The following is a 245,137-nucleotide window of genomic DNA, read 5'->3' as shown; positions in this document are numbered from 1 at the left end:
GTCTGAACTATTGGCAGACAAGATTTTAGATAGTTGACATTCTAGATGGTCAGATTCAGACCATATATGCTAATCTTCCTTTTCCAAAGCTAATTTAGCCATGGAATAATCTGGACTTTGAAATAGATTGGTACACTATATGAATTCTTATCCAGTTTTTCGGGTAGAGATACATGGAATAAGCCCAGGAAATTTCCAAGTGAAATAATGCAAATTACACTTATTTTTGTATTAAAAAACCCACCTGTAATGTGTTCTTGATATGTACATAATTTCATGTTGAATATTCTAGAAAGTCTATTATTATTTAAACACAGTATCTATTCTCATATTAAATGCAATAGTTCTTCTGAATACAATGAACTTTGCTTCAATCTATTAAAACAAGGGTTTTATTAACATATGTCCACTTTGCAGCCAATAAAATCCAATTCCTTGAACATAAAGTAGTGCTTGGGTGAAAATGCTAAGAATTGAACAATAGGGAGAGATCAGACCATAAACATATAGGGTGGATCCATAGGATGGTAGATCTTCCAAATATTCTAAAAATGCCTTGCACAGACCAAGGGCCATAGGATTTGAAAGATTTATATCATTCATATTGCAATCCAATTACTCATACCATAGGTCAATGGAGAAAGATAAGTTGCTACTCCTACTTACTTAGTGTATAAATTATAGATGATACTGAATGGCCTTCTATAGTGCATGAGAAGCCATTATAGGTTCCAGATCCAAAAGTGTTAGTGGAGTTTTAAGCTATTAAAGTTTAAAACTGCACTAAAACTTTTACATGATCCTGTACAGTCTTTTTCCCTGTCCCTATACTTGAGTTGCCGATTGTAGTAGATAAGAGCTCAGTATAGCCCAGAGTTCTACAGCAATCAATCAATAAATATTTTTAAATGCCTAACATGTGCTAGGCACCATGCTAAACTTTGGGGATACAAAAAGAGGCAAAAGACAGTCCCTGTTTTCAAGGAACTTACAATATAATGGGAGAGACATTGAAACATGCAAGTAAATATATACAAAGCAAGCTGTATGCAGGATAAATAGGAAATAATTAGCAGAAAGATGGCACAATAATTAAGAAGAGTTGGCAAAGGCTTCCAGTAAAAGATAATATTTTAATTGGGACTTAAAGGAAAATAGGGAGATCTACAGTCAGAGCAGAAAAGGGAAAGCATTCCAGGCACAGAGGACAACCAGAGAAAAATGCCTGGAGCCAAGAGATGGAGTGTCTTGTTCATGGACCAGCCAGGAGGCCAGGATGGAAAAATATATGTTGGGGAGTAAAGTCGAAGAAGACTGGAACAGTAGGAGGGGACTAGGTTATGAAGGGCTTTGAATGACAAACAGAGCATTTGTATTTGTTCATGGAAACAATAGAGTGACACTGGAGTTCATTGAGTAAGGAGGTGATATGATTGGACCTGCACCTTAGAAAAAATCACTTTAGTGGCAGAATGGAGGACAGACTGGAGTGGGGACAGACTAGGGCCTAGGCAGACCCACCAGCAGGTTCATATAGTAAGTAAAGGGTGAGATGATAAGGGCCTACATTAGAATAGTGACAGTGTCTGAGGAAAGAATGGGACACATCTGGGAGATGTTGTAAAGGTGAAAATGATAGGCCTTGGCAATAAATTGGATGGGGGGGGGGAAGTGAGAGCTAATGAGGAGTACATGATGACAACTAGGTTGCAAGCCTGGGGACTGGAAGGATAGTATTACCTCTACAGTAACAGGAAAGGTCGGAGGGAGGAGGATTTAGGGGAAAAGATAATGAGTTCTGTTTTGGACATGTTGAGTTTAAGATCATACATAGACATATAATTATGCACAACAAATTCTATGTATACTATATATCTGGAGTTCTGCTAGAATATGAGAGGGCCCTGTGTCCCAAACAGCCAGACTTCTGAGTAGTCTTCACAGAACCACATAACCTCAGAGTTGGAAGGCCCATCAGAAGGCAGCTAGTTCAACTCATCCCCCAAAAGAATTCCTTCTCCAACATACCCAATCAGGACCCATCTAACCTTTGCTCAGAAAACATCTTATTCTAAGTTTGGACAGATCTAACTGATAGGAAGTTTTTCCTTATATCTACCTTAAAATGTGCTTCTTTACAATTTCCACCCATGGCTCCTATGTCTGTTCTCTGGGTCCATGAAGAACAAACTTAATCCCTTTTCCATGTGATAGCCATTCAAACAGCTGAGCACAGCTATCACGTCCCTCTCCAAGCCTTCTCAGGGTGAAGTATCCCAAGGTCCTCCAACAACACTCATATGACATGATTCAGAACTCCTTTGCCATCTTGACTGTGTTCCTCCAGATGCTTTCAAGTTTATCAATGACCTTCCACAAATATGGTGCCCAAAACTGAGCACAGTACCATAGCTATGGTCTGACTTTGGCAGAACAGAGTAATGTTATCACCTCTCTTAGCCCTGGGCACTTTGGGCCTAGTCTGGGGCAGTGACAATCAAAACCTTATCTAGACTTTCCTCTTACAGTGTTCTGCTTGTATCATAGATACTGATGTATCTATATGGTAATAGAAATTTGTACAATTATAGATGTCTGTATATTTACATGATATTAATAAATATTTGTAAATTCATGGTATGGGGAGAAGGTACCATAGTACCATGAAAAAGAAACTATATTTAGAGCCAGAGGAAATAGGTTCAAATCCTAGGTCTGCTATTTAATACTGCTATGACTTCAGGTGGGGCAGCTAGGTGATGCAGTGGATACAGCACCAGGCCTAGACTCAGGAAGATCTGAGTTAAAAATCCAGCCTCAGACACTTACTAACTGTGTGACCCTGAGCAAGTCACTTAACCCTGCTTGCCTCAGTTTCTTCATCTGTAAAAATGAGCTGGAGAAGAAAATAACAAACTACTCCAATATCTTTGCCAAGTAAACCCCAAATGGATCATGAAGAGCTGGACACAACTGAAACAAATTAGCAACAATAACAACAATGATGTTGGGAAAGTGCTTTCACTTCCCTGGGTCTCGATTTCCCCATTCATACAATGAGGTGGAACAGATTATCTTCAAAGGCCCTCTCAGAATGAGTGGTTTCTGACTTCTAACTTGGAAGAAATAGGGAAATCAAGTCTCCAAAAAAGGAACTACTCTAGGTCATCATAGGCTGTTTCTCAAAGTATAGAAGGACATATGGTATTCTGTCTCTTAATTTAAACCAACAGAGGGCATGGGCCATGGGGAGTTTGTAACTTTCTTGAGGAACAGCATGGTCTTGGACCACTTGCACCACCTGACCACTTCAATCCTCAATGTGCAGAACTGTGCATTAAAAATATAAGGTGCTTACTGTAGTGTTGTTCGATTGCTATGTTGGTGTTTACTGTCGTCGTTGAATTGAATTGAGGTGAATTGCTCCAGCCTAAAAGTTGAGATCATACAATCAGTGAATTTCAGAGCTAGAAGGAGCTTGAAGATATCTAATACCAAGATACTTAACCTCTCTGGTGTCACAGAGCCCTCTGGCAGCCTGAAAAGCTCTAGGGACTCCTTCTCAGAATAATGCTTACAAATACATAAAACAAAATACATTGGATTCCAAAGGAAGCCAACTGGATAGAAATAAAGTTATCAAAATATTTAAGAAACAAGTACATGAATTTTAAAAATAAAAACAAGTCCACCAGGCTCTGTCATCCAAGCTTCTCATTTTACAGATCCAGGACCTGAGGTCATGGGAGGAAAAATAATTCAAAAAGTCATTCAGTGAGTCACTGGCAAAGCCAGGACTAGAGAGGTAGATGACATAAACAAGACTGATTCCAGGGATTTGTAACTTCACCAGGAGAAAATCTATCAGCTTTGCTGAATGAGGATATTTAGCTGCTCAGAGAATTGAGTTCCTGTCCCCTATCTGGTGTAACATTCTGCATGTGCTCTATACAGGTAAAATTAATGGAGTAATGGCCTCAAAAGCCTGGATTTTGAAAATCCACTAAATTTTCGGAGAGCTTCTGCTCTGCATTGCGGAAAGCACTGTACTTCTGACAGTAGTCAGTAATAGAAGAAGGTGGGGCTGCAATTTGGGGCCTTAAGAAAAAGACCAGAGGCTTTTTAAACTTCTAAGGTCAGTCCCCATCACCAATATAAAGTACATGTGACTTTGCACACATCCTGCAGGCTGCTTTTTGGTGACCCCCCAGTCCCTTTCAAGACTTCCCTTGATGCTTATTTATCCTAACATTACATTTTAAAATGCTTGAGACTCGGGTGGTATTTTTAGGAAGCTTATACAAGATGTGATTTTCACTGGGCCCATATCCCATAGGGTTGTCCCTGGGGCCCACTATCCATAAAGTCAACCAGGTCATAAGAGTAAATATTACAAAGGTTAATTTTAACAGATTTCCATCAGGGGAATAGTTGGTCATAAAGTATCATTTCCACTTCATTTCTTTCTTTTTGTGAAGGATAATAAATAGGTGATAGCAAGTGCTGTGACCTTGTGCTGGGATTTTTCAGCTCCTAACTGCAGGTTGAGAGTCACTGAGTACAAAAGATGCAGAATACAGGCTTCAGAGTCACAGAACCTGGGTTCAAATTCTAGGCCTGCCGCTTGCATGAGTCACTTCCTCTCTGGGACTCAGTTTCCTCATTTAGATCCTGTGATCTAAATACAGAAATGATGAATTACAATGTTCCTTCCTAATCGTGCCTCAAACAAGAACAACAAAAAAAGATCTACAATTTTAAAATGCATTGAAGATATGTTACAATAATATGTTTTAAATTCTTGAAACTATACTTTGTGGAGCTATAAAAAGAACAATGAACTCAGTATCAGCATACCTGGGGTGAAGTTCCGACTTCAGCACTTAATAGTGGTGGATAAGCAACTTCCCTCCCCAGCCTCAGTTTCCTTATCTGTAAAATGGGAATAAAATGTTTATAATACTTCCCCCCAGCGTTGTTGTAAGGAAAGCACTTTATGACACACACATATGTATATGCATACATGTATGTATATATATATATATATATATATATACACATGCACATGCATATATACATATACATTGTGTATATCTGTATAAAATTCATGGCCATGTCACACTAATTCTACCTCTCTAGCCATCGCCATCTCCACCTCCTTTCAAAGGAGATGTCCCCATTGAAACAGTCAACAGTCTAGATCAGTCTAGCCCATGTCGCCTCTCTTCTATACCATTTCGGAGCCTTCTAATTGGACCCTCTCTCCAATCCGTCCTCCATACAGCTGCCAAATTAATCTTTCTAGAAAGCACGTGTGTGACCGTATCGCTCTCCTATTCCAAACGCCTCCGTCTGTCTCCCTGTTGTCTCTGGCAGTGGCCCGCCTTTCCAGACTGCTTTCACGCTGTTCCCCTCATGAACTCTGTGTCCCAGCCAAGCTGGTCTGCCTGCTCTTTCCAAGCCTGATATTCCGCTTTCTGCCTCCATGTAGCTTGTTTCCTGGGCATGGAAAGTCCTCCTTAGTCACTTCTGCCTCTTGAATCCTTAGCTTCCTTCCAGGTTCAACTCAGTTGCTAATTCCCACAGGAAGCCTTTTTCTTAACTGCTAATCTTCAACAACTCTCTCTTTCCTTCAGCTGATCTTGTACTTACTTATCCATGTAAATGTCATGAGACTGTTTTTGGCTTTGTCCTTGTAGCCCAGACAGTGCCCTGCGGTGCTTAAGAAGTCCTTGTTTAATGAATGATGAATCGAATATAAATGTGAATTCATATTGTAATTACACGTGTTCTACCTTAGGACCACCCATAGTCACTTAATACCACACCACAAATGTTCAGTAATAATAGTTAGAATTTACATAGTATTTTAAAGTTTGCAAATAGCTTTCCAAATATTATTTCATTCGATCCTCATAACAACCCTGTGAAGTAGCTGCTATTATTATCCTCATTTTACAGATGAGGAAACTGAGACACAGAAGGGTTAATAACTCATCCAAGGTCAAACAGCTGTGTTGGGATTTGAACTCAGGTCTTCCCGACTATAAGTCCAACATTATCTACTATCTCACTTTACTGCTTACTGTTTAATGCATATTTCTTAAGGTCATAAGAGTCTTAGAGATACCCAGAGAAAGAACTCAATATTTCAAAAGACAGAATGTTCCTATGAATGTTTACTTCTAAATGAAAACAGGATTTGAAAATTTTGTTTCTATCAAGAACCATGTTTCTATCAAGAACACACGAGTTTTATTTTTGTGGTTTTTAGTTTGTTAAAATACTGACCTCTAGTGGTCAAAAGGAATAACTATACAGATTGGTTTTGACTAAAAATCAGAATTTTTGGACCAAAGAGCCCTTTTAGATCATCTAATTCAAGTTCAGTTTTTCATAGATGAAAAAACTGAGACTTGGACTGGGGAAATGACTTGTTCAAGGTCTTTGGCTTACTGTCAAAACTGATCATTTGTCCCAAATCTATGATGGTACATACTATAGCATTCCAAACCATTGGACATCTGTAAAGAGTCATTAAAAGTGTGGGTGAAAAAATTACATTGGCAATGGAGGCTTTATCATGATTCTCAAAAAAAAAAGAAGGTAGAATTTGATGTCAAAGCTACTATTTTAAGACAGTAATGATAATACACCACATTCACTGCATTTTTTTTATATCTACAACAGAAGGCAGTGTGACATAGTAGAAAGAGTACTGAATTTCTCAGAACATCTGGGTTAGAATAGCAATCCTGACACATGCTATATGACTCTATCACCAGACACAAGTGACTTAACCTCTATGAGACAAACTGTCCTCATCTATAAAATGGGGACAATACTGCTTATACTACAGTATCTACCTTATAAGGCTATTGTGAGGAAAGTACCTTGTGATCCTTAAAGTGCCATGTAAGTATGAGTTTTCATTTTTATTTATTGCAAATAAAATGTATACAAGGTAAAACTTTGATCAGATGAAACATATATATATATATATATATATATATATATATATATATATGCACTGGTTTGGCAAATTGTTACAGCTGAAACAATAACCTTCCTATTCCAACTAATTTATAATCACTTCAAAACTGATATTATAAAAGCAGGTTGAGGTCTTAGATATCAAAGGAACATAAACTCAGTAGAGGCATTATGATTTCAAGGTCAACAATTCATTATTTTCCATTATTTGTTGTGGCAAAAGTGTCAGAATATATATGCTGACCCTTTGACTTCTCTCACTTCTCTCAAATCATGATCCAACAGAGCCTCCTGAAGATTGTTTATTAGCTTGTAAGCTCTTTGATGTACTACGACTTTTCAACACCCCCAACACTTTGTACATGGTCTTTTCCAGAGTAGGTTCTTGCTAAAAGCTCCTTGAATGAGCTTGAATGAATGAGTTAATGATTTATGTTCTCTCTAGTGTTGATTGAGCATAAGACTAGAAAGCATCACTAAAGGTGTTACAGACAAACTTTTAAAATTTTTACTGATATCCTTTTTTTTAAATCACTTTCATTTCTGAATATATCCCTCTTCTCTCCTATTCTCTCCACCTAGTACCCATCCCTAGGAACAAAAAAAAATAGAAAAAAAAGAGGAGGGAAAAAAAGCAGTTTAGCAAAACCAACCAACATATACTGTTTGATTAGATAGAGAGACAGATGATAGAGAAAGAAAGAGAGAGAGAGAGAGAGAGAGAGAGAGAGAGAGAGAGAGAGAGAGATCTAACCAACATATGAACTAAGTTTGATTTTGAGTTTATACACACACACACACACACACACACACACACACACACACACAGCTCCATAATCACAGACCTCTACCTCTCCAGTGATAGGAAAGAGATTCATTTTCTTATCTCTTCTGCAGGGGAAACTTTGTATTATAATTATACACCATTCAACTTTGTTGGTTTTGGTTTTGTGGTTGCCCTTTCTATTTATATTGCTTTAGTCACTGTGTATATCATTTTGCTAGTTCTCTTTATTTTACTTTGCATCAGTTTGCGTAAGTCTTGTCCTATTTCTCTGAATTCTTCATATTCATAGTTTTTATGGCACAGTGATTTTGCATTATATTCATGTACCACAATGTGTTTAGTCATCCCACAATCAATGAATATCTACTGTGCTTCCACTACTTTGCAACCACACACAAAAAAAGAGTATGCATATTAATACCCCAAAGAAAAGTCACCATCTTTAGATTTCAGTTAAGAATTGGTCTCTCTTCTTATTAAAGAAAAAAAAAGTACAAGTCTTCCTTTAGAGAAACCACTGCCTTCCTCTTCAGGGGCAAGCTTTATAGTAAACTATAGGAATGTTTATAGTCCCAACTCACATATAGGTCTTGTCCCAGGAGTTTGCTCACAAATTGATTGTTTTAGAATTAGATGGCAATTTTCCAAAGGAATGTTACCCATGAAGATTATCTTCCCAATCCATCTCCCAAAAGGTTTTTTAATCCATAATATACAGTATCCACACTATTTCAACTATAGCTATTCATTTGGCATAGTGAAAAGAAGTAGTAGTCAGAGCACATGGGTTCATATCTTACCTCTAAGTCTTACTGTTTGTGTGACCCTGGGCAAGTCATTTAATCTCCTTGGTCTTCAGTTTTTCCATCTGTAACAGGAGGAGTTTGGTCTCAGTGGCCTATGAAATTCTAGTATATCTCTGTACCTATGAACATATGCACCTGTGAACTATTTAAGACATTGTTTCTATAGGAAAATTCATTTCATGCTCTATCTCAGGAAGATTTCTTCTCCCTTTCTTATTGGTGATATTGACTCCTCAAGAGACAACACTAGAGAAGAGGGACTCCTTGGGGAAATATATGGAAGGAGGCAGGGACACATAGGCATAAGTAACTTGTTAACTCTACAGTTTTGTGAGAAAAGGCATTGTCAGCACCACAGCCAGCGGTTATGGCAAAACTAAGCAATAGTTGGCTGGTTCAGCACTGATGTGTGCGGATAGCAAGGGAAATCCCTGCCTAAAGCTGGGCTGCTTTACCCCAGGAGGAAAGATCTAACCATACCAGGAATTCTTGAGGAATAAGATCTGTGACTAGAGTCCATAACTTTAATTAGGCTGGTTCACTGCCAGGTTTTTTGGCAATCTGGACAGGTCAATAATGAGAGTGAAATCCAGGTAAGCCTCTGGGATGTGAGAGGGATTTCCCTAGTCTATGTATCTCTTCCCCAGAGCCCTATTCTGCAGGTAAATAGCCAGAAGAGTATGTAAGTTGGTATATCCCTTTTTTGGTTTTGGTGCCAGAAACAATGATACCCATGCGTCTAGGGGTCAGAGTTACAATACAAGCTAAATCAGCTATGAGAAGGTCTTTTGGAGAAAGTTTTCCTTACATTTCTTATTAGGTATTTATCATTCTGGTTTTTTTTCTTTTGAGCCAGAAATAACAATCACCTCCCTAGATCACTCACTCTCCAGGTGTTCTGAATTAGAAAACAATGGTCAGTTACTACTATGACTAGGGACTGAAAGCTTATGCACTGGGATTCACAAATATAGTTCATTTACAAATTGAAAATAACATACATTTAAAAATAACTTGAGGGGCAGCTAGGTGGCACAGTGGATAGAGCACCGGTCTTGGAGTCAGGAGGACCTGAGTACAAATCTGGACTCAGACACATAACACTTATACTGTGTGACTCTGGGCAAGTCACTTAATCCCAATTGCTTTGCCAAAAACACACACACACACACACACACACAACAAAAATTTTTTTAAAAACTTGAGAAAATGATTGCAAATTGAAGGAAACAATTAAATTTAGAGAAATTAATGGCATTTAGGATTAATGTCAACATAGTGAATGTAAAGGATCTTAGGAGAAATGTATACATTTCCAGAGAAGATGTGTATTTCACTGAATTCATTACGTTAGAGATCTTCAGTCTTGATTTTTCCTCATACTAGAATATTTCCAGTTACCTTGTATTAGCGCATGAAACTAAAAAGGAAATTTATTTCAGTTAATTTTGTTTTTAAAAAAATAACATCAGATCACACATTTAGGGAGAGAGAAGAGCTAAAAAATCAAACAAATCCGTCAGAGGATGTGAGAACTCAAAAAAAGTTTGTAAATTAACTGAAGAAGAATAAGAAACTTTAATGTTTTAGAAGCTATAAAGTAAAAGATACAAATGCAGGCATGCCTCAGAGGTAATTATGGGTTTGGTTCTAGATTACTGCAATAAAGTAAAGATCACAATAAAGTGATGAATATTTTGGTTTCCCAGTGCATATAAAAGTTATGTTTACACTATACTGTAGTCTATTTAGTGTTCAATAGTATCGTGTCTAAAAAAAGTGCCTACCTTAATTTAAAATATTTTATTGCTAAAAAAAGTGCCAACTATCATCTGAGCCTTCAGCAAGTCATAATCTTTTTTTGTTGGTAAGGATCTTGCCTCGATGTTGATGGTTGCTGACTGATCAGGATGGTGGTTGCTGCAGGTTGGGGTAGCTGTGGCAATTGCTTAAAACAAGACAACAATGAAGTTTGCTGCATTGATTGACTCTTCCTTCTACTTGAACACTTTGAGGCCATTGTAGAGTTATTATCTGGCCTAATTTCAATATAAATAGAGAGGCTAAGGTGAGGGAAAGACTGAGGAATGGCCAGTTGGTGGAACAACACTTATCAATTAAGTTTACTGTCTTATATGGGCACCATTCATGATGCTCCAAAACAATTACAATAGTAAAGATCACTGGTCACAGATCACCACAACAGATACAATGATAATAAAAAAGTTTGAAATATTGCAACAGTTACCAAAATGTGACATGATGTGAGCATGCTATTGGAAAAAATGGTGCCTATCAACTTGCTCAATGCAGGGTTGCCACAAACCTTCCATTTGTAAAACAACAAAACAAACCGAAAAAAAAACCACAATATTTATGAAGCACAATGAAGGAAAGTGTAATAAAACAAGATATGCCTGTATCAGTACCTTAATTTTTTAAAAATATTTGGGTTATTAAGCGCCTGTATCAATTTATTCTTTAAACATGTAGCTCCAGTTGTTTGAATTATTTAAATTATATGTTGGCAGGTGATGTGAAGAGATCAATGCTTTAGTTGTACCTCTACATACCAGGAGATGAATTATATACAATGAAACACAAGATTCAATGGGTGATTCTTCAACAAGTGGCTGATTACCAAACCAACTCCCTATTTCATTGATTTGTCCTCAATTATAATACATTAGTATTTAGAGGTGATGAATCTATTACAGTATAAAATATTTAAAACTTCACAATACTGTACATTTAAGAATGATGTCTACATACATCTAGAAGGACTATCCATTTTAATGCAACCTTTATATCTACCACATTTACCTAGGAATAGCATATTTTGAAATATTAATAAACTGAACAATGCTTTATTGTGGCTTTTCTTCAAATAAAATATAGCATAGCACTTTTCTCTCCAAGGTGCTGACCTGGCAAGGGCTATCTTTGCCTACCTAATCTCTTAGCTAAGCTGCTAAGCAGGCAAGATGCTTTAATGAGATTACTCTTGAAGGCTGCCTTAATTGTATTTATATTCTTTGAAAACACAAATATAAAATTTCATGCTTAGATCCTATATCTATAAATCATAGTATAGATGTGTTTATGTTCATGTATACACATCTCTCACTACAATATGTGCTTTACTTAGGATATTAAAAGTTCGTCTTTATCCATCTTTGTTGTAGCAAATATAGTCTTCCTTTTCTTGACCTTCTTTTCTCTTAGAGTCTCATTGGTATGCTGGAAATAGTGCTGGTTTGAGAGTCAAGAAATTCTAATATTGGGTATACCACCAAGTTGTGTGAACTTAGGCATATTATTCATTCTCTCTGGATTCCTCAGTTTTCTCATCTATAAAATAAGGATAATAATACCCATAGTATTATAGGCATCATGGGGGAGTAGGTAGATTGCTAGCCTCACAGTCAGGAAGGCCTGGAATCAAGTTCCTCTTCTCACATATATTGGCTGTGTGACCCTGGGTGAGTCATTTAAACTCTCTTGTGCCTCAGGCAACTCTCTAAAACTATGAAATACATAGCAGATGATAATTTGTATTGGTAGAGGGAGTTGCCTCACTGGGACTTCTTGACATTACAATTTCTGGTCCCCCCCAAAAAAAATCCATAGTGCAAAACTCACAGTGTTATTGAGAGGCTCAGATGCAATAACCTGTATAAAATGCTTTCCAAACTTTAAAGTGTTATAAAAGTCAGCTATTTTCTCTTCCTTCACCCAACTTCATTTTCTCTCTTTTTGCTCTGCCTTCCTCCTATGCTTTCCCACAATTTTGGCTTTTTTCCTGTCATTTTGTTCTTTTATTCCATCTCTCCTATTGCCATGTTAGGCCTGCCAATAGCATCCTTGGCACTTACAGTGATTACGTGAATGAAGGAGGGCAGGAGATAGAATGCCAAGTTAGGTGAATAAGTCAGATTTTAGTTTGGTGAGGATGAACAATGAGTGAAGGAGAGGAATGAGAAGAGGATTAAAAGACAGACTAGAGGCAGATTGAGAAATGCCATCCCCTCCTCCCCCCAAAAAAAAGTGCCAGGATTTGGAGCTTCTAGTCCATCCTGTAGGCAATAGGAAACCTCTGAAAGCCCTGGATGAGAAAAAACAATAGCCCATATGTATCTCTTCCACTAGGCTATAAGTATCAAAAAGAGGAAAACATGTGTTAATATGTTCTCTTCAAGCAAAAGTAGATGCTCAGTAAATGTGTATTGGTTGGCCAACTGATTTCCAAAGGTTTTTATATATTTCCAAGCATTTTCAGACTCCCCTTCCTGATCTCATTCCATACTCATAACAATCCTTTGAGTTAAGTGAGAATAGAAGTTGAAATCTTCTTTGAGTGTCAGATATTATAGAATCAGATCATACTATTTTAGAGTTGAAAGGGATCTGAGAAAGCATGGAGTGTGCTTCTTTAATTGGGAAGAACTGAAGCTTAGATGGGTCAAGCTACTTCCCCAAGGCCACACAGTCAGGCATAAAGTCAGGGCCAGAATTAAAGTCCATTTTGGACATGGTCTTCTTCCAAGTGTTACCATGATGCCCACTCTGAAGCACATGACTGAGTAGCTTGAAATTATTGCATGGTGGTACAAAGGATATTCACTACAGTGTTAGAAGACCTTGGATTCAAATCCCAACCATATTACTCCCAAGATAATAGGTTAACTCCCCAGACCTTCAGAATCTTAGAAGTACTGCCTTTGTGATCTGTAGCAAGTTATTTAGCTTATTTGGCCTTTAATTTCCTCATATGGACCAAGTGATTGTGTAGCTCTTAATTTGGATTTAAATCTTATGGTCCCAATGGTTTTTTCTTTTCTGGTACCTTAAGTATATAACATCATGACCTGTAGTAGCCAAAAAAATATTCATTCCCCTCTGGCCATCTCTTTGCATTTAGATGGGCTGATATTCAAATGAGTCACAGAAAAGACTCATTCAACTCTTGCAGAAATTTCATCTGAGATGAGAAAAAGTTAAATGCAGCCCTAATCTCATGGGTTCATAGAGCTAAAAAGGACATTGGAGAATATTAGGGTACTTGACTACACTATACTTAATGGGGTCTTATGTCTTCTGTGAGTCTTCCTATGTCCAGGTTACATGTTCCCAGTTTTTTCAACTTATTCTTATATAATACGATGAGAAGTCCTTTGCCATCCATAGATGCCCTCCTCTGCACACTCTCTGAGTTTATCAAAATTCTTCCTAAAATGTGTCTCCCAGAACTGAACACAGTAGTACTAAGTTCACTGATGTCAGATGTGGTATGTCCAGGACAGAGAACAACAAAACTATCACCTTCCTTATCTTGGACAGTGCCTGTCTTTACCCAACTTAAGCTTACTTCGACTTTTTAAATTACCAGATAACTCAGTTAACGCATAACATCAAAACCCCAGACTTCTTAAAGATGAACTTCTGTCTAGCCACACACCTCCCCAGCTTATTGCTTTTGGGTTGTTGTTTTTTTTAACCCAAGTCTAAGGCTTTAAATTTATCCTTATAAAAATGTCATCTGATTTTGTTCAATCCAGCATTCTAGTTTCTTGACAATATGATGACATTCTGCCTGTGTCATGCATTGGGTTATTTATTCCTACTAGCTTTGTATCATCTGCAAATTTGAATAAGTATGTTCTCTATGTCATTATTAAAGCCATTAATAAATAAATGTTAAAGAGCAAACTGGCCAATCGCAGACCCCTAGGGAACTCTGCTTGAGATCTCATTCCAGACTGATATCAAAATGTCAGTGATGACTCTTTGGATGCAGCCATTCAACCAGTTCCAAATATACCCAGTTATACTATTGTCCATCCCATATATCTCCATCTCAACTCTATAAACAGCTTAAAGAGCTTTGTCAAATACTTTTCTTAATTCTAAGTAAACTGCACCTAGCATTTCCTTAATCTTAACCTTGTTAAAAAAAAAAGGAGGGCAGGGACTTAGGTTAGGGGTCTGACCTATTTTTGAGGAATTTGTGTTAGCCATTGTGACACTAACCACATTGTAATAATGCATGCTTGGGGCAGCTAGGTGGTGCGGCGAATAGAGCTCTAGCCTTGGAGTCAGGAGGACCTAAGTTCAAATCCAGGCTCAGACACTTAACACTTACTAGCTGTGTGACCCTAGGAAAGTCACTTAACCCCGATCGCCTCACCAAAAAGCAAAATAATAATAATAATAATAATAATGTATGCTATAATTTCACCAAGATTTGAACTGTTGATAGGATGAACATTAGTACTCTGAAACGGTTTCTGGGGAAACATCTCCCCAGAAAGAGTAGCCTCCAGGAACAAAGGAAAACAGCTCTGGGGTTTTGTAAATAAAAACCATCAGTCTGTGTTTTGTTCTCCTTCTTACTGGCAATAAGGTAGTACAGACTGATTCTGTCTTGAAACAGGCCTCCACTATCTTCAAGATTACTAACCACAGAGAAACACATTTTCCCATAGGAACAAAACTGATCTTTATTAACTCCTGTAACTCCATAGCTTTCACACTTACCCCCCTCCTCTCATTGCTTTTCTGTGGTGGGCTGTGTACTTTCAGTGAGCCTAACAAGCTATAAGTACTCAAAATGTACCTGAGGTAGTTGAAGCTGCAGTCTTTCTTAGCTGGCTAATAAACTTCTTCTACTTTCCAGTTTGGCTACTCACTTTATCTGACCTCCAATTACATAGGCCTACTGGTTAAGTCAGATTCTCCTTGGGCTGAGAAAACTCCCACAATAGTGGCTTATAGCTTACAGACTCCATTCTCTTTCCTTTTTTGATAAATCCAGAATTTGCCCTCCTCCAGAAAAGCAGCATCTCTTCCACTTTCTATAATAGTTCAAAGACTACTGACAAACCTTTCAAAAATCTGCATTTTTTTCCTAAATCTATTGGTCAATGAGTAGATGATAATTATAATTAATTAATTACTGTTATTATTATTATAGCTAACATTTATATAGCACTTACTATCTCACAGGCACTGTGTTAAGCACTTTACAATTATTTCATTTAATCCTCTCAACAACTCTTCCAGGAAAGTGTTATTATTTCCCCCTTTTTACTGTTGCAGAAACTGAGACAGCGATAAAGCGACTTGTCCAGGGTCACATAGCTACTAAGTTTCTGAAGGTACATTTGAACTCAATTCTTCTTGACTCCAAGGTCTGTGTGCTATCCACTGTGCCACCTCTCTTCCCCCATCACATATGAAAACTTTTTCATATCCTAGATTATAATCATCTGGTCCTGGTGACTTGAACTCATCAAGAGAGCTAAGTACTTTCTTACTATCTCCCTGCTTTATCTGGAGGATAAGCTTCCCATTAATCACTTTTGTTCTCTTTTTTTCTAATTTAAAGATCACTGTCCTCAGTAAAACAAACTAAACTATACTCAATTCAATGAAAACAGACTTGAGCAGCTCAGGCTTCTCTCTATTATCTCTTGTCGTGATCCCATACACCCTGAAACTTTCTCTTCTCCCTCCTTTAGTCCTCCTCTTTGCCACAAAATAGTTTTTAAAACCCCTTTGTTCTGCCTCTAAAGTCTAACCAGCTTCCATTTATTTCCAGCTTTAGTACTCCTAACACTTTGTACAGGACTGTGCCATTCTTTTGTATTAATCCTCTATTTCCTGGCCTTGATCCTATCTATTCTTAGCTTTTAAAATTCTAAGTTAGTTGAGGAGTTCCCTGAATATTCATATTGGTATGTTTGGACAAGTCATCTTTTTCTTCTTCATCAAAACTCTCTCTTTCTATATTTGGATTTCCTGCTTGAGAGCCCCTTATCACTGCAGGCCTGACTTGCTCTACAGAATTTTTACCTATGGCAGCCCACCTGACCTTTCTCTTTGAAAGCTGCCCTCCTAAAATCTAGGTAAAAGACAGATGATGCTTAGTTTTCCTCTCCTTTATCACAAAATCTAAGAAAGTGTGCTTATTTTCTTCCAATGGTGCCTTCATTTCCACTCCAGAAATCAATTCATCCTGATTGGTCCAGAAGGTAAGTCACTCTCATTGATTTCTCCACCTTTTGTAGAATGAAATTCTTATTAAGGAAAATCAACAGATCATTAACTGCCTTGCTGTTTTGGCAGAGAAAGTTCAAGTAGATGTCTTGAAAATTGGAGATCTTCATAACTATTAATTTTATCATGTCTGTGTGCCAGGCTTGTGACAAATTTTCCAAATCCATCATTTATCTATTGCCTATATCCTTTTTCTGTTCAAGTGGTCCATAGTTCAGTCTAATGACAATAACACTTTTATTTCTTCCTTCACTGATCTTCATACATAAGTTCTCCAGCTCCCCTCTCTGGTTCCCAGATTTCTTGCAATGAGGAATATTCAATGCTGTTTACCACCTCCACCCTCTGCCTTATCCTATTCCCTTTGAATAAGTTGCATCCTTATACAAGAGAAACTCATCTGGTTTACAGAGCTAATAATTTTCTGAACTAGGACTGAACCCCAGGTCTTCTAATTCCAAGTTCATTGCCCTTTCTACCATATCATAACTGCCCCTAGGTAGCCAGAAAAAAAAGTATTCTTACACATAAATCTTTCAGACGAGGCATAACAGGTCTTACTAAACTCAAGATCAAAAATGCAGACACAAAAAAATGGCAAAAGGAGCATGGATAAGTAAATGTACTAAATACATTTGATAGGTCACAAGCAGTACAAGTAGAGAAAATACTCTTCACTTGGGAATGTAGGTCAAAGTATGGAAACACATATGGTATTCCATCTTTTCATATTAACCAAGAGAGGGCATGGACCATTAAGAATTTGTAACTTTCTTGAGGTCTTGGACTAGTGCACTAGGAGTTGGGCATTCTGGATAAAATTCCACATTCATACCCTCATTAACTATTAGAACCCAGGAAAGGCCTCTAGCCTTTCTAGGTCTTGTGACCTCCTCTCTATAGAGTGAGGGTCATAGAGACTAGACAACCTTTAAAGTGTCTTCTAGTTCTAGTTCTGTTTATGTTTCAACTAGTACCTAGCATATCCTGTAGACTCAGATAACATTTAGCAATAGTTAGAACAGATCAATTAAAATAAAACAACTTGTGGTCCTGAAATATTATTATGTAGAGGACGGATGTTACATTGTATTCTGTTGTAGACTCTTTGAAAACATAGTTTTAGTCAGATAGATAGATAGATAGATAGATAGATAGATAGATAGATAGATGAGAATAGGGAATACCTAGCACATAGTATTAGATATTTAGATAGATAGATAGATAGATAGATAGATAGATAGATAGATAGATAGATAGACAGACAGACACATGACAGGCAGGCAAACAGACAGACAGAATTGATTATGCCTTACTACATGCCAGATATTGTGCAAAGTACTGGGAATACAAAAACAAGGAAGCAATATAGTCTCTGTCCTCAAGGAGCTTACATTCTAATGGGGGAAGACAACATATAAATCCATCCTGGAAAGGGAAAGCAAGTAACCAGATTTGGCCATAATGAGCAGACTGTGGATTACAGCTTTGGGTCTAAGCGAAATAAGACATAAGACAAAACCTCACCTCTCAGAGCAGGGAACCCCTTTGGACGGACTCAAAGTTTCTCATAGCAGAAGATGGTCAGAGAATAGGTCCAGGGTAAGGAGATTGAACTCTAGTAAATTGTTGTGGAAGGGAAAAAAAAAGAAGGGAAAGAGGATCAAACCTTTTAAAACTATGTTTTCCCCGAAAGTAACTGAATTATATTGCTATCATTCAGACTTAACTATTGAAGTGTTTTAGAATGAGACATGTCATAACATATCACACAATAGATTAACATCATAGCTAATATCAATTGTGAAACAATTTTAGAGCCACTTTTTAAAGCTTATCTCTGATTTTTTAGGTAGTTTAAGATGCAAAGTCTCAGATTTCTTTTTCTAGACCCTTTATATTCCTATAATCAACTGATAATAATTTAACCAGTGCACGAAAAGCATCAGACTCATGGATCTAGTATTCACTCACCATGGTGACCTTGCATAAATAAATAAATATATATGTATATCTGTATGTATACACACTTACATCTATTATATATGGTATGTTAATATAAATATACATATGTATGTAGGCATGAATGTATATGTATATGTAAGTATGTATTTATACACGTAGATATAGGCTTTGGGTACAGCTTATTCACTTTCCTGTCATCAAAGAAACATAAAACCAGAGAAGAAGATGGCCTCAGAGTAAACAATAGAAAGCCTATATGTTTTACTAGTATGCAGTCAATGTCAAGAGTGTCAGAGGAAGGCCCCAGAATGGTGAGTAGGCTCTCTCAGAAGATTTTAGGGAAAATGTGGTTAACAGTTGCAGAGGCTGACACCTTGCAATCTGCTCTATTGACTAGCCATACCAGTGAAATATGATGCATTGATGGGATTGAATCTAAGGGAAGTGTATTAAAAATATTCACTTCCTGATGATGTTTCCTTTCGGCAAATAGTCCTATTACTGAGTATAAATCAGTTGATGGTAAGAAGAAACGACTGAGAAGCAGGCTAGGTAATAGGGGGAGTCAGCCCAGGAGGGAAAATTTTTAAATTGCTCTAGAAAAAAATCCTAAATAAAAACCTTGCTGTCACAAAACAGACACCTCACCACTCCAGACTCCCAAATCCCTAAGTCTGTCTGAACTCGACCGTTAATTTTTCTAGAATAAACTCTTATGACATTGTATATTTGAAAGCAGGAGGAGGTGGGGGTGTCTGCATCTTGGCTGTTCTATGTCCCTCCCTCTGTCTCCTGTCTGAGTTTGGTCTCTGTTCTTTTCCAGTTGGATCAGCTCCTCTCCTTACCCAATGTGTTTTTCTTTGCTTGCCATAAAAGGCTTCCTTGGAAGCTGTCACTTTAAAAAAAAAAATCAACATTCCCTCCCTTAGCAACAAGCGTTGCTACGCTGGCAGTTTTTGTTATGTGAGCAGCTCCTTACAACTTCGGAAGTAAAGCCTAAGGAAAGCCAGTCCTGACTCCAGCCACTATCCGTTAGAAGATTCGGCACAGGGGCTGCACTCTCTGGTCTCTTGTCTCTAGGCTTAAGAGAACTGAACCTTTCGAGGGCCTTGAGTAAAGTTGCTTCAGGTAAAGAAAGCATTTACAAACATGGTCACAGCCAGGAAGTCGGGGACACTCAGATTTGCTGCGCAAATGCCCAGAATTCAGCCTACCTGTGTACAACAGGAGGTGGATTTCATGAATTTTACATGCCCTGCTTTATGTTGCCTGGTGGCTTTGCTTCTGAAAACAAGAGGGGCACCATTCCAGGTCCTGTGATCACAGACAATTTGGGCTTAGCTCAAATCTGGTACCTGATTTGGAAGCAGGAAATGCAGGCAGCTACCCTGACTCTCTCAGCACTGATTTCAAGGCCTATTTCTGTGCTCCCTTATAACTATTCAGCCTAGTTTGTCTTTGAAGCTTGTTGGAAATATTTTAGTATATTGAGCAGTCTTAGGCCTTTTTATCTTCACTTAAGTAGGAGAGATGTTTGATGGGATAACAAATATAAGCCCCAGGTACTTGTAACATCAGTTTTCTTGGCAATGATTACAGCAAGGGGCCTTATAACCATCACCCAAAAGGTTATTCTGTTCTTTTGAAAAGGCACAAAGATGATATATTAGATGCAGTTTTAAGTGAATTTTTTCCTCTGTAGGAAAGGTGTTATAAAGATGTGTATGTGTATAATTTTACATATTTAATATATGTGTGTTATGTTACATTGCTTGTGCTTATGTATATTATATGTTATTTATAATACATATGTTTTTATACATAGGTAAACGTCAGCCAACATAGTGATATGAATCACTACGTATACAATACTTTGTATATGTATGATATATACACATATGTATTATTTATACACATAGTTGTGTACATCATATGTATTTACATATAAAGTGACTGTTTATAGGGAAATCTATAGGGACTGGACCAGCCATTTCATTGATATAGGGAACTTATAAATGAGGAATGTACACATGTAATTGTAAAGTCTTTTTAAAAAAAGTGTTAGAGCCTTGCCTGAAGCCTGGACAGGTTAAGTAACTTGCTCAGGGTCACACAGCCAGTATGTATGTGCCAGAGTTAGGACTTGAATGCAGGTCTTCTTGGCTTCAAGGCCAACTCTGTATCCACTGTGTTATACATGTATGAGTATATGGCTTCTACATTCTAGCAAAATTATTATATTTTATTACATGTATTTGTGTCATACTGCTAATATTGTTCTCAAATACCTCTTCATGAGAGGTAGCTAGGTAGTGCAGTGGATAGAGCTCTGGCCCTGAAGTCAGGAGGACCTGAGTTCAAATCTGACCTCAGACACTTGACATTTACTAGCTGTGTGACCCTAGGTAAGTCACTTAACCCCAACTGCCTCACAAAAAAAAAGAAAAGAAAAGAAAAGAAATGCCTCTTCATGGAGGAGGCGCTGGGTTGTCAAAGGCTAGGCCAAAAAAGTCCAAAGCATCGTATATCTTATCCAAACTTGAAGTATTTAATTAAGCACCTACTAGGTGCCAGACTGTGCTAGGACTGGGGATGCAACGACAAAATGAGAAGCAGTGCCCTTAAAGAGAATACATTTTACTGCGAGGTAAGGGGTAAAGTCCAGAGCTGTGATTTCATTGGTATAAGAAACTCTTCCTGAGGAATCCTCTCTGCTAATGCAGATCAGCACCTGTTCTGCAGTTTATAGCTTAGAAAATTGACCAGGGCCCTGAGAAGTTAAGTGACTTGTCCAGGGTTACACAGCCAAGGTGTTATCAGAGGCAAGATTAGGTCTTTCTAACTCCAAGGAGAGTGGGTCTTCTGTACACCAAATCAAGCTTTCTCTCTCCAGGGGATACAACACGTAAGCAATATAATGGGGATAATCTGAGGAGGAAGAGAGCAGTCATAATTAAGTAGATCGGAAAAGGTGCCCCATAGAAAATGGCACATGAACTGAGCCAGTAAAGGAACTCGAGATTCCAAGAGGCAGAGGTGAGCAGAGAGGGCCAAACCATGAACTCAGAGACAGAAGATGGAACTTCATATACAGAAAGCAGTGAAGCAAATAGGTTAATCTGGTTTTGATTCCAGAGCACAGGAGTAGAAGCAATACATAAGCCACCTGGAAAAATAGGCTGGAGCCAGACTGCGAAGGCTTTAAATGCCAACCTTACATGTGTGTTTACACCTTGTTTGAGAGACAATAGGGAGCCATTGAAGGTTGTCAAGCAGAAGAATGACGAGATCAGACTTGAGTTTTAGGAAGCTCTGCATGTGTCCCCAGGGTTAGAATTCATGCATGGTGTCTGAGTGCCAGGCTAGCTGAGTTGGAATATATTCATCACTAATGGCCGAAGGATGATAAATTTTGAAGCAAAGATCACCTCCTAAGTTGTGGAGGAAATAAATACTCACCCTAATGGAACTGTAGATCTTATTGAAATATTTATGTTATCTAAATATTATTTTGGAGGGTATAGTCCTATGATTTCATTAATATATGGGATTTCCATTTTGACAACTCCCAAGACAGAAGCATGTACGCATCTTCTCTGTAACTTATAGTCTTCAAGAGTTATTTGGGGAACTGAGAGGTTGTGATTTGCGCAAGGACACACTATGTGTCAGAGGCTGGATTTGAATCTAAGTCTTTCTAGCTCTAGACCAGCTATGCTATGCTGCCTTTCCTAATTATCGCATATAATTTTAATGGAAAATTATATATTCTAGATACAAAGTAGGTACTAAACTTTTTCTTTAGAGTTATTTCCAATCCCTGCTATTAAATGATATGAAGTGGCAGAAATATTTTTCAAATGGTTCATCAATTCAGTGGGTATTTATTATCTCCTATGTGCCTATGGCATCCCTGAATCAGTATGAGTGGGGGAAAACTCATCAGGGATTAGTGAAAAAAGGATAGCTCTGGAAAGAGTGGAGGGAGAAAAATGAGCTGACATTTCCCAGGGTATAGCATGAAATCTGGATTGTCATTGTTCGATGAGATATGAATGATGAGTCTACGAAAAAAGAATTTACTACCAGTTTTAATTTCCTCTCTGAAATATTAAATGTGAAATTATGCAGGTATAAAAAAGAATTGTGAGACAATTTTCAGTATAAAAGTAGGTTTCATTTCCCCATCTTCCCCTAAAACACTTTTATGGTTTTATTTTCCCCCTTGTTCTCTCTACCCCCCCCAAATGGTGGTGGGATGGGGAGAAAAACAAAACCCTTGTAATAAATATACATAATCCAGCAAAACAAATTCCCACATAAGCTATATTCAAAAATATATCTTATTCTTCATCTTGAGTCCATCATCTCTGTTAAGAAGTGAGTATCTTGCTTCATTATCAATCTTCTGGAACCATGATTAGTCATTGCATTTATTAAAGTTTTCAAGTCTTCCTTCTAACATTGGTTCCTCTGAGATTTTCCTGACATTTTTCCAATCTGAGGCACTGGAGAAACACTTATAGATTATACCAACACTTATCAGGACAAGAATGTCCTGTGTCCAAATTACTTAGGGAATTCCAGCCCTAGACCCATCTGAACCCATGGGAAAATGGAAAGTATAGTGAATATAAAGGAAAAGGGAGGATAGGGGACAAGATGGGTGTGGGGGAAGGAAAGACTAACTAGATAATAAGGGTCTTTCATTATTGGAATCTCGGCAGGTAGAGGGAAGCAAATCATGTCAAATAATAGGAGTGTCCTAGGAACATGTGTATAATCAAGAGTTGATTATTTTAGACTAATTTCCTTTGAAGAAAAGAAACAATTGTGCACAGCTTTTCACAGATGAGATGAACTAGAAGGGTGGTGGACAATCTATGGCATGGGTGTTATTGAATGACACCTAAAGCATTTGGGGAAGGCTCTCTACCATACTTTATAATATTCTAGTTCCCCCTACCACTTTTCTTTCATCTCACTCCTTTTCCGTATTTCTCTCTTATTTTCTTTTCCTAACTTTCATTGATGCCTCTTGCTTTGACATCAATTTCACACTGATATTTCCTTTCTCCCATTGAACTCTCCCCTGTTACATAGAGAAAAAAAAAGTTAGCAAAACCAACCAACACAGCAACTACATCTGGCAGTGTAGGCAACATTCTGCATCCTTAGTCATCTACCAAGAGGAGAGAAGTATGTTTAAATACCTGCTCTTTGGAGCCAAGGTTGGTCATTACAATTAGCAAAACTGCCTTTCACTTTTGTTTTCAATTACATTATTATAGTCACTGTGTATATTGCTCTCCCAGTAATTCTTAGAATCTTTAGATTCCTTCAAGGATCAATGGAGGTGCCACCACCTCCCACAAGAAGTCTTTTCTGACCCCCTTAGGTTTTCAGTATTCTCTCCTTTCTAAATTATTTTGTATTAATTGTTTGTTTATGTGTTGTGTCCCTCATTCCACATTACAGTAGAATGTAAGGTCCTTAAGGGCAAAGATTATTCTTTTGGGGAGAAGGGGTCTTTCAATCCCTAGCACCTTACATAGTGGCTTGCATGTAATAGATGTTTAATAAATGTTTATTTATTGGAATTGAACAAAGCATACTGAGTCTAGGGACCATTCGTCCTATTTGCTTGAAACATAAGGGGATTGAAGTGAAAGGAGGTTACAGTGAGATTTGGGGGGAATGGGTCCAGTACCACCAGGCTAAGAAGTTTATCTATTATCCTGGAGCAATAAGAGGCCACCAAAAGTTTTTTAACAGAATTACATGACCAGATATCTGTGCATAAGAAAGACTGATCCAGTAACAATACGAAGGGAGAGAAGAAGAAAATATTAGGAAAATATTTGGGGATGATACCTTAATGGTCAGATAGATAAACCTGTATTAGAATTATAGCGGTGGGAGTAGAGGAGGAGGAAGAGGAGTTAGACAAGTGGTCCCATTTGTCAAGGGAGATCATAGAATTAACTTTCTATTTAAATAAGATAAATTTAATAAACCTTAAACTGCAGCTTAGCTGGAGTTCTACTGGAACAGATGATGATTTTGTCCTTTGGTTTTATAGTATTCTTACTAATGTTCCACAAGCATTCATCCTGAGCCATACTCAATTCAAGCATCCTCAACAACAACAACAACACAATACAACACCACAAAATGCCTGATTTCTTTGTTTTTACTTTGCTGCTCAGGGATCCAGAAATGAGTCACAAAGAAGAAAAACTGAAAATAATCTCAGAGGTAAGTAGATGCTTACATGATTTTTTTAGGGTTCTTAATGAGTGAAGAAATCACATTAATAATAAACATCTATTTCTAGTGAATCTACTGTATATGGAGTATACTCTGCTGAGAGCTATGCTGGTAAATATTTAACAATTTGCTCTTGGAACTTAACCCTTCCCAGCAATACAAGGATCTAAGACATCTACAAAGGCCTCATGATGAAAAATGCTATCCACATCCAAAGAAAGAACTATGGAGTTTGAATGCAGATCGAAGCACACTATTTGCTACTTTTTTCTCTTCTGTTGAGTTTTGTTTCCTCTTTCTGATGGTTCCTCCTATTGGTTCTAATTCTTACTTACAACATCACTAATGTGAAAATATGTTTAATAGGAATGTATATGTATAGCCTATATCAGATTGTTAGCCATCTTGGGGAGGGTGGTGGGGAGGAAGGGGGAGAAAAATTTTAAACTCAAAAGCATGTGGAAGTGATTGTTGATAAATCAAAATAAATTAATTAAAAAAAACCACATTAAAGAAAACAATTCACTCTTGAGGGAAAATGGCCTACTTTTAAGTTTAATCTGTTTTATTAACATTTTCTCCATCACCTTCTTAAGTCTAGACAATCAATAAAGAAAGAAATTAAGCCCTGATTTAGTGTTCACTGATTTCCAAAGTATAAATACTCTCCCTGAAAATTTCACAATCTTCAAGCCTGTTCAAGCTGGCCCCAGCACACCTCTGACTCTACTCAGCATTTGGGACAAAAGAAAATAATTCTCCATTTTAAAGTGTTTTACAATTTTACAAGGAGATAGGCTGTTAAAGTATATTATTCCCATTTTTTCAAATGAAAAACAGTTACTGTCCTCAAGGAGTTTAAAGTCAACCTAGATGTTAAGCAAGTTTATTTCTCTTCATTTCTTGAATACTGGAAGACAGAAATTGTACTTGTTGTGTGACCTTGGTCAAGTCATTCTTTTCTAGACCTAAGTTTCCTTTCATGTAAAATATGGGCTGAATTCTAAAGCCCATTCAAATTCTCATGTTCTATGGTTCCGGGGAGGAGATTCTCCTTCACCTCCTCCTCCTTCATCCTCCTCTTCTTACCCCTCCCAAGATAGTTGCAAAACATTCACCCCGTTTCAGTTCCCCTACTCTCTATAGGTCAAATGTATTTTCTGGCAAACTTATCACTGCATGATGACTCCTCCTCTTCTGTCAACACAGTCAAGACAATTTCCCTATTTATTCCCAGAAAGCTTTCTTGCCTCTGAAGCAGCTCCTAGGACCTGCCTTATAGGATTAAAGCTCAAATGAGATGAAGTATTTATAGTGCTTTATAACTATAAAGTGGTTTCTTATTATTAACTCTCCAAAACTACACATTTTCCCTATCAGCCAGTATGGTTGCCCCAGAATATGTCCTGAATAAAAGGACCAGAGCAATTTTTGTGGAATCTAGATAAACACTTGTAGGGCCAAAGGCAAATTATGAGGAGATCAGAAAAAACATCTACTAGAATAAAATTTCTGTGAACCCACCTATGATAGGAGGCAACATGGTATAGTAGAAAGACCACTGGCACTGTAGTTAAATGGCCTGGGGTCAAACCTCACCTCTAAGCTCAATATATACATATATATATATATACACACACACACACACACATATATACATATATATACATATATATGTATATATATGTATGTGTGTGTATAAATATATGTGTGCATACATATACATACATACATACATATATACATAAACCTACGTACATACACATATATGCATATGTGTACATGTGTATTCAATAATAATTAGATAAACATTTATTAAGTGCTTCCCTGTGCCAGGGATACAAAAAGAGGTAAAAGACAGTTCCTATCCTCAAGGATGTTGCAATATATGATCTGGGGTGAGTTACCAACTCCCTGGGCTTCAATTTCCTCATCTGTAAAATGAAAAGGTTGGAACATATGAAGTCTGAAGTCTAGATCTCTGATCCTATGATCTGATATAAGGTCATGAATGAATCTCTGTCTACATATAAAAATGTATATATTTACTTATATATGTAATAGATACATGGATATCTATGACAGATATGGAGGGAGGGAAGGATGGAGGGAGTGAGAGCAAAAGAGTGAAAGAGAGAGAGAGAGAGAGAGAGAGAGAGAGAGAGAAGAGAGAGAGAGAGAGAGAGAGAGAGAGAGAGAGAGAGAGAGAGAGAGAGAGAGACAGCCCTCAATAATAATAATAAAGAAATCTAATGGAATTACACAATGTTAGAAACAAAGAGGGCCTTAAAGGTCATGTAGTCAAACTCTACTATTGTACAGATGAGGAAATTGAGGCCCAGGAGAGTTAAGTGACTCTCCTAAGATTACACAGATAGTAAGTGACAGAGCCAGGATCTGATCAGAGTCTCTGACTCCTAGTGCAGTGTCCTTCATATCACATCACCTGGTGCCAACAATGATGACGACATTTATGGTGGTGTGGTGGCAGTGATGAGGGTAATGGTTACGTTCAGTGAGGGATCTGGTTTCCTAATTCCTAATGAAGGCTAACAGAACTAAGTAGAGGGACTGAGCCTTTTCATCTTTGCTGTGATTTTGTCTTTAATATTTAAAAATACAGTACCAGATCTTTTACTGTTAAATTGTTTTAAATTTAAGCAAATAAACCTACACTTCAACTTTTTATTTTTTTTTTTTGGACAAAGGAGTTTGTTGAAAATGAAGATGAGGAGGCAGAAAAACTGAAGAAAAAGTTGAAAGTCCAAAAACAAAGAAGAAAGAAACAGGTAGGGTTATTACTATTTTGACATTTGTCTTTCTTTTTAATTAATGTCTAACTTTAACAATGTTGTAGCATCTTATGGGTACCAGCACAGCACATGGGTTCTTCTTCCATTACTCCTTGCTTTCTAACCAAACCTTCTCCTTTTCTGGTCATAAACCTCTTTCACTTCTTTCATGAAGGTGGCCTTCATTGGGAATATACTACAGCCTCTTCAGACCCATTCCATAGCTCTCCATTGCCTTTCAGTGGTCTGCAATTTCAATTCTATGGCGATTGTATTGAGTGATTTGTAGTTGTACTACATTACCAAAATATGTGACTGCATGAGAGATGTGGTTTTGTCAGCTTGAGGAATCCCCCTCCACAAATTCAGATACCTAGCTATCTACCCCTAACCTTATATGCTACAGAACTCATAACCAATATGACTGAAGATAAGTTTACATAGAGAGGCTTCATAACTTTTCCAGCATCACATAGTTAATGTCAAAGGCTAAGTTTGAACTGAGGACTTCCTAACTACAAACCCAGTTCTCTATCCACTATGGCACATTGCACCTATCCCCTAGAGAAATATTGGTATTTAAAAGTTGTTTTTTTCATGGAAAAGCTTAAAAGTACTCTGTAATTCCTCAAATACAATCAAATTTGCTCTCTTCCTCATGTCTAATTCTGGACCCAGTTCATTATCCACTTTCAAGGTCTGAACAATTGTGTAGTAATGGATTAACTCTGTGGTTATCCATTCAATTACATATAATAGTCTGGATAACTGGCAACCAAGAGACCTAGAGAAAGGGTTCTTCACCTGGGGTCCCATGGCTAGATTTTAGGGAGTCCATGAGGTTGGTTGGAGAAAAAATTACTTCTTTATTTCAATATAATTGGCTTCCTTTGTAATCATATATTTTATCTCATACATTTAAAAAATATTATTCTGAGAAGGGCTTCACCAGACTGCCAAAGAGATACATGACATAAAAAGAGTAAGAAACCATGGGCCAGAAGAAGTCTTCTAGTATGTTGAGAAGAGCTCTTGTTAAGGATTTATGGTAGGACATGGGCAAGAGTCATATGGGATTAGGAGGCTTCAATGAATTGTGATCTGCACTGCACTGAGGTTGCAGATCCCTTAAAATATTAACATTGTTTTTATTTTTAGTACTTTACCCACAAATTTTTTTACTTTACATCTCAGCATGTAACTAAACTAGCATCCTCATCATTATCCTCTTTCTCCTCCTTTTCCTCCTCCTCCTCCTCATCATCATGTCAACATTTATGTAGTTCTTTTAGTTTTACGAGTAGTTTTACATGTGTTATTTCATTTGATCCTCACAACTATGAGGTAGGTGCTGTTATTATTCCCATTTTATAGATTAAAAAACCAAAGTTGAGAGAGGTCAAGTAATTTGTCCAGGGTCACACGGCTAGCAAATGTCTGAGCAAGGGATCGAATTCAAGTATTCCTGACCCCAAGTCCATTATTCTATCCTCTGCACCACCTAGATGCCTCCCCATGGTAGCATTGGGAGTTGGACATGGGGTATAACCTATCATGTATTCATGAATTGTTTACTAGGCTAAACTTCTCTTGAAGCTGAGGAACAGAAATGAATGTGGACAGGAGGGGAGTTTAAGGACCAATCTGCCTAGTGGCCCAATCACTGCAGATTCAGAGTCAGGTGGCAAAAAAGTCATGACAACCTAAAAGGTAGAGGAATTATCTCTTACTACAATCTCAGTCAATTACTATCCTTAGGTGGCCAGCCATGTTGGACTCTGGATTGAGGAGAAAGGCCTCCATTTCCTTTTAATTCATGCTTATCCCTTTCTGACTTTCACATTTGTGGAGAGGACCACCTACGACTTTCTGAGTTCAGGGAGATCAAAGAATTGTGACTGGATGACAAAGCTAGGGATGCTAATTTGATCTGATGCTCACAAACAAAAGGGAGTGGAACTTAGCAGAAAGAAGCAGTGGACTGAAGGTATGAAGATCTGAGTTTGAAACCTGCTGCTGATACTTAAAAGCTGTGTAATCTTGGACAAGCCACTTAGCTTCCCTGTATCTGAATTCCCTAACTCTAAAACAGGAATTCTATGAATTCCTGAACTAATTTTACAGAGTTATAATAAGTTCTTAGATAGATATCAGCTACTTTTATTATTGCTATTAGCTAATCACTAGAAGATAGATGATCTTAAAGTTCTTTATATTAGGAATTTAAAAAAAAAAACATTTTTAGGGCAAATGACTAGCCCCAGGAGAGGAACCTGAACTAGAAATTGTATTTCCCACCTAGAAGCATGGTAAGTGGTTGAATTCTAGGTGGATAGGAATGTAGAATTAATGGTAATAATAATATAGTATTTTAGATTTTATAAAGTGCTTTACAAATATTGTATTATTTCATCCTCACAACAACCTTATGAGGTAGGTTCTATTATTATCCCCATGTTACAGATAAGGAAACTGAGGTTTAGAGAGTTTAAGTGACTTGCCCAGGGTCACACAGCTACCAAGTATCTGAGGCAGATTCGATTCAAACTCAGTAGTCAGTCAGTCGGTCAATGAACATCTATTAAGCACCAACTTTGTGCCAGGCATTATGTTAAGTGCTGCAGAGTGGGAAAGGTAGACCTCATTCAAAGTACAATGAAAAAGAACTCTGGTTCTGGAGTCAAAGGACTCCATTTAGTATCTGTTTGGCCTTAGGCAAGGTACTTTGCCTCCTAGACCTCAGCATCTTTCCATGTAAAGTGATGAGATTGGACTGCCTGGCCACCTTCCAGTTCTAGATCTGTGATTCTAGGATCTGCCAGTTGATTAGAACACAAAAATCCATCCTCTGTCTTCTGGGTCAATGGTATACTTAATAAAAGGCTGCCCCCTCTGAATTATTCTTGAACCATGCTGAGGTTTAGATCCTGGGGATCTTAGATGTTTCAGAGGCTGCCTTTTGTCTTGGGAACTCCTTCAGTTCTGGAGTGGCGAACTGGGATGGGTTATGCAAACTTCTGGATCTTGAAGGTAGAGAACTGAGCAATTCCTTTCGAGGTGCCTCAGTCTGCTGGGCTGGGGAAAGGGATGGAAAGGAAAATTTCACTTGAAGCGGAGGTGGCTCTGTGCTGCCTGGACCCTTCTTTCCTAAAACAATGGGTACAAGGAATACTCTTGGAAGCTTTGACGTGGTTTTGGAGCCAGTCACTTCCACTCCCAACAAGGCCTATAAGTATCATTTCCTGATTTAAGAGATTAGATATTTCTGTAAGAGAGAAAGCTAAGAGAGTGACTGAATACCAGGCAGAAAGGAAAGAAAACCTTTGGACTGGCCTGAAGACACAAATCAAAGTGGTCTATAGATGGCAGTGCAGGCTTAAAAATCCCTGGCGCACTCTCATTTTTCCATACCAAGCCTTGAGATTTCCCTTCTTTTTTAACCAATTTGTTGGATTCAGCTGGGACAGGAATCCTGCCTCCCAGGATCTGAGCTGGCAATCCATCCCTTCTCACCAGACCCAAGGAGGGCATCCTCTCTGCCTGTGAACAACCTCATTTTAAGGTAAAAGGCTTTAGAGAAGATACCATCGATAGGGCCCATACAGAGCGCAACTCTTTTGTCCTGGAGCAGGGAGACAGAGTGAGCTTTGTAGAATCCAGGTTCCCGGTGGAGGCAGGGGACGCCATCTTGAGCAGCACGTGATGCCTCTGGCATCCTAGGGGCTGGGTTAGCCTGGGCACAGATCAGATTAAATGAGGAGAGAGGGATGCAAGCTGGCTGGGGAAAACCAATGGAGTCTGACGAGGAAGCATACAGAGTAGCTTAGAGACACTGCCACAGATGTGGTTGGCTCACAGTGCCTGCCACTGGGGAAAAGAGCCCCCAATGGTCTCAGCTCCTAGCACTTCCAGATCCTCTAAGGACCACCCCTTTCCATACCCAAACACCTCGGGGTTCATGTGAAAACCCTTTGATATGAGAGAGAAAAGAGGGGCAGGAGGTGGGGGCAGCATGGGGAGAGGTATCTCCAGTCCTTAGGATTCCTGGCTAGGGACAGCCACTGCTTGTGGGGCAAATTGGGGCTGAGCAAGGGAGTAGAGAGCAGAGTTTAGGAAGCCCAGAAGCAACATGTGGTAGAGGGAAGCATTGAGAGAGACCTCACCATTTTCTCCACCCACTGTTTATCTCAGTTCCTGCTCAGACATGTCTAGAATTGAGTGGAAGAAAGAAGGAAGCAGTGAGTAGTTTCCCTAATAATCCAGGGCCAATGAGATGTTTGGGCACTTTGAGAGAGATTCCCAAATCTGTTTTTGAACCTGGGAACACTATTGCTTTGTTCTGGCTTTCTTGTATTACCACCCCCCTATAAATGGGGTTATCTATTTATATTTTAAATAGTAACAAATTAAAATATTTGTTTAGAGATTTGTTAGTAACATTATAACAGACAACGTCAAAAAATTAGAATCATAATCAATTTACAATGAAATTTTTTGTCTAGAAAAAGCAGCATGATTGAATGGGGAAAGGCCACCAGATGTGGAAGACCTAAGTTCAAATCCCAACACTGTCACTGGCACCCAAGTGATATCGGGCAAGGCATATTTCCTCTGGACTTTCTTGTCCTTATCTGTAAAATGAAGCAATTGGTCTAGGTTCCCTGAAGACCATTTTTTGACTCTAAATCTATGATCCTATAAACCCTACTTCAGTGGAATGTCATGTTCTAACTTCTATTTGATCCACCTCTTTTAAAATTCTTCCTTTTTTCCAGTATATTGGAATAATAAGGTGGCACAGAGGATAGAGTGCCAGGCCTGGAATCAGGAAGTCATCTTCATGAGTTCAAATCTGGCCTCAGACACTTACTAGCTGTGTGACCCTGGGGAAGTCACTTAACCCTATTTGCCTCAGTTTCCCAATCTGTAAAATGAGCTGGAGAAGGAAATGGCAAACCACTCCAGTATCTTTGCCAAGAAAACCCCAAATGGAATAACAAAGAGTCAGACACAACTGAAAATGAGTAAACACACGCACATAATGGAACAGTGGAGACTCATTTCCTAAAGTATGGGGATGGTGGTGTTTTGTAGGTATTTCAATGAACCTTTTACCTTGATGTTTACTCAGCTGCAGGACTCTGGCCTTGAGGAACAGTTGGAAGGGGCAGCTAATCTCACCTTGCAACAGGAGCAGCATCAAGACGGCTCAGAACCGAACCTCCTAAGCATGGCCATCCGACGAGGGCCACGGAGTGAGTTTGTCTCTAATTCATTCAATAAGTGATCGCTACATGTTTACTACAAGCTCACCACTGTGGTGGGTTTGTTTGCTTGCATGTTTGTGATCAGACCCATATAGAGAAAACTTTTATTGATATAGAAAACTCCTAATCGAGGAACTTCTCCTGCAAGCACAAATTAGCATGCTCTCTTCAACATGTAATCGAAGATATCTTAGAGGTAAAGTGATCCAGAGGGTAGAGTACTAGACCTAGAGTCAAAAAGATATGAGTTCAAATATGGCCTGAGAGACTTACTAGCTGTATGACCCCGGGCAAGTCACTTAACCTCTATCTGTCTCAGTTTCTTCATCTGGAAAATGGGGGGGGGGGGAATAATAGCACCTACCTCCTAGGGTTGTTGTGAGGATAAAATGAGATATTTATAAAAATGTTTACCAATATTAAATTGCTATATAAATGCTAGTTTATTATTATTAAATATTTGGTGCACTAAGAAATTAAGTGACTTTCCAAGGATCACAGCTGATATTTATCTGAACCTAGGTCTTCCTGACTCTGAAAGCTAGCTCTCTATCCATGTGGTGAGTTTTATGGTTGCTTCATGTGATGGATTTTATGAGTAATTTTTTTAAAAAATCAAGACAATCTGATGTCCATTTCCAAAGGACCTTAAAAATCTTCTTAGAAAGTTAGGCTATATACTCGGGGCCAAGGCAGTGTGTGATTAAGTGCAAAAATGAATGATACATACTAAATTCCAGAGGATTTATTTCAGAGAAGAGAGTGGGCTAAAGTATTTATGGAAGGATTCAAAGGTGATATGGGACTTAAGTGGCCCTGGCCCTTTAAAAAGATCCAGATTCTAGTCTCGTGTATGACCTTGGGCAAGTCACCTAATCACTATGGGCCTCAGTTTCTTGGAGTTATGCTGTATGATCTCTAAATCAAAAAATACCTTGGAGGCCTTAAGAGTTCCCTTTAAAAAAATAATTAACTGTGTAGGATATTTGACTGTACATGGGCTTTTCACTGCCAGTAAAAGACTGTAGCTTGATCATCCATTTGCCTGACTTCTTTAAAAAAAAACGTAGGGTAGAATTAAGAGATTGCTTATGAAATACAATTCAATTCAAAGGACAGTTGTTAACTGTCTATTATTTGTGAAGCACCCTACAACTTTAAAATAACATTTTTTAAGTAATGTTACGTGCATTTTTGTTATCTACCTCCCTTGCCTGGAATTCTTTCCCTCCTCATCTCTACCTCTAGGCTTCCCTGGCTTCCTTCCAGATTCAGTTCAAGACTCACCTTCTGGAAGAAGCCTTTCCCAGCCTTCCTTAATGCTAGTACCTTCTCTCTGTGATTATATCTAATTTATCTCATATATATATATGTGTATGTGTGTGCATATATATATATATATATATATGTATGTATATATATATTCTGTATATGTATTATGTACACACACTAAAGGGAAGAGACAAGATGCAAAAAACAATTGTGTACATACTAATTTATTATGTAATGTTACATATATAACTTATTGACTATGATATATAATATTATAGAATTATATTATAATAGTATGTATACATAGCATGTATATGTACGTAGTTGTTTTTTGCATCTTGTCTCTCCCTATTAGATAGTGAGCTCTTTGAGAACAAGGACTGTTTTGGTCTTGTCTTTCATTGTATTTCCAACATGTAGCACAGTGCCTGGTACACACTTAATATATGCTAAAAATAGAGGGATAGTTAGTAGACCTGTGATTTCATTGGTCTAGGAAAATCCTAGGTAAGAAAACTACTTCTATCAGTGGAGAATGGTGATTTCTCTGCACCTTAGCTATAGCCTTAGCTGCCTAAAGCACCAAGGGCTAAGTGACTTGCCTATGGTTGTAGAGCTCACGTGTCAGAGGCAATGCTTGAACTCGGGTCTTTCTAGCTCTGAGGCCACCTCTAGATCCACTATTCACACAATCTCTGCTACTTATTTTTAATAGGGAAAGGAAAAGTTCTCCACTAATGTTCTCATCCAATCCCTCATCATGGCATGGAAGTTAACCTCTGTTCTTGAAATCCATGCCAATAGACTGAAGTCTCTGATAGGTCCTATCCAAATGGAAATGCTTTGAGTAAGGGCCTAGTGGTGGACTATGTGTCTGCTGGCTGCAGCTGAATATGATTATAATCAAAACTATTCATCACCAGGTTGGCTGCAGGGTGTTGAGGTTTTCACAATTGCATTTCTTGAAAACCACCTACGGAGTTATAGAGAGGAGTGTGGTTTGTGTTATTACAATCTCAACATTAGAGTACCTATGCCAATGAAATCATAGGTTATTGATCTTTTAAAGTTATACATAATTAAAGAATACATGCAACTAGATGAATTTTCTCCCCTTTGAAGTAGTTACCTTGAGATATTATGCACTTATTCCAATGATGCTGCCATTGGCGTAACACTTGAAATTCTATTTTCAGAATCAGTTCATAAGTCATGCAAGAATATGAGTTTTGTTACTTTATAGTCATGCTCCCCATTTGGCCAGAAATGGTATGATTTAATGTAATCATGACCACTGACTCACAATTACTTCTGGCTACTTTGAAAAATAGAATTCACTTTCAAAGAATTACTAATATGTGTCACTATTGAGGTTATTGCAAGGGATATGCTTGCTGCAGACAGACGTGGTTGCTGTTTTTGCTGAACAGTTTATTCAAGAGAGGGTCTATCAGAGAATGAGGCACAAGTTGTCAGATATAGTCAGTGTGACAGTTTCGAGTTGCTTAACTGTACTTTGTTATGAGGGAAGATTCTGTTGGATTAAGAGGATAAGGTTTGGAAAGGATAGCAGTGTTTTTAAAAATGCAACAATAAAGCATTTTGAGGACACATTTCAGGCTCTAAAGAACTTCTAAAACTGTTTTTGAGCAGTGACAGCAATACTGGAACAAGCCTGTACACATCCAAAGTGCCTCCTTAAAAGGGATAATAGATCTGGAGCCCAGGAACCTCAGAGGCTATCTTATCTACCCACCACATTTTACAGAGGAGGAAACTGAGGCCCAGAGAGTTTAAGTAGCTTAACCAAGATCACATGGATAGTAAGGGCCAGTGGCATGATTCGAATTCAAACCCTCGGACTCCCTGACTCTGGAGTCAGTACTCTTGCCAGTATACTATAGTCACCTTTGCTATAACTCCTCCTTTCTATTCCCATTGCTACCACCAGGCCTTCATTATCACTTCTTAACTGTTGTGATAGCTACTCACTACTCTTCTCACTTTCTAGCTCCTGCCCTTCTCTGAAATGTGGTTCACATCCCTGCCACATTAATCTTCCTCATATACAGGTCTGATACTTGTTACCTGCCAGTGGAGGCTCCTAACTGCCTCATGAATACAATGCAGATGCCTTAGACTCCCACTGAAGGCATTCCATAATCTAATGCCACCCAGCCTGCCTAGCCTTGCTTCCAACTACTTCCCTCTAGCTTTTCTATGTTCTACCTCAGCTGGACCCCTTGTTATTTACTCTATATGCCTTGCTTCACCTGTCTCTGCATCTTTCCTTTTGCCGTTCTCTATATCCTGAAAAGTCTTACTTTCCCTCCATGCCTATTCAGTCCTACCCATCTTTCAAGAATCAGCTCAAGGGGCAGCTAGGCGGTAGATAGAGCTACAGCCTTGGAGTCAGGAGGACCTGAGTTCAAATCCGGTCTCAGACACTTGACACTTACTAGCTGTGTGACCCTGGGCAAGTCACTTAACCCTGTTTGCCTCACCAAAAAAGAAAAAGAAAAAAAATTAAAAGTTAAAAAAAGAATCAACTCAAAAACCTCCTCTACCATGAAAGCTCCCCTGATTTCTCTTTCCTCTCTTCCCACTCCCCCAAGTTGGAAATATCTCCTTCCTAAAGCCTCAAATAGCATTTTATATTTTTCTTATTCACAAAGGTGGCATGAATGACCTGACATGTTAGCCACATCAGCCATGCATAGTATGCCCAGTTAACTTATGTTAATGTCTTCTTGCATATCATTTCAATATTGGCTAATCAGGGCTATAGATATTGCCTTGTGAAGTCAGCTGAAATGAAGTGTTTTTTAAATGTCTAATACCTTCACTGCCCAGAAGAAATAAGACAAAATTCATTAGTGTTGCTAGATTCATTTCTAGTCCTGAGGAAATTAACCTTTGATAGCAAATGATTGCTAGCTTCTTAACCACCACCCACATGCTGTGTCAGTTTGGACATCACCCAAATGAGTTATAGTCACCAAAGAGTTTTAAGTTTGACCATAGTTTGACCCTTAATTTCCCAGTCCCTTTAGCTGCTGCAGCCTTTCCCTCTAAGGTTCTAAAAGAGCTACAGTATAGAACAAATAAACAGAAGCACAGGTGTGAAACATCAACAGTAGGCAGGAACTTCATAATAGAAGCAATGTTCTGTATGGATTTCATCTATTGCTATTCAGTTATTCAGTTGTGTCTGACTCTTAGTGACCCCATGGACCTTAATACTGTCCATGGAGTTTTCTTTCCAAAAATATTGGAATGGTTTGCTATTTCCTTCCCCAGAGTACTGAGGCAAATACAGATTAAGTGACTTGTCCAAGGTCACAAAGCTAACAAGTGTCTGAGGCCAGATTTGAATTCAAAAAGATGGGTCTTCCCCACTCCAGGCCCAGCACTCTATCCACTGAGCCACCTACCCTCCATGAGTCTTGTCTGTACCTAATTCAAATGCAGAATGTCTTTTCCTATTAGAATGTGGAGTCCTTGAGGTAGGGACTGTTTTTGCCTTTAAAAAAAAAATCCCCAGCCCTTAGCATACTGTAGAACATAGAGTAAGTGCTTAATAAATGCTTATTAGTTGACCAATTGATTGATTGAATGAATGAATGATACCAGAGGTGCCAAGACTTGTTTTACAAGCAGCAAAAATTAACAAACCTTAGAAACTAAAACTTGATATCTATTTTTTTAAGTCATGTTCCAAGTGAAATCAATATCCTAAAAAGTACACATTTCCCCTTCAGCCCCTCTGCTCCCATCTTGTTCTGACTCTTCAGGGAGTAGCTATCAAATGTTAAGTAGGTTCTGATAAACACAGATTTCTTCATTACTAACAGCTGTTCTCTATTTCTGTGATTAAAATGACTATTTTAGGGCCAACTTCTCAGTGTTGGTTAAAAAAAATGGTTTAGAATCCAGTAGAATTTGAGATTACTTAGAGGAAATGGCCAGTTTATTTCAAGGGGAAACTTTTAAAACTTTCAGGTCTTGGAGGGACAAGCATAGTAGACTTAAAAAGTGGCATAAGGGGTATTTGTATTTCACACATAATGTTTCTAACTCACAGCAACAAAAAGAATAAATTAGGTCTAGGATATGTTTCCAAATACTGAAAAAGAGTATAAGTGGATTTTAGGAAATTGTTCGAAAGGAGAATTAAGACCAGCCCGAGGCACGATTGTCAAGGTAAAGGTTATCTTTGGCCTGATAGACTTTATTCTTCCTTTAGAGGTTCTTTTCCAAGGTTACCACTAAGTCGCCAGGACAGGGCTGACTGGACATGAGAAACCAAGACCAGAAGTCCAGCTACTAAGGAGAGGCCTGGAAGATAGTGCAATTGTAAGCAAATAAAAGATCAGATCAAGACCAGGGAAATCAACTCAAGCCGGACAAAGTAAGCAGAGTCCAAGGACTTAGGAAGAGCAGTGTAAGGATCCTCTGTTCCTAGGTTAGAATCTGTTTACACTTCGATGTGGGTGGCTCAATTAGAGCAAAATGAAGTTAGAAGCCTGTGTAAGAATCCTGCTTCTGATATTGGCAGGGGTTACACTAAGTCATAGACATGCAAAATTGGACCAGTCTCTATGCTTTGGTGTCTAAGTACTACCTCTACTTCAGGGCTCCTTTCTACTATTCTTGTCTCTCTTTCATTACTGAAGTTTACCTGTTCTTTATCTCAGGACCAATTCTCCAGATTACTAAACTGTCAACTAGCCTTATAATTAATCTGTGCTAATGCGAGAGGGGAATCGAAGTACATTTTAACAGTGGCCTTCTGGAAATAGTGTCTCTGCCTCCTCTACCTAATCCAATAATTACTTTAATGCTCTGGTAACATGGAAACTTTTCACAATCCTAAAATCATATTGTGTAGGCTATTCTCTCAGATGAGGCAGCTAAAGGGCACAATAGATAGGGCACTGGGCTTGAAATCGGAAAGACTCATCTTCACGAATTCAAATCTGGCCTCAAATTACTAGCTGTGTGACCCTAGGCAAGTCACTTAACCCTGTTTGCCTCAGTTCCTCATCTGTAAAATGAGCTGGAGAAGGAAATAGCAAACTGCTCCAGTATCTCTGCCAAGAAAACCCCAAAGAATCAGACACTGAAATGACTGAAAAACCAAAAAATTCTCTCAGCTCTAGTTAGACATTTCATTTTCATCAGCATATTTCTGCAATGGAAACTCTACAAATGAAAATTGGCCATTTGTCTGTAAGTTAGAGTCTTAGAGAGTTGACTGCAGTCACAGAAAGGTTAAATGATTTTCCCACAGTCACATAGCTAATACATGTCACAGGCAGGATTTGAACCCAAGTTTTCCTAACTTCAAGGCCAGCCTTCTTTGCACTATACTATGATATTACCTCTCATTTAAACATTTGTAGCCATAATGCATATCCCATTATGTCCTTTTCAGAAGCATACAGCCTAGGAATAATAATAAAATAGCTCTCCCTAAGGTAGCACCTTTGTTACATAGTTAGATGTCATAGCAGTTAGTGTGTTGGACTTTGAATCAAGAAGACCTGAATTCAAATCTTCCTCAGTCACTTAATAGCCATGAAACCCTGGGCAAATCATTTAAACAGATACCTGATGGTGGAGAGGTAATGGTGTTTTTATACACATATTAAAAAGCAATATCCATTGAAGTAGTTATGGGACAAATCAAAGGCTTACATCTTACTGTTACCCTTCCAACTATTAGTCTGCTCACTCCTAAACTACCTTATATTTAACTATTTGTATATTTTTGTATTTGTTCACTGTATATTCATGCTAAATCTATTTATATATTACATTTATATAAGATCCTTTTGAATGAGGATTGTTTCATTCTTTTTACTTGTAACTACAGTATTCCACACACCTCTTTATTAAGCATGTACTAGGTGCTTAATCAATACTTATCAATTGATTGATTAATAGGTAGGACTGCTGAGGAAGAGAACTTCATAGATTTGAATTTCTAATCTCTTGATTAATCTGATAAGTCACTCCACTTTTCTCAAGGAAATCTACATTAGATTTATGTTTGAAGGACATTATGCATATTTTCCTTTTAATTGAATCTTCTAAAAGCCTGTTGTTACCTATAAGTTATGCATGTCTCTGAATGAGAATATGTTAATGCAAAAAAATTGAATGTTTTTTTCACCCCATATGTTTTTATATTAGTGATGCTATGTGTTCATTTGATGTGTTTTTGGCCCTGTCAGCTATATTTGCTGAATATGATACTTTTTATAAATGTGAAATCATTCCCTTACTCAAGTCTTGGCAAATAGATTTGTTTCCCAAGGGCAGGAAAAATAGAGCAGTATTTGGATCACACATCTGACTAGTAACGTAGTGGTATAATTGACAATAATTTTTTAAAATTATATTAGATGTTATAGTGTTTGCAGCTGTTAAAGAAACACTATTTGGTTAAGTGCTACCAAAACAAAGGTCACATTATTTTGTGACTAATAGCTATTAAAACAAATGCTGTCTCAAAGTCAGAAAGACCTATGTTCAACTCCTGCTTCTGATATATACTAGCTGTGTAACTCTGAGCAAGTTACTTAACCTCTCAGTGTGCCAGGCAACTCTCTATTAGACTATATATTATAGATAAGGGGCCAACTTCCATTGGAAAAAGTTTCTTTACTGGGAGTTCTGTGAATGCAGCTAGGTGGCACAGTGGATTGTCACTTAACCTCTATTTGCCTCAGTTTCCTCATCTGTAAAATGAGTATAATAATAGCACCTATGTCACAGGGTTGTTGTGAAGATCAAATAGCATAATTGTAAAGCACTTAGGATACATAGTGTCTGGCACATAGTACACTCTATATAAATGTTACTTATTATTACTAAATCAATGAAATCACAGGTCCCATCCAAAAACAAAAAGATATAGTACACATCAGTAGAATATTACATTTTACATAACATGGGGATTTTATGTTTTTTTTAGAAAATAGATACCCATCAAATTTCATAGGTACAGACCATTGACTCTAACACCCTCTATTACAAAAGAGGAAACTGTATTATAGAGAGGTGATGTGACTTATACAAGATTACCATGTAAAGTCAAGACAACCTGATTCCTATTCCATGTTCTTTCGGCTCTACTTCTTATTTTTATTTGGACTCTAGCTTCCCAATACATGGACATGCTTCCTTTATAAAACAAACTTGAAAAGTAAGTTTTGGAGACTTCTGGGTCATGTAAGCAACAAGATGGAGGACTAGACATTTTCTCTGATCCCTATTATTTCTCAAACCTCTCCAAAACAGAAATTATGCACCAAAGATAAAGCAATTTCAGTTGACTCCGTGGTCTAAGATATGTAGAATCTAAAAGAAGGCTGAAAAAGTCATGAATGGGTGCTTATTAACCCTGGGCTCACTCAGGACTCCTCCCCCACCTCTTATGCTACCAGAATTGAGGTTGTACTAGCAGACCCAAGTACACAACACAGGCTTACAAAAAAAAGCCATTCTTAAACCTTGGTCTACTCTCCTTCTTTCTACTGCCATGGAGACTCCAGTTCCAGGTTGTAGAGGTTTGCTCAAGCCATAGCAGCCAACTTGGCCATAATTCTTCAGGCCCAAAAGCCTGCCAATGGCTGCAACCTTGTAGCACAGTGCTGCAAAGCTCTGATCTGTTGGTGCTAGGGAAAGCAGTGCTGCAAAGCTTTGAACAGCCAGTGCTAGGCCAGAGAACTGAGAAACAAAGGGAGTAGGACAGATTACCAAGACAGAATACTCTGTGTGTGTGTGTGTTGTGTGTGTGTGTGTGTGTGTTAGGGAAGAAGCACTCAGCAAAGCCTAAGGGAAACAGCATAATCAGCCAGGGTCAGTTCTGACCACCTAAACATCATTTGGGGCATAGACTTAGACTGGTGAGCTATGAGTCAGCCAGTATAGGAGTAAGCTTTGGGATCCAGTCCCCAAGAAAATCACAGAGGGGATAGAGTCAGAAAGTGTGTGATAGGGAAAATAAGGGGGAAAGAAGACTGAAATTGCCAAAGATTTCAGGAATAAAACTCAAAGACCTTAGACATAAGGACAATGGACAAATGGACAAATCAACAGGAAAAACATTAATAACAGAAGGAAATATGGTCTCCAGATCAGTAAACTAGTTTGAGCATATACGATTAAATACTGCAGAACAAAGGAAAACAATCCAACATTTGATAAGACAGAATTTTGGAATATGAAAAGAACATGGAACCACAATATGATGTTCCTAATTGGTTCAAAAGAGAAATGAGGATTATGAGAGCATAATTTATGCCCTGCACAGCCAAAATAATGGACAGAATAGAAATACCGGAATTTGCAATGGCAATCTTCACTAAAGAAACAAAAGAGAAAACAATAGATTGGGAATATAAATGAAATAAAGGACACTCTAGAAGAAGAGAAGCAAAAAACAGTAACAGTAAAAGAAAATACACTCACTATGCAAATAAGGTATTGATCTCAAAGACAAGGTGAGTAGAAACCACCTAAGAATCATAGGTCTCCCAGAAGAACATGACAGGTTAAAAAAAAATCATAATAAAGAGAATAATAGAAGAGAACTGCCCAGAATTTCTGCACATAGAAAATTAAATTCCAATTGAAAGAATTCATAGATCACTCCAGGAAAAAACAAAACCAAGGCTGCAAACTCCAAGACACATAGTGGTTAAATTTAATAGTTCAATTCAGAAATAACTGTGCTACCTGATGGTTATCTATACATTCTCAATTTATAATCTAGAGAATTGCTTGGGGCACAAAGAAGTAGGATACAATATAAGATATTTGAGTATAGGGACCATTTTGTTTTATTTTGTTTTCTTCATATCCCTATTGTTTAAAACAGTGCTTGGCACATAGTAAGAGCTTAAATGTTTGTTAACTGAATGAATGATTGAGAGACTTAGTGACTTGCTAGGAGGATATCACACAGCCACTATATGTTACAGTCAGTTCAACCTAGGTCTTCTTGACTCTGAGACCAGCTTTCTGTCCAGCAGGCCATGCTACTTTCCATTCATATGAAGCTTATATTATGTAGAGTCACAGAATATCAGAGTTGGAAGGATTAGAAGTCATTTAGTTTAACTTGTAGCTGACTACATTCCTGAAGAGTGGTCATCCAATCTACATTTGAAGACCTCGGGTAAAAAGGAAATCATCACCACCACCACCACCACTAAGGCAGATCATTTCACTTTTGGACAGCTCTAATTGTTAAGAAAGTGTTGCTTACATTGCGCCTAGATTTACCTCTTTGCAACTTCCACATATTGCTTCAAGTTCTACCCTCTGGAGCCAAGAAGAATACATCAGATGGAAGGATAACATCCTGAAAAGAGCACTAGGTTTCTAGTCAGAGGGTCTGAGCTCCTATAATTTGCTTACTACTGGTGTAACCTTGAGCAAAATCATTTCCACTTTTCTGGACCTCAGGCTTTTTTTTTCTCTAAAAATGAAGGGATTGGACCATACTAAGGAAGGTATAACATAGTGGAAAGGATGTTAGAGTTGGGGGTCAAAAGGTCTGTTTAAATTTCTGGCTCTGTCATTTAAACCACTCAGCTCCAAAATTCTTCCCTGGGACCATGATTCTTCCTGCCACCTGCCACTCCTCCACCTTTAGTCTTTTATATTATAATCAAATCTACTCAGTCAATGCTTCTGGAAAAGCTATGTCATTAGACTGCCCTATTATCCTATTCACCATCCCTGTGACTTCCCAGACCAAACCACCCTTCCTTGGCTACCACTCCTCTATATGTTCTTCCCTCTATTACACTATAAGTTCCCTGAAGGGAAGGACTGTCTGGTTTTTGCATTTCTCTTTCCTGTATTTAGTCCAGTGTCTGACTTACAGTAAACACTGTAAGTGTGTGTGTGTGTGTGTGTGTGTGTGTGTGTGTGTGTGTATGTGTGAGGTGTTCAGTGGAGACAAGCACCTCTGGTGTGAGAGCTTGCCAAGCACTTTTCAGTGCTGCTTATCTACCTTTAGTGTCCACCTCTCACTGAACTCTCACCTGTGGCTCCAAGAAGGTGTAGCTTGCACAGTGGCCATACCCTGGTAAAAATCTTCTTGGCAGAAGGGCTAAACTAGGTTGAGGGTAACTGACAGGCCTCAAATTCATTGATGAGCTGGGAGGATGTCCACCCCAAGTATGTGAAGACTTTCCCTGGTGGAATGGGAAGATAAGAACAATTTGTTCCAACAGCCATGAAGGTAACTGAAGCAAGCAGTGTGGGATGCTTAGAGCTTTGTCAGACATCAAAGAAGCAACCAAGGTCATCCACTGCATGCTGCACCATCACCAGTCATCTTGACTTTTGTTTTGTCACTGGACTTTAATATCTCTGGAAGACAGAGTGAGACTGATGACTTTGGGCAACTCTGCCTCACTTAAATCAATTCATGTGCAAATCAAGACATTGTCTGATGTCTTTGGTTCTCTTCAGAAACAAACAACCATAAAAGCTCATTTCTCTTCAGAAACAAACAACCATAAAAGCTCATTTATTCATTCATTCATTCCTTAGAGTATCAATCAAAGGCTTTGCAAACTTTAAAGTACACATGTTAGTGGGTTTACAAAATAGAAACAATGATAATTTTCCTGCCTTCTTTACTGGGTTGTTGCCAGGATCAAGTGATGTAATATTACATGAAATTACTTTTCAAATTGAAAAGCAAAATATGTGTCAATTATCATTGTTTGAAAAAGGATTTTCAGTTTTTACCTACTAATTTAAGATCACTATATTTTTGGATCCCCAGAACTATGACCTAATAGGCATTTATTAAATACTTGTTGGTGTGACTTCACAAAATTCCAGGTCTTAAGGTTATTCTCACATTTTTTTTGTTATAGATTTGCCTCCTATTCCTTCCACTTCAAGAACAGGCTATGCAGAATTTTCCATGAGGGAAAGAATGAGAGAAAAATTAAAGGCTGCACGGGTAAAGATACATTAGTAATTTGCTCAATGCTGATTGCAATTCTATAGCTCCTCTCTAGCTCATTTGCTTAATGCTGCATGCATTTTAATATATTGGATTTATCTTTTGTGTTGCAAATGTCAACGTGATATTTTAGGTTGGCATAGATGATTATTACCCACAAGAAGAATTTTATCTAATTTTCTAAACAATTAATTTGATTCTCATTTACCTCTTAAGAGTGAAAACCTGACTATTTTTTACTGATTAATATCAACTCTGACCTGAGTGACAGACTCACTTTCCGTATTACTGACATGACATGCATAATGATTTCCTTTTTTACTTTTTTAGTCCAAAGCAGAAAGTGCTTTGCTGCAAGAAATCCCTAGCCCGAGACTCAGGCATTTTGTAAGTCTCAGAGAAGAAGTGGCTGGATTTGATGAAGAGGTGAGAAATGTAGCAGGCTTTCAAATCCTTTTGTTGTCATTAATAGACAAAGAAATATAATATTTGCATTTCATTAAAAAGTTCCTGTAACTATGCTATGAAAAGATGTCTAATGCTTTTTATTTTAAAAAAAATCTATTTTGTAGCTCTCTGGTCAGATAAATCTAAATAGGATCCAATAGAAAGACAGCAGGCTATGATTTCTTTTTTTTAAGTTTTAAAAATTCTATTGACATGCTATAGGATTTAGAATAGGAAGAGACTTTAAAATTATATAGGCCAATGCCTTCATTTTACAGATACAGAAACTGATGCCCAGAGAAAAGGATCAATCAGTAAGCACTTTTTAAGTGCTTACTACGCACTTGACACTGGGCTAGGCTCTGCAGACAAAAATCAAAAGACAATGTGTTCCCTTAAAGAGTCTACATCCTACTGGGCAGATAAAGTATTTTCACAGGTAACTTATCGTGGGATATATGCAAAATAAGTATAAGATGATCTTGGACACAAAGACTAACAACTTCCAGGATCAGAAAAGATCTCTTGAAGACATGACACTTGAAGAGAGCTAGGGAGGTGAGACAGAGGCAGAGATGACAAGGGAGAACATTGCTGGCATGAGCAATGGTATATACAAAGGCATTGAACCAGGAGATGGATTCTCATATAACAGGAGCAGCCAATAGGCCAGGTCAACTGGAACATAGAGAGCATGCAGCATGCACTAGGTCAAAGATGACATGAGATAGGTACCTTGCATTAAATCATATAAGATATTAAAACACAATCCTACAAAGGGCAATAAAGTGAATGACCCCCATTTTTCCTCTAATTCTATTTAAATCAATTCAAGAAATCTCCATTAAGTGCCTATAATCAAAAAGCACTCTGAAACAAAAATGGGTAAGAGACAATGCCAAGCATGGCCCAAGCTACTCACAATCTAGTTGGCAAAGATAAGGCTGAGACACTTGCTTCAAAATTTCAGTGTTGTGGGTGCTCCCTCCAGAAACACAGGGAGTCACCAGAATAGGATACATATGTGAACATAAAATAAATTATGCCAAGTCCACAAGAGGAAAATGGGTAGTGTGTCATGGCAGTAACCAAAAGGGAAAGGCTAGTACTAGCTGGATGCATTAGTGAAAGCTTCAGAGAGAATGTATCTTTCAAGCTGAACTCTAAAGGATGAGTAGGACTTCTATTGCTTGAACTATCGGGAACAGGCATTTCAGGGGTCAAAAATGGTGTAAATAAAGCCTTAAGACATGTCCTGGTTGCCTGGAGCATATAGCACATAAGGGGGATTGATTAGAAATAAGGCTGGAAATGAAGATTGGGCCAGATTATAAAAGAATTTAAATAGCAAGACAATAGGAGAGAGCATTGAAGATTTGTGAGCAATGGAGTGACATCATCAGACCAGCACAGCATTAGGAAGGTTGAATACAGGAGCAGCATTACACAGTGGGAAATAAATCCACAACAGTACAAGAATCTGGACCACTAGATGATGAAAATCTGAAGCCACACTAACTCATAAAGTTGTTCACTAAGAAATGCTCTGCATCATAAAAAGGAGTGCCTTCAGAGATGATAGCATGGACTTTGAGGTGTCAAAGTAAGAAGGACAATCATAACTAAAAATGCAGCTTCAGTATGAGTTGAAAGTGAAATGTCTGTCTCAGACAAAGTTAAAGCTAAAATAGATTTAATCAAAAGAGAAAAAGAGGGAAACTACACTATATGTCAGCCATGTAAATCAATACTGTGTTAGACTATTTAAAATAATTAGACAGTAGAAGGTTGGAATATTGCCATGGCATGGGAAATGACTAGTTGGTGGATTTGGAAAAATATGGAAAGACTCAGACTTATGGTTATCCACCCACAGAGAAACAGAGGACAAATAAGTATAGTACGGCCTTATATAGATACATATGAATGCATATCTCTTTTGAGTATAATTATAGATAACTAAGTATATGTATGTATATATGAGTGTAGGCATGTATGTGTATATGCATGCATATATCTTTGTGTGTGTGTCATGTGCACATATGTATACATATACATATATCTATATCTACACTTAATTGTAGCCTTCTGGGGCGGGGGGAAGAAAGGGAGGAGGAAAAGAACAAAGTAAAAAGTGCATGGTAGAGAACAAAAGAAAACCTACAAGGAAGCAAAGAATGTATAGTATTATATAGGCTTTCTGGAAATGGAAATTTATTGATGTATATTTTGAATCCTCTCTTACATTCTGCTGTGCACATGGCAATACTTTTCTTTTCTTTTTTGTATTCAAGTTTTAATATTTAAGTTTATAATATGTTTCTTTTTCTTTTCTTATTGAATACTTAAGTTTTAGTATTTCAGTTTAAAATAAGTTAATAAAAAAAAGAAAGCGAAATGTCTGGCTAATGGGTGACCCAATTAGGAGGCAGTAGTACTAATAGCTATGGAGGAACTACCACATGGATGAAAGATAAACAGGGAGGGGGGAGTAGAATAAAGGAGTTGGGGTAGTAAGCATATTTTTAATCAAATGGTAGGCTATTCTGAAATGATGGAGAAAATATAAATGTAAGCAATTATTGTGTAATCAAATGATCTATGATTATAACTGAAGCATTATTATTATATTGTGTCCAGTCAGATTCATGTTTGATGCATGATTGCTGATGTCAATATCTTATACCCAATCATATGATTATGTTTATTATGTTGATTCTGTAGTGGGGGAGGTGAGTGCTTTCTCTTGAGCAAACATAACAAGCAAAAGCAATAAAGCGTCACTTTGGCAGTTGCTTGTGCCCGGGGAATCCTTGGCTAGTCCTGAACAGCAGGGGACAGAACAGGAGAGGCAAGCTCCAGGGGGTCATTTGGGTCTGAGAGAATGACTTCATGGCATCTCTGAAAATCTGTGTGTTTGATCCCATTTTACACCATGAGACATTCATAGTGTATTCAGCATTACCTTTACAGGACTGTTATAAGAATCAAATGAGATGACATACACAAATCATTTTGCAACCCTTAATGGAGACGGTCTGGACTGCTGATTTCATTAGTATAGGGAACTCCAAGGTGAGGAAACTCCCTCTGCCAATGCAGGATGGAACCTTTTCTCCAACTTAAAGTCTTAGAGAATTGCAGACAATACTGAAGTGTTCAGTGAGTTACTCAGGTTCACACAGTCAATATACATCAGAGGCAGGACTAGAATTCAGAATTTCTGGCTTTAAGGCTGGCTCTCTATCTGCCTCTCTGCAGACCTTACAACTACAAATGGCAGCTAGTATTATTATATTTGATTTAATAGGCTATTTAGATATACTCCTATTGTGAACAAGAGTAAATAACCATATATTGAATGATTTTCCTTAAGGGTAGGTCCGAGCACAGCACTCCCCTAGGAAAGGGAAAAAGGATTTATTAAGCACCTGCTATGTTGTAGGCACCAGAGTAAGCACTTTACAAGTATTATCTCATCTGATCCCCATAACAACCCTGGGAGGTGGATGCTATTTATGATTCTTATTTTATAGTTGAGGAAACTGAGGCAGACAGAGGTTAAATGAATTGCCCAGATTTACGTAGCTAGTAAGTATCTGAGGGAAGATTTGAACTTGGGTCTTCCTGACTATAGCCCCAGTTCTTCGTGCACTATGGCACTGCCTAGATGCCTCATAATAGAGTATTCAGGAAACTCCAGTGGATTCCTATTGGCTCTAAGATAAATGAATAAGTAAACATTTATTAAGCACTCAACATGTGCTCTGGGTATACAAATAGAAAGGTAAGACTTCCTAAGCATTCTAAAGGGTTTTTAAAGATCTTTACAACCAGACTCTAGCCTATTTTTCCAAACTTATTATTTGTTAATCTACTTCTAGGAAGGTTGTGAGGTTCAGATGAGATAATGGATATAAAATACTTTGCAAATCTATATAAATTCCAGTTACTGTTATTATTATTAACCGATAGGCATCAGACCTCTAGTGATGATCTATTCTCTGAGCTTTCTACTGCACTCCTGCGATGTTTATAGGGCAATTGTAATCAAAATGGCCTTCTTGGTCCAATCAAAATTGATTTCTTGCTGTTCCTCATAGGTGGTGCTCTATCACCCATCTCTGTGCCCTTTTCCTGACTACCCCTCATGCCTTGAATACACTCAGTCCTCACCTCCACCTTGAAGAATCACCTACCTCCTTCAAGACTCACGTACCTGCTATAAGCACCAGCTTCTACATGAAGCCTGTCCTTTTCTCCACTGCTTGCCCCCTTTCTCCCTAAACCATCATGTATTTATTTTTGTGCATATTCTGTATATATTTATATATGTAGCTATTGTCTGCCCTGAAAAAATATAAACCCCTTGAAAAAAAGAGATTGGTTCATTTTCTGTCTTTGAATCCAGTGTGTGGGACATGTTCAGTTGTGTCCAACTCTTTGTGACCCTGTGGACCATAGCATGTCAATATCATCCATGGGGTTTTCTTAGCAAAGATTCTGTAGTAGTTTGCCATTTCCTTCTCCTGTGGATTAAGTTAAGTGATTTACCCAGGGTCACATCCCAGATTTGAACTCAAGTCTTCCTGTCTCCAGGCGCAGAGCCCTATACACTGAGCTATCTAGCTGCCTTCTGAAATATAATAGGCACTTAATAAATGTTATTTAATATGCTGGCTTAATTCATAGGATTGTAGGATTTAGTGTTGGAAGGGACTCTACAGATCAGTTAGTCTATCTCCCCGCAGGAGGACGCTGAAATCTAGAGAGGAGAACAGATCTGTCTTGTCATGTTCATACAGCAGTAAAAGAAAGATTCAAATCCTTTGACTACAAATCCAGGGTTCTTTCACATTCCCTTCCTTACACATCATTGCCTCTTTCCATATGAATCTTGTGAACACATCATATACAGCTAAGAGAACTGAGTGGTGGCTTAAAAAACATTCACTCAGTCAATCAGAAAATATTGATTAAGTACTTATTATGTGCTAGACACCGCACTAAGACTGGGGATACAAAGAAAGGCAAAAGAAAAAAGAAAAAGAAATCCTGTCCCTGCCCCAGAGGAGCTCACATTCTAATGGGGGAGTCAATAATAAATAAGAAAGTACATGCAGGATAATCTCTACAGAGTAGATGAGAGATAATCTCAGAGGGGAAGGCTCCAGCATTTGGGAGGAGTTCTGGGGTGGGGGGTAGGGAGGCAAAGACCAGGAAAGGCTTCGTGCAGAAGCTGGGAACACTCGGAAGACACCAGGAAAACAAAGGGAGAGATGTGGGAAAGAGCGCATTCAGGACTGGAAAACAGAATTTCATGTATGTGGGGTAGCTAGGTGGTGCAGTGGATAGTGCTGGGCCTGAAGTCAGGAAGATTCATTTTTCTGAGTTCAAATCTAGCCTCAGACACTTACAGGCTGTGTGACCCTGGGCAAGTCATTTAACCCTGTTTGCCTCAGTTTCCTCACCTGTAAAATGAGCTGGAGGAGGAAATGACAAACCACTCCAGTATCTTTGTCCAGAAAAACATATATGGGGTCACAAAGAATCATTCATGACTGAAAAATGACTGAACAACAATTTTATGACATCAGTAGGAAAATTAAAAAAAAGGAGAGGGATGGGACTGGGGGATAATGAGAATTCTGTTTTAGATAAGATGAGTTTAAGATGTCTATAGGAATCCAATTCAAGAGGTCTAAAAGGCTGCTGAGCCTATAACTCAGTAGAGATATTGGGGATAGATATCTAGATCTGGGAATTATCTTCATAAAAATGATAACCAAACTTATGACAGTAGATAAGCTCTGAGTGAGATAACATAGATTGAGAAAAAAGAAAAGCCCAGAACAGACCCTTGGGGGATACCCATCATTAATAGGCAGAACATAGATGAAGAACTAGCAAAAGAGACTGAGCAGTTGTTAGAACAATAGAAGAACCAGGAAAGAACAGAAGCATAAAAACTTAGGAAGGAGAGATTGTCCAGAGAGGGAAGTAAGACAACAGTTTAAAATACTGCAGAGAAGTCACAAAGGATCAGAACTAAGAAAAGGCTATATTTGATGACTCTACTTTCATTTACATTTGTGATTTTATAATTGCATTCATCCCTTAGGAATTACAATAATCAATAGTCAGGAACTAAGCCTTTTCAGGGGTTAACTTCTCCCTTCTCTAGTACCTTTTCAATAGTTTAAGGTTTCTTTCAGAACTGCAAGAATCTGTGTGGGTATTTCATCCACTCTTTTATTCCATCTATATGAGTATTTTATCCCCTCTCTTTTATTCTGTCTATGTGAGTATTTCATCCACTCTTCTATTCCATATGTGCAGGTATTTGATTCATTCTTGCAAATTGTAGCCTCCATCCCCACACCTACATTGCCTTACTAGCTAATCTTCATCAGTAGCAGTAGCCAAAACGATTCATCATTTCAGGGGCCAGACTTAATGATGATGAGACAATTGAAATTTAGCTCAGCTGGTACTCCAATGAGACAGAAAATTGGTAGACAAGTTTATACCTGTTTGTTTGTTCGTTTCTCTCTGATTTACAGGATCTGACAGAGCTTAGCTGGCACAGCCTTTAAGAATTTGGGGTCACCTCATTCCAGATGAGATATTGGAGAAGGACTTTAGTAGACAAGTATTCATTTAAAGGGCTTTTTTTTTAATGCAGCCCAGCAAAAATGTATTAAGGGAACCCCAAGAGGAAGATTCCCAAAGATCTACAAGAGTCAAGTTTCAAGATTCTGGGAGGAAGCCCAAGTTCAAACCACAGGTCAGAACTAGTGTGTTTTCCTTTGATGACTTTTTTTCTTCTTTAGGAGAGAGTAGGAAGACAATGAAACAATTACTCAGCTTTCAAGTTTCACATGCCATTCATCCCTGTGCATTGTTCTCTTCCTCATGTAAGGCTCAGGGGAGAAGAAATATTATATGGAAGAGTAGGTTGTACTGTATAGATACATTGGGTTCCTAAAGGTTAATTAAAAGTTATTATCTTGCCTACATATACTATAAACCAAAAAGAACCCACACAACCAAGGATGCAATTGGCCTTTATAAAATTGAATGTGTAAGGAGCTATATCTTACTATTAATTAAATCGAACTACTCTAGCATTTACCTATGAAATAGTAGTTCTTGGCATTTTGGAAATCACTGCTAAAATTATCAAGTCTCATGGCTACAAATAAAATATTTGTGTGGTTTAGAAAAAGCTTTTTCATGGTTCATGAAAAGTGAACTAATCAAAACTTGACCTATAAAAGAACACCTCGAGGCAATAAATTCCATTCATTAAAGTTCATTGTCTATAGTCCACTAACTTTTTGAGATACCAATCTTGTGTGGCGACTGGACCGTTATTACTACTGCTCACATAAAGATTGCTTTTAGTTAGTTGCTTATACTGAGGTTATTTCCATTTAAATCATCTAAAAACCCTGTTGCCTCCCTGTGTAGGTTCCCCCTGGATTCCCATCTGCAGAGGAAGCCTATAACTTTTTTACTTTCAATTTTGATCCTGAACCAGAAAAGGATGAAACAAAAGACAAAAAAAGAGAGGAATCTAATCAGGAGGTGGAAGAAGGGGAGGAAGAGGAAGAGAAACCAGCTCCTGAAGAACAAGTGGAAACAATGGTACAAAAATCACAATAATAATGACACCCTACCTAGGCAAAGGAGTGAATGGCTCAGAATAAATATCTCCCAACTGCTAGGAGAGTAAACCAGTTATTTCTTGATTGTAGGTCATTTCTGCATAAGAAGGCCACGTGATACTGCATTCATTTTATGTTAATGATAATAACTGACATTTTATAGTGCTTTAAATTTACAAAGCAATTTGCATACATTAGCTCCTCCAGCAGTTAGCACAGTGCCTGACACATAGTAGGTGCTTAATAAATGCTTGTTAACTGACTGATATACCTTGAAGATTCTTGCTATCACTTTACAATTTTTATCAGTAAATATACTGAATAAATCTGATCTTTTAAAAAAATTCATTTAGGAATACATTCTTGGAGGCTTTTTTTTTTTTAGTAATAACCCTGAATTAAAATTCAGTTCAGTGATTAGCATTTGTCTAGCAAGGAAGTGTTTCAGCCTTAAGAGACAAGAAAATGGCCTTTGTAGTTTTGCTTATAGTCCAATAGATTTATATACTTAAATATGATACTAAGCAAAGAGCCTCAGCCCTCTAATTATAAGTAGTCTATAAATCACAAAAAAAAACAAACAAACCCAAAACCATCTTTTGGCTAGTAGGCCAGCACTGGTGTCAGGAAGAACTAGCCTCAGGACCTGCCTGTGTCTTACCATAGACAAATCACTGACTTCTCAGAGCCCCAGGTAGGGCCAAGTAACAGAGAAATTGCTGATCTGCTTTGGTGGAAGGAGTTTCAGTACTGTGGAGGCTCTCCACACCAATAAAATCACAGATTGAGGCAAACCTGCATTCCCACATTCACCTACACATTATTCTTAGAAAGATACCATATCAATGACATAGTGACTCTCAGATCATAACAACTGTCATTGACATAAATCTTTATTTTTTTTGCTTTTTGGCAAGGTAATCAGGGCTAAGTGACTTGCCCAGGGTCACACAGCTAGTAAGTGTCAAATATCTGAGGTCAAATTTGAACTCAAGTACTCCTGTCTCCAAGGCCAGAGCTTTAACCACTGCACCACCTAGATGCCCCAAATTGTTTTTTGTTTTTTCTTTTTCTTTTGACTAGGCAATGGGGTTAAGTGACTTGCCCAGCACACAGCTAGTGGGTGTTATGTGTCTGAGGCCAGATTTGAATACAGATCCTCCTGACTCCAGGGCAGGTACTCTATCCACTGAGCCACCTAGCTGCCCCATACATAATTCTTTAAGGTTTACAAAATATTTTTCTAACAACAACCCTGTGAAGTAGGTAGAACATGTATTATCATCTCATTTTACAGATGAGGAAAACAGTTTCCTACAGGTTAAGTGATTTGCCCAGGATCACATAGCTACTATATCAGAAGTAGCATTTGAACTCAGACCTCCTTGTTCTAAACCCGCTGTTCTTTCTATTACACCACACTGCCTCTAGGCAAAGTGTACACCTTTTTTTTAAAAAAAAAAGATGCCTTCTACAAATTTAGAAGAATTCTTCATCTAGAGCAGCAAAAGAAACAGTCTTGGGCCACAGCTGAATTTTTGAACGGAGATCTGGTCTCTTTCGTCTTGGATTTCTTGTACAAACTCAATTCAATTCAACAGATTCTTTTTACCCAACTAGTAGAATACAAGGTACCTTGACAGGTTCAAAGGCAAAAGTGAGATACCTCCTGTCTTCAAAGAGTTTCTATTCTACTCAGAGATACAACATGCTAGGCATCTGGAATAAAACTTCACTGACTTTGTGTGCTGTTTGTACTGTATGCAACTCAAGAATATTTTTTCTTAGGCCATACTCATTACTCAAATCCCCAAATTTAAGAAAGATGCAGACCTAATTTTAGAGTGTCTAAACACTATCTCAGATTCATTTTTTTTCAGTTACTTTTATTTCAAGAATTGACAGTTTCTTTAGTAGCATGTTTCCCCCAGTGATGCAGGTCATAAATTTTCCATACCTTAACAGATCTGAAGTTGCTATTGCCAAAAATATTTTGACCTAGTAGTCAATCTTTTGGTGATGAATTTCTCTGAGTTTACCCAGTCCAATCCTCTCAGAGAATCCATGCAGTCTCTTAGCATGCTCCTACTATTTGAGTTGCCAGAGCTCAGACTTTGGTGAATGTACACTTCAAGACACCAGGTTCAGTGCTATTACATGAGGAGACACTAACTAGTTCATGACTGTAGTGAAAAATTCAAGTCTACAATTATGATAAGTCCAGAAGCCTCTGGACTTATATACTATAATTCATTAAGTTTCATAATTGGATAGAATCATAACAGTCATCTGGTCCAACCCCCTGGCCTAGTATGAAACTTCTTTCTAATATTTCTGACTTGAACTTAGAGACACACTGAGTTCCATATCTTCTTCACAGGACCAAATCACTACCTCTCTTGAACATACTTTTAAGTACTTTGGGCAAAAAATAGTTACAAGAACTTGGGAGTAAAGTACAGACTAAGCCTGAAAGTTTCATAGGAGGGCTCGCAGCCACAGATAACACTGAAATTATTAAAGCAACATGCTACATATATCCCTCATTTTAAGTGGGAAAATACAAATTTCCTAGCTAGTATTATATATAAAATAGGGAATAAATTCTTTGAAATGAATTAAAACTTTGAAGTTGAGGAATTTTGGAACTAGAATATATCGTGTTAGATGGTAGCACCTACTACCAAAGATACACACAAACATACACACCTATGTATGTAAATATATATATGTACATATGTATGTACATCCCAATTCCATTGGACACTGAAACTCAGACAAAAATGGGCAGAACAAAAGTTCACAGGCATGAAACTAGAACAAAATGGTGCCCAATTTTGAAAGAAATATCTGCGGCCTGAGGAAGTGAATGTAGGGCCTTAGCAATAGAGAGAAGAGCCACAAAGTCCGAAATACGCTGGAAGGAATATTGTGAACAGCTAGACAGGGATTTCAATTTCCAAGAGGCAAATGCTATAATGACCAACCTACAAGAAACATTTTTGAATCGGTGTAGGGAGAATTTATTCTAACAAACATACTTCCAGTTTTACAATACAAAGGAATGAAAAACTAGGGTTCACTTCATTGACATTTAGTTACAACCAAATTGGTTTAGATGTATGTATTCTATAAAGAAATGGATAGGGGCAGCTAGGTGGTGCAGTGGTTAGAGCTCTGGCCTTGGAGTCAGAAGGACCTGAGTTCAAATGCAACCTTTGACACTTATTAGCTATATGACCCTGGGCAAGTCACTTAACCCCAACTGCCTCACCAAAAAGCAAAAAAAAAAAGAAAGGAACGAACGAACGAACGAACAAACGAGCGAACGAACGAACGAAGGAAAAAAGGAAAGAAAGAAAGAAAGAAAGAAAGAAAGAAAGAAAGAAAGAAAGAAAGAAAGAAAGAAAGAAATGGATGCCTATGATATCAACAGTCAATTCTTTCCAGTGTAAATGAATGAAAACCTTTTCATGTCCCCAGAATGCTAGTATTTATAATTTAAATGACATATTTCAAATTTTAATTATTCATTTTTCTTACAAATCAAAAGTATGTCTTAGCATCTGACAGTAGTTCCAGTTTCCTGTGCTTTTAACATTTTAAGATTAATTACATATCTGAAAATTGTATTTAAAATAACTGTTTTACCTGAAGATAATTAGTCAACTCTTTACTTTCAAATTTAAAGAGCGGTAATTCACAGAAGCTGTACTACAATGCTGTCTTTGGGGACTATACCACCCTGAGGAACTGTCTTAATGTAATGAGGTCTCCTTAGAACTGCAGTAATTGAATTAAACCCCCATTCATGGGGCCTGAGACTTAACACTGAATTCTCCTCTATAGCAAACAGATTATAGTAATGTTACAGGATGCTGATTACCAGCAGACATTGTAATATTAACTTTTTTCTTCTGATTTGTTACCATTAATTTTTACCTCTGTGATTTAAGCATAAAAACACAAAACTTTAATTTCTCTATTAGATTATGCCGACACTAAATTTGGGAAATTACAGTGAGACTAAGGAATATTTTGTCAGAATGTATGGTTATCTCTCATGAACAAACCTCGGAGTATTATAATGCACTCCTCCCCTGGGGCCCCAAAGATCCCTCATTTCCCTCAGTGTTCTATTGTGGAACATCACCTATAAACATAGTTAATCCTGCATTCACCTTTTCATCATATTGGCCTAGACCACCTCTTAGGGCCACAAGATTCCTAAGTTAATTGTGTACCATAGAAATATTTACTTTCTTTGCTTTGTCCTAAAACTACCTCTTTCAAGCTTTAGGTATTTTCCTTCTGATTCCTGAATTCTAGAATTTGGTGAATGAGTCCCTATCAGAACCATTCATGACTTTGGAGATTTTGATTGTGCATCTCTCACTCTTTCTTTTTCCCTGTCAAAGATTTCTAATCTTTGTAGTCTTTCTCTCTCTCTCTCTCTCTCTCTGTCTCTGCTTCTCTCTCTCTCTCTCTCTCTCTCTCTCTCTCTCTCTCTCTCTCTCTCTCTCTCTGTCTCTGCTTCTCTCTCTCTCTCTTTCTCTGTCTCTGCTTTTCTCTTTCTTTCTCTGTCTCTGCTTCTCTCTCTCTTTCTTTCTCTGTCTCTGCTTCTCTCTCTTTCTCTCTCTCTCTCTCTCTCTCTCTCTCTCTCTCTCTCTCTCTCTCTCTCTCTCTCTCTCTCTCTCTCTCTGTTGCTCTCTCTCAGCTTGAAGCTTGGGTAGCAAAAGCCTCATGGCAGGAAAATGGAAAAGTTCAGGAGTAATTAGAATATACTAGGTCAAAAATCAATAGTAACAGGCACAACCTGCAGGCTAAGTGGTGTAATTTTTCCATTTTATTACTACAGGCTTCTTAAGAAGCTTTGAAAAATAAACAATCTCTTCTCAAAGGAAGTATGGCTCATTGAATCCCACATCTCCTATACTTTTATTTTGTGGGGTTTTTTTTTTAAATACAGACATATCCATCACAAAGGGGACTTGATGACATCCACTGGCAATAACATCATTAATACTTCATAACCATGACCCAATTCAAAGTTTTGAAAAACAGCTGTGATGTTGTTCTGATGGTAACCTGTCTATATATGTGTATGTATATGAGAGCTATAATTCATAATAATGATGATGATTATAAAAGGCATTGGAATCGGAGGCAACAATTAAGCTTAAGCTTTTTAAAAAACAAAATAGGAAGAGAACTCAGTGTGAGATATGTTAAAACTTATTAATTTATAAAAAGAATTCCTTGTCTAAGAAAACTAATAGCAAAATACAGTATGAACAAAGTTTTTTTATTTAATGCAATTATAGGATGAAGAGGAGCTTATTAATGAGAAAGAGGCTGACGACTTCTTGCTTGACTTAGATCAGACCACCCATAATTTTCTGGCAATAAGAGCTGCAGAATATGAAAGCATCCATGTAATAAAGCAAAAGGAAAAGGAAATTCTCTTCAGACCCAGTTCTCATACAGGTATTGGATATTTCTACTTTGTCTCTCTTGCTTGTTGATCACTTTCTTGAAAACAAAATGTGGATTGCACAGAATATAAAAGGGATGCCACTGCATCTACTCCTTGCCTACACTCAGCCTTTGTCTCACTGTAGACACAAAATATCTGTCCTACTTTTCAAATATTCATATTCCAAAAAAACCTCACTTAGTAATGTTTTCCAGCGTTCTAAAAACACTATAGTCTGGTGATTCTTTTCTCTTTTTAATTAAAATCTCTCAGGTTCAAACGGACTAGTCCTCTTCATATTTCTATAGTCATAAATTATTCCAAGGAAATTTCACTCAAGAAATTAATTTCAGCATCTATTGGAAGACAAAGGAGAGGCATCCCTTGTTGATACTTTAAGAAAGATCTCTTGAAAATTTAATCAACTTTTGTGATTTCAGACAAGAGGAGGGAATGAGATGACTTTTGGAAAAGGTGAATTAGAGCTTGAGAGAGAGATCAGACTTGAATACATTGATTTGTGAGTCAATTGCATAGAAGCTATGTAAACAGATAACTCTCAGAGGGAGAAATTGAACAGACAGAAGAGAAGAGGGAAGACAGAATTTTGGGGAATGTCTACATTGACGGGACATAACAAGAGACAGTAAAAGGTGGCAGAAGATGGAAGAATACATGATAGAGATAAGAGAATAAGTATAGTATAGTTCCATGGAAACAAAGAAAGGAGAGAAGGTAAGGATGGATATTCCACAGGTCAGTCAAGGAGGTCCTTAGATCACAGAGGACTGAGAAAAGTCCATTCAATTTAATGACTAGGAAGTTTGTGATGAAGTCAAATGAGAAGATACACTGAAGAAATGGGGGCAAAAGCTATATTCTAAGGCCTTAAGAATTAGTGAACAGTAAGGAAAGGGAAGTTGTGAATACAGAAGATTCCTGCATTGAATAGAATGCTGAACTAATTAATCACTAATGTTCTTTTTGGTAATCAGTTCTATAAATGGTAGAACACTGATGAGCATTTACCTGGTTGACAGATTTTAGCTTTGATAGATAAGCTATTTCTACTTGCTTTCCTAAGATTTAAATAACTAGTGGATAGTTTATTCTCATTTAAGTTAGTTTTAAAAATCTTCCTACAAATATAATAAAACACACATTCAGTTTAACAGCCTAAATGATTTACAACATAAATTTCTAAAGACCAATGTTTAAGAACAATCAAAACTCATGCTTGATGAATTCTTTTTAAAAGAAGAAAAATTACTATGACTGCTTCTGATTTCTAACCCATTTTATCTTTTTCCTTGAAAAACTATTTTCATCTCTGAGAAAAAGGGGAATGAAAAAAAGCCAGAAATATTCATTACCAGATGGTGTGTTACAGTGATTGATTATCATGAGGGAACACTTTTTTCTCAGTCTTTGTACTTTGAAGTATTTCATCAGCTCAGTTACAAATTCATATTCCTTTCTTTCTCTGTGACTCCTTTTTCTTCTATCATCTCTGCCTGAAAATTTAGCTCTATAAGAATTCCAATAAATGTAGAATCATGTTAAAAGAACAAAGTTTCCCTTTTACATGACATGTTGAATCTCAGATATTCAGAAAACTATAACTTCTTAATCATCCCAGTATTCCTTTAGAATAGATCGGTAATTGGAAGAGAGTTACGTGAGAAGCCCAGAAAGTTTGTGAAGCTAATTATAGATGTGGGAATGGATGATATCTCTAAGAGGGAAGTGAAGAGAAAAAAGACAGATCGGAGGATAGTGTCTTGGGAAATGCCCACAGAGGAAGGAAACTGAAGGCAGAGATAAGAGTGTTGTCTTAGACCAATCTCTAAGGAGACTTAGAGTTCTTTGTTGTTCCTCCTACACCATTAGGTACTTCTAGAGTCCAGCGTAAATGACACTGGAGAGTAGGGGTCTGCTTAGGATCTGGGCAAGGTTCTAGACTAGAGGAATGCTGAGGAGGCAGGTCAGTAGGGAACACCACACAAGACTTCTGATTTGCTGAAGAGGACCCCAGAAAGCTAGATTTGGTTTGGATCTGAGTTCTTCTTAAAGAACACTGGAGACACTGTGGAAGAGACTGAGAGTACAGAGAATGAGGGTAGTTTAGGTTCGCCATGGACTGCCTCTTTAAAGTGGGCTGAAAGAAGAATTTAGAAACCAAGGGGAGAATATTCCCATTTTTTCCTGGCCAACTGGAAAATTTTGAAGAATAGGGTTAGTTTACATCCTTCCTTTTCCTTCCCCTCTCCCCCAGACTTTTACATCACTATCTACATATATCCTGAATCAAAGCAACAGTCACAGGATTCAGGGATATTATTCAGAGCTTCTCTGTTACATTAATGTTCTTACCTGCTCTAGTCCCCGAGTTACTAGTATGTAACCAATAGGGCATCCACTAGGAGATTTGAATATTTAACAAGAAAAGATGCCATCTGACTGTAAACAGTATCACTTGCAGCAAAATGTGGAACAACAACATCTCACATTGTAAATCAAGATAAGGTGAAAATTCATACATAATTAACATATAAAGGGTGATGCCATAAACAAATTAAGAGAGTGTGTAATAGTTTATCTGTTAGATTTACAGAGAAGGGAAGAATTTAGGACCAAAGACTATATAAAGAGCATTGCAAAATGTAAAATAGATAATTTTGATTGTATAAAATGTAAAAGGTTTTGCACAAACAAAACCAATGCAACCAAAATTATAAGGAAAGCAGAAAACTGGGGGGAATTTTTGCAACAAGTATCTGATAAAAGCCTCACTTCTCAAATATATAGAGAACTGAATCAAATTTATCAAAATACAAGTCATTCTCCAATTGATAAATGGTCAAAGGATATGAACAGGTAGTTTTCAGACACAAAGAAATCAAAAGTATTTATAGTCATATAAAAAAATGCTCTAAATCACTATTGACCAGAGAAATGCACATTAAAACAACTCTGAGTTACCACCTCACACATATCAGAGTGACTAATATGACAAAAAAGGAAAATGTTGGATGTTGGAGGAGATGTGGGAAAACTGGGACACTAATGCACTGTTGGTAGAGCTGTAAACTGATCAACCATTCTGGAGAGCAATTTGGAATTATGCCCAAAGGACTATAAAACTGTGCATACCCCTTGATCCAGCAATATCACTGCTAGGTCTATAGCCCAAAGACATATAAAAAAAGGGAAAAGGACCTATTTATACAAAAATATTTATAGCAGCTCTTTTTGTGGTGGCTAAGATTTGGAAAATCAAAGGAATGTCCATCAACTAGGGAATGGCTAAACAAACTGTGGTATATGCTTGTAATGGACTTGTAAGAAATGACAGGCAAGATGATTTCAGAAAAACCTAGAAAGACTTACATGAATTGATGCATAGTGAAGCTAACAGAACAGGAGAACATTTGTACACAGTTAACAGCAATATTGTTCAATGAAAAACTGTGAATGACTTTAACTATTCTCAGCAATGCAATGATCCAAGACAATTCCAAAGGACAAATGATGAAGCATACTACCTGCCTCCAGAGAAAGCACTGATATTGATTGAATACAGACTAAAGCATGCTATCTTTCACTTTCTTTCTTTCACTTTTTTTCTTTTATTCGAGTCTTCTTGTACAAAATGACTAATATGGAAATGTTTTACATAATTGCACATGTATAACCTATATCTGATTGCTTACCATCTCAGGAAGGGAAGAGGGGAGGGAGGGATAGAATGTGGAACTCAAAACTTTGAAATGTTAAGAAAAAAAGTTTTAAGCTTGTCAAACAGAAAAAGAATGTAGGACCACACCTAGATTGCCTCACCACAAAATGGTCATTCATTCATTCATTCAGGAAGTATTTATTAAAAATTTGCTGTTCCAGGCACTAAGGAATATACAGAGATAAATAAGGTATGGTTCCTGCCCTCAAGAAATTTCAATCTATTTATAACAGTATGGAGCAGTATTTAAAGGGGAAAAAACAGAAAGTATAACAAATATCACAACCTGAAGATACCATGGAGTTCATCTGGCTCAACCCCTTCATTTTACAGATGAGAAAAGTGAGTCAGAAAAAGTTAAAATGACTTGCCGAAGGTCACACTGGTAGCATATTGGACAAGCAGTGAATTGACCATCTAAAAATTTAGGAGACATAGAATGGGAACATGCATTTATATAATTTGATATTATGAATCTACACATTTAGCTTTTTATTATATCAATTCTAGAAAATTAACTTGGAAAAATATACTGTTTTAAAAGAAATAGCAAATCATGTCTCAGGTCATCATAAAATTTAGAACAGCTTAATAGACTAACAATGGTAATAACAACTGCGTTTATACGCTACTTAATGTTTTCAAGTCATTTTTTGCATATTATCTCATTTGTCCTCATGATATGTCTTTACAGTATATTATTATTCCCATTTTTCAGATGAAGAACTCAGAAGAGATTAGTGATTTGCCTTAAAAAACACAAGTATCGATCAAGGGATCTGAACTCTTTCCTGATTCTAAATCCATCTCTCTTTCCACTATACCATACTACCTCTCAATAGACTATCTCTTTAATAGAATATCTCTTTCTATAGTTTGAAAGCTCAGTATGATATTGATTTTTTTCTACCTAGTGCCTATTTATAAAAAAATCCCTGAAAATATGCAACCAAGATACCTTGAAGATGAAGGTCTTTACACTGGAGAAAGGCCAATGGTCCCTCAAATTAATGAAAACATTATGGAGAATCGATTGCTGATACAGGAACCAGTAAGTAATCAGTATCCATACAAGCTAATACAAGTATATATTTATGTAACATATATATGGAATCTCAATAGCACTCATCATTCCTAATTTTACATAGCTAGTAAATTTTGTATATTTATCTTTTTTTGCATGGGAAGATTATAGTCTTATATCTAAATAAAGTTTACTTTTCATGTCATAGTCAAACTTCCTAGTTTTGTATTTTTTTAATTCAGTTTTATTTTCTGTACCAAATTCTCTCCTCTCCTCTCCTCCCTGACCCATTGAGACGTAAGAAAAAACAAAACCCATTACAAGTATGTAGTCTTGCAAAACAAATTCCCACATTAGCTATGTCCCAAAAAATACTCATAAAGGAAAGAAAAAGAAAAGAAAGAAGGAAGGAAGAAAGAGAAAGAAAGAAGGAAGGAAGGAAGGAAGGAAGGAAGGAAGGAAGGAAGAGAAAGAAAGAAGGAAGGAAGGAAGGAAGGAAGGAAGGAAGGAAGGAAGGAAGGAAGGAAGGAAGGAAGGAAGGAAGGAAGGAAGGAAGGAAGGAAGGAAAAGAAAAAGAAAAGGAAAGAAAAGATGCTTCAGTCTGAACCAGGGTGGAGGGAACCTGTGGCCTCAAGGCCACATGTGACCTTCTAGGTTCTTAGATGTGGTCTTCTGACTGAGTCCAAGTTTTATAGAACCAATCCTTTTATTAAGGAGATTTGTTGTGTGAAGTTTAGATTCAATCAAAGGGCCACACATGAGGACCTAGAGGGCCATATGTGACCTTGAGGCAGCAGGTTCCCCATCCCTTCCAGGTCTGAACTCTCAGTCCACTACTTTTTATCTGGAAGTAGATAGTGTATTTTGTCATATTTCTTTTGGAATTGCGGTTGGTCATTGTGTTGATCAGAATTATTAAGTCTTTGAAAGTTAACTATCCTAATAGTGTTGTCATTATTATTATAAATTATTCCCCTAGATGTGTTCAATTTGATTTCCAATAATTCATACAAATCTTTCCAGGTTTCTCTGAAACCATCCCATTCATCATTTTTTACAGTAAAATAGTATTCCATACATTCGTATACTATAATTTATTCAGCTATGCCCCAATATTGGGCATGTCCTCAATCTTTAATTCTTTGACACCAAAAAAAACTGTCATAAATTTTTTGTGTATGTGGGTTCTTTTCATCTTTATTTAATCTCTTTGGGGTAGCAACCTACTGGCAATATCACTGGATCAAAGGGTATAAACAGTTCAAAAGCTTTTTAATTACTCTCCTGAGTGGTTGGACTATTTCACAACTCCGCCAACAATGTGTTAAAGTACCTGTTTTCCCACAGCCCATTCAGCATTTGTTTCTCCTTTTTTTTTTATCGATTGTGTCAATCTGATGGTTGTGAGATAGTACGTCTGAGTTATTTTAATTTTCACTTCTCTAATTAATAGTGACAGAGCATTTTTTTTTCACTTGGCCATTGATAGCTTGGATTTCTTTCTCTGAAATTGTTCATATCCTTTCACTGTTTATCTTATTCCCATAATTTGATTCTATTGATTTGATCCTATGTATTTGATCTATTGATCTATTTGAGCCTATGTATTTTGGAAATGAGATTTTATCAGAGAAACTTTTTTCAAAAAAAGGTTTTTTTTCCAGTTTCCTGCTTCTAATTTTAGTTTAATTGGCTTTGTTAATGTGAAAACTTTTTAATTTTCTGTAATTAAAATTTTCCATCTTACCTTCTGTGAATCTCTGTAGTTCTTATTTCATCATGAGGTCTTCCCCTATCTACAGAACTGACAGGCAACTTCTTCCAAGCTTTGTTTATGATGTCACATTTTATGTCTAAATCATGAACCCATTGGAAGCTTATGTAAGGTGTGATATTGGTCTATATCTAGTTTCTGCCAGAGTCCTTTCTACTTTTCCCAACAGTTTCTGTTGAATACTGAATTCTTGTCAGAATAGCTAGGATCTTCAAGTTGAGCAAACATCATATTGCTGTGTTCATTTGCTTCTGTCTTTCACTGATCAATCTCTCTATGTCTTAACTAGTACCAAATTGTTTTGATGACTACAGCTTTATAATTTAGTTTGAGATCTGTTATGGTTAGGCCCATTTTCTTCTCATTTTTTGGATATTCTTGATCTTTTGTTCCTTCATGTGAATTTGATTATTATTATTATTACAATTCTATAAAGTAACCCCTTGCTAGTTTTGGGGTGGGGGTATGGCACTGAATAAATGAATTAGTATAAGTAGTATTGCCATTTTTATTATATTGGCTCAACCTACACATCAGCAACCTTTTCTGTATTTCTAATGTTTATTTGGTTAAAATTTATTTAAAAAATTACTTTAATGAAATAGAATACATAGAATACAATAGAATAACTATACAATAGCATACAGTAGTATAGCTTTGTTAAGACCTATCTTTAGGTTCTTGTTCCATGTTTTGCAAAATATTCCATTTGAGAGTAGTAAAAATTGGTTACAGATCAAGACTAAAATTTTAATGGGAAAAATGCTTGAAGTTTTCTTTCTAGGAGAGGAAATACCAAAAATTATGTCATAAGATATGCATATTTGACATTAAGTTGTTCTGGAAATATTGTCATTTCGTAAATCACTTCCATATTACAGAAATAAAAATATACTCCCTTTGCTCATCTCACAGGAGAGAAAGTGGTTTGGTGATGATGGCAGAATCCTAGCACTCCCTAATCCAATTAAACAATTTTGTACAAGACCACCAATATTCTCACCAGGAGAAGGCATGGAAGCAGGACTAGAAACATTATATAAAAAGGTAATAACAGTTTCACATTTTAAAACTATCCCAGCCTTAATGTTCCTTTCCACAAAATATTCAATATTGGAATATTTATTAAGCTCTTACCATGTCTTAAGGCATGTTAGAGTATTAAGACTTTAATACTCTAACAGCAAAAATATTAGGGAAGAAAATGGAAGAGACATAATTAATCAACAAGTATTTATTGTATATTTTGCTTAAAAATACATATATTTGCATAGTTATAATCATTGTGAATTTACAATCTTGTGTTCTTGCTTGTTTTATTTTACTTTATTTCATATGAACATTATTATGTATTGATGTATGCTACATATTTTCATTTTTAATAGTTCTACTGTATTAAATATGGTATAATGGAAAAAAACCACTGGACAGTTAACCAGGAGACTTAAGTCCTAGCCTCAAGTTCTGCCAGTCATTGTGTGTTCTTTTAAAAACTTCTTAATTGGTACAGGCCTCAATTTTTTTATTTCTAAGATAAGAGGGTTAAAGTAAAGGAATTCTGACATTCTAAATCTATTTAGTGATGTATGCAGATCCTTTTATGGCATCAACTACTTTCTCCAGCCAAGAATTAGAAATAGCAGTAAATAGAAACACAGCTTCTATACTCCTAGCCCCTCTATAAACTGATCAAGAAAAAGTACATCATAATTTAATACCAGTCCTTAATAAGATAATAATGTCTCCTCTATATGAAGTGCTTTATGATGTATAAAGAACCTTCATATCCACTATTTCCTTTGATTCTCACAGAGACCCTCTAAAGTAGCTAGGGTACATGTAATTGACACCATTTTGCAGCTGAGAAAACTGACCCTCAGAGAAGAGTAATGACTTGCTTAAGAGTTCCCTCAGTAAGTAGCGGATTCAAGATTTGAACCCCTGTCTATTGACTTCCAGGCCAGTGTCCTTCCACAGTACCATGTGGCCTACTCTAGACTGATACTTAACCAGTGGACTTCCATACTACACTAAAGATCACTTTCCAGAGCTTGGAATAATTTGCTTTTCAAGTATTTGAATTCAGAACCATAACCAAACAAGTGAATAATACTGACTTTCAAGCAAGTAGCTTCTATATAAAAGTGACAGTTCAAGGTGCTGGGGCAGCTAGGTGGCACAGTGAATAAGAGCCAGACCTGAAGTCAGGCAGACTCAGCTTCCTGAGTTCAAATTTGACCTCAGACACTTACTAGATGTGTGACTCTGGGCAAGCCACTTAACTCTGCCTCAGTTCCTCATCTGTAAAATTAGCTGAAGGAAATGGCAGACCACTCTAATGTCTTTGCCAAGAAAACCCCAAATGGGGTCACAAAGAGTCAGACAAGATTGAAAACAATTGAACACATGCAAGGTGTCCCAAAAGGCTAAGTGTAGTTTTAAGTTTTACCAACTTCAGAAGTATATGTGCTACACATCTTCAGAAACTATCATTTTAAGGGTTTATTATGTAAATTTTTAAAGTATTGACATTTTTCTTATTTAACCATCAACTTACGATTACACATTGCGCTAGTTGATCTTCTAACTTTGTAAAAACTTTCATCTGCTTCTACTCAGTAACAGAAAACATTACATTTGTAATTCTAGTCTTAAAATCTTCCAGAGATGAAGCATACTAGTTGCCTCCTGAGAAAGAACTGCTATTGAATACAGACTGAAGCATGCTATTTTTCACTCATTCTTTTTTTTTCTTTTATCTGAGTCTTCTCGTACAAAATGACTAATAAGGAAACGTTTTACATAATTGCACGTGTATAACCTATATCTGATTGCTTAACATCTCAAGGAGGGAGGGATAGAATTTGGAACTCAAAACTTTAAATGGGGGCAGCTAGGTGGCACAGTAGATAGAGCACTGGCCCTGGATTCAGGAGGACCTGAGTTCAAATCCAACCTCAGACACATAACATTTACTTGCTGTGTGACCCTGGGCAAGTCACTTAATCCCATTGCCTAGCCAAAAAAAAATCTGATTTGGGAGCAGCTAGGTGGCACAGTGGATAGAGCACCATCCCTGAAGTCAGGAGGACCTGAGTTCAAATATGGCCTCAGATCAAACAGTTGACACTTACTAGCTGTGTGACCCTGGGCAAGTCACTTAATCCCAATTGCCTCACAAAAAAAAAAAAAAACTTTAAATGAAAATGTTTTTAGAAAATCTTCCAAAGAACAAGGTTCTGATGCATACACAACAATTTTGATGTGACCACACACACACAAGAAAAAGTCTAATGGAGACAGATCAGGTAACCAGGGTGGCCTGTAAGGAAGAACAAGTCAGTAGACCTCTACTGATTCACTAAATGAGAAACTGTAGCACATGGACTGCAGGACAGGATGTCCCATCTTGTTCAAGTTAAAAATGTATTTTTTAAAAATCACAAAATATGTGCAAAAATATAAATAATTAAACTTTCAAATGATATTTTTGTAAGTTTGTAGCATTTTTACTTCTGGAATTATTAAAGCTTAAAACTGCTCCTGGGTAGCCCTTTATGTGGAGTGAGATTAGTGGTTTGGGGGAAGGCTTGTAGACACCACACAGTATTGGTTCACCAAATTATATTTTCAGTCTTCTTCTTCATAGCTCAGTTTCTTCAAGACACAGAAGTCTAACTTCTGTTTAGTCAGTAAATTTAAAGATTGAACACCACTCACAGAAATGTTATTTTTTTTTAAATCTGTATGTTCTCAACACTTCCTCTCCCTCATGGCTCTCTGTTATTTCTAGGAAGCTCCTGTTATTTTAATGACTTCCCCCAGAGTCATTGGTTGGCAATTATTTGGTGCCTGTTTCCATTATTTATTTGTATCATTAGGATATTCTCACAGCTCTGCAATTAAGAAAGCAGCAAATTTTTAAAATAATGCCTTCCTTCCTCCACTCCTTACCTCAGTTCTTTCTTCCCTTAACCCTGAGTATAGAACACGTTTTCTCCTGAAATCTGGCCAGATCCTCACCATTATTTGAAAGCTGCTTAGCAGAATAAAAAGAAGACTAAACTTAGAATCCCAGCTCTACCTGGGTGACCTTAGACAAGTCACTTAAATTCTTGGTGCCTCAATTTTCTTCCTTGTAAAATGAGGGGATTGAACTAGATGATTTCCAGGTTTGCATCCAGCTCTAAATGTATGATTCTTTGATCTTGTGATCCATATACCCCCAAGTGGTTGAAAATGAAATCTGTTTTCTGAGCTATCGAATGAGATGTCTTGGACCTATAAAAAGACTGAAGAAAACTATTACTTTGGCAACAATTTCAGGAATCTGGTTGACCACAAAGAAACTTCTTACTCTATTCACCTCCCTTATGATCAGCAAAATTCATCGTGCATTTGACACACACCATAAGACCTTGATTCTTTCTTATCATAACTATCGAGTTTAATATTGTATTCACTCAAGAACGTGGTTTGGCAATGGTCCCAGCTCTATTAATTTTTTTTTTACTCACTTGAGAAAGAGAATGGAAAAATACTAATAAAATCTCTTTCTGTTACTAAATCAGAAAGCTTTAACAAATGCCATTGAAGATAAAGAACTACAAGAAATGTTTTATGTTGGAGAAGGGATTAAGTTCAGTTTAGGGAAAATGCAAATTAATATATCTTGGGGAAAACAATGAAAAAAAATCTAAGAAAAAAATAATATTGAGACTTTGAGAATAATATTAAGCAATGAATATAAAATATAACTCACTATAACTGGTGTTAGAAGTGTCTACAAATCCTCCAAAGAGCTCTGCTTTCAGAATCCCAATCTGGATTTGGATTCCCAATATTTAGACCAATTTCTAGCATGTGCAAGTTTTTCAACTTTCTGATTAACCCAATGAGAACTTTGATTTCCCAACCTCTTAACATTCTTCATTTTTATTTGTTTGTTTCTTCTGTTAAGGATTTTGTAATTTCCCAGTGCTTTTATTTTAAACATGTTAGGAAGTATTATTTTTCCCTTGTAGTAAATATATTGGCAAGTATCTGAGGCACTTTATGCACCTACTAGTTTCCTAGTGGAACAATTCTGGCACTAGGTTTTGTTTTTTGGGGTTTTTTTTCAGTTTTGAATTGAAAACTGAATACTTAGTTTTATTTCAACACCAAAACAATATATTTCCTAGATAACATTTCATCCAGGAAGAAATTCTCTCTGTCTCAATCCAATCCTTTTTTTAATGGTAGCTTAGGATTAGATGACCTAAACTCCAGGCTGAGATCACAGCAAATTATTAAGATCTGAGGTCATGTGGATTTGGGTACAATGAGGTAAGATGTGAGTATCCTAGGTAACCAAATGGAAAAAGAATAAATAAAACAGCAATTCTAAAAGTTACTTTAACTCATATCTGGAGTGCTACAGAATAGGCCTTGAGAACACCAACCAAAAATGTTCCTGTAAAATTTGTAAGCCAGCTAGTTTTTTAAAAAAGCCATCAAACAGGGAAAGTGGAAAACAGAATTCTTTTAGTCCAAGTAAGGAATAGATCAGTTAGAGTGGAATGTCTCTTTTTGGTCTGAATTTTGAGATTTATCTGGAGATATTTGTATAGGAAGTTTAGAAATTTAGTTACATGTGACCACATACATTTTTGCAGAGAACAAAAAAAAAAATCTGGCAGCTGTATCTTGCAACTGGACAGGATTTAATACCTTGAACCCAAATTTAAGAGAGGATACAATGGAAGATACCTTAACAGAAATAGGAAGGGGGTCCCAGACTATGCCTATATGACATCCACAACAAGTATTAATAAGTAAGTGATCCCTGTAATGCCATGAGATAATTTCATAAAACATGGATGTAGATGAAATGGAATCTTTATTGGGGTGTTCTTTTCTCAGTGTAAATCATATGGGTATTAAATTTGTTGTACCAATGGATACCAAGGTCCACTTTAGTTATGTAAACCTCAACTGACATCCTCAGTAAAGTTTGAGGCAAGAGGAAGAGGGAATGGTTCCAGAACCAAGTTGGAGTCTAGGACGATATGGGGATACTTGTGCAGACACTCGAACACACACAACATACTCACCATAGTTTTATAAATCAATGTTCAAAAAGAATGTTGTGCGACTATGAATTTATATCCTTTCTATCTATTTCCACTCATTAATTCAATTCTTCATATTCCAACACATGCACCAATTGATAATATTCTTGCTATCTGGCACACATAACATTAATGGCAATAACCCTGCAATCATTTGGAGAGAAAAGATAAAACAACTCTGAAGTGAGATCAGCTTGGGAGCATAGGAGGGTAAAGTCAGTGGAAAATGAGCTGTATTTCAGGTTCTGTCCTAATTTTTCACATCAAGGCAACAAGCCACATGAACTTGCATCTCTGGACCTCTGTTTCCTCATCTGTAAATGGAGTTGGACTAGGTGACTTCTCAAGTCCTTCCTGGTTCTAAATCTAAGAATTTTATGAACTAAAATTGCATTCAGAACTCTAAGTTCATTCACAGCAGCTATTAAATTTTCTGAAATATCTCTGAAGTTTTTTCCCTCAGAAACAATATACATTCGTGCATTTTTCTTGTCTTATTTACATTGAACATATTCTCTAGTCCACTCTCTTATATTATGTAGTTCCTGTTTGTTTATTGGCAGGTAGATTTTCAAGTATTTTATATTTTCTTTAGTTATTTAAAATGGAATTTCTCTTTCTATCTCTTCTTAATGGATTTCATTAATAATATACAGAAATGTTAACAGTTTATATGAGTTTATTTTATATCCTGAAACTTTGCTGATGTTAATTATTTTGATTATCAGTTTTTTAGTCCAGTATCTAGGGTATTCTAAGTAAATGATCATATTATCTGCAAAAAAAGCAATAATTTGTTTCTTCTTTGTCTATCCTTGCTTGTTTCCTCAATTCATCTTGTTGCTATGAATAGCATTTCTAGCACTGTTTTGAATAGTAATGATGATCATCAATATCTTCACTTTACCTCTGATCTTATTGGAAATGCTTCTAGTTTATACCCATTATAGACGATATTAGCTCTTGGTTTTAGATAGATAGATTGTTATTGTTGTTGTTGTTCAGTTGTTCAATTGTATCCAATTCTACATGACCCCATGGATTTTTTTTTCCCATGAGGTTTTCTTGGCAAAGATACTGTGGGTCCCATTTTACAGATAAGGAACTGAAGCAAATAAGGATTAAGTGACTTGTCCAAGGTCATAAAGCTAGTAAATGTCTGAGGCCATATTTGTACTCAGATCTTTCTGATTACAGGTCTGGTGCTCTCTCCACTACAACACCTAGATGCCCCTTTTGATAGATACCATGTAGTAATATAAGGAAAGATTGATTTATCCTGTGTTTTCTAGTGTTTTTAACAGGAAGGGTTCTTACACCTTATCAAGAGCTATTTCCACATCTATTGATATAACCATATGATTTGTTGTTGTTCATGGTATTAACATGGATAATTATCGTTGTTCAGTCATTTCAGTAGTGTCCAATTCTTTGTGGCCCTATTTAGGGTTTTCTTGGCAAAGATACTGGAGTGGTTTGCCATTTCTTTCTACAGCTCACTTTACAGATGAGAAAACTGAGGTAAACTGGTTAAATGACTTGCCTAGGATCACGCAGTTAGTAAGTGTCTGAGACCAGATTTTACCTCAGGTCTTTCCTGACTCCAGCCCTGGAATTCTATCTACTGCACCACCTCCTAATATGGAACCAGTGGGGGCTTTCTGTTTGATTCTAGAGAGAGTTATGTTCTGTCTAGCTTATAGAATGCTTCAACTAAATAAGATAACGTTCTTTGGTCATGAGGCCCCTGAATGCACAAATTGGTTTTAGAACTGCATCTCAACTTCCCTGGTTATTTTTAAGACAGTCTAGGGCTGCAGCCATAAACAATGGCTGTAACATTCCACATAGCACATTGGTACATCCGTTTGTTAATTAAATACATTATTGCCCACAGCTATATCTACTGATATCTAGGGGAAATAGAGTATTGATGTTGTAGACATTATCAAGGGGAGAACATTTTGCTTTTCCAATTTACTAACCAATAAAGCTCCTTCAGAGGATGAAAATTACAGATTTGCTGTGGTCGTCTAACGCAGTAGAGCATGGTCAGTAGAGAAGGACCCAGATGTATCTAAATCTGAGGTTCTTAGCCTGCGATCCATGGGCAGCTAGGGGTCTGTAAACTTGCACAAGCAGAAAATTACATCTTTATTTTCACTAACTTCTAATTTAAATTTAGCATTTCCTTAAATTATTTAAACATTATTCTGAAAAGTGCTCCATAGACTTCACCAGTCTACTCAGGGGGTTCCATGACACAAAAAAAAGTCAAGATTCCCTGATCCAAATAGTAGAAATAGACTGAATTTCCAGATGAGTTTATAATCAAATTCACAGTTTCTGAATTTCTAGCCAGAAGTTGCCTTAATTGCTGAGAAAGCTTACTCAAATTTACCAGAAACAGAAAAGGAAGATAAAAAGAGAATATAGTATTAAAGGTGGCCTGACCTTAAAGAGGAAAATGGTGGTGAAAAGGCAGAATTTACTATAAATAAATATTTTTTATCTATATGGTATGTAGATGGCCATTGGAGTATATCTAAGACATCATGATATGGTGCATAGAATTCAAATCCCACTCTGATGCTTACTGTCTATGTGATCTTGGGCAAGTCATGTCACATCCCCTGGGTCACAGGTTGCATTATCTGTAATGAACAGGTTAGATTAGATGGCCTCAGGTTCCTTCTGGTTTCAGATATATGGTCCTTCATCATTCCTTATGAACTGGGACCCCACACAGGAAACCTGTTCATTTGAAGACAAAGAAAAAGAGATTTAAATATTAGTAATGCTTTTCCTTGTTACTGTTGTTCAGTAGTTTCAGTCACGTCCAACTCTTTGTGACCCCATTTATGGTTTTCTTGGACACTGGAATGGTTTGTCATTTCCTTCCCCAGCTCATTTTACAGACGAGGGAAGTGAGGCAAACAGGGTTAAGTGACTTGCCCAGGGTCACCCAGCTAGTGACTGAGGCCAGATTTGAACTCAGAAAGAGGAGTCTAGCTAACTCTAGACCTGGCACTCTAGTCACTGTACCACCCAGCTACTTTCCCTTGTGATAATTCACCTCTTTTCTTTTCTCCATTGACCTCTTTCCTATTTAATTTTTTGGTGGGGCCTTATACTTTGCTTTACCAATTGTATAGCTTGTCCCCACTGTCCTTTCCCTAGCTTGGCCCTTTTCATCATGTTATCATTATTTAATTAACCCCTCAGTGTAGGTACCATATAACTTAATAGCCATTCATCTCACGTAGCTATTTTTTTGATGCTTCATGATTGCTAAAAAGGATCTGAACATTTCATATGTAGAGAGAGAGATGAAATATATGCAGCAATACTTCAAAAGATCCATGCCACAGGTACAAACAGTTCCCTCACTGACATAGATTATACCCCTTCCTCTCCCCCCCAACATTAGTGATAGATCCTATTGACGAATGTCTAAAAAAAAAATGCCTGATGACAAATTATCTGGGCAAAGGCCTTTCTGAGCTTAGTTAGGCCAGTCCTTGGAGGATAGACACAAAGTTCATCACTGAATCAGTACTCAAGGCCCTTCCAGCATCAAGGTCTGCCAAAGGCTACTGGTGGATCCCTTAAAGAATTCAGGCTTGTTGCCATGCCACAACAACGGATTGGAGCTGTACATTACTGAAGGATTAATCAAATAACCACAGATAGGATTAATTGTATAAACATAGATATTCATCATATAAACATAATGTGTAACTATATATAATATAAATACATGATACCATTATTATGGATATAGACGTATGTAAATAAAATGAGGGGTATTAGAGCATAATGGAGAAGGACCAACCAGCCTCAGACTCTGGAAGACTTGCCTTCAGTTTCTACCTCTGACACATCTTAACTGTGTGACCCAGGGTATATCATTAGCCTCTTACTGTGCCTGCTAGTTGTCTAAGACTCTAAGTTGAACAGTAGCTGCCGACCTGTTTTGGATGAAGGAGTCCCCCACGCCAATGAAATCATAGCTGCAGTCAATACATATACATATATATATATATATATATATATATATATATATATATATATACATATATATATATATATACACATATACACATATATATATGTATATATGTATATATATGTATATAGGTATATATGTGTATATGTATGTGTATATATACATATACATATATATGTACATCATATGCATACATATGGACATATACCTGCATTTTGTTTACAGGTAAAAAAAGATGTATGACTGAATTTTCTTGGCATACTAAAAATGTATTCCTCTGCTAGTTAACTGGAAAAATATGGAAGATATAAAAGACTAGGGGACTGGTACTTTATAATGATAATAACTCTTATTTATATAGTATTTTAAGGTTTGCAAAGCACTTCACACAGATAACATCATTTGATCCTCAAAACAACCCTGTGAGGTAGGTACTATTATTATCTCCATTTTACAGATGAGGAAACTGAGGCTGAGCTAGTAAGTTTCTGAGGCAGGATTTGAACTCAGGTCTTCCTAATCCAAGATCAACACACTATCCTTTATGCTACCTAGCTGCCTTACATATGAAATCTATGAATTAGTAAAGCCACACATCAGAGACTATCCTTCACACCATCAATTTGTTCCCTTGGCCTAAGAATAACTGGAGTAAGGGCAGGTACCTTGCAACCTTGCAACTTGCTTAGGCAACCTAAGCATTTTCCAACTTGCATGTCCACAATATGTTGTGTAAAAGTAAACTAAATATTTATTTGTCAGTAGTATAGTATAGACACAAACATAGAATAATTATCTGGAAAAGTCTTTAACTCCTGTCTCTCTTTTTCTGTTTCTCTGTCTCTCTCTTTCAGGCAGTCAACTCTGTACCCAATAACCAGTATATTGTTGGTTCTGGAGACTCTCTGGGTCAGTTTCAACTGGACATTGATATTTCAGGATTAATATTTACTCATCATCCCTGTTTTAGCCGTGAGCACGTTTTAGCAGCCAAATTGGCCCAGTTATATGATCAATATCTAGCAAGACGTCAGAGGAACCAGACAAAATTTCTTACAGATAAGGTATTTATGATTGGTTCTCTTTTATTAGGCTGGATTTTTTAATGAGTTAAGGTGGATAAAATTCTAAGTAAAATATTTCTTTACAGATTACCCTTCTTTCTGAGATACTTTACGTGAGATCCTTCCTATATTCAAAACACTGCACTCTTTCAGCCCTGTGATTCTCTGCTTTACAAATATTTTGTTGTGGCTACTGTACCACTGATATTTCTAAGTCACATACAAAAAAGTTCTCTACTCTCCTTGCCCTGGTTGTGCACATGTTAAAATGTCAGTGACACTAAATAGACTATCACGTACCAGAACAGGGAGGGACCACACATTAGAAAATAGACACACTTCTCTCTCTTATTATCTTAGTGAAGTCTTGCTCAAAGGCTTAGGAATAGATCAGATCACCTGATGAAGCATACCAAGTTTACAAATGTGACTCATGTTTTGTCCAAGGCTGTCCCAATTTGAGATTAATTTTGTCAACGTTGCATTATTCAGTTCTGTTTTCTCATGGCATTAAGCAGTCACCAAGCTTGTTGTGGATAACATTGTTCTCTCAAAATATGTTCATAACTCAGAATTGGCATTATTTGTTGGTAGCTCAACGCTCTGAGGAATGCTGTGCACACTCACCCTGATTCCACCAAACCTCATGGTCCTGGCCACACAGCTCAGGAAAGCATGAACAAGTATCAATCTGAAATTCGGTGAGTAAAATGTTAATTTGTGGTCATTTGGGGTTTTTTGTATGAGATTTCTAGACCCTTCCTACAAATGCAAAAAATCTCTTGGTCAAGAGAAATAATGAGTCCTGAGAGTTGGCCTCAAATTGAAGAAGACCTTGGTTCACGTCCCACCTTCGACACATAGTGGGTAAATCACTTACCCTCTCAATCACTTAACCTGTCATACAGGGAGTTACCTATGCTAAATGAAACCACAGATCTAGTCTTCTAGCTCTATTTTTATCATAGCATCTGTCATTTTACATATCATTAGTCACAGTTGCCCTTTGGTCATATGCAAAAACATGGCACATAAAACTTAAAAATCACATTTTACATTTTGTAATAAAGCATGTCCATCCACATAGTCATTTGTACATATCTAGGTAGGGAAATTGCTCCAAGCTTTCAACTCTGGCTAAACCATATTTTTCTGCCTCTAGCAACCAAATTTTCTTTGCCTCCCCCACCCCCAGCCACCCCAGTGGAGTCTTTGAAAATTTGGTCAGATTAGGTAACCACCATTTACACCTCTGTTAGCCCTCTTCATTTTAATTATGACACACAAGGTCAGAAATGCACAGCTGGTCTTCATATTGGCATGGATGAGAAAAAGTAGAAGCATTTCAAGGATCTAGAATTTTTTCCTCTGTGGCTGCAGATTGCAAACCCTTGGGTAACTTGGTAAATGATATCAGAGTTCTTGTGGCTAAACATTAGTCTCTAGCCAATTCTGTGATGAGATTGCCTGAACTGAGAAAAGTTGGTCCTGAATAACAGATATATATTCTACCACCAAACCCACACTTATAATTGTAGTAGGTGGTAATGATAGTAATGATAGTAGTATTAAATTCGAATTTATATGATTATTTAAGGTTTGCAAAGCATTTTACATGTTACCTTATTTGATCTTCAAAACAACCTGGGGAAGTTGGTACTATTGTTACTCCCATTTTATATAGGAAGGTAAGAGAGATTAAGTGACTTGCCTAGGATCACACAGTGAATTAAGTATCTGAGGCAGGATTCAAACTCAAGTCTTTCTGACTCCAAGGTCAATGTCCTTTCACTTGGTAAGACCCATCAGAGCTTGAACGTTCAAGCCTTTGAGGGCCCAATGTTACCTCCATACCACAAGTAGGCGTGGGAAGAGGATTTCAATAGAGGAAGAGAGGGAAATATGTCTTATTCTATCATTAATACATTGCTTTATCAAGAGTTCACCCCTCATGCAAATGAGCTATTCAGAACATAACGGAGAACCAAGAAGGGAGCTTAAAAAAGACCTTAAGAGTATCTTGAAAAAAAAAAACCTTTGCATTTCATTTACTTATTTGATTCACAGAAAAGCTTCTTGGACTTTAATTCAGAGTGCATTTATTCTTACTTTAGACAAAGTTCTTATAAGTTTAATTACCTGCTTTTCTAGCCCACAGACGATTAGAAACAACAAATCAGAAGCATTGGGGATGCTGGAGTCAGTCATACAGAGAGCAGTAAGAAGTGACAGCTAGTAGCCTCATAGGAATGGAAGAGACAGAATAACTATTAGAAGACACAAGAATTCAAGGAGCACAGCAGTTGGGGATCATTTAGTATGAAAGCGAACGGCCCAACTACTTCAATAGCTACTGAAGTCATCACTGTATAACAGCCCAGCACAACAAATGACATTCTTAATGGTGATATTGAGTCATCAAGGAAAGGTTAAGTTATGTTTTGTGCACTCTAAAATAGACATGAAGTCTATTTTAGGAGGATTTATACTCAAAATAGTTTAAATGAAAGAAATATTGGCTCTTAAAAATATTGGCTATTAAAATTATTTCATTTTTGTGGATCAGCTCTTTCCCTTCTGATGCCAGATAAGTGAGATGTCTCTTTCTCTGGATGTTCATTTAGGTCTTTGATTCATTATAATTTTAAATAAACCTTGACAGGAAGAGGAATAGATGGTGTAGAACAGCTCAAACTCCCAAGTCTTTATCACACGTAACCCATGCCTCTGTTGGTTGTATGCAATATGGTTCTTACTGCATAGTCAGTATCCAAGCTTCCAAATGATTATTAGCCTATTTGTTAATTTTATTTCCAATGGGATGGTCTGCTTTTCAATTATTAGATGTCTGAACTCAAAGGAGACTTCTACTTTCCAATAATTCATGTCAATTTGTGTACACTTGACTCAGAATATTAAAATATGCTTTAAGACTAATTTGTGATGATTATATGCTCTGCAATTAAATGACTAAATTAAAACCCTTGTCCTGTATTAGGAATAAGACCTGGATTTGTGCTTTCATTGCTATAGGGAAGTCTCAGGTATGAAAACTCCATTAATACTAAGCAAAGCCTTCTTTGCAACCTGGAGTCTTAAAAAATTGCCTAGAACACTGAGAGTTATGTGACTTACCCAGGGTCACATAATTATTGTGTGTTAGAGACAAGACTTGAAACCAAGTCTTGAAACTAGATGAATGGATGGTTCTCTGTCCACTGTACCATGCTTCTCCTTTGTCCTATATTATTGAGTACAACGTTGTCCTTTTTGCCTGTTTAGATCAACAATTAAATGTTTCATTTGCTCAGAACTCTCCTAGAAATCTTTGGGGAGCTTCTGTGGCTGGAGGTTGATGAGAAAAGTAAAAATTGCACATTTTAAAGTTAATTTGGCAAGATCAGATATTTTATATTGCATTAAGAAAAAGGAGATTACTACCTAATTATCGAGTGAAAATGGTCTATTATGATGCATGCTTGGTATATTATGCTATTAGAGGTTGCTAATTAATCCCCTGAAAAGTGCATCACGCAAATCTTTATGGTGGAAGAGTAGCTATAGTGATCTGGGCCTGTAATTTTGGATAGCAACCTTGGATAGAAACCTTTTCATCAAAGCAACTGACTGCTTATTCATATAATTTCAAAGCATGTATGTTTCTTTAATGATGTACAGCTCTAAAAAGAATCTTAAAGAGTTATACAATATATCAGAATTAACCAAAAGTACTCGGAAGGGAATAAAATACAACCCTCTTCAAATTTGGATTATTAACTAGTTATCCTCATGATTTGAAATATCTTAATTATCAAATGGAAGATTAATTCATTTGGCTCCTATTCTGATCAGTTTTTTAGCTTCGGGGCTTATTTACACCAGGATAATTTTTCATACATGCATATGCTGTATATTTTGTAGGCAAACGCGGAGATTACGTGATGCTGAAGAAGAAAAAGATCGAATATTGCTGAAGACCATCATAAAAGTTTGGAAAGAAATGAAATCCCTTCGAGACTTTCAGAAGTTTACCAACACACCCATAAAACTGTTTTTGAGGAAGTATGTTCTAATGACATATACACTTCTTAATAGGCCAGCAACTATTTTTATATAAGCTTCAGAGAATGGTCATTGATGGTTAAACCCTTTCAAAGTAATGTCAAGGAAGTCTCTGGTTTTCTTTTCCCTTCCAGACTGTACATTAGAGACACTGCAAGGATTCTTAGTCAGGTATGTGTTACACTAGCTAGCCTCTGAGGCCTCTTCCAGCTCTGAGACACTTTTTTTTATAGCATACTATTCCACTTAAATTAATTATGTATCAGAAAATCCATAGGAAGAGTAAAAAAATTAGTTATATAATAGTAATAACTATCTCACATTTATATAGGACATTAGCATTCACAAAGAATTTTCCTTACCTTGTGTGAGGTACGCAGAGTAAATATGATTAATTCCATTTTATAGATGAGGAAATGGAGGCTCAGAAAGATACAATAATGCCATATTGATTTTTTGCCTTGGGACACGGATTCCTTTGTTTTTTTCTCAAATATACTTGTGAAAAAATTAAAAGGAAAAATATGTTATCCTCTGCTTGGACATCACCTACATGAGGAAGAAATATCATAAGATATTTTTTAAGTTTTTTTCAAACAAAAACTCTATGCAACCCTTAGCAAAGCATTAGCTCAGGATTTGAGAGATGTCCCTTTTTTGCCTGAGTTTTGAATGAATGAAAAGTTTTGGTGATCCCATCTCATCCAAGCTATAAAACCAATGAAACAGCCCTGATAGGTTCTGGGTGGCACCTTCCCAGGAGAGGACAAGAAACCAAGGGAGAGAGAGAAGAGATTCCCACCACTTAGCTATGTTTAATGCCATTGAGGAACTCTGCCTAGCTAACTGTCCCTAAGTCTGTGAGTTCCTGAGAGCAGGGATTGTTCATTTTCCCCTTTCTTTTTAATCTCCAGCACTTAATGCAGTGACCAGCACACAGTAGATTTAATAAATGCTAATTGACTAAGAGAGAGCTTTCTCTGCAGTTTTTCTGTTTTACTAATGTCTTCCATGTCATCTTAGATACAGTATATTTCAGTAATGAGAAATATTCACAACTGTTTATGAAATGCTTACTTTTTTTAATTAATAATTAACACCAGTGTACATTTCACTTTTTTGTCTTCATAATTAAATATTTGTTCACTCTAATCCACCAAATCTGGTACATCAGGGTGAATGTGTAAAGAGTTCAGGTTGCATTTAGTGCGCCTAAATAGTGATGTATTAAATCTAAATCTGAAACCCTGAAGTAGGAAACATGTGTATTGCGGCATCTAATAATTTTTCAGTAGAGCTGGATGTCCTTATAAGTTTGCCAGGGTTTAACAGCTCTAGATACCTAAAAAGTTTGCCCAATCTGAATAGAGGAGCTTCCAGTATGAACTTGGCATCTAGATTTGCATTAAGAAATATAAAGCAAGAGCTGGTGTCAGCCATTTGGAATGTATAGCCCCTACACTAATACAATTGATATGGTCTGATCTTAGAACAGCACTGCAAATTTTAACATTATCGTAATGAAATTTCACTTAGGTTGTATAGATAAGCTCAAACACATAGCTTTCAAGAGTTTTGAAGTGATTTATCATACTAATAAAAAACTCATATCATTAAGTGAAGTCTTTGTGGCTTGAATGAATACCATTGGCAGTGGGAGAGGGGAAGGAATTGGGGTTAAGTGATTTGTTGAGGTCACACATCTAGTAAGTGTCAGAGGCTAGATTTGAACTTAGGTTCTCCTGACTCTAGGGCCATTGCTCTCTCCACTGCACCATCTAGCTGCCCCTCTATTTTTAAATTATTAAATGTACTTTACCTACTTTAAGTGACCTTTAGAGAGAAAATATAAATGCTATAAATTATTTTAAAGGGAAGAAGTTGACTGGAAAACAGATGAAAAGGTATTTGAAACAGAAATTCAAGCAGAAACAAATGAGTTATTAGAAGAGCACATGGAAGAATATGAAAAGAAGATGGAAGAATATAGAATCGAGTACCAAAAATGGAAAGCCTGGAAAAAAGCACAGGTATGTAGAGCAGTTTCAACTTTGAACACGGCTGACCTTTGGCAGTGTGGAGTGTGAGATTTTATGGTAAGCATAAGGGTAAGTGGGCTTGGCCAATGTGGGCCTTCTCTTGTCCCAAAATCAAACATAAAATCCTTTAGCATTTCAAGCCCTTCACAAACTGACATTCTGCTGCTTTTTCAGTTTTCTCACATTTTATATTTCCCAGCAACATTGGCCTTCACTCCATCTCCTATTTCCATGACTTTGCACTGGCTGCCCCCCATGCTTAAAATGCTTTCCATCCTCATTGGCTTCCTTCAAGAATCAGCTCAGATCCCACCTTCTGCAGGAACCCATTATTGGTCCTCCCCATCCCACCCTCTCCCACCCTCCAGCTGAAATGCCTTCTCTCCAAGACTACCTTGCATTTCCATTGGATACATCTTGTATGCACATAGTTATCTGTGTTTCTCCTCCATTACAGTGTGAGTTCCTTGGGGGAGGGGAGCCTGTTGTTTCCCCTTTTTGGTATCCCTAGTGATTAGCACAGTTCCTTGCACTTAGCAAATACCTGATAAATGTTTGGACTGCTAGGTGATGCAGTGGATAGGGTGCTGGGCTTGGAGTTAGGAAGACCTGAGCTCAAATTCAGCCTCAGATACTTCCTAGCTGTGTGACCCTGGGCAAGTAACTTAACATCTATTTGCTTCAGTTTCCTCAACTGCAAATAGGGCATAATAATAGCACCTACCTCCCAGGGTTGCCGCAAAGATCAAATGAAATAATATCTGTAAAGTGCTTAGCCTAGTGCCTGGTACATAATACACACTATATAAATGCTAGCTGTTACTATTGTTGTTGACTGACTGACTACCATGTTAAAGGCACCACACTAGGCGCTGGGAATGTGAAGATAAAAATGACACAGCCCCTGCTCCCAAGGAACTTATATCTATCGTCTTTTCTATATCCCTATCCCTAACTTCTGACGATAAACCTCATTAAACCTGCCATCAGTTTAATTAAAAATCATTAGAAGAAGAGTATGGGGTAAGGTTTGTATACAGAAATCTTTAGCCTCAGTTCTCCTTACCCCTGTTTTAAAAATGATTAGCTCTTGATATAGAAGGAGGATGAAAATAAATGTCATGTTTAGAGGTAGTCCTAGGTACTATGTATTTGCTGGATACTACTGCTTACAGAACTTTTTCCCTATAGTCTGTTCGACTACTGATCTTTGGGGGCTTCTTGGCATCTGCTGCCAGGAATATAATGTTCTTGCTACTAAAGGGCTCCATGTTTCCATCAGCAGTGTTGCTTCAGGACCTATTTTGAATGAATGACTGAGTGAGTGAATGAATGAATTAATAGTATTGTTCTCAAAGAATCTCCACAAAATGATGATGCTGAAAACATGGCCCTTAAGGATTGAATGTAGAAAGAACAGACAAAAAAGAAGGAACGTATGCTATAAAAGCAAAAGCCTTGACTTAGCTACTGGTGCTAAATAAGCGACACTAAGAAAAGCTCTGTTCTCAAGAATTCTTCCTGACTATCAGTGCCCTTTGCATACCTAGATATGTTTTCTGACCTAGAGACCCTGCTTCCTGGTGTTACTAGAACCTGAATCTCAAACACCATAGTTATAGAACTGGTGATGAGGACAATAGTGCCATCTTGAGCTCATCTCTAGTAAAATATACTTGTCTGTGGACAGTTAACACAGTTGGATAGAACACTATGACAGACAGGACAAGCTTATGGCTTCAATCCCCACAGGAACCTATTAGCTTTATTCTTTTCCTTAGCCATAGTCAAAAATACTAATCACATCTAGTCATTTTTCACATGCATACCATTAGTCACAAGGGAAACTGTGTAACATGATGTGTATGTATCAGTGTAAACTCTCTTTACTACTAGAAAGGCAACTTGAAATGACCACAAATAAAATATAAGAAACACAGAATTTCTACATAAGTGAAATGATTATAAATAGGCTCTTACAATTTAGGCATTAAATTCCTATTCAGCAAATGAGAGGTACAGTTTGCACTTCCTTTCTTTCTAACTCTCTCCCTTGCTGAATTCCCTTGGCTCGTATATAATACGGAAATATAACACTAAATATAAGTAAGCACAAATATGTTACATGTGTTATATATATGTTATGTGTTATATATTATATTATGTGTTACATAAATATGTATTTCTATTCACATATGTTTACCATATATTTACATATGATATATTTGCACAAATGTATTATGTATACTTATATAATTATATATGACATATTCACACAAATATGTATCATGTATATTTTATATACAATAATATATTCATACAAATTTTGTTATATATTATATACATTTATATATTATATACATTTATATGTTATATATTTGCACAATATTACATGCTATGTATATGTATTGTATTGCACAATATATTGCATATTTATATTTAATGATTATGTTGTATAGTATACATATTAGTGCTTAATTATATTTAGTCTTATATTTACATTGTTAGAATAAAATGTAAGCTCCTTGAGGGCAGGGTCACACATATACTTATTTACATTTTAGTTTGCATACTTCTTGCCTTAGGCAGAGCTAGATCCACAAAGGGTGTGGATAGCTCCAGAGTAGAATACAATGTGATGGTAAGATACAAGGATAAAAGCTTCCAAGAGTTTCTAACCTTGCTTTCTTTTGTGTAGAGGATCAAGAAAAAGAAAAAGAAGCCAAAAGAAGAACAAGATGGGGTAACTGAGGAGCCAGAATATGGGGAGGAACCTGTGAAACCCACTCCTCCAGAACCTGTTGATAGGTCTACAATAGAGCAACAGGTTAGAGAGAAAGCCTTACACAGCAGGAGGAAACCTGGAGAGCCTATTTTAGTTCCTGAGCTGAGCCTGGCTGGAAGTGTGACACCCAATGAGCTCTGTCCAAGGTAAGATGGTTCTCAAACTTTAAAGGAATCTTTGATCCACAGCTTTCCTTGTTTATAATTTCTTACCTACCCATAGATACAAATGATGTACATATATTGTGGGTATATACCACATTGGTCTAAATATAAACTACATCCCTAAAATAAGATCTGTTAAAAGGAGATAGCTACACAGACATAAATCTTTTTATTCATTTATTTATGTTGTTGATCAGTCATTTTTCAGTCATATCCAACTGTTTGTGACCCTATTTGGGGTTTTCTTGGCAAAGGCCGGAGTGGTTTGCCATTTTCTTCTCCAGTTCATTTTATAGATAAGGAAACTGAGGCACACAGGGTTAAGTGACCTGCCCAGGATCACACAGCTAGGAAATGTCTGAGGCCAGATTTGAACTCAGGAAGAGTAGTCTGCCTGACTCTAGTCCTGGTGCTTTGTCCACTGCACTACCTAGCTGAGCGTATTTAAGTACACACAGTGAAAGACATATTTTCAAAACTATTGACATATTCCTTCCAACAATGCAGGTTGCAAGTCTTCTCTACTTTAATAATGGTTGTTCATAAATTGTTTTGGTTAAAAAAAAAAACCTCTTGAGAGGCAGCTAGGTAGCACAGTGGATAGAGCACCGGCCTTGAAGTCAGGAGGATCTGAGTTCAAATCCAGCCTCAGACCAAACACTTGACACTCACTAGCTGTGTGACCCTAGGCAAGTCACTTAACCCCAATTGCCTAAAAAAAAAAGCCCTCTCGATCGGGTGATCAACCTTTAGCCTTTCTATTTAGTTGGGCTGGTCCTCAGACAACAAACCAGACCAATGCTCTATGCCTTTCTAACTTTGTAGGACATCCCTGAATATGTGCTCCACTGGCATCACTTTATCACCTTCAAAAGTCCAGAGCCACCTTCCCCACCCCCACCCCCAGTGATGGAGCATTGGAACAGGACTTTAGTGGGGGCCTGAAAATAATTACATAAACTCGGTATAATTTACATACATATATGCACATTTACAAATACACATATGAGAAACAGTATGACAGTAAATGGAGAACCAACATCAGAGGCAGGAAGACCTGATTGTATGTCCAGTTTCTGACATGTACTGCCTCTAGGTCAGTCCTTTAATCTCCTGGGTCACAAACAACTTTCTGAGACTCTAAGTTGCATAAAAGTTACTGCTCTCCATTGGTAGGGAGGATGTCCTCACTGGGAGTTTCCACATAAACGAAATTACGAGTGTGGTTGGGGATTTATGTGTGTATGCCCTGAAAAAGGGTTATCCTGGCTGTTGCTGTTGTTTTCCCATTTCTGTCAGAGAGCTTACAATCTGGAAGGGTACTTTTCTTGTATCCAAGGAGTATTTATATAACTATGAAATTTTGCCACCAAAAAATACAGTTGTAATTCAGATAAGTTAGTTACCTCATAGGAGAAATGATCTCTTAGGAGCCTCATGGATCATTTTGGTCTTTAAGTAGAACACTAGTGGCTTATTTATTTATTTATTTATACTGAAATGTTCATTTGCTTTTAAATTTGCTCTTTAGTAAGCTTCTTTCATAACAAGTTTTTCAATATTATTTGTTTCTGAATCCTACATATAAACAAATAAGCTCTGGCTAGCAGTTAAACACTTTTGAGCTACACATAACATTTTTAAAAAAATAAATAACCTCTTCAAACAACTATATTCACAGGACTATACCAGGGGTGGGAAACCTGCAACCTCAAGGCCACATGTGGCCTTCTAAGTCCTTGGGTGCAGCCTTTTGAGTGAGTCCAGGTTTTACAGAATAAATCCTTTTATGAAGTTTAGATTCAATCAAAAGGCTGCACTTGAGGACCCAGAGGGCCACGTGTCACCTTGAGACTGTAGGTTCCTCACCCCTGGACTATATATTTTGGGTTTTTTTTTTTAAGGGAAAAGGTGGAGTCCAATTGTCCACCTTTAAGAGGCTTGGAGAGTTTTTTTTTCCCCTCTCAGGATGTCTCATTGAATGTTCCCATTGCCATACCAAGATCTGGGCCATTCATCCTAAGTTAAGCCAGACCAAGAGCAGCCACCATCTTTTCCCTTTACCCAAGTGATCAGTGAAGCAGGACAGGGGGCTGCCTCCATAAAGGACTTCAGCTCACTGCATGGGATAACTGGGGAGTAAATTGTTCATCAGCCCTTTGTGTGACTTTTATTTCCTACCCAACTGAATCCACTAGGATTCAGGGTGACACTTTCTTAACAGTTGGTGTTGAATGCTCATTAATATGTGAATTAAACTGCAGTAGAAATTGAATATGTCTGGGTTGGTTGTTGCTCTTCGCTCTCAAAGAGAACCAAAATGGCATCACTATGTTGGGGTCAAAGTACAGTGTGTCCAACTGCAGCTGATCAAACCAATATGAGCTTGGAAGGCTCTACCACAGTCCAAATGAATATTTGGAGTGAAGATGTGTCTAGGTAAGGGCATGAAAAACTTCAAAACTGATTCTCTGTAAATCTTAGACCCGTTTTGGACCTTGATTTCATGATTTGGGTGGGGCTTTTCCCCCCTTTGTCAACACTCTGACTTCCTTTAGAGACAGCCCTGAGCCAATAGCTGTTTTTTGAGGATAGCATCACAAATGTATATAGTGAAACTACAGTCTGCTATTTTTATTTCCCCCTTTTTTTAATCTTTAAATTTATATGAAAGATTTTTACCGCCCACATTTATACTTGCTACTCTCCTGGATTATTGTATAGTAAGCATTTGATTTAATAAATACTTATTAAGCCCTTACTATAAGCAAGGTGCTATGTTGTGAGAAGATGGGCTTACAGTATATAAAGTTGGCAAGACAGATTCACAGATAACCAAAATCTAAGGCAGAAATTAATGTGTTCCTAGAAGAGGTACCAAATCATCCAAGGAGACAGAAATTAATTGACATTGTAATAAAATACAAGCTACCTGAGGCAGGATTTTTTTTTTGTCTTTGTATCCACAAAGGCTACCATAGTATCTTGCACATATTAGAGACTTTGTTACTGACATTCTATATCATAAGTATATTAAATTGTACCCTAGAAGACAAGAAAGGTCTACTAAGGGGTCTCTTATGGTCTGAAAATACTTATGTAATTTCTAAAATGCCTTATTTATGACCAGCAAAATCTGGTCCAATATGGGATGACTCTGTTGTATGCTACAATATAGTAGATTATTTGGGAGTGAAAAGTACTGCTAAAATGTGAGATTCTCTTACTGAGTCTATATTTGAATACCCCTGTTTGATATACAGGCAATGAATTCCTAGAAGCTTCTCGCAAATACAATACTCCATCTATGAAATGGTTTGCAACAACTGCTGGAAGGAGTAAAGAGGCTGGAGACCAGTGACACACCAAAGCTCATTAAACTTTATGTGTTCTTTCAATGCAAGGTTTTAACTTTGTCAGCTTCTACTTTCTGTGTTAGAATATCATACTATACTAGCCTCTACTAGGCATGGTCATCTGGCTGTATAGTGATTGTAAACGTGCTCCCAAACTGTCGGAACTTGCTTTTTTTCTGTAAGGTAATACTTTTGTTTTAATTTGAGCAGCTTAGTTGTACGTTTGGCAGATGTTCCTTCTAGTCTTTATCAAAATTTGCACTAACGCTGCACAAAAATGTGATTTTATTTTTGTAATTTCCTAGGGCAGAGATCTTGAGAAGAGAAGACGTAAGGAAGCGTTCAGTATTTTTAAAAGTCCTTTTCAACAATAAAGAAGTTTCAAGGACAGTCAGTCGTCAAATAGGCATGGACTTCCGAGTTCATTTTGGACAAATTTTCAATTTACAGATACATAATTGGCCAGAGAATTTAACACTTCAGGTAATCTAATTTTTAGTAATTAATTTAGGATGTTTTAACATGCATTCTTTTTAAAGATAACATTTGTAATGACTCTAGAATATAAATTGGCTATTGGCTTTTTCAGGTGAAAAATAGGACAAGGTTTGTTACAACTTCCAAGACTCTGTGACTCTGGGTACAATCTCAAGGGCCATCTGTCTGACCTTTTAAAAGTACTGTGGGTGGAGGCCACGGGTAGAAGTGGTATTCCTGCCTCTGTGACCTTGGCAGAACAGGTATGGGATTTTTTGCAAGGACCATTAGCCCCATGGCTTTGAGAGAAACATTTATTTCTAAATTCTATGGCTTATGCGTTGGCAACAGTAGACCTGGGATTCATTCATCTAGAATTAGCTTGTCCTAGGTAAAGATACTCCAGTATCAACTCCTGGCATGCATATAGGTAGGGATAGGCTTAAGAATAGGTGGTTGTGCCACAATCCGAGGGTAACATGATTTTAGGTGTCCCAAGAAAGCTCCCTTGCCCAAAATATCTCAATGGTACCTTATGGAGCCATGCCTAAATATCAATATTAAAGATATAGTCTCCAGTTTTCAAGAGTTTCATACAAGCATGGGAAAAACAATAAAGTTTAATGAAAACAGTATTGGAGACAGAAGACCTAGGATTTATTCCTACTTCTATCATTTACTAGGTGAGTAACTCACTTCCTCTCTCTGAGCTTCAGTGTCATCTATAAAATGAAGATAATACCTAGCTTATAGGGCTGCTGGGAAGATTCAGTATGACAATAGATTGGAGAGCCTTTCAAAATCCATGAGATGTATTTATTAGTATTGTCATAAAAATTCTAATAACAATGAGGAAAGCAATATCTTAAACCTTAGTAGCTAACTCCTTTGGGAGGATTATAATGGCTAGATGATAGAGGAGAGAAGGGAAGGCATGGGACATGGAACATGGGGATGCTCCTCCTTACTTTTTCCCTATCCTTCCCTGTCTTCTGACCCTAATCCTCACCAAGCCTGCCATCAATATAGTAAAAAGTTACTAAAAGAGTCTGAATTAAGGTTCTCATTAAGAACCTTTTAACCTCTAAAGTAGAAGAATATTGCCTAACTCATAAAATGCCAAAGAAGATCTGTTCCATTCCAAATTCCTGAAGAGGAATGAAACAGCCAGTATATCATTTTTAAAATTTGATATCTTTTGTTCTTATACCATTTTCCTTTCCCAACATATCCCTCTCATTTTCCTCTCCCAGATGCATTACTAAATAGCCTCTCCCAGGCTTTATGAGAATTTGTGGGGCCTTCTAAGAAAGTCTGTAGTACAGATGTGTCCCATTGTAGAGAATATATGTTTTCCTGAAAAGATATTTAAAAATCTTCTGGTGAAGCCTTTTATAAATGAAAGAAATCTTTTACCAAATAAAAATCATCCACTTTCATGTGATCTGTTTTGACTATGAACAAGACAGTCCTCTTCAATGGACCACTGACTCTTACATGTGTTAAATAAGAGGACCAGTTCAGATGATTTCTAAAGTCCTTTACAGTCCCAAATAAATTATCATATGGGTCCACATTTTTCATTGATTTGTGCTTGAGAGAAAAGTAGGTGAGAAATTAAACATTATTATACTGAGATAGTCCCCAATCCCAACTACTCCTGCTTCCAGAACTCCTTTCCTTCTGTCTCTATAGCTACCACTCTTCACAGGACTCCATTGGTAGCCAAAGATACTAGGAAAAAGGATGAGGGGTCCTAAAGGCAGATACTGGAGGGCACTAGAGACAACCTTCACCAACATTGGCCAATAATTAACCCTGACATTGGAAGTAACTGATTCCTTGACATAAACTAGAAAAACAAATGTGTTTGTTTTCTATCTTGCCCTTTTCCCTTTCTTCAAGCATTCTTTTCTTCCACTTTTAATTTATAAAGTTAAAAGCATTAGGAATTTTAAAAATTGTGTTCCCCCATATACGCATAACAGTTGAATCAATAATGTCTGCATAACACCCAAGGACATCCTTTCATAATCAGAGCCCTGAATAATCCTATCATCATCTCAGTTTTTAAATTTATATTTAATTTGCAATTCTCTCACTCAAAGAAGAATTTTAAAAGAAAGTAAAATATTCAGAAGCTATTCCTCACAGATTAATCTGAGCTATTTCAAACGGTCACAACATTTAGTAATATCACCTTTATTCAGCGTTTATTAAAATTGTATTATCTCTATGAAATCATGAGCTTGAAACATCTGCCTCAAAGCATTTTCTGGAATACTAGAATGGATGAAGTGCTATTCATTAGAACTGTGGGTGTTTCCATGGATGAATTCTAAGATTTTCCTCTAAATTTTAAGTAAGGAAAATAATAATTCCAATGAACCCCTCCTTGTTTAAAACATTCGAAAAGCACAACTTATTTTTCTACTATAGTAAGTTTAATGTGAATTTGAAATATAACAGAGGAAGGGGAGAATGTTTTAAGAAATACAAAAAAAAGCATTGGGAGGCAGCTATGTTTTAGAGGCACATAGAGCCTTTGACTTTTCTTTATTGATAGTATTTGATTCTTCCCTGGCTTCATTGAGTATTGCTTTAGGAAAAGGGTCTCCCATATCTATTTCGGCTCCTATTACTTCCCCCCATTGTCATCTACAGAGGTGAGAAGGAAATAATTTAACTGGTAGGTTTGTTTGGAGACAGAGCCACTCAAATAGAGAGTTTTGACAACTATAGGCTTGATGTGGTTGAATCTAGTGTCTCAACTCCATTTTTAAGCATCTCATCTCAAGAACAATCAAAAATGGCTAATCCTGTTCTTCCCTATAATGCTAGGATAAAAAAATCCTAGTTCCAGCAATTGCTTAACAGGAGGAACTTGTTTTCTTTTAGTTACTCAATTTTCATTCACTGTACCTGTTTGGAATTGTATGGAGGGGATTCAAGCTTGCACTAGATGTTGCATTACATTGTCTCTAAATTCTTTTTTCCAATTAAGAGACCCCATGAGCCTACACTTGTATACACTATGCTACCAAAAATAAATTCCAAAATATGTTAGCAAATATTTATGCTTCTTATTATTCTTTAAGGGATCTAGGAACTCCTTAAAGTAAGTCCTGAAAAGAGGTGATAACTTCATAAGAGACTAAAGAACATCTAAATAAGAAAGCCTTTTTAAGGAATGAAGCTACACCCAGTAAATTAGTTTATATGATTTTTTTTTCTTATTTTCTGAATCTGAAGCTTTCTACTACTTAAAGTAGGTTTGGGAATCCTGAGATGAAAACACTCTGCCCAATTTGGGTCTTAGGGTTCTGATTCTGGCTGTAACTGATGACAAAGATCACTCTGTATAGATTTTGGTTCTACAAAGCTATGATAGCACATTTGCAGATAATCATTAATGTTTCCTCCCATTCCTCCCCTGCAGAGGGAAAGATGACCAGAGGAAGACCAAGGATAGCCCATGAAGACCAGATAGAAAGGCTAGAATGAAGAGAGGGAAGCACAGCAGAGATATGAAAGTAAGGCAACAGATAGTAAGGATTATAGCCTTTGAAATGGAAACCAGTCCTACACTGAATAGGCAAAAAGAGAGGAGAAAGAAAACAAAGTCCTTCCCCTTCCTTCCCTCTGTCTGACCATTTTCCTACTCATTATTAATGAAATGCTGGATAACCTACCATTTTTATTTATTCCTATGACATATTGAAAATGCTATCCATTCGTTTGTTCATTCATTCACCAACTTTTTTATGACCCACCCCTGAAACCTCATACGACAGTGTTTTGTACCTCTCTAATATACTTATCATGTATCATATATGATGGTCCTGTCTCTCTTATCCCTTTCCTAGACCATATGCTCCATGAGGACATGGACCATCTGAATTTTGTGTCTCCCCATTTATCGAAATGAATGGAATTTTCTTAGTATCTAGCACAGTGCCTTGAATACAATAGGTATTTAATAAAAGTTTGCCGGATTGAATTTGTTGAATTTATTAATATCTATTATATACAATGCCAAAGAACTAGGTGAGATACTAAAAAACAATTAAATCATGGCAACTGCTCTCAGAGAGATTATAATCTAATAGAGGAAGTATAGCATGGGTGTAAAAATGTAAGACTACGAAGCAACAGAATATGATGGGAGCTACGAAGTGCCATGTAAAGTCTGAGGAAAAAAAATTTCACTAATGTGAGAGCAAAGGTAGTAGAGAGGCAGTTTCATGCCATGGTAAGAGTCAGGCGATGTGGAGATTTCAAGCTGGGCTCTGCTATTCATTGCCTCGGTGAACCTAAGCAAAGTCTCTCCCTTCCAAGCCTAAGGCTTTTCCTCTACAAAATAAGGGATTGAACTCATTGATCTCTGAAGTCCCTTTCATGTCTAAATTTATAATCTTGTCTTAATTATCAGCATATGAATAATTTATTTCTGTACACAAAAGGTTCCATGCTCCATAATATTGAATTTATTAGCGAACTGTGTCACAATTAGGATGTTTATTTTATTTTTGAATAACTTTTTTTAAAAAACTAATTCTTTAAAGTACTATGAAATAATTTTTAAATGAAAAGATAAAGTTGTAATATTTCCCAGATCCACTTGTACATAGCTTAGGACAGCTGGCCCAAATGCTAGTATCTAAGTTGTGTAGCATCTTTGTAGGAAAAAAAATTAATTAAAGTTTTAAACTTGGCTAGATACTAAAGCTTTCCATGGAGATTTAATAACTGATCATGGAGTGTAGTGGATTTGTGGCATAATTTGTAATGACTGAAGTTACAGATGAAATTAATTTGGGGGGATATTGCATTTCAGTTCTCAGAGAATACTTATCTATATCAGAAAAGTAATACACTTTTTGGAAAATGTCCATGCAATTGCTATCTTGGAATTAGGAAATGGTTCAGGAATTGCTGGCAGTTTTAGGAGAAAAATTGATGATACCCTCTGAAGTAAAAATGAATAAGACGATGGTTATCAAATTTTGACCTTAGTGTCTAGTGCATTTTGACCAAATTCACATATTTCAAATCCAAGCTCAATTGAGTAGTCAACTATTATTTCACTTAAAATGTTTGATTGGTCAAATGCTTATTATGTAAACCAGCATTTTGTAAGGAAAAGATATAAAAGAAGCATATTACTTGCTCTCTACACTTTTTTATTTAATTTTTTTTTATTTAACAATCATTTATTTTCTCTCCTGCCTACCACCAACTGAAAGAAAAAGAAAAAGATAACCTTTATAATAAGTATATATAGTCAAGCAAAACAAAATCCCACACTGACCATATCTAAAATGGATGTCTCATTCTGGATCTCTAAATTTTGTAAGAAATTCATAGTCTAATTGGGAGAAACATTTAATTCAACAAGCATTGACAACTACTAGTCATGAATCAGTTAGAAGTCAGTATAAGGTAATGGGCAAGGTACAGGCAAAGTGTGACTATTGCAATAATCCAGGCATGAGGTGATAAAGACCTGTACTAGAATAGTGGTATCTAACTGATTCATGTCCAGGAGACGCCAATGCTTGTTGAATTAAACCTGTTCCCCCAACTAGACTGTAAACTTCTTACAGAATTCAGAGATCCATGACATAGAGCTAGATGACAGAAAGAGAAGAAACTGAGAATAGAAAAATAAGTTTAGGTGCATTGTAGGAGTAATCAAGACATGAGATTGTCTATTGGGATGGTAGCACTAGACATGGAAAATCCAAGGAAATCTAGGAGACCTGACAAAGAAAACTGAAAGGACTGGGTGACAGTTTGGATACAGAGAAAGAAAAGGAGACATGTAACAAATACCATGACATGGTTTTGAGACTATTGCTGGTGCCATCACAGAGACCCAAGGAAATGGGACAAGGTTTGGCTTCAGGGGTATCACAAGCTCTTCCCCAGCGAGGTCTAAGAAGTAATTCTTGGATTCTCATTTCCCTCATATGTCCTTTGGTTACTGCAAAATTTAAATTTGGACTAGAAATCAAAATGCCGTGTAATGATTACCTCTGTTTCTTAACTTGCCACCCACATTTATGACTTTGACACCATGTGCATCTTTATGGCTCTCAAGAATAAGCATCTAATATAAACTATTGCGCATCTCCTCCGTTCTTTAGAGACATATACTCTCCTTAAGAATAAAGCACGATTAGTTTTTACTCTCCTGCCATGGGGAAAGAGAAATGGAAACATCCATTTTAACCCAGCTGGCAATTTTTACTATTTTATCGTTTTAATTTCTCCTCTCTAGGCCTCTCTGGATTTCTCTGGCTCATCCATGGAGTTGAGTAGAGGAGAAAAATCTATAATTAGTTGGATAGACATGCCATCTAATTCTCTACTAGCTGACTCAATTATTGTTTACTTGTGGAAAGAATCCATGTCCCATTAAGATAGGCTTTATGTGAGGTAAGCATTTGAGGAGATTAGCCCAAGAGTTACTTTTTCATTCTTGCCTTGGCTACACTAGGCAAATGAGCTGTCAATAACTTGGGTTGTTGAAAGATCTGAAGGTGGAGTGAGGAGGATTGTGAATAGGGAGCCACATTGGAGCCAGGAAGTTTTGTGACAGAAAACGTCCGGGGAAGATTTTACTGGAAATTGAGTATGGAATGAGTTGGAGTGAAGAAAATTGAAGGAAGGAGGATCAGTTGAGAAGCTGGTATAATAATCCAAGGATATTGTGACAAGGGTTTGGACTAAAGCAGTGACTACAGAAATGGAAAGAAATGGCAAATTGGATTTGTACACTGAGAATAGAGAAACAAGATGTGATAATTACCTACGTGTAAGCAGGGTGAAGGAAACAGCTGTCCAAACGAAGTTCCATTCTCTGCTCTCACAGAGTTTGACATTTTGATGTGCCTCTAGAACACTTTGAATTATTTCTCAGGATTCAATGTTTCTTGAATTGTATAGATACTAAGGCAAAAGTTGGAAATGCATATAGTTTGTAAATTATTGTACAAGGATGAGATGTCTCTCATGCAAGACATATTAGTTCCATAAGTTTTATAAGCAAAATAAGGAACTCTACAGAAGTAAAATTCTGGAGTACTTTTAATTAGGGAAAGAAACATAATATGAATAAATAATTACCCTAGAATCTTATGTTGAGTTATATTAACTCATTTCCCAGAAGATTTCAGTGATTAGCTTATTCTCACAACAACAAATGCTGGCAATACCCAAGTATTGAATTAAAACAAGCATTTTTCTTTTCTAAACATCAAATAGAAAATAAAGAATACCACCTCATGGTCTCAACTTCTTAGCATTTGATAATCACTCTTCTGATTTCACATCCACCTTGATTTGTATAACAAACACATGCCTGAAAATTTGAATGTAAACTAAAGGATATTTCCTCATTCATATTCTAAGAGACAGTTCTCATAGAAAATATTATTGCTCTGAAACATAATAAAAATCTTACTTGAGTACAATAAATTTTTAAAAGCACATATACTATCCCAGTGCCTCATCCTGGGGTGTAGGTGACTCTTAGTTCTCAAAGGTTATTACCCATATTCACCTATATCCTGTATACTTACATAGGCTGAACTATACCCTCCAGCAAATCCTACCAAACTGGAAAAACTTCAAATACCAATGGACTCCATGTCTGTGGCCTGAGGTATTCTCTACTAACAACAATAGAATGGACTCCTGAAGGACCTAAATGAGTCCATTTTCCGGTATTAATAATGCCTGAATAATGATCCCTGGATTAAATCTGACCACTACAATTAACAAAACAGTAAAACAAAGTAACATGAAAAATCTAGTGGGAATGTTTTATGTTTTTTGGCATTAGCTACTTCGAGGTCAGCCTAACTTTTCAGGAGGTAGTGAGATGGAAGGATGAAAACAAAAATCATTCAACATTCCAGAAATATTTACTGATCGCTTACTAGGTGCCAAACACTATGCTAGTCCCCATGGAAAGTACAAAAGAAGCATGAGAGATTGTATCTGTCCTCATGGAGCATCTAGGTGAAGAGTCAAAACTAATGTAAATGTTTAAATTCTAGTAACTTAAACCTGCATTAAGACTATTAGGACAACTCATATACTGAACTTAACAGAGTAGCATGTGCCTTCCTTGAAATAAAGACACCCTAATTTGGGAGATCTCTTCATATACCCTTAGAAGCCTGGATTCTACAAGTTCAACCTTTTATACTGAACTGAATTGCCATATTTACTACTGGGAGAATATTCTCAAGCAATTTCCTGAGCTGCAGGGTACATATATTTTAGCAGGGCATCTTGGCATAGTAAAGGGATTCTTAACCTGTAATCTATGAACTTTTTTTTAATATTTTGATAACAATATTCCATTACAACTTCTTTCCACTGTAATCCTAAGTATTTTATTGTATCCATATAAAAACTTTGGGGAGAGAAGAAGTCTTTAGATTTCACCAGACTGCCCAAAGATACATGACCAAAAAAAAAAAAAAAGAACCAAATGTATTGTGGAAAGCATCATGCTGTAGCGAACAGAGTACTAGACTTGGAAATAGAAAGACCTAGGTCCAAATCCCACCTCAGACACTTACTAGATGTCTGACCTTGGACAAATCACTAGCTAGCTCTAAGCCTGTTTCCTCTTCTGTCAAATGGGGATAATGGTAGCTGTAGCCCCTCCCTTGAAGAGTTGTCATGGGGCAGCAGCTAGGTGGTGCACTGGATAGAGCTCTGGCCTTGGAGTTAGGAGGACCTGAGTTCAAATCTGGCCTCAGACACTTGACATTTACTAGCTTTGTGATCCTGTGCAAGTCACTTAACCCCAATTGCCTCACCCCCTCAAAAAGAAAAAAGCGAAATATATATATAGATATATATATAGAGAGAGAGAGATATACACGCACACACATATATATACATATATATATATATCTTAATATCATTACTAAACATATATGTACCGAATGGTGTAGCATAAAATTGATAGACTTAACCCTTCTCAGTAACACAAAGGATCTAAGACATTTCCAAAGGCCTTATGATGGAAAGTGCTATCCATATCCAGAGAAAGAACTATGCAGTTTGAATGCAGATCGTAACATACAATTTGCTATTTTTTTTTCTTCTGTTGGCTTTGTTTCCTCTTTCTGGCGGTTCCTCCTCTTGGTACTTACAGCATCACTAATGTGAAAATTTGTTTAATAGGAATGTATATAGCCTATATCAAATTGCACGTCGTCTTGGGGAGGGAGGGGGAGAAAAATTTTAAACTCAAAAGCTTATGGAAGTAATTGTTGATAAATCAAAATAAATTAATTAAAAATAAATTTAAAAGAAAAAAAAAGAGTTGTCATGAAGCCCAAATGAGTTTATGAATATAAATCACTTTATAAAATTTAAAGTGCTATATTAATATCTGTTACTGCTTATCATCATCATCATCATCAGTCAGGCTAGGAGTCAGCTCAGTACAGGCTGCCTTCAGTGCCTCGGATCAGTCTAGCTCAATCACTGTCTAACTCTGAGACTCTTAGTTAAGTTATAGCTACCAGTGTCTCAATTTTTTTCTCCTTATAGGGATAGTAATACCTCCCCTTCCACTCTAAAGGTGGTTATAAAAATAAAAGAATGCCTGGACAAAGAGGTGTTTTTGAAAAGCTAAAAGTAATTATACATATTCAAGGTAGTGATTATACCAGGGAAGCCATGACCATATGACCCCCTCTTAATAAACAAAGCCACAACACAAGAGTTCCAACAGTGAGTATCCCATGACTGATTTCCTGCTCTGCCTGTTTGAATCCTAGGTAGGATGTTTCCTCATTTCATCTATGCAGGCAGATACTAAGCAGCCTTTAAGTATTTCAGATAATATAGGGGAGGGGGTATCTGATAAGTAAAAGAATTCCAGGAAGGAGAGCTGGGAATGGGATCCCATTCTGCTTAATATTCAAACTATGAAGACTTGACTTCATCACCCACTGCCAAATCCTTTATGCTTTGAGTACAGCTGTTGCTACATCACTTTACTTTATGCTATTTAGTTTTTATGGCATTTCAATCATTTGCCTTTCCCCCAAGAAATTATTAATTTAAATTAATTGGCTCTTTATGGACCACAGTTGAAAGAAAAAGCCTTAATAAATTTTTCAATTGAATTTCAGAATTCATTCATTCCTTAATTTTCCTGTTTCTTATGGCAAAAAAAGGGAAGACATATTCCATCAGGAGAGCTGTGTTAGAAGCACTATTTACTGGCCTAGAGTACATATTCTACAAAGGAAAAAGTATCTAGGCTGACATATTGATACTATGTAACTCATGTTAGATAGACCAACCTACAGGATCCTTTATTCACTGGGTCATGATTCACACAACGGATTCAGAATTTACCTTGTTTCTGTAATTTTTTTATCAAATTACTAAGCACTCCTTTTTTCTCCTTTTCCCCTCCTCCATCACATTGCGGGGAGGAGGAGAGAAGAAAAAGAAAACTCCTATAATAAACATGCAGAATCAAGCAAAACAAATTTCCATATCTAAAAATGTGTCTCATTCTGCCTTTTTAGTCCACCACTTCTCTGTCAAAAGGGAAATAGCATGCATCATCATCTGTCATCTGGAATCATGATTGACCTGAGCAGAATTTATCTTTTCTACTGTTAAAGTGTTCATTGTTTTATTTTAACTAAATGATGCTGTATTTTTTAAAATTCAAATATAGTTTCATAATTTTTTTTTTATTTTGCTCAAGATTTCTTAATTGTAGCTTAACAAAATACTCATTTGGCAAGCGATGAAGCCTCTTTGGTTTGTATGCTGAGTGTATAGGTTTAATGTCTTTTTAACCTGGTTTATATTACCTAATCTTATTTGAATTTTCATAGCTATCTTAAGGAATATTCTCCTTAATGGTACATTCTTTATTTGTTGGTGGTTCATTAGCTCCGTTAGTTAGAACATCCCGGTAGTCATGTCAAGGTCATGGATTCAGACCTCACCTGAGCCAAGTAGTTTTGCTCTGTTCCATCATATGAGAAAAGAGTAAATGTATTCCTGCTACCACAAAAAGAACCCAAAGCAGGTAGGTAACTTACTGGGGAGGAGAAGGGGCTGGTCAGCGCCACTGTTATGCATAGAAGATGGTCTATATTATTATTATTATTGCCTTTAAGTTTTTTCTTTTCCCTTTTTTTTCCTTTTCTCTTTTTTAAGATTTTTTTTTCTTTTCTGGGTTTAGGTCTATGAAACAGTTGGCTATGGCAGCAATAACTTATTAGCAGAAGTCTTTTTACCCATCCCTGAAACAACAGTGTTCACTGGAAGGGCCTCTATTGAAGAAATTGAGTTTAGCAGCAATCAGCATGTGGCACTGGACCATGAAGGAGTCGGAAGTGGTACAAAGAGCTTCTTATCCTTAATATTTCTTGCTTATATTTTAGCATTTGACCACATAGTTTGGCACACCTCTTTGCTTCTAGACAATGGGACTGTCATAAAATTGGCAGTAGAGATTTTTTATAATCTTTCCAATAATATATATTTTTACATGCAAATTTTTAATAGATGTGTTTTGGATAGTATTCTCCTAAATATTATTGGTTCTGTAGAAATTACTTATCTTTTTAGATGAACAATAATGATTGCTATCATTTCCATTTTGTACAATAAGGATGAAAGAAAAAAAATGCTTTACAGAAAGAGTTTCTAACATTTTTGTGTGTATCAGGGACCCAAAAAATGGCAGACTGGAGAAGCCTATGGACTCCTTTGGAGAATAATGGTTTTAAATTTATACATCAAAATACATAATCTTTCAAATAATTCTATTAATATATTTACATATCAAATATATTAATATTAAAATTTAGTTGCTCTTCATGTGGATTTTCTCAGTATGTGATATGCTTCTTACAGGTGAGCCCTTTTCATTTGAAGCTGACGGTAGCAACAAAATGATTTTAATGACCTCTGGTAAAGTGTCAAATAGCGTTGCCTGGGCAGTTGGAGAAAATGGGATACCTTTGATCCCACCAGCATCACAACAAAGTGTTGGCATTCGAAGGTAATGTTTGATTGGTATAAACTACAAAGAAACTCAAGGTTATTAAGAGAAAGCATGTGTCACATTTATTTTCTTATTTTAATACAACAGCTATTGGCAAGATTTCTTGCTCCAAAAAAAGGATATGTTCCATGCAATATGTGACAGTGGAAAATGTCACAATTATAGGACTTTGCCTCCCAACATTCCTGTTGCCTGGGATGCTCCCTTCTCCAAACCTGCACACTCTTGCTTCTCTGAAGGCTGTCCTACCTGTTAAAGTCCCATCTTTATGAAGTTTTCCCACAGTTACCCTGTAATAACAAGCATTCACATTTATATGATGCTCTAAAATTTTTAGAACACTAACTTCACAACAGCTTGGGAGACAGATATTATCTTCACTTTATGGATAAGGACACTAAGGCTAGGTATTTAAAATGACTTACTTGTGGTCACACGACCAGGAAGTGTCACATGAAAATATCTCATGTTGATCTGGGTTGTGTTTTTTTTTTTAAGGTCTACAAAGTGCTTCCCTTATAATGACCTTGTGAAACAGGCAATGTTAGTATTGTAATCTGCATTTTATAGAAGAGGATACTGAGGCTTAGAATTCTAAGCTTACATGACTAGAAAATATCCGATCTCAGATTCAAACCTAGATGCCCTGATGGTAAATTTAACTCCCTTTCAACTATACAACACTACCTTTCTAGACACAGTGACTTCTGAACGTCTGTGGTCCTTAGCCTATACTCTGTTTGGTCCTTTGCAATTACAACTGGTATTATTCATTATGTTCTTGTTCTTCACATGTGGCATTGCAGCTCTTCTCTGTCGTCTTTGACAGGCCATCCTTCATACCTAGAATGTATTCCCTCCTCGTATCTACTTAGAATCCCTAGCTTTCTTCAAAGCTCAGTTCAAATGCCACTTCCCACACAAAGCCTCTATTGTTCCTCCCGCCAAGGTTGTCTATACTATATATATATATATATATATATATATATATATATATATATATATATATATATATATGTGTGTGTGTGTGTGTGTGTGTATATACACACATATATATGTATGTATGTATGTATATACACACATATACATATATAGTATCTATGTATGTATGTGTATATGTAAGTGTATACATATATATGTGTGTATATGCATGTATATATATTTTGTAACTCCTTTAGAGCAGGGACTGTCTTGTTTTTTTTCTTTATATTCGCAGTGGCTAACACATATAGCAGGCACTTAATAAGTACTTATTGATTGGTTGATTGACAGATACATGTAATGATTCCCAGTCTTGAATGTAAAGCCTATGAGAAGAGACACCATATTTTATAACTCTCCATACTCCCAACAGGCTGCAATAATTCTATCTATAGCTATATATCTATATAGATAGCAACTTATCTATATAGCTACATAGGTATGTCTATACACATGTAGTATATATCAATATTTTGATACGTAGATAGCTAGGTATCTGTCTATATGTATCTATAAATCTACATATCCATATCTCAATATACATCAATATATTCCTATATCTACATTCAATATTGATATATTTGTATGTAGATATGTATATAAATATTTATGTAGATATTTACTTTGCTATCTACACATCTAAGATATGTATATATGTATATAAATCGATATATGTATATATAATATATAAATAAATAGATACTTATATAAATAAATAGCTATAGATCTACATATCTAAGTATATGTGTGTGTGTATATATATATATATATATATATAGGTGTATAAAGAGCTACATGACTATACATAAATGTAAAGATATCTGTGCCAGTATGAGACCAGAAAATAGCGGATTTTCAAAAAAATGTTAATAAATGACACAGAAAACTTCTTCTAAGGATATATATATACTCAGCCAGCTAGGTAGCAGAGTGGATTGAGCTCTGAGCCTGCAGTCAGAAAGACTTATCTTCCTGGGTTCAAATCTAGCCTCAGGCATTTACAAGCTCTATGATGCTGAGCAAGTCACTTAACTTTGTTTGCCTCAGTTTCTTTATCTGTAAAATGAGCTGGAGAAGGAAATGGCAAACCACTCCAGCATCTTTGCCAAGAAAACCCCAAATAAGATCACAAAGAGCTGGATATAACTAAAAAAACGACTGAACAACATTCATATACCCGGTTTTACATTTTCTCTTATTGGCAGATCCCTTGGGATACACTCTTAGCAATGCAAAGCCATTCTAGAAACCCTTCAGAAATGTCAATTTGCAGAATTGCTAGGCAAAATAGGTTTCCTCTATTGTCCCCATCATCTCTTCTTTTCTTTTGATTATTGGTAATAGAAGTAGTAAAGTGTAACATAAAAGCCCTGGACTGGGAATCAGGAGGCCTGCATTCTGGTCTTTCCCTAGCCATTATCTGAGCCAGTCACTTAACTCGTCTGGACCTCAGTTTCCCCATATGTAAAACACATAGGGCAAATGATGTTATCTGTCCGATCCATGGGTTCTTAACTTTTTTTATGTCATGGACCCCTTTGGCAGTCTGGTAAAGTCTATCGTGTTTTCTCAGGATAATGTTTTTAAATGTATAAAATAAAACATATAGGTTTACAAAGGTAATCAATTATATTGAAATACATGATCAAGATTATTTTTTTTAAGTTCAACAACCCCAGGTTAAGAACTCTGATCCAGTCCCTTCCAACTCTGGAACCCATGAATAGTGTTGATTTTCTTCCTTTCTTTTACCCTAGCACAGTATCATGTTAACATAGCCATGTTACAAATATACTGAGTGAATAAAAATAAGAATGATCTGGAGCTTCTTCTCTGCCTCAAAATGTCTTTCACTTTCTCCTATTGAAGTCCTTCAGATTAATATGACTTAGGTTGAGTACATGAGATCTTTCATGTTAATTAAAGCCTTCCATATAATCATGACAGGAGAGAAAAATATATACATGTTGAAAAGACCCACGGAAATAAAGGCTGGGGAGCAGAGTGGAAAGAACACAGGAACTGGAAGGGGGAAGGAAATAAGCATTTATTAAGCACCTACTATACATCAGGCATTTTTCTAAGCACTTTACAAATATTATCTCATTTGATCCTCACAACAATCCTGCAATGTAGATGCTATTATTTTCCTCATTTTATAGCTAAGGAGACTGAGGCAGAGAGAGGTTGAATTATTTGCTTAGCATCACATATCTGGTACATTTCTGAGGCTAAATTTGAACTCAGATCTTCCTTTCTGGAGTCATAAGTCATTGTTGTTGTTCAGTCATTCAGTCACGTCCAACTCTTCATGACTTCATAGACCACAGCACACCAGGCCCTTCTATCCTCCACTTTCTCCCAAAGTCTGTCCAAGCTCATGTTAGTTATTTCCATGACACGAGGTACAGGATCATAAGATCTACTTCCAAATCTGCTTAATACTATCTGTATTACCCTGAGAAAGTCACTTCTTCTCTGGGCCCAACTTTCCTCAACTATAAAATGTTGGAGTCAGACTAGAGGATCTTAGAAGTCCCTTCCAGTTCTAAATCCTATAATCCCACTGACCTACTTGGATCTGCCTTGAAATTCCCTTCTGTCAAAAGTGGATGCTGGTCCATGAAGCTTTATTTTCCCTTAACTTTATGCTCAGTGCATTGCTACAAATGGTCACCAGCTGAGTATGATTTACAGCTTTCTAGTACCTCTATAATCTGAAGTCAATGGATTGCTTTGATTGTCCCAGTTCCCCCTGAGAGCAATCAAAGCTCATTTTTCAAACTGGTTCCTAGTATTCAGCACAGATCTGGTTTGGGTTATTCCCATTTATGTCAGCAACAATTCTTTTCATTTGCTTGAATGCCCCAAACATATCTATAATTTGTTATCAAGTAAGGAAAATACAGAAAGTGCTGCACTGATTGAGGGGAAAGGGAGTGGCTCTCAAATGAAAAATAAAAAGAACAGAACCATAATAAGAAAGTAATTGGTAGATTCTCCTTATCCTGATTAAAAACTGATTTTAAATCCGAATAATTTGGGACTTACTTTATTATTTCAATGCTTTAAGGAAAGTTGATGCCATCGCATCCATTGGTGCATCAGGTTTGACAGATATGAAGAAGCTGGCAAGGTGGGCAGCAGAATCAAAACTGGACCCAAATGACCCAAACAATGCCTCACTGATGCAGCTAATAACGGTAAGGAACACTCCCAATCCTACTTGGGTGAATTGTGTGTCTAAAAGTAACAAACAACCTTAGCTGAAGGTGATTGAAATCTTTATTTTACATCAATACTTAGTAGTTAAGCTATTTTTGTCCAACATAACACTAGAAGTTTTGGTGATTATATCAGTCAGGGACTTCATTTTTTCCAGGCAGCCAATCGAATTGTTTTCTTGGAAGTGCTCACATTAGCATAAAAAATATAATAGATAAACAAATATACTGGCCGGGAAGTGCTCCTAGCAACATGTTCCTGTGATTGTGTTTATTATGATGATTTCATCAGTGAGATAATTATACCCAGGATGAAAGTTTTCCATTTAGAATCTAGCCTTTTAGAGGTTTGTCCCAATGTGAGTTCATATAATTTATAAGCTATTTAATATTTGTTATTAAAGTTTACATTGCACAAAAACAGGAAACATATTTTAGTGTTCTTTGCATCCTTCAGGGTCTATTGCAGTGTGCCTACTACATTAAAGATACTCAGGAAATGTTTGTTGAAGGAATGAAAGCTTTTTGTTAAAATACTCTTTCTTAATTCAGGTGTTAACCGACATTAGTAAAGAATAAATCTGTAGAATTTAAGAGTAGTATAATTTGTTGCAAGTAAACTTTTTGTTTTATTTTTTGGCTAGGCAATGGGGTTAAGTGACTTGCCCAGGGTCACACAGCTAGTAAGAGTTACATGTCTGTGGCCAGATTTGAACTCAAGTTCTCCTGAATGCGGGGCCAGTGCTCTATCCACTGTGCCATCTAGCTACCCCACAAGCAAACTTTTAAAACCATATTTATTGTCATAATTTTTTTTACATATAGCAGATTTATAACTTCCTTCTCAATTTGTATTTCAGCTGTCTTCCTACAATAGTAATAACATATTTATATGGTATTTTAAGGTTTGCAAATCTCTTTCCTCTCAAATCTGAGAAGTAATATATCATCAGTCCCATTTTGCAGATTAGGAAATTAGGATTCAGACAGGTCAGATGACTTACACTAGGTCATACAGCTAGTAAGAAAATAGTTTAGCTACAACATTTACTTGCAAAGAAAAACAAAAGGCTAAAAACATCAAGCCTAACTTTTCTGTTTTACAAATCTGGATCTATAAAGCTAGTGTGGTTTGAAAGCCAGCATGGTATGATAGAAAGAGCCCCGCATTTGAAGGCAGAAGACCTGGGCTTGAACCTCAACTCTGCTATTTACTACTTATGTGGTCACTTCCCTCTGTGAAATTAGATGTTTAAATTAATCTGTTACGAAGTTCCCTTCAAGCTCCAAATCTAATGGTCCTATTTATTGGGTTTGCTTAGTTTAAAGCAGATCTACACACACACACACACACACACACACACACACACACACACACACACACACACACACATTGTGGACATATACACTCAAGAACTAAGTTACGTCCAGTAGTCATGCCTCCTGGATATGGCATCAGCACCCTTTTGGAAAAGCAAATGCCTGGGAAAGAGGACTGGCAACACTAAAATGAGTGTATCTCTCAATTAAGCAGCATCCAACAAACTGCTCCCCCTCCTACTGACCGAGTCATAGCATCAGTCCAGTGTGCCATCACTGAGTCTTTGTAGGTATCGGAGTCCCAGGAACACAACGTTGTGGCTATAGAAAAAAGCAAAACTCACCAGTTCATCTGGGGATTGAACCTATCGCTGTGGTTTCCTCAAAACCGCTGTCTTCTTGTGTCATTTTTGAAACCCAGAAGGGGCTTTGCTTCATGTGGGTAGAGCAATTTCACTACTGTCTGACTCAAAGGAGTGAATAAATGATTGACAAAGAATTCATTAAGTACTCCTTCTGTGGCCAACACAGGGCTAAACGCGAGGGATGGAAATGAAAAGTCAAAGGCAGTTTCTGCCCTCAAATTGTGGGAGAGCACACATACGAGGATGGTGACCAGAGAGGGTCCCTTCAGTTCAAGTGACAAAGACGGTGAATGGGACCCTAGGGAAACAGATGGGTGAGGAATAGGGAGGGAAGCGTGGGCCAGTTGAGGCAGTCATCAATGAGAATGGTGGGGTCACCAAATGAAATTTCCAGAGATGAAAGAGGTTAAACCTCCAGAGTATGATCTCTGGTCTGGCTGCGGGGAAGGCTGTTGAGAATATGACCAGGAGCAGGGAATGAGAAAGAAAAGTATGGATGGAAAGTATGAGAGACGTTGTGTCTAGTTCAATGAAAAGAGGCCTGGACCTGGAGTCAGAAGAGATCTGGGTCCAAATATCCTGCTTCAAATACTTATCAATTGTATGAGCATGAGCAATTCCTTCATCTTCTCTGACCCACAATTTCCTCATCTGTGGGTTGCTGTGCCCAAAAAATTCTTCACCCACTTTCTTCATTATTTGTAATTTTTCTCACTATAGAACAATTGTTTTACCTTACCTCTTCTAAGTAACCATGCAAATTTTAGCTTGGTTTAGGGGATTCTCAACTTTACTTCTGTTCCAAGAACCAATTGGATCCATAAAGGATTGCATGGAAGGGCTTGATAAACTTCAGGAAAGGGACTACGTCTTATTCAACAAATATCTATTAAATGCCTACTTTGTACAAGGCACTAGATAGTATGTTACATTTGTATGTCTGTGTATCCTCTATAGGATACACAGCCCTGATCCCATAATAGGCAGGCAACATGGAACAGTGAAAAGAGGACTGGTCTAGAAGTCAGGACAATTGGGTTCAAATTCCAGCTGTGATACTCACTGTGTGATCTTGGTCAAATTACATCATTTTTTTTGAGCTTCAGTTTTCTTCCTCTGTAAAAAAAAGATTATGATAATATTTTTACCATTTCCTCAAATAATTGTTGGAAGAACCAAATGAGATAATGTATATAAAGTTCTCTATAAGCCTTAAAGCACTACGTAAACCTCAGTTCTTATCATTATTATAGCAGGTACCAAGAACACTCAATGTATTTTGTTCCCACATTAGATCTTTTGCACTACCGAATAATATGCTTCAGTATTTAAAGAATCTGAAAATTTGTTACCATCCATGCAGATCCCAACTGACCCCTACTCCTCCTGTAACTTAATAAATAATCTTCAAGAGTCACTGTCACAATTCAATATAGCCAGCCGGGTGAAGAGTCTCTCTGAATTTAGCTAGGCTGGTCTTCAATTGGCAAATACACAGCCCATCACTATGCCTATACTTAAAGCCTTTCCAAGATGCTAGAATCTAAAATCTACCTCTTATATGGTTCTTTTAAGGTTTGCAAAGCACTTTACAGGTGTTATTTCATTTGATCCTCACAATCACCCTGTGGGGTAGGTGGTATGATTGTCGCAGTTTTTCAAATGACAAAATTGGAATGGAAAAGGGTTAAGTGGCTTGACCAGGGTCACACAGCTAGTAAGTGTCTAAGGGTGGATTTGATCTCAGATCTTCCTGATTCCAAGTCTGGCCTTCTATCCACGGAACCACCTAGCTGCCAGACCTTCCATTCCATTGGCACAACCTTACAGAACACAGGGTCACCTTCATAACTGTGATGAGCCCTAGCAGTTGGATTTTGGATACTTTATCAGATTAAATACTCAAATAATATTATCAGAAGAGCTGACCTACACATGTAGTATTTCTATCATATTAAGTTCCACACACAGTCTACAAAGAAAGGTTGATTTGAATGATAATGTATGTGTTATAAGTTTATATTCCTTATTTTCTCTAGGTTGCTACCAGTGGAGATACTTATGTTCCAGAATTCTTCAGACTGGAGCAGTTGCAACAAGAATTTAATTTTGTTTCAGATGAGGAGCTAAATAGATCTAAGCGATTCAGACTTCTACATCTCAGAACCCTGGAGGTACCAGAGTTCCGGAATTTTAAGCAAGTTCCCATTTATGACCGAGAAATCATGGAAAAGGTATTCCAGGTAAGACATTTTCTTCATCAACACTTCGAAGTTTCTCTGGTTCCATACATGTGGGTATTTCCTCCACTAAGCCATGGCAAAGTGTCTAGTGATAAGTAGACTAAAGCATACTACCCACAGTGACTTGCATGTCAGAAGCTGCATAAAAAACATTATCAAGGCCGTGTATAACCAGAAAAGGAGATGGATCCATCACATAGCAAGAACAAGGAACAAGATAGTTATGAACACATGAATATATGAAATACACATGACAAAAACATAAGATATGTGTCATACATGAAATACATTAAATATCAAAGACTTCAAGCAGAAGTTCTTAACTACTTTTTTGTGTCATGGACTCCTATGGCAGTCCAGTGAAGTCTGTGGAGCTCTCCTTAGAATCATGTTCTTAAATGCATAAAATAAAATATGATTACAAATAAAATCAATTATATTGAAATGCAGTTGTCAAAATATTTTTTAAAAACAAGTTCACCCCAAGTTAAAAAGGCAAAAACATCCCCTGCCTTCAAGGAACTCACAATCTAATTGGGGGGACATTGTGTAAGCAACCATGTACAAACAAGAGATAGCTAAATATTGATAGCTATTCTTTATAGATATCTATATCTATAGATAGATCAATATCTCTCTGTAGATTTATATGAATATCAATAGATATCTCTATCAATATCTATCTGGATAGATACCTACCTAGCTCTATCTGCTGATATCTATCTACATACATATATGTATGTATAAGAAGAATAGAAAGGCTTTAGCAGGGGTTTGAGCTAAGACTTTTGGGAAGCCAGGAAAGCCAGGAGGTGGAGTCAGAGAGCTACATGCAAAATATTTCTCTGCCTAGAGGCACCTGTACTTCCTCTCAACTTCCTATTATTGGCTTTCCCCTCCAGGCCATGGGCCCTACTTTGGTCTCACCATTTGGTGCTTTCCTCAACTTGACCAATTCTTTTCAGCCTCCCATATCACAAATGTTACCTGGGCTTATCCCTGACTTTACCACTCATCCTGAGATACCTGCCTTCTTTCATGCCTAACCCTCCTTTCAGAGGACTGGATCTACAACCACCTTCCATTATTGCTCTCCACTGCCCTGTATTAAACATATATTAACCTATTAATTGTTCAGCATACCTACACGCACACACTTAGCCAGTTGTAGAGTCACTGGATAATAGATTTCAAGCTGGAAAGGACCTTAGGGGATGTCTGATCTAACTCCCTCATTTTACAAATGAGAAACTGGAGTCCAGAGTATGGGAGGAAATGGCCCAACAGTAAGTCTCAGAGCTAAGACACAGACTCAGATTCTCTGACTCTAGATACAATGCTATTTCCACTACACCACGGGTACCTCTAAGGAAAGACATGAAGAAGATTGTAGAGGAAGTAAAGACAGAGATGGGTTGCAATCATCACTGGGAGTGCCTATATGGATGAACTCACATATCCAAGCAAGAACAGGTAACTACCAACCTAGGAGGTCAGATAAAATTTACAATCTAGTTAGGGAGAAAAGATTACACAAAATCAAACAGTCAAAGGTGGAACATATTTAAATTCTTTATGATATCAAAAGTAATTTTAAATAATAAAATTACATTAATTTTAAATGCAGGACTATGAGAAACGGATACGTGACAGAGGTGTAATTGAAACCAAGGATCACTTAGATACTCATAGAGCTTTAGTGGCCAAATACCTCCAACAGGTAAGAAAGATAAATTCAATCTTTTTCTCTTTTGAAAAGAATCTTTTGTTGTATAGTACAAATTATTAGTAAGTTACTATAGGCACAAGTGTGTTTAGCATTGAAAGAAAGAAAAAAAGTCATGTGGGTCTGATCCTAGACAAAAAAATTCAAGTATATTGGGACAGAAGTGGTGTTTTCTTCTTTTCTTCCAGTGGAAATATGGAGCTTTGGAAAAGAAAGTAAGGTATAGGAAGTAAACTGCTGCTGGTGTAGATGGTAATGAAAAACAGGATTTGGCCTTCTGGACTACCACAAAACAAACTGGAATTTGGGGTTTCTGGCTAGGGACAGAACATATCTCATGAAGACAGGAAAGAACATTTGGGGAGCTTTCTCTATTTGATGAAGAAAAGGTTTAACTAGAAATAGAGTGTTTCATTGTCAGTTTGAATGCTTCTTGAAATGTTTTGTTTTTCCACACCAATAGCCACCACAATACCTTTAACAGTCAATGAAATGTGCTCTTTTAAAGCTACAATTTTCCTCAAAGTAAGTCATTTTTTAAAGCCATGGAATTAAAAATACAATAAGGGAGAGCATAAAACACATGAGTATGGCATGAAATCCAGCACTTAAATGACAGAGAACTAATTAAAGAGTAGGAAACCAATTCAATCCTTTTTCAGCATTTTTGGATCAAACATTGTGAATCAGACAAGTATCAGTAGAAGCATGAGCATTCCTGTCACAAAATGAAACCACATCAGAGTTATTGCTTGTCTCAAGCAATTCATGTGTTACCTTAATTACACAGAAATATTTATACAATGAACACAAGGTAATTTGGGGGAGAGGCACTGAGGGAATCAGGAAATGCCTTATGTAAAAGATAGCCCTTGATCTGAGTTTTGAAGTAAACTCAATCTAAGAAGCAGAGGTGAGAAGGGAATGAATTTTTGGCATGGGGGACAAGTAGGGCAAAAACATAAAAAGAGAAGGTTGGGTATCATGTATGAACAAACAGAAAGGTGTTCAGTTTGGTTGGACTGAAGAGTGTGTGAGAAAGAGTAATGTTTGATAGGACTGGAAAGATAGGTCAGAGGCAGATTGTGAAGGGTTTTAAATCAATCAATTAATAAGCATAAGTGCCAAATAGAAAAATCTGTATTTGATCCTAAAGATAATAAGGAGCCACTGGATTTTATTGAACAGGGAAGTGACATGATTAGACATTTGCTTTAGAAATATGACTTCGGCCTCTGTGTGAAGGATAAATTAGAGAAGGCATAGACTTGAGGGAGCTAAAGCAATTAAGAAGCTATTGCAAAAATCTAGCCAAGATGTGATGAAGGCCTAAATCAAGGTGATGGTGTGGGGATGAACAGAAGTCATAGAGGTTGAAATAACAAGACTAGGCAACTGATTGAATATGAGGGATAAGGGAGAGTGGGGTTGCACACTTGGGAAACTAGAAGAACGGTAGGATTTCCTCAGCAGTTGTGTTTTAGAAATAGGAAAGTTTATTGAAGGGTAGGTTTGAAAGGAAAGAAAATGAGTTTTGGTTTTGGATATTATGAATTTGACCAAAGTCTCTTTGATATCCAGTTTGAAATGTCCCATTAGTAGTTGGTCACATAAGACTGTAGTTCAGCAGAGAGACTGGGGATGGATGACCTGGGAATCATCTTCATAGAACTGATAATAAAATCCAAGGCAGCTAATGAAATTGCCAAGAATAGAGAGAGAAAAGAGTTTGAATGCTTTAGATTTTTCTTCCTTTTCTTCCTCATTAAGATCAGTGCTGATGGTATTGACAGAATTTTATTTTTGAAGGGTTCCCATTCCTCTTGAGCCCCCTTTCCTTTTATTGCCTTAGGTCATGGAATCATGCCTTCATTTCTCTGAAATCACTGCAATCTGTACTCCTGACATCAAGAGTAAATATCAAACGGCCTCCAGCACTCCCTCTTGTAGGTTGTCACAAACCCTAAAAAAAAATAGTCCTTTTTCCCCAAGGCTCTCATCAATTCCATTTTACCAACCTTGTTGGTCAGAATTAAGTCTACTGTAGCAGTTTCTCTCATTACTTCCTCTGCCTTCTGAGATATGGAATTGTCAGCAAAGCACAATCAAGACTTTATCAGATTTTAGCAGAGTAAGACATAGCAGATGTTCATCACTACTATACTTTGGCTCCATGCCCATTTTATGAATTGCTATGGGAACTCATCATCTCTTTCTTTATCTGATAAGGTAATATATAGTATATTACAAACATTTCATCAGACACTGTCCCCCTATGCTTCCATAGTAGCATTTGATGCATGGAAATATAGCCTTCTTTCCTTTCCATCCATCTCCTCCCTACCCCTGACCCAACTAATTTATTTTACTATAATCTCTGTCTACATACTAAAAATTAAAAGTAGCTCCTCCCCACAAAAATCTTGGGGATCCCTGGATCATAGGAATAATTATTAATTGATTTTTAAATGGACTTAAAACTTCAGGATTAAAATTTCATTTTGATTATTATGGGCAAACTGTGGTTCACACATAATTAGGCATCAAGTAGAAGAAGGGCTTATGGAATCAAGCCCAGACTTTTAAATTCCATTAGAATAATAATCTATAGTGCATTTTAAAATAGTAATCTACCATGACCAAATTAGAGATAGAGAACATTATGAAATGCAAAATGGATAATTTTGATTACATCAAATTAAAGAGGTTTTGCACAAACAAAACTAATGTAACCAAGATCAGAAGGAAAGCAAAAAGGTGGGAAATAATTTTTACAGCCAATGTTTCTGATAAAGGCCTAATTTCTAAAATATATAGAGAGCTGAGTCAAATTCATAAGAATACAAGTCATTCTCCCATTGATAAATGATCAAAGGATATGAACAGGCAATTTTCAGAGGAAGAAATTAAAGCTGCCTATAATCACATGAAAAAATGCCCTAAATCACTATTGATTAGAGAAATGCAAATTAAACATCAAAATGCAGCTCTGAGGTACCATCTCACACCTATCAGATTGGCTAATATAAGAGAAAAGGAAAATGATAAATGTTGGAGAAGATTTGGGAAAATTTGAACACTACTACACTGCTGGTGGAGTTGCGAACTGATCCAACAATTCTGGAGAATTTAGAACTATTCCCAAAGGGCAATCAAACTGTGCATACCCTTTGATCCAGCAATAACACTGCTAGGTATGTATCCCAAAGAGATCATAAAGAAGGGAAAAGGACCCCCACACACAAAAATATTTATAGCAGCTCTCTTTGTCATGGCAAAAATTGGAAATTGAGGGAGTGTCCCTCAATTGGTGAACAGCTGAACAAGTTGTGGTATATGAATGTAATAGAATACAATTGTGCTATAAGAAATGATGAGCAAGCAAACTTCAGAAAAACCTGGAAAGACTTGTATGGACTGATGCTGAGTGAAGTGAGCAGAACCAGGAGAACGCTGTACACAGTAACAGCCATGTTTTGTTGTGCGATGACTAACTTTGATAGACTTAGCTCTTCTCAGCAATATAATGATCTTAGACAATTCCAAAAGACTCATGACGGAAAATGCTAACCACATCCAGAGAAAGAACTATGAAGTCGGAATGCAGATTGAAGCATACTATTTTCACTTTTTGTTTTTTCTTTCTTGTGGTTTTCCCCTTTTGTTCTGATCCTTCTTTCACAACATAACTAATGTGGAAATATGTTTAACACGATTGTACATGTATAACCTATATCAGATTGCTTGCTGTCTTGGGGAGGGGGAATAGGAGGGAAGGAGAGAAATTTGGAACTCAAAATTTTACAAAAATGAATGTTGAAAACTATTTTTACGTGTAATTGGAAAAAATACTACTAAGGAAAAAAATAATAATCTATAAGGCAGCATGAAGGAGTAGATTGAGTAGTGTACTTTGTGTCAGGACACCTAAATCTCAACTCAGACACATATTAGCTGTGTGATAATTGAAAGTCACTTTATCTCCCAAAGAATCAGTAAAATGGGGATAATAAGACTTGGATTAATTTTCAAAACTTAAAGTTCTATATAAATGTGAATTATTATCATAAATTTAATGAGAAAACTGCAAGTGAACCTGACTTTTTCCCCGTAGGTTAGAGAATCTGTGATAAACCGTTTCCTAATTGCAAAACACCATTTTCTTCTTTCGGACCTGGTTGTAGAAGAGGATGTTCCCAATATTAGGTAGGTAAGGGGGCAGGGGGAGTGGAGATTGTTCTTTTTAGAACTTTAAGTTTTGTTTACCATGCCACCATTAGGGCCTTTTGTAAAGGAAAGATGGTCTGTGAATGTAGGATTTCCTCATCATTCAAGTCTCATTGTGGCCCAGGATAGAGTTGGTAACACATATAGTAAAGTCACTGCTATGGACACACACAATGAGAAGGAGCCATGAGCAGTGACAACCCAAAGCCTGCAGCAAGTCTGCTACAACCTCCTTTCCCATGCCCACTTAGAGAGAACCTTTCTCATCCCTTATTTCATTTCAACAACAAATATTTATCAAGTGCCCACTCTCGTACAAGGTGTTGTTACCAGATACTGGGAGAAATTCAAAGACAAATAATATGTGCCCCCTGCCCTCAAGGAACTTTCAGTCTGTTAGGGGCAATGACACATACAGAAATAACTATGCTTCAAACAGAAACAAAATACTCTAAGAGATCTGAGAAGGCAGAAATTCTTTGGGTTTGAAGGGATGTAGGACTGGGTGGGGAGGGTAAATCGGGGTTAACCTGATGCACTTAAGATGGTCCTTGAAGGATGGTTGTGGTTTCATCAGGTGGAGATGAAAAAGGTAGGCATTCCAGGAATAGGAAACACCATGAACATATATACAAAGGCAATTCCTGCCACCTTCTCTCTTCCCACAGGGCTGTTACCCCACCCAGATTCTGTGTAGTCTGTTTCTTTGATGCATCCTTCCATTTCATTCTAACTCCCTTCCTCTTCCCACCCCCACCCAATTTTTACCACACCTCACTATCAAAGAAGCATAGAGATTTGGCTGACCAAGGAGAAAGGTCGATGGGAATGGTGATGGGATGGATACAGCTATACCAATGGGGAAAATGCTATGACCACAACTAGTGGGAAGATACATGGAATATTCATATAAGTTAGTACACTGTATTTCTCTTGTCGACTTCATTTCCATAAATGACCTCTAAATTTTCCCAAGAAGCCTGATTCCTCACTCCTCTCTCTCACATGATCAAACCAGACTACTAGGTATTTCTCAGTCTCATCATACACTCCCCTGCCTTCATGGATTCACACAGGCTTTTCTGCCATATCTGAAACAGACTTATTCCTCATCTCCACCTACTGAAGTCCTTCTCTTCCTTCAAGACCCAATCTGGTCAGGCATGACCTTCTCTGTGAAGTTTTCTCAGATTTCCCAACTGCAAGTGACCTCTCCTTCCTCAGATTTTCAGACAACACTTTATCTGGGTGTCTGTGTTGCTCTTAACCCATTCTATTTTGTCACACTTATTTAAGTATGTATCTTATTCCCCTTATTAGATTATAAATTCCTTGTGGCCCTCCAGTGCCTTGTATAATACTGCACATTAAGAAGAAGCTTAATAAATGTGTTACAGTAGGTAATCTCAGGCTTTAAAGTTCAAAGGGATATTACTGATGATCCAGTTCAACCTCCTCATTTCATAGAAGAAACTGAAGCTCAGAAAGGTTAAATTAGTTACCTGAGGTCACACAATAAGTAACAAAGCCAAGATTCAAACCCAGATCTTTTGACCTCCAAGTCCAGATTTCTTTCCATTATACCTTTGTGTGTTGAGCTACATAACTAATTCCCTCAAATGTGTTGTGTTGAATAATAGAAAATTGAATGATGTCAAAAATTATGTGTTGGGGACCGGAGAGGAGGAGGAAGAGAGGAGGCAAGCATGAAAATATTCCAAAGCATTCCTTTGGACAACAGAGTAGCTGAATTTATAGTTTTGTGGTATAAATGCATTGTCAGTGAACAGCTCTCCTTTTGCCATAGCCTCTTCCTAGCTTTCCACAAAATCACCTGGCTACATGGCTCCCCAAAAAAAACATTTCTGTTACAGAGATTTTCTTTCTTTGGAAACGTGATCAAGGTGGGAAAGAAATGAGAGAAGATTACTACAAAGTCCATTATAGCCCATACACTCTTTCTCTACTCGACCTCTGATCCTCAGACACTTCTCCTTAGGTATCCAGGACTCTGCAACCCAAGAGTACAGTAGCCACCCATATAGTCCCCTTGATCAGGTACAGGGTTGGGTATGTCCGAAGTAACATTCACCAAAGCCTTCTCTTGCCTACACTTTGGGAAAATACAGGTTTTTGGTTTGTTTACAATCTTGCAAGTTACTTGTAGAATAGATGCATATTTTTCATTTTATGTTGTTTCTCTTCATGCATGCCATTCTGCTTTATTTGGGGCATTAAGTTCTGATGGCTCAGGGTATGTGCTTTCCTATTTTGTTTTAGCTATTAATCTGCTTCTATGTTTGTTACTCCCAGTCAATATGCCATAGCTCCCTGTGTAGAATACCTCATAGGTGGGTCACTGTCCAGGATCAGAGCACTGACCTAGGGAAGTGCTTAAGCAGATTACACCCCGTGCCCCCAGACCCACAATACCTTACAGAAGAACTCCAAGTTTATGACCACTTCCTAGGAACAACCTGCCTACCCCTGCTGATAGCAAAGCATGAATCTATAAATAGCCAGAGCTGGTAGCTACTCAACTTTCTTAAAAGAGCTCATCTATTGGTGGGATCTATGAGACATACCTTCAAAGGAAATCTACTTTGTTATCAGCTGATGTGGGCTAACTGGAGGAGTATGAAGTCCAGCCAGGCACTGAAAAAAAAAATTTTCCCAAGTAGGACCAGCTCACACAGTCAAGCCCCAGTTATTATCTGAATCAATGGAAAGATTACCCATACAGATTTTTTCCCTAAAACCCTGATTTTTTTTAAGTATTAAAGAAAAGGGTTATCTTAGAAAAAGTTTCCATGCTCTGTGACTCATCAATTTTTCACTCTGTTAAGTTTGTCTTCTTTCCCTTAAGTCAGGGGTTCTTAACCTGGATTCCATGACCTTGTTTGTTTTATAAACTATTTTAATAACTACTTCAACATAATTGTTCTCCTTTGCAATCTTATGTATTTTATGTATTTAAAAATATCATTCTGAGGAGGGGTGCACAGGCTTCAATAGATTGCCAAAGGTGTCCTGCCTTAAATAGAATCACCTTCCCTTAAGTGACTTTTTAAAACTCATTGTCTTCCTCAAATGAACTAGGTAGACAGAAGAGAGCCTTCATGTTGAGGACAGAAAGATCTGGAGGAAATGAATTACCCTAGAAGCCAGATAGAGACTAGTGAGGGTTACCACCCCCTCACAACTCTGAGTGAGAACCTATGATCAAATGAAGGAAACATCAGTTAGACCTGGGCCTGGGGCTCAAATGGGAATGTAGCTCTCATCCTTTTGGGGCCTTCACATGAGCACTGGGCAGCATTCTGATCCTTCACAAAGAGGCCATGTTGGCTACTTCCATGGGATTCTAGCCATTGCCCATATGAGATCAAAGCCCTTCAGGGCTCACTTTGTCCCTTGACATTTTAGCTCACTCTTCACAATTCCACCTATAGAATGAGATTTAGTTGGAAGTGGTAAATGTATATTTTTAAACTTCTAGACTAGAATTTAATTCTTTGGTTCATATTATTCTTCCCCTTTTTTGACACTTTCCATTCATTCATTATTTATGGAATGTCTATTGTGTTCAATATATTGTGAGAAGCCCTATGAGGGATACAAAAATGCATAAATGCTGCTGTTCAAAAGGTTACAACCTAGTAAAGTAGATAACATGAGTACAAAGATAAACCAAATACAAAGTAAAATGTAGTTAAGCACCACATAAGTGATACGTACTATCGTTTCTCAAATTGATCTCTATAGAAACTTGGTGTTCTGCACAAAGTGGAGAGAGATTCCCTAAGGAAATTTTGTTGATAGAGCTATTTTCTTTACAAAAATATTAAACATTAAATTGCATACATATCAAAAAGTACTTATTCCCTGCATCATTTCTTCAAGTTTGAAAATAGGCTTAATTTCCTCTACTTTGCTCTTGAATTGCCTATCTCCTAATATTTTTGTTGAAGGCATTCCTTATCTTCAGATCCCCTGGTCATGGATTTCTATATTATGTAACTGTTTCAAGCCCCAAAATAGCCAAATAAATTTTGGAAATGCTCATATAGACAAGTGCTTCAGGAATCCTGAGGAGACAAAGATTGTTTCTAATGGAGGAGACTGTGGAAGGCTTCACTGAAGAGATATCATTGGATTTGGGTGCTGGAGGAAGAATAGGATCTGGATATGTGGACAAGTGCGGGGAAAATTTCTTGCTAGAGGAAGTAAAATAAGCACAGTCTCAGGGAAGTGGACTGATCTGGTTGGAAGTGAGAGTTCATGTAGGGCTAGATGGGGCTAGAAAGACCAGAATTTAAATATTCTTCCTTAGGCAGTTAGCAGTTAAAATAAAGTTAATAACAGTCCTACTTAAGTGTCTTTCCCATCACAGTAGATTATGTAGGTCAGTCTCAATCTCCTAAAGTGCCCAAGGGTTTTTTGAGAGGCCCTTAAGGTGCTTTGAGACAATTTATGGGTGAAGGCCTCATGATCTTTCAGACTCTTACTTTCTACAATGTCTTTAAGACTTAGAAACTCTGATCAACACAATGATCCACCATAACTCCATAGGACTCATGATATAAAATTCTATCCACCTCCAAATAAAGAACTGATGGACTCAGAGCACAGATCGAAGCATATTTTATTCCTTAATTTTTCTAGCTTTTTTTTTCAGAATATGGCTAATGCGGAAATGTGTTTTGCATGAAAGAGAGAGAGAGAGAGAGAGAGAGAGTGTGTGTGTGTGTGTGTGTGTGTGTGTGTGTAAAAAAAGTGTCATATTTCTTGCCTTCTCAATGGGAGGGGAAGAGAGAGGGAGAGAATGTGGAACTGAAAAGTAAAATAAAATTAAAATAAATTAATAAAATGTCCTCAACATCTCATTCTGTGGTCACTAGCATTCTGGGTGTAAGCCTCTTCAAGTTGGCAGAACAAAAGCGACCACTGAAACCCAGGAGAAAAGGAAGGAAAAAAGTTCCAGCACAAAATCTGTCAGACGGAGACATCAAAGTCTTGGTGAATGTCCTTAGAGCCTATGATATTCCAGTACGAAAACCCATAGCCAGGTAAGAAAGAGCTGCCGCCTGACCCAAGGTGGGACTGTCGTTTAAGAGGTAGATGAGAACTGAAAGTTCATTTGGTCCATTCTGGATATGAAAAGAGCATCCCATTCTACAGCACCCTGAACAGGGGAGCATCCAGCCTCCACCTGAGCACCTGTGATGAGTGGAAGCCTGTGACTTACCGAGGAAGTCTAGTCCTCTTGCTGAATAGCCTTAATGGTTATTCTTTCCACCAGGGAAGTTTTTTTCCTTGGATTAAACTAAATTCTGCTACTTTGTAATGTCCACCCATTTCGCCTATTTCTGCCTTGCAAGATCAAACAGAACCTGTCTGATCCCTCCTGTACATTAAAAATAGCTAACACTGGCTATTAGTGTTCTTTACCTTTCTTGTAATGGACAGTTTTTATTAAATGCTCATTGCATTTGTTTAAAATATTTATTTATTCTGTTGGGTATTTATGCTATTCTATATACTTATTCCCCTAATGTGCTGAAGCAAAAGTTGTTCTGCAGACACTGATTACTCATCACTCACATTACTTCTATAGTCTTTTAAGGTTCATAAGCCACTCTTGAAGGTTTATACAAGGGATGGGGAACCTGCAGCCTGAAGGCCACGTGTGGCCTCCAGGCCGCAGGTTCCCCACTCCTGGTTTATACAGACACGGGAAACGGGCAGTGCCAAGTATTATTATCCCCATTTTATGGATGTAGAAACTGAGGCTCAAAGTAGGGGCTACATAACTAGTAACTAAATTAGCTGGGATGAAAACCCAGGTCTCCTGACTGCAGGTCCAGGGCCCTTTTTATTATTGCGTATAGTCATATTAAAGAGACATCTCCACTTCCTATCTGATGTTGTGCTCCATTGTGGAAAATGAGTTGTGACCTGGGGGTTCCCTCATCTGGTTGAAAGGAAGGGCCTAACATTCAGAAATAACTTGTTCCTGCAGTAGATAGGGCTCCAGCCTTGGAGTCAGGAGGACCTGAGTTCAAATGAAACCTTTGACACTTAGTAGCTGTGTGACCCTGGGCAAGTCACTTAACACCAATTGTCTTGTAAAACAAGACAAAACAAAATACTTTATTGCTAAAAACCACTACCTATCTTCTAAGCCTTTAGCAAGTCATAATCTCTTTTCTGGTGGAGGGTCTGACCTCAATGTTGATGGCTACTCACTGATCTGGGGGGTGGTTCCTGAAGGTTGGAGTGACAGTAGCAATTTCTTAAGATAAGACAATATTGAAATTTGCCGTATGATTGACTCCTCCCTTCATTTGAATACTTAGAGGTCATTATAGGGGTATTAACAGGCCTAATTTCAATACTGTTGTGTCTCAGGGAATAGCTAGGCCTGAGCAGAGGGAGAGAAATGGGGAAATGGCTGGTAGTATATGTGAGGCCTCAAAACAACTACAGTAGTAACATCAAAGATCATTAATCACTGATCACCATAATGGATATAGTGACAATGAAAAAAATTTGAAATATTGTGAGAATTACCAAAATGTGACACAGAGACACAATATGCTGAGCACATGCAGTTGGGAAAAAATGGTGCCAGTAGATTTGCTCCATGCAGGGTTGCCACAAACCTTCGATTTGTAAAAAACATAGCATCTGCAAAGCTCAATAAAATGAGGCATACCTATAGAAAGAAGCATAACAGACCTATATTTAGACATTTAAGTATGACTACCATACTGTCATGGACCTGTGATCCCACCAAATTGGTATTTCATACTTGCCAGGCCAACTCATTCTTTTTTTCTTTCTACCTTCCATTGCTTTCTTATTTGTTGAGGTGAGTAGAATATACTAAGTGGAAAAGATAAGGTATAGTCAAATGAGATAATTTATGTAAAACATTTGACTCATTTGTATTTTCCCACAGTGCCTAACCACAGAGTAAACACAATGATTATGAACTGACTGACACATTTAATAGAGTTCAGATAGAAATGGTCCTTGGACAAATCAATAGCCTACTATTGCTCTATTGGAGTTAATGTTTAGTGGACTGTTACTAGGGTGCATAAAATGATTGCTTTTGGTGATTTCATAAAAGTTTTGGCATATAAACTCCTTGACAGGTTCATCAAAGTTATCTTTGGAGATGATAATGCAGTTAGGATGATATTATCCGGGTTTGGTTTCCTTCCATTGTGTCTCTATGCTTGAAGGGCTTTTTATTCCACATAATTTAGAGATTATGAATATTTAAAGTGTCATCTATTAAAAACATTCTTAGATATTAAAAAGTTGGTATTCTGCCCAGCAATTCAGATTTCAGTCTGTCTATCCATGCCTACACACTCTGTATGTTGCTCTTCCATGTACTCCCATTAAAGTTGCCACTGGAAGTCTACCCAGCATGCCTGCGGTTTTATTCATGTTCTTTTAACACTGCAGAGATACCAATGGGGCACACAGGCTGTTATCCCTTTCTTTTGCTATATGATTCACCAATCTTTTTTTCCACTAGTACATTTATTTGATGAATTCCTTGACACCACTTATCTAATACAGTTCCTTACTTACAACATGCTTCAGCCTGCTCATGCCCCACCTTTGCCTCTCTCTCATCCTTTGGGTGATTTTTCATTTCTTCCTTAAATGCTATGAAGATTAATTAATACTTGGCGTCATGTCACCTGGAACTTTTATGACTTTTCTCTCCTAGCAAACTCCAGCAGCCGTCCCGATCTTCAAGGCCTTTCAGTGAAACACTTGTGACTTCCCCATCAACGCAAAGTCCAGCCCACACTGTGGACAATGTGCTCAGTCAGGTAACAAATCCAAATTCTGAAGTTCATTTTTTCACAGTTTATTCCAGAATTAAATCTGAGAGGCAGCACATCTTACTTCATATTTTCTTTTGCCCCATGCTTTTGCCTGAGGCAAAACCTTTGGTTTGGTTTGTTATCAATTTGGTTTTTTCCTAATTTGCTCTCATTTTTAAGGTTTTAGTTCGACCTTTTGTAGAAGTTTCTTTTCAAAGAACTGTTTGCCACACTACTACAGCTGAAGGTCCAAATCCCAGCTGGAATGAGGAACTTGAACTTCCATTTAGGTAAGGGCAAATCATATATTTTTTTTCTTTCTCCATGGATACTATAAAATGTTTTGAGGGCCTTAGAGATAATTGAACCAACCCCCTCATTTTACAGAAGAGGAAACTGTGATCTAGAAAGATGAAACCAATTCTCCAAGAGTCAGGCAGGTAACTAGTGCCATAGCAAAAAAAAAAAAAAAAAGGTCTCTTGATTACCAATCCATCATAGAGCTTTGCGTCAATTGTGAAGAAAAGAGAAGTGTCCATGTTATGAAAAGTCTGAATCAATGAGTGCATAATAGGTACACTTTTAGATTGATAAAGTCCAAAACTGAATCATTCTCTTGTCTCTATAGCCCCGCCCCCCTTGCCCACTTCCAAACTTTCCTATGCCTGTGAAGAGTACCACCATCCTCCCAATCACCAAGGTTAATACCTTTGGCATTGTTCTTGACTCCTCAGTCATTCCATCTATCCGATCAGTTGCCAAATCTTATAGCTTCCACCCCCACAACATCTCTCAAATCCATCCCCTTCTGTCCACTCACAGAGCCACCCCACTAGTTTGGGCCCTCTTTAACTCTCACCTGAGCTGTTGCAATAGCTTCCTGATTGATCTCCCTGCCTCAAGCTGCCAAAGTAATTTTCCTAGAGTGCAGGACTAACTCCATCACTCCCTTAGTCCACAAATTCCAATGGCCCCCTTCTACTTTTAGGATCAAATACTTAGTTTTTAAGGCCCTTTGCAACCTGATCTCAACCTACATTTGCAACCTTATTACGCATTATTTCTCTTCCCACAGTCTATGTTACAACCAAACTGTCCCCTTTACTGTTCATCACAGATGACATCCCATCTCCCACCTTCATGACTTTGTATTGGCTGCCCCCATGCTTGGAATGAATGCACTCCCACCGCCTCTGTCTCATAGGAACACATTTCCTTGAAATTTGCCCACCTGGAACCTTTTGCATGAAGTCTTTCCTGATTCCACCTTGCTGCTACTGCCTTTTCCCCTCCAAAAAAAAAAATTACATTACATAATTTATTATCTGATGAGATAATAATTATAAAGCACTTACCACAATGCCCAGCACATAGAAATGTTAGCTACTATTATTACCATTATTTATTTTGTATAAACTTATTCATGTACTTGTTAGCTCTTCCAATAAAATGTAAGCTCCTGAAGGGCAGAGATTGCTTCATATTTGTCTTTGTATCCCCAGTGACTAGCACCTACTAGGTGCTTAATGTATAATTGCACATTAATTTATTTTCTTGCACCTAGAATATGACATAAAAAATTGTCCAAGGAGTCAATATGTACTACTGCCAATCATACTTATTAACACACAACCAATTTATCATATGCTCATAGCACAGTCCCATGGTACACAAAAATCAGTGGGCCCCCAATAACATTTTCGACAACCTTTTATAGGTTTAATTACAAGGCAGAATAGATACAATTGGAATTTTACAGAGGGAAGAATGGGAAGCTAAACATTTACATATCAAAGAACATAGCAGAAAGGGATGATCTATATCAGGTTAAAACAGGAAACTAGCTAGTAAACACTGAAGCTTATAACTGGTATCTCAAGGTGGAATTTTCCAAACAGGACAGAAACAAATCAGATAGCACCAGGGCTATAGTTGATACCTCATTTTAAGTAAATAGAGGTCATAAAGTTAAGCCAGAAATTTTCTTACCACTAACCTGTTAATCATCTGAGCTAAAGTTTGGTGTCTCAATTAAATTCTGTATGCTCTGGCTAGTGATGTGACTAGCTGTCTTAAGGAAATGGTAGTCATAAAGTCAATTCAGAAAAATGTTCTTACCACAAATGAAAAAACCTGACTTCGCGACATGGTTTCTGTGCATTACATGACAGTAGATAGATGACAACCTCTCGAAGCCTCAAATGCTCTTTCTGTGAAGTGAGCAAAATTCTATTTGCATGATCTGTTTTGTACAGTTGTGAGGAAAATGCTCTGTTTATAATTTCTAGAGTAAGGGAAGTCGATCAGAGGAGTGACCTGATCAATTTGGTTAATTTCCTCCCAAAAAATGACAAGCTTACAAGGTATATACCTTTATCTAGGATCAGGAAACTACTTCCCCATGCTGAAAGCAGTCACATCCACTGGGGCCTAGTTAAGAGAACAAGGACTGGCTTTTGATTAGGTTCTAAGAACTTGTGCTATCCTCAAGCTGATTGGCTGGCTGAAACTCAGAAGGATGGGATTTTTCAGAAATGAACTGATAAACCTGCTCAACCTTTTCACTCTCTCCCCCACCCCTGGCCTTTCAACCTCTTCTCTATAGTCTTTCTTCCTCAGGGGAGTCCCCTGATGATCAACACCCCCACCCCCACAGACCTTCACACTGATTTACTCATTTTTATAATAATCTGATTGTATTTTTCTTTGATAGAGCTCCTAATAGTGATTATAGCACAGCCAGTATGCAATCAGTGAAGGATGATATATTCATTAACATTTTTGATGAAGTACTCTACGACATCCTGGAGGTAAGCTCATGGTTTTGAGGAAGAAGTCCATACTATTTCTCCTATTTTCTGGTGGTTGTAGGTATATTGCTTACTCTGATCCTAACAATGGGTGAATTGGGTGAGTTGAGTGAGTTCTGTCAGAGACGATGAATAAGTGGGGTTCATGGTACTAAATCAACATTTCTGATTTGAGGATCAGAGAGAAAAGAGTTGTCAAATTTCTGGTCACTTCCCCTCCTGCTCACAAACTGCAGTCAAGGCATTCCTTTGCTGGCAAGGGTCCAAGATCAAGCCAAGCTCCAAAACTAGAGCCATTTTGTTGAAAGGGGCAGGGGCAGGAGGCTGTAAATGACACAAAAACATTCTTAAAACCAAGAACTGCAATAGCATCCGAGAGGATTCTAATGAGTGGCAAGGTTAGGAGTTCAAATTAAACGTAGTTTGATAATGGGCAAGTAACAAGATATTAAGCTAGAAAAAAAATGATCTGAATTTGCCACAGAATTGGTCTTTAGATTGTGTGTGTGTGTGTATGTTTGTGTGTTTGTGTGTTTAATGCCAAGGCATGTTAGGGATACCCTTCAGTTTTTCCTTATTTCTCTAAACTGCAATATCCCTAACAATATGAACCTAATTTTCTCCATAAGTCAGTGGCAAAATTAAGCCAGTTTTCCAAGTTCTTGTTGGAAAGTGTTCAACTATTACTTCTAGACTCTCTACACAGTGGCATGTTAATGAATTACCTAGGATTTGGCAAAAACACACACAAACCCTATAGATATTTATTCTGAAAGAATGGGCTATCTAGATAATTTTTATTAGTTCTTCAAATAATAACTTGATTCTTCAGTATAACATGCCATTCTGATAAAATGAAATGTTTGCATGACTAACAGTTAGGAAGTAAACCCTTTTAGTTTCAGTCATAGTTTAAAAACTTTTTTAAAACATCTAAGCTCAGGGCAGCTAGATGGTGCAGTGCATACAGCTCTGGCCTTGGAGTGAGAAGGAACTGAGTTCAAATCCATTCTAAGACACATGACACTTACTAGCTGTGTGACCCTGGGCAAGTTACTTAACCTCAATTGCCTCACCAAAAAGAAAAAAAGAAAAGAAAAAAATGGGGGCAATGAGGTGGTGCAGTGGATAAAGCACCAGCCCTGGAGTCTGGAGGACCTGAGTTCAAATCCAGCCTCAGACACATAACACTCACTAGCTGTGTGCAAGTCACTTAACCCCAATTGCCTCACACACACACAAAAAAGTAAGCTCATTTATTGCCTTAGTAAATAGAATCTAATGCATACAACCAAATCTCTCTTTGATGTTAAAAGATCATTCAAGGTTTTAAGGCCACAGAATACTACTAAATTCTGTCAACTCTGCTTATAAAACATCACCTAAATCCACCCCCCAATCACTATTCCTACTGCCACTACCAAGTAGAGGCCTTCACTGTGATCCAACTGAACTGAACTCTTGCAGTAATCACACATCTACAGACTGAGAACTGGAAGGGAGCTGAGAAGTCATCTAGACCAGAGGTGTCAAGCCCAAATAGAAACAGGGCCCACTAAACTGTGCACAAGGATCCCAAGGCCACATATTGACTTAGAAAACTATATATTAACATTATCTATATTCTATGATATTTTTGATTATTTTGTTAAATATTTCCCAATGGGCATTTTTATATGGTTTGGGCTGCAGAGGATTGCTGAAGGCCAAATGTAGCCTACAGCAGTTGTCTGACACCTCTGATCAAGTTTATGTTCAATAGGTTTCAGCTGTGTCCTACTCTTACTGACCCTATTTGGTGTTTTCTTGGCAAAGATACTGGAGTGGTTTGCCATTTCCTTCTCCAGCTCATTTTACAGATGAGGAAACTCAAGTCCAGAGAGATTTAAGTACAAAGACGGGATTTGAACTAAGATCTTCTAGTTTCAAATCCAGCTTTCTTTCCACTTTGCCATCTTGATTCTCCACAAGTTTTCCTGAACCTACGCTCTCCCTCCTCTAAGTCAACTACGATAGATAACAGCTTCAGAAAGGGGTTTCTTTCCCAGCCAGAAATTCTGAGGATCTTAAATGTGAGTTGACTTTTTAAGTTGCCTAAGTCTCACTAGTACAAAACCTATCTTGTCTTATTCCTTTTAACCACTGAAGAAGCTAGTACAACAAAGAAACCTCTCCAACATTTATCAAATAATGACATTTATGTGGTTTTTAATTTACTGGTACCAATTTTTATACCTTCTCTAGGATGATCGTGAAAGAGGAAGCGGCATTCACACCCGAATTGAGAGACATTGGCTGGGATCCGTTCGAATTCCCTTTAGCACTTTATATTTTCAGGGCAGGGTAAGTATTTGAAATTTAGTGCTGGAATATTTTCATTACAAAATCACAACAAATGTGTCAATAGAGTAGTTTTTAATTAGGTCACCTTTAGGAATAGGGAAAGTATGTGGGCAGTTTTAGAATTCATTAGAGTGAATTAGTCCATCAGCTTCTACCTCTTAAAATGGAGTAGTCTAGGGGGAATTGTTCTAGGCACTAAGATAATACATAAATAAACACTTTAAAAATCCCAAATTATAATGCAAATAGAAGGTGGTATAATTATAGTCATCACTCAGTGCTTATTTTTGTCATATGTGTGACTTATAAAATACACATTTTCTTTATATCACCAGTGCTTAGCACAGTGCTTTGCACATAGTAGGTGCTTCATAAATGTTTATTGACTTATATTTCAGTAATTGGCTACTAAAACAAGCTCTCTTTTTCTTCCCTTATCTCTTCGCCCATATATATATTATATGTGTGTGTGTGTGTGTGTGTGTGTGTGTGTATATATATATATATATATATATATATATATATATATTTCCTTACAATTAAATACTAGCAGAAGATAAGAAAGTGCCCTGAATTTAAAAAACTGGCCAGAATAGTAAAAGTGAATGAATATGCAAGTTCTTTGAAGAAAATTGTGGTATTCATTCAACAACAGAACTTAACAGAAAATTATAATATTCATTCAATAATATTTACTAAGTGTTTACTGTGAGCAGAATACTGCTAAATTCTGGGGAAGATACAAAGTTGTGATAAGACATTTCACTGCCCCCAAAGACCTTATTGTCTATAAGAGAGATGAGATAGAGATGCATGCATTAGAGAGGTATAAAAATGAAATGCTTCCTATTAGGGAAGGTCATTACGGGCATTGGATCAGAGAAGGAGGTAGCATTTGAGTTTTGCTTTAAAGGATAGGTAGGAATTTAATAGGTATAAATGGAGAAAGTAGAAAAGAACAAAATATGTTTGAGAGCAAGGACAATCAAAAATCAGTTGCCATCAATATTCACAATTGAGGAAGTAGGGGAAAAAACTGATAGAGACACACCCAAGAAATACACACTTCAGCAGAGTTGGAGGATTTACTTAAGAGGATTTGCTGAGTTAAATCTTTAGTTGCTTTAATATTTCTCTCCTGAAATAGCTTTAATCCATTTAGTGCCCTAGATAGCCTGAGACTACATCCATGGCAACAGTAGGCCTGAGTTTTAGGGTTGTAGCTAATCTTTACCAGCCAACAAAGGAGCAACCCAATGTTGCCTAGAAGCAACATTACCAAAGGAGACTAGATACAGAACAACTTTGTGGTACTGGTCTGGTATGTTATAGAGGAAATTCATGCCTCAGGTAGGGGGCTAGGCTAAAAATGACCTTTAAAATTCCTTCCAACTCTGATTCTATGAAAAACTAGCTGTGTGATTTGGAAGTATTCATTCCCCCCCTCCATAGGCCCCAGTTTTCTTATCTGTAAAATCAAGAGGGCTGGACCAAATCATCTCTGAGGTCTAAAATTCTGTGATTCATGGTTTAGAACTCAAATTTCAAATCTGATTACATGCAGTGTCAAGATGAACATTTATCCATCTCAGTCAAGACAATCATTCTCATTAAGCAGAACTAACAATGGGTAACTGTTAATGCAATGAAGTGTTTATCTAGATAAGCACTAAACTCTCCAAGAGTAATTTCTTCACTTGGATTCTTTTTGCATGGACTTCTAAATTATACAAATGATTTCTAAAATTATTTATTGATAGGTACCGCTGACAATAGTACTTATCAACAAATGGAGACATTTAATAACCAGTTTATCATATTCTCAGAGCACAGTCCCATGGTACACAAAAACCAATGGGCCACAAGCAGCATTTCCAAAAATCTTATACGGTCTTTACTTATATCAGCATGAAAGATATAGTTGGAATTTTCCAGAAGTCAAAGGGGAAGGTAAAGAATTAAACCTCAAAGAATCAACAGTAGGAGGGAAAGATCTACATCAGGTAAAATAGTAACTGAATCAGCAAATACTAAGCTGACACTTGCAGAAAGAGCAGGAACTAACCACCTAGCACCAGGTCTAAAGTTAGATATCTTAGGCAAAATGGCAGCTGTACTAAAACTCTCTTATGATACTTTCCTTTTGCAAATTAAAAATCCCATACCACTTAACGTGTTTTTGTTCCAGGTTATGGAGCAAAATGCCTTTATAACTTAGGAAAAATATATCTTCAAACAGAGAAGAGCTCAATTTAACCTAAAGGGCAATTGTCACATTCTAAAAGTTCATTTTATCTCATTAGCTTTTCAGATATGGAAATCTATCAATAAGGATAAATCTTTAAATTGGGTACACTTCACTTTTGTGAATTTCAGCTCCCAGAACAAACACACTTGCTTGTTGGTACTATCTGATATTGTTCATAGAAGCTACTATCATAGAAGACCCTAGCCAAATCCACAGACTCATCATTCTACAGTTAGAAAGGGCCGATGATGCTATTGAGTCCAATTCTCTCACTTTATAGATTAGAAAATCGAGGGCCAGGGAGACTTCAGTGACTTACACAAGTTCACTAAGGCAGAAATATCAGTGGGGGAATCAGAACCCAGATCCACTGACTTCCAGAGCTGGAAAGAAAGTAGATATCATTCAGGGCAGTGTACAGAGAAGGAAAACAAGACAGAGAAGGAGAAATGGCTTGCCCATTGTCATGCCGCTGAAATACTATATTGTACCTTTTTTGTGCCTTGAGGAAACAGATTTTATGAGATATCTTGTGTTTGGTGATTGTTACTTTTGCACTGTCCATGAGGAGATTTATTGAATTTTATTTTTTCTCACAGATTGATGGTACCTTTAAAATAGATATTCCCCCGGTTCTCCTGGGCTACAGTAAAGAGAGAAACATAATTAGCGAAAGGGGCTTCGATTCTGTCAGAAGTCTGAGTGAAGGCACCTATATCACACTCTTTATGACTATTGAACCTCACCTTGTGCCTGGGGAGTCAGTTCGAGAAAAGGTAAATGGTTTCCAACTGTGTAAACCAATCAGTGATTTCGGTCAATCATTTAAAAATTCTATCCCCTGTGCATACAAACAGATTGTGTTATTTTATGCATATGAGGCTAACAGAAATGTTTATTTGGGCATGTTTTTTTTCTGGCTTGGACCCACAATGACTTTATACTTTTAGTGTTGAACTGAATCACAAAAATAGATCAAAAAGGAAATAGGTTGTGAAATATGCTTCTCTCTCTAGACCCATATGTTTGATTATATCAGTAACCTATCATAAGACCAGATGTCCTTAAGAGGTCACCCCCAGTGCCTTCAGGCAGGAAGAGCCAAACAAAAGCATGGGTTTAGGTTTTCTTATCTTCTCTTTGTTTACTTGTTTATTTATTTTCAGAGACTTCCAAAAAAGGTGATTTCATAGACTTCATTGGTAGCTATTCCTGAAGTTCACAATCTGCACAATCTCACTCTTGTTTCAGTTTAAGATGGTTTCTTTTTGTCTTGACTTCAATGAAGATGGAAAACCATTTATCATTGCCTTTCTATGAACATACCCCAGCTCAAATATATTCTTAGATCTACTTTTGGTACTTTATTAGATGGATTCAGATTCACATGGAAGTGCAGTCTTCTAATTCTCTTCTTTCTTAGTCTGAATTAATAAAATAACATAAAAGAAATTTTAATTTTATCTCTATTTACCAAATTTTAAGATAATTTATATAGTAGATATGCTTTTCATTGAATAAAAGTATTGTTCACTAGGAAGCACTTGGTGTCATCTATTTCAAAATATTCTTAAAAGAGAAAATATATTTATATATTTTTATGTTTTTCTACATCTGTAAACCAGAAATAATAACATCCAAGACAAGGACATAAGCTTAACTCCACAAACATCTGCTCTAAGGAAAAGGATATTTTTCCTATGTTTATTTAAATAATTCAAGGATTTGTGATTTCATCAGTGTGGGGTCTTCCTCCACTGACATAGATCACAACCTCTCCAAGACTCAGGAGACAGTCCTTTCAATCAATCAACAATCATTTATTAATCTCCTACTATATGTCAGACACTATGCTAAGCACTGAAGATATAAAGAAAGGCAAAATACACAGACCCTATCCTCAAGGAATTCACATTTTAATGGTAGAGACAACTTGTAAACAATTATACACATACAAGATATATACAAGGTAAATTAGAGTTGATCTCAGAGGGAAGGCACTAGCTGTAGGGGTGAAGCGGAGAGAGACTGAGAAAAGCCTCTTGCATATAGTGATGTGTGATCTGAGTCTTGAAGGAAAGGGAAGCCAATGAAAAGGCACAAGGTAGAGAAATGAGGCATTGTGTTCAAGGTAGAATAAGGAGGCCAGTGTGGTTATATCATACAGTATGTGGAGGGAAGTAAGGTGTAAGAAGACTGGAAAAATAGAAAGGGACCAGGTTGTAAAGGTTTTTTAAATGGCTGAGGATTTTATAGTTGATCCTTTAAGTAATAAGCTACAGGAATTTATTTAGCAGGAGATAAAATGGCCAAAAGAATTCATCACCTGTTGGCCAATTTTCTCATGATGAGCCTCTCCAACTTACCAGACATTTGGTCTACTGCAGGGTCTGTACTCAAAACCTTTCCAGAGTAGTAGGACCTGCCCAGGCTGGTATTTCACTGACCACTAAGACTCCTGGGTCACTTCTATGTCACAATGAAACATCTGAGCAGGACTTTCTGAAGGATCTTCCCGATGTATGCTTTAGCTCAGTGGTGTCAAGCTCAAATAGAAACAGACCCCTGAAATAACTACTGACATAGAAAACCACAAATTAGTATTATTTACATCATATTCTTTTATTTTGTTAAAGATTTCCCAATTATATTTTAATCTGGTTCAGCCAATTCAAGAGTTTGACACCTCTACTTTAGAATGAAAGACAGGTTGACAGAGATAGAGCAAGAGGAATGATATAATGATGTAAATAGATGGTATAGATATATAGGCAGGCATGCAGGCAGACTGACAGATAGATACACAGAGAATTTATTAACTGTATGCCAAAAACAGTGAAGTACTGGGGATGTAAGTAAAGCAAACAAGACAGCCCCTACTCTCAAGAGCTTATATTCTAATGGCTGAAGACAATACATAATGGGAAATTGGAAAGCTTGGAGGGGAAGGATGGGGAGAGTGCAGGAGAATGCCCAGATTGGGACAAGGCTGCAGATCAGAAGATAGAAAAGTCTAGTAAGGCTTCGAGCTGGAAGTGGTGTTTTGCGTTTTTTTCAAGTGTGTTGTCTTCACATGGGTTTGCCAAGGTATGTGAATATGGCTGAAAGAATTAATACATTTTAAGATTCCTTCCATCCTGGCACATACTTTACAGACATTGACATCATTTTTCATGAATTTTAATTGTGCTCCAGTGTCCTTTAAGCCTCTCTCCTTTTTTTTTTTTTGTAAACACAATTTTGTACATTCTTTCCTCCCTTTGCAAAAATGTTGTAAATTTTCCAATCTGCTCGCTTTTTTGGTGCCTCACTGCCCCAGTGTGGTCACAGAAAGCATGATCCTTGTGCACATGGACTTAGCTATATACCAAAACCTCAGCAAGATGCTCTTATGCCTTTTGATGAGAGCCACACCCAGTATGGCTATCATTCTACAAGAAGAGGTGGAGAGAGCAGGAATTGTTTGTTTTCAAATGATCTTTTCAGGAAAGAGGAGCTCTGGCCATAAAACAGCCACTGAAAAGGAGTATGATGTAGGATTTGGATGCATTTTTCCATTTTGAGAACTTATAGGAATGATGAATGGAGTATCAATCTTCATATTCACGTTAGGAACCAAGTAGATTTTTCTGTGCCATTTTTCAAGTTATTTCTGAATGGAAAAATTTTAAACAAAAATAAGTGTAGAAGTGTAGAAGCTGAATGCCTTTCTCTATTTTAGCAGTTCTTTCATTGTACTGTTTTGGCAAAAGAAACTGAATAGTTCCATTTTTAACTTTATATTTCTGTTATTACACTGTTTTGCCTGTTATTTTTTCTCTTCCTTGCTTCTGATAGATGACTGACATGCTAAAGAAGGTAATGAATATTTTATTTTATAATAAACCAGGCAATATTTATTTATTAGTCCTGAAGTGACAGCTTTCTCTTCTCCTCTACTTTTGAAAGCTTTAAGTCTTAGTGTGTATGCCTAGCCTCTTCCAGATACACTTCACATAACTGTAAAGTTTCAAAAACTTGGAAAGGATCTCAGAGACAACTGACCCCCTACCTGAAAGAGAATCCCCTACATACACAAGGGTTTATCCAGGCTTTCCTTGAAGATCTCCAATGAATGGGAAGCCATCACCTCTCAAGGCAAACCATTCCATTGTGGGATAGCTCTGATAGGCAGAAAGGTTTTTTGGTTTGTTTGTTTGTTTGTTTTTCTGATATCAAACCTAAATTTGTCTCCTTTGCAACTTTCACCTATCGCTTCTGGATTTTTCCTCTCATACCCAAAGGAACAATTTAAATTAAATTGTCAAATTGTCCTCTACATGACATTCCTTTCAAGACAACTATTGTTTTCCCCTTGGGCTTCCCTTCTCCAGGCTAATGGACTCTGGTATGACATAGGCTCAAAGACATTCACCAACCTAAGTATCTTCCCTAATTTAATGTCCTTAAATTACGGTGTCCAGAACTGAGGGCAATATTCCAGATCTATATACCCAGATTCCTAGATAGGACAAAGTAAAATAGAATTATCATCCCCTTAGTCCTAAATACTAGCCTCTTTTCATGCAGCCTAAGGTCACGTTAGCTTTCTCTCTCCTGCGTCATTCTGTTGACTTGTAGTTAGAATATAATCTAAGCTTCCAAATCTATTTGGATGACCTGTCTAGCCATGCTGTCCCCATCATGTATTTTTGAAGTTGAGTTTTGAACCCTACTGCAAATCTTTATATTTATCCCTTTATGGTTTATATTATTCTAATTGATCAATGTTTTAGCCTATCTTTATGGCTCCTGACTCTCTCATACAGCTGTTAACAGGCCTTCCTACTTTGTGTCACCTGCACATTTGATAAGCGTCTTATGGTGCAAGTAATTGACAAAAATGCTAATGGGAACAGAGCCAATCACAAATACCAGTCACATGCCACCAGAGAGTGGACCTCCTTCCAAATTGTTATCAAATTGTCATCAAATCAATTTTGAGGTCCAGCTACTCAACTAGTTTTGAATCTATTTAACTATGTTGTCATCTAGTTTACATATACCTAGCTAGTCTACAAAAGAGGTGTCAAACACATAGCCTGCAGATCACAAGCAGCCACAAAATCCCCAAGCCTGAACCAGGCAAACTACAATGGGGAATGTTTAACAAAATAAATAAAAATACAATAGAACAAATAATGTTAATTTGTAGATTTCTAAGTCAATATGCAGCCAACAGTGATTCTTTCATATTTGAATTTGACACCACCGATAGATATGATTATTGAGAGAATTTATCAAATGTTATGCTAAAATCTAGGTAAACTCTCTCCACCCCATTGCTCTGAGCTACCACTGTCAAAAGAAGAAATTGAACTAGTCTGGAACTCTTGATTTTAAGAAGCCATTCTGGCTCTTTATTATTCTCACTTCCTTTTCTAAATGTTCACTAACCAACCATAACATGCCCCAATTAAAGGTTCTAGAATTTTGCCAATAACTTAAGTCAAGTTTACTATAAAATTAAGATAAAATTTGCTTCCTGTGTGAAAGCAACAGTCTTTCAAAGATCACTGACAGTGACATAGCAATCAAATGCACCAATTACTTTGTATATCCTGGGATGTAATTCATTTGTGCCTGACAATTTGAACAGGTAACTAGGTGGCACATTGGATACAGTGCTGGTCCAGGAGTGAGGAAGACTCATCTCACTGAGTTCAAATCCAGCCTCAGACATTTACTAGCTGTGTGAGCCTGGGCAAGTCACTTAACCCTGTTTGCCTCTGTTTCCTCATCTATAAAATGAGCTGGGAAAGGAAATGGCAAACCACTCCAGCATCTGCCAAGAACACTCCAAACGGGGTAACAAAGAGTCAGACACAACTGAAAAGCAACTGAACAACGTGAAGTCTTGATCAAGAAATGGAAGATTTGGGGAGCAGAGGTAATGATGTCATCTGGTGATTGATGACAAAGGCTTTAGCAGAGAAAGGCAGATTTGGACAGTGAACCACAAGTTAAAAAGATGGTGGCAACGCACAAAATCTGTTGTTATCATTTCAGCAATCGCAACTTTAATACCAACCCTTCAGCAGGGAGTGGGCAGCTAGGACTTGGCTCTTCTTCCTCTAACCCTCAGTAGACATTATCTCACCTTGGGGATCCATATATATCATCACACCTGCAACAAACAACTCCTTACTCCTCAGAAGGCTCTATGCCCTCCTGTTCAGTAAGAATTTATATCTATTACTTAGCTTCAAGTGGTCAATGCCCCTTCTTCTTCCCTTTCCCCTCTATGTCACATGTTTCTCCCCTGTGGCTTCCAGAAACAGGTCAGAATTTCCCTCTGTCTCTCTTCAAATCTTTTTTCTTAGGAACAGTTCATTTTACCTGAAAACATGAACAACTGGGAAGTGTTCTTCAAGCCTCTGTATTTTTCTCCTAGAAGCATCACCAGCCTATGTTCTAAAACACAGATAACAACTACTTTGGTTAGTCATTTCAGTCATTTGTGACCCCATTTGGGGTTTTCTTGGCAAAGATACTGGAGTGGTTTACCATTTCTTTCTCCAGCTCACTTTAGAGATGAGGAAACTAAGGTAAACAGGATTAAGTGACTTGCCCAGGTTCACACAGTGTCTGAGGTCAGATTTGAACTCGGGTCTTCCACACTCTAGACCCAGTGCTCTATCCAATGCAACGGTCAGGCCATATCCATACACTATGTTTGGTAAAAGGCCCCACAATCTGAGAGGGATAATTCAAAACTGGGAGTTTACCCAGATGGTGAAGAGACTCAAAACCTCTTTGGATGAGGAACAGTTGAAGGAAGAGGGAAGGTTTAGTCTAGAGAAAAAAAGTCTTGGGGGAGGAGGAGGAAATGTGATAGTTGTTTTCGGTTATTTGAAAACCTGTCATGTGGAAGAGGGATTCGGTTCTTTCTGTTTGGCTCAAGAGAACAAAAGTAAAACCAAAGGGTGGAAATTACAGGAAGATAGATTTTGATTCAACATAAGGAAGTTACTAACAATCAAAGCTGTCCAAAAATGGAATGGCCTACCTTGGGAGATATAATGAGTTCCTCATCACAGAAAGCATTCCAATAGAAGCTGACAGTTGAGGGATTTTGTAGAAGGGATTCTTGCATACAAAGGAAGGCTATACTAGATGACCTCTAATCTCCCTTTGAACTCTAAAATTCTGGTTCTATAATTAAACGCTCCCTCTTTTTCTCACGCCAAGCCAAAGACAGATGTTAAGTGTTAGTCCTATTGTGAGGGATAACATTTATGGCAGTTATGGCTTTAAACTAGACATCAAAAAAAAAAGTGTAGAGATATTTCCACCCTGTATCCCCCAACCATCCCTATTATACAAGAATAAGGTTCACATTTCAACTATGAATACCAATTAGAAGGACTAAGAAATAGCTTTCTTTAGTTAGTAAGCTTGACAAATTGAGGCCTTTTGAAATGAAAGACACTATAAATAGGAAATCAGCACACATACACATATTATTTTTATGAACAGCTAATAAAAATGTTGAGGGGATAGTCTAATCTTGTTAACATACTTCAACAATGGAACAATGATCTGAGTGATTTTGTGACCCTAACGTGTTTCTAGACAAGCATGCCACGCTCTTTGTTACATCTGTTTGAAGTTACCTAAGGACCCTGGCAGCTGGTCACTCACCCTGGAGTGAATCATTGTAAATCACCACTATGGATTTGTGGTCCTGATTCTGTTTCCTTTCTCTGGAGATGATGAATTGTTGGTTGTCCCCATGTAACTGGATCTGCAACTCCCAAACACACATAGGCACATCTGCAGACTTGCAAGCTTAGAATTTTCTTGAAATTTAAGCCTAAAGGATAGTTTTAGCAACCTGAAAACAAGAGCAGTAAGACTTGCTTGAGGGGAGCACTGACACACACAGCTGGTGGTTGCAGCAGTTTCTGTCAATCTGCCTAGTGCATCATAGGTTGATGCTCATGGAATTTTTAGTCATGCATCTTCTATTAAAGAAGTGGACACTGTTACGTTAACTAGCAGCTCTCCACTCAGAATCTGCCTATGAATGCTATTTAATGCATTGAATGACTTTAAAGAATTGCTCTTCTTTTTAAAAATATTACAAATGTAGCCATTTCAGTATAGTAGAAGAGCTGGGTAGTTTTGTGGACAGTTACTTGACAGCATGGTGAGTTATACACATAATCTACAGAAAAGTAAAAATAGTCATCTGAGTAAGAAATCCTTCCATTAGCTGTATGTCTTTGATTCTCATTCATGTTGGATGTTGTGGCTATAAACATTTCCTGTCGTGTATCCATAACTATCTATTGATCCATGATCTTTCTAAAGTTTGATTCCCAGGAAGATGAGAAATTACTTCAAGCAACAGAGAAGTTTCATGTTGAATGTGTCTTGAAATTTCCAAAACGACAATGCCTCACTACCGTGACCAACTTAAGTGGGAAAACAGTTTTTATCACACGTTATCTCAAGCCTTTAAACCCACCCCAGGAGCTCCTAGATATGTACCCCAATAATCCACAAGCAACGGCAGTAAGTATTTAATTCCTAAATAATGTCCTTGTTAACCAAGAATGTGACATTTTAATTTCACTTAAAATGACAACCACCTTAAGAAATTTTCATGTTCAGAGGGGCTAATCTTTAGCACCAAGAGGACATCCTCATTCAGGGGAATCTGAAGGGTTATCATGAGTTACATAATATAGCTATTTCACAGAGGAGACCCTAAAGACAGAAATCAAAGTGAATTTATAGTACTATTTTTGTACTATCCCTATCAAGCATAGAATTGTAGCACAAGAAGAGAACTTAGAAGTCATCTGATACAACTATTGTGCAAGGAATGAGTCCTCTTTCAATATTCCTGATAAGTGATCCAGATAATGTTTACATATCTCTGCAGCATTGGAACTTACTTCATGAGGCAGCCCTTTCTGCTCTGTTAAGGAGTACTTCCTTACACAGAGCTGAAATAGCCTGCCATTCATTCTAGTCTTCCCCTATGGGGTCAAGAAAGGTAAGTATATAGTATTAAAGGCCTGTCTCAAGCTCCAAGGCATCTTAACTAGAGTTTCAAAATTCAAATAGACCAAAAGTAATTTGGCCATGCTTTACTTGTTTAGAAGAGGGAAAAGTGGGCCATATTTTAGTACTAGCTCTGGGATAAACTGACTTGTGGTAACTTCAGCAAGTCACTTATTGCTCTAGGGTTCCTCCCTTGTGAGCTCAGGATGCACTAGGATCTTAACATTGTTTTCGCTTTATGAATACTTCTAACCTATAACCACTCTCATGAGGTGGATAGCATAGGGCAGATGCAGCTACCTAGCAAATCAAAACTCATCTACATATAGTATCAGAACCTCAGAGTCAAAAGGGACATCAGAAGACATCTAGCCTTACATGTAACTGTTCAAGAATCTTTTCTACATCATATTATTCCTAGTTCTGTCCCCTGGAGCTAACAGATCTAAACTCTCTCCCACACACAATCTCTTCAGATATTTAAAAACAACTACACACCTAGATCTTGTCTCACTGAACCTAATAACCTGATGCCTTTTGACCAGTCCTCTTGGGGGATGGGTTCCAGATACCTTCAATCATGGGTGTCTTCTTATGGGTACCACATCCTATGGACATGCTCCATCAAGTTGTCAATGTTCTTCCCAAAATATAGCATCTAGAATTGAATATGCCATATGAGGCCTAACCAGAGCAGGGAACAATGGGACTTTCACTCCCCTCGGTCTGACAACATTTCTCTTTTAATGTAGCCTAGCACATTGGATTTTTTGGCAGCTATGTTACAATGTTTATTCATATTGAGTTTACAGGCCATTAAAACCCAATTTTTTTTCCTACATAAACTCTTCTCTAAGTTGTTCTACCCAAATTGTATCTTGCTTAGAGGTAAAGTAAATGACTATACCCTGAACCACAACAAACGGTCAAGGCCCCTGGGCCACACCCCAGATGGGTTTCCTTATCCCTGGAAATACAGCAACCTCCCAGTATCCTGGGGTGGCCTCCCTCTCCTCGTCCCACCATGGCTTACCCTAGCTGCAAAAATTACAAGCTATTTCTATGACTCATTGCTATAGTCTTAGGTAAAGTTTCCTGAAAGGATATACAGGATCAGGAGACAACCACAAGAGTGGCGTCATCACCACAGACTCCAGTATTCCCAAATCTGGGCTGTGCAGTCTGCTTTTCTAAGCAGGAGGTGCTTACTTACCATTACTCAGTACAATGACCCAAAGGTGGTCCTCTAACTTTAACTGAGACTTTTAACCTACAGGGGTCTTTCTAACTTGTGAATGGGTATTAGCACTTACTTAATAAATTCATATCACGCCCTTCTCTTGGCAGTCCTGTGACAAAAGAGAATGGGAATTTGGAGTGTGTGGCACATACTTGACACTTTGATGGCTATGGCATCATAAAGATGGCTCTTTAACATATCCCCTTGTCCCATCTGTATTAACATGACTTTTTTGAACCCAAGGGCTCTCAAAGTTTCTCTCTCTCAATTTTCATCTTATTAGCTACAAGTCATTGTTTTAGCCTCTCAATAACTTTTTTAGATGTTGACTCTGTCATATAACATATGACATAACATAACATATAACCTGTCTCACTCAACACTGAATCAAATTTAGACAAATTTGTAGATGCTATTGTAGACAAAACTGTAGATGCTATTACTAAAAGGATGGTTGATAAATATCCAGAAAAGGAAGCCATGATGACAAAGAGCCTGAATGGTTTAATCAAGAACAAATCATGTCAGACTAACTTTATTGAATTTTTTATATCAAAACTGGTAGATCAGGGTAATTGCTGTAGATAAATTTTGTCTAGATTTTAGCAAAGATTTAGATAGTATCTATCATTGTAGATACTAAGGTAGAGTTAGCAATACTAATGCTAATTGTACGTTAGCAATACTATGGTTAGGTTGATTTGGAGTTTACTGAATGACTGAATACAAAAAAATAGTTATTAATAGTTTGATATCAACCACTGAATGTCAGAGGAATAAATAGTTGGTCCAGTACTATTTAACATTTTTACTAATTACTTGGATAAAAGCATAGATAGTATCCCTATCCAATCTGCATATAACACAAAGCAAAAAAAGCTAGTTAACCTATTAGATGACAGAGTTGGGCTCCAAAAAGATCTCAATAGGCCAGAACTTTGGGCCAAATCTAATAAAATTAACTTCAGTTAAGGATAAGGATAATGTCTTACCTGAGTTCAAAAACTCAGCTTCAGAAGAACTAGGTTAAAGATGAGTGACAAGACAGCAGTTAGTTTAAGAAAGATGAGGGAGCTTCAGTAGACTGAAAGTCCAAAAGGAGTTAAACAGATTTATTGCATTGGCAGTAAAAGACAGCAGGGTATAGTAGATGGAGAGCTGGCCTCAGGGTTGGGAATACCTGGATTCAAGTCTTGCCGCAGACATACCATGGCTGTGGGACTCTGGATAAGTCACTTAACCTCTCAGGGCCACATGTAACTCTATAATATAAACTATAAATTGAAGAGAAAGTATTAATCTGCATTGGTAGAAGGAGTTTCCTTACCAGAATTTCCCTATACCAGTAAAATTAGTTCTAGTGTTCTTCCCCAACAACAACAACAAAAAAAGGCAGACAAGGAATCCCAGAAATAGTCATTTTATTTGGCACTTGTTTAAACAACAAAATAAAATTAAAGAAAAAAGAAAAAAAAAGCAGCCCAAGCCCAAAAAAGCTAATGTGATCTTGGGATAAATTTAGGATTAGGAAGGTAACAGTTCCCCTATCATCTGCCTTGAAGCATACAGACATCTGGAATATTGCATTCAGTACTGAATTTAGTCCATATTTTAGGAAGGACATGGATGATTTGGAGAACCTCCAGAGTAGGGCAGCCATGATGGTGAAGAGCTTTGAGGTCCTGCCACGTAAGGATCAGTTAAGGGAACTGGCAGTATTTAGCCTGGCAAAGAAGATGTAAGGAGAAAATGGTGGCTGTCTCCACTTAGATGAAAGGCCATATTCTGTAGGAATTATCTTTGTTCTGCTTAGGCCTACAGAAAACAACTAGGCAAGATGAATAGGAGATGGCTCAGCAGAAGAAATGACTGTAGTCAGAGGACTTGGGTTCAGATTCTGTCTCTGGTGTTTATCACTGATATGACCTTGAGCAAACACCTTGAACTTGCTAAGCCTCAGTGTTCTCATCTTAAAATAATGATGTTGGAATAGATAATCTCTGATCTTTTCTAGAGTGCTGATTCCATGATCCTAGGTTGGAAAGAGACAAATTTAGGTTGGATGTAAGGGAAAACTTCCTGGTGTTTAGAGTTCCTTCCAAAAATGGAAAGAATGTTCCAGGAGGAAGGGTCTCCCCAACTGATCATAAAAGAGATACAAATAAGGTACAAATGGAGTTCAGAAGAGGAAAAGATCGCTTCCAACTGGAGAAATCAAAGAAGGCTTCCTGAAGTAGGTAGCATTTTTTAAAGAGCAGGCTGGAATTCAAGTATAGCATGGCAGGCTTTGCCAATGCTTTGCTAAAATCTAGATATACAACGTGTACAGCATTTCTATAGGGTTAGTATAACTCTTGAAGTTCAGCAGGACCTGGGTTCAAATCCTGCCTCTAACTCTTACTAAAATCCCTGGGCAAATCACTTAATCTCTCTATGCCTGTCTTCTCATCTGTAAAATGGTAATAATACAGTGTTAATACCTATCTCTGAGGCAATGTAAAGTACAAAAAGCTAGCCTTGGGGTCAGACCTGGGTTCAAGTTCTGCCTCTGAGATATATACATATATATATATCACATTGCCCTGAGTAACTTCTCAGTGCTCCCCAAGAAACTCTCAAAGATCATAAATTGTAAAGATTTCAATATGCATTGGTACGCTAACTTCCATTCTGACTACTGACCTCCCAGGCTTCCAACTAAAATCTTCTCTTTCATCAGAAACCTTTCCCAACCTCTCTTAATTCCGTGCCCTCCTTGTTTTAATTATTTCCTATTTATCCTGTATGTAGCTTGTTTGTACCTATCTGTTCATCTGTTGTCTCACCCATTAGAGTGTGAGCTCCTTGAGGGAAGGGGCTGTCTTTTGCCTCTTTTTGTATCCCCAGCACTTGGCACAGTGCCTGGCATGGTAGGCAATAAATGTTTACTGACTGAGTGATTCTCACAAACAATATCCCATCTCCAGCTCTGTGTATCTGCTCTGTCTGTCCTCTATGCCTGGAAGGCACTCCCTCCCTAGCTCCTACTCAGAACTCCCACTCTTCCCTAAAAATGAAGAGCAAGCAACCTCTTCTTTATGACATCTCTACTCCTGATTCCCCTCCCTCTGTTATCAATACCACCCCTCCAAAACTACTTTGAAGTGACACAGTGTCCTGGTTCCAGGCATAATAAAGGGAAAGTTCACCTATCAGAACCCAGGGTAGTCCCAAGGTCAGACTCCAAGGTTTCAGTGGGGAGGAAATGAGGAGGTTGCAGCTTGAGGCCAGAGCGCAGACAGCATGATTTGGGTATGGTCAAGAAATGACATGGAGGATTGATTCTAGACAAAATTTAAGGTGAGAGCAGACCCTTTAAAATGAAAACTCACCTGTCAGAACCCACAGTGGTCCCAGGATCAGACTCCCAGGTTCTAGTGGGAAGGTGATAAAGAGGTCAAGGATAATAACCAAAGTGCAGTAAGTATGGTTTGGGAATGGTTTATCTGGCATAAAGTTTGCCAAACACAAAACACTCACACTTTTTGTCATTCTGTAGGAGCTGGTGGCCAGATACGTTGCTTTGATTCCTTTCTTGCCTGACAGTGTTTCGTTTACTGGGATCTGTGACTTATGGAGCACATCAGATGTAAGTAAAGACAATTTTTCATTCTTCCTCATATATTTGTTCAAACTTAACTGTTACCTAGACTTTATTAAGGTGACATAAAATGTTGATTAAGCACCTGGCACTGAGAATAATAACAATAGCTAGCATTTATTTTGCACTTTAAGGCTTGCAAAGTAATTCACAAATTTTATCTTATTTGATCCTCACAACAACTCTGGAAGGTAGGTGTGACTGTTCCAATTTTACAGATGAGGAAAACTAAGGTGGACAGAGGTCAAGAGACTTGCCCAAGGTCACAAAGCTAGAAAGCATCTTAAATTAAATTAATAACTTGGGTCTTCCTGACTATAGATTAAGCACTCTCTCTATCTACTGTGCCTTCTAGCAACCTAGTGTCCTGGAGCGTGCTCTTAGTCTAACTCAGGTCTGTCCATTAATACAGGAACCTGCAGAGCATTAAATACCACCTCGAAGCACATGTAGGCAGATCCCCTTTTTTTTCAACTCTCTCTTCTTCAGTTTCACAACCAGGTGTCCCCCTTGCTTCCTTAATTGCCCATTAACAAATCCATCCTTCTTTGAGCTTAGAAATTATTAGGAAGTCCTCCAACCTCTTCCCACCCACCAGTCATCATTAGACTTTCTCAGTGGTCTTGTATCCTTTATTCCACCTGGCACTGGTACTGGGCCAGTTCTTCCTTAGGTTCTTAAGATCAAGCATCCGTGTAGGCATGCAGTTTTCATCAGAAAGAATTTCTACTGCTTATTCACTGCATTTAATGTACTTCCTTTAAAAAATAAAATAAAACAAAAAAGAACCTGTATCTATCACAATATCCCATAAATCAGGTGCCATCTCAATACACAATTCCTTATTGGGTACAAACCAAAGAGTCCAAGAATAAAGGTATTTAAATGAATTCATTAAATTGTTTCACAATATGTTTTGACAACATCTAGACTGGTAATTTTAGAGAATCCATAAGTTTAGATTGGTAATTTTAAGAGATATCCATTTTTTTTTTCACCTAAGACACTTTCAAAGCATGTATTTTTTCTCAGGGTAGAATCTAACATATTAGGCTTGTCTTTTTTTACTATCTATTTGCAGTAATCACATAAGCATTCTGCCTGTCCCTACCATTATCTACGTCAGTGGAGTATTTCTTGCACAAGTTGAGTGATTTCTTTGTTCTGCATTAAACATTTCATTGAGGATTTTTATATTAAGGCTTTTCCACTAAAGGCAATTTTCAAAAAAAATATGCCATGTTGAAAGTGAATAAGAGCTTGCCAAATGATTAAGCTGCCAATCTATTTAGTAAACTGTGTCTTTCTTTATTAGCAATTTCTTGATCTTCTGGCGGGAGATGAAGAAGAACACGCAGTGCTGTTGTGTAATTATTTTCTGGCCCTAGGTAAAAAAGCCTGGCTAGTGATGGGCAGTGCTATTCCTGAGGTAAGGTCATTGGTGTTTCCCAGAAGTCACAGAGTTAAATGGTCATTCAGTTGAACCCTTCCTTTCATGAAATGTGCATTTCCTCTAAAATATCGCCACTAGTAGTCAAGACTGAAATTTGATTTGATAGATCTAATTATGGACAGACGTAGCTTCTATAAACGTACAGAGTCGCTTACTGGAAAATGGCAGAATGACCTGCGATCGGGCTAGGGATGACAGACTGTACCTTACTTGGACAGAGATGGAAATTGCAAACCACTACAGTATCTTTACCAAGAAAACGCCCAATGGGGTCACAACTGAAACAACTAAACAACAACAGCCACCTTCCTCGGAGCAGTCCAGGTGCCCGGGAACCATGATGAATGTTATGGTTAAAGAAGACGTTGCAGAGGGTTCAGTCATTACTGGTGGCTGCTTTCCCAACTTATTTTACCCTCTGTGTGCCAGCACACCTTACACAACAACTATTTTAAAATTAATATCCCTGGCCAATTAATTATCCTTAGGAAGTGACTGAGGTGATAGTTTAGGAGCGGCTGATGGTACTTATTTAGCACATGGAAGCCCTATTATATCTAATTATTAATCATCATCTATACCATTCAGTGTACTTACATAGATGACAGAGAATTCCCCTGGTTCTAAGAATTTAATTTGTATTGCTGACATATTGTTGACATAAAAAGTCAGGAGAGGTTTCCTCTTAAACCAGAGGAAAGACTAATAGTTATGTAAGACAGGCATTAGTAACTTACATCAACAGTCATGCCAGAGGTGAGTGTCACGTAGGTATTGGAACCAAGACACTGATCAAAATTGTAAAATTTGTCTTATTTTTCAGAACTTGTTAATGATAGGGTCAAGATTAAAAAGGATCAAGATTGAAAAGCAAAATCAAAGCAGGTTTATTAGCCTAGGAGGTTACTGGTAAATGGAGAGAATAGATGTCACAGTGAAGACAAAGAAGTGGTTTAGTTCTTTCTACACTCCTTCAGTGATCTATTAACTCCAATAGGCTTAATTACCATCTCTATGCAGATGACCTACAGATTTATATATCCAGTTCTGGTCCTCCCCTGAGCTTTGGTCCCACATTACTGGTTGCCTATTGGACCTTTCCAACTGGAAGTCCCAAAGGTGTTCAATGTCAACACATCTAGAACAACTTATTATCCTCACCCCAGTCCCTTCCAAACTTTCCTACTTCTGTCAAAGTGACCACTGTTCTTTGAGATTCTCAGGTTAAGAACTTTAACATCACCCTCATCCACTCACTTTTACCCCACTTACAGGATCAGTTGACACATCTTGCAATTTCAATCTCCACAATATCACTAGCATCTTAACCCTTCTCTCTACTCAAACATCCACCACTTTGGTTCAGACCTTCATCAACTCTCATGTCGATTGGTGCAACACCTTCCTTATCGATTTTTCTGCCCCCAAATCTCTCCTACTCCAGTCCATCCTCCACATAGCTGCCAAAATGGTTTTTCCTTAAGCAGAGATGTAACCATGCCATCTTCCTACTTAATAAACTCAAGTGGCTTCCTATTGACTAAAATAAAATATAAATTCCTATTGACTAAGATAAAATATAAAAACCTTTCACAGCCTGGCCCAAAACTATCTTTCAAGTGTCTCTATACATTACTCTCCTTCCCATATTCTTCAACTCAACCAAATTCACTTTATTCCTGTTCCTCACACATGACACTCCATAGCGTTTGCACTGGCTATCCCACATGCCCAGAATACACTCCCTTCTCAACCTTTCCTCACAAAACCCCTGTCTTCCTTCAAGACGTAACTCAAGCACCACTTTCTACATGAAAATTTTCCTGATCTCCACCAATTTTTAGTGCCTTCCTCCCCTACCTACCTTTTAAACTGCCTTGTATTTATTTGTTTTATATTTATCCTGTACATATCTATATATGTACTTATTTCCCTGGTAGAATGTAAATTTCCTTGGGAATACCGAGTTTTTGCTCATCCCCAGGACCAAGCACAGTACTTGTCACATAGGAAGTGCTTAATTAATGGAGAGATGGAGGATAGGAGATTATGATCAGGTAGATCAGCAATCCTCAAAATTTTTGGTCTGAGGACCCTTCTAAGCTCTTAAAAATTACTGAGGACCTCCTAAAGGGCTTTGTTTAAATGGATTATATCTATCAACATTCTCTGTGTCAGCAAAGGAGACTGGGAGATTAGAGTATTGAAGAGAGCATCAACAGATATACTAAATGCCCTTTAATGCAAAGGTCAGAATTGGGAAGGAGAGAAAGACAGCAAGTCAGGTACTGAACTCTTGAGAAAAGAGGCAGAATGACCCAGGGGCCAAAAGAAAAAAGTTACCATAATCTGGATTGGATAATAAATTTTAACAGAGTGAATTTTAGAGGGAGAAAGGTTGCCATGTGTTGGCAGGAGAAGAAGACTCTGAAAGTACCAGTAGGGAACAAAGTGTATTCTGACTCCTGTTCCAAGACCAGTGTGATAAAGGGTACGGGAACAGGTGCAGCTACTACTGGAGAGAACATCCAGGAAAACAGTTTTACCTAGGAAGCTGGGTTTCTCTGAGTACCAAAAGATAGAAAGAATATAAGAAGTCCAAAATGAAGGAAAATCGAGATGAGAAAATGGAAGATGAGGAATTGAGGGGTTGGTCATAGTTTAATGCAATAAGAAAATTATTTTATATGTTATGCATATTATTTACATATGCATATTATTTACATATGCATATTATATTATTGAATTATAATAAGAAACTCTAACCTGGAGCTCCAAGAAGTTATAGCATGCACAGTGGCCACAACCCTGGTAAGACCATCTTGGCAAACAGACTAAACCAGGTTGAGGATAACTGACAGGCTTCAAACCTGTTACAGACCTAGAGGAATGTCTACTGCCTGCGTGTAAAGACTTCCCGTAGTGGAATAGGTGGATGAGGACAATTTGTTCCAGCAGCCATGAAGGCAGGTAAAGCAGGCACTATGGAGCACTGAGAGCTTGGTCAGACATCAAAGACACCAAGGTCGTCCACTGCATCCTGGGCCATTGTTAATTGTCTTGACTTCTGTCTTACCACCGGACTTTAGTGACTCTGGAAGAGAGTGAGGCTGAAGATTTTGTGCAACTCTGCCTCAATTTAATCCAACTCACACAAGTCAAAACACCACCCATTATCCACTATTTTACCCAACATTATAGCATTGGTACTCCTCAAAAATGAAGGACAAACAGCAACTCTGGTAAGAACCTACTACATGTCAAACTCTAGGCTAGAAGCTGAGGAAGATAAAAAGTTGAGATATAACAATACTGCCCCCCCTGGAGCTTAGAGTCTAACTGAGTAAAAATTGCACAGAAAAATACAAGTATTTTAGGGAGAGACAAGATACTTTGTGGGTTCTGAAGACAGACTGGCCATAACCCGCAACTGAAATGTGAATGAGCAAAGGGCTTAACCCTCCCTGGAGCTTCAAAGATTTAAACCTGGAAGGAACCGTGATGAACCATAACTACAGGAGAAGCCATAACCATAGAGTCATGTAGTCTGACCACTTCATTTATTTTTTACAGATAAGGCAAATGAGGCCCAGAGAGTTCAAGTTACTTCCCTGTGTTACCACAGGGAGTAAATGAAAGAGCAAGACTTTGAACCCAGATGTCTTCACTTCAAATCCTGCACTTTTTCCACTACCCCAGTGATATTAAATGCAAATAGAAACGGATCCCTTTCGGGAATATACTGACTTATTTTGTTAAACATTTCCCAATTACATTTTAATCTGGTTCAGTACCTATGTCGGCCTGCCCTCTGTACTATGTCATATTGCTTCTTGAGTCACTTCATTTTAAGGTTGCTGATTAGGATATGGGGGGAAAGGATAGAGATTTGCGAGCAAGGCAATCCCTGTGATTCCTATCTTCTACTCCATCACGTATCCCAACAACAACGGCTACTAACCCTTCCCCTCGTGCAAATAGATTGTCGGCAATTTGACACCTCACTTCTCAAAAGCTGGCAACTTCTGATCTGAGTTTTATACATCTGTTCTAAGTTAGGAAGAAATTAGTGCTACTGTGTTCACAGATACTAAAACTGGAAAAAATACAGAGAAGAATCACATGGCCCCTGCCCAAAGGTGACACCCAAATTTGCAAAGCATTCCATGTTGGTGGAAGTTTGTCAAACTCAGAATAACAAAAAATTAAAATATGAAATTTAGGGTTCGGAGGAGAGGTCTCATATAAAAAGGATTGTTTTGTTGTAGGATTTTATGGAAAGATCTCCTTTGGAAAGCCCATTTCATATTATTTAGAAAAGATACCCCTTAGTACATTCACTAATATTTAGCGTGGTTGTAACTTTACTAACATAAAATCTTTTGTGGGAACAAAGTATTCATCCATGGGAAAGTTGAGTATTTGAGGGCATATAAAGTTTCTGGTCATTTCATATAAATTTCACATACATGGCTACTGGTCCTTTCGAGAAAGTCTTCTTTCCCAGTGACTTTACTCACAGTTGAGATTACTATTTAATCTTCTTGCCTTGCTGACAAAAGACCACCAGTGTTAGCAGTAGAGAATTACTGTTACCTCTTTTAAGCCAAAATTAAGGATTAATAACTGTTCAGGCTAGATAGAACTTTACAGCATACAAAACCCTTTCTCCAACCAACAGCCTTTGAAGCAGATAGTGCAAATGTGGCTTTGCAGCTATGGAAAGGTCCATTTTATTCTTGAGCAGATCTGCATTCTTCTGCTGTCGCAAGTTGACATCTATTTATAGATGCTTTTTTCAAATCACCCAGAAGTTTGCTTTGTGATGTTATGAGATTCTCTGCCCTTAACTAGGCCAGTCCCTCAGAAGACAAATACAGTTTATCATGGGATCCATGCCCAAAACCTTTCATGCTTAGTAAAACTTGCCAGAGCTTACACTCCAATAATAAAACCTTCAAGTGTCCAGAGTCACTTCTACTAATAATGAAGTGATAAAGGAGAACTATATTGAAGGAATGTAAGCATTATAATCCAAATTTTCCAGATGAGGAAATAAGGCAGAGACTCAAATCCTGTTCCTTTAACTCCTAAGCCCATAAACAGAGTAGAGTGGCTAATATTCCTTGGATAAAATTTTGTCCTTGGGCAACTGAATTTATGGTTTTAATCAGCTCAAACCTAAAATTTCAAATGTATTCTCTATGTGATTTTGGAGATATTAATTTATGATTTAAAGTAATAACCTAACAATGCAAAACTCCAACCAGTGCTGTGGACTACTGAAGTATAAGCTCAAAAATCATCCAGTTTTTAATAAGTATTTACTTTTCCTCCAGGGTCCAACTGCCTATGTGCTAACTTGGGAACAAAGCCAATATTTAATATGGAATCCCTGTAGTGGACGCTTTTATGGACAGTTTGATACATTTTGTCCTTTAAAAAGTGTGGGCTGCTTAATAAGTCCTGACAATGTAAGTGTTCCCCAGTTCCTTTTATATAGAGATCACTGCTTTCTTTTTTCCATTTAATATTTCAACAATATTGTACATTATTGGTTTATTTGTTATATGTGAATCATGTCTTTCTAATAATCACTCATAATGGCAAAATAACTTTAAAATTATACTTTCACTGTGTCCAACCATAGGAACAGAACTAATTCAAATATACATTTTGTTTAAATTCACCTTTAGTAAAGACTTGTTAATTGATAGGTTGATCCTTGGATATAAAGTCATCAATAACCAAGTAGTGTCAATATATTTTTTTGGGAAAAAACCTAATGGTAATGCAAATATGAGGTCTGTCCAGTTGGGACCTAGTCTTATTCCTTTCCATAATTATGTAGTAAAGCTCTTAGACGTTAAAGGTGCATTTCCCTTAAGTCAGTTTTACAGTTCTCTTACAATTATGTATAGTATTGTCTCTCTTCTGGGAAAAGGAATACACGATAATGAATTTTAATATTGTACATGTTCTAAATAAATGTTCTAAAGAGACTAGGTAATGGTGATCCGCTAATGTATTTCAATTGGTTCTTTAGATTTGGTTTAATATTCAACGGTATGATTCTCCAACGAGGATAATTTTGACATCACCAAACCCAAACTATGGAAATCTTTTTTTTCAAGAAGTCTTCCATATCCAGGGCTTTCAAGTGTTCAGGTATTAATATTATCTTTGTTACTAATGAAGTAGACCTCAAATCTTCCTAATGTTCAGATGCTTCTGGTCCCCAGGACCCTACTGTTATAGGGTTTGATACCCAAATATGCAAAAGAGACATGGTAAAATACAGAATCTCATTGGTTGACAGACCTTGCTCTTGAGGGTCAATAATGATGGATCAGCAGGGAGGTCACAGGTTGGGTGAAGCATGGGGCATGTCCACTGACTAAGTGGTCATAAGGGGGTCATAAGATTGTTACCTGCTCACATTGGACAAGAGAGAATGGTCTGGAGGTACAAAAATAAGTTGGGAGATTTTCCAAAGAATCAAGGAATCCCACCCATGCTGGGTTTGGACATGTAATTTGAGCAAAACAGGATGGAGATAACTTTGTCAGCATTCTTGTGGCTGCACAAGTAAGCACTACTTGCTAAACAAGTAATGAACATTACATTAAAGTTTGAAGACTATTATAAAGGCCTACTATAAGAACCTATCTTATGTAATTCTCCTTACATGATTTATGTAAAATATAAAACTGATTAATACTGATTGGAATAGAGTAGGGGGCTAAATGAATTATTTCTCACAGTGACAACTGATATACATGTGTAAACATGTAAAAGAGAACACAAAATCATTTTAATAGCCAGGACTTTTCAATACTTACCTTGCACAAGTAGGTAGAGTTATGTTCAAGATATATTATTTCATTATATCAAAGCTTTTTAAATTTTTCATATCTTTTTCAAATTCTAAAACATTTCTTCTCAGCCTGAAGAATTAATTTACCAACATACAGACAAAGCTGCTGCAGCAGAACTACAAGACAGGTAATTTTCTCTCTATAATTCCCTATCTAATTCTGTGGGTAACAAATATCCAGTGAGTTGTAGTCTAAATCAAGGAGGCAGAGGATTCAATTATTTTTGTCCATTTCTAAAAAGAATACCTTTTCCCACTCTGTACATACACTGTACATTATTAGTTGGTGTATGTGAATAAACTTGTCCCAAATTGTAGCTCTGTTGGTGCAGGGCATGTTTTGACCTTAGGACCAGCCCTGAGCATGAAATAAGAACTAAATGCGTCAAGTCCAGGCCGTCATTCTTTTCCCCCTGATCTTATTACTCACCACAAATTCCTTTCAGCCAGGAGCAGACACCAGTTGGTAGTCATTTAGGTTCAGTGATGTGAAGATATGTTGTGAATTAGGGTTAGACTTTAAATTGTGCAATGTTTTATTCAATATTGGTCAGTTAACTATTATGAGTCATAAAATAACACATTTTGTTCTTTTCTTTGGCTTATATGAAAATCAAGACAACTGAAGACACGTGCAAAAAAAATTAAAGGGGCTTCCTATTTGCTATTTTCAAAAATGTCAGGGGTGGGATGGGAGCGAGAAAGAGTGCTTTATGTAACAATTACAGAACTTAGCAATTTCTTTATTGGCCTAATATGAACCTCTCAAGGAAGCACCTAAGTTTGGTAGTGACTGTTCAAATTACTTCATCTATATAATGAGATTGGACAAGACAATCACTAAAGCCCTTTCTAAGCTAACAATCTCTGATACACATATTCTAAATTCAGGCTGTGAGATCTAACCCCCATAATGTCTATAAACATCTGTCTCCAAACGACAACCAAGATGCATGTTTTAATGCCTTAAGTCTTGGTAAGAATATCATAGCGGACAGAACAGTTGATGGGAAGTCAGCAGAGGTGAGGTTTGCATCCTAGCTTTGCTACTTACTGCCTATTTATCTTTGGACAAGTCACTTCAGTTCTTTAGAGCCATTTCTTCATCTGTAATATGGAGGGCTTAGACAGAATACTATCTCAAGTCTCTTACAAAGCTAAATACTGTAACTCCTCAGTTAAATCACGGCCCTTAGAATCAGAATCCCACTGATTTCAGAAGCCACTTCATCCAACCTATACTGAAACCACAAATCCACTCCACAACATTCCCTCTCACAAGTCAACGACAGAAAAAGAAAAATCCTCTCTACCAAATATTCATAACAACACTAATAAAGAAAATCTGGAAATAAAGTGTGTTCTAAAAATTGAGGAAGAGGGGCAGCTAGGTGGCACAGTGGATAGAGCACCAGTCCTGAAGTAAAGAGGACCTGAGTTTAAATCTGGCCTCAGATCAAACACCTGACACTTACTAGATGTGTGACCCTGAGCAAGTCACTTAACCCCAATTGCCAAAAAAAAAAATTGAGGAACAGCTGAACAAATTGCAATATACAAATGAAAAGAATTATTATAAAGAAAGAGTTTTAGTAAAGTAAGTAGTGCTTTAATAAAGGACAGAATTATTGTGAAGTATGGAGAACTCAAGAAAACATAAGAAAGCTTGCATAAACTGATGCATAGTAAAGAAATCAAAATCAAAAGAACAGTATAAACAAAGTATTTATAGGTTACAAGAGATAACAAAATTCAGGTCAAACAAAACAAATAATGTCAATTCATAATTATTAAAGTTAAAATACACATCCTTCCTTTCTGTTAAACTGTAAAGTGTGATGATGTCTTGATCCCTGTCATATAGTTTTGTTTAACTGATTTTTATGAAAAAATACTGGAGTTAAAAAAAAAACATGAGTAAGGAAAGGTGCTTGTTGAGACGTGACTGATATGTCCATCAAAACAAAATGTATACTCCCCCCCAAAAAAAACCCACTATTAGTAAGAGAATCTCTAGCATCTGCTTATACAACTCCAATTAAGAAAGGTTAACTCATTACTAAAAGCACTCAGTTGAAAATATATTATTAAGTGCCTTTTGTGTGCAGGACACAGCTAGGATACAAAGAGATATAAGGTGCACTGTGCAGTCTAATTGGAAAAAAGCTTGTTGTTCAGTTGTTTCAGTCATGCCTGACTCTTTGTGACCCCATTTGGGGTTTTCTGGGCAAAGATACTAGAGTGGTTGGCCATTTCTTTCTCCAGCTCATTTTACAGAGGAGGAGACTGAAGCACATAGCTAATAAGCATCTGAGGCCATATCTGAACTCAGGTCTTCCTGACTCTAAGCCTACCACTATATCTGCTGCACCACCTCTCAATGAGAGAAAGACAAAGCCACAAATTACAAGATACAAGAGAATGATCTGAGTAAGCATAAAGGTCTAGACCAAGTACTATGAGAAACTTGAGGAAGGAAGGAGAATCATTTTACCTGGGGAGTCAGGGAAGGCTCAACAGAAGAAGAGAAATATGAAATATGAAAAATGAATTTAGTGGTCCTGAAGGAAAAGAAGTATTTCAATAGAAACAGAAGAGTCATTCCAAACAGGGGGAATGGCATGAATAAAGTCACTGTCATAGGAGGTAACAGAACAAGAACAGGGAATGGACAGTGATCCTGTTAGACTGAAGCATTGAGTCTATGACAAGAAGCAGCATTAGAGAAGGCTAGGTAAGGTTGGACCTAGACAATAAAGGTACTTAAGAGCCAGAACAAGGAGTTTATGATTTTATTCACTAGGCAATGGGAAGCTACCCAGGTTTTCCGAGTGGAGGAATAACATGATCAGAGTGATTCAAAAGGAAAATTACTCAGAGTTGGCAGTAATGTGAAGTACAACAACTGGCGGAGAGGGGCTGGACTAGAAGCAAAACCAGTCAGGACTCTGTCACAATAACTTAAGCAAGAATTTAGGAATTCAGGTGGTTGCGGTGGGAGGGGTGAGGAGAAAACAAATGAGAAATTGTAGAGGTTGAAGCAATAGGTCTTGGCAATTTATTTGGACATACTGAATGAAGAAAAAGGAAGGGTAAAAGATCACGCAGAAGTTACAAGAGCCTGGGTGACTGGAAAAATGGTGGCAACACCAATAGAAATACAGAAGTTAGAAATCAGTGGTACAATGAGAAGAAAAAGAAATTATGGAAATAAGCAAAGGCAAAGAAGAAATAAAATTGTCACTTTTGTAGATGATATGATGATGAACTTAAGGAACCCTGAGTAAATTTTAAAAATTAATTGAAATAATAACTAAAGCTGCAGGATATAACTAATACATACAAATCATCAGAATTTCTATATAATACCAATAAAACACAGAAGGAAGAGGTGGAAAGAGAAATTCTACTTAAATAAGAGGAAGAAAACAAGCATTTATTAAATACCTACTATGTGCTAGGCATTGAGCTAAGTGTTTTAAATTACTACAGAAAATATAAACTGCTTGGTTGGGAGCCTACCTACCAAGATATCCACAAGGTGAAAATATAACTACAAACCACTTATTTAGAAAAAATAAGGAATAAAGACTGACCTAAATAATTAGAAAAATCTTATTTGTTCATTGTCAGGATGACAATTCTAATAAATTAACTTACCTATGCCAAATCAATCAAACTACTAGATAATTACGTTGTAAAATTAGAAAAAAATTACAAAATGTATATGGAGGTTTAAAAAAAAAGGTCAAGAAACTCAAGGGAAATAATGAAAACAAAAGTACAAACAAAAGGGCAATACAAGACCTCAAACTATACTATAAAGATGCAATTCTCTAAATAATTTTGTACTGGTTAAAAACAGAGAGATCAGTAAGTAGAACATATTAGGTACACAATCTACAAGAATGGTTTTGTTAATCCATTAGTACTTAATTATTCTACGACCCTTGGGGCCAATAGCAAGGATTTGTAGTGTCCTCTTTTCTAAAATAGGTATGACACATGCATTACATTAATACAGTAGTTGTGAGAAAAACTGCTTGTAAATTTTGAAGTGATCTATAAGGTAACAATAGGTCTAGAAGCACAGCCTACAATTATGTAACAAAGTAAAGTCAACTAGGCCCCTAAATTTATCTGTTTCTATCCTTTTTAAACTTTATTATTCACCTTATGCTCAATATGAGCAAAAAGTGTCTTATGAACAGAAATAATTGAAAAATTAAAAATCCTATAATTAAATTACAATTATAAATTACAATTAAGTTTCATAATTACAAATTAAAATCTTATGTTCATCCACCAAAAAAAAAAAAACAAATTGGTACCTCAAAGCCCTGTCTTTCCCTGTCTCTGATGATAGAGGTTATTATGGAGGACAGAGAAAGTTTAAAACAAAAATCAGAAAATGACATACTCAAGAACAGTAATAATATCTTGTTTAGCACACCAGGGTTTCCAAAGCATTTTCTTCACAATCAGCCTGTGAAATTTTGCCTATAAATTCCCTTGGGCTTTTTCTCTACTAACTCTGGAACTGAGATATTTACTATGATTGTACAAGTGGTTGGTTTGAACAACTAGCCAAATAAGACACACATAGTAAGTGAATCCTCTTACAATTTTCACTGTGGCTATATTATAGGAACAGTCCCTTATAGACCAAATCTTTTTTTTTTTTATGCAGGATTGAAAAAATACTTAAGGAGAAAATCATGGAATGGAGACCACGCCACATGACTCGATGGAATAGATATTGTACATCTACTCTACGACACTTCCTGCCTTTGCTAGAAAAGAACCAAGGGAAAGATATAGAAGATGACCATAGAGCAGAACTCCTCCGACAGCTAGGAGACTATAGGGTAAGAAGAATACGCGTGGCCTTTTAAAATGAATACATAATTTCCTACTTGAGAGGAAATATTCATAAAACATGGTACTTTGAGCCTGAAAATCACCTAATCAAGTTACTTGCCCAGATAATGCACTTTTACCTCTATAAGTTTACTTTTACTTATATGTGTGTATGCATTAGGCAGATGAATAGAAATATAAATTGGGAACATAAATTCTGAATGTTTATCAGTAACTTTATCTGAAATCTAGAAGATATAAAAGGTATTTTATCTACCAAATGGGAGACTAGGGAAATCATTTCTGTCAAAGGATTGCAGAAGAAATAACTAACCATTTAAAAATGAAATTCAAGTACTAAGAACAATTAGCTAAATCACTTTAGATTAGGCAGCCAATTAAAGTACATGCATCAACCAATCTTCATGGCATGCTATTTGCTTATTTAATAGACCCATCATATTTTTTTTAAACTTTCTTTTTCTTTTTTTGCACCATGACTAATATGGAAATGTTTTGTATGTCTGTACACGTACAACTTATATTAAATTACTTGCCTTCTCAATAAGGGGGGAGGACAAGAAGGAAGAGAATTTGGAACTCAAAAATTTTTTAAATGAATGTTAAAAACTTTTTACATGTTATTGGGGGGAATTTTTTTTTAATTGACCCATCAGATTTAATATACCTAATTCTAAATTAACACTCTCTCCCCCTTCATTAAGCTCTATATAAAACCCAAAAAGTTAACATAACCAAAAATAAGCCTTGTTGCTTCAGGTGCATCAGCCAAGTGACTGAATAGTTTAGTTCATAAGACCAAATATTTGTTTATGGATAAATTTCTTACAAGTCCAATTTCTTACCTTTAAGGTAATCAATATTCTGGGAAACACTAACATAGTCACAGAGTTAATTTGCCTGCTCCCATAAATTAGATTGCTTATAAGGTAGCAGTCTAATTCACATTCATCTCAATATGTGTAATACACAGATACTTTTGTGCATAAATAACTAAACAAAGGAACTTCAATCCAGCAGTTGAGCCAGTTATATATGGAAACTACAATACATTTACAGGAAAAAAAAAACTAAAAATTTTAGGAAAAAGCTTTTATATATGCTGATTTAAAAAAAAAACCTTTAATGATTTTATTTTCCCTTCTAGTTCTCCGGATTCCCAATTCATATGGCATTTTCTGAAGTGAAGCCTTTGATAGAAGCTGTACACAGCACTGGAGTTCACAACATTGATATCTCCAATGTTGAGTTTGCTTTAGCTGTCTACGTACACGCTTATCCCAAAAACGTGCTCTCCGTATGGGTCTACGTGGCTTCACTTGTTCGTAACAAATAAATGCATACTTGAGCGTGCCACAGGTAAAATTAAATCAAGAACAGCACTGGTCACTTTGGGTAACAGGGGAGTATATTTTCAGTTGTCAAGGATAGAACGAGTGTGCTTAATTTGAAGGCCATTAAAAAAAAACACCTGATAGATTTACCTCATTTAGATACTACTGGTTTTATTCTGAAGATTGCAGGGGTAAGTTTTTTCTACTTGCAACACTGGTATTTTAGGTATGATTTTTAGGAAATTACCAATTACATAGAAGACTATAGACTACAATTTGACTGCAGTAGTGTGTGACTTGACACTAAGTAAATGAATTTATTAACTTAAGACAATAAACATCTTTAAGAAACATCTTTACATCCTTAAGAAACTTTTACAACACAGTATGTGCCCTTTTGTTATTTGCTTTACGTGATTTGACATTAAGTTCAGGCTTATGGTACAATCTTCAATTCTTCATCATGAAACCAGTTTTATCACAATGAATGTTAAGCATGCCTTTAACGAACTGTCCATCTTTTCAAGTCTATTTTTCATTATAGTTCATAGGTTTTAATGGACTCTAAGTTAAATGAATGTACTTGAAGTATATCTATCTAATTCTACTAGAGAAATTGCTTAACTTTTTGTGGCATGGCGTAAGTTTATATTTTGGCATTCCCTTGCCATTTGGCAATTTCTAAAAGCTCAAAACAAGTTTGTTTCTCAAGATATCAATCTATTGGGGAAGCTAGGTGGCACAGTGGATACAGTATCGGCCCTGAAGAGGATCTGAGTTCAAGTCTGGACTCAGATCAAACACTTGACACTTACTAGCTGTGTGACCCTAGGTAAGTCACTTAACCCCAATTGCCTAAAACTTTTTAAAAAGATATCAATCTATTTATCAGAGCTGATCATTCCCCAATAGGGACAAAACTTCCAGGACCACTGGAAGTAAAAAAAAAAGGGGGGGGGTTAGGGTATAGATATTTCCATTTGATGAATATACCCAGTTCTCACAGGTTCACTTGGGAGTTCTTCTGACCATAGTTTTGTTATGGCACTAAATAAAGGAGTTTCATAAGCCCTTTTCACAGCCTTCAGTACTCTGGTCATCATATTAGTCTGGCCCATGGCAAGCCATTTTTCTTCATAGGGATGGGGTTTTTTGGTTGTTGTGGTTGTTAAGCTGTTTCAGTCATGTCTGACTCTTCGTGACCCCATTTGAGGCTTTCTTGACAAAGATACAGGAGTGGTTGAGTGGACAGGTGGATGAACAGCCTTAAAAAGGCCTCAGCAAGCCTTCATTCCAGAGGTGCTAATCCTTCCTGAGTACCCCATATACCTGCTGTCACCTGTGACTCCAAGAAGCATGCACAGAAGCCACATCCCCATAAAACAGTCTTGGCAGAAAGGTTAAACCAGTTTGAGGGTAGCTGACAAGACTCAAGCCCGTCAGTGAGTTAGGGGGATGTCTACCCCAAGCATATGAAGACTTCCCCCAGTGGAATGGGGAGATAAGAACAATTTGTTCTAATGGCCATGGAGGCAGCTGAAGTGGGCACTGTGGAGCTCTTAGAGATTGGTCAAACATCAAAAATGCCAAGGTCATCTTGACTTGTCTTGCCACTAGATTTCAATGACTCTGGAAGAGAGAGTAAAGCTGACAGCTTTGTATAACTCTGCCCCACTTACATCCAATTCAAGACATCCCCTCATGATGTCATTGGTCCTCTTTGAAAACGAAGGACAAACAAGAACAACTAAAGTGGTTTGCCATTTCCTTCTCCAGGTCATTTTACAGATGAAGAAAACAAACAGGGTTAAGAGACTTGCCCAGAGTCACAAAGCTTATAAGTATCTAAGTCCGAATTTGAATTCAAGTCTTCCTGACTCCAGGTCTGGCACTCTATCCATTGTGTCACCTAGGTGCCCTACAGGAATGATTAGTATCTGGGGGTTTTTTGTTTGTTTTTTATTTATTTTTGCTTTTTGGTGAGGCAATTGGGGTTAAGCGACTTGCCCAGAGTCACATAACTACTAAGTGTCAAGTGTCTGAGGCTGGATTTGAACTCAAGTCCTCCTGACTCCAAGGTCACAACTCTATCCACAGTGCCACCTAGCTGCCCCAAAATACAAGTACATTTTTTTTTTTGCAGGCAATCAAGGTTAAGTGACTTGCCAGGGTCACACAGCTAGTAAGTGTCTGAAGCTGGATTTGAACTCAGGTCCTCTTTATTCCACGACCAGTGCTTTATCCATCGTGCCACCTAGCTGCCACCGTTTCATTTTGGTTTTTTACTGGTCTTCTTGCTATTCTTCCAACTTCAAGAGGTTTTATTCCTTCCTCACTGAAGAGGAGTCGATAACAACCCACCCAGCAGCAAGTCTCTCTAAAAATCCAGTTTGTTTTCTGAGCATCAGGCTATTTTGCATCAATTAGTTACTGCACTTGTCGTGTCTTGACTTTTTTTCTCATTTTTAGCACATTCTCCTTTGCATTTTGGTTTGGATCCTGCTTCATCATGGGCTTGAATGATCTTTGAAACAACAGCTACTGAAATACCTCTAACAATCAAATTGCTCTCTGAAGAGCTACAATTTTTGCATGTTTCATTGGAGAGAGAAAAACCAGAGTTAAAAACACAAGAAGAAAGTAATGACATATGTACAGCACGAAATGCAGCACTTAGCTGACAGGAAATTAACTAAAGGCACGGAAATCAACTCAATCTGGTTTCATCTGATCAAAATTAAGTGGAAACACACAATCATTGCTATCACCAAATGAGACCATTTCAAAAATTAGTGCTGGTCCCAAGAAATTTGTACAACACTGTTATTAACTGAACCAATACTTCAAATTGCTCAAACAGCTCCCACACACTAGCAAATTTCAATTTAAGTTAAGAATATAAACACCAATATAGTATTTAAAAACGTATCATTGAACTGATGCAGTGAACTGAGAAAACCACGAGGTCATCATACACAGTAACGGCAATATTATGCAGCAATAATGATCAACTTGTGAATGACTTACGCTATTCTCAGCAACACAATGATCCAAGACAATTTTGAAGGATTTATGATGAAAAATGCTATCCACTTCCAGAGAAAAAACTGAAAGAGTCCAAATGCAGACTGAAGAATACTTTTTTTACTTTATTTTTCTCATTTTCAGGGTGTTTTGTTTCAGTCTGTGTTCTGTTTTGCAACATGGGTGATACAGAAACATGTTTTGACATGTATGTATAATCTATATCAAAGTGCTTGCCTTCTCAAGGAGGGGGGAGGGAAAGGAAGAAAGGAATTTGGAACTTAAAAATTATTTTTAAAAAAGTATGTTAAAATTGTTTTTACATATAATTGAGAAAATTGAAATAAAAACATTATTTTAAAAAATACCATTGGGACAGCTAGGTGGTGCATTGGATAGAGCACTGGCCCTAGAGTCAGGAGGACCTGAGTTCAAATCTGGCCTGAGACACTTGACACTAGCTGTGTGACCCTGGGCAAGTCACTTAACCCCAATTGCTTCGCAAAAAAAAAAAAGAAAAGAAAAAATATCATTGAGGTACACTGATAGATACATTAAGATATATTAAACACAAAATGATAATATACTTAGTCACAGTCAGAATTTCTGGAACACTAATTGGTTTTCTATATCTTAAAAAGCTATGGAAAGAGACCAAAAAAGGTCTAACGGGAAAAGCAACAAAAACAAGTAAAGGAGTGGGAAGCAGGCAAACAGAGGAAGCCAAAGAGTACATTCAAGGACAGCGTTATCATGGAAGTGATCATACTTAAAAAGAGAGAGAAAAATTTTTTTAAAACAAAAGAGGAAATGGATTAAATTATGCCAGGTAATAACTAGGCAAACTTAAAAAATAAAGATTAGAACTAAACTCTCTCAAATGGTTTAGATAGGAAACTAGTCCACTGAAATAATAAAAGAAAAAATATGAAAGAGACCTAACAGGTAATATAGGACAACACCAAAGCATGAACCTTCAAAATATCCCTAACAACTGGTCATCTAGCCTGTTTGAAGAAAACAAATCAAGAGAAACTCATTACCCTCACCCCACCACTAAGGCAACATTCTATTTTTGCACAGCTATATTATCCTGAAATCTTTACTGTTATCTCTCAGAAATCAATTCCTTTATCTCTTCCAACAAAAAAAAAATTTAGCTCAATAATTTAATTTGAACGGAGGGCTGGGATTTGAGAGGGAAGAAAAGGTAATAGGCTAAAATGATATCACCCCTTTCTCCCAAATTAGGACATAATACTTTCTAAAACAAATGTCCACAGCAAATCTAGAGCTGACAACGAACTAGATCTTTGGTTTGGGAATTGTCTGCATCAGCATTTTACTATAAAAGTCCTATTCTGCTTTGAACTAAAAGTCAGAGAACCTGAATTTACATATCAGCTCAACTACTTACTATCTTTGTGACTGATAAATCCTCTTCCTTCTCTGGGTCTCAGATTCCTCATCTTTAAAATAAATGGATAGGACCAGATGATCTACAGGGTCTCTCCCTTTCACTCTAAATTTAGGATCTTTCAAGGTTTTTAATTTTGATTGACATTGGCCTATTAATATTATCAATAATGTATAATCCTAATGTATGTGACTTTTGACAAAGTGGCAAAGATGACAAAAGATTGCAATAATAATACTAGAGGACTTGTGGAAAGATATACTTATGCACTGTTGATGGAGCTGTAAATTGGTCCAACTATTCTGGTAAGAAATTTGGAGTTATGTAAAGAAAATGACTGCAAGTTCCATTCTTTTTGACTCAATATATGCCAAGAAAGGCAGTGGCAAAAAGGCCCCATATTCACTAAAATATTTATAGAAACGTTTTTTGTAATAGCCAATTTTTTTAAAAGTATTTGTCCATCAATTAGGGAATGACTGAAACAATTGTTAAATGGAATGAAATTTTACTGTGCTGTAAAAAGCAATGAGTAGGTTGAATACAGAAAATCATGATAAGACATTTGAACTGAGGAAAACATGAAAACACAATGGCAATACTGTAAATGTAAACAACAATGACAAAATGATAGAAAACTCAATGATACAAAGGAAGAGAAAGGTAAAAGAGAAATGAGAAGGCACTGTATGCCATGTCTTTATACAGGTATGGTGCTATGTTAGACTTTTTCAAGATCTTGGTAAGATTTTCTGAACTGTTTTTTTTTCTTTTTTATTCTTTATTGTAAGGGATGACTCTGGGAAAAGGAAGAAATACATGGGATATTTGAATAATGTAAAAACAAAGCAATTGATACAAATTTATTTTTTTAAAAGAACACTTTAAATATTGTATGGGAAATATAACTGATAAGTATAATGTAAATTTATTAATGCTTTGTGATTCAAAAGGATAGTTATAGATCATGTTTTTTCAACTATACTGAATTTTATATAAATTAAATATTTTTTGGTTATTACATATGCTTGGTTTCTCATTTAAATCCAGGATGATTAGTTTTGCATATAACCACCAATTAGCAATGCTATAAAAATAAAGGTTCAAAGGAAAAAGCTGTAATTTTCAGATACTTACATGTTAGTATGTGTGCTAAATATTCAATATTCCAATGGAAACCAAAGCACACACGCACGCATGCATGCACACAGACATACACACACACTCCTTTGTTCTTCTATTTCTAAATTAACAAGCATTTTTAAAATATTTACTACATGGCAAGCACTGTGCTAAGTAGCAGAAATACCTATGCAAGCAAAAAAGAAAGTCCCTGACCTCAAGGAGTTTACATTCCAAGAGAAAACAGAAAAGGGAGCTGAAAAGCAGGAGCAGGGAACATGGAGTGGAATAGTGATCGTTATGGCAGAGTAATCCACAGAGAAGAGTCAAAAGCAGAGTCCAGAGAGCAGTAAAGGACTGCGGCTGGCAGGGCTGGACCAGCCATGAGTCTAGAAGAGGGCACCACAAGAGCAAAGGTATCTTCCAGGGTGAGAAGGCTGCTAGGCATGGAGTCAGGAGCAGCCTTGTCAACTTGGAAGATACTTCTGTCCCTCCAGCCCTACTCTCTGCTTGGTAGGTTCCTCCTAGAGCCTATGAATAACTCACTGAAACAGTCGTTCAGCTGTGCTAGACACTATTTTTGCACTGCTAATTTTCTTTTCTAATCTACAGTCAACATTAACTAGCCCTTCAAACTAATAATGGACTTTAGCTCTAATACAGTGTATCTGCTTCCACCTGCTATACAAATAAGACAGTAAGGGTCAAGAAAGCACTAGAAAGATGACTGGCCTTCTAGAAAGTGTGATAGTTCCTCAAAAAACATAACTTCTGGGACAGCTAGGTGTCGCAGTGGATAGAGCACTGGCCCTGAAGTCCGGAGGACCCGAGTTCAAATCTAGCCTCAGACCAAACACTTGACACTTACTAGCTGTGTGACGCTGGGCAAGTCACTTAACTCCAACTACCTTTAAAAAAAAACATCACTTCTGAGTTCAATTTACTCATTTCCCATGATGTAATACTATCTCCATTCTATGTCAGCTATACACAGAAATCTTGCTGTCACCCACAAGCATTCTACTTCCATTGTCAAGAACTCTAAAATTCCTTTATCTAATGATAATCTTTATCATTCCACCATTCCCTCTGCCTTACAACCACTGGCCATTAGCCCTATTCTTTCACCTTCACCATGACCTGCAAATCCTCCACACTGCCCCAGTTCTTTCCCAAGCCATCATCATCCCTTCATTGGCTACACTCTCCTTCCTTCCTCATCTTGACTTCTTGGTGGACCATTTCAACTCTACACTGCCCTATACACTCAAATCCCTGAATCCCTTATTCCATCACTAATCACCCCATGCCAAGCCCCAACTCTGGATTTTTCCCATCATCCCCTGCCTTTGTTGCTATTCAGATTATGTTGAATGCAGCTGGAGAAAAATCACAAAACCATGCTGAGTCCACTACGAATTTATGTTTCACAATCTCAATTAAGCTCCCACTTCGGCAAGGAAATCCTTTTACAATCCCTAATTGACTCATTTCCATTCATCAAGCAGTTGGTGGAACAGTGGATAAAGCAATGGTCCTGGAGTCAGGAAGACCTAAGTTCAAATTCATCCTTACTTTCTAGCTGGGCAAGTCACTTGACCGAAGTTTCCTCATCTGAAAAATTGGGATAATACACCTTTTGCAGGGTTGTTGTGAGGATCAAATTAGGAGAGTGTCTGGCACTATATAACTGCTTACTCTCTTGCCCTCTCAGAAACAGAGCAGTGGTTCCAACTCTCCCCACTCAAACCACACCATGGCTCTCTTGCCCCTCATTCTCAGCCGGGAATCTTGCCTCATATTTTACTAGAAAAAAAAAAAAGTCCACTCACCAAGAGATCTTTCTTTATCTCACATCACTGACTATTCCCCCTGCTTATCTCCTCCTTCGCTCATCTCATGTGAAGAGAGGGCCCTTCTGCTTGCAAATACAAGGCCCCTTTACACGCAAACATGGTCCCATGACATCAAAACTTTTCCAAAAGTTTGTCCCCTCCACCATCCCTACTCTCACTAACCTTCAATCTCTCCCTATCTACCAGCTACTTCCTTGCTGCCTACAAACACATCTGTGTGTTCTTTGTTATTTATAAAAAAAATTGTCACTCATTATTTGCAATTATCCTATATATCTCCTCCCTTTTATGGCTAAACTCCTTGAGAAAGTTATCTACCATTGGTGCTTCCATTTCCTCTCATCTCACTCACTCGTAAAGTCTATAATCTAGCTCTCTCCGAAGCTGTCCAATTCTTCATGACCCCATTTGGGGTTTTCTTGGCAAAGATACTAGAGTGGTTTGCCATTTCCTTCTCCAGTGGATTAAGGTAAACAGAAGTTAAGTGACTTGTACTTCTGAAGCAGGAAGCAACTTGGACTGATAGGACCTTCAATCAATCAACCTATCAATCAACAAATTGAAAGCCCTATCAATCCACAAATATTTACTAAGCACCCAAGTGCCAGACATTGTGCTAGGTATTACGAATAAAAATGAAATGGTCCCTGTCCTCAAGGAACTTACATTCTATGCAGGGAGACAATGTGTATATACAGAATATATATTAAGTTGGAGTGATGCTGGGAGATAAAGAATTCAGGTATATGGTAGCTGAGTCTCAAAAAAAAAAAAAGAAAGGATTCTAAGAGGCAGAGTGGAGGCCAAACTTGGAGGCCAGCCAGTACACAATGGCATGGAGACAGGAAGCGGAGTGTCTATCATTCGTGAGGAAAAGCAAAAAGTCAAGTTTGGATGGACTGTAGGGTACAGACGATGGAACAAAATATAAGGATGTAAAGTTAAAGGATTGTGAAAAGTTGTTTAGATTTTACCCTAGAGACAACAGGGAGCCACTGAAGTGGAGTATGGGAATGACACAGTTAGACTTATGCTTAAGGAAAATTAGTTTGGTAGCTGTACACAGGCTGGACTGAGAAAGGAGAAACTTAAGGCAGCTACATGCAATAACTGGTTATTACAAAAGTCCAAATGAAGAAAGTCCTGAACAATGGTCGTGAGTACTGAGTCAGATAAAAAAGAGAGGGTGATTAAAATGGCAAGATTTGGCAAATACATGGTGAGACATCAAGGATTATCTGGAGCATAGGTGTCAAATGCACAGTTTTCTAACTCACATACAGCCCACAGGAATCCTTGTGTATAGTGGCTCCCATTTCTGTCCAAGTTTGACACCACTGATCTAGAGAACCTCACCATTAAAAAGATATCTTTCAATCTGGACTTTACACACGATATCCTTCATGAAGTCGGCCAATCCATTTGTCAAGCCATCTCTCCCTATCATGACTTGGTATTGCTAATAACAATCATTTAACAAAGTTCTCCACAGTATTCATCAAGGAATTTTACATGATCTTACTATGCTATGTGAAAAAAAACAGTAAAACTTTTTTACTGAGTCAAATGCTGTTTCTGAAGACAGACCCTACGAGCTGTTATTTGCCTCACCTTAGTCAATTATATGGCTATGCAGATACGATCTACAGCAAAGTTTGTCTGATTTACCTCTTAAATTTCCATCAAGGATACCCTCAATATATACATGTTACAATATGCACAATTCCCTCAACAATGTTGATGATGGTATCAGTTTTGACAAAGGCTGCATGATTATTCTATAGATGATAGAGAAAAGATGAAATAAGTATATGCATTGGTTACTTAAGTCACTTATAGAGGGAAATGGGGGAAAGGAAATGCCATCTTTAATCTTTCCATTCTTTTGGAATCTCACCATATGAGATTATATTCAAAAATCAATTCAAAGTTCCAGACTGTATGACCTAATTTCTTCCTTATGTGCTTGTTCAGGTCTAATAAATGCTTTTTTTCCCCCCTTTCTTCTTTCTCCCTTTCCCTCCTCACTAGTGTTTTGCTTCTGACCACCACGTCCCTCAGTCCCACCTCCTTTCTATTAGCCCCCTCCCTTTTCTTCCCCTTTACCTTACTATTTCTTCCCTCCCTTCTATCCCCCCTTCCTGTTCTTCCCCCTTTTCCTTTTTACTTCCTACAGGACAAGTTAGATTTCTATACCTGATTGTTATTCCCTCCTTGAGCCAAATCCCATGAGAGTAAGGTACAAACAATGCTCGTCTTCTTCCCTTCTTTCCCTCTACTGTAATAGGTTTTTGTGCCTTTTCCTATAACATAATTTACCCTTGTCTTCCTCCTCCTTTCCTTTTCTCCCAGTACATTCCCTTAGTTAAATCACATTAATCCACTTACTTAGATCCATTTAACCCGCTTGGTTTGTTTTATCATTACATCAAAGTCAACTTATACCCACCCCTTTAAAATAGTATAACAACAATATAGTTCTCAAGACTGTCGTTACCCACACATGGGGCTTCAGGGCTTGCTAAGCTATTAATAAAGCTATTAATAAAAATTTCAAAAAACTAATAAGCTATTAATAAAAAGTTTTTCTGGTTTAAAAAAAAAGGGTTACAAGTGTCATCTTCCCTTGTAGGGATGTAAACAGTTTGCCCTTATTAATAACATGTTATTTTTTTTCTGTCCCATTTACCTTTTAGTGTCTCTCTTAAGTCTTGTATCTGAAGATCAAAATTTCTATTGAGCTCTGGTCTTACCACAAAGGTTTGGAAGTTCCCTATTTCATTGAATATCCATCTCCTCCCTCAAAAGATTATGCTCATTTTTGCTGGATAGTTGATCCTTGGTCGTAACTCAAGTTCCTTTGCCTTACAGAATATCATGTTCCACACCCTTTGATCTTTTAATGTAGAAGCTGCAAGGTCCTGCATAATCTTGACTGTGGTTCCATGATATTTAAACTATTTCTTTCTGGCTGCTTGCTGTATTTTCTCTTTGACCTGATAATTTTGGAACTCCTTGGTGTTTTCAACTTGGGATCTCTTTCAGGAGGTGATCAGTGGATTCTTTCTATGGCTATTTTACCCTCTGGTTCTAGGACCTCAGGGCAATTTTCCTTAATGATTTCCTGAAAGATGCTGTCCAAGCTCTTTTGTTCATTGTGATTTTCAGGTGGACCAATAATTTTAAAATTGTCTTCCTGGATCTATTTTCCAGGTCAGTTGTTTTGCCAATGAGGTATTTTACATTTTCATCTATTTTTTCATTCTTTTGTTTCTGTTTGACTGATTCTCACTCTCTCATAGAGTCATTAGCTTCCATTTGCCCAATTCTAATTCCTTTTCCAAGCTACTGACTCTCTCTTGCATACCTCTCATTCCTTTTCCCAATTTTTCTTCTACTTCTCTTATTTGACTTTTAAAATTCTTCTTGAGCTCTTCCAGGAAGGCTTTTTGGGCTTCAGACCAGTTCATATTCCCTTTTGAGACTCCAGATGTAATATGTCAACAACGTTGTCCTCTTCAGAATTTCTGCCTTATCGTCAACGTTCCCATAATAAGAATCTATAGCACGTTTCTTTTTGCTCATGGTGTTTGCTTATTTCCTGGCCTTTGAAAAGACTGAGCTCCTCTGCTGGAGAGCAGGGGGGCACTGATCAAAGCTTCTTGTGCTGGAAGCATGGGGTCTGGTCACTGGCTTGGTGTGCTGGGGCCTCAACTGCTGGCAGTTGGAGGCTGTAGGGTTCTAGCAGCTTACCTGGTGTTGGGCTGGAATCAGCAACACTGGAACTCTAGAGGTAGGATTAGGTAGTGTGGCTCCAGGAGATTTCCTGCTCACCTGGGCCTTTCTTTCCTTTTGCTTTCTTCAGCTCCTTTCAGATGATGTTGCAAGATGTTCATCCGCCTGGGGCCCTTCGGAGGGCTCCTTCCCTTAGTTTGGCTGAGGCACCGGGGTACTTGGCTGCTGTAGAATACCCTTGGCACATGGTGGTTTTCCAAGCCAGTTTCCTCTGGTTCCCCTGGTGTTGGAGCTTGCCTGTTCCACCACCTGAGGTTCAGGATCTCATCCAATAAGCTGAACAGGGGCTTTCTGCTAGCTTGCTGGGACACCTCCAATTCTGTATTGCTACCCCTCCCCTAGGGCAACAGGGACCTTTCCCATTAATCCCTCAAGCTTCCTAGGCTACAGGACTGCTGCACCCTATCTTTCTGCTGGTTCAGTTGTTCCAGGGTTTTTTCCTGGGGTAATATTTTCTAGACTTTCAGAGATAAATAAGGGACAGTGAGAGCAACTTACTTTTCACTCTACCACCTTGGTTCCAGGTCTCATAATTCTTCCCAGCTGCATCTCCTAATTTAAATCTACTTTACCTACAGGTACTAAATGTTAGAGCTCAAATGTTGTGGATCTTTCACTCAAGTTAAAAATATTTGTGATAATTTGTCATGGCATCATAAATTTAGGCGTCCTTTAATCCAAATTCCTTATTTTACAATGGAAATCACAAATTAGCTTCTAGTATTTATAACATATGAGACCCCCCTGGATGCCTTCAAGATTATTGAGACCCTGTATTTTCATGTTTTAAAAATCAAACTGTCCTTATTCCACATAAAGCCAGCTGTTGTCAAAACTTATAACAAAAAAAATTTTTAAATATCACCTTATCATTACTGAAATAAGTAGGTTTAAAAATGAATTCTCTGAAAAAGATACAAAACTGTTTTGTTGCATTAATGCATTGTTGATAAGTGAAATGTGTACAAAAATGCAAGTAAAAATATATCTCTATAACAAGGCATAGAATTCATAGGATGATGTTCAAAATGATCTTATCTCATAGCACTTTCACAGACTTTAGTAAGAAGCCATTCAAGATACCACATAGTTCAGAGATTCTTAACTTTTTTGTGTCACGGACACCTTTTGGCAGTCTGGTGGATCCTATAGGTCATGTCTTAACAATAATATTTTTAATGTACATAGGGTCACAAAAGAAACCAATTAACATTTTAAAAGTTAACAAAATATTTTTAAAAGTTCATGAAGCCTCAGTTAAGAACCATTGCTCTAGTACAGTCAGTTATCAAAATTTTTTTTTAATAAAACAAAGTTCAGAGACCCTAAGAAGCCATGCTCTACAACCTACCCAACCAAGAGGTGACCTAGCCTCTACCAACTCCCTTATTCATAACCTAATCAGGGTTGACTTAAATATCACTTTCACAAAAACTGATAAGAATGCCAACATATAATCTACCAATTACAAATTAAGCCATGAAAATTGTTTTACCAATTTGTTCAACTATTGACATTTACTACTACTGCAGTTATTATATATATAGTTCAGGTATGTACATACACAAACATATCCTAATTTGTATTATATCTATTATACATATCATTCTCCTTAACTATAATATTCACTTAGATGCCAGTAAATTTCATATTTTTGGTATCCCCTAACATCACAGTGCACATAAATATGGTAGAAAATTTTTGTTGAATGAATCATTTTTAATTATGACTAACCCTTTATTACTATACCCTACTTTGAAGTACTAGTTGCCAAAAAAAATAATATGCCTTTGTTGAAAGCATTTATTAACTAAAATCTTTTACCTTCTCAGGGTAAAATCTTTTACCTTGGCAGTGGGCCAAGGATAAGGACCTTTCAATTTTTAACCAGAGCTTAGAACCCTTATTGCAGGATTGTTCTCACCATACACCTAATTTTTAAGTTGGTGTGTGTGTGTAGCCTAATTTGCTACAGTACTACAGAAAACAGCCGCATAGACCAAGTAGCATGTCTTTCAAGACATTTCTGAAGACCTGATTTACCTTGTCACTAATGCTTCCTTCCCTCTACCAAAATGTGCAATTATACTACATCATGACTTTACCATAGACTATTTTATCATCCTTTAGAGCTACTGATGTACCTCCCAAAGTAGGGTCATTCACAGGAATCTATCTTGTTTGATAGCAAGTGCTTACTACTTGTCATGACTTCTTATTGCTATCACTTCTGCTCTTGCTAGGTGTTCTGCTTTTCTTTTTCCTTGTCTTCTCCCTGTTAGAATTTCTTATATTTCTTAAGTTTTTACCAATAAAACTGTCTTAATATCCCCAACTAGTAAAATCAGGAGAAATCACAGAATTTCAGAGTAAGAAGGGACTGCTCTGGCTATCTAATACAATCCATACTCCCCCAAGAGCCTTACTACCATGTATTAAACAAGCCTTTGCTTGAAGACCTCCAAATAGGACTCCAGCTACAGAATACAGGCATTTTTAAAAATATGACCAATGTGAAAATGACTATACATATTATTACGACTTGAGTATACATATTATTATTAGAGAATTGATTTTTGTGTTGTCATTATTGGGGGCAGAAGTGGGAAGGGAAAAAAATATGCTTATAAATTGAAAAAAATTTCAATTAAAAAAAATTTTAAACCTCCAATTAAGGAGAACCTTCTAGAACTAGCTCACAAAACAATCCATTCCATATTGGCATAACTCTTAATTTTTGGAGCGCATATCCTTTTGAGACAGAAACTAACCAATTAAATAACATCACTGGTCACACTTAAAAACACCAATAGCCAAGTTAAATTATAACTAGTCTAAGAACTGTGAGACTCATTTCAGTACCTTCCCTATCTCACCCCTGCTACCTTCCTTACATTCTGTCACTATCACTACAGGAGAAGGCCAAATAACAATACTTGTCTTAAAAAAATCTCCTGTGAATGTCAAAAATATGCAAAATTTCTTTAAAGATTCAACACTTAAAATGTTTTTCAATATAATCTCTCTCTACTCACCTATGTCTTTTCAAAAGCAACTATAACAGGCTTGCAGAATTTAAAACCTTGGCTAGGATATATTTAGAGGAAAAAAAACAGAGCTCAACAAAACTGACACATCTGTCAAAAGTTGCTCTGTCAGATTCATTGTTTTATGGAGATCAAAAAACATTACTTTGTCCCACTACAAACCAAAGTAAACTTACTCTACCATCACTTCCAACAATAAAATTAAAACACAAAGATACAGAACATTGTACAAAATAACAGCAACATTGTTTGATGACTAACTTTGATGGACTTCGCTCTTCTCAGCAATGCAAGGATCTAAGACAACTTCAAAAGACTCACAGTGAAAAATACTATCCACATCCAGAGAAAGAATTATGGGGAGTCTGAATGCAGATGGAAGTAAATTACTTGCTCTCCTTTTCTTTTGTTGTTTTGTCTCTGCTTTCTCGTGGTTCCTCCCATTAGTTCTAATTCTTCTTTACATCATGGCTAATGTGAAAACATACTTAATATGAATGTATAAGTGATGCCTATATCAAATTTCATGCTGTTTGGGGGGTGGGGGAGGGGGAGAAAAATCTAAAACTCAAAATTTTGTGAAAGTGAATGTTGAAAACTGAAAATAAATAATTTTTAAAAACCACAAAGATATTAGTCAGTGAAATCTTCAAAGTAGATTTTATTTATACATTTGTTCATATGATTGTGAAATTGTTGAAAATCCCTTCCAAGATTCAACATTCCTGAAGGTTTAGGGACATTGGTGGGAACCTGTGGGGTTTTGAAGGAACTTCATACATAGATGTTTAATAGAGCTCACACCAAGCTAATTCACCAAGCAGCCAATTTATTTAATAATAACCTTTTAAAGAATCTTGTATTTGGCTATGTTTATATTGGCTCTAATAGATATGGTCAAATAAAAAGAAAATGCAATGGGAAATAAATTGGTTTCCATAAATTTCCATTTTGGAAGGTTTGAAAAAAACAGTACTTCTAAAAGATGCGCAACTTAAAATGATCTGCAAAGCTTGTTATGCTATTTGTATAGCTCAAGAAAAACAGTAGGTCCCACATACTCTATAACACAAAATAATCGAAAGTATACCGAAATGTCATTAAAAAATGACACTAAAAAGAAATTTAATGAGTCTGTTCCCACCCCTACCACAAAGCCTAACCCTGTTTTGAAACAAAATATCTGCATGAGATACAACACTGAACAATTCATTGGTAAATTAAAATTTTTGAGGTTTTCAGGAAGGAGCCAAAATAGGTCACACTCAAAAAGGGATGGTTAACACAAGAAGTGTACTGTAAGTAAAGTGCATGAAAGGAAGCCTGCTCAGCTAAATAAAGTAGACAAAGATCAGAAGTCAAGGGTCATTCACCAGACCGGCAGCAGGCTCGAAAACCACACTGCAAATTCTGGCATCCACTGGCGGTTTCAGCATGAGGACCTGTGGAAACAGAAGAAATGTGAAAGGAAGAATTTTTTTTTTAATTGAAGATAACTGGTATTTTTAAAGGCAAACTGGCTGTGTTTAAAAGTTATATATTGTTATAAAACTAAGACATACAAAATTCATGTATACAATTGTTAACAATTTTTTTTAAAGAAAGAGAATACATCAAAACAGCCTGACTTTATTAAAAAGTTGGGTAGAAGAAAAGAAGAGAAGCTGTTAACAAAACTTTACATAAGTATGCTCCCTGGCAGACACAAAAATCAAAGAAACAAGATTGCTAGGTCACAACAGATATGTTAAAATCCAAACATTTCCAAGTAAGAGAACAATTTAAGAAAATGTGTTCATTTGCTCTTCCAAAATACAGTATATTAAGCAACTGCAATAAAAATCCCAGAAAATAAAATAAAGCAATAAAACAGGATAAATCTAGCTTTTAGCATTTAGCTTACATCCAATTATTAGTAATGAAAGATGAAATGACACAAAGATCTTATGAAATTTATGATTCATTTACAAAGCAGCAACTACCAGCCACTCATGACACGGTTAACACTTTATCCCAGGCTTTCTGGATGCCTAGGTATTTAGTAAAGGAACCATAGGCATGGCATGAAGAGTTAAGTTCAAGATAAAATTACTGCCATCAAAAAGGTTTCATTACTGATGTTTGTATTTTAAAGTAAAGGGATCAATGTGATGGTTTTCAAAAACAAAAAATAAGGATGTCGCAAAGTACATTTTAACTATCAAGGCCTCATCAAATTGTAGCTCATTCAAAACTAAAAAATTCAGAAGTAGCTGAGTCTTGTTTTTATCAATTACATCAACCTAAAATATTGGCAATGGTGATCCCTAAGTGCTTGAATTTTTTAAGATGACCTCTATGAATTACTTCAATGAACAGACTAAATAGCATATTATTGAAAATCTGGGTTTATAATTCAAGCCTCACTTCACAACAAAACTTCAGAAATACTCATACTAACATATCCACACTTTTAAAAAATCCAATATAAAAGATGTGTATAGGCCCAGAGCTGGATTATAGCTCTGTCATCTGGGTACTAGCTTAGTTAACTTTGGAGAAGTACATCATTAGAGGACTGGGCACAAGTAGCACCAGCTACTCAGAAAAAACTATCCATTCAAGAATGGAAGAAGGGTTAAATCTGCCTCTCTAAAGGGAATGTCTATGCCTATTACATTAAACTCAAACAGAAATGATGCCTGCAGGTAGCATACTAACTTAGAAAACCACAAAATTAACAGTATCTGTGGTGTGTTGTATTTTCATTTATTTTATTAAATTTTCCCAATTACATATTAATCCGTTCTGGAGTTTCGCAAATCATGATTATGACATCTCCGACCTATACCACTGAAGTAACTGATCTTTGAAGTACTAAAGAAATATAAAAGATAACTAGAGCCTAGCTGATCATTATATATATTAATATTTGCATGCAATTAAAATACAAAGTATATTTATTTCTGGGAATTTAATTCCATGTCCTCACTTTCAGTGTGAAATTACAAAAACTATAGAATAATTTATCAGTATAAATGATCAATGGAATTATAAGAAATACAAGTACATACATTTCCTCAATATAATGCCAAAATATGTAAATAGTAAAGGAAATGAATAAACTACATGTTTATGTAATAGTGCCTTTTGAATGGCTTAATTTTTTTTCAGATGAGCAAATCTGAAATATTACAAACAAAATCACTTGGAAAAGTAATTCTGGTTTTTATAAACAGATTTTTTTTTCTGAAAAAATATGCTGTTAGGACAAGCATTGTATCTCCTCTCAGGCCCTCAAATCTCATTACCTACTCCTTCACTAGACCTGTGTCTGCTAAAAGCAAAGATTACACCATATATGCCCTGAATTACACCATAATCCACAAATGTTCCACCTCCACGATCAAAAATTCTTACATTCCTCTAGCTAATCATCTCATACTATTCCCCTACTCCCTATACCTTATTTCTCCAAATCTATTCTTTATCCCCATTGTGAATTCCAATTTCTCCAGCCTGTTACTCCTACTCTGACTTCCTTTTCTCTCCAATCTTTACCTATAGTTACCAATTCAACCCCACAACCTTCCCAAGCCTCTAGAAGCCTTTGCACCTTTATCCTATCAGTGTTCATGCCGTGCCAACCCCCTAATCCTGGATTGCTCCCATTTTCCACCTCCTTTATTTGTCCTCACCCACTACCAAATGAACAGGAGCTAGTAACACAAATAAACTCAATATATCCACTACAAATTATGCTACTGAAACTCAATTAGGCCCTTGATGCAGTAAAGCAATCATTTTATTCTTCTATAATTGATTTCTTGCCCTACTCTGCACAGAAGCTGATCTCTCACCATCTCATCTGAGGACCTTGCTTTTTTAAACTTATTGAGAAAACTGAGATCATTTAGTGTGGGCCATCAATTCTTCTTTCCTTCTCTTCCTTTCAAAACCCTTTAATATCCTCCTCTACTCTCTCCTTCTTTTACTCCAATCTCTGAGAAGAAACAGGCCTTCTATTTGCAAAATAGAAATGAGTTTCCTCCATTTTAAAAAAAAAACTTCACCAAACACTAATATCCCCTCAAACTATCAGTCTATATTTCTTCTGTGCTTTCCCAGCCAAATTGCTTTAAAAAAAAAAAAGATCTACTTCCCTTTCTGCCATTTCTTCTCCTCTCACTAATTTCTCAATCCTTATCTGTTTTCTAGCCTCACTGGAGTGAAACTACTCTCTCCAAAATACCAGTGATCTCTTATTTGCCAAATCAGATAGTCTTTTCTCCTTGGTCTTTTTTTTATCATTTAACAAGGCTGATCACCTCCTCCAAAATACTTTCTCTCTGGGTTTTTATAACATCATTAGTCTTCGTTTCTCCTCCAGTCTGTCTACTCCTGTTTTCTTTACTGTCTCATTTTCAATGACACCCTTAAGTGTGAGTTTACCCTAATGCTCTAACCTATGTCTTCATCTCTCTCTCTACATTCTCTGTTGGTATTATTGGTAGAGTGATGGTACATTGAGGATAGAGCACCTGTCATGGAGTTAGAAGACCTAGAAGCCTTTGCACCTTTGAGTACAAAATCTTGTCTCCAATACTTGTGGGCCTAGGTTGAATCATTTACCCTCTTAGCCTCGGTTTTTTCATCTATAAAAAAGGAGATAATCAATAGCAACCACTTCACAGGGCTGCTGCAAGGATCAAATGAGATTACATGTCAAGCATTTTCTAAATCTTAAATGTCAAATACATGTAATTAGTAGTAATAGTAGTAGTATTAACCTCATAAGCTCCCACGGGTTTAATTATCATCTCTATGCAGATGATTCTCAAGATCTATTCATCCAACCCCAGTCTCTCTCATGAGTTCCAGGTCCACATCAACATCTATTGAACATTTCAAACTGATATAAATCCAGAACTACAGATGTCCAGAACAAAACATCATCTTTCCTAACAAATCTACCCCTCTACCAAACTTCCCAGTTTCTATCAAGAGCATCAGTCTTATTCCAGTCTCCCAGGTTCATAACCTTGGCATTATTCCTGACTTCTCACCAACCCACACATCTAATCAAGCTACCAAATCTTGCCATTTCGACTGTCAAGATACCTCAAATATGCCCACTTTTCACAACTCATAGCCACCATCTTAGTTCAGCTCATCACCTTTTGCCTAGATTAATGAGCTGAAAGGGACATCAGAATTCTCCTAAATTGGTCTCCCTGCCTCAAGTTTCTCTCTAGTCCTTTGTGTTTCTCCACACATCTGCAAAGTGATTTTCCTCAAACATATATCTGACCCTGAAACTCCCCTACTCAATAAATTCCAGTGTATCCATATAAAAACCTTAGTTTGGGTTTCAAAAGCATTTCACAACTTGGCCCCAAACTACATTTCCAGTTTCATTGTACATCAATCTCCTCCCATTCTCTGCAATCCAAACAAACAAGCCTTCTCTTCCTGTTCCTCATACATGGGACTCCTTTGTACTTGCCACTCCCCATGTTTAGAATACACTCTTCCCTCCTCATTCTGCCTCAGAGAATATCTCACTCCCTTCAAAAACCAACTGAAGCACTACCTTCTATACTGAACCTTTCCTGATCCCTCTCAATTCTATTGCTTTTCTCTCCCTACCTGATATTTAATTACAGAATGAATCTAAATCCTTAAGAGGAAAGACTCATTTTTTGTCTTGGAATTCCAGCTATATTCATTGGTCATTTGTGTGGCACTGGGCAAGTAATTTACCCATATCTGGACCTCAGTTTCCACATCTGCAAAATGAGGGCATTAGAAGAAAACAGATGACCTCTGAAGTCCCTTCCAGCTCTAAATCAATGATCCTATGCCCTGCCCCTCCACTTGGATATGGCCCTGGCTCTATCTTATATATTCTTTCATTAGTTTCTCTTGATAATCTCATCCGCTCCCATAAATTCAATGGTCATTTCTATAATGACTCTCAAATCTACAATCCAGCCCTTATCACTCCCTCAAACTGTAGTCCAACATACTGCCTTAATATCTACACCTGGACATCCCAAAGGCTTTTAAATTCAACATGTCCACAAAATAACTGATCATTTCTTCCCAAAAACTCACCTTTCTCTCCCAATTTCTACTGAAGACACTAGCACCCTACCCTTCCAATCATCCAGGTTCATAGGCTTTTTTGTCACCTTTCTAAATTCCTCAATTTGATCAGTTACCAATCGTGCCAATTCTAGTTCCACAACTCTTTTTTTTGGTGGGGAGGGGGAAGAAGGATGACAACATCTATCATCTTCTTTCCACTTACATCACAAACACAATAATAGTTCAGACCCTCATCACTTCTCTCCTAAACTAGTGAAACAGCCTTCCAATTGATCTCTCTCCTCCAATAATCTTTTCCAAAACATCCTCCACAAATCTCAACAAAATTGATATTCCTAATGCATAGATAGGACCATTTCACTCCCCTGCTCAAGACACTACAGGGATTCGCTCTAGCATGTAGAATAAAATGTTAACTTCCAAGTTCAGAATTTAAAGCCCTTTACAATATGGCTCCAATTGCTCTTTCTAGACTTAAGCACAATTACTACCCTTCATACACTCTGTTCCCAGCCAAAAATGTCTCCTTGCTGTTCTCCATAAATGCCATCACATCTCCTGCCTCTCTGCCTATGCACAGGCTGTTCCCCTTTGTCTGGAATGTCTTCATCACTTCTGCCTCCTGAAATCCATGACTCAAATCAAGACTCAGTTCAACTGTTTATGTTTGAATATGCCCAGTACTCTTGAGAATTCGTGTCAAATAAAACACTGACATCACTGTGAAGAGCTGCTTCAGGAACTGAGCTGTCACCCATTTTTACATCCTCTTGATAACACAGCCAATGCTCAGAATCAACTGTTCTCTCTAAAAATGATTTAAGAGTTGTCTCTCTCAAGGCTTCCTGTGAACAGGGAAGGCATTTTGAGTTTCAAAGGGTTTCTTTTCAAGCAAAATGGACATCAGTGTCACCAAAAAAAAAAAATCAAAGGATTGAAGACCTAGAATTTGGGAGTCATCTAATCCAACCCTCTTACATTTAGCAGATAAAGAAACAGAAAATGACCTGCTCTAGGACACAAATAAGGAGGAGAGCTTAGAATCAAAGCTAGGTCCTATGACACCAAATCCAGTGCTCCTTCCGTCACCTCACTAAATTTGAAACTGTCAAAATCAGAAAACAATTCTGTCAGATAAGCTGTAATCTTAATCATCTTTACCATCTGAAAAATTCAACTGTCATAAATGGCATAGCCATCTTGTTAAAAAGTTCTTGTAATCCAAGGATGTGTTGGCAACTCATCATTTGATTTTCCTTAATTGCTATGACAAAGAGGGACAAAAAAGGGAAAGTGAATGGGTAAAACAATCATTAGAAACAAGCACTGCTTTCACTGAAGGTTGGGCTTATGTTGGACAATGATTAATAAGTCTTAATACCCAGGAATCACAAGGATCTAAAGCATAGAGACCAATTAAGATATAATCAAAATGTTTTAGTAGATAGAAATCAGCAAACTATCAATGTAGAACACTTCCCATACAGAAAGCTAAGTGGATTATAAAAATGAATAAAACATACTATTTAGGTAAAGCAACTTTTAAAATTACATGACTGGTACAAGATATTTACTCTTATTTTACTTTACAGCAAATAAAAATTCAAAAACTAATCCTTTTTAAATACTTATGTCATGAGAAGATTCCTATCAAATAAGATAATTACAATGTACTTGACAAACAAGGCTCATTTGATCATAATATTTTACAATCAAATTATTCTAAGCAATTCTAAAAGTCTGAAACTAAAATGTTTATATGACTATTAATTAAAATGTTTCAGTACATGACAGAGAAGTACAATTTATGATAGTAAAATTTCATGTAAATATCATTTGGAGGAAAATAACTACATAGGCAAATCTGATTTATAACACATGTCCCCCAACATGTGTTACTAAAATTCTGATGATTTTTCTCTTAATTTCATTTATGTAATTTTGATGTACATCTGCACTTACCTTAACTTACCTTTATATTCCTCTTCAACTTAAATTAAAAACATAAAACAGCAAATCATCTAAGGCTGCATTACCTCCAGAACTATGAATTAATCTACTGTGATTTTATACATGTTTTAAAAAGCAAATAAGTACTTTTTTAAAGGGCAGATAGTCAACACAGTATCGCACTAGAATCCTAAAACAGTAGAACTCAAAGTAAAAGTGTCTTTTTAAGTAAAGGGGCATTATGAAAGTCTGAGCCTTATGATATGATTTTTTTTCTCATTGTCTAATTGATTTTATGTTCAAATACTGGTAAGTGCCACATAGGGAAATAATGTGGAAAACCAAACTAGCTTTTAACTCAGCACATGACACAAGCACAGTACAATGAGTAGACACTCAATTCCAATTCCAATTCAATACCAATATTAACAAGGGCTGACATTCAGGGGTGGGTGAAGGGGGAGGACATTATACATCATATATCCCAAATTATTTTAAGCATCAATGATGCTTAAAATAAAATCTACATTCTTTCCCTCAATAGTGACAATGCTGACGAAAGGAAAAGTTAGTAGCATACACTTAATTCGATCATTTTTTCAAATTTTTTACTCAAATGACATCCCAATGTTTAACATTACAAAGACTCCATCTCTTTTGCATACTTCCTCAAATACATAAACCTTATTCTAAACCTGTAAAAGGCACACTAGCACATTTTTCCTTTAAAAAAAAGTCTCAAACAAGAAAACAAGGGAATCAAGGAATTTATACTAAAATTTTGTACAGTGCCTATATCGTAAGAGCTCAATAAATATTGAGTATTTTTAGAAGGTAAATAACTGAAACACTGTACAAAATTAAGTATAATGAAATCTTACTTTAACATTTCCTAGGTAATAAACTACTTGTCCAAATGCCATAAGGAAAAGATTCTATCACAACACTGCTTTGAGGGAAATTGGCTAGAATGACACAGTACAAGGGTAAATAAATATTATAAATCACGCTTCCATGTAAACTTTGAAAGGCTGCCATGCTTTTGAAATCATGTTTGTCAGGGTACAAAAAGCAGAGTCTAACACTGAGTTAAAAACACTTATCGTGTATAATTATTTTAATTTTTTCAATTAAAATTATTCATTAATTCAATTCAAAGTACCATCTCTTAAGTATCAACAGTATGTTCAATAAAACATAATTTCATCTTCTGAATCTTTACTATACAAAATTTGCAACTAAGACTGAGAGAAATACTGTAATAGCAAGCAAATTCAAATCTATTTAATTCTGTATTAGGTGGCCTCAGACAGAAAGCACTGCATAGGTTGATTAGATGACAGGTATTGGAGTCAGGAAAATTTAAGCTTCCAGTCCTGCTTCTGATACATTCTATAGCTGCGTAACCATGGGAAGTAATTTAACTTCTCAGATGCTAAATTAGAGATACACTGCTAATCTGCATGAGTAAAAGTATTTTATTTAGATCAAAATCAGAGGTATGGACCCCTAAAAATAGCATCTAAATTGTTTCAAGAGGTTTATCCAACCAAAGTCTAATATCAGATAAGCTAAACTTATAAAAATGAATTACTATCATCAAGATAGAAAGTGCCTCTATAAAATCAATATTAAAAAGTTATAATTTTGCATCTAACAATATTACATGATAATTTAAATTTTATAATATTGTTAGCTGTTTCTATATATCATCCTAAAAAAGGTCAATTTAACTCTTTGGACTTCAGTTTCCCAACCTATAATATGAGGAGATTCAAATGGATGATCTTTAATATCTCTTCCAGTTCTTTCTATAATTCTGAGACACTAGAACATTCCTTCAACTACAAATATCTCTTCCACAGAAATGTCTAGGAAAGGAGCTTTCTTAAAAAAAGGACTCCAAAACACTCTGACTAAAAAAAAGTTTTAAAAACAACTTTTCTATGGTCAAGATATCTATGCCTTTAAAACAATTTCAACCTATGTAATTATCAATTAAACTTCTCCCAATGTCAAATGTAAAAAGTATTCCTCACTAATTGTTCCAAATTGGAATATAAAATTTTTCAAATTTTCTTCCAAATAAATTTCAAACAGGCTTCTGATCACTCCATATTAAGGTTTTAAACTAAACGACTTCTGAAGTCTCTTTGAATTTATATACAGTCATTCCTCAACATTCACGGGTTTCACATACATGGTTTCACATTCGTGGTTTTTTGTGGGCTGGTTATCAAATGGAAATTTTTGGAGATTTGTGACACACTAGGGAAAATTTCAGATGACATGGATATGTAAAGAAAATAAAAAAAGTTTAGGAAGGCATAAATGCATAAATACTGTATAGCAGTCATCTATTTTATCATTTGCTACAATATGCATGCATACATAAAATTTATTATGAACAGTTAAAATTTGTGGTACAGTGGATAGAGTACTAGCCCTGGAATCAGGAGGATCTGAGTTCAAATCCGGCCTCAAACACTTACTAGCTGTGTGACCCTGGGCAAGTCACTTGCCTCCAAAAAATAAAAATAAACGGCCAAATTTTGCTCAGTGTGATAAAGAATTATAAGCTACACACTCTCTTTGGGACTATCTCCTCTTTGTCTACCACCCAGACTCAAGTCACATGATTTTGTCCAGCAGTGATCCTTCTATCTTGCATACTTTTCACAGACAGAAATGAGGAAAGCAGTTGCTACAGACACAATGGCAGCTTTGAAGACTCTGCATAACATGTGAGATACTAACCTCTCTTACGTAAAACTTCTTTATGGATGCAGTGTGCTGTTTTACTTGTTTTGTGTGTTTAATAAATATGATCAAAATTATTAAAAATAAAGGCTTGGGGTGGGATCTAAAGTTATTTATGGTTTTTCATACTTCGGAGGGTCCTACACCCCTAACCCCTGCAAGTCAAGAGATTAACTATACATATAAAACATATACAAATATACATACTTATAGACAGAGAGAAATTAAGATCTATATCATAGTTAGGGTCAGTAAATTGGCTAACTGCCCCCCCTCAAGGATAACCAAATTAGCAGAATCATTATATGGATATTCTTTTTTCAAGGTAACAGAAAACTCTGCTGAGTGTTTACAACTCAAGCTCAGATACTCTTATTTTCTTGCCTAAACAACTGTAATGGGTTAATATACTAACTGGTCTTTTTGTCTTCATTCTATTACTTTCTTTTTATCCATACTCTAATATCACTGTCCCAGTAATCTTCCTAATGATATCACTTTTCTACTTGAAAATCTTCTTTCACTCCCCAAGGGTCATTAAATAAACCCTGACTGGCCTTCTAACCCTACCTCCCTCCATCATCTCGCGCCAACCTACCCACTCAGATTTAAAGAAGCAGCACTGAACAGTGCAAAAAGGAATGGACGTGGCGTCAGGAAAATGTGGGTTCAAATTCTGACTCTCATCTGCCCTGACACTGCCCTTTTATCTCCACCTGAAAAAAGTGCCCACCAAACTAAATCTCCATAGACCATGCACCCCCTCCTGAGGCAGTTAACTCCCTCAACTTTTGAATTCTCACTCTAAAGAAAAGCTATCCTGATTAAACTCACCTAACACACTATCTAATTATATTAAGGTTAACCTTTTTTGTATGAAGAACCCCTTTGGAAGTCTGGTGAAGCCTACAGACTCCTCAAGATATTTTTAAATACAGAGGAATCCAATTATATCGAAATAAGGATGCATTTTACACCCAAGTTCACAGCCCACTGACATCCATGGACCCCAAGATAAGAACCTGAGTTAACATGTTGCATATTCATCATCTTGCCATCTCTCCTCCAAAAACTGCTCTCCATCCACCCTGGCTCTGCTTTTAATCTCTTACTCCAGAAGAATAATCAAATCAACACTACCACTGCTTCTAGAAAGGGAATGATAATCAACTACCCTATGATACTATTTATCATTACTCTAAGCCCTGAAAACAAAGCTTTCTTTCCTCTGGTCACCATTACTCTACATATGTTGTCTCCTTTTACTAGAACAAAGTTGGTGGTAGAGACTTGCTCACTTTCATATTTTTATCCCAGCACAGAGCATATTTTTAGGCATTAAATAGGTTCCTATGTTTTTCTAACTCATTCATTTTCTGAAACTTACTAGATGACTGACTAAGCAGTCATAGGATCACAGATCCAGTGCTCACTCTATTTGACCTTATATGTCATCTACTCTAGTTCTCTCATTTTACAAATGAAAAAGTTCAGAGACAAAGTCATGGCTGCCAATGGAGGCAAAGGGGTTAAGGATAGGGTGTGGTAATTACTGTAAGAGGACCACAGAAATAACTAGGCAACAGAAATTTGGTCCAATGCCTCAAGCCATACTCCAGATGTTTCTAAACCCTTATAACCCTTTCTACATTACAAACACATCTAAACATCCACAAATCTGAATACTTAAATTGCCATATACTTCAATAACATTTGATATGGCTTATAAAGTATCTTTTATTCACAAGTAAAACTTACCTTAAGAGAGCAAGTAAATTTAAATTTAAGTGTTAAGTTTACCAAAATGTAAAGAAATGAATTTGAAGTTAATGAAGATAGCCTGGTGAAAAGACAGCCAAGCAACTGAGCAAAAATATTAGTATTTTTAAAGCACAACTTTTATTATCTCACTTTTTAAAAAAAAGAAACATTACCGTTAATGTTGTCACAGTAGTAAAAGTGTTCATCATTTAGAGAAGGACATGCTGAGACCAAATCCTGCAGGCCAGCACCAGTTACAGTAAGACAACCAGATAGATTAAGGTGCTCTAAAAGAGGCAGTCCTCCTCCCAGAGTCAAAACCCTGTTAAAAGAGAGATAATCAAATCACATTAAACTATCCAAAAGAGAAGATTATGCAAGAATTCTGATGATCCATTTGAAGTTTAAATTTATTTTTCCATATAATGTCCATGGAAACCAGAAATAAAAGATTTTGACAACATTTATAAAACAGAGAGGCCAGCATAGCGGACTAGGCAGAGAACTGGCCTTGGAGTAAATCAAGGACTATCTCTGACACATACAAGCTGTGTGACCCTTGACATGTAACTTAACCACTTAACCACTCAGTGTCCCAGGCTACTCTTTTAAGAAAGGAGTTCTTAACCTTTCATATATTATGGACTCTGGCTCTCTGGTGAAAAATATAAACCTTCCTTCTCAAAATAATGTTTCTAAATGCAAAAAATAAAGTATACAGGATTAGAAACGAAGCTAATTATATTAACATAAAGATGTAATTTTCCCCCCAAGTTAAGAACCTTTACTCTAAGACTATATAAGTTTCAGAGCAAGTATTGATTTACATTCAGAGGAATTTGCTTGCTAGGAGCTCATTACAGTGTTGCAATCACAGCTTTAGTCTACATTTCGATATCAGTATCAATATAGATATATCTACAAATACATTTATAATATATATACACAGATGTAAAATAAACATTTTAAAACAGATTTTAGGCAACATTATATTCAAGTTAACTATTTAATCTCTCAAGATCTCTCAAGGAAACCCCTAACCTGAATTAATGAAATATATTCCAATAACTCAAAGTTCTTAAAAAAAAATGTTGCTTTCACATTCTGTGATTTACAGTCATTGCTGTCAAAATTAAAATAAGCACCAGAACTTTTATTAAGAAATCTATTAAAAGCTAAAATGATTGAAAAACATAAAAGCAGGGGCAGCTAGGTAGAACACTGGATAGAGCACCAGCCCTGGAGTCAGGAGGATCTGAGTTCAAATATGGTCTCAGACACTTATTAGCTAGGTGACCCTGGACAAGTCACTTAATCCTGTTTGCCTCAGTTTCCTCATCCATAAAACGAGGTGGAGAAAGAAATGTCAAACCACTACAATGTCTCTGCCAAGAAAACCCCAAACAGGGTCACGAAGAGTCGGACACAACTGAAACAACTAAACAACAAATTCAGAAAAGCTCATCACCACAATGAACAGAGTTTGGGCCAAATTAATTCAGAAAGATCACCAAGCAAGCATGGAAAACGTGCTTCATTCATTGATAAAAACAGAACCTTGAAGTATTTAAGTGTTTAAAATAAGTCTTTTGCTATTTACCAGAGAAAATGAAATTTTCTGAGACAGTTTTTATTCCTGATACAGAGATAATGTTACCTGAAATACTTGGGAAAGGGGTGGGACATTAGATTTAGATATAACAAACTGGGTCTTAAATTCCAGTTTAACAAACCATACTGTATTAGGGGAATGAACTTAGAGGAGGTCTGAATATGTTTCCTTATCTAACTGGTACACATACCTCTTCAGACATATACTCTGCAAATAAACTTCCTTTGCAGGTAAAAACTTAAAGCAAACTTTAAAATCAAAATTCCACCTCAAAAACACTCAGACAAAATTGGATGGTACTATTCATGTGTCCAAATGTCTGTCCATATGTCTCACATAGTTTAAAGGGCTATTATTATAACTAAAGTTACTAATCTATTAATCAATCAATCAACAAGTGTTTAAGCATCTACTATATATGTCAGGTACTAAAACAATCTCCACTGTGTGTCTGGCAGGGTTCACAAAGGAAAAAGTGAAAGGAATATCAAAATAAGAGTATAAGATCATGTATTTAAAGCTAGAAGAAACCTCAGAAGCCATCAAGTTCCTTCACTTTACAGAAATGGAGACCCAAAGAGATTAAGTGATTTGCCAAAGATCACATTTACTAACAGGTAGTAGCATGATTAAACTCCCAGTGTCCTCTGTCTGGAACACCAGTCTTCACTCCCCAGTATCACATCTCAATGCAACAACAACTTTATTAAGCATTTATTATATACAAGGCAAACAAAATTTTTCTTTAAAAACCAATTCCAAGGGGCAGCTAGGTGGCACAGTTGATAGAGCACCAGCCCTGGATTCAGGAGGACCTGAGTTCAAATCTGACCTCAGACACATAACACTTACTAGCTGTGTGACCCTGGGCAAGTCACTTAACCCCACTGACAAAAAAAAAGAAAAAAACACTAATCTTGACCTCAAGGAACTCACATTCTCAGAAGGGGATATACCATGTACAAAAATAAATACAATATAATTTAAGGAAGGAGAAGACATTAAATCACTGGGGGGGAGGGGGAAGAAATGAGGTTTTATGAATGAATGTATGTTGGAACTAAACTGGAAACCTGAGGTAGGAAGGAAGATAATTACTCTGGAAGGTAAAGATGAGAAGTGTAGAAGAATGGGGTCAAGTGAAGCTTCATATGTTTTTGTTTGTTTTTTAGAACAAGAAAGACCTGATTATATATTATAGTCAGTATGGAAGAAGACAGTGGATGGGAAGAAACAAAAGGAAATTATTGAAAGGAAAATGAAAACAATGTCAATGAAACATTTAAAAATACACAGAAGAGACACAAACAAAGCAGGTTTGGTACTGTCATGTAAAATTGTAATAAAGGTTCAATTTCATAGAGGAAAGGGAAAGGGAGGAAAGGGGAAGACAAAGCAGGAGAATTATCAGTGAGAAAAGCTCCTGGAAGAGATGAGAAAATGGGACACAGATACATATAGAAAGGTGACGCCTAGCGAAGAAAAAGATCAACTCTTCCTCAGAAACTGGAGCAAAGAAGGAAAGAAGCCACATAGGATTCTGAGGTGTGGATTAGGGGAGAAAAGAGAATTCTTGATTCAGAATTACAAAAGGTGATCTTGACTTTTTTCTTCGGTAAAAAGGAGGCAAAGACATCTACTGAGAAAGTAATTTCAAGATCTTTTCCATATCCTTAGGTGTTAATAGAGGCGATAAACTTTCAAACAACTGTATGAGCATGACAGCCAATCAGGGAAGAATAAAAGGATTATCTCAAGAGAAATAGAAATCTTTTGCTTTTTGCTTAAGGTATTTCTTTATATCTGTATACCTGTCTATAGCTCTACAAATAATGGATTAGAGAAAATCAAAGCACGTGTAAAATTAATTTGGCAGTGTGTACAGTGCCAAGAAGTGCGTTTTATCTTGCAAAATAATTCTAATTAAGTTTATTGTGAAAAATTTCAATAGCAGATCTGAATGCATCTTTAAAAGCATTTTCTGGCTACTACAAGATTTTTTTTGAAAACTGTTCTCAAGTGAAGTTTTATGATAAAACATACATTTGTTTTCAATAGCTGCTCTGCCCAAAGCCTAAATGACTTACATTTCAGCAAACAGTAATCTTCAAAAATCTAAACTGAATAAACAATGAAAAGTTGTTCAATATCCACTAGTTCTCACATCAAGGTAATTAACCAACCAACACAGGGATGCAATGGGATGCTAAAGTGTAACTCAAATAACAGGCAGCACCAATTTATAAGATTAGCACAAAGCAGTCCCAATTGACTCAGTGGAAGCTTACACCTCCCTCAGACTGCTATTTTAATTGCTCTGATTTATACTATACTTCTGTAAAGGAAAATTTCATTAGATCTTATCATCTAACCACAAACATTTAAGTTCAAGCACTGATTTATTTTTTAGTTACTGATACATCCAAAGAAAGAATTGACAGTCTAAATGCAGATCAAAGCATACTATTTTTCACTTTATTTGTATTTTTTTCTTTTGGACTGTGTCTTCTCTCACAACACAACTAATATGGAAATGTTTTGTAATGCTGAATATGTATCACATATCAAATTGCTTACCGTCTCAGGGAAAGGGAAGGCAAAGGAGAAGAGAGAAAATATGGAACTCTAAATTTTTCAAAAATGAGTGTTAAAAACTGTCTTAACATGTAATTGGGAGAAAAATAAAATACTATTTTTTTTTTAAAAATTAAGTTATCGACAATGTTAAATATTTCCTCAAATAAAATATAAATATGGTGAAGTCTATCACAAATACCTTCACTACCAAAGAGTGATATCATACGCCCATTCAGGCATGAAAATTAGTATATTATGGCCAAACATAGAATACAAACTTTAGCCTGGGCTAGTTTACTTCCAATCTAGAAACTGCTACTGAAAGTTACAACAGGAATTATGGCTTTCAGAGACTGTCCAACACATAGGGGCCCTTCACAACATGTCCTCCATTATACAATACATTAACCCATCTTACTAAAGTATATAAAAACTGGATTGGTAATTCAGTTATAAGCATAGCCAATTTAATATTTTTAAGGTCAATATAAACAAAATACTATTCAGAAAATAGTTTAAGGTGATTTTTACACTATAAAAGTATTTGCTCATTACAAAAGGATTCTACCAGATGATTCCTTTAAGGTGCAATGAACACAGGATTTAATTTACAAAGACTGAACTTACAAATAACTTTTTAGGAATACATAAATTACGCACAATACAGCATACCTGTAACACAGATCATCTTAGAAGGGGCCACAAATTTCGGTAGACTTTGGTAGACATTTTGATACTACTGACGACCATGTTATATCATTTCAACATTCATCAGAACTTCTGAACTGAACAGTTCTGGCTCAGCTCTTGCTACTTTCTAACATTCTACAATTAGTTACCTACCTGAGACCATGATCTGTGATCTGATAACAGCCAGATAAACTGAGAAAAAGAAGTACACGTCCAGTCTCTTGATCAGATTTTTCACTCCCAGAGTAAAGTAAGTCTTTTCCCACAGACTGTCTAGTCCTTGTTGCTTTTCCACAGAGTGTAGAAGATTCTGGGAGTGAGGGTATAGTTCTTAATGTGGTCCCAGTACAACAAAATGCATGACCACAATATGTGAAGGCAGGAGAAGCACAATGCTGCTGCCAACAAACACTAGTCCTTAGTCCAACAATGTCCTTATTATAGCAACCAGAAGTTGAACAACTGATATTAGATGCTGTTTCCATCACAGAAAGACCTTCAACATTTCTATGTCTCCATTCTACAGCATCCTCAATATCAGCCAAATCTTCAGCATCTAACATCCACACATAAGCAGAACTGAAATTTTCAGAAGAAACAGGTTTAGTCCAGTGGTGTTCATTATCTACTTCTCTGCCAAGACTTTCATTAGTTATATCATGCAAACAAGCATATCGGCTGGTAGACTGCATGGTAATGTCTTTATTTCTCCATGTAGTCGATGTGCTTTTGTTTCTACAAGTCTTCAGAATGCCACCTTTATGAGATGAGAGGATTCCCAAAGCTCTGGAAATCTTCTCTAAAGCCACATCTGTAATTTTCTCGCAACCTGAGAGATCAAGATGTCGAAGACTCTGGCAGCAACCAAGCCAAGACCAACTACAACATAAAGTTAAACACTTATTAGTCAAAGAACTTTTTTTAAATTACAAAAATAATTAACAGTCTATGTAAACCAAAATATTCTAACAGTAGTAAAATTCAAATGGTACATATCCTGATAGAAAACAAATCACAGTTTAAATCACTGGGTACACTACAAAAAGAAAAATGTATTACTTTCATAATATGGATACTTTGAAAATTGAAAAATAACTTACCTGTCAAATGCAGAGTCTGAGATATCAGTTTGGGTAAGATCTAAATGTTCCAGGTTAGGGCAAAACTCTAAAATCTGCCTAACCTATAAAAGAAAGGAGGGAATAAGAATTTTTAAGTAAAACATTCAGGCTTTATGATTCTAAGGCAAAAGAGAATAGGTATCTTTATAACAATGATTTAAACTCAACTTTCTGCTCATTAAGACATACAGACATATATATTTATACCATTTTAGAACTAAAAGGAACCTCAGATGTTTAGTCCAAATCTATACTTAAAACAAAAACAAATCTATACCACCTCACTGACTGAAGATTTCCAGTTGTATAAAGTTATTATTACTACTAAAGGCATTTGTTCATAACCATCTAATGATACTGACTGATGCTCACCATTTTACTGGAAACTGCAGAGCTATACGCCAGTACTAAAGTTTTTACAGATGTGCCAACATGCGGGAGAACATTTTGAATTAAGCCACGTAGTAAACGTTTTTCCATTTGTGCAATATTGATGGCAATTGATTCTTCTACAGACTCTTCTGTAAAAAAAAAATTTAATTCTTAAAGACATGGTAATTTTAAGTGATACATATTAAATGACTTTAAACAAATGTGAGATGAGCAATAATACTTTGCATTTCTATCATTCATAATTTCTTAAGTCTTTCCAAAGGCCAGAGTATGTTATATACTATGCTGGTAGCACACTTAATATTTAAAAAACAATATCTGTAATGAAGGTAAAAAGCATGAACAAAATATTTTTGTCATTTACAACATAACTTAGAAAGTATTTAATTAAATTAGTCAATTATCATTAAACAGTTCTGTAACAGAAAAAAGAACCAATTATTTAACTTCCAACCTTGGCCTATTAATTTTCTTCCCTTGACTATCTTAAAATTAGCTATCATTCAAGATAGATCTCATATCTATCGGTGGAGCTGGGAACTGGTCCAAACATTCTGGAGAATAATATGGAACTATGCCCAAAGGGCTATAAAACTGTCCATGCCCTTTGACCCAGCAACACCACTACTAGAGATCAATCAGAGAAAAAGGAAAAGGACCTAACTGTACAACTCTTTTTGTAATGGCAAAGAAGTGGAAATTGAGGGAATACCCATCAATTAGGGAATGGCCGAACAAGTTGTAGCATAGGCTTGTCATGGAATGCTACTGTGCTATAAGAAACAACGAGCAGGATGCTTTCTGAAAAACCTGGGAAGACTTACATAAACTAATACAAAGTATAGTGAGCTGAACCAGAGAACACAGTATACAATAAGACCAATATTGTGACGATGAGCAACTATGAAAGATTTAGCTACTCTGATCAATACACTGATCCAAGACCTTTCCAAAGTACACATGATGAAAAATGTTATCCATCTCCAGAGAGAGAACTGATGGAATTGAAGTGGTTTTTCTTGCTTTCTATTTGCAACATGACTGATGTAGAAATGTTTTTAATGACTTCATATGTATAATGGGCATTGTTTCTTGCCTTCTCAGTACAGAAGAGTAGAGAAAGGGAAACAATTTGGAATAGAAAATAAAATTTTCTTTAAAAAAAAGATCTTACAGAATCATAGATTATTTGGGTTAGAAGGGAATAAAAAGCACTTAATTCAACTCCTTTACAGATGGGGAAACTGAAACAAGATGCAAACACCTACATACAATCAAGATATACATAGCATAAACTTGAGATAATCTCAGAGAGAGAAGACACTAATATTAAGAAAGACCTGGAAAGGCTTCTTACAGGAGATGGGACTTTGGTGGTGGTTGTCTTCCTTCGTTCTCAAAAAGAACCAAAATCACATTGCTCTGTTAGGGTTACGGTACAGTGTGTCCAACTATGACTGATCAGACCAATATTAAATCAGAAGGCTCTACCACAAGTAGAACAGTGGGAGTGTAGATGTTTCTTAATTTGCACAACTCATGTTTCATTTGAGTTATTGCAATTCTGCATTGCTCATAAGGCACAGTGGCCTTCTTTGATGAAGGCACGCCACGCTGGGCGTTCCTGTTCCAGGATCTCCCATATCACGCAACTGATCCCACAGTTCTTCAGAGAGACCTTGAAAGTGTCCCTATATTGCTTCTTCTGACCTCCAGGTAAGCACTTGCCTTATGTGAGTTCTTCATAAAATAGTCTTTTAGGCAAACATACATTTGGCATTTCAACAACATGGCCAGTCCATTGGAGTTGTGCTCTCTGCAGTAGAGTCTGAACTTGACAGTTCAGCTCAAGAAAGGACCTCAGTGTCAGATACCTCATTTTGCCAAGTGATCTTCAGAATCTTCCTAAGACAATTCAAATGAAAGTGATTCAAGTTTCCTGGCATGGTGCTGGCATACCCTCCAGGTTTCCTAGGCATCCAACAATGAGGTCAGTACAACAACTCTGGAGACCTTCAGTGTGGTAGGCAGTCTAATACCTCTTCTCTCCCATACTTTCTTTCAGAGCATCCCAAACACTGAGGTAGGCTGGCAAAGTGTGCATCAACCTCAGTATGTATGTGTACAGCCTAGTAAGTATACTGCCAAGGCAAGTGAACTTATCTACAGTATCCAAAGTTTCTCCATTTGCTGTAACTGATGGTTCCTTGTATAGATGCTGTGATACTGGCTGGTGGAGAACCTCTGTTTTCTTGGTGTTGTTAGGCTAAAATTAACACAAGCAGCAGAGAATCGATCCATATTTTATAGCGTCTCAGCCTCAGAGGCTGTACTGAGTGCACAATCATCTGTGAACAAAAAGTCATGTACCAACTCTCCCTCCACTTGGCTTATAGCCTTTTCAAGTTAAATAATTTACCATCAATGTGGTAAGGAGGTGACCTTGATGACATTTTTGTCCTTGTTGAAGTTATCCAACAACATTACTAAAAATATCATAGAAACAAGCAGACATATCTGCTTCACTCCATTAGTGACTAAGAAAGTGTGAGATCATCATCCATTATTCAGAACCCAGGCAAGCATACCATCATGAAACTGACATACTATACTGACAAACTTCTCCAGGCAAACAAATTTTGCCATTATTTTCCACAAGCCTCATGACTGACAGTATCAAAGACCTTGGTCAGATTGATGAATCTGTTGTGTACAGACTTCTGTTCTGCTCCTCGCATTTCTCCTGAGGTTGTTGGGTAGCAAACACCATACTGACTATTCCTTGGACCTTTCTGAAGCTACACTAGCTCCCAGGTAAATGTAGATGACCACCTTCCAGGTGAAGGATTACTCCATTAAGGACTCTAGAAAGAATCTTGCCAGCAATGAATGACTAAGAGAGAGACATTCCCCTCACCCTGATTGTCACAAGAAAACCTATTTCCTTTTCCTTTATAGAGATGGAAAACAGAAGCATCACTGAACTCCTGGCACTTTCTTCCTGCCATGTAACCCAGAAAATTTCAGTCACCTTTTGGATGAGCTGTGGACCCCCTGCCTTGTAAAGTTCAGCTGGAATAGAATCAGTACCAGGCACTTGGCCACATAAGAGGAGCCTAACAGCATTCCAAACTTCTTCAGTTGGAAGTTTGGCTAGAGAGGGACTAACTGCATCCTGAGGTACACAGTCAATGGCTTTAGCACTGACTGATGACAATCTGTTGAGAACACTGAAAATGTTCAGCCCATCTCTCCAGGATTATACTCTAATCAATGTGACTCCATCAGTACTGAGTACTTCAGATGCACCATAGGTCTTTGGCCTATAAAAAGCCTTCAGGGCATCATAAAAGTGCTTTGGATGGTTATTATCAATGTAAAATCTAATTTCATCTACGTTTGTACCGAGCCAAGAATCTTCCATCTCTCTAAGTTTCACTTGCACTTTATTTTTGATGAAGTTAAACGTTGCCTTCTTAGAAACAGATGAATTATTCTGCTGATAAACCCTAGGGAATCACGTCTTTCATTTAGCAGCATCTGAATTTCCACGACATTTTCATCAAATGGGTCTTGACGTCTATGAGTGTTCTGGCCCTGATGAGTAAATGCAATGCTGTATACCAAATCTCTAAAAGCTGCCCATTCCTTTTGTTTCACTGTTGCCAACCGTATGTTAGCTCTGCTTACCCTCCAAGTGAGCAACAAACTGTTCAAACTCAGAGAAACACTCTAATCTATTGCTGTTAAGTCTTCTGGTAGTTGTCTTGGCTTACGTCTGCAGCTTTTGTTATATGTGAATATTTAGCTTAGAGAGGATAAGTCTATGATCAGTACAGCACTCTGCATTACATATTGCCCTGGCACTCTCATCCTGTCTCTTCTTACAAACAGAAGATAGTGTTGGTGATGAGAAGGGTCACGAGATGCTCAAGTCTTAAGTAGCAAGTAGATGCCATTTCCGACTGCATTCCTCCCAATGACTCCCTGCCATGTCTGATAGTCTGTGCCTGCTCTGGCATTAAAGTCACTCAGAATTATAAGCTTCTCCTCTTTCAGCACATCAACGCTAAGTGCCTCCATGTCTTTATAAAATTTTTCTTTGACCTCAGCAGGGTTCATCATGGTGGGAGCATACACACTAATGATAGTGGCATGGCACTTTTCTACGATGGCAATTGCAACATCACGAGCCTGTTGTTCACTCCTTTTGGGAAGCACACAAAGTCTCTGACTAGATTAGTCTTGATCGCAAAACCTATGCCAGCTTCACAGAACACCCCATCACTGCAGCCACTCCAGAAAAACATGCAGCCAGCTCTGACTTTGGTAAGCTGACCTTCGTTTGCCAGCCTTGTTTCACTCAGGGATATTATTTGGATGCGATATTGCTGAGTTGTCTCACAACAAGAGCTGATCATCTTTCAGGTCTACTGGACACAGTACTGACGGTTAATGGAATCATCAAGCTAAGACTTGAAGGAAGCCAGGGAAACCGGAAAGTGGAAGTGAGGAATGAGAGAGTTCCAAGAATGGGAGACAACCAGTGAAAATGCCTGGAGTCTGAAAATATGTAAATTAAGAAAAAACTAACAATTTTAGGTAATCAAAAAAAATCTCTGAAATAGTTCATGAAGCAGTATGACCAACAAGTTGAAATCAAAAAGAAACACAGGGGTTTTAGTTAATAAGAAGATAAGTATAAATTATTTTAAAAGTGACTTAGAAAGTTTAAGTAAAAGGGTAAAAACTGATGGTATCTGAATACAGATTGAAACAGATATCTAGAGGGGTACAAAAGTCTTCTAAATTCAGAAACAGAAGACTAAGACAATAGGGAGCGGGGAGAGGATAAGGGAGGGATTTTTAGAGGGAACTCTACTCACATCATATTCGGATTAAAGAGAGAACAACATATACATTTAAAAGGGAATAAAAGTCTTCTAAATTTATAAAGAAATAAGTGGGGGAGGGAATTGAATGGTGAGATATAGAAGAGTGTCTAGATTAACGGGAATGGGAAAAAGAGGGAAAGAAAAGATGGACAGCTCTAAACACAATGTGTAATATTTATTATATAGGCTTTCTTGAAATGGAATTTATTGTTGTATATTTCGAATCCTCTCTTCCATTCCGCTGTGCACGTGGCAAAGCTTTTTTTAAGTTTTAGCATTTAAGCTTAAAATAAATTAATTTTAAAAAGAAAAGAAAAAAAAATTAAACAGTGATCTACCTGCCCTGGAGTGAAAAGGACCTGAGTTCAAATGTGACCTCAGACACCTAACACTAGCTATGTGACCCTGGGCAAGTCACTTAATCCTGTCTCGCCAAAAACAAAAAAGCCACTCAACAATGATCACTATTTTATAGGTCACGATAGCTTCATAACCTCAAACAAGTGTCATTTTCTCAGTCCTTCAACTTACTCACCACTCAGAGTAAGAAACAGTCTCTTTTCTTACCTACTTTCTAACAGAAAAATAAAGATAAATGTAATTGGATGTTATGACACTTCAAACACATTGGAAGAAAAACATTTAAACACAAAATAGTTACAATGTTAATGATAATTTTATAGATCATGTGACTCTAAGGCTAAGACTGAAGTGATATCTCAACTATTTAGAAGTATCTGTCTTCCAAAACGTTATCAAAAAATTTCCCCACTTCTTCAGTTGAATGTACTAAAACAAGAATGTTATTCCATCTTCACAAGCAACTGAGTTCTCTTCCAGACAAAACAAGGAGAACAGCTTAATTAATGAACTGAACTATAAATTTGATTTTATTCAGGGGGAAAAAATAATTGGGTTTCTTAGGACTCTTTCTGTCTGATGCAGTTATAAGCACATCTTTCAATGACTCTATTCTAAACTGTTACTGGAGTAACAAGTTTCATAGTTAAAATAATAGTATTAGTATCTTACTAGGTTTAAAGCAAATTTTATTATACAAAAACACGGCTACAAAACAATTCTGTATTGACAAAACTATTTTCATTAAGCAATGATAAAACTTTAATTTGTTTATGTAATCACCTAAGTTAAAAACCTTTAAGACGCAAAACAATTTGTGAAAGAACAGAATACCATACAAAAATTAATTTTTGTCCACAATTTGGCTTACCAGATTCATCTATATCAGCATCTTCATCCCATTCCTGAAAAGCTCGGCTTTCATCTTTTCTATTTTTCACCCATTCCTCATCAGGTTCAGTATCAAGTTCAGTTGCTGGACCACTATACCAGTCACCTTCTCAACAAAAGGAAAGAAGAGGGAAAAAATAAGTGCAGACAAAAGGAAAGAACAGGAAAAGAATAAGTGCAGACAACAAATCCCATTACAACAAACATCACTGCCCAATGAAAAAATTTTGAAGGAGACTTCTGTGTTACAGAGAGTGGCCCATCAATTTCAAGCAATATATCAAAATTCCAGTTCAACAAATGATTTGGATAGTTCACTGAAGCTCAATGTAACAGGATCTGACCTTTAGCACTTTCATATGTTCAACATGAAATGTTAGTACAGGAAAAATTAACTAATAATGTATTTAGGGTATACGCCTGTTCCTTTTGAAGGTTTGCAAATTTCCAAAAAATATATAAACATATACTTGTCTGCATTCTTTTATTTTTGAAGAGTTTGGACTTTTTTTTGGTTTGTTCTAACTTGAAAAGCAGAACAGCTATAATCCCATTCCTATGGGTAACCATATCAATACAGTAGTAATCTTACATGCAATCTTAGAAGTCAATGAAAGTGACCTAACCTCTGACCCCTACTGGTGAAAACTGTGGCTGCATACTGGCCATGGCAGTAGTACCCCAATATGCTGGTGTAGATACACAAAGGCAGGAGTTTCTGGTCTGCAGTGAATTGTTCAGGAAAACAGAAGTAGATGGGTACAGAGGTCAAAGGGGAAGATAAAAGGAAAAGCTAAAGTTCTAGCAGAACATACTGCAATTACTATTTTAATACAAGCATATGATGTCTGTACAGCTAAAATCTATCATGTAATTTAAGTTTTGTGAACTATTTTAATAGTGTATATATCCAAGATGACCAATTTGCTTGAAGAATCAAATAAAACTATTACATCTTAAATAAAATTTTTGATTAAGCTAATTCAAAAGAAGCAAGACTGTAGGTCACATAGGAATTAACTATCTTTATGTTAGCCCTGTGTTTAAGGACATATATAACATGGCTCAAATAACTTAAAATATTAGACTTCAAAGAAACCTTTATATCATATGGCATCTAATTTGTCTGGGACACTGATTAAACATTTCAAAAGATCTATATATAGACAAAGTGTCCAGTGTATTTGCCTTTTTTGATCCATCATTCATTATTTCATTACTATATATGCCAAGAGAAATAAAGTTAATCAGGAAAATTGTCTCCAAAGAAAAAGATCTTCATGTATCAATCTAAATAATTTAGTATAAATATCTAAAAGAATGACTATGTAGCATATTTACAAAATGCCCCAAATGACTCTTAATTATTGTCACAGAATATATAATTTCCAAGATTTTTTAAAATTGAATTAAACATCTACAATAAGAAAGGAATCAAAAATATAATTGGGTTATGTATATGCTCACATATACACAATTAGGTAAGAAAACATTTTCAACGTTAACTATCACAATTACCTAGTAAACCAAATGGTTACAAAATTTACAAATGTGAATCTAAAGCTAAAATATACTCACCTAGAGAAGCAATATTTAAATTATTTTTAAGTGAAAGAGAAAAAAAATGTAGTTCACATTATGCTCCATTTTATCTTATGCCTGTATGGAGTCCTCATGAAAAGACCAAACTTTCTATAATGTACTGATGCAAAAGGGATTAAGTTATCATAAAAAATTTAATTTCAAATCAAATGTTTTGCATGAAAAATGATGCATCAACATAAACAATGACATTCAAAAGTAAAAATACTAAGTAACATTATTTTGGAATACCACTAAATTCTATGCCATTCTTCCCCAAGAGCTATCTATATCTGACTTCTTAATTTAACAGAATTTCTATTTTGAATCAATATTCAGCTTCTTCCAATTATTTTAAACTGATACTAATGTATTTTAATTTTTATTTAATTTTAAAATAATTGAAAAATACATCTATTTTATGAAATTGGTTTGTGAGATGGAGATTTTTCCCACTTTACCTTTTTTTGTTTAAAAATGCATCTTATCTCTAAAAACAGCTTAAGCAAATATTTTTATAAAAATAAAGTGTATCACTTACCTCTAGCCCAGTGAACAGGGTAAAGATGCTTCCAGAGAGATCCAGTTTTAGCCAGCTGAGACCATTTAGTGCTAACTTGACTGCATCGACACAACTCCTGAGGATTAAGATAACTGAAAATTGTCAGCATTACTTCAGGAGGAAGATGGGTAATATTTGTGGAGTAATCTGGTACTTCAGTTTCTGGAAGAAGAAAAAAAAATACAACCACTCAACACTAAAGCCTTTAAGAAATGAAAAGCAAAAAACACAATAATATAATTCTACATATAAAAACCAATGCCTGAAGTTGGATTCCTCCTGCCTGTAAGGTGTACAAATGAAACAATATGCATCAGAGGTACCATGAGAATGCTTAACTTGCTAGGGATCTGTAGGGTCAAAGTACTATGACATAAGTAATACTTATTAATGGGATGCACAATTATGAAGAAACTGAGTTAACTTCCTTTTACAAAGGCGTCAGAGGAAAACAATCTTCACTTTATGATATAGACAGTAGTATCATTTGAAAAAGGAACAAGACAGGTTGTACAGCTTTAAAGACAGACAAGCCTTTATTAAAACAAACATGTGTCAAGTGTGCCAAATCATGAAATCCAAAAACTGAATCCCTTTATTTACTGGATGCTTAACCAGATTCTGTCATTAACAATTACTTTTCAAAATTAAACAAGCTAAAATCATATTAATATATTCTGATCTTTGTATAAAATCTCATATATCACGTTCTGCCAAGTTACTGTTTTTCAATGTAATTGTAACATGAACAATTTCATATATCAAGTCTATAATTTTAATAATGACAGTTTCTCAGGAAGGATGAAAAATATGATACGAAATGCAACATAAATATAAAAACTTCACCTTATAAATTATATCAAGAATTGACTAGATTCTATAACTGACTAGACTCAGAAAATAACCTAAAGAGTATATCTACATTGACAGAAAAAGGGAAGAAAGAAAGAAGGCAGAAAGGTGAGGGAAGGTGGAGGAGAAAGAAATAGAGAGAAAAGAAGGAAGGAAAGAAGGGAGGGAGAAAAGAAGAAAAATAGCTCAAACAACGCAACTAGCATTTCCTTTGAAGGAATGGGAAATTAAATACCAGGTATGCTGCTTTTAAATCACATGTTATAATTACAATAAAACATGACACAACCAGCATATGGACACAAGCCTGTGTTTCCCAGTGAAGAAGTTTTATAGATTTAATGATAACCCACACATTTTTGTTTCAAATTATAGAGTCCCTAAGTTTTTCATTTAATAAAAAAGGGAGCAAAGGGAACAAATTTCATCAAGTATCACTCAGAAATTATTATGACTAAATCTGTCTTGGAAGAGCAATGAGCTTTCCACTAAAATATAGCTACAAATACTTTATAAAAGATTAATAAATTAATAAATAACAGCATGGCAGATAAAAATTAAAGGCAATATTCATAAAGCCACACATAGTTTTTATTTTTATAATTATTTTCTCAAAGAACTATGCAGATAAATTCTGTGTATTCACTGGACTCAGTGGAAAGACAATGGGAGGGCCACAGGAATGAATAACACACCCATTATTATAGACACACAGTCTAATCTCCTAATTTTTCAGTCAAAGAAAAAATACAGAAAAAAATTCTAGCAAGTGGCAGAATTAGGAACGGATTCCTGATCATTTGTATTTATTCTGTCTGTGTATATGGTGAGGAATAGACATGTAGACAAGATAGACAGATAGGTGGATAGACACACATATATATTCATTCATATATTTATCTATTCCTCCACATATAGACAGAATATGAAGATATACATATATATACACACACACACAGAGACTATACGTACAGACAGATGTGTGTACACATCTATCCGTATATACATATATTCGTCTGTGTGTATATATCTGTGTGTGCATATATGTATATACATACACAAATACATAGCTCCATGTATCCTTCATTAGAAGAAGGTAAGCTCTTTGTAAGGACTTAATCATTCATTGTATTTGTGTCTCACTCAGTAAATAACTTGTTGATCGATTTATAAATATTTATATTGTCATCCAAACAAACAAGAAAGTAAACACTTTGTACGCTGGGAATATAAAAAGAAAAAATACTTCCCAATGATATGCATATACTAGGCAATACACATTTAATTCCAAAAAATATACAGGCAGATTTCCTTTAATTTCAGTCTTCCCAGATTTATATCTAAAAAGTACCAGAGGTCACCTGTATCGTCAGCATGTGAGATCAAATGCCTTTGTTAGAATGTACATACTTAAAAGTTTAGGGTAAGAAGCTTAAATCAGATTTATATTTTAAAATAATTACTTCAGTTCTGAATTAAAATACTTAATTTCTAAAACCTCTACCAAAAAAATCTAAATTTCATTTTAACAAGCTGAAGTATTTTTGAACTATGATGGTAAGCAGTGAATTACATTTAAGTCCTACCTTTATCTGATTTTTCATCCACAGAATACTTAAAAAACTTCTGTCTCTCTTCAGCTTGATTCCAGAGACTAAGCCCTCTAAGAAGTTCTGCAGTGTCCTTGTGAGAACAATGTTGTGCAATCACTTTCTTTTTAATGTCTTTTAGCTCTTCATAGGTAAAATATTCCATCAACATTGGTTGAAAAACCTAAGTTATTACAAAGTCAGAAAAATTATTTGAAAAGAAATGTTAAAATTTTCAGGTATTAGTGATACTTTAAAATATTTTTCTACTTTTAGAGGCAATTTTCTTTAAATCTCTCAAATTCAGAAAAATCTTAACATTCACAATTATAGCACTATACAAAATCTTCCTAAAAAGTGTAACATACTTATCCAACTTTCAATTACAAGGAAATATCTTATGTATATTTGGCATTTTTTTGCCCAAAAGAGGGAAATGCAGTAATGACATTAAATTTACTGCAAATGATATCTGTCGTTTGGTTATTTTAACGTTTACTTACCTGTAAACTAAATGAGCAACAGTGAAATAGACTAGTTTAAGATGACTACTACTAAACTAAATAAGTCTAAGATTCAAAATAGATTGTAACTTTTAAATATTATCAAGTTTTATACTCATTCAGCATGTCTTTTTTAGTATACCTCATGACTCACTAGAATAATGAAAAAGGACTCAATTCCCAGACAATTCTAATTAAAACTATACACCTATTTAACTATATATTTTAAATGTAGGCCTGTCTAAGGGAAGAAAGACAACCCACATGGCCATTATTAATCCTACCAAAAATCAATCATTAAACATCTTTGTAAATATAAATTAATATCTTCTTCATTGATAGAAACCATAGTATCTTCCATTTTAAGATTCAAAAGGGTAGCAAATCATCAAGGAACAGATTGCAAATTGGGAGAATAAATTCAAAAGTCACTTCAGAAAATGGGAAGCAATGAATAAACTTGTGCTCAATTTAATCTGGTTTGTGTAGCGATGTTTCCCTTTGATCATTTTTTTTCTGAACACCGGAAAAATACTGGAGTTGTGAGATGTTCTTATTATACGTATAATAGTTTATATTTATAAAGTTGTACTATTTGGAAAATTTTAACAATAGTAGTAGCAGTAATAGCTAACATATAAGGGCTTTAAGTTTTGTAAAGCATTTCACATACATATTGTCTTATTCAATACTCACAGGATTGAGTGGTACTAACAGCAGGAGGCGCTACTAATTGTCCCTATTTTACAGATGAGTAAAATGAGGCAAATAGGTTATTGTCACATTCAGGGTTACAGAGAGAGAGAGGTAATCAACTAGAAAAGACAGAGAGAGGATGGGTACACACATACTGGCTAAGATGGGCAAGAAGGACTACCTCCTCATTAGAAACTGGAATGAATAAAATACAAACTGCCTATCTGAAAGAGTTTGTTAAAGGACAATGGCAATGTTGGTCCATACTCACTAAAGATATGAGAGAGAGCATTCCTTAAAGCACAGTCAGGATTGCTGGTTCTAAAACTAACACAATAAACTAGAAGTATTCTGTTGAGCGAGGGAAAGTACAGAAATGTGGCCAGTTTTATATTATTTTCAGGGACCAACAAGAGCTTTCATTACCAAAACTCACCCTGTGCTAGAAAAGATAATATTTACTTGCTTATAAGTTCCATGAGGACTGCCTATCATAGGGCACTATTAAATGTTCCATAAATATTTATTCAACTGAACTGTACTGATACAAAAGACCACCAGTGCAAAAATATTACAATATTCTACACAACTTAGTACGGAAATATACGTATTATCTTAAAAGTTCACTAGACAGGTGTTAGCAGGATCTCAAAGCAAATTAACTGCAAACTACCTAGTGCAAGGCTACGTACATAAGAGGAACTTGACTGTTACAAGAAGGAATTAATCCACAATTTCTTGGCCTTCTCTACAGTCTACCAAAAGTTTGGTATGTAGCCAATTTCACCTCTATCAAAGCAATGACTCATCTTAAAGCATAAGAAAAAGTTGACGTATACTTACTTCTTCTTCTTCTTTCATGTGAGGAAGGAAATCTCTCGTAAAAGCTTCCAGTCTCTCCTTCAGTTGCTTTGCATAATTGAGCTGCTCATACTCATTCTGGAGGAAACAAAAAGTGTACTTTAAAACTAAATTAATAAATACTGAAATATTTTGTTTATCCCATTCTGATCTCAGGAAGCAGGTTTTTTTGGTGAGGCAATTGAAGTTAAGTGACTTGCCCAGAGTCACACAGCTAGTGAGTGTTACATGTTTGAGGCCAGATTTGAACTCAGGTCCTCCTGACTCCAGGGCCGGTGGTCTATGCACTATGCCACCTCACTATTCCTCAGGAAGCAGTTTTAAACTTTATGAGAAAATTTTTACAAAATAAAAAGTTATGGCAACATATACATCAAGGCCTAGTGGGAAAAAAATGCCCTTAAAATAGTAAACCTTTGGGGGAAGCTAGGTGGCACAGTGTAAAGAGCACCGGCCCTGAAGTCAGGAGGACCTGAGTTCTAATCTGGCCTCAGACAAAACACTTGGCACTTACTAGCTGTGTGACACTGGGCAAGTCACTTAACCCCAACTGCCTTTAAAAAAAGTAAATCTTCAATTCTTTTAATACAATACACTTCCTTCTGCTATAAAATAAGATATATGATGAAGACCTTAAAATTTTGATTATGTGCATTTTACTCCATCAATATTTTAAATTGTCATTAATTGCTTATAAATCCAAAATTTTATTTTGCATAAGAATTTAAATACTACATTCCTATTTATCTTCATTTTACAGGCATCCCTTCACTAACAATTATAACAGTGACTTTTGGTTATAATGTATTAATGATGTTAATCAGAAACTATGTTAATTGGGGCAACCTTAGGAGATATGCAGCTTTATTAAGTATTTCTAATGGTGATCCTCCACAAAGACAGCCTTAGAAAAATCATTAATACTTGGTGAAACACAACTCATGAGAATGAGCTGAATAGTTTTGCCTTCTCTTGACTGTCCATTATCATTCCATTCCATCCAACCCCAAATAACAGTTTCATTCCTTCTTTGATTCTCCCCCCCTCTCCAATTTGGCTTTTTTTTTTTTAAACAATTTTGTTATCTATAGCTTTTCTTTTTGAACTTAGCATCTGACATACAACATTTTCTCTTCACAGGAACCTGCCAATAGATAATTTAACATTAATCCTTAAAGTACCTGTCCTAGATTCCATTTCAGCACATATAATTTTAACATCTAAATTGGTTGGCATGTTCTTTACCTATGTCAATTCCCCTAGTTCCTCATCAGAACTTTCTCTTTTTACCTTTAGAATTTTATTCCTAAGGATTTTCCATCCCTCTAGCATGGATTCTCCCTACAGAATTTTGAGCCAGGGGACCCTAGCCATCCTTTCTCTGAACCCCTTGACATCTGCTCTCCAAAAACAAGATGCACATCAAGACTATGCCTCATTTTCTTTTTCTTCTTCTTTAACAAATTCCAAGATGGAGTCTCTTAAAGCAAAAAAGAAAATGAAAAATCTGTTTGACTAGCTGTCACTTTACAACCAGTAAATATAAGTTCTAGAGAAGCAGAGTTCTTTCTGACAAAAGCAGGATTGGTTGACACCTTTTTTGTGTCATGGACTCCTTAAGCAATCTAGTAAAATCTACGGACCTCCTTAGAATAATGTTTTTAAATGCATTACATATATAGAATTACCATTCAATCACACTGTTTTAAATGCATACCAACTTGGTATCAATATATTACACAAAATAGTGACTTTCTATTTTTCTCAATACAATAAATGAAAAGACACAGTAACAAATACTAACACTTCTTAAAGCACTTTAAGTATTAACCCAGTTGTAGATTAATAACAAACTCTTTCATCCTAGCTATGAAATAATAGGAAAAAATACTGTTTCCAAAAGAATCCTCACTCAGGATGATGATGTTGTTCAGTCATATCTAACTGTTCATGACCCCATTCAGAGTTCTCTTGGTAAGGACACTGGAATGTTCTGCCACTTCCTTCTCTAGCTCATTTTTCGGATAAGGAACTGAAGCAAACAGGTTTAAGTAACTTGCCCAGGGTCATACAACTACCAAGTGTCTGAAGCTGGATTTGAACTCAATTACAACTTTCAAAAACATTTTGTATCACTTAATCTTATTTCGGAATTTTATTATTCTACTTCAACAACAAAAAAGAAAGAGAAGAGTACACTTAAACAGGCACCAAACTTACAGTGAATATGAGTTTTAATACTGCAGTTGAAAGTCACTTAAAACATTTCTTTTGGATGTTATAACCCAAACAAACTTGAAAATGTTAATGTTTCAATTAGACTTAGCATTTTGTAAAGATCTGGAAGAATTGAGTTTAGTTCACTATGAAAGTCATGCTAAGCACAAAAAAATAGTGGTATCCTTTATGCTTAGAATTTTTCATGTTTTGTATTTATTCTGAAAATAGGTATGGAAATGTATTCATGTTGTCTCCCAGACAGAAACAAGCCCTTTGAGAGTAAGAAATTCCATTTTTTAAAATCTCTTTATCTCCAATTAATGCTTGTAGAATGATCAAGATGAAATTTTAGCAACTTTTGCCAATGACATAAACTTGAGACTATAAAAATATTAATTATTTTAAAGCTTACCTTCACATTCTTCAACCCTTTCTCAAAGAGGCTAAGCATTTCAGAGAGTTTGTTGTCAGAGTGTACATTATAAATGGTCCGGCTGCGTTGCTGAAGCAAGCCAATAATGTATTCATTCTCAATCTGCTCATGCATTTTGAATTCCTTAAATGTAGCATACAGAGATTGCAGGAGAGCACGGAAATCATTGTTGTTGGAAAAGTTGGTTTTAGAAAGCTGAATGAAAATAAAAGTGTTCAAAATAAAAACAATTCAAGTTATCATATACAAAGAATATTACAATTCTTCCCATTTATTTTAACTTATTTGCAAACCCTTCCCTTTAAACTTTGGACTCTGGAAATGCAGCAAGTTGTTATAATACTGGACTAGAATTCAGAATACCTGGATTCTGATACAAACTTTGCCAACAACTAGCTGTGTAATCATGGGCAAACTACTCATCTTCCCTTCTTCCTAAACAATTCATCTCTCAAACAAATGGTTTGGATGACTAAAAAGAGCCAGTAAGCTTCAAGACCATAAACCTAGTTTGCTTAAATGAACTGTTGGAAGTCTTTTTGTCTAAATTCTGCTGATATCATTCAACATCCTGCTTATTCGCCTCTTCCTATACTCATTTTAGTCAGCATGGTATAGTGGAAAGCATTACACTCTGGAATTAAAAAACCTGGGTTCAAATTCTACCTCTGAAACTTTCCACCTCGCGTAAGAGTTTCTTCATCTGTACAATGAAAGGTTTGTGCTAGATTTCCTCTGTGGTCCCCCTTTGAATTCTTTATCTATGATCTCATGACCCAATGACTAGGACACGTTAAATTTTAAAATTCTACTATGTTTCTGTGACTCCAGACTACTACTTATTGAACTTACATATCAACAAAAACAACAGCATTAAAGACTGGTTCTATGACATTAGTTTAGGTATACTGAATGGCCAATGGGTACCTCAAGAATAAAATTATAAACTTGAGAAAAAGTCTTCCTGAGTGGGCTGAGAGCCAAGAATAAAGAAGAAAAACTGGGCTGGTCTCAGGTAATAAGATAAAAGTTACAATGTGGATCCCCCAACATTAAGGAGGTAGCAGAGTTATACTAGGGACATTGTTTAAAAAAACAACAAACAACAGACATTATTTGGGACAACATTAAGAAGTCTATAAACCTGTTTTGCAAAGCACTTGGTATAAAGTAGCTGTTCTCCAGGTATCTTTCCAAAGATGATAGACTGTATTATAAGTGGCCTCTAAAACGTTATCATGACTATTAATCAATATAGGAGGTACCTATATAAAATTAAACACTTCGAATACTTTCTGAGTTTGCTATAAGGTATCTAAGCATTTCTTTCAAAACAAAAGATACTAAATTGTTTAAGAATGTCTTTCTACTCTCTTCTGGGACATTTTCACAGCAAATATTAAGGACACTCACCTAGCAACCAAGAGAAATACAGTGCAGAATACAGAAACGACTATATTAACAACAGTAAAAAAAAAAATAATGGATTTAGCAGAGCATTTAATCTAAAGAGTTTGAAAAGGAGTTTCACAATTTGATCATTTCCCCAAATCTGAGTGTCCAAAAGCAGCAAGGGCTGCTACTTGATCTAGTTTTTAATCACTTCAATTAAATGACAAAACTAAAATAAACAAAGAATACACTTCAAAATCAGTATCCAATCAAAATTCAAATACTCAAATCCTGCAAACCTTAAGACTATTCTCTAGGAGTCATATTGACTAACACAGTAAAGCACATTAGGCAATTAAATGTTTATTGAATTGACTTATTTTCTGATTAAGTAAACCACAACAACAAAAATGTCTATGACTAAATAAAACTACACTTTCTAAAGGTGCTTTGCAATTAAAACACGTATGGTCTGATCTGCCTTAATACTACTTTTCAACTATAATTTCAATCTAATGATAATGTATCATTAAAAATAAAGGGAAGCAGATGACAGGCATCTTTCTTACACCAAATTATATCTGGGTATGCATAACAAGTATTGACTAAAGAATACCATTAATAGTTCTAGAACCTAATATTCTATTTTTTCCATTTAAAAAAATCTTCATTTAAAAAAATGGAATAAGAAAGTTTTCTGAAAACTTTACTGTGAAGACTTTCAGCCTTGTATTTTGTTTTATCTGTGGCCTTGTTTATGCCATGGATTAGGCTGTTTTATAGAAAAGCCTTGTCTGTATCTCAGACAAAAGCTACATAACACATTCTATTTCAAAGGTAAATCTCAAAGTAATGCAATTAGCATATGTAATTTATTGCTACTAAAAAAATAAAATATTTTTATTTGACCAAGATCAAAGTGAAGAGGCTTCGGGGGAAAAACAAACAAAAAACTTTCAAATATATTTTGCAATTAGTAAATATGTAATACACTTAAAAACAACGGAATGGAAAACTAAGACAATAAGCAATATGACCAAATATGACCAATAATATGACATCATATTTCTTATAATGAGAATAATTTAGGCTCCCAAAAGATGAAAAGTACGGAATAATCCTTTAGGAAGGCTGGTGGCGTAGTAGACAGCATTCAAGTCTTGGAGTCAGTAAAGATCTCTACACCTGTCAAGGAACTTACATACTGGTTTCGAATAACTTACTCCTGAATAACCTTGGGGAAATCATAACTTCTTTGGAGGTTAGACTAGATGACTTCTATTATCCTACGAATCAATCAATATGCAATTTATTTAAGCACCTACCATATTCCAGGTAGTATGCTAGGAGCTGGAGATACAAAAATACAAAGCACAACAATCCCTTCCCATCAAAATGCTTATTAGAATTCTAAATCAGAAAGCTCTGAGCCAGTAGGGCTCTACTCACTTACACAACTCACTGCTTAAAAAAGAATGACAAATGTTTAAAAAAACACTCTTACAGTTCTTTTTGTCTTTGATTTTTCATTCACACAAAAATCCAAATAAGGAGAAAATAGACAGTTGTGGTAATAAGTAGGAAGGGGAGGCAGAGTAGTAAATAGAAAAAAGTACTGGTTCTAGGTAACCAAAGGACCTGGATTTGAACCCCAGCTTTGCTACGACATGATTCTGACCAAAGCATTTACCCTCTCTGTATCTGAGTTTCTTCATCTGTAAAACAAAAGGGTTTAGTTACATGACCAAAAAGATTCTTTCCAGCTCTAAACCCAGGGTTTGAGGATCTGTCTGCTCCAACTTACAAATCAGTTTCACGTTCACAGCTTAAAGATTACTTGTATGGTACAATTTCAAAAGTACTTTAAATTGTTAATTATAACATATTTAGTCAGGTGATATTGGAATTCAATTTATTTCAATTCGAACCATCTACTAAGATGAACTTATTTCTTTTTTTTGCCAACTTAGTAAATTCTTTTTTTTCTTTTTTTATTTAAATTTTTTTATTTTTTCCATATGCTTTTGAATTGAAACTTTTTCTCCCTTCCTCCCCCCCACCCTCCCCAAGACGGCACACAATCTGATATAGGCTTTACATTTACATATCCATTAAACATATTTTCACATTAGTGAAGTTGTAAGTGAAAATTAAAACCAATACGAGGAACCATCAGAAAGAAGAAACAAAACTCAACAGAAGGTAAAAATATGTGATAGAGATTCGACTTCCATAGTTCTTTCTTTGAAATGTGAACAGCCTTATCCATCCCGAGGCCTCTGGAAATAGATGTCTTAGATCCTCATAATGCTGAGAAAGGTTCAGTTTAACCATCTTAGTCACTGCATAACGTGGCTGTTATTGTGTACAAAGTCCTCTTGGTTCTACTCACTTCACTCAGCATCAGACCATATAAGTCTTTCCAGGTTTTTCTGAAGTCAGCCTGTTCATCATTTCTTACAGCACAATAGCATTCCATTACATTCATATAACATAACTTGCTCAGCCATTCCCGAATTGATGGGCATCCTCTCAATTTCCAATTTTTTGCCACCAAAAAAGAGGTGCTATGTATATTTTTGTACATATGGGTCCTTTTCCCATTTGTTTGATCTCTTTGGGATATAGCCCTAGAAGTGCTATTGCTGGATCAAAGGGTATGCACATTTTTGTAGCCCTTTGGGCATAGTTCCAAATTGTTCTCCAAAATGGTTGGATCATTTCACAACTCCACTAACAATGTATTAGCGTTCCAATTTTCCCACATCCTCTCCAACATTTATCATTTTCCTGTTTTGTCATGTTGGCTAATCTGATAGGTGTGATGTGGTACCTCAGAGTTGTTTTGATTTGCATTTCTCTAATCAATAACGATTTAGAGCATTTTTTTATATGACTATAGATGGCTTTAACTTCTTCATCTGAGAACTGTCTGTTCATATCCTTTGACCATTTATCAACTGGGGAATGGCTTGTGTTCTTATAAATTTGTCTTAGTTCTCTATATGTTTTAGAAATGAGGCCTTTATCAGAAAGACTGGTTGTAAAAATTCTTTCCCAATTTTCTACCTTCCTTCTAATCTTAGTTGCATTGGCTTTGTTTGTGCAAAAACTTTTCAATTTGATGTAATCAAAATTATCCATTTTGCTTTTCATAATGTTCTCTATCTCCTGTTTGGTCATGAATTCTTCTTGAACATATTTAATTTCTCAAATGTACTATTATGTACAGTCAGGAAATTAAGGGCAGAACAGTTATCATTTGGACTGAAATTTTTAAAAAAACATTGATATCATTTCCTAATTACCTCTCCTCCACAATAAAACCCTTCCTCATAACAAGGAGACATAATAATGCAAAAAAAAAACCCAACATGTTGGTGTCTTACAAGTTTACAGTTTCTGTAGAGGATATATCACCATCTTTCCTAGGTTTACAAGTTTGGAGTGTCAGTCATCAATTCTCCTTAACTCATCTCAGTCCTCTTTCCTTCACATTCAGGACTACCCTAATTCAGGCCATCAACACTTTCTTCACTTGGGCTATTGAAATAGTCTTAACTATTCTACTTTCAGTCTCTCATCTTCAATCCATCCCTCCACAAGCAATTGCTAAATTGATACTTCTTTTCTTTTAAACAGAATTTTATTTTTTCTAATTATATACAAAGACAATTTTAACATTTTTTTTTAATTTGGAGTTCCAAATTTTCTCCCTCCCTCCTAAGAGGGTAAGCAATTTGATATTGGTTATCTATGTGCAATCATGTAAAACACATTTCCATTATTAGTCATATTGTAAAAGAAGAAACAGAAAAAAAGGAAAAAACTGAAAAAAAAATAAAGAAGGTGAGAATAATATGCTTCAATCTGTATTCAGACTCTATCAGTTTTCTCTGGATATGGATAACTAAATTGATATTTCTAAAAACCTGAGTCTTAACATGTCACTCTCCTACTCAAGAACCTTCAGTGACTCCCTATTGTATTTAGAATAAAATACAAACTCCTTTGTTGGGCATTTAAAGTTCTTCACAATCTGGCTCCAACCTATCTTTCCAAATTTATTTCCCATGACTCCCTCAAGCACTCTACCTTCCAACCAAAATGGCCTACGTAAGTTGCCCATAAATGGTATTACGTTTCTTTCCCCTGTGCCTTTGCATGGGCTATTCCTCCCCTTCTGGAATGCCTTTCTTCATTATTTCCATTTCTTGCAATCCCTAGTTCTCTTCAAGATTAAACACGCATGCCACCTAATCCATGTGATATAGCAGACACTTAATAGATGTTTATGCATTCATAGATTTCCAGATTCCCCTAATTTTTAATGCTTTACCTGCTATCCCTTATTCTGTATATTTTTATTGAGTAATGTTTTTCCTGTTTAGTAGAATATAAGCTTATGAAGAAGAGACTATTTTCATCTTTCTCTACGTAACCCTGAAACTACTTAAAATGCCAAGAGCCAATTTTTTTTTCTCCATTTGTGAAAGGTTAATGGATAAGGCCTACTGCTGTTTATTGTCAATGACCTAGCTAGTAGGCCTTACGTTAGGCCTGTACAACATATGGCTTGCCTGCCAAAGGATTTCGGGGCAGCCTGTGAAAAATGTAAAGGACGTGAAAGAAAGTAAAGATGTAATGAGTGCTTTGTCCATGCCCAGCTCAACCCGCCTTCCACTAGTCATTATTGTGCCCATCATGTAACTTGGTGGGTGGGTTGTTGCTGTGCATGCTCTCCTCTGTCACGTGACCTGCAGCAACCAACTATGGTCAGTCTGTGTCTAGTTACCTTTACTTGGAAAGTGAGCTGCTAAAACCTATCTGCAGCCTGAAGAAGTATGAATTTATTAAGTATTAATTTTGGCCCCTACCTATTGCCAAGTTGTACAGTTCTGCTCTATGTAAATGCTTATTTCCTTCTCTCTCCTCCCTTAAAATAACAATTCGGAATGTGCAATTTAGCTTTATCCCAAAATTTGGTATATATACAATTTTTCAAACATTGTTTTCCTACACAAACAGGTATGTAAACCGCATTAAGAAAAATAAGGGAATAATTGTAATAGCATTTAAATAATGCCTAAAGGTTGGCAAAGTGCTTTACAAATATTATCTCACTTGATCCAAAAAACCCTGGGAGGTATATAACACAACCCTGTAAGGGGCCTTTAAGTATTATAGGATCACTATTTACAGATGAGAAAAACTGAGGCCCACAGAGGTAAAATAACTCGTCCAAGGTCACACAAGTAGCAGCGCTGGGATTCGTATCCACATGTTCTGGCTCCAAATCCAATACTTTTTAAGTGGTCATTCTTCACAATTCTTCTCATCCAAGCTACACTAACCTTAAAGTTGACTTTTTAAGTTAAATAAAAATAGTAACAAGTTTTTCCATTTCTTATGGGGCTCAATGGTACTAGGACATAATGCAAAGGACCCCAATCACCCAGAACCACATAACTTGGACAGGCTGGATACAAGGGAAGAGAACCTCTAGGTCCTCAAGTGCGACCCTCTGAGTGAATCCAAACTTTTACCCCAATGGGAATTTTTTGGTAGTCTTTTAGAGAATAAGGTACCCAAATCAACAAAAGACAGCACAGTATAGGCATACCTCATTTTACTGCACTTTGCAGATACTGAATTTTTTACAGATTGAAGATTTGTGACAACCCTACACTAAGCCAAGTCTACGGGTACCATTTTTCCAACAGCATGAGCTCACATCGTGTCGCTGTATTCCATTTTGGTAACTTGCAATATTTCAAACATTATCATTGTTGCTGTTGTTGTTATTACATCTGTTACGGTGATCTGTGATCAGTGATCTTCGATGTTACTATTCTAATTGTTTTGGGGTACACCACTATGTGGGTTCTGATTGTTCCAACCACCAGCTGTTCCAGGTCTCTCCCTCCCTCTCCTCCAGCCTCCCTATTTCCTTAGACACAACAACACTAAAGTTAGGTCAACTAATAATCCTACAATGGACTGTAAGCATTTAACTGAGAGCAAGAGTCAATGAATGCAACAAACTTCATTATTACCTTATTTTAAGAAATTGCTACTTCCATCCCAACCTTCAGGAACCCACCACCTGAATCAATAAGCAGCCATCAACATCCAGGCAAGACCCTCCACCAGAGAAAAAGATTAGAATTCAATGAAGGCTCAGATGGTGTTTAGCATTTTTTAGCCAATTTTTTAATTAAGGCTTGTACATCTTTAAGACATATTACTGCACACTTAATAGGCTACAGAATAGCATAAAATAACTTTTCATGCACTCGTTTTATATGATTTGCTTTATTGCGGTGGTCTGGAACTGAACCCACAATATTTCCAAGTTATGTCTATATCATCCTGGATCTGAAAAAATAAGAAACTGATTATATAGGAAAGTATCCAACATAAAGGATACCTCAAAATCTGATCCCTCTAAATTGCTGGTATAAACCAAATACTTCAATAATCCAGATCATCTGATAAATACCAAGAACATGGAGAGGAAGAGAAGTTATTCCAAATATGTTTTTATCAGCATGATGGAACTCCCAATCTGGGGCAATGAGGTCTTCAGTGACTTGCCCAAGTTCACAAACCTACTCCTATGTAAGAGGCAGAGACTCTGAAACTAGGGTCTTCCTGACTCCAAGGCTGGCCAACATTTTATCCACTATATCATGCTATGCCTCTGAGGCTATAAGGCCCTGTCATCCCCATAAGACATTATTAATGTTGCTCACTTTTCCCTTTTCAAAGTCAGTTTGACAATGTATTCTTGTCAATGTGTTTTATTAAGCTGAGAATACAAAATTGAAAAACGGTACCAGCCTCTCAGTAAGTCTACAATCTAATTGCAAGGACAGAGACTTGCACTGAAGTAAGAATGATTTAAGGTAGTATAAATGGAGAAAAAGAAAAATCCATACAAAAAGTACTCCGAAAATTTGAGGAGGGGAGAAAGGGAACACTTTTGACTGAAACAATCTTGGAAGGCTTCATGAAAGAAGTGGCACTTGAGCTGAACCTTTAAGGAAAGGATTTCAACAGGCATTGAGATAAGGGAGCACATTCCAGATATGTAATACGCTTGGCTAGAAAAAAGCCTTCATGAACTAAAAAAAACAACTCTGAGGTACCACCTCACACCTATCATATTGGCTGATATGACAGAAAAGGAAAATAATAAATGTTGGAAAAGATGTGGGAAAATTGAGACATTAAAGCATTGTTGGAGTTGTGAACTGATTCAACCATTCTGGAGAGCAATTTGGAACTATGCCCAAAAAGCAATCAAAGTGTACATACCCTTTGATCCATCAATACCACTTCTAGGGCTGTATTCCAAAAAGATTATAAAAACTGGAAAGGACCTACATGTACAAAAATATTTATAGCACCTCTTTTTATGGTTGCGAAGAACTGTAAATTGAGGGAATACCCATCAACTGGGGAATGGCTAAACAAGCTGTGGTATGTGAATGTAATGGAATACTATTGTTCCATAAGAAACGATGAGCAGACAGATTTCAGAAAAACCTGGAAAGACTTACATGTATTGATGCTGAGTAAAGCGAGCAGACAGTATACAGTAACAAAACGCTGCAATGATCAACTAGGACTGACTTAGCTCTTCTCATCAATACAATGATCCAAGACAATTTCAAAAGACTCAAAATGGAAAATGCTATCCACATCCAGAGAAAGAACTATGGAGTCTCAATGCAGATCAAAGCACATTATTTTCACTTTTTGTTTGTTTTTTGCAGCTTTTCCCTTTTGTTCTGTTCCTTCTTTCACAACATGACTAATGTGGTAATGTTTCCATGATTGCACACATACAACCTATATCAGATTGCCTGCTGCCTTCGGGAGGGAGAAGGGAAGTGAGGGAGGGAGAAAAATATGGAACTCAAAATGTTATAAAAATGAATGTTGAAAACTATATGTGCAATCGAAAAAAAATAGGGGCAGCTAGGTGGCTGAAGTCAGGAGGACCTCGGTTCAAACACAACCTCAGACCAAACACTTGACACTTACTAGCTGTGTGACCCTGGGCAAGTCACTTAACCCCAATTGCCTAAAAGAAAAAGAAAAAAAATACTACTTACAAAAAAAAAAGACTACATGAATATATAATTCAAAAGCAATTTATAGATTTAAAAAAGGCACACTAAACCTAGGTCGAATCCAGATTGCACATATCCTTAAATGCCAGGCCAATGAAATTACATTTTATCCCATAAGCAGTAGAAAGCCAATTATAGTTGTTGAGCATGAAAGAAACATAAGACCTGTGCATTAGGAAGATTATTTTGGCACCTATATTAAGGAAAGACTGGAAAGAGGAGAGGAGAAACCTGAGGTAAAAAGACTGGTAAGGAGGTTGATAGCATAGTCCAGACAAGAGGTGATAAGGTGTGGTGACAGTGTGAATAAAGTCAAGACAGATGCAAGAAATACTATGGAAATATAATCAATAGGACGGTGCAGGTAACTGCAACATCAGGGTCAAGAGAGTGAAGACAGTCAAACATGATGCTGAGGTTTCAAGTCTGTTTAACTATGAGGATGACAATACAATCAAAAGAACTAAGGAAACTAGGAAGGGGAGTAAGCTTAAGGCTGAGAAATACCAATTAAGAGTTCAGTCTTAGGTGTTCAATTTTTGAGGTATCTGCAAATATATCAAGGCATCTATGTCCAGCAAACAATTGAAGATGTAGAACTACAGCTCAGGAGAGAATGGGGTTACATATAAATTGGGAGTTATCTGCATAGAGCTGATAATTGAGCACATGGGGACAGATGAGATCTCTAAGGGGGAAAGTGTGGAGAAAAAGATGACTTGAGATAATAAATGTTTTCAGTAAAACAGCAAGACATCAGATAAACTCACAAACATAATTTTCAATTCTATACACCATAAACAAGAATTAAGAAATAGACTTATGTTTTACATAATAACAAAAGTATTAAATATCTGGGCAGTGACTCATCAAGACAATTTCAAAATTACTTTGAGGGAAATCAAGGAACTGAACAAATACAGGGCTCTCCTTTGCTTGGTTAGGTAAAACAAATAAACTGAAGGGTGTAAGTTCTTTCCAAAATAATTTGCCGACTTAACAAAATACCAATCACAATATAAAAAATTTACTTCATACAGTTAAAGTCATGACAAAATTCTAGCAGGCAAGAACGTAAAAATTAAAACGACAGAGAAAGACTTGTCCTACCAGATTTCCGCAATAACTATAAAGCAACAATTATAAAATTGTATGGTATGGAAAAAAAATCAATACAACAGTTAAGAGAACCCAGAAATAGGATTTATAGCACATGATAAAATCCATGACTAAAAAGAACTTTCAATAAAATGAATATGTAATGTGAAAATATGACATAAAATAAACTGATAGATGAAAAATGGATTTAGACTCATGCCTCACTATATAACAAATGCTTTGTACCACATTATAAATACTAACTAGATCAATAATTAGTCATTTTTAAAAGCCAGATGAAAAAAATGTTTCAAATATGAAGATGAACATTTTATTAAGCAAATGGGAAAATAATTTGAAATTTTGAATGGGTTTGACTAAAAAGATTTTGCACAAAAAGAAATGCTTCTAAAGTTAAAAGAAACAGATTGTGGGGAAAAAATGTTTTGCAGTTATGTGTGTCAGTTAAAGACCTCACCAAAGAAACACTGCCTTAGGACAGGGTATTAGAAAAGAACCTACATCATATCTACTGGATATTCAAATATCTCACAGAACTTTACCTGAATCTTTCTTCTGCATTTATACTGTTCTTTATATTAAAGCTAACTATACATACATATATGTGTGTGTATAAATATATGAGCATATATATCTTCACTCCTTCCAATTAAATAAATGCAAAATTATCGCACAATGTTTAGTAGACATTCAATGCTTGTTATCTGAAAAAAGAGAAATTTATGTTCCTGTATCTAATATATCAATTGGATAAATTTATGTATTTTAGAAACATTCTGGTAGACTAGTATAATAAAATATACTTTTATCTTAAAAGAGACCATTATCATCCTCTTTCCCTTTCCCCCTCTTTTTCCCAATGAAGTAGATGCTTGAGCAGAAAAAAAGACTAGAATAAGAACAATGTACCAGGATTCCAAATATACTATAAAACCTCACCAACTCATATGAATAGAGGAAAAGGTCAGAACTAGTGAAAAGTCTTAACTACCTAGTAGAAAAATGCATCCATTAAAGTCCTACTTCAATGCATCATAATGGCATGATGGTAGCCCTGTGTTCTGTAGAACTCAAGTTCAGAAAGGTCCTACCAAAACAGAAATGCTTCAACTTAAAGGCCCAGCGATGGACTATATCAGTCTGTTGTCCAAAGACGAGGCTAAATTTAGATAGGATCATCACAATTAGTTGTCACCAGGTGATGAATTTTTTCAGTTACAAAAACCCAGGGACTATTAAAGTATAGCAAAGTTGTAATCTATGACAGTGTTCACATATTAAAGAAATGAAGTTTAACTACTTCAAGTAACAGAGACATAGTACAGATTTAGAAAACCTGGATTCTTGCTGTGACTCTGCTAATTGCTTGTATGACCCTGGGCAAGCTATTCAATATTACTTCCCCACTGCAAAATGGAAATAAACTGCCTTATCTATATCTGTTATTGTTGGTTTAACAAGTGTGAAAGTGCTTCAAAAAAGTTTAAACGATTGGGAAATACAAAGAAATGTCATGGACATTACCAAAATCTAGCTTAAGAATGTTGCACTTAATAGCTAACATTTATGAAGCACTTAGTCCGGAAAAGACACTGTGCTAAGCACTTCACAATTATTACCTCATTCCATCCTCACAACCACCCTGGGAGATTGGTGCTGCTTTTATCCCATTTTACAGATAAGGAAACTGAGGCTGACAAAGGTTAAATGACTCATCCAAACAGCCAGTAAGTGTCTTAGGCCACATTTGAACACAGATCTGCTCCAAATCCGGTGCTCTATCTACTCTGTTAGCAAGCTGTTCACTTGTTTTAAGGGTTTAAAATTATTTGCACACAGGTCTATTTCTAAAATGCTAGTTCACAAGCCAAAAGTGAATTATGAATTGACTCTTTATAATTATTTAGTACTCAATCTCTGTGCCCACCAAATAATTTAGAATTTAATTAAACATACTTTGTAGCCTTTTCTTCAAAACACGTATAATGAGAGGTAACATGATAAGGTGGATAGAAAAGAGCAGCTCTCAAAGTGAGGAAGACCTGGCTTCAAGTTCTGCCTCTGACACATACCTGCTGTGTTACCCTGGGCAAGTCACTAAACCTTTCAGTGCCCCAGGCAACTGTAAGCTTCTGAGAATATGCCCATCTGCACTGAAGGAGTTAGTTTCCTCATCAAAGTGTTTTAAGTTTCAAAGTTTTATCATAAAAAAGGCATTGGTAGATATTTTGGCTGGGTACAAGTGGTCAATATAATTGAGATGATGCCTCAGAATTTAAGATATTATCTGAAATAAGGATAACTATTTTTCCATCTAATGCTTGAAACATTTAGCTGGAGAAGTTTCCCACTTCAGTTCTGAAGGCTGTAATACAAGCCCAGGAGAAACCCAAAAGCTATCAAAAGGGTGGAGCCCAATCCTTTCCCAACAACTAAAAAGCTCAGTATTTTCACATGCAAATTTGCAACTTCTAGACTCTCAAAGTGATTGGGGGGGAGGGGGAGCCAAGACTTTCCATGTATCCCCATGGCTTAGTATATATAGTGTCAGGCATACAGTAGGCACTTATCATTTGTTCATACAATGAGGATTATTAAGTGTTTGCATAAATAAAATCATTCATTTGGATGCCACTCCATCAAAATTCGATTTAGCTCAAATAGTTGCTACAGTGAAGTTCATTTTAACATTCTGTCCAAAAGAAAAAGTTCTTCCTAAACAAACGAATGGGTAAACATTGCAAAAATATGCAACTTACAATATTTACAGGAATAGCCTGTAAGTTTTGTTTCTCAATTTTCAAATCATTTCATGTACACCAGAATTTTCTTAATTTCTAATTCAGTGAAAAGAGGAGGCAAAGTGTTCCATCATAAAACAGCAGATTAGCCACCAAACAACCCAATGGGCATATCTCATTAGGTCCCACTAATCCAGATTCTAACGTCAATTAGCATTTGGTCTTTAAATTCACAGAAACTTACATTTTCTCTTCATCTGTAACCACAACGGTGTTGTAGAGGTAACAGAATATTAAATTTTGTTTTTAAAACAACTGATTATTCTGTTTTATAATGTCCACTTTTGTCTACTGTTCAGGTCACATGCTTTTCCCTCTGAGGCTTTTTTCTATCTTTGGCCATTTCATAACACTGTTAAATTCAGAGCTGGGAGGGAACTTACGAGTTCATCTAATCCAACTGATTTACTTTACAGATGAAGAAACTGAGTTTAGTGTGACTAACCTAAGGTCACACAGCTAATAAGCAAAAGGGAATTCAGACCAAGACCCTCTGACTTGTAGACCACTCTTCATTTATGCCAGCATCTTTAAATGTTAGGCAAACGAAATTTTTTAAAAGGACACAAAATCCAAATTAAACAATTTAAAGTGTTGCTCCTTGGTACTGAACTAGCACTAAACTATTTGGACATTACCATAAACAACTTGATAGGACTGTTAAAACCTTTCCATCCATCAATGAGATTTTTAATGAAATTTTTTTAACTGAAATGTTCCCCAGGCAAACTCCATGATTACTGACTATCCACATACACACAAAAAAAGTTATTACCTCTTCTGTTTTTCAAGTCAAATAGACTCTAAAACGTAAAATTTTAAATGCTATGAATTAATACCTAATTTACATGTCCCACAGATCAAGTTATTTGAGATAATCTATGCCTTGCGCCTTCCTCCCCATTACCACATATAATCAAGTAAAACGCACATGAATTAAAGATTTTTAAATTATTCGTCATTTATTTATCTTTAGACAGCATGTTGCAGAAAGACAAGCTCCTGGCTGACTTCAAAACAGTAATTCTGAATCTTGTGCTAAAATGAGACAGGACCTAAGCAATCTCAAAGCAATGAAATCCTTGGCACAGAAATCCTAAAATTTATAAAAGGATTTCAGGACTGGAAACAGGGCCTATATATAATCCAGTTCATTCCCTCCATTTTGCAGATGAGGAAACTGAGGCACAGAATGATCAAATAACTTGCCTAAGATCACACATGTGAGTGGGGATACAAAACCCAACTAGATCTTTTTACTCCTAACCCCAAAGCTCTTTCACTGTGCAGGCGGCCTGCCTCCCCACTGAGGGAAATGTTTCTAAGAACTCTATCGGGACAGAGACTCCTTCTTGGCTCAGGGTCCTTCCAGAAGTGCAGGGATCTTGAGTGAAGAGAGTACAAACCCTAGGTCCTCCGCCAGAGGTGCTCAGCCAAGAGAAGGGGAACGAGGCTTTGGCCCATCCCAACCCCTCCACACAAATAAATAAAAAAAATTGGGGGGGATCAAGTCGATTGATAGGATCAAACACACTGAAATAGGAACCAGGGGACAGAGGTGGATGGGGGAGAGAGAAGATAAGAAGGGAGTGAAATGGAGGGAGATTTGGGGAAAACATGAAATAGGGGAGGAGAGAGAGAGGGGAAATGGTGAGAAAAAGAGAGGGTAGATGGGGAGGGCGGGTATCAGTTGGGGAGGGGATAAGTTGGGGAATGGGGGAGATGGAGAGGAAAGATAAGGGGGGAGGAGGGATTTGGAGGAGGTAAAAGGGGGGAGATAGAAAAGGTGAGATGGTTGAGAGGAAGAGATGGGGGTGGGTAAAGAGGAGAGATGAAGGGAGATGGGGGAGGGGCATGGAAAGGGCGAGGAGGGGAAATAGGGAAACGGGTTGATGAAAGAGGGGTGAGATGGGAGAAAGGGGAGGGGGGAGATAGAGAGCGAGATCGGGAAGGAGAGATGGAGAGGGGTGAAATGGGAAAAGAGTGGGGATAAGGAAAGAAATAAGGAAGCGGGTTGAGCTGCGGGAGGGGTGAGATGGAAGGGGGGGAATAGGAGAGGGGGACGAGGAAGCCCTCCCCGCCCGCAAACTCTCGAGTCTCCAGGGAGCCGAGCGCCCAAGGGCCAGGGCGCCACCAGGGAGGCCTATCTCAGCCCCCGCGCCCCTCGGCCCTAGGACCCCGGGCGGAGGGCCGCGGAGGCGGGGGCCGGGGCATCCCCGCCGAGGCAGAGGCGGTGACAGCTGCGCTGCGCAGCCACTAATTCGCGGGGGCTCCGAGCGCCGCGCAGGCCGCCGAAGAGGGGCCGCCGCCGCCACCTCGGCCGCCCGCCCCCCAGCCTCCAGGACGTGAAGGCCCCACCCTCGCCTTTACCTTGTCGCAGTAGAGCCCCACCAGCTGCTTCATCCGCCAGTGCGGGGCGGTGAACACGTCCACCTCTTCGGGGAAGGGAGCCATCTCCTCCGCCTCCTCCTCCTCAGCAGCCGCCGACGCCTCTCCATAGACTCCCTCACCGCCGGGCAAAGGCGGCCGCGCGCCGACCGCCCCTCCCCTGCGCGCGCATGCGCCAGCGCCGTTCCGTCAGGCGCGTACTCCCAATGCTCTCCTTCCCCTCCCTCCTGGGGGAGGCCCGTGGGCTCGCGGGCCGCCGCCATGCGGTGGGGGGGGGAGAAGGAGAAAGCGCCCAGTCCACGTGACCGAGGCGCGCGCGCGCTTCCCCAGCTTGGGCTTCAGCTGCTGCTAACGCTAGTCCTTCCGTTGGCTCCCTTATGTGTCCTATCCATGCTTCAGCCTTCTTTCCTACTACTTGACCCAGTCACTTCCCCAAGTTAAAAAAAAAAAACACAGTTTTTTTTTCTGTTGACGCTATTCAAAATTATACTTTCTGGCAAAATGTTTTCAACGTGTTGGGGTGGGGGGAGTGGAAGATGTATTTTCTTCCTCCCCTCCCCCCACTTGCAGTTTTTAATCTCTCAAAACCACCACCACCACTGCCACCTCGCGTTTTTTTTTTCCTTGATGCTGTTTTCGATTCATTTTTTTTTCTTCCTATGCCAACTATAATAATAGCTATGATTGTAGCGTTGTTGTGGTTAGGTAACAACTTTCCAGCAGGAAGCGCCAAGCACTTGGTGCCTGGGGCCAAAGTAACCCTGTCGTCCTGATCTCTGAATGATAAGACTTCTGCGGGCCCACTGACCACGTTCTACCTAGAACTGCCATTTGCAAGAGTTGCTGGAATAGTTCTCTGAATTCCCAAGGCTTAAATGCAGGCAGTTCACATCATAATCGACAGGATGGAGTGCCATAGGGGCCTTGCATTGTTCAGACTGTCTGCTGTGTCAGTTAAACAGAAATCATGATGGCAGATGGGGGAAAAAATGGATGCCCACCGTGAATTATAATAGAGGGGTTTTTTATATAGTATAAGCAAAAGCTATTGTGACGTTGGGCTAGTTCCCATTACTTCTCTTGGCCTCAGTTTCTTTATCTCTAAAATAAGAGAGGATAATGGATTAGATGATCTCTCATTCTGTGCTAAAATTCTTTGATTCCATGTTGATTTTGATTCCATTCTTTTTGTGTGGTTGCAGATGTGAAAGATGCCTATGAATTGTGTGATCACAGAAATAAGAAAGGAAATTGCTTTCTCACTTTCTCACAAATATCTTGGTATTTTGATGGCAAAATAGATCTTTTAATGGCAGGAAAGGAGGAGACTTGGTGATAGGAAGTATACATTTCAGGTACAAGACAAAACTGGCACTCCCCATCAAGAAAAAGTAGGTCAATTAGGGCAAGGAGGAACAAAAGAACAGAATTTTAGAGGTAAAATGAAGATGATCTACTTCATCCTTTACCTCCTCCTCCTGTATTTAAGGGAACAGTTTCAAAGAAAACTAAGGTCCCACAGCTTTTAAGGACAGAGCCAGGAGTCTAAATTGGTTGCTGGCTCCCAAGCCAGGGTTGGTACATTGTCTTTTTGTTCTAATTTGTTTTGTTTTGTATCTCCTTAACAGCACCTAGTACAAGTGCTCATAGCAGGGAAAGTGTTAGTGATAGGCAACACACCTACATTTTGCCAAGTACCTTGACTAAATAACTGAAGTAAGGAAATAGAGGGGGGAAATATGGCTAAATTGTTCTAGAAGACTGGTAAAAAGGCATTGACACTGGGGAAGAGAATTCCAAGTCTAGTTTACAAGACAGAAGTCATTGTAAACTCAGGGTGAGAGGTTCTAGAAAAGTACCAGACTCATACCAGGATAAACCTTTAATCTTGGATCCACTGCGTAACCTAATGCACAAAACATAACTATCATAAGATACGCACTGTCAGACTCAGATTCAGGAAGTTTAGACATGAAGTTCTTGCTCTTTAGTACCTAGTAGCCTCATCTTGGTCTCTGAACTTTTCTTTAGAAAATGTCTTCATTTGCATTTTTATCTGCTGGCTGAGGACTGCTAGATTACTTTGCCATCTCCTACTCTCACTTTTCTTTTATTCAGTTCTTTCACTCTAGCTTTCTCTTGTAATTGCTCCTGGAAATTATTGTCTTATAAGAAGCTTATAAGTTAAGGGTAGGTGCATCAAACAACACAGTGTGGCAACAGAAAAAAGAATAGATCTGCGCCAAGAGATTTATTGTGACATGAGATTTGAGCCCTGCTGTCCTCTGAACTGACATCTCCACCCACTGCATACCACCCAGGGTTCTGAACATGAATTCAGTTGAGTTTTCTTTAAGTTACAGGACTGAAATAATAACATGAGATAAGTTGGAGTGGTTATCTTTTCCTTTCCAAAGCTGAATTTCAGTTCACATCAGCTAACCATTAACATTTACTCCATAAGCTAGCTAGTATGGCATTTTATCAAATGAGATAACCAGAATTAAACAGCTGATGTAAACTGAACTTTACCCTTCCAAGAGAGAAATGGAAAATATTGGTTAAGTATTACCACTTCCAGTTATAGCAACTGTTAGCCCTGTGCTAAAGAAGCCAAGGCCATAGATATGACCTACTCTAAAAAGATCAGTGACCTCCTCTGGGGGTGAGTTCTCTCTGTTCCATGACCACATACTGCATGACTCTGACCCTCGCCAACCATCTTAAAAAATGTATTCTGTTGGTCACAAGGAAGATCAGATGATTGAGCTGAGCCATCTACACTTAGAGTGGATGGATACCCTATTGATGATAAGCCAAAAGGCTAATCTTTGTGTACCATGCATGGCACATTATAGCAATAATACTCTAAATGCTTCCCTAGTGACATGAAAGAATATGTTAGTACTTTGCACATGATAGGCACTGATAGTGTTTATTGAATTGACGGTATCCTATACATCAGCATAATACAGTACAAAGTACAAAAAACCCGATATGGATCAGTGAGAACACTGAATTTAAAGGGAGAGTACCTGTATTCAAATGCTAGCTCTTGTTATCTGTATAAACTCTACTACTATCTTTGTGAACTTGAACAAGTAACTTCCCCTTTCTGGACATCAGTTTCTTCAACTGTAAAATGCAGAATTTAGATTCAATACCAAGGTCCTTCCCAGCCCTGTATTATATATGATCTATGAACCCAGTAATTCTTGGTTTCATAAAACCAGGGTTGGCAGAATATAGTTAATTTTTTTTGAAGCATTCAAGATTTTCTGATTAAAATTAAATGTAATTATTTATATGAGTCTTTGTGTGAGTTCATCATTGTATCATATGTCTACACTATACAAAACTGTGTTTTCCCAGTAGTTGGCTTACAAAAAATCCAATAGTGTGTTGCAATAAAAAAAAAAGGCTGAAACTACTGACTCACTTAATACCAAAGTTAGAATATTGCCATTCAAATTATTCAATTGATAGCTGCTATGAGATTTTTCAAGAATATCTTGGACTGGGAACAAAATAGTTTTAGGAGTAAACAATATTGAATGAAAAGGTAATCAGTTTACTGAAATTAAATATCATAACTCTAGATTTTACAAAATAGTTTTAAATATAGTTTACCTTACTTTATGAAATATATATTCTGTTATTTTCTATCTTTTTTTTATATTGAACCCTATTTTCCCATTCACTTTCCATAGAAAATTTAAGATATGCTTTTCTGGGGGAAGGGGAGTTGCTTCTGTGACAGGGGGCATGGTGGCCATTACCCCATAATGTCTTAATTCTACAGGGACAATTTTTTGTCTTTCTTTATATCCCCAGCACTTAATCACAGTGCCTGACACATAGTAGCTTAATAAATGCTAATTGACTGACTGACAGATTGACAGAGGCAAGGAAGCTATTGCTTACTGGGAAAAAATTTTAGGGCTTCAGAATTCCACAGATCTTTTACGTGGATGCAGGAATTGTACCCAAAGGCCTTTGTTAAAGAAAAGAGTTAAGAACAAGAGTATGATAATGCAGCATTGTTTTCTTGCCATTCAAAGAAGGCATGCTTAAGGTGGCAGACAGAAGAGCAAACTGATGCCATGGATATGGCTTGCTGAGTAGGGATTACTGGTGTTGTAGCCCATATTTAACAAATTTAGGCTCCAGAGACTGTACTAGAGGTAGAATAAGGACATCTAATATCAGATTTGAGGCAAATCCCTAAATCCAAGAGGCTACAGAATATCTCAATCTGCTGATAATAATTCCTCCCACCCCCTTGGTGAGTTTCTCCACTTCTCTGAGGGCTGGCTACTTTTCATTGACCTATGAGGCTCCAAGAGGTTGTGCCATTTTATGTAAAAGGAAGGTGTTGAAGGAATGAGAATGATTGTGCTGTCTGATTTTTTTCTTGTGTAGTTACCTTGATATTCTGTATTTAGTACTTTGCTCTTTGATTTGTGCCTCCTATACAATTTGAATAGAGAGTTTGTACTGAAATGAGACCTCAAGCCAATATTTACATCTACAGGAGTACCCAAAAAATTCCACAGAATTGGAGATAGCTAGGGGTCTTAGAGCTGAGATCTAGCTTACTCTTTTTAAATTTTTTTTAAAGCAGTGAAACTTTTTTTTTACCTCCAAATTCTATCCCTGCATATTGAGAAAACAAGACAAAATGTTGATTAGTTAATGTCATATCCAACTCTTCATGACTGCATTTGGGACTTTCTTGGCAAAGGTACTAGTAGAAGTGATTTGCCATTTCCTTTTCCAGCTCATTTTACAGATGAGGAACTGAGGCAAACAGAATTAAGTGACTTGCCCAGTCACACAGCTAGTAAGTATCTGATACCAGATTTGAACCCTCCTGACTCCAGGCTGGGCACTCTATCCATTATACCACCTAGCCGCCCAAGAAAGACAAAAGCTACCACAAATGTGTATAGTCATGCAAAAAAAAAAAAAGACAAGAAGGATAAAAGAGGGGGAAAAAAAGCTTAAATCTGCACTCTGAATCCATCAGTTCCCTATCTAGATAGAGGTAGATACCCATTATGGTAAGTCATTTTATTTATCAGATTTACCAAGTCTTTCAAAAGTTGATTATCTTTATAATATTGCAGTTACTGTGGAGATTGTCATCTTCAGTCAATTAGCACACTGTTAAACTTCATGCTTTTTAGTATTGTTATCATTAATTAACGTTGGATTTTTTAAAAATCGCTTTCTATATCCATTGATATGATTTTAACTTTTTTCTGTTTATATGTTGAGTCATGTTCATAATTCTGATGTTCAACCAGCCTTACATACCTTACATACCTGATTGTGCACTCAGTACAGCCTCTGAGGCTGAGATTAAACAAAATATGAATAAATTCTCTGCAGTTTGTGCTAATTTCGGCCTAACAACACCAAGAAAACAGAGGTTCTCCACCAGCCAACACTACACCATCCAATGTGAAACCATTGGTTACAGCAAATGGAGAATTTTAAATACTATGGATACGTTTACATACCTTGGCAGTAGACTTTCCAGGGACGTGCACACAGATGATGTGGTTGATGCACACTTTGCCAGACCAAGCTCAGTGTTTGGGAGGCTCCAGACAAAACTGTGGGAGAGATGAGGTTTTAGACTGCCTACCAAATTGAGGAGCCATTGAGCTGACCTCATTGTGTATGCCTGTGAAACCTGGAGAGTATACCAGCAACATGCCAGAAAACTGAATTGCTTCCATTTGAATTGTTTTAGGAAGATTCTGAAGATCACCTGGCAGGGTAAGGTACTTGACACTGAGGTGGTTTCTCAAGCTAAACTACCAAGTATTTAAACTCTACGGCAGAGAACATAGTTTCCCTGGGCTGGCCACATTGTTTGAATGCCAAAAGTATGTTTGCTTAAGACTATTTTACAGAGAACTCTCACAAAGTAAGTACTTACATGGAGGTCAGAAGAAGCAATAAAGGACACTCTCAAGGTCTCTTGAAGAACTTTAGAATCAATAGCATGACATGGGAAAAACTGGCAAAAGACCACCCAGCATGGTGTTCTGCGTCCAAAAAGGCAGTGTACTCTATGAAGTAAGCAGAATTGTAGTAGCTAAAAAAAAAAAAGTGAGACATTTCCACTCCTAATGCTTGTGTGGACTATTTCTGCCCAACCTGTGGTAGAGCCTTCTGAGGTTATATGGGTCTGATCAGCCACAATTGGATACACTATACTTGACTCCAATACAGTAAGATCATTTTGATCCTCTTCTGCTTTGTCATGTTGACTAATCTTTAATATATTATTGTATTCTCCTAATGTTTAATTAGTATTTTGTCCCTATCTTCATTAGGGAAATTAATCCGAAATTCTTTTTTAGTATTAGGCTTTAAATTTACACCATATTCACCCATTAAAAAAATTAGGTAGTAATCCATCTTTCATTATAGATAAATGTATTAATAAATACATTAATAATTCCTAATATGTATGATATTTCTTCATTTAAGTTTTGAAAGATATCACCTATGAATCCATTTGGACAAGGTATTCTTTACAAGATAACTCTCTACTGATTTGTCTTATTTCCTTCTGTGAGTTTACTCTATCTTGATTATTAGTTTCTTATTATTTTAATTTGAGTAATATGTGTTTCCAAAGACAAATATCTGTTTCCTTTAAGTTTTCTAGTTTCTTTTTTTTTTTAAAGGCAATTGGGGTCACATAGCTAGTAAGCGTCAAGTGTTTGGTCTGAGGCCAGATTTGAACTCATATACTCTTGACTTCAAGGCTTGTGCTCTATCTACTGCACCACCCAGCTGCCCCAAGTTTTCTAGTTTCTTAGGATACAGCTGTGTATGTCCTTATAATATTCTTAATTTATTTTAAGTTTGTTATCTCTCCTTTTTTTTTTCCATTTGTGTTCTGCTACTTGGCTGAACCCATTGGCTAATTGACCAGAGGAAATGGACAGAAATGTTTCTTTGTTTCTTTTTATTGATATGTTTTTGTTTTTCCTTACCTTTATTTCCAATGATATCCTTCTGCTACCCAGAAAGCCACTTCTTGTAATGAAGAAAAAAAAGAAGAAGAAGGTTGGGTAAAAACAACACATCCACCAAGTCTGACAGTATATGCAATTGAAAGATTTTCTTTTTAAAAAATATTTACTGGTATCTTTTTGTTTTTAGAGCATCTTTATTTCATACCATATCCCTACCTGTACCTAGACCCAAGAAGCAAATCCTTTATGACAAAAAAATTAAAAAGAGGGAAAAGTATTTCAGAAAAACCAATCAACACATTGATCAAGTCGAGCAGAACATGTAGTGTTCCATATTCATAGTTCTCACCCTGTGCAAAGAAGAGAGGGAGGTACATTCTCATATATCTTCTTTGAGATCAAGTTTGGTCATTGTAATTATCAGTTTTGATGTTTTGGTTGTTGTAATTGTTCTTTCAGTTTACACTCTGATAGTCCTGGTGTACATTGTTTTTATGGTTCTGCTTACTTTGTACCACCTCATAGAAGTCTTCCTATGCCTCGCATTGTATTGTCCATATTCATTGTTTTTACAGAACAATAATATTCTATCACATTTGTGTATCATATTTTGTTTAGCCATTCTCCAACTGATGAGCATCTATTTGTTTACAATTCTTTGCTACTACAGAAAGTGCCTCTATACATGTTTTGTTGTATATGACCTTGTTGGGGTATATTCCCAGCAGTGAGATCTCTGGGTCAAAGAGTATGGACACTTTCATTACTTATTTGTATAATTAAAAATTGCTTTCTAGAATGCTTAGGTCAATCTACAGTTCTACAGTGGTGGATTTGTGTGCCTGACTTCTATGGCCACTACAATGCTGATTATCCACATCTTTTTTCATGTTTACCAATTTGCTGTTTTTATGAACAGACAGTTCTCAGATGAAAAAATTAAAGCTGTCTATAGTCATGTGAAAAAATGCTCTAAATGACTATTGATTAGAGAAATGAAAATCAAAACAACTCTGAGGTACCACATCACACCTATCAGATTGGCCAACATGACAAAAGAGGAAAATGATAAATGTTGGCAAAGAGGTGGGATAATTGGAACACTAATGCATTGTTGGTGGAGTTGTGAACTGATTCAACCATTTTAGAGAACAATTTGGTACTATGCCCAAAGGGTTATAAAAATGTGCATACCCTTTGACCCAGCAATAGCACTTCTAGGGCTATATCTCAGAGAGATCATACAAATGGGAAAAGAATCTTGATGTACAAAAATATTCATAGCAGCTCTTTTTGTGGTGGCAAAGAATTGGAAATTGAGAGGATGCCCATCAACTGGGGAATGGCTGAACAAATTGTGGTATATGAATGTAATGGAATACTATTGTATTATAAGAAATGATGAACAGTCTGATGCTGAGTGAAGTGAGCAGAACCAGAAGAATATTGTACACAGTAACAGCCACATTGTGTGATGACTAATATTGATAGACTTAACCCTTCTCAGCAATACAAGGATCTAAGACATCTCTGAAGGCCTCATGGTGGAAAATGCTATCCACATCCAAAGAAAGAACTATGGAGTTTGAATGCAGGTTGAAGCATACTGTTAGCTATTTTTTTTCCTTCTGTTATGTTTTGTTTCCTCTTTCTGGTAGTTCCTCCTATTGGTTCTAATTCTTACCTACAACATCACTAATGTGAAAATATGTTTAATAAGAATATATATATATATATATATATAGGCTGCATCAGATTGTGTGCCTTCTTGGGGAGGAAGGTGGGGAGGGAAGGGGAGAAAAATTTAAAACTCAAAAGCTTATGGAAGTGATTGTTGATCATTCAAAATAAATTAATCAAAAATTAAAAAAAGAAAAAAAATACAGTGAACCCTCAAAGTTATTATAACTTGCTTTTTTTATGTATCAAGCCACTGGAATTTATTGAGAGGTGACAGGGTCAGACCTACAGTTTAGGAAAATCACTTTGGTGACTGAATGGAGGATGGATTGGAATGGGGAGAGACTTGAGGCAGGCAGATCCACTACAGTTTATTAAGCAATTTCCCAATAGTTAAATACATGTTATCAGTATTTAATCAAATCAAAAGAAACATCAATGAACAATTTTGTTCAGATAAGCCTTCCCCAGGCTCTTCTCCCCAGCCATGATCCATTCAATAAAATTTAGGAAATAGTACTAGTAATGAGTCCTCTGGATGACTCACATTTTTAATATTATTATTTATTTAAAGCAATTTTCATAAGGTTATTAATAGTTTGAAACTTTTTGAAGAATTGTTTGTTCCTACCTTTTGACCACTTATCCACTTAGAAATGATCTTAATGTTACCCATTTGTGTTCCTTTCCTATCTTATCGGAGATATCTCTTGGAAAGGTTCTCTCCTACCCCTGCCCTTCACCCCAAGACAGCTTTCTTTGTTAACCTAATTATGTTGATTTATTTTATCTATTTTTTTCTTTTGCTATCACCTCTATTATTTGTTTGGTTAAAAATTCTCCCCTAGGGGCAGCTAAGTGGCACAATGGATAGAGCACCCGCCCTGGAATCAGGAGGACCTGAGTTCAAATCCAGCCTCAGACACATAACACTCACTAGCTGTGTAATTCTGGTCAAGTCACTTAACCCCAATTACCTCACCCCTCCCCTCCAAAAAAAATCTCACCCTAGCCAGCACAGTGAAAGGTATGAGATCAGTAAACAGACAATTGTCAAAAGAGAAAATAAAAATGACTTTTAAAAATCACTTGATTATCATTTATAATATTTTTAATTGTAATAATAAAACTCACTAATAATAAGAGATGCAAATTAAACCAACTTAGGCTCATCAAACTAGAAAAAATAATTTAAAGTGAAGATTCTTAAACTTTTTTTATATCCTAGACTCCTTGGGAAATCTGATGAAGCCAATGGACCCCTTCTCAGAATAATGTTATTACATGCATAAAATTAAATACATAGCATCATAAAGGAAACCAATTATATTTTAAATATAGTTATCAAGCTATTCACAAATCTCAGCTTAAGAACTGCTGATTTAAAGCAAAGAAATAGTTCTAGCAGAGGTGTATATACTTGTTCATAGGGATTTCTGAGTCACATGACTACCAAGATAGAGGACTAGACATTTTCTCTGATCTTCTACTTCTCAAACCTCTCCAAAATAGGAATTAATGCATCAACCATAAAGCAATTTCAGTTGTCTCCATGATCTAGGACAGCAAGAATCCAAACAAGGTAAAAATTTAATAAAATAACTGCAGAGAGGTCAATATTCACTAACTCCTTCCAAGAGCTCACTCAGCACCCCCTCAGAACCACCCACCACCCACCATGCTCCCAGCCTCAAAGCTATACAAGCAGACCTACTGGCTGCAATAGATTCAACTCCATTTCCCAACATCTTCTCCTTCTTTCTAGTGCCAAGGACCTACAAACTATAAAACACAGAAACTTGCTCAGACTATAGCAGCCATTAGGGAGCCTTCTGTGCTGCAACAGAGCTCTGCCATAGAGTTAAGGAACAAAGGGAATTGGGGCACGACACGTGTCCAGGCTTTAACAGAGCTCAGTTCCACACCCTACCCTACCTTCTTCACAATGCCAGGAGATCCAAATTTTAAATAGCAAAATTTGCTGAGGCTATGATAACAGCAACATTCTGTGCTACTGAACCACAGAACTGAGGAAGAGGGGAAACAAGGCAGGACTCCTGTGTGTTGAAAGGACTGTGTGGCAAGTCATTAAGCTTGAAGGAAAGAACCCAGCATCCAGCTGGGGCCAGTTCTCTCACCCCAGGAGTCACTTGGGGCAGAGACCTAATCTGTTGAACCCTGAATTGCCTGGCATGGAAGGAGTCTGCGACACCTCTAGATGTAGCCCCCAGGGAAACCACCACCAGAGGGGAAAGATTCAGAAACCAAGTAATAAGGAGAAATAAGGGAGAAAAGACTGAAATTACCAAAGATCTCAGGAGAAAGAAAATTTCAAGTTCTTGAGCATTAAATAGATAATGGAAAAATGTTAAAATGGAAATATAACTCCATATCTAATAAGTATCTAATAAGAGTTCAGGCACCTAATGAATAAATAGTGTAAAATAAAGAAAACCAATTCAATACCTGATATAGCAGAGGACACTGGATTTTGAAAAGAGCATGAAATCACATTACGCTGTTCCTGAATGGTTTTAAAAAAAGAAATAAGAGCAGAATTTATGACCTGCAAGCAGAAATAATTGGAAGAATAGAAAAACTTGAACCTATAGTGGCAAGTCACACCAAAGAGACAAAAAAGAGGATAACGTATTGGGAATGAAAATATATAGAAGTAAAGGACATTCTAGGAGAAAAGAAGCAAAAAAAAAATCAATAAAAGAAAACATACTCTCCATACAAGCAACACATAATGATCTCGAAGACAGGGTGTGTAGAGACAACTTAAGAAATATAGGTCAAAGGGGCAGCTAGGTGATGCAGTGGATAGAGCACCAGCCCCGGAGTCAGGAGGACCTGAGTTCAAACTCTGTCTCAGACCAGACACTTGATACTAGCTGTGTGACCCTGAGCAAGTCACTTAACCCCAATTGCCTCACACGCAACAAAAAAGAAATATAGGTTGCCCAAAAGAACACAGAAAAACCTGAACAATATAAGAAAAGAAAGAGTAAAAGAAAACCTCCCAGAACTGAACACAGAAAACAAAGTGCCAATTAAAATAATCCATAGATCTCCAGGAAAAACAAAAACAAACAAACACCTTGAGGCTGCAAGCTTTAAGACACATAGTGGGTAAATTTAACATCCACCATTGAGAAACAACAAATTTTACAAGTGATGTGGGAAAAGGCCTTCAAATACAAAGGGAAAGAAATTCAAATAACACAAGATTATTCTGCACCCACCAGAAAACACAAGAGGTAATGGAATGTGTTCAGCAGAACAACGAAACTCAAGATCTATATAGCCCAAAGTGACCTACCCTGCAAATCTGAGCCTAACCATAAATGAAAAAAAAGAAAAAAAAAGATGTATTTTCAATAGAAAAATCAGAAACAGTCTTAGGAAGAAAACTAGACCTCAAGAGATTACTTGCTTCTGGAATGCCTCAGATAACACAAATACAGGAAGGGCAAACAAATACAGTAACCAAAGGCAACAATAACAACAAAATAACTACAAACCATTGAGAGACTTCTTTCTAAATGTACACAGGGAGACAAAGCTGAAGCAGAGGTCAAAGAGAAGTGAAGGTTTAGAAACAGACTTGAAACATCATTAATTATTGCTCACAATATATTTTTTCTTGTCTTTTGAGTGACTAAATTATAAAATGGGAGGTCTTGTTCGTTACCAGTAGAATTGCAAACTTGTCAAGTCTTTTCAAGAACAGTCTAGCAACACATAGTAAAAGTTACAACAATGATCACCACCTTTCCCCAATAATTCCATTGTTGGAAATACAGTCTGAAAGTGTATATTTAAACCAAGGAAGTGTTTAAAATTTTGTATTTTGTATAGTAGCATTAAAATAGAGAAATGTCATATGCACATTGAACTTATACAAATTGAAGAATAATTTAGGTAGTGTAGATGATTGAGCCCTTAGTTCAGCTGAAAGAATGCAAACCCCTGAGTGAATGTGAATCTGCTATTCCCTTAGTCAGTCTTAGTTCCTGCATACTTCTCCTAGCATCTCCTAGGCAAATATGATTCTATAGTCTCCTCTTTGTCATGCCCATAGACAGTCTGTTCATTCCACTTAGGCTAGAAGAGTGAATGAGCGGGACACACTGTTGACTTTCTTAGTATTTCTGGTCAGCAGAAAGCCCTGTGCTCTCTTTTATTTCTTTGTGTCTTCCTTTCCTTCCTGATTAATCAGGAAAAAGAAACTTTTTTTTTTCGAATGGCATAATCATTCTCTAATATAATCATACTTATGTGTGAAACCCTTCCAAGAAAATTGTCCTGCTAGCTAATTCTTTACTACTTTATTTTCTATTTAAGAAGAATCCTGGTTTTCACTTCTACTCAATAAATAAGTTAGCTAGATGTAGTGAAAAATAAGGTCCATCCCTCAATCTTCACAAGCATTTGACCAATCCTATCTATTCTACATCTGCAGTCTTTCTCCCATTTGTCCTTCTTTACAATATCACTGTTAGAAAAATCTGAAACAAAAATCTACTACAGGAATGAGTGAAGGAAAGCCTTTATTACACTTCTCGTGAGAGAAGCGTTCACAACATGCTTTAGTAGCATGTGGGTGCTAGTCCAGTGGCACAATTAACTTTTAAATAGTAAGATCCACACTCCACCCACCAGGGATAGGATTGGTTTAGTTCATCTGAGTTACACTCTTCCTGGACAGCCTATCCCATGTTCCTCCGTGTTCTGTTAACTCCTCCCACTTCATGCATGCCATATTCAAAATGGTGGCTATCTCTGCCCTCAGGTTGTATCAGTTAATATTCAATAAGCTTATTAAGCAAGTGCAGTGGAGAAAAGTCTTTGCCCTGTTGAGGCCCCATCCTTGACCCTGGGTTGCAACCGGTTTAGCCTCCAAGGCTCTTTCTTAAGGAGCTAGTTGTTTGCAGAATGTTTGGGGCACTTTCTGTACTATCCACAAGGTCTTGGAAGTCCTCAGAATCTCCTTATTTTGTTGTGCAAGCCTAACTCCTAATTGATCTTTTCTTACATCACTATCCTAATTTGTTTGTTTGTTTTTTTACTGGAGCTGTTATAATACCCTCTTAACCAATTTCTTTGCCTCAGGTTTATATCCATTACAATCCATCTTTCACATAGTAGCCAAAATAAAATGTCTAATGCACTGATCTAATCATCTTTGAATGGCTATGGTGCCCCTGACTTGGAAGTCTTCAAGGAGAAGCTGGATGAACCCCTGACAGCTATTTTATAGTTCAGATTCCTTTCGTGTATAGGTTGGACTAAATAACCAATGAAGTCCTTTCAGCTCACAAATTCTGAGAGTCTGTGAAAATATAGGCTCTTTAGCCCTCTGTAATATGGCCCCAACCTACATTTCCAACCTTATTAGACACACATTACTGTACCCACTAAAACAGTAAAGACAACAGGATAATAGTTTAGATTATATGGTTCAGATTAAAAGCCTCGTAAAGACCTGTGCAACTAAGATTCTGTGATTGTGCAACCACATAAACCACAATCCATGATTCAGGCAAATTTGATTCTAAAATCTCTTGATACACTCTGCTTGCATTCACACAAACCATCTTCCATGCCTGAAATACACACCTTTTCTTACCTCTGCCTATGAAACCCTTTCTTCCTCAAAAACTCATCAGATGTACTCCATTCCTCATGAAGTCTCCCCAGATTCTTCCTCCCAGCTAAAAGTGATCATCCCTCAAATTTTTCCAGAACATTTTTCCTCTGGATCTATCCTTCACCCCAAATCACATTCTCCTTTGTATCACACTTACTTATGTACATATCATTTCTTCTCTATTTGAATATAAGTTCCTTTAGGATAGGGATTGTAATTTTCTTTTCTTTTTTTTTACGTGAGGCAATTGGGGTTAAGTGACTTGCTTAGAATCACACAACTAATGAGTGTTATGTGTCTGAGGTCAGATTTGAACTCAGGTCCTCCTGACTCCAGGGCTGATACTCTATCCACTGTGCCACCTAGCTGCCCTGGGATTGTAATTTTCCATTCGTGTATTCCCAGCACTGTCTTCCACATCTTGGGTACTTAAATATTTGCTGAATTGAACATATACAAAGGCAGAATACATTCAAAGTGGAACCTGAAAAGAAAAAAGGAGAGGAATAAATTGGGGGAATAACACTAAGAGAATAAATGGAAAGGGAAAGAAAGAAAAATATGAAAAACAGCACATCCTTATTAATAAGTCCAGGACTTCTTTGAAGGCACCAGCAGAGAAAGTAGATGTGAGTTTTGAGGAAAAATCTTCCCAGAAATAGTAATCTTAGAAATCAAAGAAACAGAAGTACAGAGGGTATAAATGGGGACTCTAGGCCTGATAAGCTTTACTGATTTCTATATTGAAGGAGACCTCTGCTATCTTAGAGACTTCCTGCCCTATCAGGATATTCTGATAAGACTAACCTCAGAGAAATGCATTATTATACTGGAACAAGTTTGATCTTTGCAACTCCTGAGACCCCAAAGTTAACATGTTCTAACCCCAAGGTTAAAATATTCTCTCTCCAAATCACCTGACATTTAATTCCTCTTATTCAACCTGCAAAATAAGGAAAATGGCTGAGCATCTTCACTGTATATGCTTCTTTTGCCTTGTGATAATGTTGCTTTAGGGAAGCTAGGTGGTACAATGGATAGAGAGCTAGGCTTGGAGTCAGGATGATCTGAGTTAAAATCCAACCTCAGACACTTACTAGCTGTGTGACCCTGGTCAAGTCATTTAACCCTGTTTGCCTCAGCAAACAGAAACAACTGAACAACAACAATGTTGCCTTAAGGATGTATAAAACACTATATTTCTTTCTTCCTTTACATTGCTATCTGTTTGGTAACCAGTCAAATCGACTAAGATGGGAAGAACTACTCTCACAGAGGATCTTAGGACCTCTGGGTTGAGGAATTCCCCAACATCCCTTTAACCCACAGTATATATTTTGGTAATCCTTAAACCTGTCTTGTGGAAGGCGTCATCAAAATTCCCTTCCTAACCCTACCTCAATCTTTCCTGTTAAACTGTTATTTGAAGCATAGTATTTTATTAAAAAGAATAAAAAGGTGCAAATTAAACAAAATAGTAACAATAATAGCACCCATTTATATAGAGTTTTATGGTTTAACTAGGTATCTGGAAGAAAAGGACCTCCCAGGTATTTAAGAACAGTGTATTACTTTTATTTAAAATGTTAGTCTGTGCTTTTAGGGGGATGGAGGTGAAGGAATTCTACTCTACAATGAGGCCTAGTGGGGCATAATTAACCAAAATAACAAGGTCCACTGGGGGAGAACTTGAAACTGTTTTTATAAGCCTTTTTAGCTCAGAGAAGTCTGTGCCTGGATTGAAGGTAGTTTAGCAGAAACAAACAATTCAAATCAAGGAAGATGTTCTACTGAACACTGTTCCTGGAGAGAGAGAGAGACAGAGAGAGAGAGAGAGAGAGACACACAGAGAGAGAGAGAGAGAGACAGAGAGAGAGAGAGAGAGAGAGAGAGAGAGAGAGAGAGAGAGAGAGAGAGAGAGAGAGAGAGAGGATCCCTGCCTATAAGTTGTTTAGATTCCATAACAAAGTATACCAGTACATTATAACACAGAGGCTTTTGGTTAAGAGAACATTAACAGCTGATGGTAACCTACTATGTGCCATGCACTATGCCTTACAAATATTATCTCATTTAATCCTCACAACCCAGTGAGGTAGATGCTGTTATCCCTATTTTACAGTTGAGGAACTGAGGCAAACAGAGGTTAGGTGATTTGTCTAGGATCACACAGCTAGTGTCAGAGGCTGAATTTAAACTCAGGTCTTACTATCCCTAGGCCCAGACCCATCACATCACCTAGCCGTCTCTATGGAAAAGATAGTACTAAATAAGTATAAAATAAGAAAATAGATTAAAGATAAGGTTATAAATAGCCTTAATTTCCAGGCTGAAGAGTTTGTACATTATCTTGAAAGGAATCAGGAGCCACTAAAAGTTTTTTAGCAGGGTATGTAAAAATAATATACAGAGATTATTTTGGCACACTTTATGGAGTGGGGGTTGGAGAGTGGAATGACTATGATTGTAGCCCCAATTGGGGCATTACTAAGACAAGTAATGAGGGCCTGAACTAAAGTGATAATGATGTGATTAGAAAGAAAGGGGTAGAAGATGCTATGAAGATAGACATAGTGAGTTAGGCAATTGGTTGTTTATGGGTGTGAGGGAAGGGAAGAGTCTAAGATGACTCTGAGATTGTGAACCTGAGTTAACTAGGAGGACTTCAAAAGAAATAGAGAAATTAGAAGGAGGGACTGGTCTTGGGGGGAAAGAGGAGCCATGAGTTCCATTTTGGACATGCTGAGTTTTAGGTGCTGCAGGGATATTCAGTAGAGTTGTCCAGTAGGAAGTTGGCCATATAGATTTGGAGTATGTGAGAAGGATTAAAACTGAACATAGACTTAGCCTGCATATAGATGATATAGGAATCATGGGAGTAAGTCTAGGCAGAGAGTGTAGAGAGAGAAAAGATTACCTAGGACTGATTTTTGTAGAATATCCATGTTCAGAGGGCAGAAGCTAAATAATGATCCAGCAGAGGAGACTAAAAAGGAGTCATCAGATAGATAGGGTAAGAAGCATGAGAGAGAGTGCAGAGCCATGAAAGCCAGGGGAAAGAGTAAGGAGAAGATGACTAACAGTGTCAAAACCTACCAAGAAGTCAAGGACAACAAAAATTGGAAAAAGAAAAAAAAACACTGAATTTAGCAGGAACTAAATTGGTAACTTTTGAGGAAAAAAAATTTGTTTTACTAAAATAGTAGGGTGAAAAAACCAGATTGTACAAAGTTAATTAAATGTTTAATTGGTAAAGACATAGAAGCAGAAAGCTTAGTCAACTTTTTCTTAGAGTTCAGTAGTAAAGATGTTTAGGATAACAGGTTGAGGGAATGGCAGAATCAAGCAACATTTTTTAAAGCATGACCTGGGTATATTTTTAAGCACTAGGGAAGGACCCTCTAGATCAGTGTCCTCAAAATTGGTCTGGGGACCCCTGGGATTTCCCAAGACACTTTAAGGGTTTCTGCAGGGTCAAAATTATTTTCGTAACAATACTACGATGTTTTAATGTATATGTCAATGGATATTAGCCAGATGAACAAAAGCTCCTTGTTGGGCTAGGGCTGGTGAAGTGGATCCTCAATAGTTTTTTTTCCCCCTGGTGAGGGCAATTGGGGTGAAGTGACTTGCCCAGGGTCACACAGCTGGTGTCAAGTATCTGTTTCCCTAGTTCTGTTCATTTTACATTACAATTCATACAAGTCTTCCCAGTTCTCTCTGAAACTAACCCGTTCTTCATTTTTTATGGCAGAAAAGTATTTCATTACATTCACATACCAAAATTTATTTAGCCATCCCCCAATCAAAAGGCACCCTTTAGTTCCTTGCTATCACAAAGAGAGGTTAAAACCATACATGGGTTGCTTGACGTCTCTAAAGGAATTTCATACTGCAAAATCCTATATCCTGTAAACCATATCTAAATCTGCCACTGAGTTTGGCTCAACAATCAGACACCACTTAATTTCTTTGCCTGTCTTCCTTTCCTCCTGTTCCCCTAAAACAGTACTGACTGCTCCATTGATCACTGCATAAATTCTCCAATAAGGTGCTCTGTGAAACATGTCTAATCCTTTGATAGCATCCCACCTTTAAAGAATGGTTGAGGCGTTGTTGTGAAGATGGTTTGCACGTTGTTGATGTGGACATAGATACATAATTCTATCCCACTCTGATGTTCAGTGGCTCTATTAGCCAAACACAAACTCCAGGAGGTCCTGCTAAGTTGGAAAGGCTTCAAGCATGGGTCTGGTGATGGACAGTATGTTTGTTGGCCATCAATGAACTTGGTTAAGCTGGGAAGGATTCTGACTACCAGGTTGTTCATAGGGGGATGAATTATTTTTTGGACATAGCAATTCTTAAATATCATCCATTAAGTAAAAGCACTAGGTCCTTCCCTAGTGCTTAAAAAAACTAAAATATCATCTATATTAATTGACAAAGAAACCAAAAGCTCTTGTACTATTGAAGTATCTCTCCATCTTATGTAATAGCATTATAGGATGCTTTAATGTCGGCAATTCACTTTACAAATATTATGTAATTTATACTTAGAATAATCCTAGGATTTAGGTGCTGTTATTATCCCCATTTTATAGATCAGGAAACTGAGGCAAATAGAAAATAAGTGACTTTCCCAGGGTTACATACACGAGCCAGGATTTGAAATCAAATCTTTCTGACTTCATGTCCAATTCTTTATCCACTGTGCTACCTAACTGGTTGAATGAGGGGAAGCAGATGGAAAGCAGGATAGGTAGGTGGCGCAGGGGGTTGAGTGCCAGGCCTAGAGTCAGGAAGACTCATCTTCTTGAGTACAGATGTGGCCTCAGACATTTACTAGTTGTGTGACCCTGAGCAAGTCACTTAACTCTGTTTGCCTCAGTTTCCTCATTTGTAAAAAGGGAATGGAAAAACCACTCCAGTATTTTTGCCAAGAATACTCAAAAAGGGGTCACAAAGAGTCCCAACTGAAATCCAACTGAATGACAGCAACCACAACAACAGCAACAACTAAGACAGAGATCTGGCTTTAGAGTCAAGAAGGCTTGGGTTCAGGTCCTGTCTCTGACATGTTCTAGCTTTATGACCACTGGCAAGTCACTCAATGTGGCCCCTTCCTACCTTTCTAGCCTTCTTTCACCTTAAATCTCCTCCATACTCCATCATCCAGGTACACTGATCTACTTGTAATTCCTCTAATGTGACATCCATATTCCATCTTCTATCTCAGTTCTTTTGCACTGCTGTTGTTTCTGTCTCTGCTGTATACACTCTTTTCTGCTTTTTGTGAAGGAGATTGGAAATGGCTATGACCTTGTGAGATTTAAAAGGTCAGAAGCTTGAGCCACAGAAAGCCAGAAAGCAGAGGCCATTCTGGAATGCACTGGAAGTCAGATGGTGAGGAACAAAGTGACCTGTATGGTCCATTTCAGCAGTAACAGAGATACAGGCTCATCAGTCCATCCATCAGTCATGTCATTTTGGAAGTGAACCTGTTGAGGTACACTGAATTGTCTCAGATCATTCTTCTCACGGAATAGGTGGCATAGGGGGAAAATGTGCCCTGTGTGGTGGTGGAGTAAATGTTTGTATGTCTATTCTGCTATATCTTTGAAGAAAATATCTCTTTGTATAAGTTAATTGACATTAACTAGTTCAGTGAAACTGAGGTGGCTAGCAGACCATTGGGTGAGAAATATACCAGAATTCAGCTGACAACATTAGGAAAGCTTTACTTGACTCTCATGGAAAATCCTTAGAAAGCTGAATGGAAGATACAGCTGGCCTAGATCTGGGAGAGTATCCCACAGTATCACTACATATATCTTATATATGCTTAGTTATGTACATGCTTCGCCCCCTTCAGAATTTTCAGCTGCTTGAGAGCAGAGAATGATTTTACCTTTATTTGTATCCCCATTACTTGGTACAATATAGTAACCACTTTATAAATTCTTGACTACAGCTGACTGATTTAACTTCTCAGGGCCTCAGGAAACGCTCTAAGGGTTATGAGGTGTTTGTTTGGGGGGTTTTGGTAACTCATCTTCTGCGCATTAAATTTTTTTTTCAGTTGACAAACATTTAGTTTTTCTCTATTCCATCTTTCCCATTTCCTCATTGGAAAAGAAAGGGAAAAAAAACTTATAAGAAATATTCACAGTCACATAAAATCAATTCCCAAATTGGCAATGTCCAAAAATGTATGCCTCATTCTGTGTCTTCTTTGTTAGGTAAGCATGTACTACATTAGTACAATGAACTTGTCTTTCAAAGTTCTTTGTTAAAGAGTAGAAGTTTCTGAGCAGTTGTATTGATAAAGGGAGTTCCTTTGACCAATGAAATCACACCTCTGGACCACAGCAGCAAAAGAAACAGCCACAACAATAACCACAAATATTTCCCACAGCAGTTCGATTTAAAAATACCAGTTGGACCACATTCCATTTAAACAATTACTCCTTCCCATTGGCTACTTTTCCCTTCCTAATGATACCCGCATTGATACTCAGTCTTCTACCTTCAAATCAAAGGAATTATTATGTAACTACATGCAGTAGGGCATAAGAGGCATTGCACATTGTTTTGATTCAAAGGCAGAGTTTGTCTAATCATTGAGACAGCTTTACTCAATAAGTAGCTCCAGGAAGACACACTTCCTGAAAGTTGTCAGGCTTCCAGTCACTATTATGATGAAACCTAGCTGCTGATTGCTTCATCCTTGCAAAAAGGAACAAGTTCTCCAGCTGTTTGAAAATGACATCTGTTGGCTCATGTCTGCTTATTTACATTGAAACAGAGAATTGAGCATTTTTCCAATAAATCAAATCCCAGTGATTCCTAACCATTTTAAACCCTATCGTTTGACTCAGTGGCATTCTCTACTAGTCCCCCACCCTAATTCTTTCATAGCTTTAAAGCTGTAGATGACATATTTATTGTTGAAGGTGCCCTCTAAGTTAATCTAGTACAACTTTCATTTTATGGAT

The 245,137-nt window shown here is 36.9% G+C and overlaps 2 protein-coding genes and 1 non-coding gene across 3 annotated transcripts; 2 read left to right on the top strand and 1 right to left on the bottom strand.

The window, feature by feature from the left end:
* The first annotated feature begins 19,563 nt into the window (after positions 1–19,563).
* CC2D2A (coiled-coil and C2 domain containing 2A) lies at positions 19,564–164,765 on the top strand. Its single transcript, XM_078148334.1, is given in 38 exon segments — positions 19,564–19,737; positions 24,819–24,867; positions 27,588–27,668; positions 32,803–32,926; positions 45,121–45,209; positions 45,543–45,638; positions 52,345–52,446; positions 53,133–53,309; positions 58,654–58,816; positions 63,459–63,595; positions 66,258–66,389; positions 76,319–76,528; positions 77,123–77,229; positions 80,450–80,590; positions 82,464–82,620; positions 85,328–85,560; positions 89,240–89,417; positions 100,657–100,813; positions 101,334–101,481; positions 105,539–105,668; positions 109,414–109,617; positions 111,245–111,337; positions 115,458–115,549; positions 120,472–120,639; positions 123,324–123,429; positions 123,604–123,713; positions 126,137–126,233; positions 128,478–128,576; positions 131,424–131,600; positions 139,180–139,383; positions 144,657–144,746; positions 146,074–146,187; positions 151,551–151,685; positions 152,258–152,294; positions 152,297–152,379; positions 153,158–153,216; positions 157,779–157,956; positions 159,117–164,765. Coding segments are annotated over 37 exon segments (4,836 nt in total). The 5' UTR covers positions 19,564–19,737; positions 24,819–24,828; the 3' UTR covers positions 159,306–164,765.
* Positions 150,281–150,385, top strand: LOC144455570 (U6 spliceosomal RNA). The gene has a single exon (XR_013484283.1). It is a non-coding gene; the product is annotated as a U6 spliceosomal RNA (small nuclear RNA).
* Positions 164,766–174,205: 9,440 nt separating the features above from the next.
* Positions 174,206–223,967, bottom strand: FBXL5 (F-box and leucine rich repeat protein 5). The gene is made up of 11 exons (XM_020992978.2): positions 223,785–223,967; positions 207,941–208,156; positions 205,291–205,386; positions 203,246–203,432; positions 200,787–200,969; positions 198,645–198,770; positions 192,498–192,646; positions 192,105–192,187; positions 191,158–191,883; positions 186,299–186,447; positions 174,206–175,006 (listed from the first exon to the last, which is right to left on the bottom strand). The coding sequence occupies exons 1-11, from the start codon at positions 223,866–223,868 to the stop codon at positions 174,930–174,932; spliced, it is 2,076 nt and encodes a 691-aa protein (XP_020848637.1). The 5' UTR covers positions 223,869–223,967; the 3' UTR covers positions 174,206–174,929.
* Between the last annotated feature and the right edge of the window lie 21,170 nt (positions 223,968–245,137).

Source organism: Phascolarctos cinereus, unplaced genomic scaffold (assembly GCF_003287225.1).
Source record: "Phascolarctos cinereus isolate Bilbo 61053 unplaced genomic scaffold, phaCin_HiC Scaffold_9;HRSCAF=440, whole genome shotgun sequence".
NCBI classification, from domain to species: Eukaryota; Metazoa; Chordata; class Mammalia; order Diprotodontia; family Phascolarctidae; genus Phascolarctos; species Phascolarctos cinereus.
This window is presented reverse-complemented; position numbering and strand designations above follow the sequence as displayed.

Bases quoted from the DNA above. Each gene is read 5' to 3' on its own strand.
- FBXL5 (XM_020992978.2), bottom strand. From the start codon at position 223,868: ATGGCTCCCTTCCCCGAAGAGGTGGACGTGTTCACCGCCCCGCACTGG. The intron at 203,433-205,290 runs GTAAGTATACGT...GTAATAACTTAG, and splicing joins ACATGAAAGAAGAAGAAGAA to GTTTTTCAACCAATGTTGAT. The intron at 198,771-200,786 runs GTAAGTGATACA...TTTGTTGAGAAG, and splicing joins CCCTGTTCACTGGGCTAGAG to GTGACTGGTATAGTGGTCCA.